Genomic DNA, 288,358 nt, shown 5'->3' with positions numbered 1-288,358 from the left:
GTAAGTTTGGGGTTGCAGTTTGGGCACTCGGTCTCCAAAAAGGTTTGCCATCACTGCTATAGGCAGTCTAGAGAAGCAGAAGATATGGATGAACTCCTTCTACATCAGATGGCCAAGTTTTCAAAAAAGTACGATATAATGGTCATGGTAGATTTTAACTATCCAGACATTTGTTGGGAATCTCTCGGGCAAAAGTAATGGATCCAACAAATTCTTATCTGCTCTTGCTGGCAACTTTATCTTGGGTGGCTGGGACCTTAGGAGGCAGTGATCATGCTATCCTTGAATTTTGGATAAAAAGGGGAGGAAGATCTGAGAAGACTCAGACCTCAAGGTTGGATTTCAGAAAGGCAGATTTTAATGGACTTAGAAAGAGGGTAGGAAGGATCCCATGGCTGGATGTTCTTAAGGGTGCCTATTTTTTTCCTGTGATGTTTTGTGTTTTTTCTCAAGAGCAATTAGTATAGAATGTGTTCTTGTCCATCTGGGGTTTTTTTTCCGTTTCGTGGGGTTTTTTCACATAGGAACTGTCAGTTGCATATGTCTCCTTATTTTTCACTTAATGCACCCATGATTGTCAATGGAGGGCTGCAAAAAACGCGCTAAAACGCCGCGTTTTTCACGCGCGAAAATCGGCAACGCAAGTGGGTAGGCGCCCTTAGAGCAGAATTGTCCAAGAAGGTTGGGAACATTTGTGAAATGAGATTCTCAAAGCACAATTGTTAACGATCCCTAAAAGAAGAAAAAATGGGAAGCATATAAAGAGACCAGGATGGATGAACACAGAACTTACACACATGCTAAAAAGGAAGAAAAATATGTTTATCAAATGGAAAGTGGGGGACACATCTAAATAAGAATATAAAGCAGTCTGCAAAAACTGTAGGGAAAGTGTCAGAAAAGCTAATAGCTGAATTGAGGCTTACAAAAGAGGCCAAAAGCAATAAAAAGATGCTATAGGATGTTTACAGGATGAAAATTGTGAATTGGTTAAACTGATGAGAAGGGCAAACTTTTATATTCCTGTTTTTGTATCTGTTTTCTCTCAGAAAGTAGATGTAACATCAACTGATCTTCCCTGTGCTATTGGGGGAATAAAAGAATGTTGTTCAACATTTCGTAAATGATCACAGGTGCAGCGCTTACAACTTCAAGGTATTGCGATGGTGTGCTGTCAGTGCAGCCATGAGCGCATCCATGCTAGGAAGCCCGGTGGGGAAGGGGTTAAATTAAAAAAATATATATATGTATATATATATATATATATATTTGGCCAAAAATATGAAAAAAACAGGGGCCATCATTACTTGAGGTCAGGCAAGGGATACAGAGGGACCACTGTTAGGGTTCACAGCATATTTTGGTGCGGATCCGCAGCTGATTTCAGTAGATACAACAAGCACTTCCAAAGTGTTCGTCTGTCAGCGCACTCCTTCACCTGGTACCTGGAAATTTGGAAATTCACATTCTGCAGCATGAAAATTTTATTGTAGTTTCCATTGCAAAACACACAATAAAACATGCATCAAAAAAGGCTGCCCACCGCTGATCAGCTGCAGAATCTCCACTGTGAACATTCTGCAGCAAATCCGCCCGTGTGGACCCAGCCTTAAGGCTATTTCAGACGACCGTATATTGGCTCGGTTTTCACACCGAGCCGATATACGGTGTCCTTGTCTGCAGGGGAAGGGGAGGATGGAAGAGCCAGGATCAGGAACTGAGCTCCCGCCCCTTGCCACTATTTGTAATGGGAGGGAAGGGACGGGGCGGAGCGGAGCTAAGCGCCGGGACTTAGCTCCGCCCCGTCTCACCCCCTTCTATTGCTTTTAAGCCACGTGGTAAAAAGAAATTACATGATAGGGGGCCATAGGGAATTGGAAAAGGGCCTCCCCTCCAGCTGAATGCTTACATGCTATGGTCAGGATTGATAGTGCATGTAAGCTGCAAACAACCAAGATCGGAGCTAGCTCTGTTTGCGGTTGTTTGTTGCAGGTGTCAACTCTTTTATCTCTGTGATGGAAGGAGTTAATGTATATGGTCAGCTGAAGTTTTGGATTATCAGGATTCCCACATTACAGGGTGCCTAATTAAAATAATTTACTTCTCATTTGAAGAGATTGCCGAAATTTGCTTCTCCTCTAGTAAGTAACAATTATATCAATCAGTGTATTGGAAGAATACTGTATGTGTATTGTTAGAATGCTATGCAGCGAGTACGGCCGGGTTCATGCTATACTGTAGCTGTGACTGCATTCAGCAGGGTCTGCAGAGAGGCATGCTGAGGTGGGAGTTATATACTGCAGTAATAAAATCTGTGGAAAACATAACACGTCTTCATTCCAAGTGCAGCAGCTTCCAACAACCGCTACAATATCACCAAATCCTCAGCAGAAACCTCATCTGCATTATGTCTTTATAACGGTCTCTTTATGGTACTATTTGACTTTACAATGCTACCCACTCAGTCTTAAATTTTCACTTACATCATGAAAACCTTGCTAATGTTTAGATACAACTAGCGATACTAGTCTACACGCCCTCTAGTCCCACAGCTAAGCGCAATACATAGTGTTACTATTAATTAATGATGTATGTGATGTTTTGTAGCCCATGTTTCCCTGTGGAGCCTTCCTTTCTGTTGCATCACATCGCACAAAAATGCAGTTTTCATGTGGTGCGATGCAACTTTTACAGTAGAAAGTCCTACTGTTTGTCCCTAAAATAAGTCTTGGCTACATTTAAAAAAAACAAAAATACATTACCTAACAGGCGCTGTCCTCTCCACCGCACTTCTCTTCAGCCAGCGCTTTCTGGTGAAGGGGTTCAAAAATCCTGCCTCCAGGAAGCGCTGGCTCTGATTGGTTCTCAATCGCCAATCACTGCAGCGCTCGATGAACCAATCAAAGCCATCACATTGGCTGAGCTGCAGTGCTCAAGTACCAAACAGAGCCAGCACTTCCTGGAGGCTGGATTTTTGAACACCTTCACCAGGAAGCGCTGTCCGAAGACTACGAACAAGTGCCGCCAAACTGCCAGATGAGAAGTGTGGCGGAGCGGACAGCACCTGTTAGGTAATGTATCGTGTTTTTTGTTTTTTTTTTAAATGTAACCAGGGCTTATTTACGGGGTAGGATTTATATTTCAAGCCCCCCTGAAAATCCTGGCAAAAGAGCGCTACAAAATCGTAATATTGCCACGAGAAAATGCAGTGATATTGCACAGAACACATCTGTGATATCACTGCGATTTTCTTATGGCAATATCCCTGTCACCCGTGTGAAAAAGGCCTTAATGTGAAATGTGAAGTACAAAAGAAAGGGCCATAGCTGGCCATGTATGAAAGCCCATCCAATTTCCGCTGCACTTAACTCCTTCTTGTTAGCTATAGGCTATATATGTCCTAGCTGCGCATACCCCATGCAATTAGGGCTTAGATGTCCATAGCATGTGCCATGTATGGCATGCAATTGTGATGCATTATTTTAATGCGCCCATAGAAAATAATTCTTGGGCGATGAGTCTGCCCCATACACCTACTTGTAGCAGCCACAATCGAGGGCAATTCCGAGCATGACTGTTAACCCTTTAAATGCCGCTGTTCAGCCTGATTTAAATATCCTGAACACATCATCCTCACCCCCTTTTTCTGTGATAAGATCGCAGTGGTGCCATCCGGGTGTCATGGCAGCCTAGAGTCTTCTTTGACATCACCCGTTGACAATGAGTCATGAAGACTGCCCATTTGACACATTTCAATCACTGGGAGCTGAAACGTAGGAGAGCTGGTACAAGAAACAAGGATGAGCATGAATAAGAGAAAATCTACAATAGAATCAGAGGAGCACTCAGCACAAGTCATCAATGGTAGATTGGCAGTCCATTGCCTGGGCCTCCTGCTTATTAGTTATTCACCAGGCCGATGCATTCATGTGCTGAACAGAATTCTACAGGAAGCTCCATTTTTACTCTAGTGACCAGGCTTAGTATTGCAGCTAAAGTTTCATTGAAATGACTGGAAACTTTGCCTGCAATACCTCGCCTGGCCACTACAATAAGAACGGAGCTGTTTGCTTCCTGCAGAAATCAGCTCTGTGTACAAGCTGGCCTGGCAAACAGCTGATCAGCAGGGTGCCCCAGGCAACAGAACCCTGCAAATCTACTGGCCACTTCAGTAAGAATGGAGCTGTCTGCTTCCTCCAGAGATTATTTCATTGGATGATTACATTAGCCCTGCAAACAGCTGATCAGTGGAGATCCTGGATGACAGACCTCCATTGATCTACTATCAATGAGTTGCCCTGATGATAAGCCACAAACTGGACAACCCCTTTAAGTACTCCCATCAAGTTCTGATTTGGGATCATCCTATAGAAAGAAAAAAACTTAGTGGCAAGTACTGACAATTATTAAAGAGGGCAAGTCATGGGCTAGAATCACTGGAGCAGGCTACATGGCTGTGCAGCCGCAGCCCCATAAACTCTATCCTGGCGCATAGCTATAAGGGGTGCAGAGGTAGCAGTCGCTACTGGGCCCTGGAGCTTTTGGGGGTCAAAAGCCCCTCCATCCCGTAAGAAAACACCAGCATTATTAATAGTATATGGTACGTAGGGGGCGATGTTACAGTTTTGCATCCGGGCCTGAGAGCTTCTAGTTATGCCTTTGGCACATTCTTTTTGCCTATACTGTATTTATCCCCCTTAGCCTGGATGGGCTCTTCTTAGATCTGCTTCTCAGTGCTGTCAATGTGTCAAGTGGGATCTACCCTCCATTCACTCTCAATGGGTGACATTAGACTAGATTGTTGACCCATTGAGCATGGAAGGTGGGGGCCGCCCACTTCACACATTGACAACTCCAGGAGACTGACTTAAGAATAGCCCATCCAGGCAAAAGGAGGATCCATTCTGTCCCGATACAGTAGTTCTTCTGTGCCGTCTGTCCAATCTGTGGGTTCTGAGTAGTTTTCGGCCATCCAAGATGGCTGATGAAATCCTTAGACTATCTAATCCCCACAGTGCATTTATAGTGTTAGACCACCAATATGCCATACCTGCTTTCTGATTGGTCTCAGCTGCTCATGTGATTAGCACTGGCCAATCAGCGAGCAATGTACAGTGTGCATTAACTAGCAAAAAAATTGCTGCAGCCTGCTTGTATGGCCAATAACAGGGCTAACAGCCGGTAGATTGGAGAAACTGCAGAGAAGAATAACTGTAGATAATATATCCCTCTCCCGTTCCTGTCCCTGGACAGAATTTTGTCACAAAACTAGAGGGTTGCTTTAAGTCACTTGTGCGACCTTACAGGAGATGTCTCAAGAAGACAACTTCTTTTTGAATAGAAGCCAACATAGCGATAAGGTGATGGCCATAGGTCCAGCTTCTCAGCTGTTCTAGCCAGGAGAAGTCACATTTGGCCAGACTTCCTGATTTATTGGTGAGCTGGGTCGGCTAGAGCACAAGCCGCTATCACAGAATGGCTCTCTCTATAGGCTTATAGAGAGATTGTACAGGTCCTCAAAGAGCGTATAGCTGACAGATGTCTTCATGACAAGCCCTGTATAGGAAGAACTCAAAAACATGACCTGGAGTTCAGGACTGGAGTTGAGAAACACTTATCTGTTACACCAGGGGTCCCCAACTCCAGTCCTCAGGGACCACCAACAGGTCATGTTTTCAGGATATCCTAGGGTAAGAAAATCTGTGGCAATGTCTGAGGCACCGACAATAATTACATCACCTGTGCAATACTGAGGAAATCCTGAAAACATGACCTGTTGGAGGTCCCTGAGGACTGGAGTTGGGGAACACTGTGTTACACCATCAGTTCAGCCCACAGTGCAACATTTTTTCAACAACTAACCTTTTTTGAGTCAGTCATCTGGATGGGACAATATATTGCTGATCTGCTCCTTTTATGGGAGTATCCGCATAACTCCATTAAGGCGTTTCATAAATATGTTAATTTTACCAATTAAAAATTTAGGTTCATTGGAGTAAGTGATGTACACAGTGTGAAATTTGTGGATTTCACACTGCAGAGTGACACTCCTGATAAAAAAAAAATTAGCATTTTTCATATCTCAGCCTCTTGTGTAGTAAATCTTTATTTAAAGTTTGGTTATCACTAAAAAAAGTTTTTATCATTGTGGAAACTGATGCAATATTGATAAATTGCCTGTGGAAAAAAACATCATTGAATTACCTTATGGAAAAGCACATAAAGTGACTTCAGTTGCACATGGCTGTGACTGTGTGATGACTCGGCTGCTCCAACACAGAAGCTGGTACGGATTGGCATCCCAACATCAGCACTGCCCATGTGACTGTGGCATTGATGCCTGTACTCTGTTATTCGACGAGTAAACATCCATCTGCTGGTGTTGGGGTCTGATTGGTCGGCAGAGAAGTGGTTTCAACAGCCGATCAATCAGCCTTAGGGCGCCCACCCACTGGCGATTTTTTTTCCTTTGCGTTTTGCGTTTTTTCCCAAGAGCAATTAGTATTGAATGTGTTCCTGTCCACTGGCGTTTTTTTTTTCGGTCCGTTGCAATTTTTAACATAGGAACTGTCAGTTGCATATGTGTCCTTATTTTTCTCTTAATGCACCCATGAATGTCAATGGAAATGAACGGAAAAGGCGCGAAAAACGCGGCGTAAATCCGTTCGTGGGAAGGAGGCCATATTGTTGTGTGTGTGTGTGTGTGTGTGTGTGTGTATGTGTATATATATATATATTCCGGCCCTCCTCTCAGAGGGCGACTGCTATTAATAAGCCCCTGGCTTATTATACTGATTACCTGTTTTTTTACATATGCTTCTTATGGACAGTCTAAGTAGCCCCAGATTCTGGACGTGGGGTCGCCCTCGTCAGAGCATTCCCTCCTCTAGATGGCAGGGTTTTCCCTAATTAGTATGAAAGAACTGTATGTCTAATTGTCTATCCATCCTTTTGGACAACTATTATGTCTTATTTGGACAAAATATTTTCGATGCCTGGCTTGGATGTAACAATTATAAAAAAATGCAATTCAGACCATGCTGTTTATGTAACAGTGTGTAGCATGGGCCAGAGCAAGGGGTAGGTGTAGGTAGGTACCTGCCATGGGTGCCATCTTTTCACAGCTCATTGCTACAAGAGGCCTGTGAGTGATGACAGTGGGTATGGCCTACAGTATTGCTCACCACTGCTCCGGATGCCGGTGCTGTGTTAAGTCCTGATACCTAATCTGCATTGTGTCCCGATGCAATCTCCGATATGAGGGGTTTACCACACAAAAATGAAAGATGTGTATTGCAGAGTACACTGAAGACATGCGTAGTAAAGACTACTGATTCTGGTGCGGCAAAGCACTTTATTGATGTTTATGATAAAGACATCAGTTTCTTGAAATTCCATGACATTTATAAACTAATAAATTATCAGAGGGGGGGGGGGGCTGGAAGCAGCTTCTTTGGAATAGAGAAGCTGAATGGCTATTTAAACTTAAAGGAGATGTCTCGAGGCAGCAGTGAAATATTTTTTTTGCCCAGTCCCCCTTCTTCAGCATACATTACTAAGTACCAATGTAAATGGCTTTTAAAGCCGGTTCCTACTTACAGTTCTGGCGTTTCATGAACTTATAAAAAGTTTCCCAAAGATGGCCGCCGCTTCTTCTCCCTGCGCTTGCTTCAGCCCGACGTGCTCGCTCCCGAGACGCCGCTCACGCTTCGTATTAGCAGGGAGCTGTCCAGTGCTGATCCTTTCCCCCTGCACAAGTAACCCAGGCTTCGTAATAGCAGGGAGCTGTCCAGTGCTGAATTCTCAGCAGAAGGTACTGTAATGCCTCCCTGCAATTCACTTTCCACTGTTTTAGATGAAATAGTTTTTTCACCTAAATATATATGTGTGTGTATATATGCGTGTACACATTTTATATATATATATATCTATATATATAGATATATATATATAGTATATATGTGTATGAGTATACGCATACGCGTATTCGTGAGTGTATATACACACACACATATATATATATATATATATATATACACACACATACCCACACGTGTTTTTTTATATGCGTGTGTATATATGTGTATGTGTATATATATATATATATATATATATATATAATGTGTGTGTGTATATATGCGTGTACACATCTTTTATATATATATCTCTATATATCTATATATAGATATAGATATATAGAGAGATATATATATAGTATACGTGTGTACGAGTATACGCATACGCGTATTCGTGAGTGTATATATACACACACATTATATATATATATACACACATATATATATATATATATACCCACACGTGTTTGTATATGTGTGTGTATATATATATATATATATATATATATATATATATATATATATATATATGTGTGTGTCTGTCTGTGTATATATATATATATATGTGTGTGTGTGTCTGTCTGTGTATATATATATATATGTGTGTGTGTGTCTGTCTGTGTGTGTATATATATATATATATATATATATGTCTGTGTGTGTGTCTGTCTGTGTATATATATATATATATATATATATATCTGTCTGTGTATATATATATATATATATCTCTATCTGTCTGTATATATATATATATATCTATATCTGTCTGTCTGTGTATATATATATATATATATATATATATATATGTCTGTCTGTGTGTATATATATATATATATATATATATATATATATCTCTGTCTGTCTGTCTGTCTATATATATATATGTCTGTCTGTGTGTGTGTGTCTGTCTGTGTGTGTGTCCCGGCGGCGGGAGGCTCGGGCAGCATCGGGGGCACGGCGGCGGGAGGCTCGGGCAGCATCGGGGGCACGGCGGCGGGAGGCTCGGGCAGCATCGGGAGGCTCGGGCAGCACAGCGGCGGGCTCGGGGGCAGGCGGTGGGATCCGGGGGCAGGCGGTGAGCTCCGGGGGCAGGCGGTGAGCTCCGGGGGCAGGCAGGCGGTGGGATCCGGGGGCAGGCAGGCGGTGGGCTCCGGGGGCAGGCGGTGAGCTCCGGGGGCAGGCGGTGAGCTCCGGGGGCAGGCGGTGGGCTCCGGCAGCACGGCGGCGGGCTCGGGGGCAGGCGGTGGGATCCGGGGGCAGGCGGTGAGCTCCGGGGGCAGGCGGTGAGCTCCGGGGGCAGGCGGTGGGCTCCGGCAGCACGGCGGCGGGCTCGGGGGCAGGCGGTGGGATCCGGGGGCAGGCGGTGAGCTCCGGGGGCAGGCGGTGAGCTCCGGGGGCAGGCGGTGAGCTCCGGGGGCAGGCGGTGGGCTCCGGGGACAGGCGACTTACATGGGCGGCTTCTCGGCTGGGCTTCTCGTCTCCGCTCGGCTGGGCTGCTGAACTTTCTGCACCTTTCTGCTCCAGCGCGCTCCCGAGAGGTTACAGCTCGTCTGCGCATGCGCAGAAGAGCTGTAGCATCTAACACACTGAAGCGGCTCGCGCTGAGCAGAAGACCGGACTGCGCAAGCGCGTCTAAAAAAGCAAGGTGCCAGCGAATTTAGACGGAACCATGGAGACGAGGACGCTAGCAACGGAGCAGGTAAGTGGAATAACTTCTGTATGGCTCATATTTAATGCACGATGTACATTACAAAGTGCATTAATATGGCCATACGGAAGTGTATAACCCCACTTGGTTTCGCGAGACCACCCCTTTAACTGTAAATATCCCACAGGGATAAATTTCTTCTTTATATTGTGTATATCATGGAGTGTGTTCCACTTTATATGTATCTTATAGTCTAGTAACACCAGGGGTGCTCCAAGCCCTTATACTGCCTGGAAGAAGTGTGAAATGGCCCTCCCTCCAAAAAAAAAAACCCCAAATCATATTTATAGGCATTGTAAATGCCAATACACAAGATACCCAAAGCACATTTGAACCATTGAGACTTTTCTTAAGTGACAGAGCAATAGTGCCCCCAGTAATGGCCCCGATAGTAAGTGTTCCTCTTAATGGCCCCAATAGTAAGTGTCCCACTTAATAGGCCCAATAATAATAGCGATCCTCTTAATAGTCCCAGTAGTTAGAATGACCCCATGTTATGTTCGTGTGTGCTACTCTGCTGGGGGTTTGAGTTCTCTGTGCACTTGTGTTCTAGAATACTGTTGGCATAGGTTTTGTCTGGGTGGCTGGTTAGGTGCACCTGGGGGTTAATTGGGAGGGTTCTTAATCCGTCCTCACAGTGAGATCCTTGTTAGTCAATAGTTTTGTCCAGTCTCCTTCTGGAAGCAAGGGAGATCATAGCTGTGTGCAGCAGTTCCTCCAGAGTTTGGAATCACAGTTTCTGCCTGCCACTTGTAGATAAGTTATGGCTTTTTGTTATCGGTGGAATGTGTTCATTTGGATTGTTTTCTCTTTATTTCCAGGTATCAGAGAGAGTACCCAGGTTCCAGCGTGAGTGCGTCCTTATCGGGACGATCCATTCACTATTTAGACAGGGAAGTTCACATGTTAGAGTCCCGTAGGGAGAGTTCCCTTTTATTTTCTCTTTTCCATTAACTATTTTATTTCTGAGATCTGTGGTGTTAACAGTTCCCGTGTGTTCATTTCAGTAAAACAGTTACGACCTGTTAGCAGCAGGCATGACACCCCATTAATAGTCCCAGTAGTAATAGTAACTCCATTAGTGTCCCCATTAGTAATAGTAATACCTTTAGTGATCCAAATAGTAATATTGATCCCATTAGTGGTCTCAGTAGTAATAGCAACCCCCTTAATGGCCGCAGTAGTAATAGTTACCCAATTAATGGTCCCAATAGTAATAGGGGCCCTAGTAGTAATGGTGATCTCCATAGTGGCCCCAGTATTAAAGGGGTTGTCCCGCGCCGAAATGTTTTTTGTTTTTTTTTCAACAGCCCCCCCGTTCGGCGCGAGACAAACCCGATGCAGGGACTTAAAAAAAAAACGCACAGCGCTTACCTGAATCCCCGCGCTCCGGTGACTTCTTACTTACCGGTTGAAGATAGCCGCCGGGATCTTCTCCCTCAGTGGACCGCAGCTCTTCTGTGCGGTCCATTGCCGATTCCAGCCTCCTGATTGGCTGGAATCGGCACGTGACGGGGCGGAGCTACACGGAGCCGCTCTCCGGCACGAGCGGCCCCATTCATAAAAGAAGAAGACCGGGTCGATTAGACGCTGAAAATTAGACGGCACCATGGAGACGAGGACGCCAGCAACGGAACAGGTAAGTGAAAAATTTCTGATAACTTCTGTATGGCTCATAATTAATGCACAATGTATATTACAAAGTGCATTAATATGGCCATACAGAAGTGTATAGACCCACTTGCTTTCACGGGACAACCCCTTTAATACTCTGATCCCCATTGTGGGCCTCTAGCTGAGCAGCAACTCGACAACATTAAGCATTTAACTTACTCTTCTGTAGCTCCAGTCCTGCAACTGCTGCTGTAAACAGTTTGTGACCCCTGACCTCTGCCTAGGCATCAGCGCTGCATACAGTCTAGCGTCTTGTGTGCAGGAACGCAGATGACAAAGGAAGAGGTTAGCTAACACAGGCTAATGTGCACGACCACAGCATGTAAGGGGCTGACAGAGGGAGGAGGCCCTCTTTATGACTTATCAGGCCCCTAGAATGTGATCTTGAGGTCCTGATGAGTTGCTGTGGTACTTGGATGCTTGAAGTTAGTCTGCCAGGTATGGTGGCCTATGAGGCTCAGCCTCCGGCTGAGCTTTATAAGGTTTTGCATCTGGGACCTGTGGTTCTAGGGGTTTCCTTGTGCACACCTTCACTGGTAGGGGTTAATTGAGCTGGATGGGTGTGGTATTCTCCACCAGCTAATCCCCACTCATCTGTGGCAGATAAATAACAGCAACTCTTGTGAGAAATTGCTGGTCATTTTATGTATCACCATTTATGTATCTCCGTGTTTATTCAACTCAGAGCTGGTGTTTGCATGCTTGTCTGTAATGTCCCTCTATCCTTCCCTGAAGATGGTCTGGACACCTGCTGTCCCTCCCCTTCTTGCGGTTTCCGGGGTGCAACCGCCTGCAGGTTTCTCCTTATCCATTGGTAGGCGCGGCCTCCAGACGTCTGATGTCATATGTGTTTGTCATGTGGGTGATGCCTGACACTGATCCCTGTATCTCAGCATGGTGACGGACTCTCTATTTCCTTGGAATGAGGACACTTGGACTAGCTATGGTTTTCCATCTTTATGCATCTGAGCTCTGGTGGGAATCCTATTATATGTTGTATGCACAACCTGGTATGTTGGTGTGAACAGTGACATGTGTTATGTCTGTGCTGGTGGCCAGACGTGGTTTATATGCTGTCCTGTTCTGTGTTCAGTGTGTGTGAACAGTGTTGTATCCTATGTGTGTCTTGTGTATCTCTCCATGTTCCTAATCGGGGATAGCCAGGTTCCAGATGAAGACAGTGGGGCTGTCATTATCGAAACAATCACCACGCTCATAGGCAGGGGTTCCCCATTTTCCCTGATAAGGGACACTGGTCCTTCTATCATTGCCTGGAGAGGTGCAAGTTGTGAGTGCAAATGCTGTGTGAGTGTTTATCGTTTTATAGACACAATCCTGCGTCAGTTCTGAGGCGTGGTACTTTGGTGGGCCGAGTGGACGTAACAGGTTCTTAGGCTTTATAATACACTGCGGTACTGAAGTATAGTAGTCTATTATAGAAAAAAAAACGCCTCGCATCCGCAGGTAAATCACATTTTGGCAAGCGCGACATCAGGTCGAGTTTCAGGGCCAAGATCGCGCATGCCCATGTGTAGGAAGCCTTAGTATGTAAAACAAATGTAGTATTGCCATGTTCGTAATGTCCCAACTAAAAAGGCTAGTACATGACTTAACTGTCACGTTGCAAGCAATGAAACAAAATACAAAAACATTGCAAAATAGCTAATTTCACCTTACAAAAAACGTAATGGAAAGCGACCAGAAAGTCATAGGGACCCAAAAAAGAATCCCTCACACAGCAATATTGATGAAAAAAACAAAAATGTGGTCTTTGAATGCGGCGATAGAAAAAATACATTTAAAAAGTTATAAAAAGACTACATTATAATTCACAATGATCGCTGTAAACTGAAAAACAATGTCAGAATTGCAGATTTTATCTTCCCTTTAGAAAAATGTGGAATAAAAATTGATCAAAATGTTATGTCATCCCGCATCCAACAAGCCCTAATAGAGCTTTATCGATGGAAAAATAAGAATTTTATGGGATGCGGTACAAAAAAAATACACATCTTTAAAAAATAAAGTGTTTTTAGGATAAGTTCATACAGAGTGGAAATATTGAGCTATTCCTGCACAGAAAATTCCACAGCGAAATCCACAGTATTTCCAGTGGATTTTGACTCAAAATCAGCTGTGGATCTGCAGGACAGTGCACACCAGGAACTGTAATTGAATACAAAGGTCATCAGTAGAGATGAGCGAACACCAAAATGTTCGGGTGCTCGTTATTCGGAACGAACTTCCCGCGATGCTCGAGGGTTCGTTTCGAACAACGAACCCCATTGAAGTCAATGGGCGACCAGAGCATTTTTGTATATCGCCGATGCTCGCTAAGGTTTTCATGTGTGAAAATCTGGGCAATTCAACAAAGTGATGGGAACGACACAGCAACGGATAGGGCAGGCGAGGGGCTACATGTTGGGCTGCATCTCAAGTTCACAGGTCCCACTATTAAGCCACAATACCGGCAAGAGTGGGCCCCCCCCCCCCCCCTCCCAACAACTTTTACTTCTGAAAAGCCCTCATTAGCATGGCATACCTTTGCTAAGCACCACACTACCTCCAACAAAGCACAATCACTGCCTGCATGACACTCCACTGACACTTCTCCTGGGTTACATGCTGACCAACCGCCCCCCCTCCCCCCCACAGCGCACACCAAAGTGTCCCTGGGCAGACTTCAGCTGCCCTCATGCCACACCACGCTCATGTCTATTTAGAATTGCGTCTGCCATGACGAGGGACCGCAGGCACACACTGCAGAGGTTGGCACGGCTAGGCAGCGACCCTCTTTAAAAGTGGCGGAGCGATAGCCCACAATGCTGTACAGAAGCAATGAGAAATAGAATCCTGTGCCACCGCCATCAGGAGCTGCACACGTGGGCATAGCAATGGGGAACCTATGTGCCACACACTATTCATTCTGTCAAGGTGTCTGCATGCCCCAGTCAGACCGGGCTTTTTAATTCATAGACACAGGCAGGTACAACTCCCTATTGTGAAGTCCCTGTCGACCCACAGCATGGGTGGCTCCCTGGAACCCACCGGCGGTACACAGAAATATCCCATTGCATTGCCCAACACAGCTGAGGTAGTAATGTCGTGCTTAATGCAGGTGGGCTTCGGCCCACACTGCATGCCCCAGTCTGACTGGGGTTCTTTAGAAGTGTACAGATGTAGTAAAAACTTCGTGTGCACCTACAGCATGGGTGGGTGCCAGGAAGCCACCGGCGGTACATAGAAATATCCCATTGCATTGCCCAACACAGCTGAGGTAGTAATGTCGTGCGTAATACAGGTGGGCTTCGGCCCACACTGCATGCCCCAGTCAGACTGGGGTTCTTTAGAAGTGTACAGATGTATTAAAAACTCTGTGTGCACCTACAGCATGGGTGGCTCCCTGGAACCCACCGGCGGTACATAAAAATATCCCATTGCATTGCCCAACACAGCTGAGGTAGTAATGTCGTGCTTAATGCAGGTGGGCTTCGGCCCACACTGCATGCCCCAGTCAGACTGGGGTTCTTTACAAGTGGACACATGTAGGTTAAACTCCCTGTGGACCCACTGCCTGGGTGGGTGCCAGGAAGCCACCGGCGGTACATAGAAATATCCCATTGCATTGCCCAACACAGCTGAGGTAGTAATGTCGTGCGTAATACAGGTGGGCTTCGGCCCACACTGCATGCCCCAGTCAGACTGGGGTTCTTTAGAAATGTACAGATGTATTAAAAACTCCGTGTGCACCTACAGCATGGGTGGCTCCCTGGAACCCACCGGCGGTACATAAAAATATCCCATTGCATTGCCCAACACAGCTGAGCTAACGTCAGCTGTAATGCAGGTGGGCTAAAAATTAATTTGATTACACTGTAGGCGAGGGCCCACAAAAATTGCTGTATCAACAGTACTAATGTACATCCCAAAAATTGGCCATGGCCAGCCAAGAGGGCAGGTGAAACCCATTAATCGCTTTGGTTAATGTGGCTTAAGTGGTAACTAGGCCTGGAGGCAGCCCAGTGTAACGAAAAATTGGTTCAAGTTAAAGTTCCAATGCTTTTAAGCGCATTGAAACTTATAAAAATTGTTCAGAAAAATTATTTGAGTGAGCCTTGTGGCCCTAAGAAAAATTGCCCGTTCAGCGTGATTACGTGAGGTTTCAGGAGGAGGAGCAGGAGGAGGAGGAGGAGGAATATTAGACACAGATTGATGAAGCAGAAATGTCCCCGTTTTGGATGGTGAGAGAGAACGTAGCTTCCATCCGCAGGTGCAGCCTACGTATTGCTTACGTATCGCTGCTGTCCGCTGGTGGAGAACAGAAGTCTGGGGAAATCCAGCCTTTGTTCATCTTGATGAGTGTTAGCCTGTCGGCACTGTCGGTTGACAAGCGGCTACGCTTATCTGTGATGATTCCCCCAGCCGCACTAAACACCCTCTCCGACAAGACGCTAGCCGCAGGACAAGCAAGCACCTCCAGGGCATACAGCGCTAGTTCAGGCCACGTGTCCAGCTTCGACACCCAGTAGTTGTAGGGGGCAGAGGCGTCACCAAGGATGGTCGTGCGATCCGCTACGTACTCCCTCACCATCCTTTTACAGTGCTCCCGCCGACTCAGCCGTGACTGGGGAGCGGTGACACAGTCTTGGTGGGGAGCCATAAAGCTGGCCAGGCCCTTAAAGACTGTTGCACTGCCTGGGATGTACATGCTGCTCGATCTACGCACATCCCCTGCTACCTTGCCCTCGGTACTGCGCCTTCTGCCACTAGCGCTGTCGGCTGGGAATTTTACCATCAGCTTGTCCGCAAGGGTCCTGTGGTATAGCAACACTCTCGAACCCCTTTCCTCTTCGGGAATCAGAGTGGGCAGATTCTCCTTATACCGTGGATCGAGCAGTGTGTACACCCAGTAATCCGTCGTGGCCAGAATGCGTGCAACGCGAGGGTCACGAGAAAGGCATCCTAACATGAAGTCAGCCATGTGTGCCAGGGTACCTGTACGCAACACATGGCTGTCTTCACTAGGAAGATCACTTTCAGGATCCTCCTCCTCCTCCTCCTCAGGCCATACACGCTGAAAGGATGACAGGCAATCAGCCGGTGTACCGTCAGCAGCGGCCCAAGCTGTCTCTTCCCCCTCCTCCTCATCCTCCTCATGCTCCTCCTCCTCCTCCTGTACGCGCTGAGAAATAGACAGGAGGGTGCCCTGACTATCCAGCGGCATACTGTCTTCCCCCGCCCCCGTTTCCGAGCGCAAAGCAGCTGCCTTTATGGTTTGCAGGGAATTTCTCAAGATGCATAGCAGAGGAATGGTGACGCTAATGATTGTAGCATCACCGCTCACCACCTGGGTAGACTCCTCAAAATTACCAAGGACATGGCAGATGTCTGCCAACCAGGCCCACTCTTCTGAAAGGAATTGAGGAGGCTGACTCCCACTGCGCCGCCCATGTTGGAGTTGGTATTCGACTATAGCTCTACGCTGTTCATAGAGCCTGGCCAACATGTGGAGCGTAGAGTTCCACCGTGTGGGCACGTCGCACAGCAGTCGGTGCACTGGCAGCTTAAAGTGATGTTGCAGGGTGCGCAGGGTGGCAGCGTCCGTGTGGGACTTGCGAAAATGTGCACAGAGCCGGCGCGCCTTTACGAGCAGGTCTGACAAGCATGGGTAGCTTTTCAGAAAGCGCTGAACCACCAAATTAAAGACGTGGGCCAGGCATGGCACGTGCGTGAGGCTGCCGAGCTGCAGAGCCGCCACCAGGTTACGGCCGTTGTCACACACGACCATGCCCGGTTGGAGGCTCAGCGGCGCAAGCCAGCGGTCGGTCTGCTGTGTCAGACCCTGCAGCAGTTCGTGGGCCGTGTGCCTCTTATCGCCTAAGCTGAGTAGTTTCAGCACGGCCTGCTGACGCTTGCCCACCGCTGTGCTGCCACACCGCGCGACACCGACTGCTGGCGACATGCTGCTGCTAACACATCTTGATTGCGAGACAGAGGAGGAGGAGGAGGAGGGTGCTTTAGTGGAGGAAGCATACACCTCCGCAGATACCACCACCGAGCTGGGGCCCGCAATTCTGGGGGTGGGTAGGACGTGAGCGGTCCCAGGCTCTGACTCTGTCCCAGCCTCCACTAAATTCACCCAATGTGCCGTCAGGGAGATGTAGTGGCCCTGCCCGCCTGTGCTTGTCCACGTGTCCGTAGTTAAGTGGACCGTGGCAGTAACCGCGTTGGTGAGGGCGCGTACAATGTTGCGGGAGACGTGGTCATGCAGGGCTGGGACGGCACATCGGGAAAAGTAGTGGCGACTGGGAACTGAGTAGCGCGGGGCCGCCGCCTCCATGATACTTTTGAAGGACTCCGTTTCCACAACCCTATACGGCAGCATCTCAAGGCTGATGAATTTTGCTATGCGGACGGTTAACGTTTGAGCGTGCGGGTGCGTGGCAGCGTACTTGCGCTTGCGCTCCAACAGTTGCGCAAGCGACGGCTGGACGGTGCGCTGAACTACACTGCTGGATGGGGCCGAGGACAGCGGAGGTGAGGGTGTGGGTGCAGGCCAGGAGACGGTAGTGCCTGTGTCCTGAGAGGGGGGTTGCATCTCAGTGGCAGGTTGGGGCACAGGGGGAGAGGCAGGGGTGCAAACCGGAGGCGCTGAACGGCCTTCGTCCCACCTTGCGGGGTGCTTGGCCATCATATGTCTGCGCATGGTGGTGGTGGTGAGGCTGTTGGTGTTGGCTCCCCGCCTGAGCTTTGCGCGACAAAGGTTGCACACCACTGTTCGTCGGTCGTCAGGCGTCTCTGTGAAAAACTGCCAGACCTTAGAGCACCTCGGCCTCTGCAGGGTGGCATGGCGCGAGGGGGCGCTTTGGGAAACACTTGGTGGATTATTCAGTCTGGCCCTGCCTCTACCCCTGGCCACCGCACTGCCTCTTGCAACCTGCCCTGCTGATGCCCTTGACTCCCCCTCTGAAGACCTGTCCTCCTGAGTAAGCGTTGCACACCAGGTGGGGTCAGTCACCTCATCGTCCTGCTGCTCTTCCTCCGAATCCTCTGTGCGCTGCTCCCTCGGACTTACTGCCCTTACTACTACCTCACTGCAAGACAACTGTGTCTGATCGTCATCGTCCTCCTCACCCACAGAAAGTTGTTGAGACAGTTGGCGGAAGTCCCCAGCCTCTTCTCCCGGACCCCGGGAACTTTCGAATGGTTGGGCATCAGTGACGATAAACTCCTCTGGTGGGAGAGGAACCGCTGCTGCCCAATCTAAGCAGGGGCCCGAGAACAGTTCCTGGGAGTGTTCCCGCTCCTGAGCAGGTGTTATTGTAGTGGAGTGAGGAGGCTGGGAGGAAGGAGGAGCAGCAGATAGAGGATTCGGATTGGCAGCAGTGGACGGCGCAGAACTGCGGGTAGACGATAGGTTGCTCGAAGCACTTTCTGCCATCCAGGACAGGACCTGCTCACACTGCTCATTTTCTAATAACCGTCTCCCGCGTGGACCCATTAATTGGGCGATGAATGTGGGGACGCCAGAAACGTGCCTCTCTCCTAATCGCGCAGCAGTCGGCTGCGACACACCTGGATCAGGAGCTTGGCCTGTGCCCACACCCTGACTTGGCCCTCCGCGTCCTCGGCCGCGTCCACGTCCTCTAGGCCTACCCCTACCCCTCAGCATGCTGTATTACCAGTGATTTGATTTCACAGGCAGGAAATAAATTGGCGCAAGACTGCAGGCCAAATATAATTTTTTCCCTTTTTTGAAAACGAAAGGCCCCACTGCCTCTAGTGAATGAATAATCTAAGTTTAATAAATGTGCTGTTTTCCTGCTAATGTGTCACAGAACGTGAGGGTAGCAGAGTTATTAACTGTGGCAGAGCAGGTATTTTTTTTCCCAATTAAGGAAAGCAAATGGCGAAGCCAGGAGTAAAACGTAGCTGGGTGCGTCTGATTTTTACAGGTTGCAGACGCAGCCGACACGTGTCCACCGGCGTTAGGACGGACAGAGGCAGGACAAATAGAATTATTTTCCGTTTTTTTGCACCAAAAGGCAGCACTGCGTATATTCTATGAACATGAGAAGTTTAATAACTGTGCTGTTTTCCTGCTAATGTGTCACAGAACGTGAGGGTAGCAGAGTTATTAACTGTGGCAGAGCAGGTATTTTTTTTCCCAATTAAGGAAAGCAAATGGCGAAGCCAGGAGTAAAACGTAGCTGGGTGCGTCTGATTTTTACAGGTTGCAGACGCAGCCGACACGTGTCCACCGGCGTTAGGACGGACAGAGGCAGGACAAATAGAATTATTTTCCGTTTTTTTGCACCAAAAGGCAGCACTGCGTATATTCTATGAACATGAGAAGTTTAATAACTGTGCTGTTTTCCTGCTAATGTGTCACAGAACGTGAGGGTAGCAGAGTTATTAACTGTGGCAGAGCAGGTATTTTTTTTCCCAATTAAGGAAAGCAAATGGCGAAGCCAGGAGTAAAACGTAGCTGGGTGCGTATGATTTTTACAGGTTGCACACGCAGCCGACATGTGTCCACCGGCGTTAGGACGGACAGAGGCAGGACAAATAGAATTATTTTCACTTGTTTTACAAGCAAAAGGCAGCACTGCGTATATTCTATGAATAATAACTGTGTTGTGGCCCTGCCTATACAATTCTTTCCCTGCAGTATCAATGGAGGGTGGAATGCTCTGCAGAGGCGTTTTTGAGAAGCAAAAAAAAATGCAGCACAGCTAACAGCAGCCTGGACAGTACTGCACACGGATAAATATGGCCCTAGAAAGGACCGTTGAGGTTCTTGAAGGCTACACTCACTCCTAACACTCTCCCTGCCTATGCAGCACTTCTGTCCCTAATGCCAGGTGCAACGCTCTGCAGAGCCGATTTTGAGAAGAAAAAAAATGGCACTGCTAACAGCAGCCAACACACAGCTATCAGTGGCCCTAATAAGGACCTTTGGGGGGTCTTGAAGCCTACACTAACTACCAATTCTTTCCCTACAGCAGCTCCGGTACAAACAGCACTGTCCCTCAGCTAACTCACCAGGCATCTGAGCCGAACCGCGGGAGGGGCCGACTTTTATGTTCGGGTGACACCTGATCTTCCCAGCCACTCACTGCAGTGGGGTGGTATAGGGCTTGAACGTCACAGGGGGAAGTTGTAATGCCTTCCCTGTCTTTCAATTGGCCAAAAAAAGCGCGCTAACGTCTCAGGGAAGGAAGTGAAAGTAACCAGAACACAGCATGGTGTTCGTTACGAATAACGAACATCCCGAACACCCTAATATTCGCACGAATATCAAGCTCGGAAGAACACGTTCGCTCATCTCTAGTCATCAGTTAAAAAATGGAAAAATGGGCAGACAATCCCTTTAGGCGTCTTTCACACGGGCGACAGCGATATTGCTGGGAGAACATCAGTGTTCTGTGCAATATTGCTACATCTTCTTGCGGCGATATCGTGATTTTATAGCGCTCTTTTGCCGAGAATTTCTTTTTTGGGGGGGGACTTGAAATATAAGCCCTACCTCGAAAATAAGCTCTAGCTGCATAAAAAAAACAAGTCAATGCATCACCTGAGAGGCGTTGTCTGGCTCCACTGCATCTTCGGCACCTCTAGCAGAGCTTCCTGGTCAGGAGTTTGAAAAACCCTGCCTCTATGAAGTGCTGTCTCTGAATGGCTGAGCCGCGGCGCTCTATGAGCCAATCACAGCCTTTCAATAAATGGCTGTCATTGGTTAATCGAGCGCTGGTTCTAATTGGGTAAGCCGCAGCGCTCAAGAACGAATCACAGCCGGTGCTTCCTGGAGGTGGGAATTTTGAACCTCCAATCCAGGAAACGATGAGAAATGCATGGAAGGCATTACAACTTCCTCCTGTGACGTTCCAGCCCTATACCACCCCCCTGCAGTGAGTGGCTGGGGAGATCAGATGACACCCGAGTATTAAAATCTGCCCCGCCCACGGCTCGCCACAGATGCATTCTGACATAGATCAGGGAAAGTGCTGCTGATGCTGCTGCTATAGGGACAGTGTTAGGTGTTATTTTAGTCTTCAAGAACCCCAACGGTCCTTCTTAGGGCCACATCTGACCGTGTGCAGTACTGTTGAGGCTGCTTTTAGCAGTGTTGCACAATTTTTTTTTTTTTGTATATCGGGCGTGCAGACCATTGCGTCCTCAGTCTGCAGTCATTTTATAGCGGCAGAACTGGTGAGGCAGAGACAGTGAGAAAGGTGAAAGAGATATACTGTCTATATAGGCAGTGGGCTTTTTCAAAAAAATTGGGGGAAAATACTATATTTGGGCTGCCTGTGACCGTCTTCAGTGTACTGCGTGTCTGCTGGGGGTAGTAGTCCTAATTAATACGCAGCTAAGCGTTACAGCAGGCTTGACTGCTTCTGCGCTGTGAATTCCACTAGCTGAGTCATACGCACCTACGTCACAGTACAGGCGTGCGCAAAATTGTTTGCTGGCTCTGCTGTCTCCGTTACATCACCGCCGTCATAGCGCCAGAGGGAAACAGTATACATAATATACGCTGCATACAGTATCTGTCTGGTGTTTCAGCTCACCATTTAAAAAAATTGAAGCAAAATACTTAAGGCCTACCACTGCCCTTTGGCCACTTGACTGCTTCTGCGCTGTGAATTCCACTAACTCAGTCATACGCACCTACGTCTCACTACAGGCGTGCGCAAAATTTTTTCCTGGCTCTGCTGTTCCCGTTACATCACCGCCGTCATAGCGCCAGAGGGAAACAGTATACATAATATGCGCTGCATACAGTATCTGTCTGGTGTTTCAGCTCACCATTAAAAAAAAATTGAAGCAAAATACTTAAGGCCAACCACTGCCCTTTGGCCACTTGACTGCTTCTGCGCTGTGAATTCCAGTAGCTCAGTCATACGCACCTACGTCTCACGAGAGGCGTGCGCAAAATTGTTTCCTGGCTCTGCTGTGCGTTCCGTAAGCGTAGTCAGCCTCCAACGACAGGCCAATAAGCGGCACATTTAATTACAGCGTTCTGTTTCTGCTATACTCGTAATACACCATGCTGAGGGGTAGGGGTAGGCCTAGAGGACGCGGGCGAGGACGCGGAGGAAGAGCAGCTGGACGATGAGGTGACTGACCCCACCTGGTTTGCTAAGCCTACTGAGGACAGGTCTTCAGAGGGGGAGGCAAGTGCAGCAGCAGGGCAGGTTGGAGGAGGCAGTGCGGTGGCCAGGGATAGAGGCAGGGCCAGACCGAATAATCCACCAACTGTTTCCCAAAGCGCCCCCTCGCGCCATGCCACCCTGCAGAGGCCGAGGTGCTCAAAGGTGTGGCAGTTTTTCACTGAGAGTGCAGACGACCGACGAACTGTGGTGTGCAAGGTTTGTCGTGCCAAAGTCAGCCGGGGAGCCACCACCACCAGCCTCACCACCACCAGCATGCGCAGGCATATGATGGCCAAGCACCCCACAAGGTGGGACGAAGGCCGTTCATCTTCTCCGGTTTGCACCACTGCCTCTCCCCCTGTGCCCCAACCTGCCACTGAGATCCAACCCCCGTCTCAGGACACAGGCACGACCGTCTCCCGGCCTGCACACACACGCTCACCTCTACTGTCCTCGGCCCCATCCAGCAATGTCTCTTAGCGCAGCGTCCAGCCATCGATAGCGCAACTATTTGAGCGCAAGCACAAGTACGCCGCCACGCACCCGCACGCTCAAGCGTTAAACGTGCACATAGCCAAATTGATCAGCCTGGAGATGCTGCCGTATAGGGTTGTGGAAACGGAGGCTTTCAAAAACATGATGGCGGCGGCCCCGCGCAACTCGGTTCCCAGTCGCCACTACTTTTCACGATGCGCCGTCGCAGCCCTGCTCGACCACGTCTCCCGCAACATTGTACGCGCCCTCACCAACGCGGTTACTGCCAAGGTCCACTTAACAACGGACACGTGGACAAGCACAGGCGGGCAGGGCCACTATATCTCCCTGACGGCACATTGGGTGAATTTAGTGGAGGCTGGGACCGAGTTAGAGCCTGGGACCGCTCACGTCCTACCCACCCCCAGAATTGCGGGCCCCAGCTCGGTGCTTGTATCTGCGGCGGTGTATGCTTCCTCCACTAAACCACCCTCCTCCTCCTCCTACGCAACCTCTGTCTCGCAATCAAGATGTGTCAGCAGCAGCACGTCGCCAGCAGTCGGTGTTGCGCGGGGTGGCAGCACAGCGGTAGGCAAGCGCCAGCAGGCCATGCTGAAACTACTCAGCTTAGGAGAGAAGAGGCACACGGCCCACGAACTGCTGCAGGGTCTGACAGAGCAGACCGACCGCTGGCTTTCGCCGCTAAGCCTCCAACCAGGCATGGTCGTGTGTGACAACGGCCGTAACCTGGTGGTGGCTCTGCAGCTCGGCAGCCTCACGCACGTGCCATGCCTGGCCCACGTCTTTAATTTGGTGGTTCAGCGCTTTCTGAAAAGCTACCCACGCTTGTCAGACCTGCTCGGAAAGGTGCGCCGGCTCATGCCTCTTGAGAAGTTCCCTGCAAAGCATAAAGGCAGATGCTTTGCGCTCGGAAACGGAGGCTGGAGAAGACAGTATGTCGCTTGATAGTCAGAACACCCTTATGTCTATATCTCAGCGTGTTGAGGAGGAGGAGTAGGGGGAGGAGCATGAGGAGGAGGGGGAAGAGACAGCTTGGCCCATTGCTGAGGGTACCCATGCTGCTTGCCTGTCATCCTTTCAGCATGTATGGCCGGAGGAGGAGGAGGAGGAGGATCCTGAAAGTGATCTTCCTAGTAATGACAGCCATGTGTTGCGTACAGGTACCCTGGCACACATGGCTGACTTCATGTTAGGATGCCTTTCTCGTGACCCTTGCGTTACACGCACTCTGGCCACTACGGATTACTGGGTGTACACACTGCTCGACCCACGGTATAAAGAGAACCTTTCCACTCTCATACCCGAAGAGGAAAGGGGTTCGAGAGTGATGCTATACCACAGGACCCTGGCGGACAAACTGATGGTAAAATTCCCATTCGACACCGCTAGTGGCAGAAGGCGCAGTTCCGAGGGCCAGGTAGCAGGGGAGTCGCGGAGATCAGGCAGCATGTACAGCACAGGCAGGGGAACACTCTCTAAGGCCTTTGACAGCTTTATGGCCCCCCGGCAAGACTGTGTCACCGCTCCCCAGTCAAGGCTGAGTCGGCGGGAGCACTGTAAAAGGATGGTGAGGGAGTACGTAGCCGATCGCACGACCGTCCTCCGTGACGCTTCTGCCCCCTACAACTACTGGGTGTCGAAGCTGGACACTTGGCCTGAACTCGCGCTGTATGCCCTGGAGGTGCTTGCTTGTCCTGCGGCTAGCGTCTTGTCAGAGAGGGTGTTTAGTGCGGCTGGGGAAATCATCACAGATAAGCGTACCCGCCTGTCAACCAACAGTGCCGACAGGCTTACACTCATAAAGATGAACAAAACCTGGATTTCCCCAGACTTCTCTTCTCCACCAGCGGACAGCAGCGGTCCCTAAACAATACGTAGGCTGCACCCGCGGATTGAAGCATCGTTCTCTATCACCATCAAAAACGAGGACCTTTTAGCTTCATCAATCTGTGTATTATATTCATCCTCCTCCTCCTGCTCCTCCTCCTGAAACCTGACGTAATCACGCCGAACGGGCAATTTTTCTTAGGCCCACAAGGCTCAGTCATATTACTTTAGTAAACAATGTTTATACGTTTCAATTCTCATTAAAGCGTTGAAACTTGCACCTGAACCAATTTTTATTTTAACTGGGCTGCCTCCAGTCCTAGTTACAAATTAAGCCACATTAAGCAAAGCGATTAATGGGTTTCACCTGCCCTCTTGGTTGGTCATGGGCAATTTTTCTGAGGTACATTAGTACTGTTGGTACATCAATTTTTTGGGCCCTCGCCTACAATGTAATCCTAGTAATTTTTATGGGCTTCGCCTGCACTCATGGTACAGCAAGGTGTGTGGGGTTGGCCTACACTTTTGCTACATAAATGTAACTGGGGCCTTGTCTATACTGCAACTACTGAAATGTGAGACTGTTATCTCCCTAAACTGCTGCAACGGGAATGTTACTGTGGCTTGTCTTGACTGCTACTACTACTGAAATGGAACTAATACTGTGCTCCCCCTATAATGCTGCTAGTGATATGTGACTGGGGCCTGTCCCTAATGCTACCACTGAAATGTTACTAATTCTGGGCTCTACCTATACCGCTGCTAATGCTATGTCACTGGGGTGTGGAAACGGAGGCTTCCCAAAGACATGATGGTGGCGAGGCCATTTCCCACCAATGCGGTTACTGTTAAGGTGCATATAACCACGGACACATGGAGAGGACACATAGTGCCTCAAAAACATCCCCCTCCTCCTCCAACAATGAAAACATTCTTGGCAAATACCTTTGCATTGGTACGTCTGGTGGCAGTCCAAGAATTTCACCTTGACCGACACAACAAGAGAGCCCCCCCACCATCCCCCCACCACGGCCCACTTAATCCTGGCCACATTCCGAAAACCAATTAAATAAAACCGCGCTACTAGGTCCGCAGTCGCCACCACATTCCCACTAACGCGGTTACTGTTAAGGTACATATTACTAGTCTGACTGGGGCATGCACTGTGGGCCGAAGCACACCTGCATTGTATGTGACGTTAGCTCTGCTGAGCAGGGCAGTGCAATGGGATACATTTATGTACCGCCGATGGGTACCAGGGAGCCACCCATGCTGTGGGTCCACAGGGACTTCACATTAGGGATTTGTACCTGCCAGTGTCTATGTATTAAAAACCCCGGTCAGACTGGGGTATGCAGTGTGGGCCGAAGACCACCTGCATTTAATCGGACGTTACCTCAGCTGTGATGGGCAATGCAATGGAATATATTTATGTACCGCCGGTGGCTTCCTGGGACCCACCCATGCTGTCGGTCCACACGGAGTTGTAACTGCATGTGTCTACTTATAAAGAACCCCAGTCTGACTGGGGCATGCAGTGTGGGCCGAAGCCCACCTGCATTAAACCTGACGTTACCTCAGCTGTGCTGGACACTGCAATGGGATTTATTTACGTACCGCCGGTGGGTTCCACGGAGCCACCCATGCTGTGGGTCCACACGGACTTCACAATAGGGAGTTATACCTGCCTGTGTCTATGAATTAAAAACCCCGGTCAGGTTGGGGCATGCAGTGTGGGCCAAAGCCCACCTGCATGTTATCTGACGTTAACTTTGCTGTCCGGGGCACTGCAATGGGATATATTTATGTACCGCCGGTGGCTTCCTGGGACCCACCCATGCTGTCGGTCCACACGGAGTTGTAACTGCATGTGTCCACTTCTAAAGAACCCCAGTCTGACTGGGGCATGCAGTGTGGGCCGAAGCCCACCTGCATTAAACCTGACGTTACCTCAGCTGTGCTGGGCACTGCAATGGGATTTATTTATGTACCGCCGGTGGGTTCCAGGGAGCCACCCATGCTGTGGGTCCACAGGGACTTCACAATAGGGAGTTGTACCTGCATGTGTCTACTTATAAAAAACCCCAGTCTGACTGGGGCATGCAGTGTGGGCCGAAGCCCACCTGCATTTAATCTGACGTTAGCTCTGCTGTCCAGGGCACTGCAATGGGATACATTTATGTACAGGCGGTGGGTTCTAGGGAGCCACCCATGCTGTGGGTGCACACGGAATTCCCATTGCGGAGTTGTACCTGCCTGTGACTATTTATAAAAAACCCCGGTCTGACTGGGGCATGCAGACACCTTGACAGAATTAATAGTGTGTGGCACATGGCTTCCCCATTGCTATGCCCACGTGTGCAGGTCCTGATGGAGGTGGCACAGGATTGGATTTCTCATTGCTTCTGTACAGCATTGTGGGCTATCGCCCCGCCCCTTTTAAAGAGGGTCGCTGCCTGGCCCTGCCAACCCTCTGCAGTGTGTGCCTGCGGTTCCTCCTCATGGCAGACCAGCATGTGGCATGAGGGCAGCTGAAGGCTGTGCAGGGACATTTTGGTGTGCGCTGTGGACACTGGGTCGTGTGTGTGTGTGTGTGGGGGGGGGGGGGGGGGTTGGGCAGCATGTAACCCAGGAGAAGTGGCAGCGGAGTGTCATGCAGGCAGTGATTGTGCTTTGTTGGAGGTAGTGTGGTGCTTAGCTAAGGTATGCATTGCTAATGAGGGTTTTTCAGAAGTAAAAATTGTTGGGAGGGGTGGGCACTCTTGCTGCTATTGTGGCTTAATAGTGGGACCTGGGAACTTGAGATGCAGCCCAACATGTAGCCCCTCGCCTGCCCTATCCGTTTCTGTGTCGTTCCCATCAGTTTCTTGAATTTCCCAGATTTTCACAAATGAAAACCTTAGCGAGCATCGGCGATATACAAAAATGCTCGGATCGCCCATTGACTTCAATGGGGTTCGTTACTCGAAACGAACCCTCGAGCATCGCGAAAAGTTCGTCTCGACTAACGAGCACCCGAGCATTTTGGTGCTCGCTCATCTCTAATCGCTAATGTAAAGGAACCCATAGAAATGCATGGGCTTCACATACCTGTGCTTTGTAGTGATGTCACATCGTGAGAAAACCGCGCAGTTTTGTCGCCCGTGTGAAACCGACCTTAAGGTGCAAACAGGCTTTCGTACCAATCGGTTAAAAGTGTCTTTTGATGTAAAGTTTTGGATTACCAAAGATGTAAAACTGCATCTTGTAATGGCTCACAAATTTCCGTTCGCTGAAGCTGCGCATCTGGCTGCAGCACAAGTGCTGCGTGAGGACCTGTTTCATAGTGCTAAACAAGTGTAATTAATATCAGTGACGGGGACTTGGCTGCGTAAGACTTTGTACCTATTAAAATTTAAAATAAGACAATCCAATAAAATCCAGCTCGTACTTCATGACCTTCAGCGGAATACTTCTGTGTTCATTAAACCTGGCTTCACTTCCAACCGTGATCCATCCAGGAAATGATGCCTTTAAGTGGTGAATTGGGGAGGTGCAGGCGGGGAGTGCCGATCCATTACCATATCAGCATTGTGACCATCTTCTCCTGTCTTCAGCCTAGTATGCTGCATGTGTACATAGGGATCACCTGCCAGAAGAGGAAGCCATGCAAATTCCATCACCTTCTTTTGCATACACTGTATCCATTATTGTGACTGCACTGAACTAACAAGTAAGGATGCCAGTGATTGTGTTTAACCCCTTCAGGCACCTTGAAGAAGTGTACATCAAACAAAGACCTGAACGTCTTTCACCTCTGCGACCAAACCGGATCACAGCACTGTAGAAGGGAGTGACTATTAAGTCTGGCAGGACAATCGCCAGTGCGGACGTCACCTTTGTATTTGCTGTGTATTTTAAATCCCCATAGCCTGTATTCATGCGTATTACATGTGTGATACGCACCAAAATAGGATATGCTGCATTTTTTTGACATTCATAATATGCTGGTGATAGAAATCAGTAGGTTTTTAGTAGAGCATATTACACATGTGAATAATACATGTGTAATATGCAGGCGGCATATGCCCATGTGAGTAAGCCCTAGATTATACAGTGTTTCCCCAAAAATAAGACCTAACCTGATAGTGAGCCCTACCCTGATTTTCAGGGGATGCTCGAAATATAAGCCCACCCAAAAATAAGCCCTAGCTATACTAGATAAAAAAACAAAACAACAATACTCACCTAGCCGGCGGCATGCCGGTCCTTTGCACTGGTTTTCGGGGCTGTGGCAGGTTGCTGTGTCCTCCGTGTTGACAGCATTCTCTTCCTGGTAATGGGGCTTTGAATACTCCACCTCCAGCAAGCCAGTGCTGTAATTGGATCACGAGCACCGCTGGCTCAGCCAATCAGAGCCAGCACTCAATCATTTACAGACATTCAGTGAATGACATCACTGAATGGCTGTGATTGGTTCATCGAGCGCCGGCTCTGATTGGCTGAGCCAATGTGCAGCGCTCACTAAATTTTGGTGGAAGTGAAGCAATGATCTGATTTTGGAGAAGGAGTCAGGGGATAAACATGTTCTGCAGAAATAACGGCCCCTGCATAATTAGACGTAGGTACTGACATGCTCTGAACAGCTGATAGGGAGGGTTCATCGGTTCATGTGCTTGTGCCAAATGCTGCCCCTCCCATCAGTATGGTGCAAGAGAAATCTGGATTCACCTGACTAGGAGATGTCTTTACACTGTTCAGTGAGCCAATTTTTATGAACCTTTGCCCATTGGAGTTTTGCTTTTCTGTTTCTCTCAGGGCTCCTTCAGACAAGCGTTAGCGCAGAAATGTTAATGATAGTGTGACTTTTTGCTATGTGGTCACGTTATCGTGTGCGGATTGTGCTATTTACTGTACTTTCTGCGCTGCCAGGGACCATTGACACTTGTGCCGTGATTTAAAAGGCGGGGGAAGCCCAATTAGTCCTCGGTGTTATCGATTTCCCTGCAAAATTGCGTATTTCTGCAATTTGATTTCAATGGTTTCATTCACATAAAAAACATATTTTGCATGCGCACTTCATTAACACAAAACATGCGCGGTATGCTTTATAAGGGCTATTTCAGACGACCAGTATATCGGCCGGGTATGTATATATAAGTTAGGAGAATACAGTCTGCAATAAACAGATGTATTAAATTATTAAATAGTAGAGGATTGCTGTTATTAGATTATGTCCAAGGAGAAAATACAATAATATAATATCATGCTGGAGTCTTTACCCATGTAATTGCTTGAAGAAATTGAGTGAAGAAAAACAAGTTTGTGCTCCAACATATATTACAAATTTTTCTATGGGGAATATCCATGTAATGTTTTCAGCTGTCTGCCAAACAACCTGAAGAGAACCGTAAACACTGGGGCCGAGATAAAAGCGGTTTGTGGGACTTTGTATCTTTCTTACAATACACACACATCAAAGAGATGATGACTTCAGAGGACACATAGATGGCATTAGTGAAATATTGACCCTCCACTATATTTGCCCAGGTGCTGGTAGTACAAGTGCAGGTTTATTTGGCTGCTGGTCAGATCCGCGAACAGTATAGAAAGACACTCATTTACATTTATTTTGGGTAAATAATCATTTTCCAGTTTTGAATACACCATTGAATACATACAGAATAGAAGAGAGACGGCTGCATTGTGTTTTAAAGCAATACAGATGTAGCAGATTTTAACTTGTTTGTGATAACTTGTCACAGAAAGTTATCTTATCTTAGACCCTTAAGGACTCGGACTATTTTAGGCTTAAGGACGCAACGATTTTTGGCGGATTTTCATGTCTATTTTTCAAAAGCCATAACTTTTTTATCTTTCTGTCAACACGGCCGTTTAAGGGCTTGTTTTTTGCGTGGCGAACTGTAGTGCTTATTGGTGCCATTTTTGGGTAAATAGACTATATTGTAAAACTTTTCTATTTTTTTTTTTATGATCGCAGGGAGAGAAAACACATCAATTCTGCCATAGATTTTTTGTTGTTTTTTTACAGCCTTAGGGTGCATTTAGACGACTGTATAACGGCCGGGTATTCACGCTGGCCGATATACGGCATCTCTCTCTGCAGGGGGAGGAGGCTGGAAGAGCCGGGAGCAGTGCTCTGAGCTCCCGCCCCCTCTCTGCCTCCTCTCCACGCCTCTCCACCCCCCTGCACTATTTTCAATAAGAAGAGGTGAGACGGTGGCGGAGCTAATTCCCAAAACTTAGCCCTGCCCCCGTCTCGCCTCTCCTCATTGAAAATAGTGCAGGGGGGTGGAGAGGAGGCAGAGAGGGGGCGGGAGCTCAGAACACTGCTCCCGGCTCTTCCAGCCTCCTCCCCCTGCATAGAAAGATGCCGTATATCGGCCGGCGTGAATACCCAGCCAATATACGGTCGTCTGAATGCACCCTTAGGATGGGTTCACACGAGCGTGTTTTTGTGCGCATCTAGGTACGAGCAAAAACACCCGTGAACACAGTTGCGTGCTTGTTGTCAATGGAGCCGCTTATATGTAAAGCCCTTCCCTGAAAAAGAATGCAGGGGTGCCTGCAGACCATTGTTTTCAATGGAGCCGCTTGCAGCAGCAGCAGCTCCATTGAAAACAATGCATGCTTTCCCTATGGTGCACGTATGTCCTATCTTTGCAGGCACGCACCTGCAAAGTATGGACATTTACACACACCATAGGGAATGCATTGTTGCAAGTAGAAGTGTGTTTTTGTGTGTGCGTATGTACGCACAAAAGCACGCCTGTGTGAACCCACCCTTAATCATGAAGCATAAATGACACACTATATTTTTTGCAGGTTGGTACGATTACAATGATACCAAAATTATATTTTTAAAAAATATTTTCTGCAATAAAAACCCTTTTTATTTTTCCATGGACGGAGCTCTGTGAGGGCTTATTTTTGCAAGACGAGCTGTAGTTTTTATTGGTTCCATTGTGAGGTACATACAGCTTTTTTGATCACCTTCATTGCGTTTTTTGGGAGGTAAAATGTTGAAAATTAGTGTTTTGCCTCAGTTTTTTAGCGTTTTTATTTTACGCTTTTTGCTGTGCAGAATAAATAGCATGTTCAACTTATTGTACGCATTGTTATGGACACGACGATATCAAATATGTGGGAATTTTTTTTATGCTAATATGAGAAAAAGCACAAAAAGGGTTTTTTTTTAAACATTTTTCTTTTTTGTACATTATTTTTCTTTTTTTTTTTTTTTTACACTATTTGTGTCCCTCGGGGGGATTTACATCATAGCACCGATGATCGCTATGATAAGGCATTGCAGGACTTCTCTCCTGCAATTCCTCATAGCTTGTTATAGCAATCATAGGCAGTGGTAATATGGCAACGAGCCGGGCTCTCTGCGATTACTTTGCGAGAGCCTGATGACATCACAGAGGGAGTGCGCTCCCTCTGTGAACCCTTCCCATGCTGCGATCTACATAGATCATGGCAGGGAAGGGGTTAACAGCGGGGGTCGCATCTCTGATGCACCCCCGCTGTTGCAGTAGGAGACCGGCTATCGGTGACAGCCGGCTACCGCTGCCGGATAGCGCAACATATTCATCCGCTATCCACAGGACGCAAGGGTACGTCCAGATGCGGGAAGTGCCCCGCTGCAGGATAGCGCAAGATCTTCTTGCGCTATCCACAGGACGCAAGGGTACGTCCAGTTGCGGGAAGTACCCCTCTGCCATGATGTACCCTTACAAACAACTGATCGGTGGGGATGCTGAGCGACAGACCCCCACCAATCAACTATTGATGATCTATACAGAAGATACGACATCAATAGTAAAAGTCCTGGACAACCCCTGGAATGCGGTAGGTTGTGGGTGCTGTTGCAGATTTCGCGTTACGGCCCAGGAGCGTCAAGTTACACTTCCTGGGGAAGGAGGTGTAGTTAACCTATGGACTCTATAGCTGCTGCCACTAGTATGCCTCATGGTGGATAGTACCTTATGTTAGATATACTTTCTTCTACAGCACTTAGACTGCAATTTAATTCTGTGACCCAGTTATGCAGCCACATAGTGCAATGTGCGCCTTCTTTTCCACCATGTCTCTCTGTTACACAGCGCAGCAGATAGCTCTATAAATAAAATATGGCCCTGTAAAGCAATAACACAGATAAAGATGAGATTAGACCTGCTTATTACACATGTTATATAATTTTCTTTCTGAAACTCTAGAATGATGATGTCTTTGCTCCTTTGTTCCAGGGATGGTGCCATGGAGGATTTGACATAATGTATCAATAGTGATGACATGGAGCCTGTATGCACTTCAGGGAGAGACGGTCCCTGCTCTCAAGCTCTTAGCACAACAGATTAGACTGAAAAAGCAAAGTCAGGTCTTTTTTTATGCAACATGATCTCTGCAAGACAGGCCCTGCTTCATTATTTATTGCTGGTATTCAAAACACATTCGATTTGAGTCTTGCGTGACGTTACATTGACTGCTTTAACTTATTCACTGCCTTATTAGCTGACCAGCCGGAAGAGGAAGGCCATGGTAGTTTCATGTATAATAATTCAAATCAATAATGTTTTAACGCTGAACTGACCAGAGGCAAATAGATGAAGCAGCAAATCACGAGGTTATTTTCATGTGAGACCTTAACTATCCAGATATAAACTGGGAAATTGAAACTTGCAGATCTCAAAAAGGTAACACATTTCTGTCAGTAACTTAAGATAATTACCTTACTCAACTTGTACTAGACTCAACTAGAGCGATGGCCATTTTGAATTCAAGATTAACCAACAGATCTGACAGAATAATAAGGGTGCAAGTTGGGGGACAAATGGGAAATAGTAACCATAATATAATACATTTATGCTTGTCTTTCAAAAGGGAGTTTTATCGGGGAGCTACGAAAATACTAAACTTTAGGAAGCTAAAGTTTGATTAGCTCAGAGATGCCCCTAACTTTATTAACTAGGAAAATATCCTCAGAAATAGGAGTACAGATATTAAATGGGAAATGTTTAAAAACATCTTAAATACTTACTGTAAGTGGTTTATACCTTGCAGGAAAAAAGGGTTAGGAATAGGAGAAAACCAATATGGCTCAATAAGGATGTAAATGGGGCAATAAACTGCCAAAAGAGAGTGTTTAAACTACTAAAGCAAGAAGGCAGCGAAGAAGCACTAAAAACTTATAAGGAAAGATAAAAGCAGCAAAGGTAGATACAGAGAGACGTCTTGCCAAAGAGAGTAAAACTAACCCTAAATTGTTCTTTAACTTTATAAACAGTAAAAAGATTAATACTGAAAGTATTGGCTCTTTAATAAATAATGAAGGAAAAACTGTAAAGGGTGATGAGGAGAAAGCAAATCTATTAAATAGTTTTTCCTCCAGTGTATTCACAGAGGAAAATAAAATGTCAGATGAGATGCAGAGTGTTAATATACACTCTCCACTAAATGTCACCAGTTTAACTCAGGAAGAAGTGCAGAGCTGCCTTAAAAAGATTAAAATAGACAAATCACTGTATCCCGATTACATACACCCTTGGGTTTTAAGGGCATTAAATATTGTGATAAGTAGACTGTTTCTTATATTTAAGAACTCTGTAGTGACAGGGTCTGTTCCACTGGATTGGCGCATCACCAATGTGATGCCAATATTCAAAAATGGGTCAAAAAGTGAATCTGGAGACTAGAGGCTGGTAAGTCTTACTTCTATTGTGAGTAAAAGGTTTAAAGGGTTTCTAAGAGATGCTATCCTGGAGTACCTCAAGGAAAAGAGCTGTATAAATTCATATAAGCATGAGTTTGTGTGAGATCGCTCCTGCCAAACCAATCTGATCAGTTTCTACTAGGAGTTAAGTTCTAGACTCAACCAGGGAGAGTCATTGGATCCTATATCTGGACTTTTCCAACACATTTGATACTGTGCAGTATTAAAGGTTGGTATATAAAATGAGAATGCTCGGTCTAGGTGAGAATGTGTATGAGTCATAAGTAACTGGCTCAATGATAGAAAGCAGAGGGTGGTTATGAATGGTTTACACTTTGATTGGATCACTTTTACTAGTGGGGTTCCACAGGGGTCAGTATTGGGCTATATTCTTTTAAAGATCTTTATTAGCTGGTAGAAGTGTCGTACAGTAAAATGGCAATATTTGCAGATGATCCAAAACCATGTTATGTAATTAACACAAGAGAGGACAGACTGTGGCTGCAAATGGATCTGGATAAGTTGGGAGCAGAAAAGTTGCAAATGATAAATGTAAGGTTATACACATGGGCAGAGAAAATACATGTCACCATTACACACTAATTGAGAAACCACTGGGCAACACTGACATGGAAAAGGGCATGGGGGTTTTAGTTAACTGTTAGCTTTACCTGAAGCAACCAGTGTCAGGCGGCTGCTGCCAAGGCAAATGGGATCATGGGGTGATTCAAAAAAGGCCTAGGGGCACATGACAAGAACATTGTTTTTCCTCTTTACAAGTCACTGGTCAGAGTACACATGGAATATTATGTAGTCTTGGGGACTGTTACACAAGAAGGACATAGCAGAGCTTTGATGGGTTCAAAGGTGGGCAACTAAAGTAATAACGGAATGATGGAGTACAATACCCAGAGAAGTTATCAAAACTGGGGTTATTTAGTTTAGAAAATAGATGGCTGAGGGACTACCTAATAACTATGTATAAATATATCAGGGGACATTACAGAGATCTCTCTCATCATCTATTTATACCCAGGACTGTGTCTGTAACAAAGGGACGCCCTCTATGTCTAGAGGAAAGAAGGTTTCTACACCAACATGAAAGGGAGTTTTTTACTGTAAGAGCAGTGAGATTATGCAACTCTCTGCCTGAGGACGTGGTGATGGCGAATTTGATAAAGGAGTTTGAGGGGCCTGGGCACCTTTTTTGAGCATTATAATGTTACATGTTATAGTCACTGATTACTCTAGAAGGATCGGTGACCCAGGGATTATTCCGATTGCCAGATTGGAGTCAGGAAGTCATTTTTTTCTCCCATAAATTAGGAATATTGGCTTTTAGCTCATTGGGGTTTTTTTTGCCGTCATGTGGATCAACATTGGGGTGGGGCTGGAGGGGGATAATAGGTTGAATTAAATGGATATGTCTTTTTTCAGCCTAACATACTATGTTACTAAAAGCCTTTTACACAGTGTCAGGTCTGCTTCCTAAGTCTGCTTCACTTTATTCCAGCATCCGCAGGGTTAATTTGTCTAGCTTCTCCATCCAGCTGGAGGTGATTTGCAATCATCCTCCTATTTAAACTCCCCAGACCTCTTCCAGAGTACTTGGTGGTGTCGTGTATTTCCTTTCATGACTGCATGTTAGCTGCTGCAGCTATTCTGTATGCATCCAGCTCCTTGTGTGTGTTTATGGTGGATGGTATTCTGCTCCTGTGTGAATCCAGCCTTCTTTGTGTTCTGCTGCTGGTTCTTGTAGCTTGTTTGCTATTTCTCCCCTGTTGAATTGTTAGATCTCTTGTCCTGCTGATAAACTCATTGTTGGTAGCATAGAGAGAAGGGGTAGACAGTTTTCAGTGCCTCACCATGAACAATAATCATATAGTGTAGATTTATCTTGAATATACACTCACCTGGTGCTTGGCAGATGTCCCTGTGTAGGGGATCCACCGGCACCTAGCATCCAGAAATGCTTATCACCCTCCTCTTCCTATTTTTCCCTTCACATCCAGACGTCTGGAGAGGCGACCCGGGAGGTAAAGCAGGCTCACTGAAAGCATGTGGCAGCAGGGTGACAGCACTTTCATCAATATTCTAAATGCACTGCGATTTGGAGAAATGAGACCTCAGCATTTCGGCACGCTGATGGAATAAAATATGATTAAAGGGGTTCTGACATTAAAAAAAAATTTATGCTTTAACAGCCTTTGTTCCCTGGTCTGCCTAATGGACACAGGGAACCCATGATTTTTGGCTGTTAAAACATAAAAACATAATACTTACCTAATACTTACCTTGTGTTCTGTTGTTGTTGTCATCAGGGAGGTCATCTCCCAGCAGGCTCTCTTCTTCCTGCACCAAGGTACTGCAAAAATGCTGCCATGCTAGCACTGTAACATGGTAGCATTACAATGGGATAGTGTAATGCAACAAAGTAATGTAAGGCTTACAGTGAGGTCCCCCGCTCACAGATGCCGCCCGAACTCTCAGCTCCCTGTTGGCCGCTGCCTCGCACTTCTGCTCTATTGCTGTTGCTCTCCCGCTGCCAGCTCCGCGCTTGTGCTCCTCCGCCGGCACTGTCAGCTTCCTGGCGGCTGGTCCTCCAGTGAGAGCTTGAGTGCGCTTCTCCTCCGCCGCCGGGAAATTCCGCAGAGGTGGAGGGGGGAAGGCCACCGCCGTGTTCTTCTGCACTCTGCGGCCGGCCCATAACAGTGTCTGTCACCCCGGGCCCTCTGTCAATAATACCGGGATTGCGCGCATGCGCAGTGGAGAGGTGCCCTCTGACAGGAGTCAGGACGGGCCGCGCCTCCACTGCGCACGCGCAGAATCTCTGAGTTCAGCCAGGACGGACAGGGTGCCCACAGCAAGCACTGCTTGTGACGTGCTTGCTGTGGGCGGCCCGTCCGTTCACCTCGGAAGTGGCTGACGGACGGAGCAGAGCAGGAAGCGGTCATTTTGACCGCTCCTGTTCTGCTTCTACAAGCTGCAGATGAAGAAGCCAGATGGAGGGGACATGCCTGGCGATCAGTCCTGGCCAGGCAAGGTGAGTACAATTTTTTTTTTTACATGTCAGAACCCCTTTAAGGGTGAACGCACACGGCGGATTTGAATTGCAGAATCCACAGCGGGCGACCGCCTCCAGATTCCGCAGCAAATACCGCTCATTGCATGCTATGCAAAATGGATTCTTCATGCACATACGCAGAAACCAATTGTGGTTTCCGCTCGCGGATGTAAACTCTCAGCATTCTCCATTTTCCTGTGGTGTCCGCATGGATGGTTTCCATTGAAATCAATGTAAGCCATCCAACCCACGTTCCATCCAGACAGAAAAAGCAAGAGTTTTAAAAAAAAATCTATACTGCGCATGTCTGACAGCGAGCTATGCGCACCAACCACAGTACAGAAAGAAGAAAAAGGCAGCTACGCGCATACGCTGATGCTGCCAGGGCCTGATTCCGCATGCAGAATCTGACTCACCTGTGTGCAGCTGGCCTAAAACACATTTTTTAAGTTTAACGATTTTGTTTAACTTAATTCACTTAAAAGAAAAAATAGTTTTTTCTCATACCACAATTTTAATGATTATATTAAAATGGTCACTTAAATCATGGGGTGCCCATAAATTCATTCAATCAATCATGCACCCCACCACTTTATTTAGAAGTCATATATAACCATAGAGATTGTAGTACAAGAAAAAGTTAATTTTTACCTTTCAATGCATTATTGAGCAAGTTATATAAAAACATTTTTTACTCAAATTAGTTTTTATTATTTTTTTTTATTTGACCTTTGCTACTTGTATAACAAAATTGAACTCTGACTTTAGCAGAATACTTATTTGGTCCTTGTAGGTGCATATTTTTTTTCTTTTCATCTTAGAATGCAAAACTCCCAAACTTCCACAAAAGGACTTTACTTAGCAAATTTAATGCACATTTTTTGTATGATCACATTAACCTAGTGCTTCACTTAAAGGAGTATTCCCATCACAGGCATTTAAAACATATCCACAGGATATGCCATAAGTGTCCATTAATGCTGGTCTCACCTCTGGGACACAAACTTAAGTGATTTTTTTTTTTTTTGTGGTATTTTTAATTTATCACTAGAGATGAGCGAGCGTACTCGTCCGAGCTTGATACTCGTTCGAGTATTAGGGTGTTCGAGATGCTCGTTACTCGAGACGAGCACCACGCGATGTTCGAGTTACTTTCACTTTCATCTCTTAGAAATTTGCGTGCTTTTCTGGCCAATAGAAAGACAGGGAAGGCATTACAACTTCCTCCTGTGATGTTCCAGCCCTATACCACCCCCCTGCAGTGAGTGGCTGGGGAGATCAGGTGACACCCGAGTATTTAAATCGGCCCCACCCGCGGCTCCCCACAGATGCATTCTGACAGAGATCAGGGAAAGTGCTGCTGATGCTGCTGCTGCTATAGGGAGAGCGTTAGGACTTATATTAGGCTTCAAGAACCCCAACGGTCCTTCTTAGGGCCACATCTGACCGTGTGCAGTACTGTTGAGGCTGCTGTGAGCAGTGTTGCACTTTTTTTTTTTTTGTATATCGGGCGTGCAGAGCATTGCGTCCTCAGTCTGCAGTCATTGTACAGAGTATAGGGCCAGTACTGGTGAGGCAGGGACAGTGGTACAGAGAAAGAGATATACAGGCTATATAGGCAGTGGGCTTTTTAAAAAAAATTAGGGAAAAATAGTATATTTGGGCTGCCTGTGACTGTCTTCAGTGTACTGCGTGTCTGCTGGGGGTAGTAGTCCTAATTAATACGCAGCTAAGCGTTACAGCAGGCTTGACTGCTTCTGCGCTGTGAATTCCACTAGCTGAGTCATACGCACATACGTCACAGTGCAGGCGTGCGCAAAATTGTTTGCTGGCTCTGCTGTCTCCGTTACATCACCGCCCTCATCCCGCCAGAGGGAAACAGTATACATAATATACGCTGCCTACAGTATCTGTCTGCTGTACCAGCTCAGCATTTTAAAAAATAGAAGCAAAATACTTAGGGCCTACTAGTGGCCTTTGGCCACTTGACTGCTTCTGCGCTGTGAATTCCACTAGCTGAGTCATACGCACCTAGGTCACAGTGCAAGCGTGCGCAAAATTGTTTGCTGGCTCTGCTGTCTCCGTTACATCACCGCCCTCATCCCGCCAGAGGGAAACAGTATACATAATATACGCTGCCTACAGTATCTGTCTGCTGTACCAGCTCAGCATTTTAAAAAATAGAAGCAAAATACTTAGGGCCTACTAGTGGCCTTTGGCCACTTGACTGCTTCTGCGCTGTGAATTCCACTAGCTGAGTCATACGCACCTACGTCACAGTGCAGGCGTGCGCAAAATTGTTTGCTGGCTCTGCTGTGCGTTCTGTAAGTGAAGTCAGCCTCCAACCACAGGCCAATAAGCGGCACATTTAATTACAGCGTTCTGTTTCTGCTCTACTCGTAATACACCATGCTGAGGAGTAGGGGTAGGCATAGAGGACGTGGACGTGGGCGAGGACGCGGAGGCCCAAGTCAGGGTGTGGGCACAGGCCGAGCTCCTGATCCAGGTGTATCGCAGCCGACTGCTGCGGGATTAGGAGAGAGGCACGTTTCTGGCGTTCCCAGATTAATCTCACAATTAATGGGTCCACGTGGTAGACCTTTATTAGAAAATGAGCAGTGTGAGCAGGTCCTGTCGTGGATGGCAGAAAGTGCATCCAGCAATCTATCGACCACCCAGAGTTCTACGCCGTCCACTGCTGCAACTCTGAATCCTCTGACTGCTGCTCCTCCTTCCTCCCAGCCTCGTCACTCCATTACAATGACACATTCTGAGGAGCAGGCAGACTCCCAGGAACTGTTCTCGGGCCCCTGCCCAGAATGGGCAGCAATGGTTCCTCTCCCACCGGAGGAGTTTGTCGTGACCGATGCCCAACCTTTGGAAAGTTCCCGGGGTCCGGGGGATGAGGCTGGGGACTTCCGGCAACTGTCTCAAGAGCTTTCAGTGGGTGAGGAGGACGAAGACGATGAGACACAGTTGTCTATTACTCAGGTAGTAGTAATTGGAGTAAGTCCGAGGGAGGAGCGCACAGAGGATTCGGAGGAAGAGCAGCTGGACGATGAGGTGACTGATCCCACCTGGTTTGCTACGCCTACTGAGGACAGGTCTTCAGAGGGGGAGGCAAGTGCAGCAGCAGGGCAGGTTGGAAGAGGCAGTGCGGTGGCCAGCAGGAGAGGCAGGGCCAGACCGAATAATCCACCAACTGTTTCCCAAAGCGCCCCCTAGCGCCATGCCACCCTGCAGAGGCCGAGGTGCTCAAAGGTCTGGCAGTTTTTCACTGAGAGTGCAGACGACCGACGAACAGTGGTGTGCAACCTTTGTCGCGCCAAGATCAGCCGGGGAGCCTCACAACCACCAGCATGTGCCGACATATGATGGCCAAGCACCCCACAAGGTGGGACGAAGGCCGTTCACCACCTCTGGTCTGCACCATTGCCTCTCCCCCTGTGCCCCAACCTGCCACTGAGATCCAATCCCCCTCTCAGGACACAGGCACTACCGTCTCCTGGCCTGCACCCACACCCTCACCTCCGCTGTGCTCGGCCCCATCCACCAATGTCTCTCAGCGCACCATCCAGCCGTCGCTAGCGCAAGTGTTGGAGCGCAAGCGCAAGTACGCCGCCACGCACCCGCACGCTCAAGCGTTAAACGTGCACATAGCCAAATTTATCAGCCTGGAGATGCTGCCGTATAGGGTTGTGGAAACGGAGGCTTTCAAAGGTATGATGGCGGCCGCGGCCCCGCGCTACTCAGTTCCCAGTCGCCACTACTTTTCCCGATGTGCCGTCCCAGCCCTGCACGACCACGTCTCCCGCAACATTGTACGCGCCCTCACCAACGCGGTTACTGGCAAGGTCCACTTAACAACGGACACGTAGACAAGCACAGGCGGGCAGGGCCACTATATCTCCCTGACGGCACATTGGGTGAATTTAGTGGAGGCTGGGACAAAGTCAGAGCCTGGGACCGCTCACGTCCTACCCACCCCCAGAATTGCAGGCCCCAGCTCGGTGGTGGTATCTGCGGCGGTGTATGCTTGCTCCACTAAACCACCCTCCTCCTCCTCCTACGCAACCTCTGTCTCGCAATCAAGATGTGTCAGCAGCAGCACGTTGCCAGCAGTCGGTGTCGCGCGTCGTGGCAGCACAGCGGTGGGCAAGCGTCAGCAGGCCATGCTGAAACTACTCAGCTTAGGAGAGAAGAGGCATACGGCCCACGAACTGCTGCAGGGTCTGACAGAGCAGACCGACCGCTGGCTTACGCCGCTGAGCCTCCAACCGGGCATGGTCGTGTGTGACAACGGCCGTAACCTGGTGGCGGCTCTGCAGCTCGGCAGCCTCACGCACGTGCCATGCCTGGCCCACGTCTTTAATTTGGTGGTTTAGCGCTTTCTGAAAAACTACCCACGCTTGTCAGACCTGCTCGGAAAGGTGCGCCAGCTCTGCGCACATTTCCGCAAGTCCCACACGGACGCTGCCACCCTGCGCACCCTGCAACATCGGTTTCATCTGCCAGTGCACCGACTGCTGTGCGACGTGCCCACACGGTGGAACTCTACGCTCCACATGTTGGCCAGGCTCTATGAGCAGCGTAGAGCTATAGTGGAATACCAACTCCAACATGGGCGGCGTAGTGGCAGTCAGCCTCCTCAATTCTTTACAGAAGAGTGGGCCTGGTTGGCAGACATCTGCAATCATCAGCGTTACCATTCCTCTGCTATGCCTCTTGAGAAGTTCCCTGCAAAGCATAAAGGCAGGCGCTTTGCGCTCGGAAACAGAGGCGGAAGACGACAGTATGTCGCTGGATAGTCAGAGCACCCTCCTGTCTATATCTCAGCGCGTTGAGGAGGAGGAGGAGGAGCATGAGGAGGAGGGGGAAGAGACAGCTTGGCCCACTGCTGAGGGTACTCATGCTGCTTGCCTGTCATCCTTTCAGCGTGTATGGCCTGAGGATGGAGGAGGAGGATCCTGAAAGTGATCTTCCTAGTGAGGACAGCCATGTGTTGCGTACAGGTACCCTGGCACACATGGCTGACTTCATGTTAGGATGCCTTTCTCGTGACCCTCGCGTTACACGCATTCTGGCCACTACGGATTACTGGGTGTACACACTGCTCGACCCACGGTATAAGGAGAACCTTTCCACTCTCATACCCGAAGAGGAAAGGGGTTCGAGAGTGATGCTATACCACAGGACCCTGGCGGACAAACTGATGGTAAAATTCCCATCCGACAGCGCTAGTGGCCGAAGGCGCAGTTCCGAGGGCCAGGTAGCAGGGGAGGCGCAGAGATCAGGCAGCATGTACAGCACAGGCAGGGGAACACTCTCTAAGGCCTTTGACAGCTTTCTGGCTCCCCAGCAAGACTGTGTCACCGCTCCCCAGTCAAGGCTGAGTCGGCGGGAGCACTGTAAAAGGATGGTGAGGGAGTACGTAGCCAATCGCACGACCGTCCTCCGTGACGCCTCTGCCCCCTACAACTACTGGGTGTCGAAGCTGGACACGTGGCCTGAACTCGCGCTGTATGCCCTGGAGGTGTTGGTCGTCCTGCGGCTAGCGTCTTGTCAGAGAGGGTGTTTAGTGCGGCTGGGGGAATCATCACAGATAAGCGTACCCGCCTGTCAACCGACAGTGCCGACAGGCTTACACTCATCAAGATGAACAAAGCCTGGATTTCCCCAGACTTCTCTTCTCCACCAGCGGACAGCAGCGATAACTAAACAATACGTAGGCTGCACCCGCGGATGGAAGCATTGTTCTCTATCACCATCAAAAATGTGGACCTTTTAGCTTCATCAATCTGTGTATAATATTCATCCTCCTCCTCCTGCTCCTCCTCCTGAAACCTGACGTAATCACGCTGAACGGGCAATTTTTCTTAGGCCCACAAGGCTCAGTCATATAATTTTTGTAAACAATTTTTATAAGTTTCAATGCTCATTAAAGCGTTGAAACTTGCACCTGAACCAATTTTTATTTTAACTGGGCTGCCTCCAGGCCTAGTTACAAATTAAGTCACATTAACCAAAGCGATTAATGGGTTTCACCTGCCCGCTTGGTTGGGCATGGGCACTTTCTCTGACGCACATTAGTACTGTTGGTACACCAATTTTTTGGGGCCCTCGCCTACAGTGTAATCCAATTAATTTTTTGCCCACATGCATTAAAGCTGACGTTACATCAGCTGTGATGGGCACTGCAATGGGATACATTTATGTACTGCCGGTGGCTTCCAGGGAGCCACCCATGCTGTCGGTCCACACGGAGTTGTAACTGCATGTGTCCACTTCTAAAGAACCCCAGTCTGACTGGGGCATGCAGTGTGGGCCGAAGCCCACCTGCATTAAACCTGACGTTACCTCAGCTGTGATGGGCAATGCAATGGGATATATTTATGTACCGCCGGTGGGTTCCAGGGAGCCACCCATGCCGTGGGTCCACAGGGACTTCACATTAGGGAGTTGTACCTGCAAGTGTCTATGTATTAAAAACCCCGGTCAGACTGGGGCATGCATTGTGGGCCGAAGACCACCTGCATTTAATCGGACGTTACCTCAGCAGTGATGGGCACTGCAATGGGATATATTTATGTACCGCCGGTGGGTTCCAGGGGGCCACCCATGCTGTGGGTGCACATGGAATTCCCATTGCGGAGTTGTACCTGCCTGTGACTATTTATAAAAAAACCCGGTCTGACTGGGGCATGCAGACACCTTGACAGAATGAATAGTGTGTGGCACATGGGTTCCCCATTGCTATGCCCACGTTTGCAGCTCCTGATGGAGGTGGCACAGGATTGGATTTCTCATTGCTTCTGTACAGCAATGTGGGCTATCGCCCCGCCCCTTTTAAAGAGGGTCGCTGCCTGGCCGTGCCAACCCTCTGCAGTGTGTGCCTGCAGTTCCTCCTCATGGCAGACGCACTTATAAATAGACATGAGGGTGGTGTGGCTATGAGGCCAGCGTGTGGCATGAGTGCAGCTGAAGGCTGCGCAGGGACACTTTGGTGTGCGCTGTGGACACTGGGTCGTGCGGGGGGGGGGGGGTTGGGCAGCATGTTACCCAGGAGAAGTGGCAGCGGAGTGTCCTGCAGGCAGTGATTGTGCTTTGTTGGAGGTAGTGTGGTGCTTAGCTAAGGTATGCCTTGCTAATGAGGGTTTTTCAGAAGTAAACATTGTTGGGAGGGGGGGGCACTCTTGCCGCTATTGTGGCTTAATAGTGGGAGCTGGGAACTTGAGATGCAGCCCAACATGTAGCCCCTCGCCTGCCCTATACAAAAATGCTCGGGTCGCCCATTGACTTCAATGGGGTTCGTTACTCAAAACGAACCCTCGAGCATCGTGAAAAGCTCATCTCGAGTAACGAGCACTTGAGCATTTTGGTGCTCGCTCATCTCTATCACTGAAAAAGGCCTAATGTATTTAGTCATAAACACTTTATGATGATGGATACCTATATATAATATCTATACATAACAGATAATAGCAGGGATTATATATGGGATCAAATAATGCATTCTTAAAAAAAATATGACATTTCCAAGGTTTAAAGGGGTTTTCCACAAATAACATTTATCATGGTCAACCTCTACTCCATTCACAGTTCTCCTCACTGTAGTTGTGCAGTGAGGAGGAATGGAGGACTTGAGTCCCTCCTTTCAGTGATCACCGGGGGTCCCAATGATCATACGTTTTTCATATTTTTGTCATGTGGGAAAACTCCTTTAAGATCTTTCTAAAAAAACTACTGACCCCAGTAGCTGAAAGTATTGTCACACATTTTTCACGTTGACACTATGATTGCTGCGAACACTTCTTTAGGGTCCTGTTTTGCCCACTTGATAATCGCTGATACAAGAGCGGTACAATGGATGAAAGATACTCTCTGTGGTTGCACATTTTTCAATGTATCATCCATTGTGGCAATTAATGGAATGAAGACCCCATTTATGCCATTATCATGTATCAAGATCGCCTTACATCTTACTACACACACAGCCTTGTGATTGTCGGTCAACATTTGCGTCACCCGCCTGAAGGAAACTTTTTGCGTTTGCAGGTCTTATAGCAGGAGTGCACAGATCCTATGGAGATGCCAACTTTGCAGGTAATCTCTTCCACATGCAATCAGCGGTCCTCCATAATCACTTGCTTCATCATGCTGTCAGACCCAGCTGTTACGTGGCTGAGGCTTCTTTGGTTCATTCTCTCACCACATTCTGCTTTCTTTGAACTGTTGCACCCGCAAACAGTCATTTTTCACACCCATGACACCTTCACCGCATGTCTAACTCAACTGATGACGTATGTTGATGGATGTCCTTCCATACAAGAGCAGATAATGGATGATTACACGCTATTCTGGAAACGTGAATGTCGCCATTTTAAGTATTGAAAACTCTTCTAACTCCAGCTGCTTTCACATGAGCCATGGATGATGCTGCCATCTGTCTCCCTCATCCCCGAAGAATGCCCACATCTTCTAAAATGTGTCACATGTTTCTATCTGCTCTTATTCCCGGGGGAAAAAATGATGAGCCCTTAGATCTTGAATGCACCTTGTATATTACTAGCTTTTGTTTAATTTGGTAGCAAGCTCATGAGCTTTTGAAGGGAATGAAGCGCCATCTATTATAAAATAAAACATATTTGAATGAAAATCAGCCGAGTAGTGAAGTGAGGCCGAGTTCGCATCTGGCAGATTTGTTGCAGAAATTTATGCATATTCGCATATTTGAATAAGAATGTTTCTGCAGCATGTGCATTACTGTAATCCCCAATAGCCCCTTCAAACAGCTAACTGGCAGGTGTGTGCCAGGAGTTGGACCCTGACTGATGGGATACATAATCAATATTCAAAGTAGTGATGAGCGATTAATTGAATAATTGATTTGTGGCACTATTGGGTCAATTTCACGAAAATCATTGTGAATCGGGCGGTCGATTTCCGACTCCCGTTAAAGTCAATGGCAGCAGAATCCCAGAATGGTAGACTTAGAAGGGACCTCCAGGGTCATCAGGTCCAACCCCCTGCTCAGTGCAGGATCACTAAAGCATCCCAGACAGATATTTGTCCAGCCTCGGTTTGAACACTTCCATTGAAGGAGAACTCACCACCTCCTATGGTAACCTGTTCCACTCATTGATCACCCTCACTGTCAGAAGTTTTTTTTTTTTAATATCTAATTTGTGTCTCCTCTCTTTCAGTTTCATGCCATTGCTTCTAGTCTTTCCTTGTACAAATGAGAATAGGGCTGATCCCTCTGCACTGTGACAGCCTCTCAGATATTTGTAGACCGCTATTAAGTCTCCTATCAGCCTTTTATTTTGCAAGATAAACATTTAACCGTTCCTCATAGGACATGATTTGCAGACTTTTCACCATCTTTGGTAACTCTTCTCTGAACTTGCTCCAGTTTGTCTATGTCCTTTTTAAAGTGGGGTGCCCAGAACTGGACACAGTATTCCAGATGAGGTCTGACTAAGGAAGAGAAGAGGGGGATAATTACCTCATGTGATCTAGACTCTTTGCTTCTCTTAATACATCCCAGAATTGTGTTTGCCTTTTTGGCTGCTGCATCACATTGTTGACTCATGTTCAGTCTGTGATCTATTAGTATACCCAAGTGTTTTTGGTTGGCTGCTGGGACATGCTTAAATATGGGATAGATGTCAATGTCAGTGAAGGTGGTGATGATAGTAGAAGCAAAACTTCTGCACTGTATTTCCCACTCCTGACTCTGAAGCCTACAGCCTAATTGTCAATTGCAGAGGTAAGCTCTGAAGTAGGCATGCTACTTCCCCTACACAAAACTACCTCTCTGTGCTCAGAGGTTACTACATTAACAGAGAAGCAGATGGAGGAAGAGACAGATGCAGAAGAAGGAGCAGACTGAGGCTGACTCTTTGCCCTCTGGCCCAAGTGGGCTCTCCAAGGCAGCGGATGGTGGAAGTTCATGCGACTGTTCATACATGTTGTGTTGACATTGTTTTTGTTCTTGCCATATTTTAAACACTTACCGCAGATCTTGTATTATGGTTCTACGGATATCTAATACAGTGTCCATAGATATTTGAGAGTCCATGCTACACCTCCGTATGCCTTTAATTCCATAAGGGGCCGCATAAAAAATTTTTAGGTGTTCCATCAAATCTCATGTAACAGAGGTGTGGAGATGTTATATAGCAGCATATAAATTGAATACTGCTCCATAAAACGTTATGGGACTGTTGTGTATTTCCATACAAGATCCTGGCATACGCCTTTGCCATAAATTTGTGATGTTGACAGGTGCTGGTTGGGTCACTGATTTATTAATGGTGGCTTTATTAATATCCTTCTTTTGTATATAAAAATAGCTTCTCCACTGGACATAATTAGCCCTTAGTGTTCATCAATATGTTACTCTCAGTCCTCTTAAATTTTAAAGTGTACCTGACTTTTCAGGTGACTTTTTAGATGGACATGAGGAGCAGCACTATTTCTTGCCATTACATGATTTGTATTCTGCATTTATCACCGGTTTTCCTCTTTGCAGGCGCCATCTCTAAGTGTCATTCTTCTCTCAGCTGGTGAGTGTAGACTAGCTGCTATCATGTCTCCTATACACTGCAGATTAAGGCTGGGTTCTCACGGGGCGGATTCTCGGCGGAAATCTCGCGGTTTGGCCGCAGCGAAAAACCGCGAGATTTCCGCTCGGAGAATCGCTGCTTCAAAACCCGCGGCAGTTTTGAAGCGGCTCGGCCGCTCGCTCTTCCGCTGCGGCCAGCGCTCCCATAGAGGAGAGCGCGACCACAGCGGGAAAAAAAAATGGACATGCTGCGGTCGGCAAATCCGCGCCGCAGCGGCAGCTTCTGCCGACTTAGCCGCAGCGGATTTGCCGTCCCGTGTGGACGAGATTTCTTAGAAATATCGTCCTCATGGCTGGCTAATCCCGGGATTAGCGGACGCATGCGGATTTGCCACGGCGAAATTCCACGCGGAATTTCCGCTGCAAATCCGCCCCGTGTGAACCCAGCCTTAGGGTTCGTTCACACAGGGAAATTCGTGCAGCTAACTTACATGCACAAAAAAATTGCGACTATTAGAGCTAATGGTTTCCTATTGAAACGTTCATATGAAGGAATTTTAGCCGTGCAAAAAACGCGCACCTAAAAAAATGAGCGACTGAAATTTTAGCAACTGAATTTCCCTACTACGTGCAAAAACAGGACCTGACCTATCTTTGGCGTGCGATGCGCAGGAGTTTTTCATAGACTCCTATGGGAGCTGCATAACAAGTGAGGGGGAAGGGAGATTAGCTAAACATTCTGATTGTTAAGTTTTAACTCAGAACCCAGAAGCACATTTTAAATGTCCCCCTATAAGCTCCTCTAGCCTCGCCTGCTTTCTCCTTGCGATGGGGGAATCCCTGGGAGAACCCCTCTAGCCCTGCCGTCTCTCTTTCCCCACCCTCTCTCCTAGCTATTGGGGAATCCCTTGGGGATCCCCTCTAGCCCTGCTCTCTCTCTCCTCATTATGGGAAAATATCAAAGTCTCGAAGGACTTCATCTCTCTCTACTCCCGGAAGCGCTCTTTTTTTAGGAACTCGCTGCTCCCGAATGCGCAATTTTCAAGCTAACTAAGCTCGGCACTTCTGCGTGGAAAAATCACCCATTCATTTTGTTTTGCGCAGTTAACCATGATTTTTTTGCTGTACAAACTTCTGCGCAATTTGCATGTCAGTGTGAACGAGCCCTTAGGGGAGCAAAATCTGTTCTTCTCAGTAGAACACTATCATAAGTCGGAGCAACAGGAAGGATATGGTACAACAGCACTGAGCAGTGTACATGTGATTTCAGTAGCTGTGAGACAGCAAGGTGTTTTTAAACACAACGATAATCGTTCAAACTAAATGTGAACCAATGACAAATGAGAATCGTTTGCTTTTCAGTTGTCGTTCATTTTATGCAGGCATAAAAATCACCGTTGCCTCATTCACTTCTCATTTGGTTTAGGGCTCTTTCCCACGAGTGAATATTGCCTGGCTGGATTCCAATGCATGGCTGGATTCCTGAGACGTAAAAGCGCCTGGCCAGGCCAATATAGCGCCTTGCGTTTTTTACGTCAGGCCCAAAAGATAGTCCTGGAACTATCTTTTGGGCCGGAATACGTCAGCCGCTGCATAGGCTCATATGGGAGCCCATGGCAGTGGTCAGAGGTGGGAGGGAGTTTAGCAGCGTGGCTGCTAAACACCCGCCCTCTGCTCTCCTCTCCCCGTGCAGGCTGACCTCTGCTCTCCTCCCCGCTGGCTCTTTGCAATGGAAGGGGGTGAGACAGGGGCAGAGCTAAGCGCCGGCCTGACCCGCCTCCTCCCATTGCTGCCTGTGGACAAGGGGTGGGACATGGGCGGAGCTAAGCTTGTCTATAGCCATCAATAGGAGGCGGCGGGATAGGACAGTGCTTAGCTCCGCCCCCACAACGCCCTCTTTCGTTGCACAGAACGAGTGGTGAGGAGAGCAGAGGTGAGCCTGCGATGGGGAGGGAGTGAAAAAGGGGCGAGGGCATGGTAGTCTCGGCGTATATGCGCCGGGACCCATTCCGTCTGAACGGGCGCACAAACTTTTTGGATTTGTGTGCCTGTTTTCCAGTTTTATATCTTCCAACATAGCGTATATCGGCCGGCCATGAAAACGGACAGCTGATATACGCTCGTGGGAAAGAGCCCTTTAACCGTGCTTGTTCAGTCTTTCACATTCACTAATACAGATGTGAAGGACTGAACGATACTAAACGATTGTCGTTTGAACGAGCCAACGATGTATCTGCCTGTCTAAACAGGCTGCACGAGAGCGAATGGCTAGCGATGACGTCACTCACTCATCCAAATGATAATTGGCTTATCGATAAGGACCCTTACTATTAGCTGCAGCCACATCTCTTTGTGAGTCTCTCTGCTTCTGTCACTCAACAGCAGCTTCCACCTTCCCCTTACCTCTGCACAGACTTCTATGGGCAGCATGAGACAGCAGGAAATGAGACCCCTGGCACTATATAGGGATTTTTCAGTGGAAAATATAATTTTAGATCAAGTGATTTGCTAGTTAAGACACTGGCTATCATATAAGCACAAGTTCAGGTTTGTTGAAAAGTCAGTGACCATTTAAACTCATTGCTTTTCCTGACAGTAAATGTATTATAGAAAGTGTTGTCGCTAATGCAATTAGGGTATTTTTCAGACGTGCCCTTGTTCTCCTAAGCGGTGGGGTTATCAACATAATATGTAATGGCTGTAGTGTTTCTTATGTCATTTCTGATTGTTACATAAGTCTTCACATTTAGGTCCAGCTTGACGTTTACTCCAGTGCTTTCTCTATAAACTGTTTGCAGATCCAGATCCCCGATATCCGGGAGAGTAGATGTCATACTGTGGCTCAATTACACCTCACAGCATGGAAGCGCGCGAGCAGGAGGACGTCTGGAAGCTGTTCTAGACAAAGACAGGTGAAAGTATGTGCAGAACTGATAATAGGAGAAATACTTTTTCGCCGTCTTAGTAAAGCGGAAGCTACAAAGCATTTGGAAATGGTCTGATGTGAGAACAATCCCAGGCGGATGTAATGTAATATTATGTCTTTGTGTGTAGGGTCAAATCACCACTAAAGGCTCATAACCTCTGATTCCCAAACTCTCCAAGACTTTCTAATGTATGGGACCATTTGTATCGATTCTTACTATTTGTAAAATCTGTTTGCTGTCAGTGAATGGGGACATTGCTTATATACGGTAGTTAATAACTTGCACTGATCAAGTCTTGGGTTTGATACAATTACAGTTTTATCCACTATATATATTGTTTGTGGACGCAAGGCTTAGGGCTCTTTCACATGAGCGTAGCTATTTTCAGTCGGCTGTGTCACGGCCATAACGCAACTGAAAATCACGTGAGCGGGCGCATAAATCTGCTGTTTGTGCGCCCGTTCAGACGGCCCAGGTCCAGCACGTATGTGCCGAGCCCAGATTGCTGTCAGGCAGCGGGAGACAGTTTAGTGCTGTTAAACTGTCTCACGCTTTCTGCCCCTCGTCGGCTGCCAGCAATGGGAGGGATGGGGCTTTGCAACTAGTCCCACCCCCTCCTATTGCAAACAGCTGGCAAGGGGTGGAGAGAAGGAGGGAAGGGGGTGGGAGTTTAGCAGACACACTGCTAAACTTCCTTCCACCTCCCTTCTCCAGCAGCTCTCATAGGCTCCCATAGGAGTCTAAGGGAGCCGCCGCCGTATTCTGTCCAGGAAGATAGTTCCTGAACTATCTTTCCTGGCCAACTTAAAAGCCCCCAGCCAAAAAGCGCTCCTATGCGCTGTCTTGGCCAGCCTACTGCTTTTATGTCATGGGTATATGGCCATCTGAACTGATGCATTGTAAACCAATGCATCAGATGGCAGCGTATATCGTCCGGACGTGAAAGCACAGCCGACATACACTTCTGTGAATGAAGACTTGCACTTGCCCGTGTAAATACAGTCTAAGACTCGGACCGATATCACACTCTTAAAGCGCTCTCACATGGGCGTAAGCGCATATATCACCGCTATCGCAAGGTGTATATACTCTATAAAGGGCACACGATCGCAGGCTATTGCTCCCGGGTTGGCACATTTTTCTGTATTTTATTGCGCTTCTGGGACCGCTCACATCAGCATGGCCCAGGCAACGCCATGTTTGAGTAGGTGGGCCAGCCTATGTAGTAGGTGGGTCATCTGACTCTTTAGGCAGGTCAGCAGAACTAATAGACCTATGTGTTTTTGTATAAGACAGCAAAATTGCACAGTTCACTGTGAGAGTTCGGGCAGACGGGTTCTTCCATGTGCAACTGCACAGAAAAATATTGCATCTTGCATGTGAAGGAACCAATTGAAGTAAATGGGTTCTATTTGCTGCACATTGCGGGTGCAGATTTTGAGGCCACAAGTGTGCTTGTGTGAGGCCGCCCTTAAACCTGCTACTTTGCCTGTGACTACGATGTGTCTTGCAACCAGTATGTGTCGCAGTACATGCGGTTTTCACAGTTGTGAAAATTACATGTTGTTTCAATAGGATAATTAAACTTGCATAAAAAAACTCATGTACATGTGAGGGCGATGCTGGCATGATGTGATTCTGTTTCTTGCCCATAGGTAATAACGGGTTCTATTTTGTGTGATTTTTGTTAGTCTCACAATGACTTGTATGATTGATACATACAATAGACTTGTACGGGAGAGCGCGGCCACAGCAACCTGAAAAGAATCAGATTTCTGTGCTGCATGTGGACTTCAACAGCAGACACTGCCGGAACGAAAAAGCGGGTGAATATAAAAAATACATCCCCGACTCCCTGTTACGTCCCCTAACAGCACCATAACTTAGTTTATAGTGCTGTGGGGAGGTGACGGGTTCCCTTTAAGGCTCCGTTCACATTTATTTTCCTGTTCTGCAGTTGTTTCCAGTGTTTTTGATGGCAAGAATATTGTTGTCTGTGTTATTATTGTCACATCAATAGACAGTGCTGTCACAGACCATACCCCATCAACATTCGTGGGGATCTATTGTGAAACAGATCTATTCTACGGCCACTCTGGGGAGGGTTATTGTCATTCATTATATAGCTACTACCCCTGTATATATACTGTAAGTCGTCTTGTGTTCCCTTGGTTGGTTATGCCGTTCTATCCAAAACTCGCAGTCTGTTTCCCCTCAGATGATCATGTGATATCAGTTCTGACCAGCTCACAGCTATTTAAGTTTGTGTGTTCAATTACTAGTCAGTTTCTCAGTGAGCATAACATCTGTGTGGTCCTATTACATGGACCCTACATCCAAAACTGCTTAAAAGAGGGTGCCGACACTCCCAAGTCATAATGATCTGCACTGTCCCCCTATAGTAATAAATAGCCATAGCGTTCTCCTGTAGTACTACATAGCCATACTGTCCCCCTGGAGTAATAAATTGCCATACCATTCCCCTGTAGTACTATATAGCTATACTGTTCCACTGTAATAATAAATAGCTGTACTGTCCACGTATAGTAATATATAGCCACACTGTCCCAGTAGAAATAGCCATATTGTCTCCTAGTAGTAATAAATGTCCATACTGTCCCCCTGCAGTAATATATGTCCATACTGTGCCCTTGTATTAATAACCATACTGCCTCCCTATAGGAGTGTATAGCCATACTGCCCCCTGTAGGACTATATAGCTGTACTGTGCCCCTGTAGTAGTAAATAGCCATACTGTCCCCCTGTAGTAAAATATAGTCATACTGTCCTGTAGAATCATATAGCTATAATATTCCCTATTAGCCAAACATTTCACCTGTAGTAATATATAGCCATAATGTCCCCTTGTAGCCATACAGTATCCCTGTAGCCACACAGTCCACCTGTAATAATATAACACCAAAGGAATCGTTCGCTTTTCGCTCATTGTTCATTTTATGAAGGCATAAAAATCCTCATTGGCTCATTCATTTATCGTTTGATGTAAACCGCACTCGTTCAGTCGTTCTCATTCACTAATACAGCGAATGTGAAAGACTGAACAATTCTGAACGATTTCTCGTTTGAACAAACCAATGATGTATCTGCCTGTATAAACAGAGTGAACGAGCTAATGATGACGCCTTTCGTTCATTCGCTCATTCAGACGATAATCGGCTCATCTAAAAGGGTTCTTGATCTGCAGTGACCACTAATGGAATTGCACAAAAAAATAATCTTGAATAACCTAATTACTGATCAGAGATTGGTTTCATTGCTGCGAGCTGCAAAGACATTGCTTGCAGGGCACTTCTCCTTATTACCCCCCTCCATTGATCCTCCTTTTTCACCCTCATCACTGATGAGTTTAAATATTTTGCATGATAAAAGATGAGAATACATTATGTAGAGACTGATTGTGCAATGAAGGAATCAACAATAAGCAGTAGTAAATCAAAAGTAAGCGCAACTACACTGTCACATCTGGTATGACTAGTTTGCACAAGTGGGTGTGACAAGATCAGGACTAAAAGGCAGAACTAAACCAACTGCAGGTTTTATGGAACCTTTTCGGACTGACTAATACTGAAAGAACCAAATACAAAAAACTCCAGAGGTGATCTAACTAGAGCCTCCTTATCCAGACCGCTCTCTCAAGCAGAACACCTGCCAAGAAAAGTGCGACCCCACTATGGAAGAGAGACCGCAAACTAATCTGAGACAAAACCGTTTTTAACTCCTCTAAAGCCTAGGTAACTGACACTAAATATACAAGTGTACAGAACTGACTGACTAACTCAATTGAACTCAATGGGAGCTGCACTTGCAATGCCAATTCAGGGCAATGCGCTATAGTTAGCATGATCTGCTTCCTGTGCTTTCTATAGTGACATTGGTGCCAGAAATATGCTGATTGGTGGGGATCCCCGCCAATCATCTATTGATGACCTGTCATGAGCATAAGTCATTAATAGGAAAAATCAAGAGTCCTTTAACCCCTTAGTGACCACCGATACACCTTTGGACGGTCTCCCGTGCTGGGCCTTATTCCACATGGCCGTCAAAAGATGGCCTCACTGTGGAATAGAGCCATGGGCCTGGAGGGTGTCACAGCTGCAGGCTCTCACCTACCAAAGGTAGGTGGGAGTCTGGAGCACACACTGAGGGCTGCAGATTACAGTTCCCAGTCACGTATATACCCGCAGCCCATACGCAATTACATTGTGTACGGGCTGCGGGTACCCATTTTTACCCGTCAATTTTTTTTTCTGCACAGGTAAGCTGGAATTTATTCAGTTGTGCCGTGAAATCCAATGGGTGTTCCCTCCAATATAGGCCTAGCCATGTGTCCTGTAAGTAGACTAGGGACAAAATGGGTATGTTTCTCAACATGGGACAAACGGGGACATCCGTTTCGGGGTGAATGTCTTCATTTTTATGTGTGCTGTACCAAAAACACAGTTTTTAAAATGACACAATTGCCAAAAAATTGGGGCCTAAATAAACTTCAAGCAAAATGTCCGTTCTGAAAGCCACCGGCTGCTGCTTTTGGTTTGGGCCCCGTTGTGCATACGGACAGAGGATTTTCTTCTGCACATAGTACAGACAGCTTAATCCCCATTGATCTGCATTCAGTATTCAGACATGCGTTTTTCACGGGTGTTTTATGCGGGCACAGCATGTTTCATTTTGGTCTGCATTACAGACTGAAACTGCCTATTGAAGTCAATGGCATTGTGTAAATACGCATTGAATATGCATAATACATGCGCATTCACTGTGTATTTATGCATGAAGGCAGGAGAAATCTATGAGACCTTCTCGTATTTTATTTTTTTGCGCTTGTGAAAAACAGTAAATGTGTGCAGAAAAAACCACAAGAAGGTCTAAATGCGCAGTGAATACACCCAGTTTTGGTCTTTGAAAATGTTGCATATTTCCTGGACCGAAACTGCATACATTTGTGTGAATGAGCCCTAAGGCAGTTTTCACACGGCCAAGAAAATCGTGTGAGATTTGTGCGTTGCGAGATGCACAAATATGAACCCCATTCTTATGAATTTTTTTAATTGCATTGATTTTTTTTCCCCCCACATCCCATCGTGATGAGATGCGAGGAACAAATCGCGGCACGTCCTATCTTTGAGTGTGCCCTCACATCGCATGCCCTTGCATGGGGTCAGTGGCAGCATTGCACTACGTGCTAGGTGAGGCGGCTGGTAGCCATGACGCAGGATCACTACTTCCTCGAAGTGATGCGAGGCGGTTTTGAAATAAAAATGCCTCACACCTATGGGGATATCACATGTAGGAAAGTGCGATATCGGGCCATGATTCACAGCAAATATCGCACTTGCCCCTGTGAAGTTAGCCTAAATGTAACTACTATGGTACTTAACACGGCTATGGAGTGCTATGGACTATGATGGTGTTTCTGCCCTTCAACCTCTTTGGCACTCCTACCTTAGAGGGTGGCTAGGGTGCCTGGGTAGAGCAGTCAGAGCTGTGCCATCCCCTGTGAGTTGCTGGGTACTTTCAACCAGTGTGGAAGGTGCGCACTGAGAATCCAAGATGGCACCTGCTCCTTGTGCTGGTGCCACTCCCTCTGCCAAGTGCTGGCTGCATCCTCCGGGGAAAGTGGAGAGCCAGTCCTTCTCTTTCTGGAAGTTGTCGAGGCCCACAGAAAATCATGTTGGGGGCCAGATTTTGCCTGCAAGCCATGAGTTTGACACATGTGTGCTAGACAATGTATGGTGCTCTGCCCAGTATGCAATGAAGTGGCCTCAGCCATTTTGAAAAAGGTGCTTATATGCACAGAAACACGTAGCCTGTATATCCTATAAAGGAGTGCATTGCCTTGCACCATTGGCCCTTTGGATTATCACTGGAAGTGTCTGCAATAGGAGGGGGCTTCTCTGGTACCATACCCCCCTCCTTCAAAGTAAGCGACCATTATGCAGTGGAGTTTCTTCTGAATATTTTTTTGGTACTATTGAGGAATCCTATGAGCGCAGTTTTTTTTTTTTTTTTTATAACCAAGTTCTTTTCCCAATCCGAAGGATAAGTCATTAATATCTTAGTCTTGGAAAACCCCTTTAACCAAGGCAAACCTTTTTAAATCCTTTAAGAAAACAAGCCGATATGTGTTGACTGCCCTGCTTGACCTTACATCCATGGACACAGTTGAGTGCTACCAATCAGCAAAGCCGGAGGCTGAAGTACCATTCAGGGTGTGCTCTCTAAGGGGGTTCTAATGGGATTTTGGTTAGGAGGAGGAGGAGGAGGAGGGGGGAACTTAACAGGTGCAAAGTTGTGCCAGACAACACAAGGAAGACATTGCTGGGTACTTTCAACCTTGAAGCTAAATAAACTTGGTGACCTTTTTGAAGTAACTTGTCCTTCAATTTTTTTTTTTACTATGATTAGAAGTTAATTAACAGAGAAGCGTCTCTCAATTTCGGAGATTTCACCGCATGGACTGCAGCAGAATGTAGAGCGTGCTCTGAGGTGGAGTGCTTCATAAATCATAAATGATCTTCCTTTTACAGCTTCCATCAAAGTGCATTGAGGAGACCATGTGGTTTCTCTGCGAGATCCTCTCTCCTTGGAGGAGGCAGTAACATGCTGGAGCCGGGCGGATGCAGAACAATCCATTTTCTCCTATGGAATGATATACGCAGAGCTGTGATGCTTGGCCGTCCTTACTGTGATGCAGTTGCATTAAGGGATGGGGGGGGGGAGTTAAGAAGCTGGAGGTGTCTTCATCCTTTCATATGTAGAATGCCCCATCCCCCACTGCAACCGATGAAGTGCAGATGCTTGACACAGCCGTCATTATGTATTCCTGTTCTGCAGAATTACTGCGTCAGGAGATTTCTTTCACTTGTACACAGCGCAGCCGCCCAAAGCCGAAAATTACTTTCTCACCCAACAATAATCATCTCAATCAATATGGCAATGTACATTAAGACTTGGCTTATATAATACCTGCTTATTATCAAAGTCACCCAGGGCTGATTAACCCTTTCATGACCAATGGCCATTGATGCGTCCGGGTTACATTCTGCAGGTCTGGTATTCCCACTTTCAAAAAACATCATAACTTTTTTTATTTTTCAGGTAACTTATCTACATGTGCGCTTGTTGTTTCTTGTGAGACGCGTTATATTTTTCAATGGTATTATTTAATGCACCATATAATGTATTGGAAGATTTAAAAAATTTTTAAGTAGGGTAAAGTGGGGAAAAAAATGACAATTAAAATTGGAAAAAAAGCGCGACATACCATTTGCAATGTTTTTTGGCCCATGTTTCCCTATGGCGCTTTCCTTTATGTTGTATTGTATCCCACGGAAACGTGGGGTTTTGTGCGGTGCGATGCAACTTTTACAGTAGGAAGTCCTACTGTTTGAGCCCTAAAATAAGCCCTAGTTGTATTAAAAAAAAATAAATATATATATATTACCTAACAGGCGCTGTCCGCTCCCCGCACTCCTCTGCAGCTTTACCGCACTTGTCTGTAGTCTTCAGCCAGCTCTTCCTTGTCAGGGGTTTCAAAAACCCACCTCCAGGAAGCGCTGGTTATGATTGGCTGAGCCGCGGTGCTCGAGAACCAATCACTGCAGCGCTCGATGAAACATTCACAGCCATCGCATTGAAGTGTCGCAGAGATTCAGAAGGAGATGTGCGGTTGAGTGGACAGCACCTCTTAGGTAATGTATTGTTTTGTTTGTTTTTTAATGCCGCTAGAGTTTATTTTCAGGGTAGGGCTTATATTTCAAGCCCGCCTGAAAACCCAAAAGAGTAACACAAAATCATGATATTGCCATGAGAAAACGCAGTGATATCGCATAGAACACAGATGTCGCCCGTGTCAGAGAGGCCTTCATCTCATTGTATCTCATTGATGAACCCTCTTGTTTATTGCAGAGGGGCAAAAATTCAGAATATTAAAGGGGTTGTCCCGCGCCGAAACGGGTTTTTTTTTTTTTCAAACCCCCCCCCCCCCCCCCCCCCCCCGTTCGGCGCGAGACAACCCCGATGCAGGGACTGAAAAAAAGAACAGCACAGCGCTTACCTGAATCCCCGCGCTCCGGTGACTTCTATACTTACCGGTGAAGATGGCCGCCGGGATCCTCTACCTCCGTGGACCGCAGCTCTTCTGTGCGGTCCATTGCCGATTCCAGCCTCCTGATTGGCTGGAATCGGCACGTGACGGGGCGGAGCTACACGGAGCCCCATAGAGAACAGGAGAAGACCTGGACTGCGCAACCATGGAGACGAGGACGCTAGCAGCGGAGCAGGTAAGTGAAAAACTTTTTATAACTTCTGTATGGCTCATAATTAATGCACAATGTACATTACAAAGTGCATTAATATGGCCATACAGAAGTGTATAGACCCACTTGCTGCCGCGGGACAACCCCTTTAAACTTCCGTTGCTGGGCATAACAGGTATTTAATAGTGGAGAGCCGTCATGTGGTTGGATAGGTAGGAACAGCACTAGGGTCATTGTAAGAATTTGCTTCATGGTTTTTATCTTTTTAGATGAAATCTTTCTCCTGTGAGGCGGCTACTTTATTTAATCTCCATATAGAGGATTTTTGTAATTTTCCCTGATAAGGTCTTATTGCTAAGATTCTGTGTACAAATGGTCTAAACAACTGCTGTCATCATATATCTTGGTCTACATCCAACTGGAAAGTTCTCGTGAAGTCTACCTGCTGCGGCTCACTTGTTCCATCCTATTTTCCTGTAAAGAATTACCATTTCACGGTATTGCTCATTTGTATAGATGACGCTGCTGTTCTACTCTGTGTATCACCCAGCAGCTCGCAACATGTTGTCTCTTATTGTAAAGATACTGGCATTGTGTGTCGTTATAGGATTCATCTAGATTTCTTCGAGGTTTGCATCTTGGCCTGATGTTAGAAACATTTACCTGACTAACAATGTGATTGTCACAGGACCCTTTGGTTGACTGATTTATTTTATTTCACTGATTACATTAATTCATTTGTGGCCTTCTTTCATTTCCACCAATGAATACATGCATTGTTATGTTAATTCCTCTTAAATTGGTTAGTTCAGTGCTGAAACAAGCAGGTCCACGCACATACCTTTGTACAAGGCTCTAAAGATCTCCTTTGCCCCTGGATAGATATCTCTGTGGAGACCCCGCATATTTGCTTTCAAAGCTTTACCACTAGTCGTTGCTAGTTGTACTCAGAGTCATTGAAAACTTGCCAAAATTACACATTGGGGTGGCAAACTGAAAAACTGCATTGGTTTATTTTAGTGGGAATTTAAATGGCTCAACTCAGTGCTTAATTGTCCAGAAAAAGTGGCTAATTGTGCAAATAAACTTTGGTGAATCCGGGTCTATCTTCGTATTTTATCTTGCTTAAATCTACAAATACCATAGTTTTTTCAGGGAGCATAGCCCTATAAAGATCCTACTAACTAGTTCTTTGCATGAAGTTACAGCTGTCTTGTTTCGAGACACTGCATTTTTTTTGGCTGGATGGTGTTCCTGGAAGAGACGTAGGCTCAGATGGGGGTGTATGGGAGCCAATAGGAGAGCCAGTCGGATCTATCCTCCACACCATGAGTTGCCAGGAGAGGAGGATCTTCAGGCTTCAGCTTCAGCCACAGGCTCATGTGGAGGGCTATGGATGGTGAAAAATTCTGACCGCTGCTAGGGCAACAGTTTGGCCGTGGGTCATTCCTGCTCTCCCCAAACTGGAGCGAGGAGCTGGGTAAGTGACTTGCCCACAGGCTCACTTTCCTGTAGCTTTATGCTGTTGGGAACAAGCGGAGCACACTCTGATGTTGCCATTCACCAGTGTCAGTAGCTATCAAGCGCATATAATGAACTATAACATAAGAAACTATTGGAGATCTTGACTGAAGATGCCATGGAGTCCTACAAGGGAAGAACAGCAGAGTTCCCTATGCAAGAGCAGCATATGTACTTCAACAGCCTAAGGGCTCTTTTACATGCTTGTTTAGTTTGCTTCTCATTTGTCCAGTTTCTACAAGCAGGAAACTGAATGACATATCAGCCCATGTAAACAGGCAGTTGTTCACTTATGAAGGTAGGCCAGAACGATCCCCGGTCCCCTCTGCCTCCATTCACTGACTGATGATTGTTCCTATGTAAATGCACAGGAACAATTACCTCTGGGATGACCTGTCGGGCATCTGAGCCCAACAGGTTGTCCCATGTAAAAGGGCCCTTACATGTTCACTACAGTTATTATTACTCTGCAAGTCTTGTACTGTTCAAGCTGGTCACAGATATGAGTAGATTAATCCACTGACAATCCAATGTGGTAGAATCTTATTCTAGGATCAAGGAATCTGAGGAATCTCAACAGTAATGATTTCCTTCTAATAGCCCTCTAGTGTATGACAGCTTTAATTGCCTGTTAATTACTTGGGGTTTTCTAAATAGAAATTCCTGTGATGTCTCCTATTATTGTGTATGTTTTACTACAGCTTGTCTGGAGTCAATTGACAGACTGTGAACTTCATACATCTGACAACCAAGACACAGGTTATTAATACACTATCCTACCAAAAGTAATTAGACGCCGGAGCAAGAATCAACAGTAGTATTTATTTACATATTTTAATACTAAGTGGGGTTTTTTTAGGGACTGGATATTCCTCGTACTTTCTAGTAATGTCTGCTACTGGTATTTTCCTCCATTCATTCTGAAAATGTCAGGCAAAGAAGATGCATCAGCAGCACATCTACAATGGTGCATGGAGTCTCGTCGTTGGACAGTTGAGTAATGGAGGAACATTCTATGGAGTAAAGAATCGTGCTACTTCATCTTCAAATCAGATGGACGTACCTGGATGTGGAGGACGCCTGGGGAATGTCTTTTGCTTGAGCGTGTTGCGCCAACAATTAAGTATCAGGGAGGTTCCGTTTTGACCTGGGGATGTTTTACATAGCATGGTCTAGGTCTGTTGCTTGAAGTGGTAAGAACCATGAACATGGAGGTGTACCTGACATTCTAGACAATAATGTGCTGCCTACAATGTGCCAAGACTCTGGGAATAGTCAGCCATACTTCCAACAAAAAAACGCACCTTGTCACAAATCCAGTGCTGTTTTACATTGGTTTGAGGATATGGATGTTCCATGTTTGAACTGGCTGCACAGAGTCCCAACCTGAACCCAATGAATATCTCTCGGACGAACAGAAAAATTGCGTCATTAAACATGAACAGTGTCTATTTTCTATGAGAGAACTCGCCAGATGTTTGCAGCATAAATGGAGGGAAATACCAGCTGAAGTGTATCAGATGTTAGTGGAAAGTTCCCACAGAATGATTCGTTCAAAAAACTTGACTTTTGATTCTTGCTCACATGTCCAATTCCTGTCTTGAAAGTCTTGAGTATAGGATATAATGAAGATTGTTTTCTTGGTTTTATCACCTACACCTACAAAGTATTATACTTCTCATTGGGTTTCCACTACCAATATTGTCATGGGTTTCCTCTTTCTCCAAGGGCTACTTTTAATAGCAATATCTGTAACTTGAAGTTCCTGAGCCCTAATGCAAAATATGTAACAGGTCCCCGACCTACTATGTACCATTTCTAATACTGAAGGCTCCTTATGTGTCAGTAGTGACTAGTAATTATTAGGAAGTTATAGTACCAGTGTTTCTGGTGGCGCAATGCGTGTTACATGGAACATCCAGTATGATCCCCACACATCACCCACACAGCTGTGCTACATGGTACATCCATTATGATCTGCACACATCACACACACAGCACACGACACACACAGCTCTGCTACATCCTGATTCACACACATCACACACAGCTCTACTACATCCATCCTCATTCACACACATAACACACACAACACATGACACAGCTCTGCTACATCCACATCCATCCTGATTTCCACACATCACCAGACTCCTGGATACAGTGATCAGACCCTGGACATGTGATTCCTGACTCCACCCACACAGATGATCACATGATGGTGATGTCATCACAGGTCTTGGTAGTAGCTGCTGTTGGTTTATCCAGTATCCAGTACTTTACACCAAACTGTACAATGGCTCCTCCCACAGCAGTGATGTCACCGCAGGTCCTTCAGCCCATCGGATCTCTGTGGTGGTGGTAGGTCAGTGTCTTCTGTCAGGACCGCTGAGTTGTGTCAGAGATAATAACTGCTTAGTTGTATTCTCATTTTGTTATTTTTGTCCTCTCCTTCCAAGAGCCCCAACCATGTTGTCCTTCTATTGATCAGGCTCTGTGTTTTATATATATTGTAAAACCTACAAGGACGTCACCAGGGGTGGAGCATCAGAAGCACTCACATATATACTAACTGACAAGTGGTCGTTAGTAGTTTGATTGTTGGAACCTTCAAGCACCAGAGCTCAGGTACGAACTGCTACCTCTGTACCCCCTATAGCTGCACCCTTGGCAGTACAGTTATGCGTAAGCAGTGGATAGAATCTCCACAGAGCAACTATCTGAAAGATCTCAGCTCAATTACTGCATAAGAACATTGGACAAAATAGATTAAAACTGCCATTTCAGACACATATATTAGGCAGATTTCACGAATGTACACCAAGTCCAATTTATTATACATTTCTGGAATAATTTACGTTGTTTCTGGCATTAACTATATATGTGTTGGTCCAGGGTGGCCATGCCCTCTCCCGACAAGCAACAACCCCCTTTTTGAAAAAGTGGTAGACAATGGCTCAGCAGTCAGAAAGCCACAAAAGTTTTGTGCAAGAAGGGCCTTGTGCCAAATTTAGCAACTTTTTATGTCAAAACCTAGCAGAAACTGATTCAGAAATTCCCCGTCCATAGTGGAAATTGCAAAGTTTGAAGTGGTTGTCCACCTCATATCTATAGATGACCTATTCTCAGGGTAGGTCATCAACAGTAGATCGATTGGGAGTCTGCTGCTCAGGACCCCCACTGATCAGTTGTTTGTTGGGCCACCGACAGTGTAGATGGAGCTGGAAGCAGAAAGCTCTGTATGCATTGCAGCGTTGGTAATGCCGACATTGTACCTATTTAACAGGCTCACAGTATGGATTCTCCTTTTAGGAAAGTAAGGTATAAGTATCCGATGGAAGAATTCTGTCCTGGGTTTAGGACTAGAGATGAGCGAGTATACTCGCTAAAGCTAACTACTCGAGCGAGTAGTGCCTAAGCCGAGTATCCTCCCGCTCGTCTGTAAAGATTCGGCTGCCGGCGCGGGTGACAGGTGAGTTGCGGCGGTGAGCAGGGGGGAGAGAAGGAGAGAGAGAGATCTCCCCTCCGTTCCTACCCACCAATCCTTGCCCCCCGCCGGCCCCCGAATCTTTAGAGACAAGCGGGAGGATACTCAGCTAAGGCACTACTCGCTCGAGTAGTTAGCCTTAGCGAGTATACTCGCTCATCTCTATTTAGGACCCCTTCCATGAGTTATTGGTGACTGCTATCATAGACACACATGTATAGTGTTCTCTCAGTGCAGATGTATTTTTGGGGGGGTTTGCTATTCCCGCTTGACCATAACTAAGTTGGTGATTGTGTCTAGTGACTATATATGATATTAATAAAAGTTATGCCTTAATGGGACAATATTATCAGTGGATTGTATACATATTAGAGCCATAAAAACAGACAATGTGCATGAGCCCTTAGCTATTTCGATATTTAATTAGACTATCTAAAAGTTCATATGTTAATAAGTATCCGGTAATGAACCTAGATGCCCAGGAGATTCATATGAGTAAAAAAAAAAGCCATAATGAGATCCGTTACCAGCAAGTTCCCTGCTTCTTTATAGTTTCCATTAAGAGAGAAGGAACAAACTGAAAAGTAAGTAAAAACAGCACAAGAGGTAATGAAAACAAATTACAGATATTGTACATTATACATTTCCTCATTAGACGGCCACTGTTAATTAAAGGTGGAGCTTTTCTTTATATAATGCATCCTGCAGTAAACAAAAAATGTATATTATTACATTAAGACTTGGAAATATAAAATAACACAGTATGAATTTTAGGCTTCATATTGCTGTCAGACACTCCATGTTTCTCTAGTAATAAATCATTTACTGCCTTTCAATAGTTTCAGAGTAGCTAAATGGATTACATTAATGACTAGACGCTTGCCTTAACTCTGCTCCCCAGGGTACAGCATTCAGGTCAAAGAAAGTACAATAAAGCACTCAAGTAAATACTCCTGAATTAGCAATATTCTTCCTTTGTCTTAAAGAAGGTGGAGTAGTAAAAATGCGGCAACGATTTTCACTAAGTAACGGGGTCTAGTAAGCAGGACATGTAAGTATTGGATGCATGTCTTCTCGCATTGTCAGGGATATCATGCCTTTCCTTTCACCGGACCCAACCGTCAGTGTGTGACATGTACATGATGGCCTCAAGAAGGGCTTAACGGTAGTGGTAAAAAAATAGCAATCCAACATCGTTAACCTGATAAATCACTGTTTTCGATAAAGCGATATTTCTACTTGGCAAGTAATTTACTTGTAAGGCCTCATGCACATGGCCAATTTTCTGCATCTAAGTTACATGCATCAAAAAATGGCGACTGAAAGAACCAATGGTTTCCTATGAAAAAGTTCACACTAATGATTTGTAGCCCTGCCCAAAAAAATTGCACAAAAAAAGATAAGACATCAGAGACTTAAATTCCCTGCTGTGTGAAAAAATAGGTCTTGAGTTGACCTTTTTTTCAGCAGAAAATTGTAGAAGCCTCCATAGACTCTTAGGGAAGACTATGCGAGCGGGCCAGCAAAGGGAGATGAAGGGATTTCCCAGCACTGGGGATGGAGGGGTTTCCCTGCAGGGGAACCCCACCACCCATGATGTGGGGGAAACCCTTCATCTCTCTCTCCTCCCACAGCAGCAGTGCTTTTTTTCAGCAACGCGCAGCTTTCAATCAAGTGAATTTGGTGATTTCAACGCTAATTAAGCTTGGGACTTGATCGTGGAAAATTATCGATTCACAGACTTTTCTGCAGCACTAGCTACAATTTTTTTTTGTGCGGCTACCTTCTGCGTAATTTTGACTCCCATGTGAATGAGCCCTAAATGTAGTAAAAACAAACCCAACAATTTGGATGTGTGTGCTGCTCATTCTGAGTAATTGAATGATTAATTGAAAGGGGAGTTTTCAAAATAAAAGCAATGAGGTAAATTGGTAAAGCAGTTAATTCTGTGGAACAGCAGGTGGTATATTTGGCCTTTACTTAAAGTGAGGGCTTATTCAGACGACTGTATATCGGCCGCGTATTCACGCCAGCCGATATATGGCGTCCCTCTCTGCAGGAGTAGGAGGCTGGAAGAGTCGGGAGCAGTGCACTGAGCTCCCGCCCCTTGGCACTATTTGCAATAGGAGGGGGTGGAGCTAACTCCCGAAACCTAGCTCCGCCCCCACCCCCTCTCATTGCAGATAGTGCCGAGGGGCAGAGAGGGGGCGGGAGTTCAGTGCACTGCTCCCGGCTCTTCCAGCCTCCTCCCCCTGCAGAGAGGGACGCCGTATATCGGTCGGCGTGAATACGCAGCCGATATACGTTCGTCTGAATAAGCCCTAAGAGAGAGGCAAATGTTGCACGTGTTGGCTATAGTGTATTTTTTTAAATACTGGTGAATATGAGTCGTTCCAGACACGTTTTGATGAAGGGCAGACTTTGCTAAAAAAGGTCCAAAAGAGGCAGCAGCATCAACGGTGTAGAAATTGTAGAAAAGGATTTTATTGCTCCATAAAAAATGGCGACATTTCGACTTAATCTAAGTCTTGAAAAAGACTTAGATTAAGTCGAAACGTCGCCATTTTTTATGGAAAAATAAAATCCTTTTCTACAATTTCTACACTGCTGATGCTGCCGCCTCTTTTGGACATTATTGCATATACTTGAGGTTAGGTTCATGACCCCATAGGTGGCTTGGCATACTATTATTGGAAACCTCTGCACTAATGTGCATATACTAGGTGTGCTGCGGGACCTCTCTATTATCTCCTTTGATAAAAAAGGTGACTGAAGAGGGAAAATATAGAAGTGCAGCAAATTATAATCTGCTCAGTTAAAATGATTTCAAATGCCTTAAAGTGGCAACCCAAACCTGAAAGACGCAGAAGGAAGCGAAGAACTACTCTTCAAATGGATCAAAGAATAGCCAGAGTGGCAAAGTCTTAGCCAATGATTGTCTCCAGAAAGATCAAAGCAGATTTGAACTTTCTCGCAAGCACTGCTGCCATCAGAAGACCATTAAAGGGGTTTTCCGAGTTATTACTTTTATATAGTTTTCAGCTTTGTTGTGCCAGCTGATGTGTCATTTAACCCTTTCCAATCCATTGTCTGACGTCTAAAGACATTCTGATTGAAGGCTTTACAGTTTCTGATGTCGGAAGACGTCCGGCAGGGTATTCTTACTGTATATTACTGGCTGCTCTATTGTCGGGGAACGTCTCCAGCATGTCCAATACCGCTGTACTGGCTCTAGCTAGCAGGAGGCACCATTGTATAATGGCAGAAAGAGAAAACCCCCTAGGAAACCCTGAATCCAAAATTGGATTGCAAAGGGTTAACATTGTCTTAGAGGTCCCATTTTCAAACACCCTACAGGAGTATTCTGTATTAATAGAGGAGAGTCCCTAATACAGGACATCCAACAAATAGTCCAAGTGGAGAGCAGCTACAAAAACTCACACCCTCTCTTTGGAGCATCTGACATGTCCAAGCATTATATGTGCTGCCAATCGATTTTCTGTGGGCAGCATGTGGGTGTACTTCTCCTTCTGTGGTAACACTGCAAGGAAATTGCACACTTGCTTCCATGTTGGACTGCAGACACATATTAGACTAAAGTTGATCATTCATTGGGTAAATTCCAACATTGGATGATCGTTTTAGCCAACCAATGACAGACTATCATTGTCTAGAAGGAAGTCAGCTGTGCTTGGCTGACAATCGGACAAAACATTTTTCGTATATCATCCTGTGTCATTGAACATGTATGACCAGTTTGAACAACTGTGACAGCCAGTATGGAATAAAATATGTATAGTTGCCTCTGTTCACCAGGTGATTGTTCAATAGTTGTTCAACCATCAACCTACTTCTATCTAATGTGCATTGCCACCTTAAAGCTGATCACTAGGGGTCTCAGTGACTGGAAACCCTGTGATAAGTAAAGTTTTGGAGGACCTTTCTTATAAAAAGAGATTGTCCAAAATGAACATATTCTTTGGGCAGTTGGAAGTATTTGTATGGGAATCCTTTCTAGTTTGCTCTTGCTAACTCTTGGCAGGCGGTGATAGGCTATGAGCCATTTGCTAAGGCATAGCAATAACAGCTGCAGAAGGTGGATTGTAACATGACGCCTATGTCTTGTAGAACACTGATGTTATGAGAATATTAGTGGTATATAAGACAGTGCAGAAACACAGTAAAAATGCACTAAATGATCTATGGGGTCACTGGTCTGGCAATTGACCTACCAGAAAATGTAACTAAGCATACAAATCTTAAAGCCTTCTCTTAACTGTAGCTTCATATGAGAATTTTACATAGATAGGTGATAAAAGGACAACATCTGCATGGAGTTTGTATGTTTTCCCTATGTTTGTGTGGGTTTCCTCCCACACTCCAAAACATGTAGATAAGTGAATATAGATTTTGAGCCCTAATGAGGACAGAACCCAGTATTACCATTGTCACATTAAATGTTTAATTAACCTTTGCTACATTCTCTAAAGACCCCTGCCCAGAGATCAGCTGACCTATGTAGGTCTTTGGCTCATGAAACACCCATCAGCTGTTATCATCATGGGGAGCTTTATTTGGCCCTATATTTCCCTTTCTGGGGCCACTGCAAGGTAAATGCAGTAATACATACTGGCTAGTCAAATAATAGGGCATATGGCCCGGGGCGGTCTTAATAAATCATCCCCTTTAACATTTTTTGTAATAGTAATTTTTGATTCTGAAACGTTTTCCACTGTTCTTTGGTAACTGTAGTAGAGTATTACTAAAATTCTGGTTTTGCTAATCTGAGGCAAATAACGTACTGCACTTACAGCGTTAAATTATTTTTTTGCATAGAACATGCACAGAAGAACAAAGTAGCACATAATGGTGTATTTTATTTTATGTATAATTAGAATGACATGCAAAGTCACAAAGTATTCCAGCTTTAATTACTGGGCCATAGTGTGATAATAATCACCAGTATGCATTATGCTTTGTTCTAATTAGCTTTATTGCTTCACCAATTACAAAGATTATGTCTTTCACTTACTAAAATACAATTTTGTAATTCCAATATGTTAAAGGGATATTAGCTGCAAAAAAGCCATAAAAACAAATGATCACTTTTATAGATCGGAAATGCAGGACGACCTATTGACATACTGGTTCCAGCTACTTATCAGAGGTGTTACGGTACCTTCATTGTAATCCTTCCTACTGATTATAATGGAATGACTGCTGATCTGGCCCAGAGGGGACATAGTGCAAGCTGGAAAGGAAGTAAAGGGCCTTTACCTTGGGCTGATGATTGTGAATGAGCGTTTGTTTGAATGTTCTTTCACCCGAGGACCCGAAAAAATGAGCAAACACTGTTTTTTGGGGCGACCACATCTTTTATACGGCACCAGAAATAAATGTGTAAATAATGTGTAAATAGGGATGTGCTGCTGACAACAATGAAACTGCATGTCCGAATGATCACAAATGGGCACATGTAGTACAGCTAATTGCACCATGAATATAGAGCTAAATGTGATTGTTCCCAGCAAAAGAAACCAAGTGATCTTGTAAATATGATACCTTTTAATAGCTAACAAAAATACATGATGTTATAGCGAGCTTAATGAAATAGATCCGAAGAGGCATGCATATATATACACACACATACTTATGAAAAGGCACAGACATGGATTTGATTAATCTGCACTTAACAGGAATACAAACACAAACATCTTTAACTAGTCACTGATAAAAATATAAAGGTTTTATAGTCCCTAATTAGTGTTGGTGGTTCACCAGGTCAGCAGGTCACCTGCGTAGGTTTGAAAGCTCGCATTACCATCATGTATTTTTGTTAGCCATTAAAAGGTATCATATCTACAACATTACTTGATAAAACCTTCACATCCTTATCAGGGACTATTTAAAAATGTTTCTGTTGTAGTATTCTTTTATGTGCGAGTTAATAATATCCAAGTCTGTGCCTTCTCATAAGTATGTGTGTATAAATATGCAAGCCTCTTTGGATCTATTTCATTTAAGCCTGAAGCGGAACCTTGCATAGGTTCGAAAGCTCCTGTTCTGGTATTGTTTTAAGTGCAAATTAATCACACCACATCTGTGCCTTTTCATATATATATATATATATATATATATATATATATATAATTATACAATTCTTCGGATCTATTCCATTAAGCCTGAGGAAGAACCCTAAGGAGGTTTGAAAGCTCGCTATAACATCATGTCTTTTTGTTAGCCACTAAAAGGTATCATATCTACAAGATTAATTGATTCCTCTTGCTGGGAAAAAAAATCACGGTACCAAACCTTTTTCATTATGGAGCTGAACAAGCACCTATCGATTTTCAATAACATCGATCAACATTCTTAGCAGAAAATCTGTGTAAGAAAAACCTTAAAAGTGTTGGTTGATTGGTTGTTGTTGGTTCTGCAGTGGCATTAAGCCTGATTTCACACAAGTGTATTACGGACACATGGAATACAGACAAGTGTCCCAGCCTGACTGTGGGTTTCCTGTCGTGAACCTGGAGCCCCATGAATTCCTTTGATGCCCTGAATTCAGATCAGGAATTCACGGTCAGGCTAGGATACTTGTCTACATTAGGGACATTAAATGCACCCATCATATGCTTATGTAAAACTGGCCTAAAAGCAAAATGAAAAAACGGTAAACGGTAAATAGATAATTTACCAACGCCACAAAGAGAGTATTTTTGATGTGCCTGGTGGAAAATAGGTTGGTATGATTTTAATATTTTTTTAAGTATCTTTAAAAAACAACTTATTGGAAACTTCTAATAGTTTTTCCCCTATTGACTCTTAGTGGTGCAAAAAAAACATATACTGTATTCCTCATTTATCTCCCTTTATGTGTACACTAACAGATGTCTTTGTACTTGCTGCAATATTTCTTAAAAAAGCATTTGGACTTTTGTTCTGATTAATATTGAGGTGGGAGGGGTCCCTATTTTGCAACCTGGATTAATTACCTGAAAGTGAAACTGAAAGTGTCTCTCTTTAGAGGACCCAAAATGCCCACGCATTACAATGATATCCCATTGATTCTGATAAGGACTGTGTAATGTTATGTTTCCCCTGTGGTGGCGCTGCAGCAAAATTGAAGACTTGCTAAGAGAACCTGTGATTAGCTTATTTGTGGGAGACCCGCCTAATAAAAAGTCTTAAGATTTGTGTCTCTTTCCTAGCTTTACAGCTGAGCTCATCTGTATTCAATTAAACCATCCATATTTTTATAGTTTTTATACTATTTTGCAAAATTACATTGTTACTGAATTTTAATTAAATGGTATTTGTTGCAAGAGCAAATTCCATTACATTTGAAAATCTGTAAACTACACATACAACAGAGGGGGCAACTGTATCCCCTAAATGGACCATGAAATTCTGAACTTAGCAGGGAAATAAAGTTTACCATAAATGCTAATGATCACTAACTTTCCCTTGGGGATCTTTCGACTTTTTACCAATGCCAGGAATATTTATATGACAGGACCTCTTTAATAAAGGGAAGGCCACCATATACATGTGATAGGAGGTATTTCACCTGGCAGCCCCATACACATGCATGCTCAGATTGGCCGGCGGCTCATGTCCCCAAGAACAAAAGGATTGGGCAGTTGAGATTCAATTGACTGATTCTTATTTCCGCAACATTTGTCGTTGAAGGTTTGTGAGAAGCCCCTCATATATACTGGATGATTAATGGAACCACTAAGATTGGTCCGTTCAACCAATCTGCAATTAATGTATATGGCTACTCTTATTGTAAATGTATTATTGAAAGTTTTTCCGTTAAAGACCATTATTTTTCGATTGAACTCTAATGTGTATGGCTAACCTAATGCTATTATTGGCAAGCACTATCTCTCTTAACCCCACAATAAACTGACTCTCCATGTTTTCTATGGAGAGCAAGATAACCTGTTACTAGACAGTTTCGGCAGTGTTTTTCTCCAACATATCAGATCCTTCTTTCCTTCAATGGTCGATATAAGGCTGGGTTTGCATTTATGCTGGAACCTCCGGTTGGAGGTTCCATAGCAGATGCTGCACAAAAAACTGAAAGAAATAGTGTTGCATGCAGCACTTCTAGTCAATAGGGTCCATTCGGTGTTGTTTGGTTCTATCATAAGACGGACCCATTCTGCCAGGGAATTGCCCTTTTCTGCTCACCGAACAGAGCAGGAAAACAGAACCCCCATTGCAGATGTGAAAACGGCCTAAAATGGTCTATCATCAAACACATAATCTGATCCTGACAAAATCAGTGTTTGACCAACATTAGAGTAATATTCCCATCTTTAGCCTATATGGAGCCCTATGATATGTTCCATGAGGCCTTACTGTGCTGCTGCCTAGATAAGAAGGATCACTGAAGGAAGGCAGGCTGCATATATGCTAATGAACGTTATCACTGTACTAAGAGAGAAAGCAGCATAATAAAATGGAGGTACACTAAAGGAATGAAAATATGTCTATACAAAAAACTTTATTTCTGACACAAAAAAACAAACATTAAAACATTCTAAAATCCATAAATGTTACTCAGAATAAAGTATTACTGAGTAAATGCATAGCAGGAATTAAATGGAATTAACGCCAGTGATACAGATCAAAGCTGTCCTCAGGAAATAGTGTGAAAACACCACACAGCCTGAAGTTCAAAGTACGGGCTACTTCACACGAGCGTATGACCAAAAACGCTTGCGGCAGTCAACGTATTTGCACATGAACGAGGATGGTGAGGTTGATTTGCATGTGTGCTTTTTTTGCGCACGCAGGGCCGGTTGGCACACAGGCGTGACACCCCCCTTATATTGATTAAAAAGATATTTGGCTTAATGAGGTCCAGATGTGTTGTTCTCTCTGCGGTTTTGTGCTGTGTTTCACACATTCTCTTATATATTTGTGCACCTCACACAGAATTCTATGGGCGGGTTTGCAGCGCAGAAAGATAGAGCCCATCCTATTTTTTTCATGCGCACACAAAACCCACTCATGGGAACTAATCCATTGACATAGAGGGCAGTGGCACACGGGTGTAAATGCATATGCGCTCGTGATAGCATGAAGTATCGGGGGGGGGGGGGGGGGGGTTTACTGCACTTTTTTGTGCTGTAGGGACAGCTCACATCAGCGCAGTCCTGGCAGTGACATGTTTGAGTAGGCAGGCCTGCCTACTTAGTCCTAGGTGATTTTCCCTGTGAGTTTGTGCGTTTCAGTGCGTGATTTTGTGTAGGCGGTGGCCTTTGGTGCACAATTGCGCACCAAAATAGAGCATGTCACATTTTTTTTCTGCTCACTCGAAATGCGCCCGGAAAAAAACATGATGTGAAAGAACCCATTTAAATAGATGGATTCTATATGCTGCATATTCCGTGCACAGATTTTGCAGGCAAATGCACCCGTGGACAGGAGCCCAAATGGGTTCTATTCTCTGTGCATTGGCTGCATATATTTTAAACATGCGCAAATACGGTCGTGTGAAGAAGCACTGATTTTCCTACCATAAAAGTGACATGCAATTCAAATACACAAAGTAAAAACAGGCAAGAAGCTATAACTATACATATTTTTCCATTCCTCGAGTTTGCCTTCATTCTACTGCGCCTTTTCTCTTTGAACACTGATTGGTTTAGCCCGAGGAGAATACCTCTTTCCTTACTTATTCAGTGGTGTCCACTTTCCTGCTGTAATGAGCTTCATCATGACCCACTTGAGGACTGCGTTGTACACACACGTTTACTTCTATGAAGACATCTTGCAGATGCCTTAATTCAAACACATCTCTCCATGTAACAGATTCCATTCAGCCACTGTTCTTCACATGCTTGTTTAATTAGAACAGGGCATGCAATAAATAATGAATATGTGCCTTGAAGCAATAAAAAGCATGAATATTAAATGCTTCATTTACTTGAGCCTGTATGGCAGAGCATGGAGGCTGTATGGCTTAGTGCAGAGCTACACAGTCTTCATGCACTCCAGCACAGACCCAGTTAGGTGGTGTATGTATGAGGATATTCTCTCCTTAAAGGGGTTTTGCCATCAAATAAAATAAATTCCATACTTACCTATTCCTCCATAAGCAGTCTCCTTATGGCATCTTCTCCTCGCTGAGCTTCTCCAGTGCCCTGGGTCACTTTACCTCCAGCCGGCCGGCTTGCTACGAGGCCGCCATTCCTCGCATTCTTCTTCCTGCAGGTCAGTGAAGATCACGTCCCTGTGATGTAGCGTTCACTGCCTAGGAAGGGATGCTGATTGCATGAGCAGTCTCTGCAGTAGCTCGGGACTCCAAGCTAGGCTGTGAACTGTGACGTAACGTACAATGCCGGGCAGTAAGAAGACTGCCTGTGAATGTACACAACCTCACAGGAAGCAGAGAAATCAGCCAGGTGGAGATGAAGTGACACCCGGGGACTGCAGGAGACAGGAGAAGATAGGTGAGGTGAAGATTTGGTAAATAGACTGACGGGGGAGGAATAGGTAAGTATAGATTTTTTTTAAATTATAGAACCCCTTTAACACAATGCTTCCTTAAAGGTCTAGTGTATGGAGCATGCCATGATTTACTTTCTGTTGTATTCTTGTGGGATTCAACAGAGATAAACCTCCATATGCCACAACATTAAATCAGCGGCATACCATATGAAGGTATAGTCAACACTCATGCACCTGTATGGCAGCCCTATTATAGCTTTGTCCGTAATACTGTACAATCACATGCATAAGCCTTAAAGGGGTTTTCTGGGCATTTACTGTTGAGGACCTATCTTTAGGATAGGTCATCAATAGTTAATCGGTTGTGGTGCGCTACTTCGGATCCCCGCCGATCACCTCATCCTCCAGTCACTGTCAGTGCAGTAGGGCCGGACTTCCACAAAGTAGTCGGGGCTAGAAGTCTAGTAGACGGCTTCACTCCCATTAAAATAAATGGGAGCGATGCCTTCTATTACTCTTCCGGCTTTGATAACAATTAGGAACCGGAAGTGTCAAGGAAGGTGTTGCTCCCACTGATTTCAATGGGATTGAAGCTGTCTATTACACTTCTGACCCTGACCACCGATGCAGACAGGATCAGCTGATCGTTGAGGATCCTGAGCGGTGGACTTCCACCAATAAACTAATAATAACCTATCCTGAGGAGAGAGCATCAATAGTAAATGCTCAGAAAACCCCTTTAACAGTCAAAAACACTTATTTTCACGACTGGCTAAGACCCAAATTCCGACATTAATGTGTCATGTGTCTCATACTTTGTATTGCAAGGTTATTACAATTAGGATTCAGTCTAATAGTTGGAATACAGAGATACTGTAGTAATATGCAACTCTGTATATCTACTGAATAGGCATATACTGATGACTGTCACTTTATTATACCATTCCATTGCCTAATGCAAAATTGCTTTTTAGGTAATGAAATGTGTTTCTGAAATACGGGACTCATTCAGATCCCAAAATATCCAACAATCCAAGTAATCAGCAGGGAAGTAGCTATAGAGTTAGCATTCACAACTGGGCCCTAGTGCCATAGGGGGCCCAAAGTCTGCTCTACCACATAAGAAGACACCAGTATTAATGGCACGTGGTAGGTGGAGGACATTTTGCTAGTTTTGCATTGAGGCCTAGAAGCTTCAAGTTACACCCCATTTGTCTATATTAAGTGGTTATTCTTATCTTATAAAGTAATGGGTATTCAACCACTCGCACCCCCAGCAATCGTGAGAAGAAAGGGGCTATTCAGCCCTCAAAGGAACTGCAGCCGGCCCCATTCCCTTGAACAGAGCAGTGCTATAGTTCCCCTGTACAGCGGGCGGCCATGGAGCATAGAGAAGGACCCGCAGTGCTACATTGTCAGGCTTAGTAGGGGTTCCAGACATCAGACCTCCCATTGATCATAAGTGATGCTATCACTTTATAAGATGAGAATACCCCTTTAATGCACTAAAATGCTACATTTCTACGGAGTAATAAAATATATTGAATTATTGATGAAGCTGAACTGCTAATTACTCGGATTCCTGCCCAGTCTATATCATTCTTGAGGTATAACAGTGCAATGAAATGCAAGATCAAATGAAATCATAAAAGAGAGCCAGAAGACAAATATACAATACAAAATGTAATCTTTATTCTTTTGGCTTGTTTGTAATGTAGTTAGCTGTAATTTTAGGTAATAGCATTTTCCTGCATGCAGTTCACAGTACACTACAAGTCATTATTCCTGGAAAGCAACAGATTCTACATTAAACGTCTGCATGTGTCCAAAACAGAACTTAAGTTGAACATGGTGCCATAAGCAAATTCATGTCTCTTTGGAAAAAATGAAGCATGTGGATCCCACATATTGGCTAAAACATTCCAGTGCAGCATGAACAACAATAGAATGAGTAATTTAGACTCTAAAAAGGAAATGTAAACCAGGCCTATACAACTTGTGGCTTACCAGCGACTGATCCACTACAGTCCTGAGAATGCCTTACCAGCCTATTAACTGATGAAGCATGCTGGAAGGTGCAAACGTTAAAGCGCATATCCCAGACATGGGCCATTTTGTGGGCTTAAAGGAAATCTCCATAAGTTTCCTTCAGGAGTAACTAAAATATCAGTAGTTGCTTCCTAGAGGGGTTGTCTAGCTGTAAAGTAGAGATGGCCTTATCCGTAGGATAGGTCATCAATGGTAGATCAACAGGAGTCTACAATTCAGCATTCTCTCCAATTGGGCCAGTGCGCTTGTGCACTGAGCTATTTCCTACAGGAAGCAGACAGCCCCGTTCCCACTACAGTGACCAGGTTTGGTATTGAAGGCCAAATCCCCATTGAAGTAAATGGGAATTTTGCCTGAAATACCATATTTCACCACTGCAATGGGTATAGAGCTGTCTGCTTCTTACAGAAATCAGCTCAGTGCATCGGCTTGCCGATTGGCAAAGGTCCCCAGCGGTGGAACCCTGTTGATGTAGTACTGATGGCTTGTCCTGAGTATAGGCCATAAATATTTTACAGCTGGACAAGCCTTTTAACAACTGTCTGCAATACCAATGCCTTAGCTCTCACTCTATTACTCATTTAAGAAAATGCGCTATTGGTGTCTGTATAACAGTGAGTAAGACGGGGAATGCTTCGGCCTCAGCATTGCTGACCATTGAGAAGGACGAGTCTGAAAGGGTGTGTCCACCATTCCAACCACATTTTTATTGCCTCAAAGTATCTAAAATAAAGAATTAAACTAATTTGTAGATAGTTTTATTTTAGCTATCCTACTGTTTTGTGTCTACAGCCCTTATGCAAAGTTTTACACGTTTCCATAGTTACAGACTACAAACAAACCTTGAGTAGTCAGATCCAGCAGAATTAGCAAGAAGTAGGATACAGGTGGAAGGGAATATGACCATAGGATCAAACTAGAGAAGTTTTCTTTGCAGTCTGTTACCTTGGAGATACATGCGTCTGCATATTGCTGTACACTCAAAATACTTGAGATTCTTAATAAGCAAAGTTGATGCATTTTTCACTTTAGATGCAGTAGAGCAATAAAAATCTTTACAAAATGTGTTTACACCCTTTAGATCCTTGCTAATAACATCACCACATAGGTGTGTAGTTGTAGATTACAAATCCCTTAGGCACTTTAGATGTTACTGAGGACAAGAGTTTTTACGGGCTCAATCATGAAGATACTTCTTACCAAGCACAAGCCACCGCTACAAGATCAGCCAAGTGTAAGACTGGTGGAAAAGGGGTCATCAGTGACATCACCAGTACTGAGTAAAACGGTAGCCTACTTTTTCTTGCTCCACCCACAAAATGGCTGCTTCCAACGCCCAACGTTTGCACTGTAACGCAGCTGCCAGAGAGCTACAATATGTCTAAGCCTTATGTAACTGAACAGAAAATAGAAACATTTAACCCTTTCACCTAGCCCTTCCAGAAAGGCAGGTCAAGCATTTCTGGGGAATCTGGAATTGAAAAAGTTAAAACCCTGATGCAGGCATTTCTCACAGTTCCTGTATATTTTTGCCTGGAGTTGTTTTTTTTTATATGTCTGTCATCAATATACATGTGTTTTCATTGTGCGAGCTGTGGTCCCAGATTTTAAACATTTACTTCCACAATCAGCGTGTGCACCGAAAGAAATGGAATTATAATAAAATAGCAAATTTACAACTCTCTTTGTCATTTTTATTTGCAAAGATCTCCAATTTAATAGCGCTAAGCATGGGCAAGTAACAAAAGTGACCACGACATTAACCCCTGAAGTTTAGTTTTTTTTTCATCTCTTCTCTTATGTACAAAATGCTGAAAAATAAAGCTAAATGAATATTTACAGTATTTATAGATTCTTTGTTTTTTCTTTAAAAACTCTGTATCCTTTAACGCAGTTTGCAACATATCCAATCAAATCTGGATTAATACGAAATATGAGTAACAAAACAATACCACAAAAACAAAAAAAAATAAGAGGAAGAGCGAATGGAAATAGCTGCAAACTATTGCTTAACCATTTCAAGACTGCAGAGCAGCAACAAGGAGGTTAATAAAGAAAGGAGGTCTTTTTTCGAACAACTTGTCTAACTCAACCATTGACATATGGCTTTCCATAATATACTGCTGGACAGTGGGGAAATAAAATATCAGAAGCAGCCCTAGCAATACAAACATGCACCTGTGATAGCGTTCAAACTATTTATATTGGTACAGAATATTTCTATATTTTTTTTGTTTTTTTTCCGAAAGCTTGCAAACTACACATATTTGTGGTACATATTTGATGCAATAAATACTGTGCCCAAACCATTATTTTCTTGCTCAAACATCCACCACGTAGTAAAGGAACTATTTACATACCGTAACATAGGCATTTCCATTGGCTTGTACAATGTCAACCTCGCTGACAAGCTGAAGATGGCCAAAATAATAACAATGCAGAAGAAAGCCTAAAAAACTGTAATTTTTTGGGTATCCTGTGCTACTTGTTAAAAGTTATTCCATATATACCAGTAAATCAATGCCTCCCGGCACTGAAACCTTGCTGATTTGTGACTAGTGGTTGCATAAAAAGTGAATCTATCTGTCCTCTGATGTGGGACTTCAAAAGGGACAAAAACAGGCACATATTAATTTTTCCCTATGTGACACATCATGAACAATTAAGCACCCCAACAATACGTGTCACATGATAATGATTTTTTTTTTGTATCGCTATTTTTTAAAATATTTTTCCCATGCATGACCTATGAACCTGGCATGCTTTCATGCAATCAGTTTTCTTCATATATGTTATAGAGAAAGATATTGAAGAACACCTGGTCCTCATACCTTGGAATTGGTAATTATCAGCTCCGTCCCAACATAAAACCCATTTACAAAAATAGTCGCATATAATTGTAGAGAACCTATGAATTCAAAAAAATGATGAATCCATAAACATAGAACTTGTAAACATATGGCAAATATGGCAGTTGAAATGCAAACAGTGGATACAAGTAGTTTACTAAAGTGTTCAACACACAAAAAAAACAATAGGTTTTTGTATCCCACAAAATGGTCCCCATTCCGCACAGTCTGAGTAGCCATTTTGACTATCCTCTTCAGCAGTGTCAGCTGGGAAATTAACCCCTTTACTTCCGCAGGGACCAGCCAAGCATCCATGTGATGCCTTGCAAGCCTCTATAGCAGTGAAGTGGTTAAAACAGTAATCTCCAGTCAAGGCTGTTGAGCATCTTCGTAGTCCGTTCCTGACAGGGGGTCACCGTCGTATTGTAGGCACTGACCAAAAGTACATAATTTTAAGAACTGTCAGTTTGGCATAAATCTCTGAAAGGAGTCCTGCTGACATAAAGAATGTTCACAGGCTGTAAACAGTTTGCCACATAAAAATTACTTTTTACGCTCCCTGACATCTTTCCCCCTGTCTTCTTTCTCTGTTTTGTCTTTTTCGTGTTTTTCTTTGTCTGGTTTTGTAACACTGTCATAGGATGGGGGAGAAGTTGTTGAGGGAGTGATGTCTACTTTATCTGTGGTGGAGTTTCCATTGAGTCGGTCACTCAACATGTCTTTCCGTGTTATTACACTATCTACATCTTTGCCCTTGTCTTGGTTGTACAGAAAGGAAGCACGTTTTATAGATTTCCTCAGAAGGTAACTTCGGAAAGCTCGTTGGATAGTAACGGCGGACTGTTCCTCTTGTTTTCTACGTAATGTAGATGTAATTGGTTCGTAAGAGGCTTTGGAAGGGTTGGAGGCCATAAATCTCTCTTCCATTGGTTGTCTGAGATTATCCATTTCATCTCCTTCACCCAATACACGTTTTGTGAAGGCGAAAAGGATATCAAGGCAGTGAATTCTGTCACCACTTACCATGGGAAGATCCATTGCAATAAGCTGTACATAGTTTGGTTTTGCTATACGAAGAGGTGGATCCAATGCATCAGCAAAGTTAGTTAATTTACTATATTGAATAAATTGTGTTGCATCAGAATCAAACTTTTCCCAAACTTCATAGAACATCTCAAAGTCATCCTCCCCTAGAGGTTCTGCACTTTCTTCGGTAGCAACACCAAAATTCTCCAAAATGACAGCAATGTACATGTTTACCACCACCAAAAATGATATTATTATGTAACTTACAAAGAAGAAAATCCCAACAGAGGGGTTACCACAATTGCCTTTGACAGAACTCCCTGGATGTTCTGCAGTTGGGTTACAGTCTGGAGCTTTACTGTTAAGAATCGGTGCCAAAAGACCATCCCACCCAGCTGAAGTTGTGATCATAAATAAACAGATCATGCTGTTGCCAAAAGTTTCAAAATTGAACATATCATCAATGCCACTTTCTTTCTTCACATAAGCAAAGTTGGACATTCCAAATATGGCATAAATGAACATAACGAGGAAAAGCAATAAACCTATGTTGAACAATGCAGGAAGTGACATCATTAATGCAAAAAGCAAAGTACGAATCCCTTTTGCTCCCTTAATAAGACGTAAGATACGACCTATTCTGGCGAGTCTTATGACCCTGAACAGGGTTGGTGACACAAAATATTTCTCTATTAGGTCAGCCAAAAACATTCCTGTAGGTGAAAAAAAAAAAAAATTACGTAAGTGCATATATAGTTCTAAAATCATTTATGAACATTTTAGGTCAAATAATATTTAAGATGTTATAGTGAGCCCTGAAAGATGATCAACCAGGTTCAATATCCCCAATATCTCTTTAAATGATCTACTGCCAATGATCAGCCAAAAATAATGATTATTGAAGTCCTTTGTTTTTGAAAAATACTTGATTTAGTAAGATTTGAACCTAAAGTAATTGCCCCACTTTTTTAGCTGCTTTTCTGTAGGAAGCAGACAGCTCCATACAGTGGTGGGGGTGGGTACTTTGAGTTGAATTCCATTCACTTCAACAGGACGTAGTCAGCAGCGCCAACCTGAACGACTGTGCAATGTATGGAGCTGCCTGCTTCTTGCAGTAAAACAGCTAAAAGTTTGGCGACCCCTTAATTGGAAACTTGATATCATCTTGAGTTAAATAATCTTACACACTATGTATACACATAATGAACTCATATATTATATATCAAAAAGGGAAACCTCCTGATATAATTCATTAAGCGAATGGTTTGTCATGTTTAGGTATTTATTCCACTTCCAATCAAACAAATTAAAACTGACTTCAGACCATCTGGATTTCTAGGCCATCATGAAGCCAATCTTTCATTTCATATTAGGTATGGATTTCAATACATTTCTATGTAAACTTGATTATTACGCCTGAAGCCCCTCCTGATCAAGTGCATTCAAATCATCAATCTTAAGAATATCTTTGTACTTCATGCATTTCACAAAATTTTTCATAAAAGAGATGCCATACACTATTATACCTAAAGATCAGTGGTTTGCAACTTGTTGGAAGGCCATATGTTGAGAACCACTGCACTAGACCCTGCTTAAAAGGGTTATCTCACTTTTCCAAAAACATAAAAGCAGCAGCAAATGTTATAAAATAACAACAACAAAAAAACTGTTTAATCCACCACTTATTCAGAGCAGAAGCTCTGGGGATCACCCTGCTCTATGTTTACAAGTTGCTGGCATGTAACTGGCTCTCATTGCTGAGCAATGATTGGCTGAAACTATCATGTTCCGGTTGCTTTTAGCAGAGAATTCAAGAGCTTCTGGATTGGCTTGGTGGGAATAGAGATAGGATTTTTTTCCCCAATGGTTGGATAATCCCTTTAAGTACTTCTTGGGGCCTAGAAAGCACAAGCTAAACTAAATTCTGTAAGAGCTGGACTATGGAATTCTCTGACACAGAATGTTATGATAGTTACGTTGTTGAAAGGAGCAGTATCAATGATTTTTTTTAAAGATATAATACTACAAAGTAGATTTCTGGAGATTGGCTGTTGACCCAGAGATTTACTGTATTCTGAATCAGGAAATAATTTTTTTTCCCGAAATTGAGGCAATTCGCATCTGCCTCATAGGGTTCTTTACTTTGTCTGGATTATAGAAGGAACTATATTACTGTATATCAGTGTTCCCCACCCAGTGTCTTGGGAGTCAGATATGGTTCTAAGACACCCTGCATGTGGTTTCCAGCTGATGTCAACTTTACATAGCATTCAGCACTAGTGGGACCAGGGATGTCATTATACTACTGGAGATTGGTACAAGGGTCAAAACCATGTCTAAGGCATCTAAAACTAGGGTAAAAGCTTCACCAATTGGCCATATCTTTAATATGATTGTTCCTTTTCAATACTCAACGTGGCTCAATGCCGTCTATTGTATTTGAAAGTGGCTTGCGACCTTTAGAAGGCTGTAGGACTGTTGCTATACAGCAATGAGTATGCATGGCATCTCACCTAATCTCAGTGGGCTCACCAATGAGCCCACCTCAGTGAGACTGTAAAGCGTATCCACCCTATGAACTAGTCCAGAGGTACAAATTGGCACACTTAATCAGCTTGTAAACAATTTCTTATGAGTTCACATTAAAGTGGTAGTATGATTTACTGCTTTAAAATATTTATAATTCTTCAAGAAACTAAAGTAAACTTCTCAAGACGCAAGTACAAGTTATATCTACAAGATATACCTACCTACAATCGACAAAATGACAACTACAAAATCAAATATATTCCAGCCCATCGTGAAGTAATAATGCCGCAGGGAAATAAGCTTAAGCACACATTCTCCGGTAAAAAGCACAATGAAGACGGCATTAATCCAGTACAAGTTGTTCTCCATGTCATCACTTTGGTCATCAGTTTCAATCATCATCGTTACCATGTTTAAGCAGATAAGAACCATGATGGTGATATCAAATGGTTGCATGGACACAAAATCAAAGACTGCACCTTGAAATTTGTTCTGAAATGTGCAAAACATTGTACGGTTATTATCATTGTAGGCAGAAATCCAAAGAATATAGTGTAATATTATGGCGTTTTCTATATTTATAATGGTAAAAAGTCTCACCTGAGGCCTTGGAACAGGTTTTTGCGGTTTCTTTGATCCTAGCTTCTTCATAGCATTATAATATTTCTTTTGTTCCTCTGTCATAAAGATATCCTGACCTCCGAATTATAGGAAAGAAAATCAAAAGTGGTTATGACAAAAGAAGTCTATTGTATTTTATTAAGATGTCTATACATTCCACAATGTTGTCTTGTCAAACTATCAGATGTGATTGTGTAATCAATTAGGTTGTTAAAGAAATTATGATTTAGGTAGATCATGAATCGGTTAGCAATTTAACTCCAATGAAACAGATTGAGTTTGCTGATTTCACTAAGACTCTTGTCCGACCCATCGTCTTAACCCTCTCCAAACCACTGTCTGACATCTAAAGACATTATGATTTAAGGCTGTACAGCTCCGATGTTGGTAGACATCCGTCAGGGTTCTCCTACTGTATATTGCCAGCCTCTCTGCTGTCAGAGCCTATCCAATGTGTCATCTCATGCAATACTGGCTTTAGCCAGCATACAGCACCGTTGTATAACAGCAGAAAAAGAGAATGCCCCCTAGGAAAACCAGAATACAAATTGGATTGGAAAGGGTTAAAGTGTATTTATAAAGAGACACTATTATACATACAGTAAACATCAGATTTCAAGTAAATAGAATAATAAATCAAGTTTTTGACAAGACTTTGGCATGTATATAGTAAAAAATATAATATTCACATATGTATTGGACCCTGCTGTTCACCAGAACGAGGGGGCTGCATTGCTCAATTAGAGTGCTACTTCCCTTCGGGCCATCTTTGTTATTTGCTGGCTCCTTCTGGCAGATGGGGAGCACTGCAGCCCCCTCATTCTAGCAACATGTCTTTATGTGTGTGGCAATGTTGTTTTTTTTGTCAGCATCTTATGTGGTTTACAGAGCAGTTGGTGTTAGAGTCATTTTCCATACAGAATACGGTATATGAAACAGGTTTTACCATAATATGATATCTGGCCTGTAAGCATCTTTAATTACAGCAGTGTTATAGGTGGTAGCTGTGTAGAAATATTCAGGAAGGGTAAAAGCTGTACATAATGTAAAATGGAAAAACACAACATTGTACCACTTTACAATAAAAGCTTAATATTAAATACTTATCTTCTTTTTCTGTTGATTAAAATTATCAATGATGACACCAATAAAGAGGTTGAGTGTGAAGAAGGATCCGAAAATAATAAAAATAACAAAGTAAAGGTACATGTACAGATTGTCTTCATACTTTGGTTGCTGCTCCACCTGAAAATGAAAATAAAGGAAGATGAAAAGCAAAAACTAAAGACAAGTATAAAAAGCAACAGGTAAAGGAACACTATGGCTCATTTCTATTGAAGCGCTTCCTGCCTTTGTCTAATATGAGTACATGAGGTGCACATTTGTGAGAGGACACATTTCACTACTAAAAATGTAAATAATTATCTGACTGAAGCAATGGAGAAATACGCAGCTGACCTCCTCATTTTAACATCGAGCAATAAAAGAAAACATCTGATAAAACTCATGGAACCCCTTGAGGACGCAGCCATTTTTGTTTTCACCTCCTCACTTTAAATTAATAACTTTTTTATTTTTCCATTGATGTAGTTACCCGAGGGCTTGGTTTTTTTTTTAGACTAGTTGTGTATTTGAGTGCTACTTTTTAGTGTGTTATATATAAAGTATAGGGATGAGCGAGCGTACTCGGAAAAGCCCTACTCGCTCGAGTAATTTGTTTTATCCGAGTATCGCTGTGCTCGTCCCTGAAGATTCGGGTGCCGGCACGGAGCGGGGAGCTGCAGGGGAGAGCGGGGAGGAACGGAGGGGAGATCTTTCTCTCCCTCTCTCCCGCCCGCTCTCCCCTGCTCCCCGCTGCGACTCACTTGTCAGCCGCAGCGGCACCCGAATCTTCAGGGACGAGCACAGCGATACTCGGATAAAGCAAATTACTCGAGCGAGTAGTGCTTTTCCGAGTACGCTCGCTCATCTCTAATAAAGTACTGAAAAAACTTTCAAGCCCTGCTAAGTAGAGTGAAATGGGAAAAAAACAATTGTGCTATTTTGGGGAGGGGTGTGACGTTGCTTTTACGGCTTAGTCACTGCTGCAGGAATAACATGATGACTTTATTCTGCAAGTAAGTAGGATTACAACAATAGTTTTCTTTTGCTCTATGATGTAAAAAAACAAAGTAGCTTTTAAAAATGATGTCACCATCTTCTGATCCCCATAACGGTTTTATTTTTCCATTGATAGAGCTTCATGAAAGTTTGTTTTTTGCATAACAAACTTTGAGTTTCTATTGGTACCATTTTGGGGTACATATGACTACTTGACTCCCAAGCCTACTTTATACAATCTTTTGGCACATTTGCTGTTCATATATGGCGACAGTCCCCAAAGAGTTAAAGGTGTTTTCCCAGAAAAGATTTTCACAGTATTTTTATTTATGTTGTATTAATATAGCCTACAGAGATTAGGATCAGTCACATCAGTCCCTGATGTGGTTCACAATCTAATTTTCCTGTCTCAAACAAACAAGTATACACTAAGGTTGGCTTCTTGTACAATTTGGTAGCCTTTTTTGTGATGCATTACGGCTGAAATACATTAGTATGCAATGAGTTCTAGAGAACCAACGCTAGAATATTATAGAATTGTATTGTGATCCAAATTCAGGTAAGTAGAACCTTGGGAGGGCCATGGACAGTAACCATAATACAGAAGCTGATAGTAGCGTGCACTACAAACATTGAAACTGGCCAAAACCCAATTTCATACAATTTCAGTTAACTCATCAATATATTTTTGGAGTGTGCTCAAGTGAGCACTGCAAAATTATAGGGGTAATAGTCTAAATACAGAGATTTCCATTGTTCGGCTCCAAACCTAAAACCCCATACTGCAAGGCAACTGTGCAAACCATTGAGCCTACATGCTGCCACAAACAACTAGATACTCATGTAGCCACCATTAACATGACTAGCGCATTGTTATTGACAGTATAGTAGTACATAGAATTTATCTTAACACGTTAAATGTTGTTCAAGTTTTCTACATTACATTGATTTTAGTAGCAACCAACCAAACAAGCAAGCATGGCTTATTTTCATGACATATATAACTAAAATAGAGAAAATCTTATTACCTGGTCATAATCCCAGTACATAAAATATGTGATATTACTGAGATTGTCATTTGCGTCTGCAATCAAAGAAAACTAGACTTGGTTGTATAACTTAAGAGACCTAAAATCTCACACAGATTGAAAAAGATCAGCAAACTTGCAGGATGCTGCACATAAGCCAAAGTAATATGTAACGGAATGCTATACCAAGGTTTTCTCTTTTGGAACAGCTGGTAACGTGCTAGTATTTTAAAACCTATTATAAGGACCCAACATATGTGTTTAAACCAACCTTTCGTGAATCAACTGCCGCATACATAATGTCCATCCAACCTTTAAATGTTGCCTGTAAAATTGATAGAATCAATTAAGATTCATATATATAGGAATGTTACATCATGGAACAAGCAGTGTTTATTAAGCTTTTTTTCTTATAAAACATTTTTATTAAGTATAACTAAACGTAATGTAAAGGAGTCTTCCTTCAGTAGACTTTTAGGACATATATAGGACTTAACAGTCTGATCAGGGAAGTCCTGCAATAATAAGAGTAATAAAGGTCTAATTTTGGGGAAAACTTTTTTATCCAAAAATCTAGATAAAGTGCCAATAAGATATACTTGATTAGATGTTTAATTTTAGAAAGGGATTGTCTTGATGAGACAACTGATTAAATTTATATAAAAACATCAATTACAGGAATTTAAAACAAAATAAATAAGGGAAATAAAAAAAAAATGTAAAAAGATTTAAAACATGTTTAAATTTCAAATTTTGCAAATGAATACCATCTTAAATGTGATTTTAAAAAATCCATGTCTTACCACTTGAAGCAATGCAAGGTAGCCAAATCCGACATTGTCAAAGTTCACTTTGACATTTTTCCATCTTGCACTTAGATTTTGGCTAATAAGCGCTTCGCAGTCTGATTTATTATCAACTACATCAGTTAAAAAGTATTCCTCTGTAGTGACATTAATGCAGTAACCATATTTTCCAGAAAACATGTTCACTCCCATAATGCTGAAAATTAGCCAAAAGATTAGACAAACCAGCAGGACGTTCATGATGGAGGGAATGGCGCCTATAAGGGCATTAACAACCACCTAGTATAGAACGGAGAGGGGAAAATATATTAGTGTCAATTTTCATCACTCGCTTTGAATGATAGTGGGACAGAAACAGAACATAAAAAGAATAAAAAGAATATTAAATATATTAAATCTAAAATTACAAGAAAAGATGAAATGATGCACAAGCAAACATGTATGCCATTAATTACACCTAAAAAGATAGTAACTCATAAAAAGATGAAAAAATAAAAAAAAAATTGTAAAACAATTGGTAAAATAATTATGTATTTTAATTGTTCCTAAAGTTGTTTTTTTAGAAAAATAATTTAACAAGAATTTTTTTTAAATTGCGTTATTAAATAGAGTCTTGAAAACATAAAATAAAATTAAATAATGGATAAAAAAAGTAAAATATGCAAAAATGTTCAAAAATTTGACAAAACAACCAAAGTAATGAGGTAATTAACATATACTGAGCTTTTAAATATGGTATTATAAAACGTATGGTCTGATGAATTGAAGATTCTATAGATGGAATAAGAGCTTAAGAAATTAGATAAACATGCAAGTGGTAACATTTTCACTGATCAAACTTCATAGTGCAAGCAAAGTTTTAACATGATCCATGAGCAAACCATCAAACTAGCAGCCACTAATGATGTATTTGGAGCTAGGCAGGCAGCAACTATGTATTCACTAAGACTATTATTCCATTCTGTGCATGGAAACATTCTTAGCAAATAGAACAATTTCCGTTTGGTTGATATTTCACTGTGCTCAATTTCAAACTTCAGTCTTCAGTCATATTGACTATAAATAATTTAAAAAAGGTAAAGGATTTACTTATTTTTTATTTACTTAGGTTTTTATTTATTTAAAATCAAATTTGCAATGACTGTAAGAAACAATGATTTTCGTTTACGTAAATCCAAGTCATGCATAAAAATGTCTATGGGTTTTCTAAGCATCTCCATAACATTAATTGGAAGGTTTGCAGTATCTGCGTTGAGGTTGTGATGCCAATATAGAGTGTCCATGTACAGCACTTCAGTATTCAACTTTCATCTTATTTACTATTGAAAAGTATATGTAGAGGAATGATGTGAAATACTTACTGTGACATTGTAAGATCTTGCGATATGTATTTTATAGAGAGGGACTCACAGAATTCCATGCTTGTATACTGCATATAAAACCATCAGTCTTAAGCTAAATAGAATGTAACAAAGCCCAAAATTTATTTTAAACAAAACAATTCACCCAATGCCTATTTAAAAAAAATGGTTCCTATATTTTTGAGGACAAAATTAGATTTTCGGTTTCTACAACCAAACAATGGAATTCACTAAAAAGTAGTATAATAAAAATACAGTACTGAAATGTGAATAATATGCTTGTTTAGATACTAAAAAAAATAGAAACTGTATGAAAAATATGTTTAATGTTATTTTAAAAAAAATGTCACCAAAAATATTAAGTTAAATATTTAAATTCCCATTAATCCACCTTTGTACATAATTTTATACTTCACAATCAGAATAACATATTCTCAGAAATAAAAGAACTTTGTAAATAGATCATATAAGTTGTCTTGCAGTGATCCTGATTTATAGCCTAAAGGTGCATTTATAATTTAACACAACTGCTGACGGGCAACTTTTTTAATATCTTGGAAAACCCCTTTAAAGGGGTTTGTCTGAGAATTCAATAAATGAAACTAGGAAATGTTATAACATAACAAACTTGACTCACTTGTTAAATCCCCTGGCACTCCAACACCAATGTACAGATGGCCCCAATGCAAATTGTTTACTTTCTGGGAGAGAGGATGTGCCAATCACCGACCACAGTGATACTAGGATATACAGCTTGTGACTGCTTAGGCAAGTGATATGCTGCAGCAGTCATTGTAGCTATGGCATGTCATTACTCCAGAAACAGAGAGACCAGGAGAGACCACCTGGGCATCAGCATTTGAGCGGAAGAAAATGGGTAATATTTGTTTTTTTATTTTATAACATTTCCTGCCACTAGTTTAGTTTCCTGAACTCTCGGATAATGTGTTTGATGACAAACCTGTTGACTGTTTCCTATGACAACCAGCAGAATTGTGAATTAGGCCATAAGCTAGAAGACACCCCATTGCCCCGAATCCGGGTAAGATAACGAATGTAATGTTTGTTCACATTAGATTACATGTGTGCTGTTAGATAGTGTTCACAGGTGGCATACCTAGTGGGTTTACAGCTATTTCAGTAAATGCATTTTATTATTGGATTATAAAATTGATAAAATTTGCTTCTGGAGCTTTTTTTGTATTTACTGGAACATAATGACAATATATGATTTATTATATTTAAAGAAATTAAATCTTTGGATGTAGTAGTAGATTAGAAACAGTGAATATTTCTTCATAAAAAAGTAATAGTTTACTTAGTGTTAGGTCCAAACCTTTTCAAAAAGTCCTGCAATGACCATAGGAGACAAATATGGAATGATTTTGCTTCTTACCCTGTCAACTGTTTGTTTAATGTAAGTTCAGAAAGTCTAATTTTTGGAACTTGATGTGCCAAATCTAGGTTACTAATTTTGCCACCACCATTCCCTAATTCCACGTACCCACGTTAGTAGAGCTCTATGGCAATTTACCTTACAATTTGTACAGCCTTTGTTTGTTTATACATAGAAACCATGCAGTAAGATAAAATTAGGAACAGTCTGCTGTACCTTTCCAGTTACCACACTAGGTGCAGCCTCAGGTGGCCCTCTCATATGTCTATTAAAAAATATATATTCCCTTTAGGTTGCCTGTCCACAGGCGTAGCGATATCCCGCGGTGGATCTCCATTGTGGGAACCGCCGCCCGGGAGCAGGGGACAGCTGACGGTTCTCCGCACTGAGCCTATCTGACAGATAGGCTCACCGTGGAGAATCATGGCAAATCGAAGCATGCTGTGATTTGCCGCTCGTGAGCGAAGAATCGCTATGATTCTCTGCTTGTGGTCAGGGGGGCTGTGATTTCCATAGCAACGCTATAGAAAGCGTTCCCCATGGCCGGATTATCGCCACGGGGAACGCAATGAAAATTCGCCCGTGAACAGGCAGCCTTAAGAGACTTTGGGTTTCAATCACCATGTAGCACTGCCATTAGATAACTGGAGCATTACACAGTTCTTGTTAAAATCAATCAGAACTGCGTACATGTTCTTCTAGAGAGATGCTCTTTGTAGCCACTCCCTGATCAGATAAAAAAAACCTGGATCTAAGACTCCCTCTATTGACTCAGAATTCCCTAATAAGGTACTTGAAAATGTTTTTCTCAAACCATACAATATCTTTAAGGGCACTTTTACACTGGATGATTGTCAGTCGCATAAGTGCCCGACCGATAATAGCTTCTATGCTTTCATACAGGAGAGGTAGTCTCTTAGTAAATGGAGGTGGAGCGGCCGTAGATTGCTCTGTTCACCTGCCTCCATTCATAGAAAACAGACAATCATTCATAGATGATCGACTGCTTGTTTACGCGTGCTAATTGTTTATTTTTTATGACTGCATGATCTGAACGATGAACGATAAGCAAACAAAGTATCATTTGTTGGTCAGTCGCTGTAAGCATTTATACTGAAAGACTATTATTCAGATTCTCGCCATCCAACAAGAATCTGAACAATACATTCAGTGTAAAAGGGCCCTTAGTCATTGGAGAATAATTGTCTTCTGGCTGGACTGGAATGCTATTCTTATGGTAATTAGGAGACCAACAAGCTACTGTTTTTCTTTCCCAAACAACTGTTTCTCAAAAGAACAAATTCTATATTTGACCCCGAGAGAGCCTCCCACATACTTTGCAGGGGCTATCACCTCCCGTTAAAATATACCTCTCTGTTAGATATATCAGTTTGGCGCAAGAAAACATCCATGTAATTCAATACAAAAGGTGACTTGTTGCATCTTGAAAAAATGACTCGTTTATACACAAAATGTTGTAGTTGTATTGGCCGCATGAAAATTGTTGAAATAGTTCTTGTAATTGAGTTTTCAAATGGACTGGAAGTTTGAAATACAATTTCATTTCGTAAAGCAGTCAGGTGAGCATGCATGTTGGACAGTTCAACTTTAATGGTGTTATTTTAAAGTTGAGTTGTCTATTTTCTTTCATTTCAAGCAGTGTGTAGCATGCTTACGTGTTGTACTATTAACTGCATGCATTGCAATATTGCTGATTAAATCAATGGAGACTTTTGCTGCACTTGGAGCACACATTTAGATCGAACCACGCAAAACAGAAAAAAAAGAAACAAACAACTATATATGACATCGTTTGTTCTACTCTGCAAATTTTAGAACTAAAATGCCGTAATAACTGTACCCTACTGTATAGGCAAATCTATTTTTTTTTATTCTCCCTGTTCATCCAATTACTTCACACCATAGTCAAATAGCTCTCTAAAATGATTTTATATATAATTTTATCAGTTAGTGACCTACAAGAAAGTCTTGTACTCAGTTATCTCTTGCAGGCCCACTGAAATGAATTGAGCAGTACTGCGCTTGCATGACCACTGCTCCATTAATTCTAGGACTTCCAGGAACCCAACTGTCGTGATCGGTAGGATCTCAGTGGATAGAGTATAACTTATTTTTATGGGACAACATATTGAAATACATTTTGCCGTACAAAATTGTTTTTGCATTAATTAAGGGAATATGTGGATTCCAGTAGTGAGACAAGTTAACAACTTAAGCCTCAGTCACACGGGCGCATCGGCATCCATACACCGGCGCCGATGCGCCCGTGTGACTGACAGTTAGAAGACGGCCGTACCTGAAGATGGCCGTCTCTCTCAAGCGCTGCTGAAAGAACACATGACCGGCAATGAAGCCGGTCACATGTTCTTTCCTCCGGCGCTGCAGAGAGACGTCCATCTTCAGGTACGTCCGTCTCCTTCCTGCATTCACACGGGCGCCGATGCGCCCCTGTGACTGAGGCCTTAGGGTATTCAGTTTGGAAAAAAATGGCATAGGAGTGACCTAGTTCCAATTTATAAAATATGTGAATGAGCAGTGCAGAGATCTCTCTAATGATTTTTTAATATGTAGACCTGTAAACATCCCCTATGTCTAGAGGAAAGAAGGCTTCACCATTATCATAGATGAGGCTTCTTTATTGTAAGGGCAGTAAGACTATGGAAGTCTATATAATACATGTTGTGATGGTTGATTCAATGAACATGTATAAGCAGGAAATGGATGTCATTGATAGTAGTTTTCTGGAGAAAAGGTTTATTCTGGTTGCCATATTTGGAGTAAAGATGGAAATTCTTCTAATCTGGGGTAATTGGCATCTGCTTCATTCTTTTTTTGCTTTGCTATGGATCAACATCGTAGAATTATAGGTTGGACTCCATCTCTATTTTCAACCTTATGAACATATGTTATATTAATTCTGCTTTCTAAAATATACCAGTAGGTATATAAATGTAATTATTTATCCAGAATTACTTACAAAAATGCCATGCTAACTAGTTAACCCCTTCCCAACATGTGCTGTACATATGTATGCCAGTGGCACGGCTTAATGGACTGACGGTCAGAATACAGTAGAATACTATAGTATTGCATTGTACTGTATGACCAAACAAACTATTGCAAGTTCAGGTCCCCTGTGGGGACTAAACAAACAAGTGAAATACAGATTTTTTTATGATTATAAAAAACAAAAATGTTAAGAGTTAAAAAAAAACGTTTCCCCAGTTTTCACATAAAAAAAAAAGGTTCGAATCATTAAAATAGCACATTATTAGACCTGCAAGGTGAATGCTGTCAGAGAAAAGGTAATGCCAGAATTGCACTTTTTTGGTCACCCTTCAAGAAAAAAACTGAATAAAAAGTGATCAAAAGTCGTACGTACCCCAAAATGGTATCAAATAAACTTATTGGTCACCATGCAAAAAAGGAGCCATCACACATTGTATTGATGAAAAAAATAAAAAAAAAGGTTATGGGGTCAAAAGATGCAAATTATAAATTGCTGTATAGTAAGGGAGGCACTAAATCTTTCAAAAGCACTGTCAAAAAATACCCCTCGTTACTCATAGAAATACATAAAAAACTGATTTAGTCTGCTGGCACCCCGTAATTGTTTTTTTAGGAAAGGGCTTTAACCCTTTCCAATCCAATGTTGGGCCTGCCCGGACATCATAATTTCCCTCCACAGCTCCGATGTCGGGGCAGGCCCGACACTGCAGCGCAGGAGTGCATCTGCACCCAATCATCAGACACATCGGGTGCAGATACACTCCTGCACTGGTCCTCTTCGAGGACCCCTGAGGAGAAGGCCGAGTCGGGAGCCTGCACCGTGGGGGGGCCTGTTTACCTGTCCGGCGTCTTCCGCATTCTCCCTTCTGTCTCCCGGCTCGGCGATCATGTGACCGCTGGGTGCCACCTGACCCCAGCGGTCACATGATTGCCGAGCCGGGAGGCAGAGGATGAATGCGGAAGACGCTGGACAGGTAAGCAGGCCCCCCCACGATGAAGTGAGCATCTGCACCCTCCTGAACTCTGTCAGTTCAGGAGGGTGCAGGGAAATGTATTTTTTCTCATACATTCTCACCAGCTCCGATTTATTTGGCGCTGGGGAGAATGAACGAGAAAAAATAATTGGATTGGAAAGGGTTAAATAAAAGCCCTTCCCTGAAAAACAAGGCAAGCTAGTGTAAAAAAAAAAAAATAACATACTCACCTTTCTTCAGCTGCCGGGGTTCAGCCGCATCCTCTCTGCGCTGTCCCCAGCTCTGCAATACAGTTCTTTGAGCAGTCGAGAATTAAAATCCCCGCCTGCTGAAACAGCTGTTTCTGATTGGCTGAGGCAGCTCTTGCTGAATGAATGACAAGCGAGAGCTGCCTGTGATAGGCTGAGTGCCTCAGCCAATCAGAAGCAGCTCTTTCAGCAGACAGGGATTTTAATTCCCCGGCTGCTCAAAGAACTGCATTGCAGAGCCGGGGACAGCGCAGAGAGGATGCGGCTGAGCCCCGGCAGTTGAAGAAAGGTGAGTATGTGTTTTTCAAATTTTTTTTATGCTATTTTGGCTTGTTTTTCAGGGAACGGCTTATATTTAAAGCCTTTCCCTGAAAAACAAAGGGGTGCCGGCAGCTGGATCCTCTACCACAGCTGTAATCTGTGACAGGTGCAGCAGGGAATTCTTTATTCCCTGCGGGGATGAAGAAAACATCTGCCGCATGTGGCAGATGTGTTCTTCATCCCCGCGGGGGACACGGCAGCGGCGGACAGGTAAATATATATAATTTTTTTTTTTTTACACTAAAATGGTTGTTTTTCAGGGAAGGGCTTATATTTAAAGCTCTTCGCTGAAATACAAAAAGGGGTGCCAGCAGACCATTGCCTTCAATGGAGCCGCTGGCAGCAGCCACGACTCCGTTGAAGGCAATGCGCGCATTCCCTATGGTGCATGCATGTCCTATCTTTACAGGCACACGCCTGTAAAACACGAAGATGTGAACACACCATAGCAAATGTATTGGTTGTAAGAGGCGCGTGTTTTTGTGCGCGCGTATGCACGCACAAAAACACACTCGGGTGAAGCCACCCTTACTATTACGTATTCATTAAAAGGTCAATACTCAGCAAGGACAAATAAACATACCATAGTACAGACAAATCAATGTCATGAATGGAAGGAGTAGAGGATAATCATACTCCTTACGATTTGCAAAACGCATGCCTAAAAATCGTGTGACAAAGCGCAGGCACGTTTTTAAATTCCCACTTGTTGTGTGGTCACACAATGGTAAACTTTGCACATAAAAGTGCGGTCCCATCACTATCCCCTTCCGCGGCTGTGGCAGCTACAGCAGTGGATTCCTTGGATGTGAAACCCCTGGATGTGACAGCATGTCACTTTTCACCTTGTCGTCAATGGGGCCGCTGACAACTGTAGCAGGGGATTCCTTCCTCCCCGTGGGGAGTCCCCTTATCACTTAACACTGTGATAGCATTGAAAGCAATGGGATGAAGGCAACCCCTGCAGCGATGATTTTCGAGGGAAGGCTTGAAATATAAGCCCTACCCCGGAAATAAGCTCTGGCTGCAGAGAAAAAAAATATATATATATAAATCCCCTTAGAAGTGCCGTTATCTCTGTCTGAGCGTTGCCTCTAATTGGTCACAGCACTCAGCCAAATAGAGGCAGCACTTTCAGGAGGCCGGGATTTTTAAAAAAGAACAGTGCAGGGACCTGGAAGAAGACGCTAGAGATGACAGCTCTTCTAAGGTGATGTATACATTTTTTTTCAGCTCTACTAAACTCCTTCCCCTTGTCCACCCCTTGCTGGCGGCTGGCAAAGGGAGGGGGCACGAGCTTAGCAGAGCTAGTGCGCTAAACGTCATCCCCCTCTCTGCCCCAGTCTATGGGAGCTGCTGGCAAGAGGAGGGGAGGTATTTTAGCAACAGGAGCCGCTGTTAAACTCCCTCCCCTTTACCTCGTTTGACTGCTGTTATAGGCTCCTATAGGAGTCTATGGGAATGGCTGGCATATTTTGTCAAAAAGATAGTACAACACCTATCTTTTCCATCCTGCATAAAAGCAGCCAGCCGGAATGAGCACCATATGCACTATCTTTTCCGTCCGGACGATTTTCCGCATCGGAAAATTGTCCATCTGAACAAATGTATTGCAAGCCAATGCTTCAGATGGTCGTGGATTTTCAGCTGGTGTTTTATCGTGGCAAAATCGCCATGATAAAATGCTCATGTGAAACTAGCCTCAGTACGACCCTCTTACAAAAAAAAACGCAAAAGGGTAGGGTCCACATATGTGGTACTCACAAACTGCTGAAGAACACAAAAGGACAGTGTTTTCTCTAAGGCCTTAGTCAGACGGGCGTTTTTAGCCGCGATTTGCGCATGCGCATGCGTCCGGCGATTTTATAAAACCATTGCTTTGCAATGGTATCGGACACATGAGCGCTTTTTATGCGCTCGTCCGATAAATTATAGAACAAAAAATCGCAGATCGCACCTATCTGCGATCTGCGATTCCTGTTCTCTTCTCTATATGCGCTCAATGGGGCCGGCGGCAGCAGCGCCGACCCCATTGAGAACATATAGAAGACAAATCATTCTTCTCTGCCACAGCTGTAACAGCTGTGGCAGAGAAGAACGATGTTTGCCCATTGAATTCAATGGAGCGGCAATACAGCCGCTCCATTGAAAGCAATCGGCTGCCGGCGTGCGCGGGGTGAATTGTCGGGAAGGGGTTAAATATATAAACCCTTCCCTGCAATTCATCCTAAAATGTGTTAAAATAAAAAAAAATTGTATACTCACCTTTCCGCTGCAGCCGGAGTCCAGCCGCGGCCGCTGTCAGTTCTCCTGAACTGCTTCTTGGCACTATTCAGCCGGCGGGGCTTTAAAATCCCCGCCTGCTGAATGGTCTGCCTCTGATTGGTCACAGCCCTGACCAATCAGAGGCAGGTATCACTCACACACCCATTCATGAATTCATGAATGGGTGAGTGACTGCTGCCTCTCAGCGCTGTGCCAATCAGGGGCAGGTCTGACTCACATCCATTCATGAATTCATGAATGGGTGTGAGTGAGGCATGCCCCTGGTTGGCTCAGCGGTGAGCCAATCAGGTGGCAGGTCTGACTCACACCCCCTTCACACCCACTGCAGGACGGCCGCACGGAGCTCCGGCTGCCGGCAGAAGGTGAGTATACAATTTTTTTTTTATTTTACCACATTTTAGGATGCATTGCAGGGAAGGGCTTATATATTTAAGCCCTTACCGACAATTCATCCCGGGCTCGCCCGCAGCGGAATTGCTTTAGATGGAGTCGGCTCTATTGCCGTCTCCATTGAATGCAATTCGCTGGACAGCTCCGGGCCGTTTCTAATGAAACGCGGCTAGGAGCAGATTTTCGGGCGATTTGCGGGCAACTTGCGCGCACCGGTCACGCAATTTGCGGATGCGCATCCGTCATGCGATCCGCAAATCGCGCGAAAAATCGCCCGTCTGACTAAGGCCTCAAGCAGTATATCCTTCTTCAAGCCAGATAACCAATAAATGATAATCTAAGCAGAGAAACAGCAGGGAATAAAAAAGGAGGGCAGACAAACTATCCCTATAATGTCCCTATGCTCAGGGTGGTCAGCCTGATAAGGGTGTCACCCGGGTCCTGAAGACTCACCACTGTATTAGAACTAAATAACCCTATCCATAAAAGGCCCCAAAAGATCCTGCAGGTACATTCAAAATATCTCCCATATGTGTTTTCCCCTTCACTGATATTAAGAAGGGTTCATCAGGGGATGCTAATAATAATTAAAAAATACGTCAGCCCAGGATTTAGTTAATCCTGGCTGTATATAACAATACTGACATCCAAGATGACGGGACATGAATGTAATATTTGTCTATGCTGCCTATTGACCTTCCAATGAATATCTAATAAAATATCGTTTATGTATTTGGGTTAAAAATGGCAACAACAGCAAAGCACATTTTTGACAAGGTATTTTATTTTTTTTAAACAGTACTATATTAAAAAAAGTATATAAATTTGGTATCGCCGTAATCGTACTGACCCACAGAATTAAGATAATATGTCATTTTTACAGCACAGTGAATGCTGTAAAAACAGCCCTTCCCCCCAAAAATGGTGCAATTGTGTTTTTGGTTTTTTTTTGCATTTCAACCCACTAAGAAATTTTCTTACATTTTCCAAGACATTATATAGTAAGTTAAATGTTACCCCTGGAAAATGTAACTCGTTTTGTGAAAAACAAGCACTCACGTAGCTATGCTGCAGGAGAAATGAAAAAAAACTGTTGTGATTTTTTTTTTGAAAGTGGGAAGAAAAAAATGTAGCAGGAAGTCTTTAATGGCAATGGCCAACTGCAAACACACAGTGCAGTAGATAGCCCATATAGCCCATGTATTAAGACATGACTGTGCACAACTTGGCAATGACTGTCATGTTTGTCAATATCGCATTTGTATTCTTAGACTTCTTTGTAAATATATACACAGAATAAAAAACTTGCAGACTTGCTGTTTTAGGAGCCAGTAGTAAAATGGATTAGTACAATGGTTATTCGATCAGTTTTAAGTTATACCAACAGTGATCCACCACATATGACATGGCGACAGACAGTGGTCTAGGAATATTTTCATAAAGAATATTTAGGAGCAATTCAAGTGAACATCAACAATGTATCCATGCTTCGGATGAAATACATTTATTTTCTGATAGCCGGAAGGATTAGATATTGAATTAAAGGGTCTATTAAACAGAAATGTTTCAAGATATGGATCCCACAATCTATTTTTAAGCCAGACTGTATTTTCTGCGATTTACCAGGGTATGGCTCAAGGAAGTTTTCTACTGTAACCACTTATTCTATTACGAGCATAATACAATATCCTCATATGAACCTAATCAGCTACTGGCACAACTGACTTTACTGTATGCCTTCCCAATACTTTACTGGGAAGTTCTAGACCATCAACTCAAAATTTGTTATGCCATGGTTTTCATCATAACTATATACCTATTGTTAATACTGCAGCTTAAAAAAGAAGAAATTACGGGTTAAGTTTTATTTTTTCTCATGTTGCTGCTATGTATGATGCTACTGGCTTTAGTATAATATTTAACCATAATCAGGTAATATATACCTGACATCTTTTTTTTTTCAGGGCTTCAAACCCAAGACAAAAAATAAATTCTTTTAGTAATAATAAAGTAACCAATTCTTCACTTTTTCGATTCGATGATAAAATCCATTTTTTCACTTGTATCTTTTGACTGAAGGCTACCATATTCACTGGGAAACTCACTGATTCTGAGAGTGGCAGCACCTGATGACCTACATGCACAGTCATTATCTGCTGAAGTGCATAGATGATAAAAATACAACTGAGTATATGACCACATCTCCAAGGACAGGGAGCAGGCAATCCCATTCTCAGGATCTAAGACGTGATTTTCATAGATCTGGAATTTACCAAATAAGACATTTAAAATGTTAAGAAAATGTTTTGACCATAGCCATAATATATAAGGGAATGTATACCAATCAGTCATAACATTAAAAGAAGTGGGATATGTTAGGCAGCAAGTGAACATTTTCTTCTTGAAATTGATATGTTGGAAGCAGGAAAAATGGGCAAATGTGTAGTGTAAGTGTCTTGTAGTGTGATCGAAAAGACAAGAGCCAAATTCTGATGGCTAAATTGCTGGGTAAGAGCATCTTCAAAACAGCAGGACTTGTGAGGTGTTCCTAGCACACAGTAGTTAGTACCTACCAAATGTGGTCCAAGGAAGGACAACCAAGGAACTGACGACAGGGTCATGAGCACCCAAGGCTCATCATGCGTGTTGGGAGCAAAGGCTAGCCAGTCTGGTCCGATTCCACAGAAGAGCTACTGTAGCACAAACTGCTGGCTATAATAGAAAGGTGTCAAAACATATAGTATAGTGCTTTACAGCTTGTTACATTTGGAACTATGTAGCTGCAGACTGGTCAGAGTGCCCATGCTAACCTCTGTCCACCACTAAAAGTGAATGGGCATGTGAGCATCACAAAAATGCACACATGAGCATCAGAACTGGACCATGGAGCAATGGAAAAGGGTGGCCTGGTCTGATGAATCATGTTTTATTTTATGTCATGTGGATAGCTAGGTATTTGTGTGTTATTTACTTAAGAAAGAGATGGCACCAGGATGCACTATGAGAAGAAGACAAGCCAGCGGAGGTACTGTGATGCTCTGGGGAATGTTCTGCTGGGAAATCCTTGGTTCTGGCACTGATATGGATGTTACTTTGACATGTACCACCTACCTAAACATTGTTGCAGACCAACTACACCCCTTCATAGCAATGGTATTCTCTGTCACACTGAAAAATTTGTTCAGGAACGATTAGAGGAATATGACAGAGTTCAAGGTGCTGAGTTGACCCAAAACTCAAAAAGCTAAATTCGATAGAGCATCAGTGGGATGTGCTGGGAAAATATGCCTGATGCATGGAAGTCTCACTTCACAACTTACGAGATCTGCCACTAACATCGTGTTGGAATCCATGCCTCAATAGGTCAGAGGTGTTCAGGTGGTATGAGGGGGGCCTATACAGTATTAGGGAGGTGGTTTTAATGTTATGACTGATCGTTATATAAATATATATCACAAAAACAACTGGGCCGTGACAACTTTTCTTAAAAAGGTGCTTGTCACTTTGGATGAAATGTTGGCTTCTGTAGTATACAGTGTGCCCAAGTGAACCAAAATAAGAATATTAAAAAGAAGTTAGTACTATTTCTGTTGAATAGACTCAATCATGAGCAAAGCTGATACATGTGGTAGCGTATGGTATTTGCAATGTGTTAAAAGCATCCTATCCAATATCTGTTAATGATAAACAGTACTTATGAGATTATTGCAGCATCTCTGCATGGATTTATCATTCCTTGTGCTTGTTCTAACATGCATGATTTATTTCTATGCATGCATTAATTTCAAGGTCTTTAAGGTTATCTTACCCTCATCCCTTCAAACCGTGACAGGGCCCTCAGAGGTCTCAATGCCCTTAGTGTCCTAAGGGACTTAATAGCCCCTAATTCTGAGTAGCCCAAGGCATTAGCTATTAAGCTAACCAAAGATACCTATACAAAAACACAAAAGTAATAATCTCATTGGTTTTCCCAAATCTTAAATCATTTAGCGCATCATAAACCAATGGCTTATGCAGATCATGATGTTGGAAGTCCTCTGCGCCTCACACCTAAAAATCTTTAAAAAATGAAATATTGTGAAAATTTATAGCCACCTGTTAATAAAATCAAGATTAGTATCCTTACCATCTTTTCTTGGTTAAAGTCCATCCTGAATACACTAAAACATGAACCTATAGAAAGAAAAATAAGAACATCCCTATCTCCATCCTTGGGTCTTACCCTTATGCCTTCAAATCTTGATAATGCACGTAGAGGTCTCAATGCTCTCAAGGTCCTTAGAGACTTAATAGCAGCTAGTTCATCATAACCGAGGGCAACCGCCACAAGAGACATGATAGAAATCTGTTCAGAATTAATGGCATTATTAATCATGGCCTTATTGTTTTTTTGTTGGCCTGAGTAGTTTGTTTAATGAATTTTAGGTGGTATAATATGATGACTATATTTATATTTTGTTTCATTTAGAATAAAACATTTATTTAAAAAACTGAACAAAAACAGCCAAAAAAGAATCTAAAATGCAGAATATATAAATTTAAGTACAACATTCACTTTGCTATATGTGTTGTTTTTTAACATTATGGGGGAAATTTACCAAGCCCAGCATTTCCTGTGCCAGGCTTAGTAAGAGTTTCCCCAATGCACAATACACTGAATACATAAAGTTCTCCCTGCACCTTCACAGAAATGTGCACCTGGTCCCTATTAGGCATACATTTCTGGTATAATTAAAATCTGTTTGGGGTGTAAATTATACATAAATCTGTTGGTCCAGGGTGACCATGCCTCTCCCAAAGCCTCGCCCACTTTTAGGAAAAGTGGTGGGCTAGTGCAGGAGAAAGAAAGATCGCAAAATGCTTATGCAAGCTGGGCTTGCACTCAAATTTGAGATATTTCTACTCAAGTATTCTGGCATAGACTTGTTAGTAAATGTCCCACTTTGTGCATTACGAAGCTCTGATATTGCAATTTTTGAGTTTATAAAATTACACTAAAATATCTTTCATTAACAGTGCTTTTTAAATATATTTTAAATTGTTTATGTGAGTTACATTTTCTGGGGAAACTTGTTTTTTTCAAAAACATCTTTAAGAATATTTTCCAGACATTTTTCATACTAAGCATTAATAACATTATAGTTATTTTGGTGACTGATAAAGTAAAAAAATGCAATAATATTGTATATTAATGTTCTACTAATCCAATATTTTCTGTATAAAACTCTAATTAAAAAAAGAAGAAGTAACCAATCAAGAGGAAAAAAAAGCAGTCCTTCGGGGCTAGAAAAACACAATATTTAAGAGAAATAAAGTGTTAAAAAAATGTATGGTTTAATTTTGGATCCGAAGACAAGTTAGTGCCTATCCAAAAGCTTAGACTACGAAATATTTATTGGGCCTAGATAAGTACTTTTTTTCCCTATCACAAAAGCAATGAAAGCAAGCAGTGTGAATTATAAGATAAAATGATATAAAGATAATGTTATTTGAGAAATCAAAAAATATTTGTGTGATTTCACATGAAAAAAATATTTCAATTCTAATGAAAGATTTGGTTTCACAAATGGAACATAAATCATAAAGCAAAAATCATAATCAAAAGTAAAACTAAATGAGGTGCACCACAATAAAACCACATTTTAAACAAATCACACCACTCTCATAGTTCCTTTCATTAGAATCATACTGCAAGCAGTGATCGAATTTGCAGCTAATATTTTATGTCGAAAATGTGTGTCCAAAATATAAACACTCTCTTCTTAAGATAATTCATGTGAACTTATTTTTTTACTTGGTTATAAGCAATATTTTTTTTTACATAGCTGTTATAAAGTGAAATCTGAATATATATTCGACCACTGCTTGCCACATACAATGTTATATGGGCAATAATGCAGCTGATTAACATACCCGCTACTGAAAAATTTTAGCACCATTGATTCCTTTGCAACTGGCACTCAACCTTAATGTTTCTGATTACCCTTCAGTCTTCTTCATATATCCTTGATGAAAAAGTATGTGTTATTAGTAACAGTACTTACCATGTACTGTCGATGCAAAGGGGGGAATGCCTGATGTATTTTAAAATGAAATTTTCTGGTTTTGGAACAAAAAACATTTTTGTCTTTTCTTGCTGAAGCTTAAATCCCACAAAAATCACTATGAATGAATAATTCAAACGACACAAATGGGCCATATCTACTAGATCATTTGTGGCTCTTTCTTGGCTATCGACTTCAGTTATGAATTGCAATTGGCACAAAATGTTTTTGGTTTGCTTTCTTTTCGGTTTTTCTTTTGTACGTTTAAGGTTTACTTGCTCTCTAAACAGCCACGCAATGAAATCTAAAAAAAAGGGCCCAGGGCAAACATTAGAACTACAGTACTGATCAGAATACTATTCTTTCATTACCTCAGAGGTCAAATAGACTATTCAGAATTTATTTTTCAAAATACCTGTGGGTCCATCTGATTAAAAATATTTCTGGATCCAGTGTAACCTAATAAGAGCTTGCAGAAATGAAAGGGTTTTTTTAACCCCAATTTCAAAAAGTTGTAAAACTGTAAAGTGAATACAAATGTAAAGACAAAAAGAATACAATGATTTGGAAATCTAATATAACCATATTTTTTTCACTGTAGAACATAAAACACGTTAGGAGGTGAAATAGACATTTTTCTATTTCATTAAAAAAATTAATTCAAAAAGTTGAGAGAGGCCAGAAAAGGCCCGAAAAGTAAGTGGTACTAATGAAGTACAGCTGGAGGATCAATTTTATACTAAGACGCATGACTATTTATTCTTTGCTTAGAGATACAGAGTCTCTTAGGCCTCCCTCACACAGGGCGTTTGCAGAAATGCAGCGTTTTGCAACGCTGCGTTTGCTGCAGATTCCGCCCCATTTCAGCAGCGCTGGCATACCTTATGCCAGCGTTTTGGCTGCGTTTTCAGCTCGGCTGAAGACGCAGCCAAGAATGCTGCAAAGAAAAAAAAAAGCAATACTCACCTAGCCGCTGCAGTCCGGGTCGCGGCCGCTGCTCTCTGCCGCTGATCCGGGCTTTCTCGGCACTCCTAAGTCTATTGCCGGAGGCCAGGTTTGAGAACCGCGGCTCCGGCAATAGAGTGCTGTGATTGGTTGTCCGCGCTTGCTCGATGCCCAATCACAGCCCTTCATTGACTGTCTCAGCCAATCAGCGCCGGCAAGCTCTGATTGGCTGAGACAGTCAATAAAGGGATGTGATTGGGTATCGAGCAAGCGCCGACAACCAATCACAGCACTCTTGCCAGAGCTGGGGTTCTCAAACCTGGCCTCTGGCAAAAGACTTGAGAGTGCCGAGGAAGCCCGGATCAGCGGCAGAGAGCAGCGGCTGCGACCCGGACTGCAGTGGCTAGGTGAGTATTTACTTTCTTTTTTTCTCTCTACCTAGCTGGGACTGATTTTCGGGGTGAGGGCTTCTATTGCAAGCCCTCACCCCGAAAATCGGCGAGCGGTTAACGCTGCCAAAAACCGCTGCCCATTCATTTCAATGGGCGACGCAGGGCTGAAAACGGCCAAAAATAGGACATGCATCGCTGACAAAGCACAACGTTGGAAGGTGCTGCATTTTCAGCCCTGTGTGAGCAGCCCCATTGAAATGAATGGGAGTGTTGTACAGCGTTTAGCGCTGGGCTGAAAAGGCAGCGCTAAACGCTGTATAAACCGCCCTGTGTGAGGGAGGCCTTAGAAGCAAAGATAGTCAAAGTTTTGCCAATCTGTGAAAAACTGTATCTAAAAATGATAGAACAATTTCAGAAAAATGTTCCCCAATGTAAAATTGCAAAGACTTTGAATAACCCACCATCTATGGTACATAATATCATCAAAAGATTCAGAGAATCTGGAGAAATTCAAGTGCACAAAGAACAAGGCCGACAGTCAATATTGGATGCTTGAGATCTGCGAGTTTTCAGGCATATCAATGCTTTAAAAACAGGCATGACTCTGTAGTGCAAAACACTTCCAGAAATCATTGTCTGTGAACGCAGTTTGCTGTGCAATCCACAAATGCAAGCTAAAACTGTATCTTGCAAAGAAGACGCCATATATCAACACAATCCAGAAATGCTGGCATCTTCTCTGGACCAAAGCTCATTTAAAAAGCAGCTGAGGCAAAATGGAAAACTGTTCTGTGGTCAGACGAATCAAAATTTGAAATTCTTTTTGGAAACCAGTGGACTTAAGAGGAAAGGGACCATCCAGCTTGTTATCAGAACACATTTCAAAAGTCACCATCTCTGATGGGGTTGCATTAGTGCCTATGGCATGGGCAGCTTACACATTTTGAAAGGTAGAATAAATACTTAGCAGTATATAGAGGCTTTAGAACAACATATGCTCCCATCAAGACAATATCTCTTCCACAGAAGGCCTTACATATTTCAGCAAGACAATACTAAACCACATACTGCCTCCATCGCATGACTTTGCAGAAGAAGAGTCCGGGTGCTGAACTGGCCTCCCTGCAGTCCAGACCTTTCACCAGTAGACAATATTTGGCACACTATGAAATGAAAAATCCGACAAAGACGACTGAGGGCTGTTGAGCAGCTGGAATCCTACATCACACAAGAATGAAAAAACATTCATGTCCCAAAAGTCCAGAAATTGGTCTGCTCACTTCCCAGATCTTTATAGACTGTTGTAAAAAGTAGAGGGGATTCTACACAATGGTAGACATGGCCGTGTCCCAACTTTTTCAAGATGTGTTGCTGCCATCAATTTCTAAATGAGTTAATCTTTTTAAATGAAATGGCTAAATGTCCCACTTTCACCTTCTGGTGTGTTCTATTATGAATAAAATACAGTTATATGAGATTTCCAAATCATTAATATCATACTTTTTTTCTCTACATTTATTTACATTTTACACAGTTCCCAAAATTTGTTGGAATTTGGGTTGTACACTGATGTCCCCTATCACCCACCAACAAGCAGAACAATGGTACAGCTATAGCCTTCTGAACAGTACTCAACACATCAATATCCAAATGTGTTGATGTGTCTAGTCTTGCAACTCAATTAAGTGAACTTTGCAGAGGTAAAGAACCAAACACAGCCACGGCATTAGTGTATCTGGATGCTAACCGCAGAATGGGTAGAGTCAAGATACACGCCCCCCCAACCAACGCCCCTAACAGGATTGGCTGCCCAGGAGAATGGGTGGCCATCATCTGCCATGGCGATAATGTTGGCTGTAGGCTCCACACAAATCCCCCTCCGCCGCTGGCCATTCTTTCCTTAGCAGCCTCCTGCGCTGTTCTGCTGGTCATATAATTGGAGGCCACGGAGGAGATACTGCCACAGCATGGAGGGGTGAAACCATAGCCGCAGACCCACTGACAGCTGAGCCCATGAAAGTGGCGCAGCAGGAGCAGCGGGACACAGCGCTGGTGAGCATCACCAGCAGAATGGGCGAGGGACGTGAAAAGCGGCACCGCTGTAAGCCCCAGCAGAGCAGTGAGTGAGCTGAGCTCCGTCGGGCAGTCACACAGCAGCGAGAGAAATCGGCGCGGTGCATCTGCTGCGGCCCCACTGCAAGCCCCAGCGGAGGAGTCAGTGTCCAGAGCTCCGCCAAGCAGTGACACGCCGGCGTAAGGTTGACACCGGCGCCATCTTCTGCTTTGCTGCAAAACAGGGCAGCACAGTGGTGGGGACACCAAGCATCCAGGAGCTTAGGGGTAAGCAGGTGGGAAGGAGCGAGGGACACAGTACACTGGCAGCAGCTGTATTATTGAGCCTCTCGGGAGCTGGGGGTGTGATAGGGGCGTTCCTACTGTCAAACCCATAGGTTCCTGGTGGCATCAAGATACACTAATGCCCACAGCCATACCTACATTAATGTAGCATGCTAGAGAGTGCCACTGCTTCTTTGTTCTGCTGATTGGTGTGGATCTCAACCGGGCATATGTTTATGACCTATCCTAAAAAAAAAATCAATGCTAAATTTGAAAAAAAAAACCCTTTTAGACTATTTTGGGTAGTGAGAGATAATAATTGATACAGATACTGATATTCTTAAGTGTAACAACTAAGAAAAATAGTAAATGGCACTTAAATCTGAATAAAATGCTTTGCATTTCATAATTGAAGGCATAGAGTATCATAGGTCATAAACAAAATTACATTTTTGAAAAATTGTTAATGGTCAACTGTTTATTACTACGCAAGAGTGAGTAGAGTGCTGGCTTACCGAATGTTAAAGGGCCACTTCGGTGAATTCTTTTCATTCATTATGTAGCTATCACCCCATTGTATATAGGTCAGCTAGTATTACATTGGTTAGTTATTACTTTCTATCTGGCCTCTTTTTCCTCAGATGGTATGTAATGTTATTCTGACCAGCTCAGATCTGCTTGGGGTATGCTGTCTGAAATTAGTCAATTTCTCAGTTTGTGTTATGCTATTATATAGACCCTACTACAGAAACTGTATAGAGCGGGGCACAAGAATTCCTATCACAGTTACTGATGATGATCACAAAACTCCTGTCACACACTTATAATAGAGGAGATCCCAGCCCAGCCTCCTGACTATGTACTTATGGCCTGTAGCTTATTTAGATGAATATAGAAGGTAATGATAATTCAACTTTCCCCACAGCAGGCAGAAATGGTAAACCCGCAAGCTAATGCTGCACTGATGCATTATGGGATAGATTTGAAAGTGAAAGTAACAACTCTCACTCTCAGGACAGGGGGCTGCACTGCATGAATGTGGCAACAATACACAGAGGAGATCTCCAGAGTGCGACGGGCAATCAGGTGGTGGGGGGGCAGGCATGGAAAAAAGGGCTTTTGACCGGAGTGGCCCTTTAAGTTTTGATGTAAAAAAATACAAATGATATCAACGAAAATAGCAGAGAAACTAAACTAAATGGTTATTTAGAACTTAAGATTTTAGTGATGAATATAATTACCACATGAGCAAAAAAATGTCACATTTAAAATTTAGTAGTATAAATGATCAAATTATTGCAATAGGTAATACATGTAATGAACAGAAAGCAATAAGGCTAATGTAATATTCTAATATAAATGTCTTCAATCGGCATATACCTTTCGAACACACTGTAATTCAATGAATATCTTAGCAGGTCAAATAAAAAAATCAGCAAAAAAAAAAGAAGGGTTTAAAACAATTATGAGATAAAATAATTTCCCATTTTTTGTCAGATTAGAAATTAAAAAAATATTTTACAATTTTTACAGACGCAGGTGTATTCTTATATGACATTAATCTTGCGCTAAGCATTATTCTATACACTTAATGCTAGATTTCTTTTGAATGTTTTTACTCGGTTATCATACAGATATAATAAGGTATTTGGTGTAATTATGTATTATTGATACCTACATCAACAATCAGGAAGTCCAGCCAGCACCAGGCATTGGTGAAATATTTGGCGAATCCATAGGCCACCCATTTAAGAAGCATCTCAAGAATAAAGATGTAAGTGAAGACTTTATCAGCATATTCAAGCATGGTCTTTATCGTTTTCCTCTGCTCAATGTAAATGTCTTCAAAAGCCTAAAATTCATAAATTAATATAATATTCACTTAGGCGGCAGAAATTATATCACAAAGGTTATTTAGTATAGGAAATAGACAGCTGAGGGGTGACCTGATAAATATGTATACATATATCAAGAGTTAATACAGGGATCTCTCCCATGATCTATTTATACTTATCCACTACTCGTACATCCTGCAATATATTTTTGGGTGGGTGGGTGGGGAATTAACGGCATAAATGACATGATACATTTTTTTCTGTGGGTTGTGACAGATACTAAAATTATATTTTTGAGCTATCCACTTTTTTCTGTAATTATTTTTTTAGCATCACTGCATTCAAAGTCCCATAGCTTTTCTATTTTTCCATCGCCAGAGCTCTGTGCGGGCTTATTTTTTGCACAACGAGCTGTACTTTTTATAGTTTTTAGTTTTGGTACCATATTGGGTTATATACAGCTTTTTTGATCACTTTTATTGCATTTTTTAGGAGGCAAAATGAACAAAATAGGCATTTTTGCTTCATTTTTTAGTTTAGTTTTGTTTTTATTATAGCTTTTGTCATGCAGGATAAATAGTGTGTTCAATTTATTGTACATGTCATAACGGATATGAGGATATATAAAATGTGTTTTTGTTTTGTCTTTATTTATTCTTTTACGTTTTTTATGTCCATGTAGGGGACTTGAACCAGAAAAGTTATGATAAGGCATTGTAATTTTTCTGTACTGCAATGAATTATCTCTTACAATAGTGATCACAGGCTATGGTAAATCCGGATGCCATTGTCTGCCATCAGGTTACCAAGGCAACCCATCTGCCCTCTGAGATTACATAGTGGAGGGTTGATGACATCACAGAGGGAACCTGAACCCTTTACATACCATGATCTACAGTGATTGCAACAAGTAAGTGGTTAACAGGGGGCTTTGGTGCACCCACCAATCCCTGCTGGTGCAGTGGGAGGCCGGCTGTCAATCACAACCAGCTCTCCTTCTGCAGGATGGCATAGGCTCACTTCTGAGCTCATGCCATCTACAGGATGTTACGTTAAAAACAATGCGCCAGAAATGGCCCTGTTGTCAATTTTCTCAGGCTCCATATCAGGGGCGAAAAAGGGTCTACTTAGATTCTTAATTTTAGCAATGAGGCTGGAGAACATGGACAATTTAGGACAATTGGAGGAGATCATCGCCAGAGATGACAATGTGCTTCAGAAGCTCTATGCGACTTGGGCGATATGGTTGACATTACGATCATCCGATCGACTCAAGGAATGGCTCCTCAGAGGGGATATTCCCAATTAAGTTGCTACAGCTCCAACAAATGTACAAAGGTACAAATTGACGATTGGGGACGGTGCTCCCAACGGGCGTAGTGGAGATCTTTTTTATCTATTTCTTTCTCATTTCTTCCTTCTCTTTTACTTTCATGCTCTAATTTCTGAAGCTTTCTTTATAACTATTTGGTTAGAAAAAAATTTTGCAGAGTAAGCTATATGAACCATGTTTTTTGTGGCAAGATATGGTGGATAATTCCATGATGTAATTGTCCGCATTAGTTGAATGTATGACTAAATAAAATCTGTTTGAACCATAAAAACAATGCGCCCAGGACGTAAACTTATATCCTGTGCTATTAAGAGGTTAAGAAGAGTTCAAAAGTGGTCAAAAAAGGTCTGGACGCCTTTCTTGAGCATAAGAATATTACATGTAGAGATGAGCGAACGTATTCGTTTCGAGTAATTACTCAATCGAGCACCGCGATTTTCGAGTACTTCAGTACTCGGGTGAAAAGATTCGGGGGGCGGGGGAGGCGTGGTGGCGCGGGGGGTAGCAGCGGGGAACAGGGGGGAGCCCTCTCTCTCTCCCTCTCCCCCCCACTCCCCGCTGCAACCCCCCACTCACCCACGGCGCCCCCCGAATCTTTTCGCCTGAGTACGGAAGTACTCGAAAATCGCGGTACTCGGGCGAAAAAGTGGCGTGGCCGAGTACGCTCGCTCATCTCTAATTACATGTTATAGTAACTGATTACTTCAAAAGCGTTGTTGATCCAGAAGGTTATACTGTTTGCCAGATTTACAGTCAGGAAGACATTTTCGCCCTAATATGAGGTAAATTGGCTTCTACTTCATGTTTTTTTTCCCCATCCTCTATAGCAGTATTGCAGGATAACAGGCTAAACTGGATGGATGGATGGATTTTTTCAGCCTTATATATATACATGCACCAGACTAAAACTAAAACTCAGCTTTTGGAGGTCTTTTCTAATTTATTACCTTACCTAAATGCCAGCATTCTGTAGATCCCCCATTGTTCTTCATTGAATCACATCTGAGGTCGGTGTTGACCATGACTACTGAGCATCACTGACACTTAACCTGACATGCTATATAGAAAATACTAGCAGTACAGTTTACTGTTATAGTATTTACTATACTCTCTGCTCAGTGTTCATGGTCCACTTAGGTTTCAGCTGTAGCCTAGTAGTGAATAAAATGTCATCTCTCCAATGGTGGTATTTATGTAATTAAAGCATACGTAACTTTTCAGATGACTTTTCAGAATATTATTTGTGTGTACGTGATAAATAATACTATATCCATGCATTACATGACTTGTATCCTGTATTTTCCCACATTTCCCCCCCCCTACAGGGTGTACATCTATTTCTCAGTTCTCTCAGAGCTGGTGTGAGGAGCCTGGCTGCCATGCTGTGTTCTATATGCTTAAATATAGAGAACTACAGATCCTGCTCTTTAACTGTCAGTAACATACACACACATAAATAACGTCATAGTTTAGGAGTGTACAGCATTGGGTCGGGCTCACATGACCTGATGGGATTCCGCATACAAAAGGCAGCATATCTGTAGCAGATTCCAGCTGTGAGCCTGGCCAGTGACCATGCATACGGCACTAACCTGTATTGTGTATGGCCACCTAGGCTCGCAAGCAGTCATGCGTAGTACTGGAGCTTTTTTTCGTTTGTGTTTCCTGCGCCATCGCTTACCGGTGACGTGGATACCCGCAGCACATGCACAATGTTAATTGCGTATGGGCCGCGGGTCAGATGCCTCCATTGACTTCAATGAAGGCAATCCGCATGGAGTCTGCAGCAAAATAGAGCATGCTACGATTTTTCTTTTGCTCGTGTAATACGCAATTCATAACTGCAATTGTAAAGGAAAAATCAAAACTATATGCCTTTCAATGGCTGCGTTTTGCTGTGGAAAGTCTATGCAGACTGCGATCACAGATTCCGCAATTAAAATCCGTCCGTGTAATACCCTTCCTTACTGAGCATTGCAGATGTGAACAAACAGCAGCAGAGAATTCACCATCACCTCCAGCACCTCATCTGTGTGTGATTGTCTTCCCCTCCATTTCTCCTCCCTCTCCCCTGTGCTCTCATAGACTTGAATGAGCACCATGACTTATCCCCCTCCCTCTGTCTATTGTTTATGCATTTCCTGTTAATTATTTGACAGCAGGCAGTGGACAGCAAGCTGGGAGGAAGACCCCTAGTGGCTAACATTATAGAGGGGCTTTTCAGCACAGAAGTAACATTTCAAGTAAAATAAGTAAATAGCAGTTTTGCTACAGAAGTTTTCACATTTGTTATCATATAAGCGCAAATTGCTTGAAAAGTTAGTAACAATTTAACTTTAAGTAATATGACTGCCCAAAAGTTGAGTTTTCACATAAAAACAGGGGATAGTGTTATTTCCAAATTAATGCAGAAAGATCAATAGTTCAGAATAAAAGAGCACGAATAAATCCCACGCAGCAGGTGATTAACAGAGCGGAGTCAAATTCTCCACAACACATTACAATACCTCTCACTGCTCTGATGGGGTATATAAGGGGTGGGCAGCCTTCACACGAGCTTTTATCGCGGCAATTTTTCCATGATAAGATGCTTGCCGAAAATCGCGACCATCTGATGCATTGAATTCCAATGCTTCTGTTCAGAAGGGCGATTTTCCATTGCGTAGATTCATCTAGAAAGGATAGCGCATACGGAGCGCATTCCGTCTGGCCGCTTTTACACCATCTGGAAAAGATAGGTCTGGATCTATCTTCCATCCGGAATCCGTCGGCCAGTCCCATAGACTCCTATGGGAGCCTATGAGAGCTGCCGAAAAGGAAGGTTGGAGAGAGTTTAGCAGCATCTCTGCTAAACTCCCTCCTCCTTCTCTCACCCTCTCCAGCCCTTGTCGACTGCAGGCAAAGGGAGGGGGTGGGAGATTAGCACACTAGCATCCCTAAACTCCTGCCCCCTTCCATTGCTGGCAGCCGGCAAGGGGCAGGAGTTTAGCACGCTAGCTCTCGCCCAGTCCCAACACCTCCATTTACTGACAGCTGGCAAGGGGCAGAGATGGGGAGGCAAGGGGAAGGGAATTTAGCAGAGCCTGATGGTATTCCAGGCTGCCATGTATATGCGCTGCAGCCGCGGCCACCTGAACGGGCGTCACAATGGGATATGCAGCCATGACTTGGTCAGGGCTGCCTCTCGCTGATGTGATTTTCAGCCGCACTGTAGCGTGATGCAAGCGGCTGCAGATCGCAGCACCTGTGTGAAGGAACCTAAAGGCAGATAATCCAAGCATGCCTCCTAATTAACACTTTGCAGAAAACGCTGTAGAATCGCGTCCAAGTGGTTGCTAGCATATAATCCAGTTTATGGTTCCAATCTCCACAGGATGCAGATTTCCAACCAGCCTGAAAGGATAACACATAGTCTAGTATATTACAAATTTGCTTCCATATAAATTTATTAATCCTACTCACATTAAAGGGACTACAGAAAAACAGGCTTCACCCCACCAGCACCACCCTACGATCCATGGTTTCGCCTACAAGTTTCTTTCTTTCATTTAGCATTTTATGCCAGTTGGAAATCTGCATCCTGTGGAAATCGGAACCATCAACTGGATTATATGCTAGCAACCAAATGGACACGATTCTGCAGTGTTTTCTGCACAGTGTGAACTAGGAGGATAGTCTGCTTTCTCTTTATATCCCTCGTCAGAGCGGTGAGAGATATTATAATGCAGAAAGATAACTTCTTCGGAATTAACAAAAAAGTATATAATTAAAGTATAACAATTAGCCTTACACAATAGACAGAGCATGAGAAAAGGTTCTAGAGACTTACCAGAGCCCCACTGCTAAGTAAAATCATGAAGATAATGAATGTCTCAAACCAATTGTGCTCTACAATCAGAAAACAGGTTTTCCTGAGGTTCCACCATTGCTTTCCTCTTCCTTCTAATGTACTGACATCACAACATGGGAACTTCCTTATACACCCTGCAATCACAATGAGATAATTTAAATATTCATCTGTGCTTAATTCTGTCAATGACATTGATTCCTAGGCTATTCATTTGAGTGGCTAGCTGGCAATGCTACTTTTACCAATAAAAGCTGATTGCTGGTGGTTCCAAGAGGAGAATTTGGTGTTATTAGAGAAGGGGTAATTTTCAGAGGACAACTCCTTTTACTGATCAGATCTCGTCTAGACCAGTCATCATCAGAAGACAAATAGACTTATACTTAGACTCGATGTGACTTAAACAATGTTTTCTGGGCATTTACTAGTGATGACCTATCCTTAGGATAGTAGATAGAGTTTCGCAAGCAGCACAGGCAAAATCCCATAAGGACAGGACACAATCTCAATGCAGCAGCCACTGGGATTAATGCCAGGTCCCACAGTTCAGACAAAAAAAAGATAAAGTGGCAGCATCGATTGGTGCAAAAATCTTCAATAAATTTTATTCTCCCATAACAGGTAAAATAACAGGCGACGTTTCGACCCCCAATCTTGACAAAGACCCGAATGGGGTCGAAACATCGCCTGTTATTTTACCTGTTACTGGAAAAGAAAATTTATTGAAGATTTTTACACCAATTGATGCAGCGACTTTATCTTTTTCTACCCTTTCAATAGGTCATCAATAGTTGATTGGTGGGCGTCTGCCGAATCCCCACCGATCAGATGATCCTCCCACTGTCGGTGCAGTCGAGCCGGATGTGTGCATCATGGTCAGAGCTGGAAGTGTAATAATAAATGTTAACGACGCCTTCTATTACACTTCCAGATCTGAACACAATGAGGAGCTGAAAATGTAATGGATGGCATTGCTCCCTTTGATTTTACTGGGAGCAAAGCCTTTCTATTACACTTTCAGCTCTGATCCCAATGTGGATTTCCCACTTTCCAACTTTTTTCAATACTCTTACAACATTAATAAACTTTTCAAAGCATGTCTACTGTATCTGTCTTGCCTTCCATTGGATGCCCCTGCCACTTTTTCTCGCCCCCATGCACTCTGTCCGTGCAAATGCTGAAATGGTTGGTGCATTAGATCTGGTCAAGTGACTTCCGTTCTAATAAAAGAAACAGTGCAGGGGAGGCTAATGCTTATGCCCACCCTGTACCATCAAGACGGACTTACTGCACAGGTGCAAGTTTGAGCATCTGCATTCTTAAGATCAATGATGGCCCAGAACACATCTGCGCACATTCATCCTGTACAAGGTGAACTATAGCAGGACATCCTATAGCAACTGTTTCCAACAGTAGTAAAATTTGAGGTACTTGGAGGATAATTCATCCATCTCCCCCTGTGGTCCCAGGACAAGATTTTGTCCCATAACTGGAGGGTTGCTTTAACCCCTATAGAAGTCAATATGAGTTACTCAAATGGCGTAAGACAGCAAGCTAGGCTGTTTCTGTAACCTACAGAGACTCTGTCACCATCTTTTCGCACCCCTATCTGAGGGCAGCATAATGTAGTGACAATCACACTGATTACAGTGATATGTCTGATGTGCAGTATTTTTGGAGAAACTTACATTTTATTATCAGCTGCATATGCATAGAGGACTATTTGCAGTAGTCTTGGATATTCTAGCCACACTCACTGCACCCTCCAGCCACTGACTGACTGCTGTCTGCATAGAGAGGCCTTTGTCAATCATTGGCTGGAGGGAGGGTGGGTGAGTGAGTGGGACTAGCCTGCAGCTCATGAGTATGCTGGACTGTTTCCCTGTGTGGCTGCTACTAATAAAATGGAAGTTTCTCCTAAGCTACTGCACAGATCCACACAGTAGACATATCAATGGAATCAGTGACATGCACTACCGTATGGTGCTCTAAGTGAGGACTGCCAAAAAAAAAGGTGACAGATTCCTTTTAAGGGCTATGGAAACATGTGTAGTGTAGCTTGCTGTACTGTTTGAATAACTCCCTTTAGCCTTAATGGGACTCCCAAAAACAGTGTAACAATGCCAGCTCAGCTGTTTCTGTCCTCCCGATCATCATATACAACTTAGCCAAGGGTGATGGGGGTCCGAATTTGAAATGGGTGTGAGTACCAGAGATTTAACCAGCATCTACGGTATGCAGGTTTAATATCTTATCCCATGGGTATGCCATAATAAACCCAGATGGGGATATCGCTAAGTATTACAAACATTAATACTGTGAATGTTGTATTTCTTTTAATCAAAACATTAAATTTTTATAATTTCTTTTGCAGTATTCGGTAATTTTCCCTATGTCGTAATTGTTTTTAAAGTATCTCACGGAGAAATGTATTAAACACATGGAGGGCGATTATTATAGTTCCATAATATACCTATTGAAATTGCAAATGTAATTGAAAGATTAGTGTTTTGTACAGTGAGTGAATGCGTAGAAAATTACAAAAGTAAAAGCGTGGAGGACAATATTGGCACAGTTGGGTGAAAAATACCTTCTGTAAAGCAAGCCTCTGGTTCCGCGATTTCTTCTTGTTCTACTAGCGGTGCGGGTTCCCCTTCCCCTGGTGGTCTTATATCAACAGTGCTGCCTTCTGACGAGCTTGATAGGGTCAATTTCTGCAAAATAAGTGATTAACAGTTACAGTTATCAAAGAAAGCGAAGACACATTTAAAGTGTAGCTCTTCTTAAAATGACATTGCTTGTACACCATGTTTGTAACGAGGGAGTCGGTCATATTTCGTGCTGCCCATGGTAGAGGTGGCATGAATCTCTTGACAGGTTCCCTTTAACCCCTTTCTATTACTGTAGTTGCTTTTGCTTTTTTCATTTTCATTTTTCTATCGGCACTTTAAAAAATATTCTAACCTTTTTTTGTGGCGACAGGAACACATGAGGGTTTGTTTTTTTCGGAATGATTTGTATTTTTAAGGGTATCATTTAAAGTACCATATAATATATTTGAAGACTTTTATGTGAGACAAAATGGAAAAAGAACTCAATTATGCAATTGTTGGGTAAGTTTTTTTTAGGCATTTATGGTGCAGTAAAATGCCGCGTTATCTTTATTCTGTGGGTCAGCACGATTACGGCAATACCAAATTTAGACCTCGTTCAGGCGAGAGTTTTTTGTGCGCATCTAATAGGAACCAACAGGGTCTTATAGAAGCGTTCACATGAGAGAATGTTAGGCGCGTGAAACGGCGCGCATCTAACAAAGATAGGACATGCGAGTGCAGGTCGCATGTAGCTCTGTGGTGCGCACAAAAGATAGGGCCTGTCCTGTCTTTGGTACAAGCTGTGTAGTAGTTTCTATTGACTCCTATGGAGTTTATGGAAACTCCTGTGCAGGAGAAGAAGATTTCTGGCGACCGAGGGAATACCCCGCTGCTTACAAAACAACATTTGAAACCTGCTGCCCAGAAGCACATTTTAAATGTACCGCTGTAAACTCCTGGTAATCCCTGCGGGGACTAACAGGAATTTACAACAGGACATTTAAAATGTGCTTCTGGGCAGCATGTTTTAAATGCCCTGCTGTAATTCCCTAGTAGCCGGGGGGTAATAGGGGTCTCCCTCCACCTCTCTTCCTAAGGAATTTTCCTATGGAAGGGAGGGGTTACAGGGCAACCCCGAGAGTGTGGGAGGAGGGGGTGGGGCTAAAGGGACTGGCCCTCTAGCAATACCCCTCTAGCCCTGCCCCTTCTATAATTTGCAATAGGGAATCTCTGTGAGAAGCCCTATTACCCTGCCCCCTCTCTATCCCCACCCACTCTTTATGCGCTATGGGGATATCTCTAGGAGGTCCCCAGAGCAGGGAGAGAGAGAACGCGACTATGGATAAATTCCCTATAGCAGGGATAGAGAGCGGGGCTACAGGGGATTAACCCATAGTTCCGCTCCATCTATCCCTGCTATGGGTTAATATCTCTCTCTCCCTGCTATGGGGAAATCCATCTTTCTCCCCTCCTGGAGCAGCTGCACTTTTTAAAGTGAGCTCGCGATTTTCATGCACATGAAGCTCGGGGCTTCTGCAAATAAAGCTCCGCTCTTTTGCATATGAAACATTGCCTGTTCTCGTGAATTTTCCACACATGAGTGGCGATCTTTTTGCATGCCTATTTGTGCGCAAAAGACATGCTCATCTGAACAAGACCTTATGAAGTTTTTAAGCGTTTTTATTTTTCCTCCGATGGGGCTGTGTGAGGGCTTATTTTTTGCATGGTGACATGTAGTAATTGGTACCATTTTGGGGTACATAAAACGTTTTGTTTACTTTTCATTCAAATTTTTTCTTGGAAACATGGTGACGAAAAAAGTGTAATTCTGGGATTGTATATATATATATATATATATATATATATATTTATTTATTTTTTTTTTTAATGACAGTGTGCACTTTACAGAATTACCTAGATGAAATTTTACTTTTATGGATGCAGCTATACAAATTTTCAATTTTTTAAAAATTGTTATTTTGTTGATGTGAGTAGGAAATGTTTTTTTAAACTTTTAATATTTCTTCTTATGTATAATAATTAAAAAAACGTAATTTACTTATTTTAACTTTTTTTTAAGTCCCCATAGGGAACTTGAACTTGCGTATGATTTTTTTACATGGTATAATGCAATACTATGGTGCTACAGTATATTTTATCCTAAAACGGCAATCTATTGAGACATGTCACAGGCAGATCTTAATAGGTAATCATTTATTGCAGCCCTGGGGCTTTCAGAAGGCCTCAAGCTGCCATGACACCTGGACAGCTCTTTGCGATCTCCTTGCAGGGGGCATTTGGAAGATCAGAATCCCAATTGGGAGATTTAAATCTTGCTGTCCAAACTGACAATGACATTTAAAAGATTAACAGTTATAGCAGACTGTGGGTGTTTTGGGCAGGTGTCGGTTGTCAAAGATAGCTGACTCCTGCCGCATATGAAGCAAGCTTGGCTCCCATAACCACTTCATTATGATGACACCAATGTGCACCGAACATGTACAGTGCACTTCAGGGAGGAGTTAAATGTGCTGCCACGTTAAAGGGCACCCTTAAAATGCAGGAGTTTGTCTCTGACTGATATTGATGAACTAAAGACAGGCCATCAATATTTGATCAGTGGATATCCGAGTTCTTATACCCCAGGAGATCAGCTCAATCAAAGAGTTGCGGTGCTCATATTTTATCCCCTCACAAAGTCATACACACTGCACTCCTGACTGGTGAGTATAGGGTCTCTGGCCGACACCAGGTCTGATTCCGCTGCGAGATTTCATCTGTCAGAATCCGACCCGGCCGTGGACATGAGGCTTTAGGATTAGCAGATGATTTGAAGGTTAAATTAGAGTCAATGGGATGACAATCTGGTGTGAAAAGGAGACCAGTTTTAATTAAAGAACAGGAATTTATTAAAGCCTGATCTTAACAACAGAAGTGCATCATGGCCTAAAAAAAGGAGATTTCTGAAGACCTCTGAAGAAATGTTGTTGATGCTCATCAGGGTGGAAAGGATTACAAAATCATCTCTAGAGTGTTTGAACTCCACCAATCCACAGTCACACAGATTGTGTACAAACTGAGGAAATTCAAGACTACTATTACCCTCCCAGGAGTGATCGACCAACAAAGACCACACAAAGAACAAGGCATATAATAGTCCACGAGGTCACAGAGGAACCCAAAGTAACCTCTAAGCAACTAAAGACTTTCTCACATGAGCTAATGTAAATGTTCATAAATCTACCCTCAGGCCACGGAAAAACAATGGTGGGCATAACAGGATTGCAAGGAGGAAGCCACTGCTCTCCAAAAAGAACATTGCTGCCTGCCTGAAGTTTGCTAAAGATCACCTAGACAAGCCAGAAGGCTACTGGAACAATGTTTTATGGAAAGATGAGACAATAATAGAGCTTTTATGAATGTTATGTTTGGAGAAAGAAAAACACTGTATTAAAGCATAAAAACCTCATACTATTTCTGAAATACGCTAGTGGTAGTAACATAGTCTGAGACTGTTTTGTTGCATCTGAGCCAAGGCAGCCGGCCTGCCATTATTGACGGAACAATGAATTCTACCAGTAAACTCTAAAGGAAAATGTCAGAACATCCGTCCATGAGCTGAATCTCAAGAGAATGTAGGCCCTGCAGCAAGACAACGACCCAAAGTGCACAAGTCATTCTACAAAAGAATGGTGAAAGAAGAATAAAGTTAAAGTTTTGGAATGGCCAAGTTAAAGTCCTGACCTTAATCCTATGGAAATGTTATGGAAGGACCTGAAGCGATTGGTTCATGTGAGGAAACCTGCCAAGGTTTTCCGAGTTGAAGCTGTTTTGCATGGAGAAAACGGCTAAAATTTTTCCAAGCCGATGTGCAGGACTAGTCAGCAATTACTGGAAACATTTAGATGCACTTATTGCTGCACGAAGGGGTCACACCAGATACTGCAAGCACAGGTTCACATACTTTTGCAACACACAGACGTGATGTTGGATCATTTTCAAGAATAAATAGTTTTGATTAATTTGTTTGATTGGGTTCTTTTTATGTACTTTACAACTTGTGTGAAAATTGGATGTAGTTTTAGGTCAAATATAAACAGAGTTATGAAAAATCCTGAAGGGCTTACAAACGTTCAAGCACCACTGTAAATGGGAAAATACTTGGTAAAACTAAGAAGGAGAGGAAAAGAAGCTGTACTGTGACAACCAAAGTCAGGCAGCTGCTACTAACTGGATGCCTAAAAAGAGGGTTAAATGTGCAAGATAAAAACATAATCCTACCATTTTACAAGCATTAGTCGGAGCATACACAGAGTACTGGGCAGCAATGTACAAGATTTCACGGGAACAGTAGTCCCCTAGCCAAGACGTTCTCTTGAGGGTGAGACTTTGCAGGGATGACAGATGCGGCATGATACTTGGTAATGGAGTCTTTAATCAAAACAGGAATAAAACTTAAAATGGGAACAGAACTTAAACCAGATGGGAACACAGAAGCACGGACAGGACTCAGAACAGGCCTAGCTGGCTTGGGTCAAGAACTGAACGAAGTAAGGAACAGGACATGGAACATAGGACATTGACCAAGAAGCACAAGGTCAGGAACAGACTGGATTATATAGCAGGAATTAAACAGAAAATAGCAAACAGGCGATGAAATGAAAGAGTCGAGAACAGAGGCGTTTAAGGCTGTTTTTATACAGGTAAATGCGATATAGGTCTGAGAAAATTGGTCCTACATTGCACTTGCTTTCGCTTCGATTTTTCAACTATTGCAATGCGTTTTGGCTTTTGGAACGCACAATTCGCTTGGCTGTAACATGCATTTTTTAATCCACGTTTTTAATGCACGTGGAAAAAAATGCGTTGCACTCGTGTGCAAGTCACATGGTAAGCAGGGGCCACGCAATTTTTCACACTCAACATGGGAAATAATGGACGATTCATAGGATATGGTGAAAATTAGGAAATACTGTGATTTGGCAATTGCCAGTGTGTATTAACCCTTTGAAAATAATGGGTTGTTTTCACGTGTGATTTCTGTGCATCTTGCAATAGAAATTGTGCGTGAAAATCGCCTGTGTAAATTCATTGTGGAGGGTGATGTCCCTAAGAAACCTCAAACATGAGATCACCAGAGGACGGCAGCTGCATACTTAGTTTATAAGCACCGGTAGTTCAGCATAGAAGTTTATGTACATTGAAGGGCATTTTATGTATCACATTTAATATATTTTCAGATGACTCTGCTCTATTGAGAATCCTTGCACATTCTAATTTTGGCATACAGCTGCAGCATCTTCTGTTCTCAGACTGTTCATAGATTAGTGATTTTCTTATATTAGGTTCTCATTTCCTTCTACATTACTTCCTTAATTCCTTGCCTGTGAATGAAGACAAATTTCTTAGAAACAATGAGCAGTCATTTAAGATTCACAGATTGCTGGCCATATATATTAGATATACAGTATATGGGCCAAACCTGCCAATATTGGTGGGACCCACATACCATCTAAGGTCTATGGGGGCTTCCAGACTCTCCCCCGATGGCAGATGACGGGTGGCAGAGAACGATTTGGGCCGTTGGACTTTAACATGTCCAATCCTTTTGTTCTCCGGGAGATAAGCCACCACTAGAGAAGTTTAGCAGTGGCTTCCTCCTCTATCATTGATAACACATGCACACTTGGCTGAGCTAGCCATTCATTTGTATGAGTATTTGAGCTAGTTGCTGGCCTAATGAACATATGGCCAGCTTTTGTCTGCTCTTTAATTCACATTAATACAATATTTAGAATCCTACTTCTCTCCAACTCAGTAGCTCAGGCCAGGTAGGGCTTTCCTTGGGATATACAATGACATAATAAACACACAGAATTCTCAAAACTATAGAGATGGTTCAATTTGTTCTGAAATTACTACACAATGGTGATTATGATTTCAAGACCTGGTATCAATCCGATCACAACTGATAGAAGCCTGGAGTTCATGACACTTGGAAGGTTGGGGACATATGCCATAATTGTATGTGTTGGTAGAACTCCTAAGATATACAGTAGAAGTCAAATGTTTGGACACACCTTTTCATCCCATAGTTTTTTGTGTTTTTTTTATTTTCTACATTGTAGATTCATATTGAAGACACAAAAACTATAAAGAAACACATATAGGATTAAGTAGTAAACCAAAAAATGGTAAACAAACCCGAATTTATTTTATAGTCTTTATAGTAGCCCCAATTGCTTTGATGACAATGTTGCACACTCTTTGCATTTTCTCAAGACGCTTTATTGTAGTACATATTTATTTATTCAACTTCTATTTGTATTTATGTTTATTGCTTGTATTACATTGGGCGCAATAGCCTGTATATACATCCCTATTTTATCCCCTATTAAAATCCATCTGGAAAAACCTACTTCACTTGTGGGAGCACCATTAATCTGTACTGCTGGTCTGGATTGGGGTTTTTTTGGTCCATAAAACCCCCACCTGTGAAGTAAGTTATTTTATATTATCATCCATGATCTTCTCCTTGGAGGGCTGGGGCCTTTTTCTTTTTACCTATTTTGCTGCTATAAGAATCTTCATGAGGAATTCACCTAGAATGACTTTCTAACAGTCTTGAAGGAGTTCCTAGAGGTGCTGAGCACTTGTTGGCTACTTTTCCTTCATTTACGAAAGGATCTCAATTGGGCTTAAGGCCCTTGTATACAGGCCGACAATCATTTGAATTTCCACGATCCAGTGAGAATCCAATTGATTATCATTCAGTGTCAATGCATGCCCTGAATGAACGACAAATGAGAATTCATTCACTTCTCATTTGTCGCTCATTTTAAGAACGCAGAAAACTGAATGATCGATCAGCTAGTGTGAACAGGCAGCCGTTCACTTATGAATGACTGCCTGCTTATTGTGAATGGTCGCGGCTGGTCCGTAACGATTCCCAGCCTGCTCTACCTCCATTCACTGAGGGATGATGATTCCTATCTAAAAGCAGAGGAACAATTATTGCTGGGACGATCTGTGGGGCATCTGTGTCTGACAGATCATCCCATGTAAAAGTACTCTTAGGCCGCCTGCAGACGGGCGGAAAATCTGCGACGGGATTTCCCACGGAATTTCCCACAGAATTTCCGCCCTTGGAAGCTGCCATAGGATTGAGTTAGCAAACGCAATCCTAGGCAGACGGCTACGGTTTGGCCGTGCGAAATCTCGCGCGGCAAACAAACTGCAGCATGTCCTATTTCAAAAACGTCACCCACCGTCCACCGGCTCCGGTCTGCGCATGTGCCGGCTGCCCGTCAGCCGGCACATGAAAGATCCAGAGCTGCGGGACGCGGGTGAGTACACGCTGCTCTCTGCAGGCGCTCGGGTCGGGTCCCGCAGCGAGAATTCGGCCTTGGGTTGTACAATTGTGCCATGTCGTAGCACTCAATCACTCTTCTTCTTGGTCAAATAGCCCTTGCTTAGTTTGGGGTCTCTATCCTGTTAAAAAACAAATAATGGTCTCACTAAGCGCAAACCAGATTGCACGGCTTGGTAGTCATACTAGTTAAGTGTGCCTTGAATGTTGAATAATCACCCAACAGAGTCCCCAGCAAAGTACCCCCACACCATTACACCTCCTCCTCCATCTGCTCAGCAACAAGAGGAAAATCTTTCAGCACTCTTTAAGTCGGATACTATATATTTTTTTTACTTTATTTAATCTTAAAAAAACAACATAGGAGCAAAAAAATAAATAAAAACAGAATGCTTTATTTCGCTCTGTGTAGAAACTTTTTCTGCGTCTCACAAAGACAGGACAGTTGGTACCAAAAATCTCAAATTTTGACTCATCAGAACAAAGCACAGATTTCCACTAGTCTAGCATCCATTCCTTGTGTTTCTTGGTCCAAGATATTCCTCTCTTCTTGTTGATGTTCCCCCATAATGGCTTCTGCAGCAATTCAACCATACCGGCCTGATTCTCATAGTCTCCTTTGAATAGTTGATGTTGAGATGTGTACTTGATCTTTGCGAAGCATGTATGTGGGCTCAAATCTGAGGTGCTACTATTTGCAGTTTTTGAGTCTGGTGACTCCAATGAACTTCTCTACAGGAGAGGTAACTCTGGTCTTCCTTTCTTGGGGTGATCCTCATAAGAGCCTGTTTCATCATAGGGTTTGATGGTTTGCATGACCACACTTCTCAGAAAACCTTCAAAGCTCTTGAAATTTTCTAGATTGACTGATCTTTACATCTTAAAATAATGATGGGCTTCCATTTCTCCCTTAGTTGCATGCCATAATGTGGATTAGAACAGTAGTTAAATAAAATTAAAAACACTTTATGGAATCGTGCACATACCCGACCTTTGCACAACACAACGGATGGTCTCAAACACATTAAGAAGGCAAGAAATTCTACAAATTACCTCCTGACAAGGCAACCATTCCAGCTGAGTACCTCAAGAAGCTGAGTGAAAGAATGCCAAGAACGTGCAAAGTTATCATCGAAGCAAAAGGGGCCTACTTTGAAGAATGTAAAATATTAAACATATTCCAGTTTAATGCTTAAAGGTGCAGCGCTGTTCAGCTCTATCATAAGACAGGTCAGTTCCTTCAGGAGTTGCTATTTTCCTGCTCTCTGAATATAGCAGAAAAAAGGCAACTATTTTTCTCTCTACATGTCTAAATTGGCATTTCTTTAATGAAATTCATTGTTATAAAATGAGATATTTATTAGTTTTGAATATATAAATCCTGAGATATAAATAAATGCTTAGCCTATATTCACTCAAGGCAGTGGAGGTGCAGTAAAAACCACACCAAAAACGGCATTGGCAAAACCATACACATTCTTGACACTATTTTGGATGCGGTGACAGTTTTTACTGCAATCATTGTGGCAAAAAGGGATGGAGTTTTATGTATATAAATATGTGTGTGTGTATGTATGTGTGTGTATATATATATATATATATATATATATATATCGTATATACTCGAGTATAAGCTGAGTTTTTCAGCACCAAAAAAATGTGCTGAAAAAGCCCCCCTGGGCTTATACTCGAGTGTGGTAAAAAGAAACAAAAACAACTCAATACTCACCTATCAGCCGGCATCTGTGTCGCCGGTGCGATGCTCCCCCCGGCAGTGCGGCTAGCTGCTGCATTCTTCTCCCCGCTGCCTTCTCCCTGGCTTGCTTTTGGCCTGTTAGTATCTCAGCAGCTGGCGCATGCGCATTGTGCACGCTCTCTGTAAACAAGGGTTCAACAGTGTAGAGAGGACCACACGTCTGCTTACTTGCCAGTAGATTACACGCCCCAAAAAGGGATATCTGCAGTGACATCCCATAAAGATAGGCAGGGACATGTTTAGAGGATGTCACTGGGCCTGGTTGATTCAGTGACATTATGAGTCATGTGACACGCCAAAAACCTGGTAAGTGTCCCCTATTTTGGTGGCCCCAGTAGTAATAGTGACCCCCATAGTAGCCCTAGTAGTAATAGCAAACCTCCCCTATTGGCCTGTGGCCAGAAAGCATCCCTACAGGCATTCCCCTCACCCAGCCTACAGTGCCGCCCCAACAGCGGCAGCAGCAGCTGCTGAGTCTGTGACCACTGACCTGAGTGTCTGTACTGTATACAGAGTGTCCCACGCTGACACCGGGGAGGAAAGGGGTGGAAGAGGTCAGCAGAGAATCTGCACTGCCGCCGCCGGACTACAGTTGCAGGTTGGATGAGTGAAATGCTTGTTAGGTTGCTGCACAGCCGCATAAAATGAGGTGGCAGGCTGGGCCTTGTGTTTGACAGGTGTGGTAAAGGTGGTCTTGCTCAGTGGTTGTGAACCACAACCAATTGTAAAGAGGTTATCCAACTTTTTAAAATTGATGGCCAATCTTAAGCATTGGCCATCAACATCTGACCAGTGGGTGTCCACTGCAGCCTCTTCCATGTTTACATCTAAAAACAAACCTGTTTGTACTCAGAATAATGTATTATTTATTGTGGCCATTCAGAGTACTATAGGTAAGTTCCATTCACTTCAGTGACACAAGCCTATAGTACTGGGAATGGCCATTAAAAATAATACATCGCTCTAAGTAGGAAGGAGCTGTGGCACTTACATTTACTTGGTCGGTGGGAAACCCAAGTGGTGGACCCCCACTGATCAGATATTGATGGCCTATCCTGAGGATTGGCCATCAATTTTCAAAAGTTGGATAACCCCTTTAAACACCAGACAGCCATCCCAATAATTATCACTGCTGTGCTTTCACACACTTTCACACAACAGCGATAATTGCTCACTGAATGGAGGCGGAGCGCACCAGAGATCTCTAGGCCACCCACCTATATTCAGAGTAAACAGGCAGTCATACATAGATGAACGAATGCCTGTTTAAATGGCAGTTGCTTGATTTTTAGGTGAGCTAAAACTCAAGTAACTGACAAGTGAGCGATTCTCACTCACTTTCCCTGTCGGGTCCCATGTTTGCATGGGACGACAGTCGCCCCTAATCGTTACTTTGAATGATTACTTGGGCAACTGTAAAAGTACCCCCATACCACTAAGGTTGGCCCTGGTGACGTCAAGAGTAGTTTAGATTGGTAGACAATGGCAATGCTAGGTATTAGACTGACAGGGTTCCAGAACCATCTTAAAAAACCAAAGACAACAAGGTAACTGTAAATAAAGACTCTACAAAGGAATTCTTTTTGTTGGGTGGAAACTGGTTTCAGCATTAATTAGACCTTGAATAAGCATACAATTAACCATTACTTTTCAATGGGTAAACCTCCACTTTTTGTTTTGAAGCAGAATGCCGACCAGAGGCAAATTCCTTAGGCAAGTCTACCTTCCAAGTTCAACTTTCCCATTTTCACTGTAATACCGCCAACTGTGACTTGAAGAGACATATAACCAACTCAGCTGAAAAGAAAACATTACCATAACCAGCAAAGTTTTGTCACCTCACCAACTCAACAAGTTAAATGCTTTCACTTTTGTCTGTTTTTTGTAAAAACCAAACAGCATTTTTTCTAGAACTTCCTTTTGTTAATTTTTCATTTTTCTTTTTTTTTATTATAAAACAAATAGTGATGTAGAAAAATTTAGCACAGGAGCAACAGTAGAGGGTGGCAAAGGATCCTACCAGAAGATGCCGCAAGAGAGAAGAGAGGTAAGCCCAACTCCTTCCTCTTAAACACTCTGGGGGATAATAGGAAGGGAAGGAAACACATAGAGAAGCCTAGGGAACCTCTTATCAATACTTACCTGCCAGGAATGGCGGCGGGAAGGCAATTAACCCCTTATGTGCATGTGTTGGTGAACTGAGAGGGAACAGAAAAAGGAGGCACAGCCACCACTCATCAGTCCGGAGGACACGCTCCCTAAGCAGTCTTATGCCTAGCATGACATAAAATATTGATCAAGATACAGAGATGCGTCTGGGCAAATGAGCCTTCTGATCCCTGTCAGGATGCAGACAGCACAAACTTTGTCTTGGTCACCTTTATCAGGGTTTTTGGGCCCTTTCATCGGGGCACCCACTAACAAAGGTGATCTTATAGCCGCGAGGTCTCTCGGGTCTGCTTAAGGTACCATTACACAGAGTGATCATAGCTAGAAAAAGAAAAAGCAAATTTGGGTGACAGTCGTCCCACGTACAAGCAGCTGCCAACAGGGTACTGGGTGATTTCACTTTCTCATATGTCTTGTTTTTAGATCACCCAAAAACTAGGCATTTATTGGGCTGTCCAGACAAGAGTTGCTCAATCTTACTGCCTTTTTACCGTGAATGTAGGGTGGAGTGATCTCCGGACCGCTCTACCTCCATTCACGGAACGACTACTGCTTCTTTGTAAAAGCATAGGAGCGATAGTTGCTGGAATGGCTGCGGGACCCTAATGCATCAGACAGTCGTCCCATGTAAAGATACCTTTAGCCAAGACTGGTTTGTTGAAAAAAAATACAAAAAACCACAAATACTGCAAAATTGGATTATAACTAAACACCACTTGCTATCCCACAGCCAATGCTGCAAGACCGACAGTAATTACCTTTTAATACAACAGCATTAAAACTGCTCAGAAAATGTGCTCAGGGGATTTTATATTCACTTGGCGGAGAGGATAGAGTAGTAATCCACTTAGATCCATCTTACTGAGTCCCCCTGTCTGTGTCTCTAACATACTCTACACATATTCAGCTCAAACGGGTCTTCGTAAGGAAAAGTACCTGCTGACTTACATATATTGCATTTGTAGTTGGTGCTGAAATCTCCAATAAGTACTTATATTTATGTGCTGTTCGTTGCTGATTAGTATACTGAGCTGTTATAATATTACTGTAAGCTCATTGTCAGCCTTTTTCTTTAAAAAAAATTGGTATTGGTGAAGATCGTGATACCAAACCAACATAATCCATTTCACCTATTTGTGCCTGGATATTTTTATTAGATTAAAGGGATTTTCCAAGTTAAGGGAAACCCCTGTTACCAGATCCCCCATGCCTTAAAATAAAAAATCAACAGTGACTCATCTCTTCCTGCTCCCCCGTTCATCCTCCGCCACTGATTCCGGTTTCTGCTGTCTGTTTATAGGCATCTTTGACGCCGTGTAACCTGCTGTAGCAGCCGATGACAGCACTCAGCCATGAATGCTCAGTGCTGTCATTGGCTGCTGCAGGTTGTTTGTAGATGGGCTCAGCATCTAAAGTGATTTCACAGGGAGACCTAAGTTGGTGGCGGAGGAGAAATGGGGGCTGTGGAGAGGTGAGTAACTGCAGATTTTTTTATTTTAAGGTAACAAGAGTTTCCTTTAGGCCTCATGTCCATGGGCGGGTTGGACCCTGCTTGCGGGATTCCCGCAGAAGAGTTCGACCCGATGCCAGGCCTGCTTACCTGTCCTGCGTATTCTCTTGTGCTGCCAATGTGCTGGCGATGCCACGCTGTCACTATGGCGATGACACGGCCTCTTCTGCTGTGAATGTGCCGGCCAGTGCATGCAGAGTTGAGAGGACGCCGTGTTGTCGCCATAGCAATGACGCGGCTCTTGCGGCCATTCCGCAATGATGATTGCGGAATAGCCATGGTACAGATGGCTGCCATTGAATTCAATGGAAGCCGGCCATGCATAACCCATGCCGAATTGCAGAATGCTGCGCTTTCCTTTCCGTGAGCGAGAGGATAATTTGCTGATTGCTGATCATAGAATCAAAGAATTATAGAGTTGGAAGTGACTCAACCCCCTGCTCAGTGCAGGATTCACTAAATCATCCCAGACAGATATTTGTCCAGTCTCTGTTTGAACACTTCCATTGAAGGAAAACTCACCACCTCCTGTGGTAACCTGTTCCACTCATTGATCACCCTCACTGTCAGAAAGTTTTTTCTAATATCTAATCTGTGTCTCCTCCCTTTCAGTTTCATCCCATTGCTTCTAGTTTTTCCGTGTACAAATGAGAATAGGGCTGTTCCCTCTGCACTGTGACAGCCCTTCAGATATTTGTAGACAGCTATTAAGTCTCCTCTCACCCTTCTTTTTTGCAAGCTAAACATTCCTAGATCTTTAAACTGTTCTTCATAGGACATGATTTGCAGACTGCTCACCATCTTGGTAACTCTACTCTGAACTTGCTTCAGTTTGTTGAAGTCTTTTTTAAATTGGGGTACCCAGAACTGAATACAGTATTCCAGATGAGATCTAACTAAGTAGGAGTAGAGGAAGATAATTATCTCACATGATCTAGACCACAAATGTCAAACACAAGGCCCAGGGGCTGAATCCAGCCCGCCGCCCCATTTTATGGGGCCTGCAAACCTATGGCAAACATGTCAGGGGAGGCACACAGAGCCTTCTCTGCCAACGGCCACTCACCCCTGTAGTGATTATCAGCCGGGGTGCCACATCTCACCGCTGGTAATCATGCAGCGACGCTGATCTTGGTGCACACTCTGACATCAGTGTGCAGCTGGGATCCTCCCCCCCAAGTCTTCTCCTCCTTAGTTCCGCAGGAGAGGACAAGAGAGGAAGCATTGTGCACCCATAAGGAGCTGTCCTGACTACAAGGAGGAGGTAAGTATATGGGCTGGGGGGTGGGGCAATTATCATTGTGGCTACTCGATGAGGAGGAGAATAATGAAGCTCTGGTAGCGCAAGCACACCAGCACTCCGTTCACATTCAATGGGACTATGAAATTCTCGAACAGCCCCATTTCCATCAGCCTCATTAAAATGAATGAAGTGCAGACCAAGCATGTGCAACCAGTGCTCCACTCAGAGTGACGTCACTGTGGGGGGAGAAGTAACAGCATTGCAGGACATGGGAGTCCCGTTCTTGAGATCAGCGGATGTATCAGTAGTAAGAGTCCCACTCAGAAATTCTGATACAATGCCTTTAAACAGTGGCTTTCGCTGACACTGCTTATTTGTCATTTCAATAGCTTTACAATTAGTTTTTTTGTGTGTTAAGATAACAATACCTTTTCCGTGGCTTAATGGAAACCTGTCAACAACTACAAACTAAGTTATGGTGCTCACAGGACAGGTCCTGAGGAGTCTAGGGATGTGGAGTTCCCATGTTGTCACCCATGGAAGTTGGTATGTAGACAGTGCGGACTCATCTTTGCAGGCTGTGTGCATGCACATACATTGTTCTCTATGGCTGTACACATGCACAGCATGCAGAGATGAGTCCGCTGCACTGTCTACATACTGATTTCCATGGGTGACAGCGTGGGAAAGGGGAGCCTGTTAAGTATGCAAAGAACATCCCTGGACTCCTCTGGACCTGTCTAACTTAATTTATGTTCCTCATAGGTGATGACACGTTGCCTTTAAGAAAAGATAATTTGTTGCAGAAAGTTAAACTTTGCTATTTCTGTAACCCGGGCAGATTTTGCTATGCAGCAGACATAGACTTGCAGCAAGATCCGTGGAGGAGTATCTAGACTTACCCTAATGCTTCCCATCATTGTATCCTATCATGTAATTTTAACCGATATTATAGGACTATGCACCTGACAAACCTAAGCATGCAGATTTTACATAGGTCAGCTCAAATACCTGTCCTCTATGAAGCAGCTGTTGGCTGTATATTACAGCTGACATGTGCTATTGATAGCAGGAGAACAGCTATAGTTAAATAGGGTAAACGGTACATCTGCACCAGGTCCCCCGGCAGCACTGGGCCCCCTAGCAGTGGCACCACTTTCAACTGTATCCACTGCCTAAGGATGCATGTACAGTTGAAGAGCATTGCTGGGCTCCAAAAGTAATTCAATAACTAATGCTCACCTCTAGTCCCACACTCTCCATTCACTTATCGGTGCACTGGTCACATGCTCGTTTAACCATATGACCACTACAGCCAACACTTGTCTCAATAAAATTGAGACCAGTGATTGGCTGTTTTACTCATGTGCTTAGACAGGCATGTAACCACTGGACCAACAATTGAATGGAGATAGTGGAGTAGCTGGACCAGGAAGTGCAGCCTGCAGGGTTTCAGTACCTGGCCAATCCTGATAGGCTTTAGGTTATTTAAAGCAACCTCTTCCACTGGAGAGTGGTTAAGAAATTAGTCTCTTAGCATGTGAAGATGTTAAAGAGGTTTTGTCTGATCTCTTAGTTTTGACCCCTGCCTGTTTGACTCAGCTTTCCTAACCTTTCTGCTCCTGACCTTGCTTTTATTGGAATATGCTTTCCGTGTTATAGAAAATCCTCTGCAAGAATTCTGCTTGCCCTGACTTTTTTTGCTTTTTTCTTTGACCACATATTTGTCTACACTCTCCGTTACCACAGTGTGGAAGTTCTGACTCAATTGTATCAGCTGCTTCCTAACCAAACTCCTTCAAGAACAGATAACGACTGGTGAGGTTCAAGGCTGAAAACCAGGGTACTGCCCTTAGATTTAGCCCCAAGACAAATTTGTTCTGAGGAACAGTGGCTCCATATCCGCTCTCGTGACAGTTAGAAGTAGACTACCAGGGAAAGCAAGTCATAATCTGGCCTGAGCCCTCTATGCCCATGATTTGGCATATACATTTGCAAAAAGTGTACTTTCAGAGAGGTACATCATCATATGTGTCAGCTTCATTCTGGTGATTCATGAGGGCCTCAGTGATTGAACCCTCCACGATTAGACATTGATGCTGTATTCTAGTGATACGCCATCACTGTTTTTACTAAGAAAACCTTTTTAAGAACGCATGTTCTTTCTGATTTCTCTCAAGAGCAGTTTTGGTAACCTGGTATAGATCTAAATCACCAAATATAACCATACCTCCTACCTACCTGATTTGAAACTTATCTGTATATATGGGGAAATTGATGTCAAACTAAAAGACATCAGACTAGATGTTGTCTTGAAATGTAATGCACCTTTAAGACTTTGAACCTCTAACTTTAAGGAATAATATATTTTTCATAAGATATTTAAAATGTTTTTTTATATGTATTGTAAAGACCTTTTTAAAAAAAAAAAAAAAAAAAATTACTCATCCTTTTTATTTATTTCTCACCATAATTTTAGCTTCTCCCCTGTGTCTTCCACTAGAAAAATTTCCCTCAAACACTACCACTTTTAACATTTTCTTCTAGAAAGTCTCCTTTTTGTGTCTATATACATTAACAGTAAGTTAACCATTAGATCCCAACAAGGACTGATATACAAGGATCATGTAAAAATTATTGGCAAATATGTTAGCATTTGCACAGAATATATTTGGATGACAGGAAACATATCACATACCCTCAAAATATTCTTCCACTTCCAGATCTTTGTAAGGCGTATGACACCGTCAGCATCCCTGCTGTTGTCAATGGTCCTCGGAGAGCACCCTATATCTGCCTCAATTTCTTCCCTCATTTTGAAACTGCATCTGTGCAGAGGCTCCTTCACTTTCCAGAACAGGTCAAAGGCATACAAACTCATGTCTGGAGAGTAAGAGAGATGATCCAACACCTCCCAACTCCATCTTCGAAACAGTTGGCTCACAGTTGTGGCCACATGACTGCGAGAATTGTTGTGCTGGATGATCAGCGAATTCAGCGAGTTGGTCTCTTGTGATGCAATGCCAAAAGAAGACAGTGTTTCAAGAAAGAAAGGTAATACTGGATGTTCACAGTAACATGAAGAGGAACAGCGTGTGACAGCATCACACCCTCGTAGTCATAAGCAACAATAAGCATTACCTTAACATTGCTCAATGCCTGCTTGAATTTCTTTGGCTAGAAGGAATGTTGGTGCCCCCACTCAGAAGAATATTGTTTCAACTCAAGCTTGTAGCACCATGCCCATGTTTTGTCAATTGTGATAAAGCGTCTGAGAAAAGATTCTCCTTCTCTTTCATACTGAGGCAGATGGGATGTAGACGCTTTTATTCAGTGCCAAGCTTGAACCTCAGAAAGGTTGTGTGAAACCCATCTGCTAGCGACGTTTTGCATATGTCAGGTGTACTGTCAGAATCGTATGTAAAGATGAGATGCTTATCTCGGCAGCCAAATCTTTGCACGTCCATCATCGGTCTTCTTCCAGCAGCAGGCAGACTTAAGCAATGTAAGATTCGTCCATGGCTGTCACAGGCCTGCCAACTCTAGTCTCATGTTTGATACTATCACGTCCCTCCTTTAACGCTGCTACCCACATCTTGCCGAGCTCGCCACATGCTTCTCGAAGGCCTTGGTGACACTCTTGCGCATTTCTACCATGAACAACCTGAATTTTCACGTTGAGAGAACATTATGTTATACGGCAGTATTTGGTGAGCTGGTGTCATTTGATGGGTGCTGACACTTTTTGGTTGGCTGAAGAAGTATGAACGATACTATCGATAACACTAGTGACCTCTATTTTCATATTAAATACCACATTTTTTCTGATATTGTTAAACTGCAAATATAGCAAGGTGTTGGCAATAATTTTTACATGACCCAGATGTGGAAGCTATAATACCCGAAATGGGTACAATAAGTCACGAGCCAATGCTCTGCATATGTATGACGAATGTAGACAATGCATCCTAACTACTGTATATCAACAGACTTGGCAGATGTTATTGACAGCTTCTCGTTTCTTTGGTATGCACAACATAGAAGAATTTGTACCGATCCTTCTGACAAGTGCAAATACTGAAAATGACAAGCCATTTCACATAAGGACAGATGTTCCCCTGAAGTACTTCTATTACCAGACACCAAACATGTAGGTGCTGTGCTGCCCATGTCAAAAAGATATAGGGGGAGATTTATGAAACTGTCTAAAAGAAAAACTGTCTTAGTTGCCCATATCAACCAATCACAGCACAGCTTTAATTTTGTATTTTGCTACGGGCCATGTTTTAAGGATTTCTCATAGAAAGAAAGGTTAGAAAAGCCTCAAAACATGACTTTTGTTCCTTAAGGATCAGAATTTAGGAACGCCATAGTCCAGCATATAGTAAATAATTATGATTATTGTTTCAGAGATGTCTCATTTCGGGATGTGCGGTAAGATTTTTTTTTTTGGGGGGGGGGGCGGGGGGGGAGTCAAGTAAACAACAATTCTCATAAGATATCAGTGACCTCCAGTTATGTCATAGCGGAAAAGATGTGGGAAAGGTATTCAGGTGTGGGTGGACAATAAAAAAACTTACATAATTATGGTGGGTGATAAAGTCTTAGATAAGTATTATATAAAGCTATGACTTTTTCTATATTGATTTCACTAAAAGCAATTCCTAAGAGAAATGTAATTCCCTACTTGTCTCCGGTTAGAAGATCTTAACGTTTTACTCCATATACTAGGGCTTTAAGAAACCTATTTTATATTATTTCAGCATTAATAGGACATAGTAGGTTTAATTCAATAGAACAGACCCCGTCAGTATATCGGTAAATATAAGAAACAATTGTCTGTCCATCACATTATTTATTTCCCTTAGAACCCGGGGGTGTATGCCATCGGGACCCGGTGATTTGTCTATTTTAATCTTTTTAAGGCGGCTCTGCGCTTCTTCCTGGGTTAAATTGGTGACATATAATAGAGTGTTTGTGTTATCACTCTGCATCTCATCTGACATTTCCTTTTTCTCTATGAATACACTGGAGGAAAAACTATTTTAGAGATTTGCTTTCTCCTCATCACAATTTTTCTTACATTATTTATTAAAGGGCCAACACTTTCAGCATTAATCGTTTTACTATTTATATAGTTGAAGACCAGTTTAGAGTTAGTTTTACTCTCTTTGGCAATGATTCTCTCCATTGCCATCTTTGCTGCTTTTATCTGCTTTTTACATAAATGTGCTTTTTCCTGATAGGTTTTTAGTGCTTCTTCGCTGCCTTCTTGCTTAAGTAATTTCTTTTGGTTGTTTATTGCCCGTTTCATCTTTTTATTAAAGGGGTTGTCTCGCGGCAGCCAGTGGGGTTATACACTTCTGTATGGCCATATTAATGCACTTTGTAATGTACATCGTGCATTAAATATGAGCCATACAGAAGTTATTCACTTACCTGCTCCGTTGCTAGCGTCCCCGTCGCCATGGATCCGTCTAATTCTGATGTCTTCTTGCTTTTGTAGACGGTCTTCTTCCTGGTGAATGGGGCCGCTCGTGCCGGAGAGCTGGTCCTCGTAGCTCCGCCCCGTCACGTGTGCCGATTCCAGCCAATCAGGAGGCTGGAATCGGCAATGGACCGCACAGAGCCCACAGTGCACCATGGGAGAAGACCCGCGGTGCATCGTGGGTGAAAATCCCGGCGGCCATCTTGGTGAAGGAAGAAGAAGGAAGACGTCGCAGAGCGGGGATTCGGGTAAGTAATAAAATTTTTTTTTTAACACATCCTTTGGGGTTGTCCTGCGCCGAACGGGGGGCCTATGGAAAAAAAAAAAACCCGTTTCGGCGCGAGACAACCCCTTTAAGCCACATTGGTTTCCACCTATTCCTAACCCTTTCATTCCTGTAATATATGAACTACTCGTAATGAGTATTTCTTGATGCTTTTAAACATTTCCCATTTACTGTCTGTACTCTTATTTTTGAGGACATTGTTCCAGTCAATAAGGTTAAGAGCATCTTTGGGCCAATCAAACTTTGCCTTCCTAAAGTTTAGTATTTTTATAGTTTCCTTTAAACGTCTTATTGAAAAAACAAGTGGAAATTTATTTTATTATTGTCACTATTTCCCAGATGCCCCCCAACTTGCACCTCTGTTATTCTTTCAGATCTGTTGGTCTGAATTACCTCATTCGATCGAAATGGCCGGCCCTCTAGTTGGGTACTATAGAAGTTGGGTAAGGTAATTGTCTTTAGTAATTGACAGAAACCTGTTACCTTTATGAGATCCACAGGTTTCGGCTTCCCAGCTTATATCTGGATAGTTAAAGTCCCCCATAATAATTACCTCATTGTGATTTGCTGTTTCATCTACTTGCTTCAATACTAGATTTTCAGCAGCTTTTGTTATGTTTCGTGGTCTATAGAAAACCCCTACGAGGATTTTATTATTATTTTTCCATCCACGTATCTTTACCCATTGAGACTCCCCATGTTCATCTCTCTTACATATTTCTACAATACGCTGCATTATTTTTTTCTTTGATTTATGGGAGAAGCCCTGGATGGAGCAACCTGGCAAAAAGCTGAGCACAGCCTTATGAGTATATCAAGTTCATCCCCCAAATTACGAACTTCACATCTCAGGTATGATTTCAAAATTGAATATAGTAAATGCATCAAATTAAGGGTTCATTCCAATCAGCGCTAAGGGGTTTTGTTTTCTTGCTCCATTTGGGGAGCAGGAAACTGATAAGCTGTGATCAAACGGACATGTCTTATGACGGAACTGAACGGTGCCAAACAGACCCCACTGACTATAATGGGGTCTGTTCGGTTACTAGCTGGCATTTTACAGAACAAACTGGTGCAGCATGCTGCGCTACTTCATCCTTTTCTTAGTGGAAATCAGCGGCGGAGGTACAAAATGGGACTTCCAATGCTGATGTGAAAAAGATCTAATCCAACAAAAAGGATTTCAATGCAACCTACCAAATTAATCCGACATTTTTACGCCTGGATGCTGTAATGTGTAAAGGCTGCGTTCACGCTTGACATTTTTGGTGCATTTTTGAACTGCAATTTAAAAAAATGCATTAAAAATGCATGTGGTTTTTAAAAATACACATAGTTTAAGGAAAAAAAAAGAGATCCGTATTTAAAAAAAAAAAATGCATGCATTTTTACATGAATTTTTTAAAAAACGCACAAAAAAACCCAAATGTGAACACAGCCAAAGGGTATGTTCATAGGGTGGATTCCACTGCATAACTTTCCACATGGAACCTGCATGTAAAACCGTGGCAGAAGTCCATGGCTATTCTGTCGCAGTTTTTGCCACGGAACCCGCAGCTGGTTTTACTCTGTCCATGGGCAAAATCATCATGAAGAATTATGGATGCATTTTCCTACAGATCCACATGTTACATGTTACTTCTTCATGTGGATCCACACAGAAATGTGGCGAAAATCATCATGTGGATTTTGTGTGTGGATCTGTGGCATAATAGCCATGTATTTCTGCTGCGGTATTACAGGCGGATTCCGTGTGGAAAATTCTGCAATGGAATCCGCTGTGTGAACATTCCCTAAGGCCTTGAACTGATAGCAGCCTGGGTCAGATGAGATGGGGAGAGGAGCAGAAGGCCCAAGGTCCATCCATAAGCTGGGCACAGGAGTTTGATTGTAGAACTCACCTAACGCACAGGCAGATAAATGTTTAGGTAACAGGCCCGCTGGTGTCATATCATGTTGCCCTGTGGTGCTGCCTGCTGTCCCCATGTGTGCGCCCCCCCCCCTCTGTAATAATAGTCCTCCTGCAGTCACATTTTTTTATAATGCTGCACTGCCTATCAGGCTATGCAACAGTGTACAGTACAGCCCGACTCCTATCATCTCCCCTAACTACGTGCTCTAAGCACGGGAGATGGGAGGAGGAGTCAAGCTGTTTTGTACACAGCTACATAGCCTGACAGGTAGAGCGGCGTTATAAGAAACGTGACTACATAACCATCGGTACAGAGGCTTGGGGGGACGGCAGGCAGCCGATAGCAGTCACTGTGATGAGGGGGCCTCTGGGCCCCCTTGACGTAATGGCCCAGTCACAGTTATGACCCCTGCGACCCCTATAGCTACCCCACTGCTCTCAATTACTGAATTGCCCTTTAGAAGTATATAAAAGTAGTTTGAAGAAAGAAAACAAAAAACTAAAATTCTATTACTAAATATTTCACTGAGAGGACTATGAGCGTTCCAGGTATGGGAGTTATGGGCATATTTGAAGCATAATTTTTAGGAATGTATGGGTACATACACGTCAAGGCGAACAATAATAGATGGGTACCTAGCTCTATAGACACTTCTCTTTAGGCTAAAAAGCCTTCACATGAGTGGGAAAGCTGGATACCTGTCATCACCTTGACGTGGCAGATGGGCATACACTGCATTTTTATGCAGTTAGTACAACAACCTATTAAGCATTTGTTTGCAGATATTAAGTGTGTGAGGGTGCTGAAGCACATGTTTGATCGTATTTGAAAGACCTCTGAGCGAATTTGTATGGCGATCCCCCTGCAACAATATTTCAGCAAAGAACTAAGCGTTCAGCGACTGTCATCCATACGTTTCAGTGACTTCTCTGAGTAACAATCTGAAAGGTAAATGCTCAGCGCAAAGGCACCCTAAGGGCTCATTCACACGGGCATATTTTTGCACAGTATTCAACGTGCATAATAAGGAGTGCTCAAGCCTGCATATTACAGACCAATAAGGCCCATTGAAGTCAATGGGAATGTGTAAATATGCAGTGAATACGCATGATCCATGTGTATTTATAACCTATTTATGCAGGAAATCAATGGGACATGCTCGCGGAGATGGCAAAGGAGATTACACTTAGTAAATGTGATATAAAAGAACACATATGAACATTACAGGATTTTGACTCACTCACAGTAACCATGTGATTGATCAATGGGGACCCAGAATATAGGGTTAATTGCTTGGTCAAGAATACGCATTTTAGCTGCAACTGTGACTAGTACAAAGAACTACTCTGGAACAATGATATAATGGAAAACAAATTTTAAATAACATTACCTTTGTTATGAACATCAATCACCACGCACAGATCCAACCATAGTTGTTGTTACGTCCAACCAGAATATACTATTTATGTCTTTGAGGGACAGATATACACCCATATACATGCTGGTAGCACAAAAAACAATAAGGAAACACAAAATAGCAGGGAAAGGCCCTGAAGGCCTCTATCTATAAGCAGGGTAACCGCCCTGATGAGGGCAACTCAACGTCAGGAACCAGGGACAACCCTGCCTGCCTCTAGGGGTGAAAATGGAATGTGACAATTGTAAGATGGAACACACAATAAAGGAACCAATACAGCAGGGCACAGGATGTAACAATACTTCAGAATGAGTAGAAATAAACTGCTGCCTCATCAGGTAGATAGCAGGAACAGAGACATAAACAGATCTCTAGCATCTTCTGATTGATTGGCCAGCTGGGGAAACCACTTTGCCACCAACCAATCAACCCCCACACCAGCAGAGAGCAGTGCACATATCGCAGTCCAGTGCCAAATGACAGGGCGCATGCGCAAGGATCACACAGACTGGGGCTGATGTCGAGACGTCACCCTGGACCCAATCCCGAGCTGCGGCCGCTGTGCCATAACAGTTGTGTGAGAACTTTCCTCATATTATCAGTATGTGCCGTGTTGTCTCCCTGTATCATGCAGTTGTGCTCCAACCTCCTGCTCTTCTTTTATTTGAGTCTAAGAAACAGTTTAAAGGGGCATTCCATATTCAGCAATTACATCTTTCTCTTTTTGTGTAAATGAAAAGTTGTACAATTTTTCGATACACCTTTTGTCAACTCCCCGCAGCTTTCAGTATCTCTGCTAGTTGTCATTCCGTAGAACCTTCACTGCTTACTGCCAGCAGATCCCAATCAGTCCTGATCATATAATAATGGCATAGGTGCACAGTTGTTAAAAGACACAGCTGTGATAACTGTTCTTTAATGATCTGCACCCTTGTGTCCATTACACAATCAAGATTTGTATCTACTTGTACCGAAAAATTATTGCTCCTACTTAGTGACAGGAAGCAGAGATCTTAAAAACTGTATGGAATTTGAACTGTGAATATATTGAAAAATGTATTGCCAAGATGTAATTCCCCTTTAATTCCTGCAGCTTTTGAAGCAACCATGGTGCTATAATGTTGGCTAGTTTCAAACGTGTTACAGATGGCATTACAACCGTCATCAGTATTTCATCTGGAGTTGTCTTTGTATTGGTTTTATTTTCTACAGGGCAAATGCAGATCAGTAATTTGGCTAATAGAAAATATTAGCAATACAGAGGCCAAAGCAGACAAAAATAGGTCATGCTGTGTTCTTTAAAATACTACCACGTGAATAGATGCATAGATTTACATTAGATCCATATTATGATCCACAGGCCAAATACAGAGGTAAAATACACTCGTCTGAAAGTGGCCTAAATCAGAGTCACCCCAGTCTTATGAAAATGCATAACCTCTGCGTGAACTGCTCTTTTACTTTCCCATTCCCTTTTCTCTGTGGTTTTCTCCGTAAGTTTTGGAATAAATTTGAGTCTGATCTAGAGAAACCTGGAAATTAAAAGCTGGAAGAATCCAATATCTCGAAGAACGTTTGCACTTTACTTTTAACAGCAAACCCCAGGGGAGCCCCTACCATGAGGCAACTTGATACTGCTGCCTCAGGCGGCAGTCTGCAGGACTTCAGAGGGGCAGCACAAGGGTTACCACCCAGATGGTAATTATCTTTAATCATTAATGGCAGGTAAATAATTGCCAGCTGCGAATCAGTTGGGCAGCAACCCCACAAGCATTCCCTCACCCATCCAGCAGCTTTGGTCTGACAGCGTCTGTGCTTGAGTATGTAACTCCTAACCTTGCGCATAGATACTGACCTGTACGCAGTGCAAGCAACAAGGATAAGTTGGGTTCTCAGCAGCAGTCGCTGGCGGAACGGAGTTGCAGGCTGAGTGAGTGACTTGCTTGTTGGGTTACTGTCAGAGGCCAATAATGGGGCACTATTACTGCTGGGACTAATATAATGGTCACTATTACTACTGCGGCCACTATCGGTGTCGCTATTATTACTGGGGCAACTATGGCAGTCACTATTACTACAGAGGCCACTAACAAGGTCACTGTTAATACTGGAAACACTAAGAGGGACACTATTACTACTGGGCCACTATGGGGGTCACTTTTACTACTGGGTCCATTAACAGGTTCACTATTATTAGTAGGACAACTATGGGAGTCAGTAGTACTACTGGAGTCCCTATTGGAGTCAATAAAATCAGTGGGTCCACTAAAAGGGTCACTATAACTACTAGTGTTATTAAGAGGGTCACTATCACTTTTAGGGCCACTAATAGGAGGGCTACTACTGCAGCCACTATGGGGGTCACTATTAATGCTGGAGCTACTAAAACCATCACTATAACTACTGAGGCCATTCAGGGGGTTGCTATTACTATTGGGGTTACTAAGGGGGCACTTACAATTGGGACCACTACTGGAGGCACTATTACTCTGTCACTTTAGATAAGAGTCTCAATGGTTCAAATGTGTGTTTGGAATCTTGTGTGTTGGCACTTTCAATGCTTGTTAAATGAGTGCTTTTTTGCGTGGTAGGGGTGGCACCATTTCACATTTCATCTTAGGCAGCAGAAAAGCTTGGGGCACACCTGGCAATACCCAAGAATCGGCTTTTAGAGATTAACACACACCAAAATCAACATAAAACAAACCATTAAAGGATTCAAATGTAGTAAACTGACCATCAAAAAGAAAATGAAACAGCAAATCTTACCTCTTTGCTCTCATCAAGATCTGATTCACTGCTAAATTCTTCTGTATTCAGGTTTTCAAAATCAGATTCTCCGACAGCGATAGGTACAGTGACAGTGAGGCTTGGGTTATGTATAAAGGACATGTAATCACTTTCATCAATGATGTATTTCTCAACGCTGCTACCGATTCCACTTGTGGCAGTAGTCCCATTCCCGTCCTTCAGATAGTCAAAATCCTTGCTGATTTCCACGGTGGTGTGATTGGATATGCAGCTGTCTTTTTGGTTTTGCATGTCTTCTAGAGGTTTATTTTCCTCTAATTCCTTCTTCTTCTTGACAAACGCATTCTCCATAAACTCCCGCGTGCTCTTCTTCACGTAGGCTATACCGTTGTGCATTCTGGCCACAGCAATTTGTATATTATTCATTTCCTCATCATCGTCTGTAGCAGCAAGATTGTCAGAACTAAATGAGCTTAGCAGCAAGGCTAAGAACAGGTTTAACACCTACGGAAGCAATTAAAAGATAAGACAACATATCAGGAGTTTGCAATATTGTTATGAATATAAACTAAATAACGTATTATTTAAATGGCCTGTCCGACTGTCGGAATATTTTTTTTTTTACTACAGCAGCAAATGTGTTTAATAAAACAGACATACTTACCCATTCTTTTCCCTAGCAATCCAGCGCTGCAACCCACGGTCCTTCCAGTCTTAGGAATGGCTACCACTTGACCGCTGCAGCCAATTAGAAACTGCGGCAGTCAGGGTCTGTTTCCCTGACATCATGGCTCCTAGCATCTGAGAGGTGATGTCAGCAGAAGGTCACGTGACCTCTCTTGTCTCTGATTGGATGCAGCAGTCAGGCTGTAGCTATTTCTAAACAAAGAACAGGAGGATCGCAGAGATGCACTGCAGGATCGCCGAAGAGGAGGATAGCTAATCACCATTAATTTTGTTATTTAAACACATTTGAAGTTAAAAAGTAGCCCGACAACCAGGCAACCCCTTAAAGTGTTAGTAGAGGAACAATAGTCCTTTTAGATTTAAGGTCAGATTGGCCCACTAGACGATTTGGGGAACCTCCAGTGGATCCCAGGCACACCTGATAACTTGGACCCCTCCCAGAACATGGACATCAAAGTATACAGCCTACTTAAAACCACACACTTCATACCATGGCAGCAAAGGATTAGCGTTCCTCCATTCATATATAATGCTATGCAAAAGTTTTAGTCAGGTGTGAAAAAAATGCTGCAAAGGAAGATTTTTTTCAAAAATAAAAAGGTGTCTGATTGGCTCCAAATTTATTCTGCAGCAGGACAACAACCCCAAACATAAAACCAATGTCATTAAGAGCTATCTTCAGTGTAAAATAAAAGGAGTCCTGGAAGTGATGATATGGCTCCACAGAGCCCGGATCTCTTGAGCAAGCTACTACTACAGAAGATCTGTGCTCAGTTCTCCAAGATGTTTGGAATAACCTCCTTATTCCACACCTGCCTAAAACGTTTGCACAGTACTGTACTTTGGACATCAAGGCATAGTCTCCCCTTCCAAACCCATGTACCGTAGAGAAGGGCATAGAATTAACCATTATTTGCATACACTGGAAACACCCCCAACCCCACCTTCTTTGGCTTCTTATGGATTTTGGGAGCAATTCCGCTGATGCCAGAACCGAAACTCCCTAACAATGTGGATCAGCTATTTCCCAACCATGCATGTTCCATTTAAGAATATTTATAAAATACAGTCAATGATACTACGTTGACTTCAAATAGCCAGACTTTATGGTGTCCATTGGTGTAGATTAGCTCTAGCACACTGCATACGCCCCTTCAAACTCAATGTCTGAAGCACAACATGCCATGTTGAGGAAACTTTACAACTGCAGCAATATTTTTCTAAATAAATTACTTACCACTAAATTTCCGATGACCATCACCATCATGAACACTGTTAGGCACATAGACTGTCCCGCCACTTCCATACAGTCCCACATGGTTTCAATCCATTCTCCACATAGGACTCGGAAGACAATCAGGAAGGAGTGGAAGAAGTCATTCATATGCCAGCGAGGAAGAGTACAAGTATCAGGAGAAATCTTACAAACACATTCCTTGTAGCTTTTACCAAACAGCTGCATGCCGACCACGGCAAAGATGAACACTATGATGGCCAACACCAAAGTCAGGTTTCCTAAAGCTCCCACAGAGTTACCGATGATCTTAATCAGCATGTTGAGGGTCGGCCACGATTTTGCCAATTTGAAGACACGAAGCTGAAGAGGAAAAAGACATAAGTATTAATCTTGGTATTATTTGCTCTATTTCAACTACATTGTATACAATGCCATAAAAATATTCACCCCATAAACTTTACTTGTCTTAGGATGTAGTTACAATGAATCACGGGTTAAATCGGCTTTACAAATATTAGCAGCGCAATCTTTCCCTCTCCTTATCTGCATAACTTCTGTTTTTATATGCTACAGCTGACACTATGAAAGGACCTTGTTCTGGTCGTGCTAGAGTTAGAAGGTCACCGGACAAGTCTGCCAAAACAGGCTACCATGATTGCGACAGCAATATTATGAGAGGTGATGTGTTTAAGGACAGTATTGACAGTGGAAATATATTTTCCGCACAATATTCTCCATGCTTAAAATAAAGCTGTGGCTGATCCCCACCTTTTTACCTACAATATCCTTGCAACTTCCTTATTTAGTGGTTCATCAGCCCCAAAGGTCTTGTTTGTCCTGGCAGTCTAACATTTTTTCACTTTCGATGCTATATGTCTTTGTTTATGTACTCTCCTATAATGACTGGTGAAGAGTTGTCATGGGTCTCTTGGTGGTCACCCTCACTAGTTCCTTCTATTGGTAGTCACTCGATTTTTAAAGGGATTCTGTCAATAGTTTCATGAAGTTGTACTTGGTGTATAGCTCTAAGTCATGGAGGAGGGCTGTGTCAGCTTCTCCCACCCATATCATGCAGACTGACACTCTCCCCTTTTGTGTATAGGGAGAGCGATGTCACTCAACATGCTGCGGGCTAGGAGAGGCCGGCACATCCCACCTCTGTGACTAGGAGCGCAGCTCTGTGTCAAACTTCAGAAACCTTGTGACAGAATCCCTTTAAGGATTAGTCTAGGTAAATTTATTAGTGTGTCACAGTTTTTTTCAGTGTGTCACAGTTTTCCCATTTTTTTAATAATACTTAAAGAGGACCTGACTTGGGATGAAGTAAGCAGGGCTGGCTGCATGGCTCTGCCATGGCCCTGCTGACTCTATTCCTGATTTTTGTCCATACTCGCCTCCCCTTTGCTTAGACAGCCTCTTCTTAGGTTCATCTCCCACTGCTGTCAATGTGCCACGTGGGTGGTCCCCACTGCTCGCTCTCAAAGGGTGATGCTGGATTGCACTGTCACTCATTGCACAGGTGGATTTCCCCTAAGTCTGCTCCCTCTTGCCACACTAATTGCCACGTCTGTCTCCTGACACATGTGGTTCTACAGCTTCTCTGGAGCTTTCTTGCTCAGGTGTGGGGGTTGTGCTGGCTGGGTGTGTGTCTCCAGGCAGCCAATCACTCTCGGTCAGTACACATAAAAACTGTCTTCCCAGGTGTGGGTGTGGTCAGCTTCTCTGTTCTCATTCTCTCTCTCTGTGTGGTGTGAGCAGGTTCTATGTAAGGTGGCTAAAAGAAAGGTTTGTGTCTTGTGATTTTGTTTGGTTATGTCGCTGGACTCCTGGTTGGTGTAGGGACTAGCGGTATTGCGGGGAGCCATGATGAGGCCCACTAGCTTCCATATTTTCCCAAAATGTCAACAAATACCTGAGATTTATAGTACTAACATTTGCTACTAGAGTTTGTGTACTGGCTGCCCTATGGTGTGATTTTGGCTCTGTGTGTTTTCGTATCCTGTCCAGTTCTCTCTGTCTGTGGTGGCATGTGTCTGTGTCCTAGCCTGGGTTTGTGGGTTCCTAGGGGCAGCAAAAGCCCAGATCCAAAGACCGCTGGGCAGCCCCCTATTGGCGCGATGTTCCCGCTCAGGTAGGTCCTTGGTCATCTTCCTTTGTAGAAGATAGGGAGAGGTGTTAATCATTGGTTGTTTCATCTGGTGTTCCCTATCCTTGGTAACGTCCGTGTGGGGCCAGTGCTCACTAGCCCACACGAATGTAACACTAACACAGTGTTCTGCAGTTTTACTTTCAACATGCTCCTCACTTTCCCCCCTTCTCTGTTTCTGGCACACTCTTGTGTACAAAGATGGCTCATTCTCCTACCATCTCTATCTCCTCCCTCTGATGTAGCAAGAGCTGAAAGGGAGGAGACAGAGTCAGTAGGAGGATGAGTCATTTCTGTACACAAGAGGCTGCTGGACACACTATCGGGGAAGCAGGGGAGAGATAAAGCAAAGTAAAACTACATAAAGTCTTTACTAGTATGGTGAAGGGGAAAGGAGGCACTTTTACCTTATATGGTGATAGAAAAAGACACAAAAGGGGCAGTATTATATTATGGGGCCACAAAGGGAGCACTATCATATTATGGGGGCATAAAGAAGGAGCTATTATCTCATGGGCAATGCTCCTGTTAAGCTGCATTTACTTGGACAAGTGTGAAGTAGGTCAGTGAAAATTTGACATACATCCTACTTGTTTTCTACATTTTTCTGGCATCTGCTATGCATTTTGGTGTTAAAAATGCATGCTTCGCATCAATGTACATGAGAAAAAAGATTGCATGTGGTACCAATAGTTAAAATGGTATACATACATTGCACTTGGCCGCAAATCACACAGCATACTAGTGCAATTACTTTTTTTAACTGCCACAGCAAATAATGGGCGGTTATTTAACAATAATCACCCCAAAGTAGGTCATACTGCAATCTTTCAATCTCAGACTATTGGTCCGAGAGAAAAAGACATTGCTTTTGTGAAGCAGTGTGGCCATGCAGCTACAAAGGTTTTCACTACTCAGTTAGGATGATAGCCCCACTCAGTTGTAGACTGCAGTACAGGAGGAACGTTCCTGCTCAGCTATGTCCTGCAGAAACACATAATAAAACAAAGGCAACTTACATGCTCCAGCAACACAGAGCTGAGGATAGTCAGCTACTACTACACTGCTCACCACCACCAATGAGAACCTCAAGCAGGGAGTTAATGAGGAGAGTGAGGCAGAGGTCCCCTCAACCTCTTCCAAAGCTGCTAATGTCACTGTCATGCTCAAGCTTTCCCCTTGCTGTAGTTACATCGTGCAGCTCAGCAGTAGGTAGTGGAGAGTGCCTGCAGGCTGCACAGAGCCTTGTGGTGAGCAGGAGAGGACCTTCTGGGCATCAGCTGTCCCGCATGAAAAGTGTTTGCGCACCTGTGTGTTTATAATAAATAAGCATGTGAATTTGTGCATATATCTATATGTGTGTGTTGACTGTATGTATGTAAGGCCAGCTGCACACAAAAAGATTTGTGGAATCTGCAGTTGACCTTCGCACCGCGGTCAGGTTCCGCAGCAAATACCATTCATAGCATGCTATGGAAACTCACTTCTTCCTGCACACTCGCGGAAATTGCAATTAATTTCTGTGAGGGGGCAGGAAGAAGTGAACGAAGGGAAAATCGCAGCATGTTCTTTTGTGTGGTGTCCACACGGATGGCTTCCGCAGTACATATGAAGAAGGCCCCCTGTCCATGGGCATTGTGGAATCCTGCGGCGGATCTCAGCCACGGGAGCCACCGCCCAGGAGCAGGAGCCGCCGCCCTGCGAATTGCCGGCCGTGAGCGGAGAAAAAAGACGAATGATAGGGCAGGACCTATCTTTTCTCGCATATATAAAACATATAAGTCCTATCTTTTCTCCCATGTAGGAATATCGTGCAAGAATCACGCCCTTGAGAATGAAGCCATTGAATTGGCTTTGCTTCGTCACATTTTTGCGATTTTCAAGGCACATGGTTGTGTGTTTAAGCCCTCGAGGTGCTATTTACACAGCTGTTAGGGTATGCTCCGAAAGGACGGAATTTACAGCACAATTTTCCACATTAATTCCATCTCTAAAAAACGTGTTTTTTGGTTTGGATCATGCTGCGAATTTAGCCCTGTCAATATCCAAATTCGGCAAGCGGAATTCCGAAGCGGCAAGAAGTAAAACTCGCGGAAACACACCATGACTTGTCTCAGCTTTTAGAGAGAATTCTGTAGTGGAATCTGCTGTATGAACATACACTTAAGCTTTTCAGTTTCCTGTTCCATCATGGCAACAGGAAGATGGAATGCCAAATCCATCCTTTGGCACAAACATACAGTGCAAACGGACCCCACTATAGTCTGTGACTATCCTTCTAGCTTCCATGCTGCCCTCTGCATTTTCCCAGACAACATAGCACAGCTCCTCTTTAGGACTCAGTCACATGGGCACCTGCAGTGAGGCCGTCTTATCATCCAGAAACATAGCCGATCGGCGCCCGTGTGACTGAGCCCTTAAATGGTTATTCTACTGCCCTATAAACATTTATATCAATCATATCAACAGTAGCCATTATTTAATAGGATTGCCAATGATTCTAAAACATGTTTTATATTCATTTGGCATACGTACCAATCTGAATGACCTAAGAACCGACAATCCTTCCACATTCGAAAGGCCGAGTTCCATCAAACTGAGGCTAACAATAATACTATCGAATATGTTCCATCCAACTTGGAAATAATAATATGGATCCATTGCAATCAGCTTAAACACCATTTCTGCTGTAAAAATACCCGTGAAGACCTAAGAAGAAGAAGATGGCATATATGATTAGTACTTTCTCGAATTAGTAGGTATATAATATCATCTAAAAAATGTATTAGTAACATAGTAACTTTGTTTATAAGGCTGAAAAAACAACAGACATATGTCCATCCACTTCAGCCCATTATCCTGCAATGTTGATCCAGAGGAAGACAAAAAAAACCTCATAAGGTAGAAACTATTTTTCTTCATTTCAGAGGAAAAAATTCCTTCCTGACCCCAAATCTGGCAATCACAATATATCCCTGAATCACCGACCCTTCTGAAACAGTCTGGCAGTATGCAAAAATCATACATGACGATAAGGAAAATAATAAATACTATTTGCCAGTATGGTTTTTCTATTTGTTATATGCCAATATATTGTGAAACCGACATATTCTTGTATATATTGGTCTGAGATTTGCTTTGGACATTTTCTACATGACCTTATGGCAGTTTCATATCTGGGTAGGTAGGAACATCCAACTGGAGGTTCCATCACAAATCCGGCCAAAAATACTAGATAAAAAGAGCACTGAATGCATCGCTTTTTCTCCTGTCCAAAAGCAGTGCAGATGTGGGGAAAATGGACGGACCCCATTATAGTCAATGAGGTCCATCCGGTGCTGTTAAGTTCCGTCCAGATATGGAACCGTTCGGCCATGGGGATTCCCCTTTCCTGCTCCCTGAACGGAGCAAGAAAGTGGAATTCCTGCTGCAGATGAAAAAACCTCCCTGATTCTTTTGACTAAATGTTTTCATGTAATATTATGTTAACAAAGTGTGTTGAGACAGTATAGTCTTGAGAATGTTTCTCTTTAGAGCCGTTCTTCACAACTCCAGTTTTCAGGGCACCCAAACGGGTCATGTTTTCAGGATATGATATAGTAAGATCACCTGTGGCAATGTTTGAGGCCTTGAGGATTGGAGTTGAGACAACTCTGGCCAAAACAGTCCAATGTGGCTATGTAGCTGTTCTAAATACTTTGGCTGAAAATCGGACCATCTGAAGCATTGGTTTCCAATGTATTCGTTCAGATGATCGTTTTTTAGCCGTGTAAAAACGTAGTGCCAGAAAAAATAGGACATATGGGACAGAAATCGTTGACCAAATTTATATGCTGGTCTTCTTTCGGACAAATATATGCTGGCAGCTCCCATAGACTCCTATAAGAGCTGCAAAAAAGGCAGGAGGAGGCAGTTTAGCAGCATCCAGTGCTGCGAAAAGCCTCTCGTATTAAGGCATTAGAAGTCATTCCAAGGATGTATGCCAACCGAGGGATTACCAGGCTGCGGCATATTTTTCACTAATAAGTCACACACAGCTGTGTGAATGGATGAGAAAACGCTAATTTTGGCTGCGACTTGATTGTGGCTTTTTCCCTTTCAGGCATACTTTGGCCGAGATGTGGCCAGTGTGAGAATGCAACGCTCATGTGAAAGAGCCCTAAAAATGTGTTAATTATATTAACCCCTCAATGATGGTTCAGTAATGATCAATCAATATGTAAGATGGTTCTTGTTGGCAGTTAACCGGAATCCCTCCTTTTAACCACCAACCATGGCTGAATTCTGTTGCTAGGCAGGAAACATATTTCTTTCATTTGTTATTTTCTCTCGTTAAAATACTTTACTTTTCTCTAAATAATAATCTTTCACCGTGGGACTGGATTAGTGGGTGCCGAAGTACTGGTTTTTCTTAACAATGGATTGACACACATATAATGAGCAAAAGCTGGATTTGAACACATCTGTAACATCATGACTGCATCTTGCATAGCAAAGTTGAATGAAGAAGCAATAAAAACCAGAAAAGCAATAATGGCATTTTCTGTGCCTCGTTGTACTAGAACATAATGTTACCTCTGTGGTCTCTTCTTAGTTCTAAAAACGGAAAATACAACATGAAATTGCATAAAGTAAGTAACACTTCGACAAAGATCGATAGAGAATAGTTAGGGCGAATGCAAAAGTGTGCAATTTATCCATTGTGCATACAGCCAGTGAGAGCCTTCGTGTAGCATTACTCATTTCTGAAACGTGAACTCTTTTATATCTCAATACGGATTCTTGATACCGCACTTAAAGGTGATGCTCACATTTGTACTCATTTTCTTTTATAATAATATATCTTATAGGAGTTGCCCAGGACTTTGGGGGTTTTTTTCTATTGATAACCTACCCTCAGGATAGGTCATTAATAGATGATCATCAGGGGTCAGCCACTCAGGATCCTTGTCGATTAGCTGTTGCCGGGCCAGCTGTCATTGTGGTCAGCGCAGAAAGCAGGCATAGTAGCAGCCCCAGTTTGGTACTGCAGGCACAGCCCCCATTGAATTAAATGGGATCTGTGCCTACAATATCAACTGAGATTAGTGCACCGTTGATAGTGTGATCTGCTTCCAGTGCCAAGAATAAGCCTGGCAGGCATTCTAAGTGGCAGACCCCCACTGATCATCTACTCATGACCTATCCTAAGGACAGATCCTCAATAGAAAAAAATTCCAAAAGTCCCAGAAAACCCCTTTAAGTTTCAAGTAAGAACATTTTTCTATAGAATTAATGTATTTTTACACTACTTAGAGCTCACCTCTGCGATATGCACTGTTCCACTGTTATGCCACCAATCACATGACCACAGCCCTGTCACAAGATGATTGATCGTTATTGGCAATAACCACCAGTGCCCTATGCCACATTGCTAAATATGCCCCCAGTGGTCAGCGTGACAAAGCATCATGTGATCGAGACAACACAGTCTCTCTCCTTTGGCTTGTCATCCTCTGCTCTGTTCCCCATGTAGCGCATGTGTTCTGAAGTCTAGATACACCGAGACTGGACCGTGAAGTGCTATGTTGACGCTTCGCCTCAGCTGTGAATTTAAAGAGGTTATCTGGTTATAAACTAAATTTTTTAAATTAGAGCCAAATTACATTCAAAAAACAATAAAACACACACTGCTTACCTGTCCTCAGCCCCGGTGATCCAGCAGTGCCCCCACAATTGTCCCGGTCTTTGCTGACAGCGGAAGTCAGGTGACCACTGCCTGCCAATCAGAAGCCACAGCATCACCACCTTTTCTCCTGGCATCAGCGCTTACATCCTGGGTGCTACGATGCCAACAGTTCAAATGCTAGAGCCTCTGATTGGCAAGTAGTGGTCACCTGACCCACTATAAACAGAAAGCGGGTTTATAGCGGGTTAGCAGCACTGGATGGCCAAGGATGGGGACAGGTAAGTACGACTTATATGATTGTTTTAAGTCACTTGGCTCTAATGTTAAAAAGTGAATTTGTAACTGGACAAGCCCTTTAATGTGCGCCACTACAGGGAGATTTGGAGTAGAGGAAGATGTTCCATCTGCAGCCTTTGCAAAAGAGGTGTTTGGCCTGTGTTGAGGGGGAAGGAGAAGAAAAGAAAAAACTTTGCTGTATTATAGCCGTCCCTTTCATTGGACATAAATAGAATAATGGAGCTCAGCAGTCATGTGACAGGCAATGAAAACAGCAAAATGGAGCCCTGGATAGAACAAGAAGCCCTGGCAATGTAAGAAGACCAGCAAAATACATTTAAATTACTTAGAGATGTATTTAACCAGAAAAATTCTTAAAAAATGCAACCTTTGCAAATGGTATTGATTAAAATAATTTCATATGGGTTTGTGTACACAGCACCTATGCAGACCCATGTGTATCCATGGACTACAAACTCAGTGTGTAATCTGAGCCTGGAGTCATGCGTTACTGTATTACCTCAGCCCCACTCTTATTGCTAACTTACAGTTAGCCCCTGGCCTAGTGGCGATCAGCTGATCACCATACGTTTATACTTTAAAAATGGGTTGTCTTTATCTGACAACCTTTTTAAGGGACCTGTAGCGGTTTCAGGCACTAGGGTGGAGCCTCAGGTGTAATAGCCGCAGGTCTTGAGTGTAGTCAGGGAAGAGCCAGGAGTCAGCAATGGGAGGTCTCAGTTTATAGTACGCACGGAGGTGGCAGGTATTGTAGTCAGAAGGGAAGCCAGGGGTCAGCAACGGGAGGTCTCAGTTGAATAACAGTGGAGCAGGCAAAAGTACAGCTTGATCAAGGCTTGGGGCACAATAATCACGTAACGCATAAAGGAACAGGGCCAGGTTTATACAGAGGGCTTAATCGGGAGCAGTGCGGAGCTAGGAGGTCCCCGGTTTGAGTCCTGACAGGACCTTTCAAATGGAATGGAATTGCCTGAAGGATGCAGCACAGATGCGTATTTTGTCAATTAATGCAGATTTTGTTATGTTTCTAAGGGTGCCTTTCCACTAGTATTTTTTTAACGCTGCAATATCGCTGCGTTTTTTTAAATGCGATTGTCAATGGGACTTTCTAATGGTAAAAACGCAACGCACGAAAATTGCAAAGCACCAACTTGCAATTTTTGTGCAATGTGTTTTTAACATTACAAAATCTCATTGACAATCGCGTTAAAAAAAACGCAGCGATATTGCAGCGTTAAAAAAAACGCTAGTGGAAAGGCACCCTAACTGTGTCCTGCAGAACCTCTTGTGTTTTTTTACACAGACTTTAATTGTGGAATTACATCTCCTGTGTCTGGGAGATGTCCTTAATTCCGCAGCAGAAAGCTTTTCCACTGCGGAATTTAATCTTGCTGTTTTGAAGTAGAGACGCTCAGACTTTAACAGGTGAGGGATTCAAGCCCCATAGGGATAACATTGTGACGCAGAAATGTCAATGCGGACAAATTCCGTCCCGTGTGAAAGGTCCCAAAAGGGATTGTCTCACTATGTCAACTGCTTTCTATATTGAAGTCGTCTCAGTGCAGGAGGACAAGTGTATTAACCCCTTACAGATCAAGCCCGTTTGTGATTTAATGACCAAGCCAAATTTTGGAAATCTGGTATGTGTCACTTTAACAAAGAATAACTGTGTCAGGGTTTTACCCATCGAAGTAATCCTGACCCAGTCTTTTCATCACATATTGTACTTTATTCAGATTCTTAAAGTAGACGATACAATTTGCATGTATTTTAAAAAACACTAAAACTGAAGAAAATTTTAAAAATTGTCATTTTTTCCCATTTTCAGCTGCCATATGACAAATATGTACGTTCATATACATATTTACATAGTGTACATTTAATCAAACAGAGATTTCTTTACTTTATTTTGGAAGCATATGCTTCTGTGCAATTACTTACTAAATAGAGATGAGCGAGCATACTCGTCCGAGCTTGATACTCGTTCGAGTATTAGGGTGTTCGAGATGCTCGTTACTCGAGACAAGCACCACGCGATGTTCGAGTCACTTTCATTTTCTTCCCTGAGAAATTTGCGTGCTTTTCTGGCCAATAGAAAGACAGGGAAGGCATTACAACTTCCCCCTGCGACGTTCAAGCCCTATACCACCCCCCTGCAGTGAGTGGCTGGCGAGATGTCATTGAATGGCTGTGATTGGCTGAAGGCACGTGTGTTTTCTGGAGGCGGGGATTTCAAGCCCTGCGTCCAGAAAGCAATGCTCTGCCAGGGACCAGGAGGGAGCGACAGCCTGCAGCAGCGCCGCAGAACGCCGCAGAACGTCGGGGGAAGTGAGTAATGATTTTTATTCTTTGCTCCGCTGTATTCCCGGCGTATAAGGTGACAGTTGGGGGGTCGTCTTATACGCCCCGTCGCCTTATACGCCGGTATATACGGTATATATTTTTATTTTTACACATTTCTGAATGAATTGCAGGGAAGGGCTTATATATTTAAGCCCTTCCCGACAATTCATCCCGCGCACGCCGGCAGCCCATTGCTTTCAGTGGAACCTGCTGTATTGCCGGCTCCATTGAATTCAATGGGCTAACATCATTCTTCTCTGCTACAGCTGTTACAGCTATGGCAGAGGAGAACGATCTTTATGCTGACAGTGCGGGGGGGGGGGGGCACTCTTGCCGCTATTGTGGCTTAATAGTGGGACCTGGGAACTTGAGATGCAGCCCAACATGTAGCCCCTCGCCTGCCCTATCCGTTGCTGTGTCGTTCCCATCACTTTCTTGAATTGCCCCGATTTTCACAAATGAAAACCTTAGCGAGCATCGGCGATATGCAAAAATGCTCGGGTCGCCCATTGACTTCAATGGGGTTCGTTACTCGAAACGAACCCTCGAACATCGCGAAAATTTCGTCCCGAGTAACGAGCACCCGAGCATTTTGGTGCTCGCTCATCTCTATTACTAAAGTAATACCGGTATTCATTTTTAATATTTTAAAATATATTTTTATTTTTATATTTAAGTTAGAATTTTTGATTTATATAAAAGGTATTGATTAATTGACCTAATGACTAACTGATAAAATAAATTAATGTAATGGTATGTTCATATACAGCGGAAAATCCACACCAAATCCCACATTACACCATAAGTGTTGATTTTGATGCAGATTTTAAAGTGGATTTGCAACAGACAACTCTTTTTTGGGTCGTTTTCACACAGCCGAGAAATGGTGTGTGCATTGCGAAACGCACAAGTTTCGCTCAAATATGAACCTCATTCTTTTAAATGCCATGCGGGAAAAAATTACGGCATGCCCAATCTTTGGCAGTTCCCTTGCATCCCCCATTGCTTTCAATGGAGCCTGCAAAGCATTGCACAGCGTGCGAGGTGCATGCAAATTACATGCAAGGTTTCCCATTGAAAACACTGGGAAACACTCCACGATCCCCCTTGAAGTGATGTGAGGCATTTTTAACACAAAAATGCTTCGCATCCACGGAGACATCACACGTTGGCGAGTGCGATATCGAGTTTTATGGCCCGATGTCGCACTCATCCACGTGAAATTAGCTTTTTTTGAAAGGGTGAAAACAACTGCAGATCCACGTTAAATTCTGAACCAAATAATGAGGATCTTGAAGCGGATTTCAGTGTGAATCTGCACCAAAATCCACAGCGCAAAATATTCTATGGATTTAAGTGCGGATTTGCACCAAAATCCGCTGTTTGAACATACCCTTACAAATGTAATTTATTTCTAAATACATTATTAAAAATGAACCCCACTTTATACAATCACCTATACTAAATAATATAGATAAATGTAATAGAAAGGGTTAATTTGCAGATAATGTTTCACTGCACTTTCAGCTTCTCTCTCCTCTAAATTCATACTGAGATGCGAGCGGGAGGGGGAGAGGCTTTTACAGTTCTGAAACTTTTCCAGCCAGCGCTAGGAGAGGCTGTCACTCTGATGACATCATCCGGACCTGAATCTATCAGGTCCTGATGATGATACCCGAACCGCAGTCTGTTAATAACGGGTGTTTCACCCACTCAAGGGGGTGTGATCACTCACTGAGAAAAATAAATTTCCGTCGTTGCTGCACAGAGCCCAGGCAGCAGTGACGTAAATGTATAGTCATGAAGCTGTTAAAATATTAAGACAAGCATTTTAAAATGTGACTCGAACACATGGATCAGTCCATAGACTTGGAAAATTTCAGAAATAGTAGCACAGTTTACTTAAGATATTTCATGATCATACAACAAAGTGCAATACAAATATTTTGGGTATTTTGTGAAAGATTTTTCCTGCAATGCTAATCATTGTAAATCATCAGAAAAAAAGGAAACTCCTGCTGTAGGTAGCTGCTAAATTCCCAGTAAGTGCGTGGACCTGTCATTTGGATATTTCCAGAGGTACCGCACTAAATGACAATCTGCTCAATAATTCATTTCTTCAAAGTACGCGAAAGGGAGAATAAACAATGAAACTGACAACCTCAGCCAAAGTGTGGTTGCTAATTACGCGGCACACAAAGTGCATTGCGGTCTATTAATTTTTCATGCCTTTGGTATAAAGGGATAAAACACAGCACAAAATCTTTGCTGGCAGATGAGGAAATGAAAACTTTTGTAGAGGATTCTGAAAAATCCGGAAACACTATAACACTTACTTTATCTGGGTCGAATTCCAAATCATTGAAAGAAATACTTACTACATTACAATACTAACCACCATACAGAGGAGCACAGTGGTAACGAGTGCATAAACTACTTTAACTTTGTTGCTGAACTTTATGGTGTAAAGGTTCCAGTAAGGTTACAGTCAGCATTTTAGTTCCACCAAACAAACTATGGAAGGCTTGACATATCTAGGACTGTTCAACTGAGTAAGGCTCCATTCACATCTGTGCTGGAGCTCCAGGTGATTACCGTTGTTCGAGTCCATCCTCGGAGCTGTACCATGAAAATGCCAGATCTGGCATACGCCAGAGCCGAAAGGGGTCTCTCCACCTTCTGGCACTCTACTGAACAAAATAGCACTGCATACTATGCTATGTTGTCCAGGATCTCCGTACGGATTTGTGCCGGAGGCTCCAAATGGAACCGCCAATGCAGATGTGAATGTGCCCAAAGTTGTTCATACACCATCAGCTACACTAATTATTTAAGACTCAGTTCACATCAGCATTCTGTTTTCCGTTCTTCAGACCAGAAAAACAGAAATAAACTGATCTGTTAGAAGTCTCTTTGGACTTAGTGGGAGAGGAAATGTCTTCTGTTTGTTTCAGTTTGTGCCCGCTCTGTCATGGTTCCACAGTCTGTAGCACTATTTCTTCCATTCAAAATAACAGAACCATGATAGAACGGTTGACTACTTTTTTATTTTTACATTGCAGTCAATGGGAAAAGAATGCAAACAACATGGCTTCTGTTTCTATCCATGATTTATTCCATTTAACAGATGGGCAGATAGAATATAATCGAAGGATCTATCACAAACTGATGAGAAACGAAGCATAACAAAAATAAACAGATCAAAGTGTCCTTTTTTTAACGGATCTTTCAAACTTTTCCATTAAAAACGGACACTTAAGTCTTAGATTATGCAACCACTTCTTATCAATTCCCTTTAATTTTATAACAGACTCATTGCAAACTGGTATATAACACTGATTTGAACAGAAATTGAAACCTATGAGGACCCAATATGGCTTGACTATACTTGACTATTTGAGTATAGGAAAAAACCTGTCAATCAAGCTAAGCCTCCCAGTTGACTGTTCTTCTTGATCCTGTCTTGTTTTTAAACTATGATGTCTCTGAAATGAAGCAGCATTCAGAGTAAAACATAGCTGTTTATAACAAGGGGGCATGGTGGGTGGCAGATATGGTATCTCCTCAACGACGTGCATAGTGAGCCAGCTGGCCTAGTAGTACAGCAGCAGGAAAGATGGACAAATTTCCACAAAGACCATGTGGAGCACCTTGTGCCAACTGGGGTTCGATAGTCAAAGATCAACAAGGGTTCCCCTGATGATCCCACATCATCACCAACAACGCCTCACATGGGCTCAGGAAAGATGTTCATGGACTTTTGATACATCACAGAAGGTAGTCTGACAAGTCCCATTTCCCAGTGAACCATATGGATGGCCAGTCCACATCTGGCATCAACCGCATGAAGCTGTATCTCATGAGTGTACCGTTGGGATTCAACAGGTTGGTGGTTGCAGTGTCATGGTGTAGGGAGCGTTTTTCCTGGCATGGTGATCATAGCACAATCCTTGAATGGTGAACGCTAAAGCGATCTGTTAGCTGACCATCTGCACCTATATATTTAGGAAGTCATCCCTGACCAAAGTGCCATATTTTCAGCAGGACAATGCCTTGTGTCGTTGAGCTCAGATCACTGGGGAGTGGCTGGAGGAACTCAAGAATGAATTCGCCTTGGTCCTCAAACCCACTGGACTGTAAGCCAATGAACATATTTGCGATTTACTGGAAAGGGCTGTGAGTTCTGCTCCCACTTATCTACAAAATATGCCCCAATGATGGAGCTGCTGCAGCAGGCATGGGTCAAGTTGAGCATGGGGGATGTTTACCACCTTGTTGACTCTGTTCCCTGACATCTGAAAGTTGTGTTTGCCCAAAGAAGATGGACCAACCTGTTATTGAGTAGGCGTTCCTAATGCAGTAATCATTTATTGTATACAGAATATAGGGGCTTGGGATAATGAGTTTCATGGCTTGCAATTACTGATAGATTGACATAAGGACTACTGTTGGAGAGACATTAGGGGGTACTCAGTTCTAAGTTATTCGCACAAAGAGCCCATATGCTGTTCTTGCACAGGGGACCCTATGCTGTCTATGCTCACCATGGACATTTGAGATTATTCCTCTTTGGACAACCATTCCAGAGCTGGAAGAAAGCTACATTGGGAAGAAATTTTTCTCCCAAATGGGCTAATTGGCTTCTGCCTCATTGTTTTTTTTTTGCCTTTCTCTGGATCAACAAGGGAGGGTGGATACAGGCTGAACAAGATGGACATTGTCTTCATTTAGCCTAACATACTATGTTACTATGTTACAGCATCTTCCATACAAGTGCTCTTGTGCCTTTTTACAGGCCATGACTAGAGGTGACCTCTCCTAGTGCAATACAAGGCATGGAAATTAAGTAGGTTCCATTTAGAAAGCAATCAAAGTTCAGACTGCTAAAATGTAATACATAATTAATCAGTATAGTTACAGAAGAAATATGAATATTAAAAACTGCTGCTTGAAGGCTACGGATACATTATTCTTCATTTTCCAATAGAAGTTAACAGGCACACCAATGCCCTATACTGGATAAAGTGGTGTAATGTGCAACACCAATGGGTTCCATTTTGATAAAACTGTTTTTTCTTTATATGTTCAAATGGACAGTTAATGGGGTTGCTATGAAGCTTCTGGAGATAGTGATCCCAACCCAAGTTGGCTCCTTTCTAATAAGGGTGAGAATTGGCCCAAGATGAACAAAATGGGGAAGATATGAACCAGCATCAGTAGTGGTAACCCAATCTAACCTTTGCAGTAGGGTCCCACCCCCTGGTTCTACCTCTCCACCTGGCATATGCCTTGTCAATGGGGCTTTCTTTCATGGTAAAGATGGCTCAATTACTGGCAGCTCCTAAAGAGGTAAACTGGAAACAGGCAGTGTTTTTCTTTTTATACTTATAGGTTTCCCTGTTCTCTTGCTGTAAGACCTGGAACCCGGCACTTGGTCCGTGCATCTGAGTCATCTCTGCAGTCAGTGCGTGCCCATACACTGTTCTATATGGGTGTACACATGCACTGACTGCAGAGATCTGTCAGATACATGGACCAAGTGCTGGTCACTAGAGCTAACAGCTATAACCCCCACCCGCCACCCTCAGCAACCCCTGTCCTATGAGCCCATACAACATGGCAGGTTCCCTTTAACAGCACATGCAGATAAAAATATATCAACTATTTTAGAACAGCATTGTTTACTGGCAGTACAACAATTTGTTCTTTGCTCACATTCCTCTGGCACGCAGCATCCGCTTTACAGAAGAGCTGCACCCATATAAGGGCTCATTCACATCACGTCAGAGGAGTTGTAAAACAGAAAAAAATCTGTTCCATTTTAAGTCTCGTTGATGTCAATGGGATTTTCTGATCTTCAGTTATGCTCAGTTCAATTCCGTTCCATTTTGTTTGCAGAAACAATAACCCAGCAATCTGTGCTATTATTTCCGTAAAAAAAAAAATGAAATCAAAACATCCATTTTTGTTGTTTTTTTTTTTTACAACATTATAGTCAACGGCTGACAGAACTGCACAGAAAAGCTTCTATTTGGTTCTGTTTTTGATGTCCGTTTAACAAATCCATTTTCAAATGAGCAAGCACAGTGGGATAGAAAGACAAAGGAATAAAAAAACAGATACATTAAAAATGGGTGTAAATGGAAACAACTGCATCCGTTTAAAAAATGGGGACTACGGTTTCCGTTAAAATTACGTTTTCCATCTCAAAATTTTTTTTTTAAAGGATCCATTCAAAACAGAAAGTAAAATGCTGGAGTGAATGAGCCCTAAGCACTTCATTCCTTTTTACTTATCATGAGTAAAGGTGACCTCTGTCATTCCAATCCAGCTGCAGAAATAAACAGGGCGGTATTTTATGTAACAGCTTATCCAGTGCTACACATGTAATGTAGTATCATTAGTGTCTAGTCAGTAGAACCTGTCCAATTTACACTATTGGATGATGGGATATGATTACTGTCCCTTGGATTGTGACACCCTTCATCTTCAGCAGATACATAATTTCCAATGCTTCTCAACATGACAGACACCTATTGAGACATTGTATTTTGAAATAAAAATTCAAAAACACCTTAAAAGAGTTTTCCGGTCAAAAATACTATTGATGACCTATTATCAGGCTAGGTCATCAATAGTTAATCGGCCGGGGTCTGCCACCTGGGACCCCGACCAATCAGCTGTGCGTGCAGAAGGTGTCAGCGCCGCAATAACAGAGGTCGGAACGAATGCCTCTGTGCCGACCTCCCATGTAGTGGCCAATGCTGGAAACTGCAGGCACGGCTCTCATTGAAATCAATGAGAGCCATGCCTGCAGTTACCAGTGCCGGCCACTAAATGGGAGGTTGGTGCAGAGACTTGCGCTCCAAATACACAAAGTTCGGCGCAGAAGCCCCCGCGCTGACCAATGTAGTGGCCCCGCTTGTAACTGCAGGCACGGCTCTCATTGATTTTAATGAGAGCCGTGCCTGCAGTTACCAGCACTAGCCACTACATGGGAGGACGGCGCAGAGGCTTCGGCTCCAACCTCTGTTATTGCGGCGCTGACAGCTTGCGCCCACACACCTGATCGTTGAGGTCCCGAGCGACGAACCCTAGCCGATCAACTATTGATGACCTATCCTGATGATAGGTCATTAATAGAGATGAGCGAGCGTACTCGGAAAAGCACTACTCGCTCGAGTAATTTGCTTTATCCGAGTATCGCTGTGCTCGTCCCTGAAGATTCGGGTGCCGGCATGGAGCGGGGAGCTGCAGGGGAGAGTGGGGAGGAACGGAGGGGAGATCTTTCTCTACCTCTCTCCCGCCCGCTCTCCCCTGCTCCCCGCTGCGACTCACCTGTCAGCCGCAGCGGCACCCGAATCTTCAGGGACGAGCACAGCGATACTCGGATAAAGCAAATTACTCGAGCAAGTAGTGCTTTTCCGAGTACGCTCGCTCATCTCTAGTCATTAATAATATTTTTGACCAGAAAACCCCTTTAAGGGTACATTCATGTAGTATCATTACTGATTATATCTGAGCATGTAAAAATGGGCAAATATTTCATAAAGACAACGAAAATAGATGCTTAGAGAGTGTGTACACTTTTTAGCTGTTTCAATATTGCTAAATACATTCTGATGTATCAAAAAAAAAAAAGTTAATTTATAGGAGGGTGGGGGTGGATGACCGCAGGGACTCCCTTTTAGTGTAAGCCCCACATGATCGTATGGCCAGGTAGTGAAGGGGTTAAAATATATGGAGGAAGATGATTGGTGGATGACATAGAAGGGGTTAAAAGGGGGGGCGTTTGAGTTGGAGCGCCATCTTGTAAGAGACAGTTAACGTTGGAGGAGAAAAAAGTTTTTGTTTGTGATTTTGTCATGGCAGCTTTGGCGGGTAGGGGGTCCTTGGAGCCGGTTTTAAATTGTTTGGGGGGGGGGAAGTTGGTGGGTATGGCCTCACCAATTAATATTCCCTCCTCTGGTTATTGGTTTAATGTCTGGTGCTATGGGATTTGGCTAATGAAGGGGGGGGGGGGCGGTTATGCCTCCCGGCCTTATGTTATATTTTAGCCACCTTAGGGCAGCTAGTGGTGTCCACGAATTGGTTGGTACGGTTGTGGGCAAGGTCCATTCTTTCCATCATTAAGTTATTTGAGCACCAGATTTTGTGCCGCCAAGGATTTCCCCCCCTTTCAGTGGGTTACATTTTCTTGATAAAAGGATGTTATTTATGTTGTTACTATGCAAATTAATAAATGGCTGCCGTGACCAAATTATCCGTAAATTGGTGTGGAGTCAAGTTTTAAAGAGTGTTGGCTACAGAACGGCTACTCTGGCCTACCCTGATCAAGTTTTGTTTAATTCTACAACGCTAACATTTTGTGTACGCAGCGCTATGTCTCTAGGTAATCTGGTCCCGCAGTCATGTGTTTCTCTACTTCCTCTGCTCCCTTCTGCCTGTAGGTTAGCAAACAGAACAGAGCCAAATGGAAGGCAAGAAACACATGACTGCAATGTCAGACTGCACTAGGATTGCCACCCGGCTGCTAAGTCACCGACCTGGCAGCTAATTAAGTCAAAAGGCCGATGCTGTTATTTATTTTTTACTGGCCATATTAATTAAAAATTGTGAGGCATGAGCACCTCCGGCTGGGCAGCAACCCCACACCATCATACATCTAACTCGCTCTGTAGCTCCGGTCTGGCCGCCACTACTGTGACTTCTGACCTATGCCTCCCACTGTCTGTGTTCCTGCAGCGCAGATGCCGGCGAAGAAGTCAGAGATCACAGTCTCTGATTACAGCAACAGCTTATCGGCTGGAGCTAAGCAGGGAGTTAAATGCATGATGGTTTGTGGTTGCTCTCTGGCAGGAGGTTCATGGTGGGGAGGACACAAAGAAGGAGTCCTGTTATTACTGAGGCCATAATTACTACTGTGGACACTAAGGAGGGGGGGGGGGGGGAGGGAGTCACTATAAATTTTGGGGCACTAATGGGGACACTATTAATTCTGGAGCCATTAAAGGGCTTACTATTATTATTGAGGTCATTAATGGGGACATTATTAATACTTTGGCCACTAAGTGGGTTAATATTACTACTGGGATCACTAAAGGGTTCACTGTTATTATTGAGGTCATTAAGGGAGGACACTATTAATAATTGGGCCACTAAGTGGGTTAATATTATTTCTGGATCCACTAAAGGGGCACTATTGCTACTGGGATCACAAAAGGGGTCACTATTATTATTGAGACCACTACTGGAAGCACAATTAGTTTTGGGGCCACAGAGGGTGGCACAATTACTAGTTGGGGTCATTAGAATAACTGAGTTAAAAACAAACGCTGTGGTAAACCCTGCCTCCTAACCACATCCTTTTTTACCTTGGCCAGTATTTTTTCGTGACAAATGTGGCAACCCTAGACCACACAAAGGCCTTTTGACAGTGTGTAAACGCGGAGACACATAGCCCTGCATTGAAACAGTATATACAAAACATTGTACACTGCTGCAATATTTTCAATCACGATTACTTCTAACGTTGCTTTATTTCTTTTTATTTTAGATGCGCTGGAACAATACAAATGGTCACAAAGAGGTGCTCATGCCCTTAACATCAAGTTACATCTCTGAGTGCACTATTGCCTTCCTATATTGCAGGAGGCACTAGGACCCAGATGCAACTGCACCCTCCACCCCTACAACTGTGGCGCTCCTGCACATATGCACATTAGGGTATTGGATGCAAACACATAATTCTTGGTCAATAAATGGGGTGCAATGTGCATTTAATATTTTGGCAAATTTTACATACACCCTAAATTAAAGGGGACAAAGAGCAATCCCAAGGATTAAAAGAAGCATTTACGTCAGTGACTGAACAAAAATGTAGTTTCCTTAAAACAGCCCTTGAGCACATAGCTCCTTCTCAAATAACAAATGCATGAGCCTGAAGCCCATTGATGAAGACCAGCATATTTCAGTGTTGGCATGTCAACACAATGAGCAGATGTGATGTACAGGCTTCCCATTTCAATGCAAATTAGACCTTTATTAGATGTGCTGCAAGTGGCTCCTTTCAATAATAGACGCCTGCACTTCTTCAATTGTGCCAGCTCAGCAGCGTGCAATCTGCAGAGTCAGAGCTTCACCCAGCAAACAGCGCACTGAAACCACGGCTACTGCAGCATTGGCAGCCTGTTAAACCAGCAGATCAATGTATGTTGTCTCATGATCATTGGAGAATTGAAACACAGTTTGCAGTTATTTGCCCTTGCTCTGCAAAAAATGAATCTGCATCCACTTTGTTAAATTGTCACAACCTTTATGCTGAGCCAAAATCTAGACAACAGCATGCAATCGCTTTATAAATATACTGTGCACGAATGCAAAAAGTATCTACATCTAAGAAAAACATTAAGGAACAAAAAGCAATGCCCCCTATATTTTTGTTTTCATGGTCTCTGTTTGGGATCATAATTAGAGATGAGCGAGCATACTCGATAAGGCAAACTACTCGAGCGAGTAGTGCCTTATTCAAGTACCTGCCGGCTCGTCTCTAAAGATTCGGGGGCCGGTGGGGGGCGGAGAGCAACGGGGGAGAGCGGGGAGGAACGGAGGGGAGATCTATCTCTCCCACTCTCCCCCCCGCTCCCCCCTGCTCACCGCCGCAACTCACCGCTCACCTGCATCGGCAGCCGAATCTTTAGAGACGAGCGGGCAGGTACTCGAATAAGGCACTACTCGCTCGAGTAGTTTGCCTTATCGCGTATGCTCGCTCATCTCTATTCATAATGCAATTCGGCTGAAGACCAATCAGAAATCATTGCTTCCTTTCAGTTCTCAGTTCTCAAATAAAACCCATCTCGGCAACACAAATGTCTAGTCAGTAGAACCTGTCCAATTTACACTATTGGATGATGGGATATGATTACTGTCCCTTGGATTGTGACACCCTTCATCTTCAGCAGATACATCATTTCCAATGCTTCTCAACATGACAGACACCTATTGAGACATTGTATTTTGAAATAAAAATTCAAAAACACCTTAAAAGAGTTTTCCGGTCAAAAATACTATTAATGACCTATCATCAGGATAGGTCATCAATAGTTAATCGGCCGGGGTCTGCCACCTGGGACCCCGACCAATCAGCTGTGCGTGCAGAAGGTGTCAGCGCCGCAATAACAGAGGTCGGAACAGAAGCCTCAGTGCCGACCTCCCATGTAGTGGCCAATGCTGGAAACTGAAATCAATGAGAGCCATGCCTGCAGTTACCAGCGCCGGCCACTAAATGGGAGGTTGGTGCAGAGACTTGCGCTCCAAATACACAAAGTTCGGCGCAGAAGCCCCCGCGCTGACCAATGTAGTGGCCCCGCTTGTAACTGCAGGCACGGCTCTCATTGATTTTAATGAGAGCCGTGCCTGCAGTTACCAGCACTAGCCACTACATGGGAGGACGGCGCAGAGGCTTCCGCTCCAACCTCTGTTATTGCGGCGCCGACAGCTTGTGCCCACACACCTGATCGTTTGAGGTCCCGAGCGACGAACCCTAGCCGATCAACTATTGATGACCTATCCTGATGATAGGTCATTAATAATATTTTTGACCAGAAAACCCCTTTAAGGGTACATTCACACATAGAAGAAATGTTGCCAATTTGCAGCAGGGGAAAATTCAGCAGTCGAAATTGGGTCAAAATCGGGTCACAATCTGCAGCATTTCCGCTAAGTGTGAACATACCTTAAATGTATGTTTACATGAGGGAATTCAATGTGGAATTTTCTGCATTAATTCGCCTCTTAAAAACTGTCTCAAAATCCACGTGTTTCTGACATGTTTTTTGTATCCCTCTCAATTTGCTAAAATCCACATGCAGAATTGTAATGCAGAAATTGGAGTTTACATGTCAAGAAGGACCACAACAAAGCGTGTGGACATCGGAAAATACAGCTATAACAGCATGAATAGCGAAACAAAGTGGAAAGGGTACTTGGGAGGAACTTTATACCTGTTGTGAAGACAACCAGGAAGGAAAAAAACGGTTTTGGTGTGGCAGAACTCCTTTAACCCTTTCCAATCCACTGTCTGACGTCTGAAGACATTCTGATTGAAGGCTGTACAGCTCCGATGTTGGAAGACGTCCGGCAGGGTGTTCTTACTGTATATTACTGGCTGCTCTGTTGTCGGGGCCTCTCCAGCATGTCCCATACCGTAGTACTGGCTCTAGCCAGCAGAAGGCGCCATTGTATAATGGCAGAAAGAGAAAACCCCCTAGGAAACCCTGAATCCAAAATTGGATTGCAAAGGGTTAAGGCCCTCATAGAAATTAGAATTGATTTATCTGAAGCCACCGATAACGGCAGGACTCCCTCACATGAATGGGGGTGGTTGAACTTTAAACGGACAGATAATATTGGGGAAAGAAGGATCAGGGACATTGAATGTCAACACCCGATCCTTCTGTTACCCGGGAGATAATCTGCTGTCGCTGTCTGGGTATAGCTATACTCCCTGAATCAACCGCTCCTTTGCCAGTGGAAGCTGGTGACAACAGCTGTCGGATGAACGATCATTCATCTGATAGTAATCGCAGGTGCATGGGCACCTTTACCATTCTGCCTTATCTAAACCTCTAGCAGTATCTTAAATTTTCATCTGCCATTAATGATAATGAAGTGACTTTGCTGACTCTGTGCCACTAAACACAGCAAAACACATTTTTTTCATCCCTGTTCTCCCTCGTCACACTCTGGACATTTCCTATGTATGTTGTAGTAACTTCCATGCAAGTGGAGCCTTCCGTCTGATACCTATCAAACACTATATTGATGTTGAGATTTCTCCCTGCTTTCTCTTTCACATTTCTGTGCCGTCCATCCCATGAAGCATCAGCACAGTATCACATTTCCAGCTAGAGCGTGCACCATCTCTGCCTGCTGGGAGGGCACTACCATTACCTTCTATATTCTATATTCACCTCAATAAAATAGAGACCATAGGTATGCACTTAGCTGTGATCTCCTTCATTATATAATTATGACAACAGCCTCTAATCATCAGCAGCAACAGTGATCAGAGTTTCTGCCCCCCCCCCCTTCCCCCATGAAGAGCTTGTCTGCTAGAGTCTATGTAATATCATAAAATTGACTTTTTGAGAGAACATAAAGCCAAGTAATTCTCAGGTAGTTAGAATGAGATCATATGACCCACCTGAGGAGAAGGGCTCCGGAAAATTTCATATAGACAGGAATAACTAAACAAAGTTAATACTATATATACTGGGGGACTAGTTACATAATGAATGAAAAAAAATGGCTGGAGTGGCCCTTTAAGATTTTTAGTAGTCACAAAACTAATACAAAAACACCACCTAATATGTAAAAAAAGACATTTGTAATAAAAACCTGATTAAAATAATGTATTTTTCTAAAGACAAATCAATCAAAGAGTTTGTCTTTCTTACATTTCTTACCATATTTTGGTTTCATTAAAGCATGCAGTACTGAAACACTTGTCTTTTTATTACTTTTCCTATTCTTTGAAATGAGAATTCCCCAGCGAATTTCTTGTCTTGTTTCTATGCCAACCTTTCTAGTAACAAGATAAAGTTTCACACTTCCAACTTGGAGATGACATCTATCTTTTCTCTGGCTGAATCCTGACCCATAACGAGATTGGTTTGATCTCGGTTCAATCTTAGCCTGAGAATTGGACTTACATAAGAAAACGCACCTATAGTACATCTGAGTGGTTACATTACACTTATCTAGAGAATGGAAAATCACACAGAAAACGTTACCAGGTAATGTTAGTTAAAAGGAGAACTTACCAGATTTCCAACATAAAGAACATCATTAAATTCCTCAGTTATGGGATAATGTTCCATTGCCATAAATAGTGTGTTTAAAACAATGCAGATTGTAATTGCGAGGTCAACAAACGGGTCCATGACTATTAAATTGACTACATGCTTTATTTTCAGCCAATTGTCAGAACAGTCCCATATCAAGTATGTGTTGGCAAATTTGTTCCAACAGGGTGGGCACTTTTGTCTGGATTCTTCCAACTCTGCAGAATGCATAAAAATAGTGAAAAACAAAAAAGTTACATAATACACTTATAAAACAGCCCGATGTAGAAAAAGGAAGTGGTTCAAACGTGTCTAGAAATGGCAAAGAAAGATTCATTGCCCACTACATTAAGGCACAGATACAAAGATAAACTCCACTTAGCTATAGGGAATGCAGATTTAGCAGACACACCTGGACATTTTTGCCTGAGGGTGCCTAAAGGCCACTGAACGACATAAGAAGACATCGGTATTATAAACGTTATGCCTCTGCCATGATAAGTAGCTCATTCCAACATTTAATTGTTGGGCTTTACTCAATAAACGGGTTGTCACAACTGGAAAACGCTGCTCAAAATTAAGTCACCAAACCTATTAAAGGTGTTCTCTGGTTAATATAAACTTTTAAAATACTGAGTCAAATGAGTTAAAACAACAAAATAAATAATGCCTACCTGTCCTCAGCACTGGCGACCCAGCTCTGCAGCCCCACAATTCACAGGAACTCTCTCTGTTGACAGTGGTAGTCAGGTGACCATTGCCAGCCAATCAGGGGCCGCAGCACCATTGCCCGTTCTCATGGCATTACCACTTACATCCTGTTGCTAGGAGTTGTGAATGGTGATGCTGCAAACTATGATTGGCAGGTGGTATCACATGACTTCCGCTGTCAACAGAGACCTAACCTGACAACCCTTTAATATTACATAATGTCTAGTAAAATAAATGAACCACCTTATAATACATGGTTACATTGAATAGAACAGGGGTTGGCACTGCTCTTTGGAGTGGCTTTCTCCACTTGTTAATAGAGAGGGGTCTCTAGTGGGAGACCATTTTACGACTTTCATATGGCTTAAGAGGACGTAATGACTGGGGTTGAGGAGCTGGGACAACCCATTTAAATAGGATATATAATGATGAACTTCTATGAAAACTTATTCATATCACAGTAAACATCAGGAAAACTGAACATTTTTGAGCTTCAAAGGAAGTTCTTTGCAGATAAAAAAGTTGAGATACTGACCAGAAAACGAGAACAGTTTTAAACATGTTACATAAACGTACTTGTTGATAGAAGCAGTTTTCAATGTTTGGAAGCTATTGAGATAATTAAAATGATCCTGTCATCAAGTTAATGCTGCCCAAACCACGGGAAGCATGAACCCGGGAGAGATATACTCATTTGGTCAATGTACACTTTATTCTGCAACACCATTGCATTTCCGGGAATACATACTTAGGCGTTTGACTTAGAGTTCAGCTGGAATGGAGCTCCGAGACAAAGAGGTGGACAGTGCCTACCTCTTCCTGCCCACAGCACCATAGCATGAAGACTAACAGGTCTCCTCCTACACACAAGCAGGGAAAGAAGGTATCACTCTTAATGCCGTTGATAGGGACAGCCCAGTGTGGCCAACCTCTTTGACTCGAGAGCTCTGAGAGCTGAGCTTCGAGTCAAACTCCTAAGTATAGTTTTTCTGAAACGCAGCAGAGTTTCAGAATACAACACACATGGATCAAATGGGCATATCTGCCCTGGGTTCATTCTGCCCTTGGTTTAGGAAGCATGAACCTGGTGGCAGGTTTACTTAAAAGGGAACTTCTCAGTTCCTTCAGGGCCACTAAAGTACCAGAATGCCATTATATCTTGTATAGCTGGGGTTTAACTTTCTAGAGATGCTCCTGTGAAGACTGCCTGTTTAGCTAGAAAAAGAAGTAATAACTTACTGGAAAGAGGTATTAGGGGCACATTTGCTATTGGAAATTTGCTAGATTTCTGGTACAAATTGCACCAGAAAACTATTATATGTCTTGCAGCACATTTAAGATGTCTTTTGGACACTTTTTTTTCTGCTGCATTCAAAAAAGGGGTTTGAAGGAAGGGGTTGTCCTAAATGTGACCTTGTGAACCAAAAAAGTGATAACATTTTGAAGCAAAACATGACACAGCTAAACCAACTAATAGAAAGTATGAACTTAGACTAGACAGTCTAAGCCCACTCTCACCGTGATTTTTACCGCTGCTTTCGAACGCAGGTTATTGCATTTGACAGTACTTTTTAACACACCCCATCATTGTGACAGGTGATGAGGTGCATTAAAAACATGAAAACGCTGCAACATAGAGCAGAAAGCACTCGAAAATCACATCGTTAGAAAATTCCGCATTCAAGAGCAAGTCTGTGAGGCCCCATTGACATCAATAAAAGCATTGAACCATGATTACTGTGGCATTCCAAACACATGCATGGTGCAGCGAGGTGTACTGTACTTGGCTGCACCCAATGGCGCTGGGGATGAGTCCAGGACCCCTCTCCTGTAAGTTATAACTTACTTTTCCTAGATAATGCAGAAACTGACAATTTTCACAGGAGCATCTTTAGAAAGCCAAACCCCAGCTGCATAACTGCATGTTGGTGGTTTAGTGGTCCCAAACATACTGACGGGTTCCCTATAAGCTTCCATGGCCAGCTTAGCCAATGTCTGCCAGCCATAAAACTACAGAATGAAACTAAAGAACACTCTAGTTCTTAGAAAGTCCTAAAACTACATGCAGTAGAAAATGCAGCCATTTCAGTAGGGACGTGTTTGACAGATTCCACGACTGCGTGTTTGGAAAATCCATCGATGTTTAATGGACAGAATGTTGAAAAAAATACGTTTCTCTGAATACTACTAACATCAAAGACATCGCTCATTCTAAAATTACAGCCGTATACAGAAAGTGACAGAGTTTTGTAGGGCCAGCACTATAATTTGCCTAGAGCGTTCAAAACCTAGCTTCTCCATGTCTACATTGTGTAAGTCAATGTGAATGACAATAAGCTTCCGTCAGCGGATATTCCAGACAGACAAAGCAGAAATTAAAAACCAGTAAAAAAAAGAAGAGAGGCGATTTCTCCTACAAAAGGAAATAAAAAGGTAACATATAGATGGCAGAGTAACACATTTCATGAATAGAACAGGAGTTGTGTAAAAAATACTCCAAGGAATTAACTCCTATGAGTCCTATGAGAGTCCTCTACCATATAGAAAATTGTATTTAAAGCTCCTCGTCCCATGCTGTATTATTAGCGGAGATGGTTAGATTTTTTTTAGGACTCATTAAAGAGAATTTATACAGTTTTTAAGCACTATAGTTCAGAAAACTTGAAAAGTAAAAGTGCAACCTACTACTTCTATGATTGAAAAGAATGCCTATAATTCATGAGAAGGTCAAGTGTTTGGTACCGTACAGTGGAAAAAGACATTTACAGATGTAGTAAATGTTAACTTCACATTGAATGGATTATGACAATGATGTAAATCAAGTTATCATGATGCACCAGTCATGTTTGTTAACAACTGTGGATAGGTGATAAATGTCTGATCGCTAGTGTGCTGCTGGGACAACAACCAATCCCGAGAGTGACGCACTCTGAATCCCAATTTGTGACCACTGGTCCACTCACTTCTCTGGAACAGATCCATTGAGCCACAGACTGCTTTGGCTTATGGACAAATCCGGGGACGACAACTGAGGTACCCCAATTTTCACCCTTAAACCCTACCAATCGAGATGGGAGCTTCGCTGTGAGGTCCCCAGGCTATTACTTAGGAAATGGTCCCAGTAATGTATTGACTGGCACTACTTTACGCTGAGGGTGTGAACATGAGCATAGTCAGACAGTCCGGACGGCAAACTTCATGTTACGGTATACTACCCTTGATACGCCAGCCCGGGTGCCCTAGATCTCACCCACAACCCCTGTCTCTGCCTACTTGCCTCCACTCCTGGCTAACCCCAGGCAGGCAACTGGGCGGCGGTCCCTACTCTCACTAGGGACCGAAAAAGGGACGCTGGTGTACCTGGATGGAAAGGATAGAATACCGACAGAAAAGGCAGATGTAAATAACCAACACAAACAATACTAAGCAGAACTGAGGCAGATGGAAAAACCTGGTGGATAATAGCAAAGTATAGCAGACAAAATGACAGAAGCAGGAGACCAACTGAGGCAGACTAGCTAGCACACTGAGGGAAACCAATAACTGGCAGTGATTGCCAGTCTCTGCCCGACCTTTAAACAAAAGCCTCCACACAGGGGCGGAGAAAGGGTGACGGCCAACTCCCAACAGGACATAATAAAAGGGAGCTCGTGCACGGCAGCTGCACTCACAGGTGCCGCGCACCGCCAGCACCACGCCACGCACACCGGCCAGGCACCCGCGCCCCCGGCAGCCGGACCACAGGCTGGGGGGACGCGCCCTGACCGCCGGACCCCACACCCCACCGCCCCGGGAGCATCAGCAATCGCAGCATGGTAACACCTCAGCACAAAGAACAAGCCAGAGGTTGGGTCACTAAAAACGGGTTCAACATGGTAAAGCAGGCCAGAGGTCAGGATAGGCCGCAGACAGAAGTGTGGTCAGTGTAACTAGCCAGGGTCATGAGTGGAGATGGGAAAGTAGTCCAGGATAGCCAATGTCATAACAAATTAAGTAGCACCATGAGTGTGACCAAAATGACCACAATACTCAGGCACCCACTATAGGGAAGGAGGGGGAGGGGGGGGGACTGATATAGCCAAGGCTCACAGACTATTGGTAGTGGAACACTTAACAGTGAAGCGCACTGGCCCTTTAACAGCAGGGCTGGGAGTTCGCGTGCACCCTCTGGCTTGCTTTCAGCAAGTTAGTGCACGCTGGGAGCAGAGTTCTGCTGCTGGGGGGACCTGGGTGTGAGCCGCAGTCATCAAAAGGGGTAAGTTGGCTGCAGAGGCCACATACTGTAGCAGAAAACTAAGAGAATCGATCTCTCTATACTCCCTTCCTCACGCATGAGCACCATTGCTCAATTCACATTGGACATTTGCAGTGAAATTCAAGATTGAGGGGGTCCTAACTGTTAGATCCCCAGTGATCATACATTTATCACCCATCATATGGATAACTAATACATGTCTTAATTGCCAACCTTTCTCCAGGAAACGTGCCAATGTTGTTCATCGGCTGTGCCTGGTATTGCAGCTCAGCCCCTATTCAAGTGAATGCTGCAATACTAGACATAACCAATGGACATGAGAGGCGTCGTTTTCCAGACAACTCCCTCAATGAGTTATGAAGCGTTTGTAAATATCAAAAGCAGAGCAGAATTGCCACCAGTTTTCTTAATGACTCAAAGAGTCGCAAAGTCCAAGAAGTCCCTCATCCTAGTATGTGCCTTATATTGGTCATTACAAGCAGATCACTTCATGCAACCTTACTAATAAACAATGCATGACAACTGTGACCAGGTTCCCCTTGACTATTTAGCAGATCCATTAGCATATGTGGCACAGAACTTTTCTGGCTTTCTACATTGCAGAATGTTCATTTCATAAGAGGCCAACTGTTGACAGTCCTGTGACTTTCAGGGCTCAGTCACACGGGCGCATCGGCGCCCGTGTTACTGCATGAAGAAGACAGCTGCACTGCAGGTGCGGACGATTCTCCGCACCGCCGGAAGAAAGAACACATGACCGGCTCCGGAGAGTCGTCCGCACCTGCAGTGCAGCTGTCTTCTTCATGCAGTAACGGCGCTCGGATGCGCCCATGTGAATGAGTCCTCAGGAAGAACTTCCTTTCCTTATTTCCTAAGCTATTGATTTTACTTCTATACTACAATGTTGCCTTTACTTCTTCATACAGTGAAGGCTATGAGAGTTACTTTTGTTGTGTGTTGCGTGTATTGAATGCACTGCAACATTGGCGCCTGCTCCAAATTAGTACAGAACTATGTAAACTCATGGTATCAACCAGAATAGCTTGAAGAGCAGCTGGATGCATTTGGTCATTCTATAATAATCCCACCGTGCTCGCTATATTTCTAGGGGGGCTTTCACACATCAGTTATTATGTTCAGTTTTTTGTGAGCCAAAACCAGGAGTGGAGAGAAAATATAATGGAAAGATCTGCACGTCTTCCATATTTTGGACCCACTCCTGGTTTTGGCTGACAAAAAACTGAACATAAAAACTGGCGTGTGAAAGCACCCTAAAGTAGTGATCAAGAAGCTCCACTTGTTGATGTACTGATGTGTCCTCCTTAACTATTCTGGCCCTTAACTCCTCATATCTCGAGATATGTGACACAAGATGAAGAAAAATTGCATATAAAGTGTAAAAGCTGTGTAAAAGTTTTAGGCAGGTGTGGAAAAATGCCGTAAAGTAAGAATGCTTTTCAAAAATAGAAGTCTAATTGATCCAGATTTATTCTGCAGCAGAACAACAACTTAAAAAATCCAGCCAATGTCATTACTATCTTCAGAGTAAAGAAGAACAAGGAGTCCTGGAAGTGATGATACGGCCCCACAGAGCCCTGATCTCATCATCATCCAGTCAGTCTGGGATTACATGAAGAGACAGAAGGATTTGAGCAAGTCTACATCCACAGAAGATCTGTGGTTGGTTCTCCAAGATGTTTGGAACAACCTTCTTGCTGCGTCCCTTCAAAAATGGTGTGCAAGTGTACCTAGAAGAATTTATGTTGTTTTAAAGACATAGGGTGCTCACACCAAGTATTTAGTTGACTTACATTTCTCTTTTGTTCATTCACTTTGCATTTTCTTAACTGACCAAAAAACTATTAACACTTCTATTTGCAAAAGCATTTTTACTTTGTAGCATTTAATCCACCCCTGCCTAAAACTTTTGCACAGCATTGTACATCCCAAGAACGTCTCCGTTTGCAATGCATCACCATAGTCTCCCATATTAAAGAAAAAAAATTGCAAAGTTGGAACCTGGAAGTTAATGAATTTAAAGAGTAACTGCACTTTTTAAAAACTTTTGACATGTAAGACAAAGGTTTAGATCTGTGCCAGTCTGGGTGCTGGGCCCCCTGTTGCTCACTTAAAGACAGGGGAGATGATATGGTGTAGAAAAAGGAGTAGAGCTACCTCAGAGGAGGTCAGGTGCCATGGTGGTGAGTGGGTCCTTGTCCTAATTAGGTATCTTGATGGTGAAGTAGCAAGAGAGAGACGTATGTATTGGGGGGCCGATGCAGCCAACCCAGGAAACTATTAACCCGTGGGGTAGACGTATGTGGAACCTAATGGTATGGGCCAAAAGGCAGGGAATAAGGTGCAATTCTTTAATAGACATGAAAATTTGTCAGCTTTTATTTGCTTTTCGAAGCAACGCAATGCATCTTCTTCAGTATTGCTGGAGACACACGCTAGTCAATAGCAGGATGGGCACGTGTATGACTAAGATGAAGGGGATGCAGTGCTCAACCGAGAACTGTTGTCTGTCAGCTCCTCTCAGAAGCTGAAGATGGACACATCGATGTCCATAGAAGTCTATACATTCGTCTTCAGCTGCAGAGAGGATCCGGCAAGCAACAAAAAAAGCTGAAGGGGCATAGCACTTGAGTGAGAGTTGCAGCACCTTAATTTCGGCGATCAGCGGGGGGCCTCAGCACCCAGAGGCAACCTGATCAAAACCTTTGACATGTGCAGTTACTCTTTAAATGGGACTTTTTTGCTTTTACGTTTTTTTACTGGATGGCACAAGAATGTATCATTTTGCACTGTGAGGAGTTGGGGTCCTTAACGAAATTCAAGCCGAGGTAAAAGGTGGACATGTCTGTTTGTCCAAGCTCCGAAGAAACAGATAACAAGTCTTGTGTCTGCTGGCATTAATTTTGCTTCCATACAGAAATGATGTACGGAGGCTGGATAGATAAATCATTCAAGTGAACAGGCCATAGCTGCAATACCCCACACAGCCCATAAAGAAGAGTGGCACTATTTCTGGAAAGAAAGCTATAATTTTATCTCAGATGTACACAATGCGAATATAGTCACCATACACGTAAATATAAAGAACAAGTAGTATATTCATGTAAAGAGTACCTTCCATTGTGTTGGTGAGGTTGCTGGCTATGCTCATAGCTCGTTGTCTCAATATGGGATCTTCCAACAAGTCCATGGAAACATGATATGAACTTAATCTTCTTTTCCTCATATCATTTTCTAGGTTTGCACCCTAGAAAATAAAAACAAAAAGTTACTACAGAAACTTTTTAGGGTCACTTGAATGCTGCATTTTTTTGTTGCATCATGCATCAAGCAACTGAACGTAGCTAATCTGCAATCTCAAATAAAAAGTTATTAAATTCGAACTGGCTTCTATTTAAGCAGCTGCATTGCCTACCACATGCACTGGCAATTTTTTTGTTTGCTTTTTCCCTATGGTGCCGCTACTCATGAAATAAAATATAGCATGCCACACCTTTTTTTTTGCCAAACAATTGCAAAAATGACTGTAACATTACAAACACGAGTCTATTAGTATTTTATTGGGAACCTACAACCTCCGTACAGCATAGAGTCACTTTCCTGTAAAAACTGCATCCTATTAATATACCCGCAATTAGTAACAGGACTGAGTCACGAGGCGCTGTGTGACCTTGAATCAATGACATCCTTAGTTTCTAACAAACGGACTGTCATCGGTGTCCAGTGCCATTAACTGCATAGATGACTGGAAAATATTATTTTATTTTAATTACCTTGGAATTATCTTGCCAATGATTAAAGGGGTTACAATGACAGGCAGAGAAATCGCTGGCGGCCACAGCACATTATCTGACTGTTCATCTCCGAAGAGGAAAATAAGAACAGGACAAATGCTCTGCAGGTTCCTACAATATCGTGTGTTGTTACAAATACGATTCCTAAGGGCTGCGATAGACGAATATAAAATACCGCATAACGCAGAGAATAGGACCCATTGATTTTAATGGGTTCATTCTCACATTTTTTTTAAGAGCCCATTGTTTTAGCAGGAGCAAAAAAATAGGACCTAACTAGAGATGAGGAAGCATACTCGCTAGGGGCAATTACTCGAGCGAGCATTGTCCTTAGCGAGTACCTGCCTGCTCGGAAGAAAAGATTCGGGTGCCGGCGCTGGTGAGCAGTGAGTTGTGGGAGTGAGCAGGGGGGTGGGGGGGAGAGAGGGAGAGAGAGATCTCCCCTCCATTCCCCCCCGCTCTCCCCCGCCACTCCCCACCCCCCGCCGGCACCCGAATCTTTTCTTCTGAGCGGGCAGGTACTAGCTAAAGACAATGCTCACTCGAGTAATTACCCTTAGCGAATATGCTCGCTCATCTCTAGACCTAACCTGTCTTTCTGTGTTTTGTGGACCAAAGTCCTCCGTAGAGGTTTATGGGAGGTGAGCAAACACGCCCATCAGAATCACAGGGACATTGTTAGGCAAATTAGCCTTGTAAATCATGGCGGGGTGATTCCTCCGCCCATGTGAACAAGCTGTGCCTGCACAAATATGCTCAGGCACAAGCAGTAAATAAATGCCTCATAAGTAGAAATGAGCGAGCACGCTCAGATAAGGCAGTTACTAGAGCGAGCATCACTCTTCTGGAGTAACTGCATTCTCGTCCGAACAGGCTCGAGAGGATCGGCGGGCGGAGAGTGAGAGAGATCTCTCCCCCCCCGCCCCCCCCCCCCACTTGAGAATGCTCGGACGAGAATGCAGTTACTCCAGAAGAGCGATGCTCGCTCGAATAACTGCCTTATCCGAGCATGCTCTCTCATCTCTACTCATCCTGTTAGTCTGCTGAAACCCTAACTGCTATAATCCTTTAGGGTGGCTTTACATCGGACAACTATCTGTATAGTCTCTCGAACTAGTCGCTAAAGGCTATGAATGACTACTGTTTGCGTGCTTTTACACAAAGAGGCGTAAAGTTCCTTGGGGCGTGTATTTGAAATTTCAACCCTCGCCAACAAATGCTCATTGGCTTGTCGAATCCAATGAACATACATAAAAATGTACATGAATAGTTGCTGCTGCGAGAGGCCGCCATGCTGAATGTTCCATCGAAGGACAAACCAGCAAGAAACTCACAGCAGTGGATATATTTTCAAAGACCAAAACCAGCCACAGACTGTAACAGCGAAAGTTTTTTCAAAGGCCAAAGGGACTGTTCAATCGAGGATCACTCACATATATTTATGCTAAATGGGGGGTAAGTTCGAAAAAGGCAGGAGATAATCAGCAGTCGTTGGGAGGCACATATCGAGCAAGTGCACACCTCCCTGAAAAGTTGTTGGGTAGTCACTAAAATGCAATGATTACACCATTGGTAAATAATTAACCAGGAACTATTTTTGGTGGAGCTGAAAAGAAATGACTAGTAACTAGCCATGGGATATTGGGATATTGCTTAGGACCTCTCTACAACTGAAAGGTTGGCCCATCACTATGTTGCAGGCTCAGGCTGCAAAAAAATAAACCCCTTTACCCCACTCTACCCCACTCCCCGCCAAAAAGGTATATGTTAGTTTGCAAACACATTCAGCACATATGCAATTAAAGGGACACACACTGGCATTACCTTTGACCCCCTATAAACTATGTTATGGGGCTCCCAGGTGAAAGAACAGGTATGTTTCATACTCAGGGCCCCTGCCTACATGCGCTTTCTTAATGCTGCGATATCGCTGCGTTTTTTAACGCAAATGTCAATGGGACATTCTAATGTTAAAAATGCATCGCACAAAAATCGCAAGGCAAACATTAGAGAGTCCCATTGACATTTGCGTAAAAAAAAAACGCAGCGATATCACAGCGTTAAAAAATCATAAGTGGGCAGGAGCCCTTAGGGTGTTTTTACATAGGAGAACCTGTCGAGCGCAGATGCCCAACAGGTCATCTCAGCGATGATGGCTCCTGTGCTGTTACATAGGAACGATCGAGAGGGCCGTGAATCATGGGAACAGGCACATGAAATGCCAGCTGAGAAGGTAATCCAGTCTATGACGGAAACAAAATGGCATCTGACGATCCCCTATCAATATAATGGGGTCCGTAAGCTTTGCATCATGACGTGGTTTCAATGTAGCATTGATGCAAATTTTGGTGCATATTTTCTGCAGTGGAAAATCCGCAACAATTCCTCCTACGTGTAAATGCACCCTCAGGATACTTTTACACGGAATGCCTGTCGGCAGAGAAGTCCTCCTAATGACTATCGCTCCTGTGCTTTCACACATTCAGTGAATGGAGAAGGAGAGCTCCAGAGACCTCTTCCGCCCTCCATTCTCTGTAAACAGGCAGTTGTTCAAAGATGAATGACTGCCTGTTTGCTCTTATGCCGGAACAAAGTGACTAGTGAGTGATTTCTGTTGGGTCCCACATTTACACAGGACAAGTATTGCTTAAAGTCGCTCATTTGAGCGATTTTTTTGTCCTATGGTTGGCCTGTATAAAAGAACCCTCGCAGATTTGGACGTAAATTTGACACATGATTGCTGCGTATTTCACCATTAGAGAATTTGCTTCAATTCTGATGCAATTGTGGATCAAAATCTGCATGTAAAACATGTAGATTTTGGTGCAAATTTGTCCAAAGCAGATTTTTCAGCAACATGAGAATGTGAGAAAGCACCCTTACTCCTGGCCATATGCATTACATTACAATATGCTTTGATTGCTCTGGATCGGATTCAGATGAGCGTGGTTTTGTCTCCTTATATACCCGTGATAATCATGGCCGTATTACGGGACAAAATAAAACCACTGATCTCAATAGGAGTTCAGTGGTTTCGTTTTCACTGAGGGAATTTCTTGGCTATGATTTGTACAGCTGAGGAAATATAGTACATGCCCTATTTTCCCCGTATGTAGAAAATACATCATGCAGGGAAGATCGGGCAGCTGCTATCTTTCCACCTCTTTTTTCAAACTCCTGCGCTCTGGTGCAGAGTTTGAACTGCCGTCAAGGGAGAGAAAATCTCCCTCGTTCAGGCACAGCTACACTCCGTACTGCTGAGTGTAGTTGCGCCTATGGCAGTGTAGTTTCACCCTTAGATGAGCGTGGTTTACACGCTGTTACAACAGCTGGTAAACCACGCTTCTATAGCAACCAATAGGAATCTATGGAAGCGCTCTCACATAGTGCTTTTTTACCAGCGCAGAATCTGCACTGGTAAAAAGGATACGACAGCGAATGGCGTCTCGCCTGTCTGCTCAGTGCTGCGCCGCTGTCCACGGTAGCACTCTGCCCGTGCAGTCATGTGAGTGCTAGAAAGGTGTTTCCAGGAGTTTGGACAACTTCTGACATTATTCCCTGCTTGCATTTGTTATTGCATGTGTAATATATGCAGTACATACACAAGCATACGCGTGCAAAAATGCACACATACTGGTAGAACACTGCAAATTTTACGCTGCGTATTACGAAACAGTCATGTGAGCCCGGCTTTAGACTCATTTGCACCTAATTAAAAACAATGCAATGGGAGATACCAAGAGAACATATAATATAACTGACAAAATATCTTCACACTTATCTATAGACTTGTTCTTCCTGATATCATGTGGATATGGATATTACTGCCAGAGTTGACATGAACCCCAACACTTATATCCTGTAGCTGGCCGCGGAGTCGTGCTGATGTCCGTTGTGATAGTAGCTACAAATATCCTGCTGTGAGGTCAACCACCCTGCAGAATGTGCCTCGCTTTCTAGCCTTGAAGTATGAGATCTATAATGTATGAATGTCTTACACCACCTATATTATACACTGCAATCCCATCAGGCTCTGCTCATATCTGCACTGCAGGCTGGACCCTCCATCATACATTGTGTTGCATAGCGATGGTGCAAGCACCTTGGTGAACCCAAAGCCCACCATTATAAGTCAGTATCTAGCACCGTGTTGCAGCTTCCATTATAACGGGACTCCACAACGCAGATGTGAGCATAACCTTACGCTATAAGGGCTTCTGCAGATGGCCGTGATTTCGTCCGATTTTGCTGCCGCAAAACGTTATGAAACGTAACCATTGATTTCAATGGTTTGGTTTTGACTAGCGGGATTGTCGCGCGTTAATACTACGTGCGAGAAGAGATAGGGCAGGACCTAGCTTTCTGCTTTTTTAAAAAAAAACGCCTGGAGTTTGAATAGTCAAAAAACAGATCACTGGTTCATGCACAAATCAGCTTCGTAGCGGCGAGTGTATTAGCGTGTGTACCCATGTGTTTAAGCCATAAGGGTGAGTTCACAATTTGTCGTAATTGCCTCAAAATTTCCGTGAAGACTTTCTGCACAGAAATTCCGCCTGCGACTTTAATGCCGGGATTAGCCAGCAAAGTGGACAAGATTTGCAGAAATCTCGTCCACACACTGAGGCTGATCCGTTGCGGCCAAGCCGTGCTAAAATTGACATGCTGCGCAGAATTCAAAGACGTGGAATGTCAATTCTTTCCCCATTTCCGCAGCAGCCTCTCTATGGGGAGAGATGGCCGCAGCAGAATGCAAGCGGCTGTGCTGCTCCAAAACCCGCGGCAAAAGGCTGCGGGTTTTGCAGCTGCATTTCTGCCGCGGAAATCTTGCGGTATTTCCGTGCAGTCATTACGCAAGATTTCCACGGAATTTAAGTCCCGTGTGAACCCAGCCTAATATGTAATTTCCTGCACATTACACATAATTGTTGTAAATTTCCGAACACAATAAATATTGGAATTGTGAAATAAAGCGCTTTTTAAAAAGGTTATCCTGTTAATATCATTCAAAGGGGCTGCCCAGCATTTGAAAAAAGGGTCTGCTTTTTTCCCCACAAACAGTGCCCCTCTCGCCCAAGAGCCATTTCTGGTACTGCAGCTCATCCACATTACCCTGATGGAGCCTTTGGACAAGAGTTGTAAACAGAAGAACAAATACCGCTCCATAGTGCAGAGGGGCTGAACTGCAGGGTAGCAAGAAGAACAAAGAATAAAGTTACCTTGGGTGGTTGTACATCGGCACAACATGATGAAGAGCCGGACAGCTGCCTCCCCGGATGGAACAGCAAGGACCTCCGTATCACCAGCATTAAGTAGCAGAAGAAGGGGGATCGTGGAGCGCTGACACAGCACTAATGGCAATGTGTTATGGTGCCAACATGGCACCTTCTTCAGGCCTTATGCTAGGCAATGGACATGCTGTTTGTCCAATGCCTATTGTGAACTGTCTGAGGAAGGTGCTATTGTCACACCGAAGTGCTTTACAGTGAAAGTATTTTCCTTTCTACTGTCTGGTCTCTATTCTCCTATCTCAGTGCTAACCATAGGGAATACGGTTGCACCCAGGCCCAGGAGCCTTAGGGGGCCCAAATAGGGAGCCCAGTACTATGAATAAAGCATTATAGTAGGGGCCGTTACAGGTTTTGAATGGGGGCCCAGAGGCTTCAAGTCACGCCTCTGCTCAGTACCCTACCAGCCCCCTTCTTCTGCCCCTTAATATGGTGCTATTACAGACCATCCTGAACAACTTCTTTAAGGCCAGCTTCACATAAGCTTAAGCGCAATTGCACATGCGTGAGCGCTACTTTTTTGCACTATATACAAGCCTTTTTTTGCACGCACATCGGTGTATGTTACCGTACTTTGTCTGCCCGCAGGGCATGTTTATTTGCACAAACACACTAATTAAAATAACTAATTAGTTCCAGATGTGTTTCTCGCATCTCCTTGCGTATTGCATGCACATTTACGTACCCCACACTGATTTCTATGGGGACCTTTGGTGCGCAAATGTGCAAAAAGATAGAGTATGTTCTATCTTTATGGCATGGCCGAAAATGTGCACACTTAATCCATGCATTTAAACAAACATCAATTAAATCAATAGTTTCTATTCACTGCGTATTGTGGGCACAAATTTGGCGCGTGCCAATACGTCCATGTGAGGCCTCGTTCACATGAGCGCTGTTTCAGCGCAGTATAGGCGCATGAAAAGATTGCAGCTATACTGCACTAAAGGTCGTGTGAACGGATGATTTCCAGCTATTTTAATTAGTCCGTTCACACGATCGTGGGGTGCGTGGTGCGTGTTATCCAGCTCCCATAAGAATCAGTGGAAACTCCCACGCATCAAGCACTAAAGATAGGTTAGGTCCTATCTTTTCTCGCACCACAGACCTTAGATGTGGGCATTGTCCCATGTCCTATCTTTGATTGGTGCGAGGATTTAGCGTGTCTAAAATTCCTTCATGTGAGCGGTTCTATGGGAAACCATTGGTACTTGTAGAAGCGTTCTTTTCACGCGCCTCTTATGTGCTAAAACAGCGCTCGTATGAACGAGGCCTGAAGGAGCCCTAACTACCTGAAAACAGGCTGAGTTGCCATAGTCAGTCAATTCCACTATAGTATATCCAGATATACTATAGTGGAATTGACTGACTATGGCAAATGGATAAGAAACAGCAAGTTGATGTACAGGGCAGCGATTGGTCAGCCAACGCTGCTTGACATATGGGCATTAAACAAAGTGTCTCACGTGATGTTCTCTGTCTAATGTTTTATGGATCAGAATAATGGAGCATAGACAATAATCTGTAGGTCTCTATCATCATAATTGGCATTAATGGACTTTAAGTAGCTGTAGTCCAAATGCTCATTCTGCCGGTAGCTACTTCTCCCAATCCTGCCATTCACTTGTATGCTCAGTTTGGTTGAGGGGAATAAGCCACTGCAAGATACCCCTTAAGCCATCACTTCTTCCATGACAACAAAGGATCGGGCATGTTGAAATTCAACAGCCCGATCCTTCTTTTACCTGATATCATCTGTCGGGAGAGAGTTGGCTCACAAACATACACATAAGATAGTTGGCAGTTCCTGCCAAAATTGGCAAGTTCAGCCCACTTTGCTCATATGTATATGGAGGAACACATTTTTCATAGAAGAACTGGAATAATTAGGGTGCTGAAAAGTTAGCTCTGTCCTTTAGGGTCTGTTCACCCTCGAGAAATCTAACATTTGTGCACCCATCCAGAGGGAGGGAGTTTAGCAGTCACGCGGCTAAACTCCCTTCTCTGGCCGCTGTCATTGGCTCCCATAGGAGCCCATGCAGCGTCCAGCTTATTCTAGCCCAAAAGATAGTTCCAGGACTATCTTTTGGGCCCGACGTAAAAACGCCTGGCACTGTATTGGCCAGCCGGGCGCTTTTACATTACGGGAATACGGCCATGTGATCTGATGCATTGGCATCCAATGCATGAGATCACAGCATATATCGGCCAACTGTGAAAACGGCAGGCCTATATACACTCGTGTGAAAGAGGTCTAACATTTATTGTAAGTTCTTAAATGCTGATGTTCATTTACAATGCAAGAAGAATTTAGAAATCTCCTGCACATGGAGTGGAAAATTTCCACAACGAATCCACAGCGTTTTTAAAAGACGCTGTGGATTTACAATCTGAGGCATGCCTATACATGTTGCGGATTTCAACCCTTAAAATCCAAAGTTTAAAATCTGCAGCTGTTTGACAACAAAAACAGCGTCAAAATCCACATCATTTAGGTGCACATTTTGCCACTGCGGATTTCTTATGTATTTGCTGCAGGTTTTCTGCTGTGGAATATCTACAGCAAATATGTCGTGTGTGAAGGCGGCTTACGATAGATCATCAATAGTTGGTGGGGACCCAACTTCCACCACCCTTGCTAAGCGGTGGAATAAAAGTACCATACCCCCTTCATTGTTTACCCAGGCACAGTGCCATACATGTGGCCTTGATGATATCTGGTATTGCAGCTCACAACATATCAGTCATTCAGCAGATTGGTGAGAGTTTGGGGCGTCAAGATGCTACCGATAAGGATAGGTCATTAATATTACAGTGCTGGAAAACTAATTTAAATAGAATACTGATGTAATACATGAATTTTATATAGCCGCTCGAAGCCCAACACCACTTGCGTAACTATAGGGGATGCAGAGGATGCGGAGCACCCGGGCCCAGGAGCCTTAGGGGGCCAATAAGGCCTCTCCTCTCCATATAGGGAGTCCAGTACTATGAATAAAGCATTATAGTTTGGGGCCCTGTTACAGATTTCGCATTGGGGCCCAGAAGCTTCATGTTACGCCTCTGCCCAACACACACACAAACACATATATATATATATATATATATATATATATATATATATATATATATATGAACTGGCAACCTACTGTAGGCCTAGTAGGCCTATATGTAACCAGAAAGGTCAAAAGGGTCTACTACACTTCACTGTACTTTAGATGCACACACAAGAGTGCTATGTATCAAACCATACCTCATGAGCTGAAAATAAGATTAGTGTACAGTAATGACTAAATATTGGTAAAATATGCAGTTAGTATATTATAGGCCTTGCAAAAAGCAGTCACATTCAAAGCTTGACCAACCAAATTATTTGTTCCTGATGGAAGCACTCTACAAAGGCTACCATGCCTTAACTATTTGAAACTTCCTTACATTGTCATCAGAAGCTGGTTTATCTATTATCACCTCTGGCAGTAGTAGTCCAGCAGGCGATGTTGGAGCAGATGGGCCACCGAACAACGAGACAACTCCATTGCAGTCCACGGTGCTGTGCATCTTGCCATTCACTGGAAGCACTGGGAGGGTTCTTGATGCCTTGCTGGCTTGACTTAAGTTACTTCCCCGTCTTTGTCTGTGAGGTACAAACAGGGATCCTCGTCTACTCTCATTGTCCTCGAATGTGCTGTGTTCATCATCTGCAAAGTCATTTTCAGATGCCACATCCTTTCCACGGCCTAGGAACATGCTGAACATACTGGTCCTGCTGTTGCGCCTTGGTGTGAGATCATTGCGGACATCCAGCAGAGACTTTTAAGCAATAAATGGAAATGATATTAGAAATGTCATCTGTACAACATAGGTAGACCCAGACCCAAGACCAGCAGCATATGCACACCACATCAAATGCTTTGTGACATTATGGCCCAGCTAAAGAGTATTCATGGCCACCTATTACATCATGCCAACTGCAACTGTGTTTTTTATAGGCTTGCAGTGTATTGTGCAAAATGTTGGACTATATGGTGTCGTTGCGGTTGCCATATAATGCAGTTGATTGCTACCTCTGTGGGAAAATGGCAACTCGACAAAAGGTAATGTCATTTCCCATAGTTATGATTGTCATATCGTAGTCATAGTCTACGCCATAGTCATATTGTACATTTTGAAGGACACATACAGTTACATATTATGTGACTATTCTTGTCTAGACCTTGGGTATTGTGGATCTAATTTCATAGAATAGGTTCGATTCAACCTGAATAGTCATTCCCTGTATTTTATACACTAAAGAAAAGGTTTAGATGAAAAACAACCCAAGTCAAAAAGTACCTCATGGGGAGATGAGGTCTTCGTCAATCTGATTCCATCATAGAGGAACTTTTTCAGGTTGCTTTCTGATGTAGATTTGTGAAACTTTTCATCGTCACCCTTTTCGTCCCCATCCCCTTTTTCTTTTTGATGCCGTTTTTTTCTTCTGTTTCTCCTTTCCTTGGCACTTTTTGAGCTTAACTTGGCACTTTTTGAACTTAACTTTGAAGCTTCAGATGAACTCTCAGAAAGTCCACCATAACCAGTTCCACCACTGAACTCTCTGGAGCCAAGGGCTGCCTCTTGAGCTGCTATTGCTGCTGCCTAACGATGGCCAACAAAGGAAATAGAGATATTGTTATTAGGATAGATAGGTAGATAGATAGATAGATAGATAGATAGATAGATAGATATGAGACAGATAGATAGATAGATAGATAGATAGATAGATAGATAGATAGATATGAGACAGATAGATAGATAGATATAAAGATATGAGATAGATAGATATTAGACAGATAGATAGATATGAGATAGATGTGAGATAGATAGATTGATAGATATGAGATAGATATAAGATAGATACATAGATTGATAGATAGATAGGAGATAGATAGATAGATAGATAGGAGATAGATAGATATGAGATAGATACATAGATTGATAGATAGATAGGAGATAGATAGATAGATAGATAGATAGATAGATAGGAGATAGATAGATATAAGATAGATACATAGATTGATAGACAGATAGGAGATAGATAGATAGATAGATAGATAGATAGGAGATAGATAGATAGATAAGAGATAGATGATAGATAGGAGATAGATATAAGATAGATAGATATGAGACAGATAGATAGATAGATAGGAGATGAGATAGATGATAGATAGGAGATAGATAGATATAAGATAGATAGATATGAGACAGATAGATAGACAGTCAGACATGGGTAATTTATCAAAACTAGTGCAAAGTTGCTATGCCTTATACCATGTATGCACGCATCGTATGGAAATACCTTTCCATGTTTCAATACTGTGTATATTTTTGTCCTTAAAACAATAAAAACTTTTAGACTAAAAAAAGAAAACAGTGCAAAGGAAAAAAGTGATGAAATTGCCCTTAACATTCAAACAGGTTCCTTTAATTTCCATAAGGACTTCTAAGAAAACGAGTGCCAGAATCTGACTGGCTGCTATAGACGACTCTTCCACTTTTCTCTTGCACTAGTTTTGATAAATCTCCACAGTATACACATGACAACAACATAGCAGGCTTTCCCCGAATACAGAAATCAATAAAGCATTACAGGAACATTACCGTAACCAATACTTGCAATGAAATCAATGCTTTTTCTCCTCTTAGTCAGTAAAGCAAGGCTTTCTGAATGAAGGCCAAGTTGAGCTCTTATAAGTGCAAGGTTAGTAAACAAGTACTATAGTACTGCAGCAGTAATTCTGAGACAGGACAGAACATGGAGATACAAGACTTCAAGTGCAGTTATGGCCAATCACAAGCCATGAGGTTAGAATATGATGGATAAGATAAAAGCTCCTTTACACAGGCATAGTTACATCGCATATTACACGTGTATTTTTACATGTGTCATACGCAGTGCATAGAGCCCATTGATTTCAATGGGTACATTCAAATCTGCGCATTCTTCATGGGATTTTCGGTTATATCAAAATATATGCAGCTATTTTGGCCCATATTATGCACTGAAATAGACCAGAGAGGTAAATGGGCTAGCGCAGATATGCAGTGAAACCAGCTTATTCACTGTGTATTGGCGCATCAAAATAACGGGCATATATTTTTGTGAGTGTAAATACGCTGCATATTTACGGGCACAAAAAACCCTAGAAGGGCCAAAATATACAGGGAGTAAGTTAATTTTCAGTTCATGAAAACACAGTGTATTCACAGGCTGAAAAACGTTTACTCCCTTGTGAATAAGCCCTAAGACAGGTGGTTCATGGGCTGCACAAACAGTGAACACTTTGATGAATTTCTGGACAACCCCTTTAAGTAATTAAGCTGTACCTTGAGTGGCTGCTATAGGCAACAGAGTCAGAGGTTTTTTTGTTTTGATAATTGATGCCCAATGGGTTTTCTCCTCACTAAGGATATTTTTGCACTACAATTTTGGCTCCCCTTGCCATCCTGGGTTTCCATATTCTATGCAGAAAACTGCATGGGAATATAAAGCAGGATGGAATAGGGTTGGAACCTTAAGGTATAATATGTGAAGCAGAAACCCCTTTGGTCTGTCCAGGCTTTCCGACAGATTTTATTTGTTTCTGGCATTTTAAACCAGAGAGATTAACGTGTGGAACCCGAATATTTTTTCTGGCTCAAAATGCTGGAAATAAACAGAAAATTGATGAAATGGAGACCTACAGGTCAATGAAGATTTCATCAACGGTAGTTAATGGTTCTGTTTAGAGGTTCCATTTCCAGGGATTAGATAGAGAGTCTGGCCAGAATAAAAAACGAGATGTAACCAGATCCTAACTATTAGTAAAACATGGTGTAAATAAAATGTGATTTCTAAAAGTGGATGGCCCATTTAAACCTAAATACAAACAGCATAGGTTTGCTGTAAAATATATCACCTGTAGGTCTTCTTGATGTTTTCTCAGCTGCTCTATCATTAGCTGAAATTCAGCTTCCTTCTGCTCGGCTTCTTCTAGAGTTGCCTGGTTCTGCTCATCATAAGCCATGGCAACAACGGCCAGGATCAGGTTCACCAAATAAAAGGAGCCCAAGAAGATCACCAATACGAAGAAGATCATGTAGGTTTTCCCAGCCGCTCGTAGGGTCTAAAGGAAAGTAAATTACAGACTGTTAATATATTCTTCTGCATTATATTTCTTAGTTTATGAATGCTCTAAGATTAAAAGTGATCATGACTGGTGCATCTTTTGGAATGACCTTTTGAGCACCGGATTTTGGCATTTGCCATTCATTTGTCTTTATGACGAAGATCTCCAGAAGTTTCTTGGGTCATCTTCACTGCACTCTCCCTTGTGAATGTCTTACTGACGAGGTGTCACATTCATTTAGATTTACATGTCCATGTGGACCACAGGTGTGACAGCCTACCAGGAGGTTAGGTCGCCCACACCAAGTAAGTCCTCTCGTTTATTTTCGCTTTAATCTTCAAAAATTCTGACAATCCTGACCTCGGCCCTGTTCTTTGATTACAACTCTGATCAAGTCCTAAGTCAAATCAGTTCTGAGGCACAGCGGATTTACTTTTGCTGTATGATAATTTCATTCTTTAAATACTGTAGGCCAAAAATGCTGGACTGACAATCCTGACTTCGGCTCTGTTCTGCAACTACAACTCTGACCACACTCTCCAGTACTGTGTTAGAGTATTCCTGACCAATTTGCATCAGCTGCTTCTAAACCAAGACTATTTCTAGGGTAGTGGTGGGGTTCCCCGCAGCAAAGAGTAGATCCCAAATGGCAGAGTTAAGGCTGCCCTCACATGCAACGCTTTTTACAGCATTTACCGGGGCATACAACGCCTCCATTTATTTCAATGGTGCCTCCCAGACTAGTGTTGTAACGTGGCGTTTCTAACGCTGAAATTCTTGAGCGCTGCCTGCTCTATTTTCGGGCATTCAAGCGCTTTTTAAGGCACCTCATTACTTTGTACAACGCTGTACAATGCGTAAGAAAATGCTGCTCAAAATCGCTGTCGGACACAGCATTTGAAACGCAGCGTTTTACAACGGTGTATGTAAGAATGGCCTTAGGGATAAAAATCCTCAGATCTAGCCTTAAGTCAAATCAGTTTAAAGGAACAGCAAATTTACTTCCATTGTGTGACGATTTCAGTCTTGAAATACTGTAGGCCAAAAATTTTGGGCTAATTACTTTCATAATATAATATATCTTTACAGAGGTCTCTGTTCACCACTCATGAGTTCACTACATAAGGTAAACTAATAATGAATCATATACTATAAACTCATAACCTCCCTCCAGTCATGGCTACAGACAGCCAGAAATGTATTTACCAGTTGGTAAAGATTCTCCCAGAAGTCCTGTGTCATCAGTCGAAACAGAGATAAAAAGGCCCAGCTGAAGGTATCAAAGCTTGTGTAGCCATAGTTTGGGTTCCTTCCAGTTTTCAAACATACAAACCCCTTTGGACATTGGCTAAAACACAGAACATGAATATGTAAGTAGCAGATAGTTCATAATAATCCCAAAAACTAACACTCACAGATACTGAATACGAAGGAAATGCCCTTTATACCCTCACCTTTATACCCTCAAAGGGGTATATAGACTTTGTTTAGAAAAAAGCAGTGAAGAAACACATAAAAAGACTTGACATGAATGTTCCTCATAAACAATATATGAAGGGCTAAGAATTCCGATACATTTTCTAATTACTTACCCTGCATCACTACTGTTGCCACAAAGGAGGGCATCCCTCTGCCCAGACAAAAAGTAAAAATTTCCTGTTTGTAAAAAGAAATATCTAAGATGTAAATTATTTTCTGAATGAGAGAGCACATTTATGTTTTTCATTCTCATTAACTGATTCAGTTCTGCTTTAGAGCATGCAAACTAAAATATAAACTTAAGATTTATCAAAAAATGACAACTTTGGATTCAATAATCAGGATGTTGGGAGGTATTCTTAAATGCCTAATGTTACTGAAGAGCGTTGTACATTCTTTAGTCATAGGGCATTTAAATATTAATGCCACTCAAAACCAGAACCATCAGGTTTGGCTCCAGTGAATCCCAGTAATTTACTCTGTCCAAGTCATACTGGTGGGGGCTAGAAAACTGACAGAGAGCGCTGTTTTTGGTATCTTCACATTATAGCTCCACTAAAGCTCTTTGTGTGTGTGTGTGACGGCCTATAACCTAAAGGGAACAGAAGCTAGCACTGGGCAATTCATTTTCCTGGCCAACAAATTGATTACTCTAACATGAGAATGGAGGCTTATGCCCTAAAAATGTGTTGCTTTTATTGAGAATTTATGGAGATTTGTTGAATAAATCTGTTGGATTTTATGGAGCCTTGCGCCCTGGTGTGAAGTGGTCCTCTACATTCCATATCTGTTGGACATCAAAATAGAGACTCTACGTAGTCAAGAAGTCACAAAAAAGATTTGTTAAACTCCACAGAGCCACTTTTGGCTAATTAGGGCACATATTTACTGGTGACAGAATATTTCTAACATAAAGATGGAATGAAAAGGAAAAACTAAAGCAGCTCTACAAAATAAGGGGCCATCTAAAAACTCTGTCTCCTGGACCTTAGTATCACTATAAGGAGTGGGATATGAGAAACATTTAAATGTTAAGGTTTGGACTAAAGTTAGGCTTTAGAGTGGTCTCACACACCATCTTTTTGGAAAAAGGTTGCAGTTTTTGTGGCAGTTTTTTTTCTTTAACCTAAAAGGGGATCCAGCAGGAAGAAGAAGTGTAAGCCTTCCTTTATGTTATATTTCCTGCCACAGAAACTGGCTTTTTCCCCCAGAGAAAAGTGTGTGTGTGAAACCACCCTTAAAGAGGCTTTCCGCTCTTAGGTAGCAAGTAGGCATGTCATAAATTTGTGATTGGTGACAAACAGCTGGGGCCTCCACTGATCCTTTAAATGAGGAGTCATTGTGCCTTGTTCTCTGCAGAGAGGTCGTCACGCAGGTATTATCACTCTACATTTAAAGAGGACCTGTCACCACTTTAGACATTTCTGTAGCTATGCAGTCTGCTGTTCCTTTTTCTAAAACTGTATGAAAAACTGATAACTGGGCATTACCATTCTTCCTGTCAAATGGGTGTGTCTTAGTCTAGCACTGTCAGCCCTGTTTGGACTGTGTAGAGCCCCACCCACAATTAATAACACCCAGTTGCCAATTTATTAATAAATTTGTAGGAGGAATAACAAAGGAAAAGTACAACAAAGGGTACACTAAAAGTATAACAGAGGAAAAGTACAGCGTAGAGATCTAAGAAAAGATACCCCAGAATAGTTATTTGAGAAAAGTATTAACTATAATAGACATGTCAGTGGAGCTGATAGAATCTTAGTAAAGAAATTGGTGATACAGAAACCGTTAGAGGACTAGAGGTTCTTGTATGCAGACAAATAATCTACCCATTGTAACAACCCCTGACTGACAATTATCATGTCAATCAGTGATCGTTTCCTGTGTGCATATGGGCAGATTATGTGCTCTATGGGAAGGCTCAATCATTAATACAATCGATTGTCCCCATACAGCTGTCATTGATTGGTTTCACATCTTTCAATTTACACTGGAAGATGTGCAGTCAACCAATGAACATTTTTAAGCTCACCTAAACAACACAATCAGCCAACCAGTGGGACTTTTTATACTTATCGAAAAAACACATTCAGCTAATGAACAAGCATTTGTTGACTGATCGTTTGTCCTTTAACACGGCCCAATTGTCAGGCGAGCGAGCATCAGTCCGTATAAAAAGGCATTAGGACACCCAAATTTATGGGATAAATGAAGGATCATACTTTTACAGAATTAAGAATAGTGGCCATGTAGTTATAATGCAACATTTTTTAACATATTGTATCTCTGCACAATCTATTGGCCAGTCTACTCTCTTCTGATAGAACATGCCTGTGGAGACTTCATTACATATCTTGCCTATCCACACCAGAATGACCAGTTGATTAGTTAATTATGCAGCCAGTTTGTGTAAACAAAGAATCCAAGCTTTATGAACTGATCCCCATGTAATATCACCCTTCAACCTCCTTCCGTCATTTCTGAAATTTTTATCAGCAAGCGATCGAGTAGTTATTCTAAGTTATAACACGCATACTTACTTTCATTCTGGATGTATTCTTCTTTGTCAAACGGATTTAAAGTTATGTTTATATAGGAACCATTTAACCCAACTGTGGCATTAAAGTAAGAGGTAACATTTGCTTCATACTCTGGGGGCCACCTAACACACTTATTTCTTAGGTGTCCCATAAAAAGTTGTAGTCCTATTAGTGCAAACACACTCAGACAAAACACTGTAAGGATCATCACATCTGAAAGCTTCTTCACAGACTGAATCAGGGCCCCCACAATGGTCTTTAGACCTAGAAAAACAGGCAGTTGGTTATTGCATGCTAAAAAGAAACAATACGATGAAACATGAGGCCTATAGTAAGATCTAAATCCCATGCAACAGCCTAAATAAACTTTAATGTATGTGAAACTGTGGAATATGAAGGAAACTCAGCAGGTGAAGAGGATAGCCATAGTCGTATTCGTCTACGTGAAAAGTGAATGAAGGATGGATAATGAACTTTTTGTAAGAATAAAAAGAAAACAAAAACACTTGTTTTATAAGAAAACAAGTCATTTTGCACTTCATGCTATAGGTGAAGTCTACCATAGGCATATAGTTTGATTAAGTGCTGCAATCTATACAATACATATGCTTACAATTTTATAACATACTCTACAGTTTTTGATAAGGGTAAAGTTTCTGCAAAAAGATCATCAATAATTTTCATGATCGTATATTATAAAACTGTGTCCAATTCATAAATGTCAATTTTTTTTCTTATAATTCAGCATTTCCCATGCAATGCCCATGCGTCCAGTAACTACCATATTTACATTTCAAATTTGTACTTATTTTTTAAAAATTTTCTTTTCTTAAGAAAATATTGTAAAATTGAATTATATCAGTAACATATTTTTTTTCTTGATTCAACATGTAATCATAACACATAGCATTGTTTGGGATGAAGAAAACGTTTTATGACATAAACAACCATAAAGACATTCACATATAGGGTTAGTTGGATGTGAAACATAAAAAAAAGAAACAAAACAAACATCACGCAGGCTGGGTATATTGCAATGCCCCATGCAAAAAATTTGTTAAACTCTAAGGCTGATTTAAAAAAAGAAATAAATAAAAAAGCTTAAAATGACACAAAAAAGCACAAGATCGTTTGGAAACCAAGCATTTGCCAAGAGATTTGTGCTTTTTGTACTTATTCTTTTTTTCTTATATTGCAATGCAAGCAACAAGGCTTTATGCTTAAAATGTAACTATAAGTTAGATGGAGTAAAAAAATGTAATCAGCCTAGGTGTTTAACCTCTTTCTCACCTGGAATGACTGAAATTGTTTTCAATGCTCGGAGAACTCTGAATGTTCTCAATGCTGAGACATTGCCCAGGTCCACAAACTCTGTCACATATCTGCAATAGGGGAGTTCACACACAAACACAATGACAGACACAAAGAAACAGTTGGATGTACAAGGGGCCTAACACCTTACACCAATTACTTCTTACCTGGGATTACAGAAATAGTTTTCAAAGCTCTTAATACTCTGAAAGTTCGAAGAGCTGAAACATTGCCTAGGTTTACAAATTCTGTTACATACCTGTAGGATTAAATCAGAGTTATTCAGGATATTTACTTAGGTCTTTCTTTAAGACCTTTTTCTTTTTGGTGTTCAATTCAAAACGTCTATTGACTATGTTTGTTGAAAGTGAGAGGACTGTGAGCATCGGCATTTCCGCCATTTTCCGCTCACGGAATTTGAAGGCCAATCAAAAATTTATCGGGTAAGAATTGGTGGGAGTTGTGATGGTGTACTGGCTTTTTAAAAGATACTGCTAGTCAATATTCATCTACATTGTAGAGAGTGAACCCAGTTAAAAAGCAGTTGTTTAGCTATTGTCTCGAATGATACTTTTCCACTCTTACGAACTTTTTAATAATCTATCATACATGGATGGAATTTTTAAGAAAAATTACATAGCTCTCAGATGGGTTAGTAATACTTTGAGGCTTAAAAATCTAATATATAAAGTACAAGTCAAGCATCGTACTACAAAGATTGGGAAATATATCATGCAGTCTACTAACATTAATTCGTTATTCCTTGTTTTTAACGTTTAGATTTCAAAAAGTCACTTAAAGTGAAGGTTACAATTTGAAAGCCATCTTACAGTGCATTTTACAACTGTTCCAGTCTATGCATGCTGTTGGGTAATTCTGCTAACAATTTGCTTTTCTTGTATTGATTTGAGATACATCATATCCTAATAACCCAAACTAATTCAGAATTGCATTTAGAATTCTGCTGGTCATTACTAGGCGTTTATCGGAAATGTAGGACAACCCTCATCAGTCCATTTTAACTCAGCTCTGTTGACACTATATACTGCATCTAGTGAACTTTCCTCTTTTTACACTATTGCAGTGGTCCCCAACAAGTGGCTTGGGTGCCACATGTGGTCCACGACCCTCCCAACTCCGTGGCACACCATTGGAGCCCACAATGTAAGCCATAAGCCCTAGTTACATTAAGACAACCACACTGATAATACTGTAGACATATCTTAGTCATTTATCAATGTCATTTGCATGGTATAATATGGTAGGATACTATTGTGTCACATTTTACACTAAAATATCAGCAAATGTTTGTAGTTTCTTCTTCATGGCTCCATATTTAATATTGGAATATAATGGGCTATTTTAGTGCTGATAATAGAGAATGGCAGATTGTCCTTAGGTAGATCGGAATATAATGACAATATGATTCAGATCACAAAATGTCTTTCTTCTATCAATAATAGAACTTAAATGTAGCTGATAGTCGAATTATCTATTTTATATTTTTGAATAATGCTAGAAGAGGTGTATATCTATAGAGGATGTAGAAGTTGCAGTCCCTGAAGCTTGAATCAGACCCAACGGGTCTTTATGAGCAGGCCAGTATCATAAATGACCAGAGATAGTTCAGCGGCCTTGTTTTGTATTTTGCAAATGGATCCAGGAGCTTTAAGTCATATGTCTAAGTAATACCTAACTGTTTCATTACACTAATGGTAAGTCTAGGGACTAAACACTTGGTAAGTCAAATAATTATCATTAACTACCCAGAAAGTTAAGCATCACTGAGTTATGACGCTAATATCCAGCTGCCTAATTGCTGCCAGCAAATTAAATTAGCAAATCAATTTTTATTTGTTTTTACACATTCTGCATTTCTAGACAGAATTGCAAGTTTGCAAATATCCCCACTTCCCTTCCCTTCAACAAAAAGGTACCTACTCTGCCTATGGGCTTGACAAATGCTAGATTATGGCTGAAACATCACCTCCACTATATATTTTTTTTAATGGAATCAAGCTGATTTGGTATTGACACCTCTCGTCTGAAGTCTGGTGCAGTGGCTTCGATACTTGGTTGAATCTTTGAACAGTGGTGGAAGTCTCGCCCACTTCTACACAGCTATTTCCAATGATGTCGAAGGACCTTTTCTACAGTTCGTTACCTACTCTAGATATTGCACTCTTGTCTACTGTTAAATCCCGTTAGTAGAACCGATTTCATGATTTCTTGTTTTTCTTGCTGTTATATTACAAGGCAATGAATGAGTTCTCAAATCCAGTGAATCACAATCTTTCACAAAATGCTCTAGAAACAATGTTTTGGTCAGTTGACATAAAATGTAGAGTAGCATTAGAGGATGACATAACTGTAAATAAAAAAAGACGAGAAGTAGGAAACAGTTTCATCCAATGAAAAAATTTCTGAATCAGATAGACAGTAAAGAAAAATCATTGAAAACCACATTTCCTCTATGATCTGGCTACAGTTTTTTTTCTAAGATATGTTAGGGTGCTGAAAAAGGAAATGGCCAAAACAACGTATGGTTGACTCTGGGTTTTAAGATAATGACATTTCTTTCTTGTAAAGAACACAGTGTTGTCAATATAATAGTTTATATATTTCTATTGGAAGTTCTCCTGTGACTGATCATTCATAATTTAACAGCATTACAAGATTACAAGATGGCGTACCAATGATTTTATACATTGTTGATATATCACGAAAAAACTGCTTTATAGCAGGTATTACATGGTCTCGGAAGAGAGTAGATACAAGTGCAAATGTTTATGGCATTTCATACTGAGAAAAGCCAAAGTTCACACAAATTTGGATTGTGCGTCTGGGAACTGTGGTTCTATAGGTTTCCTTGTGCCCACCTTCACAGGTAGGGTTAGTTGAACTGGCTGGGTGTGGTATTCTCCACCAGCAGAGCCCCCTCGTCTGCGGCAGATAAGTACCAGCAAACTCTTGTGCAAGATTGGGTATTTTAATGCGTTACTGTTTTTCTCTGTGTTTAGCCTACTCAGAGCTGGTGTGGTGCATGCTTTTCTGAAGTGTCTCTCTCCTTCCCTGAAGATGGTTTGGACACCTGTAGTCCTTGTCTGCATCATATGCAGGTAGCCAGACATGTGCTCTATGTGCAGTTTCGTTCTTTGTGGTTTGCATTACTCTGTATGTTAGTGTGAACAGTGACATGTGTGTTATGTCTGTGCAAGTGGCCAGACATGCGCTTTATGTGCAGTCCTGTTCTGTGTTCAGGGTGTACGAACAGTGTTGCGTCCTATGTGTGTCTAGTGCATCTCTCCAGGTTCCTAATCAGGGATAGCCAGATTACAGATGACGACAGTGGGCCCGACCTTATCAGGACGAGCACCCCACTTTTAGGCTGGGTGCCCCACTTTCCCTGATAAGGGACACTGGTCCTTCCATCATTGCCTAGAGAGGTGAACGTGGTGAGTGCAAATGCTGTGTGAGTGTTTGCAGTTTTAAAAGGACACAATCCTGGTTCCGCACAGAGGCTTAGTGCTTTAATGAGCCGAGCAGATGTAACCTTGTTAAGTTTGAAGACCAAGACAGATGCTTTCTTTATTTTTGTACAGGTTGATAAAATAGAGAGTATTGCTACTCTATATCCTGAAAATATGAGTCAACCGAAAATACCCGTTGTCATAAAATAATTGCTGACTAGTACTCTCACAATAAAGTGCTAGTCAATCAGTACCATGACTAGTACTTTTTATAATAAAAAGTGTCCAAACAGTCAGTGCTATCATACTGTCCTTTCAAATTTGGTTGCTTCATTATATCTATCATAAACATAATTGCGGGTGCTCCAAAAAAGAAGAAAAAGAGCAAATAAGTAAAAAAACTAATATTTTAAATGTTATCTCATTCTGTCAAAGCTACTTTTTGTTCCTGGTAGTTGGAAAAATGCTGAACATTTGCAAACAATTGTAGTCAATTAGTTCTCAAGATCATAAACATTATATTTTTAGCTTTGGTTATCAATTTGAATCCTTCACTTCTTACATGAGTAAATGCGATGGTTGTCATGGAAACATAGATCTACCCTGACAATTCAATTCATCATTCACTCTCATGGTATCTAAAATCTATAAGATGCACATTTTAATAAATTCTTTATTAAAAGAGTTGTCTAGTTAAGAAAACTTGTTTTTATATATCCCATTAGGGAATTCAGAGATAATAGTGAAATGGGGGTGGGGGAAGGGCTCCTTGGTTCGAGATTCTCATCTATTGGCCAAAGTGGTGAAAGCATCTCTTCCTTTGGAGGACTTGTTCTGTGATGCATTTACACAGACAACCAACTGATTTGAATGGGCACTGTAAAATGCTTAGTTTCCCCTGTGATGGCCCTGTAGGCATATTGAAGACTAAGAGGTTTCCCCACAGATTACAGCTGATCGCTGGGGATCATAGCAGGAGGACATTTTGTTATCAGCCTATTACCGATGGACTCTTCTAACAGGTAATATTGGCCAAAGTAGAAAGCCCTTCTAAAGAGGTATTAGCTTAGGAATCTACCAAGACTGTTTATAACACTATTCTACTTGTTACTAGGCTAACTTGAAAAATTATGGTAAATCTAAATTGGGATATATACAATTACAGTTACTACAATCTTAAAATAAATTAGATACTTACGCCATGCTAATGACGCTGAAGTCGAGCCAGTTCCATGGATCCCGCAGAAATGTGAAGCCTTCTAAACAAAAACCTCTCGCCAGTATTTTTACTAGAGATTCAAAGGTATAAATCCCAGTGAAGGTATATCTGTAGTTCAGAATAAGAGGATCTTACATTGGGTTATGAGACTACTGTATATCCGTGATGAAAATAAAGTTTGTCACTTACTCTACATTCTTGGTCCACTCCGGGGGATTACTCATGGTCATGAACACACAGTTGGTCAAAATAGTGCACATTATGAGCATGCTGAATAATGTAAGTAGGAGTTAAGGAAAAAGATAGACAAGTGTATAATCATCATGCCAATAACATATTGCATTCCTAGAGAGGTTGTCCAACAAGAAATCAGATGAATTACATAGTAACATAGTTTGTAAGGCCGAATGAAGACAGTGTCCATCTAGTTCAGACTGTTTATCCTTCTGTGTTGTTGATCCAGAGGAAGGCAAAAAAAAACCCAAGAGCAAAATCCAATTAGCCCTTTTGGAGGAAGAATTCCTTCCCGACTCCCTAATGGCAATCAGACTAATCCCTGGATCAACCCCTAATAGTTCCTACCTGCTGTATACACAGATTAACAGTTAACCTAAGATTTATATCCTGTAATATCCTTCCGCTCCAGAAAGACATCTAGTCCCAATTCACCTGATGCATTTAAAATTACATTAAAAGATAAATGACATCAAAAATGATTTTGTGTATCAAGAAAGTTTGGGTCATATACGTGTCCGGTAACCAAAAATAAAATAAATTTAACAGAAAGAAAAATTGCCATGAAAAAACACTTTTGACAATGATGGCCACAATCTAACACAGGATACCAGAAAACGATACTACAAAAGTAATAAAGGTCCTACTAGTATATTGGTTCTGTACTTTAGTGTTTTCCAAACTTTGGTATTTGGATAACTACAATACCCGGCATGCTGTGACAGAAAAAAATCCTAGATACTAGGCAGTATGAGAGTATTAAGATGATTGTTACACTTGTCATTCATGGGTTAATACAACTTTAAGTCTGAAACTTTTAAAGCAACACAGATCTAACTGAGCTATTCTTGGCAGTGGGGGATTTGCACGTTCCCTAGAGACCATATTTGGTCATCGTGTCCGCATTCCTTTACTAGAATGTTGTGGGCAATGAGCCACATAATTATTCATTAAAATTTGTCGTGATTTGTTAAGTTCAGTAAGATGGTCACCATGATAGGCCACTATATTTCTTTGTCTACCTCCACTATAAATAAATTAAAAACTGGGCTGGACTCTTCAAAAAAAGCACAGAAGTGACTTCACGCAGTTGATGTATCTTGTTCTTTCTCAGATGATTATCATTAATTAATTAGGAAACACGACAGAACTCAGATCCCAATAACTGTATTACCAAATCGAAATTTAAAGGGTTACCCTGACAGCAGGATACCAGCTGATAGAGAGATAGTGGTAGATATTAGTTAAGTCAAGAGAAGATTGCCTTAAGGCTCTTTTTACATGGCCAAATGTAAACAGGTGTTGATCGACAAGTATGTCAATCAGCATTCATTTATTTTTGCTTTACATGAGTTGCTAATCACTGTTATCAGGTAGAATGCTAATTAGCATGAGTGTTCATCTCCATAAGCTGACTGTACACCTCTTTTGCTCTCTTGTTGGCTGATCATTGGCCCTTTTACATGGCCTGGTTGTTGTAAAAACGTTCGAAGTAAAGTTTGTAACCGATAATTGGGCTCCACAAAAGGGCCATGATTTTCAGCAAGTATAAAAATGCTTGCTTATCAACTGTACAACTCCCTGTTTAAAAAGGGAAATGTACAGCCAGCTTTTGGGGACAAAAGATTCTATTAACAATAGTTCATCCTTAAAAAAGCAATTCTTGGGCCGTGTAAATCAAAAGCAAATGATGTTTGTCAATCACTGTTCTTTTACCTTGGATCAAGAAGCAGCCCATGCAAAAAAAACCCTTAGTCCATAAATCAGAATACTTCAGTTCACACCTTTTATGTATATGGTCACCACATGGTATTATAGCATAAAGTGTTGGGCTAATTCAACAGTAATGGTAATTACCCATATAACCACTATAGCGCAAGTAAACAAGGCACCGGAGAAGCAGCAGTGGTGGCAGGGGAGCAGTAAGGCAGTGGAGGGGTGAGTATTTATTTATTTTTATTATATTTGTGCCAGTCTCTCTCCACTGCCACCAATGCATCAAGAGATTAGAAAACCCTTTTAAGAACTGATCCAATCAACAGAAACATTGCCACATAGCAACGTAAGGGCTTTTTGTATCAACTAATTCCAGGTTATCTGGTCATGTCCAGGATCCTTAAAGAGGATTTTAACTCAAAACATTTACTTACAGAGACACATGTTAACAAAATTCTCTTCTTCTGTGGCAGCAGCCATTTTGAATTAATTTCTAAAAAACTCAAATCAATAATGAAGCGACAGTTTTCTCATCAGTTCCTAAGTAGCCAATTGTAAAAGTGACAATCAACGTGTCTGTATTGCCACTCGCCACTCCTTGCAAAAATGGTCACCAACTCTGAATAGAAAAGGCCAATAACTTTCAATACAACATAATTGTCAAACTTTAGCTGCTGCTCCAACTGGTTTACTAATGTAGGACCATTTTTATTGGTTGGATCAAAGTTCTCTAAAAGGTGCTACCACTTATGTAGTAAAAAATGGAAATATTATATTCACAATCATTTTATGCTTCAAGCGATTTACATTCTAATGCCTTTTTCTCAGTTGCCCTTTGTAAATGAATGCCATGAACCTTGACCAAAGACAGGAAAGAGATACAGTATATTTGCATATCAATATTTGTTGACCTTGGAAGAAAACCTCTTTTATGCAAATATTCACATATATTATAACCTACATTATGCAGATTCACACACACAGAATTGGCCGAAGTAGCTGACAGGAAAATATTTCCTGCTTACAATAAAATATTAATGAGTCAGTTTCCTGATTCTTAGTACTGGTTATTTGTGATGCAGAATATTTATCAGGATGTTGGTGTGCAGTCTAGGTGCCTAGACATCTGTAAACTAAGAGTGTTATGTAAAGTAACAGACAGTAGGACAGTTGGCTGACTACCTAAAGTGTTCTTTGTTCGAGACACCAAGTCACCTCCTGGACATTGTAAGAAATAGAACTAAGATATAATAATGGCAGAATAGATATGACATAGGAAGAGAAGACATAATAAAAAGGTAACAAAATAAGGAAGAGTAGACATCATGAAGAAACAGTAGACATAAGAGTAGAGTAGGCAAATAAAGGAAAAGCAGATGCAATCTATGAAGAGTCGCCATAATAAAGAAAAACTAGACATAAGGCCTTAATCAGACGGGCGTTTTTAGCTGCGATTTGCGCATGCGCATGCGTCCGGCGATTTTATAGAACCATTGCTTTGCAATGGTATTGGACACATGAGCGCTTTTTATGCGCTTGTCCGATAAATTATAGAACAAAAAATCGCAGATCGCACCTATCTGCGATCTGCGATTCCTGTTCTCTTCTGTATATGCGCTCAATGGGGCCGGCGGCAGCAGCGCCGACCCCATTGAGAACATATAGAAGACAAATCATTCTTCTCTGCCACAGCTGTAACAGCTGTGGCAGAGAAGAACGATGTTTGCCCATTGAATTTAATGGAGCGGCAATACAGCCGCTCCATTGAAAGCAATGGGCTGCCGGCGTGCGCGGGGTGAATTGTCGGGAAGGGGTTAAATATATAAGCCCTTCCCTGCAATTCATCCTAAAATGTGTTAAAATAAAAAAAAAATTGTATATTCACCTTTCCGCTGCAGCCGGAGTCCAGCCGCGGCCGCTGTCAGTTCTCCTGAACTGCTTCTTGGCACTATTCAGCCGGCAGAGCTTTAAAATCCCCACCTGCTGAATGATCTGCCTCTGATTGGTCACAGCCCTGACCAATCAGAGGCTGAAAACACTCACACACCCATTCATGAATTCATGAATGGTGAGTGACTGCTGCCTCTCAGCGCTGAGCCAATCAGGGGCAGGTCTGACTCACATCCATTCATGAATTCATGAATGGGTGTGAGTGAGGCATGCCTCTGATTGGCTCAGCGCTGAGCCAATCAGGGGGCAGGTCTGACTCACACCCCCTTCACACCCACTGCAGGACGGCCACGCGGAGCTCGGGCTGCCGGCAGAAGGTGAGTATACAATTTTTTTTTATTTTAACACATTTTAGGATGGATTGCAGGGAAGGGCTTATATATTTAAGCCCTTACCGACAATTCATCCCGGGCTCGCCCGCAGCGCATTGCTTTCAATGGAGACGGCTGTATTGCCGTCTCCATTGAATGCAATGCGCTGGACAGCTCCGGCCCGTTTCTAATGAAACGCGGCTAGGAGCAGATTTTCGGGCGATTTGCGGGCGACTTGCGCGCAGCGGTCACGCGATTTGCGGATGCGCATCCGTCATGCGATCCGCAAATCGCGCGAAAAATCGCCCGTCTGACTAAGGTCTAATATTGTAAGATGAAGGCCCAATGTCCAGGGGTGGATTGGATTTGCGGAATCCACGAGTAAGATCCGCAAATCAAGCCGCCCATAGGGAAGCATTGGGTACCTGCATTTCATTTTACACCTGCGGATTTGTTTTTATTTGATCTGCGGATGCCACGTGCGGATAATAAATTATAGCATTCTCCTTTTTACCGCAGATCATGTGCGGATGTTCTCCATTCATCTCTATGGGAGCTTATGATCCACAGTGTGGATTCACTGCGGATTTGAAGGTAAAAAAAAATTAGGGAGGTGGGGAAAAGGCTGGGAGGTGGGGTTGCAGATTTTTTTCCACGCAGATGAACCGCATGCAATAAAAAAAATCAATTTAATGATGACACGCAGTGCATCCGCTGCAGAAATCCGCATGAAAAATCTGCGTGTGCCGTGGACATGAGGCCTAAGAAAATAAGAATAGATGTAATATACTGTACATAGAATAGACATAATAAAAGGAAGAGTAAACACAATAAAGGAAAAGTAGACATAATAAAGGAAGAATTACAGAATTTTAAAAATACCAACAGAACAATATGTGATGAACTGTTATATAACAATCTGTGGAAGAACCATCTTGAAAATCCAGTTATGTGCGAAGATAAAATTATAACAATTGACAAAAAAAGTCAGGTTTAGATTTCAGACTACTTTCTTAGATTTTTATCAAGCAATGCATTTCATATTTGTCATTTGGCTAATATAGAATTACATTTTATAAAAACTTTTCAGCTCTCTTGTCATATTTGTTTCAGTAAACACTTGCATTGTTCCGAAAACAACAATTTTGGAGCATCTTTCCTTAGAACTCTCTGCTGCACCATTCCTCTAATATTCCTCCTGGAAAGGCATGAAAAAGTTGACCTGGGCATTCTCCTTGTCAAAAGAGTGTGCCCTAGAAAGTCTGATGACAAGCAGAACTGATTAGACAGTATCAGACTGTATAGTGACATAGCCCTTTAACAAGATGGCAAATTTATTCATACGCTACATTTTCAGAAGAAATAATGCAGGGAAAACTCAATGCTACAAAAAGATGCTCCAGAAGTGTGTGCTGAATATTCATTTAACTTTTTTATTTTTATAGTGCCATTATATTTTATCATCCATCACAGCAGGGAAACTCATGTAAACACTTACAGAGATAGCAGACATACTACACAAATAGTATAGGCACACCACATTCTCTACAGCACTTGTCTAGGGCAGCCGTTACCATTCACATTGAATGGCCCATGTGCTATACTTTTGCCATAGCACACCAGCACCATACATGTTAGCACTGCTACATCTATAGATACTGCCCTTGGCCAGATTTGAACCCACAACCCAAGTGCCACAATGCAATAATCTTAACCAATGAGCTTCTGTGCTGCACTCAATGCAAGTATTTACTGAACAAACACTGTGCAATATTGTTCTTGGACAAGACAAATTCTAAGGGTGCTTTTAGACCAGCCGATTTATCGCTTGAATGAACAAACGAGCGAATGACGTCATATTTAGTTCATTCACTCGTCCAGTCTGTTTACACAGGTAGATACATCGTTAGCACGTTCAAACGAGAAATCAATGAGGATTGTTCAGTCTTTCACATTCACTGTATAAGTGAAAGAGAGGGACTGAATGAGCGCAGTTGAAACCAAACAAGAACTGAACGAGCCAGCGATGATTTTTATGCCTGCATAAAGTGAAGAACGAGCAAAAATCGACCGATCGTTCAGTTGTTGGTTAACATTTAAACCAAAAGATTATCGCTTATTTTAATGATTTTTTTGAACGATAATCATTCTGTCTAAAAGCACCAAACAGTACAAATAAAATGTGATTGTTCTCAGCAAGAGAAACCAATTAATCCTGTAGATATGATACATTTTGATGGCTAACAAAAATACATGATATTATAGCAAGCTTTCAGGCCTTAGTCACACGGGCGTTTTTTCCCGCGATTTGCGGATCGCATGACGGATGCGATTCCGCAAATCGCGTGACCGGGGCTGAAAAATCGCCCGAAAAAACTGCTCCTAGCCGCGTTTCATTAGAAACGGGCCGGAGCTGTACAGCTGTACAGCCGGCTCCATTAAAAGCAATAGGCTGCGGGCGATCTCACGATGAATTTTCGGGAAGGGCTTAAAAATATAAGCCCTTCCCGGAAATTCATCCAGAAATGTGTAAAAACAAAAAAAACAAAAAAATACTCACCTGGTCTCGGCAGACGGAGTTCAGCCGCGGCCGGCCGGCAGTTCTCCTGAACTGCTCTGAGTAGTATTCAGCAGCCGAGGATTTAAAATCCCCACCTGCTGAATGAACCGCCTCTGATTGGTCACAGCCTCACCAATCAGAGGCAGCTCTCACTTACCCATTCATGAATTCATGAATGGGTGAATGAGTGCTGCCTCTGATTGGCTCAGCGCAGGGACCAATCAGAGGCAGCTCTCAGCTGAATGACAGTTGAGAGCTGCCCCTGATTGGTCCCTGCGCTGAGCCAATCAGAGGCAGCACTCACTCACCCATTCATGAATTCATGAATGGGTGTGAGTCAGAGCTGCCTCTGATTGGTGAGGCTGTGACCAATCAGAGGCAGCTCATTCAGCAGGCGGGGATTTAAAATCCCCGGCTGCTGAATACTACTCAGAGCAGTTCAGGAGAACTGCCGGCTGGCCGCAGCTGAACTCCGTCTGCCGGGACCAGGTGAGTATATATATTTTTTTTGTTTTTACACACTTCTGGATGAATTTCTGGCAAGGGCTTATATTTTTAAGCCCTTCCCGAAAATTCATTGTGCGATCGCCGGCAGCCCATTGCTTTCAATGGAGCCGGCTGTATTGCCGGCTCCATTGAATTCAATTGGCAAACATCATTCTTCTCTGCCACAGCTGTTACAGCTGTGGCAGAGGAGAATGATTTGTCTGCTATATGTTCTCAATGGGGTCGGCGCTGCTGCCGCCGGCCCCATTGAGCGCATATAGAGAAGAGAACAGGAATCGCAGATCGCAGATAGGTGCGATCTGCGATTTCTGTTCTATAAGTTATCGGACGAGCGCATAAAAGGCGCTCATGTGTCCGATACCATTGCAAAGCAATGGTTTTATAAAATCGCCGGACGCATGCGCATGCGCAAATCGTGCGAAAAAACACCCGTCTCACTGAGGCCTCAAACCTACTCAGGGTTCTTCCTCAGGCATAATCAAATAGATCCGAAGAGGCATGGATATATATACACATACATATGACAAGGCAGAGACATGATGTGATTAATTTGCACTTACATTTTTTTTTACCAAAGCAGGATGAGTAGAGAAATAAATAAATACTTCAATAGTCCACTGATAAAGATGTGAAAGTTTTATGGTCACTAAATTAGTGTTAGGGGGTGAACAGCCCAGAGTGTTATCTGTGCTGTGTGCTGTGCTATGTCATACCTCCCAGTCACACATGACTCCTCTTAAAGAATTTAGGCCTATGCTGAAAGTGTCAAAGTTTATTATTAGTTTGTACTCCCAAATTATTTTATGGTTTTGTGACTTGAAATTGCCTTTCAATATGGCGACTTTCATATGTTTTATGTCATATCCGTGACTAGAAAAATGCTCCACCACAGGTAATTCTGTCTTTTATTCTTTAATTGTATAGTGATGAGACCTCATCCTCATTTTCAATTTTTGTTCTGTTTCTCCAACATAAAAAGTCCCAACAGAACATTTACTGCACAGGATCAGGTACACAACATTGGCCGTGGAACATGTGCATGTCCCAGGGATCTTATAGTCCTGCTGTGTATTGGGAGATTTGTATCCTGTTTTTGGTCAGTACATGTGAGCAGGTCTTACTGCTCTTTATCTTGCATGGATAAGTTCCTTTCATGCATCAAAGGGCAATACACTCCTGATTATAAAGTTCCTCAAATTTGGAGGCTGCCTGTTACACAGAATGGGAGGGTCCGGGAATATGTTTTTCAGACGGTTATCCTTGGGTAAGGTATGATGGAGTTTCTTTGCGGTTTTCCTTAGGACCTCTAGCTGTGAATTGTAGGTCACTATTGGAGGTACATGATCATTTCCTCCCTTCTCTGTGTATTATAGTAGTTGATTTCTGGGTATCCTGGTGGTTCTGGTAATTTGGTCATCAACTGAGGTTGGATAGTATCCCTGATTTAAAAATGTCTTTTTAAAATGTTATAAATGTTCCTCTCTGTCTGTTGGGTTGGAAAAAATCTGGTTGTATCTGATGACCTGGCTGTAGACAATGGACTTTTTGATGTGTTTAGAATGGAAATTGTCCCATTTGAGGTATGTGGGCTGATCAATCATTTTTTTGGTATTGGGATGTCTGTATTGAGTTTTTTGAAATTTTTATGGTGGTGTTCAAAAAGTTGATTTCAGTTTATGAGTAGCTTAATGTAAGGTTTGTGGTGGGGTGAAATGCATTGAATGTCTCATGGAATTTTATTAGTTTTTGTTCGGTGTTGGTCCAGATGATTATAATGTCATCAACGTAGCGGAAGCAGGCCAATGGTTTGCTGAAGCAGGAGGCCAGAAAGTCACTCTCCAATTTTGCCATGAAAAGGTTGGCATATTGCGGTACCATGTGACTGCCCATGGCGGTTCCGGTGAGTTGCAGAAATATCTGTTTGCCAAAGGAGAAATAATTTGGTGGGATTCAGAGGCAACCCCATTGGCCTCAAGGTGTACCTGGCAGGAGGTCAGTCCATCTTTGTGTAGGATGTTGGAATATAACAATTCCACATCTATGGTGGCCAGGATGGTGCCATTGGGGAGGGGACCTAGGGTTGATAGTTTGTTCAGTAGATCTGTGATGTCCTGCAAATAGCTGGTTGTGTTTCTCACCAGTGGTTTGAGGACACCTATCCATCCTGAGGTTCCTTCAGTGAGTGTTCCCACACCTGAGATAATTGGCCTCCCTTGGTTGCCAGCTTTGTGTAGTTTTGGAAGCATGTAGTATGGTCCAACTTTTAACAGTGGCCTAAATTCTTCAAGAGGATTCATGCGAGACTGGGAAGTATGAGAAATATATAGCACAGATAACACTCTGGCCTGGTGACCCTCTAACTCTAATTCAGCGACCATAAAACTTTCACATCTTTATCAGTGGACTATCTAATATTTATTTATTTCTCTACTCATCCTGTTCAAGTAAAAAAAAAAAGTGCAAATTAATAACATCACGTCTCTGCCTTGTTATATGTATGTATATATGCATGCCTCTTTGGATCTATTTGATTATGCCTGAGGAAGAACCCTGAGTAGGTCCGAAAGCTCGCTATAACATCATGTATTTTTGTTAGCCATTAAAAGGTATCACATCTACAAGATTACTTAGTTTCTCTTGCTGAGAACAATCACATTTTTCTCTACTGGCTAACATGGTGCCAAACTTTTTTCAGTACAAATAAAACATAGTTAGACAATATCCAAGCAGAGAACCTACAAACTGGTCAATAGCCATGGTCTGAGAAGTCCTACGAGGCTTGGTTCAGGCAGTTTGTTGATGTAGTTTGTAGTAAAGTTTGGTAATCAAACATAAGTGGACACAAAGGAAAGAGAAGAATATAAGTCATCTATGCTTTTCTTTCCTTTTGGATGCATTCACGGCTTTTGATAATCAGACTACATCGACAACTGCATGTGTATGGAGCCTTATACCAAGAACCTTATAACTACATATTTACTTTTTCAGGTTGCAATCATGTATGAATTTTAATTATTAGAAAAGGATATGAATGTACCAAAATCTTTATTGAATATCTTCTAACGGGGTTCAAGGGAGTTAAAATGTACAAGGCAGACGTGGCACTGAAGCGGAAGATTGCTTTCCCTCTATTCAATACTATAAAGGTCTAAAGAGAAAGAAAACAGAAATGTGTTAGTTAAAGGGGTTGTCTGAGAATTAAAGTATACCTGAATTTTCAAAAAACTTTTCTGAATAAGTTGTCATGTGTGTACATGAAGAACAACACCCTTTCTAGCCAACTTGCATCCAGCAATTTTCCCATTTCCCCCTCTCCAAGGTGTATATATGATTCTTAATCCTCTCAACACGGGTGGGAGGATGCTAGCTGCTGAACTTTGTGCGCTGTGCTCTATAGACTGTACACAGAGAACTGAAAAACTCCTGGTCTCTATTTGTCTGTTATACACCTACATACATAACCTCATCATGTAGGAGTATACAGAAATATTTAGTAAAGTGCATGTGTATAAAGCAGTAGATATCTCAGCATTGGATCCAACATTCACATCTGTGTGTATCTCCCTCCCCCTCCTTTCTGCTCTCTACAAACAGTTCAATGAGCAGGATGACTCATCCCACTGCTCTGCAGTCCCACCTAGTGTACACAGTCAATCATGTAAGAGCAGACAGTGAATAACAGGATAGGGGAAAATAGACAGTACTTTCGGGTGCTTTTTCAGCACAAAAACATTATTTTAGATAAATAAATAGCAGTTTTACTAATTATCACACCTGCTATCATATAAGCATTACGTTATTTGAAAAGTTAGTGTCCATTAAAAAAATTAAAAGCATATATACCGTATTTTTTGCTCTTTAAGACCCACTTTTTCCCCTCCAAAGTGGGGGTTAAAGGGTCAGTGCATCCTAAAGAGCGAATATGCCGAAATCAGACCCAGCCAGCAGCTGAAAAGGATTGCAAATCCTTCTCACAGAGCTGCTGGCTATCACATACAAAGTAGGCACAGAAGGACAGCCAAGCGGTCTTACAACAGCTGATTGCTGGAGTCGGGGGAGCAGCAGTGGGCTCAGTGATCAGCTGCTGTACAGGCGGGCGCGACTGCTATGGAGCCAACAGTGTGATAAAGATCGAAGGTCAGCTTCATAGCAGTGCCCATACAAACAGCTGATTAGTGAGAGGGAACTGCAGCCTTCCCTCATCAATCAGCTGTAGGCATATAGATGGCTCTTACAACTGCCAGCTGCATAGAAGAGAGAGGGGGAGAGAAAGAGCTGTCTGTATGGTTTGTACATTTGAGCCCATAATGAGACGTGCCATGCAGGGCTCCTAGAAAGTCCTGACAACTACTGGAATCATCATTACATTGTCACTCATTGTCTTATTTCATTGACCTCGGAAAGAAGGTGAAGGAACTAGGAGCACAGGTCGTCTCCTCATCCATCTTCCCAGTGGATGGCCATGGGATAAGAAGATGGAACAGGATTCTAGAGGTGAACAACTGGCTACATCGATGGTGCCGTCAGCAAAGGTTTGGATTTCTAGACCATGGAGTGAATTACCTATATGATGGACTGTTGCTAGAGACGGGTTTGCACCTTACAAAAACAGGTAAACATATATTTAGTGGGTGCCTTGCTTCACTCATTAGGAGAGCTTTAAACTAGAACAATATGGGAAGGGAAGTGAAAGGCCAGTTAAAAATATACAGCTAATTAATACACTTGAGAACCTTGCTATTAGAAGTGGAAAGAAAGAACAAAGACAAAAAATTCAGGAGGAAAGTAGAGGAGCAAGAGTCACCGATCACAAACTAAAATGTTTCTGCACAAATGTACAGAGCATGGGAAACAAGAAAGGAGAATTGGAGCTCCTAACACAGGAAGAGAAATATGATGTCATAGGCATCACGGAAATTTGGTGGAATGATACACATGATTGGAGTAGAAGGTTTGAAGGATACAACTTATTTATAAGAAACAGACGTAAAAAAAAGGGGAAGAGGTATTGCGTTGTATGTTAGGAAAACATTCATCTCCACCGAGATTCAAGCTTCAGAGCATGGTAGTTCTGTAGAAACTGTTTGGGTAAGAATACAAGGAGAACAACAGAAAGGACACTATTGTACGCATTTACTATAGGCCGCCTGGACAAGCAGAAGATATTGATGAACTCTTTCTACATCAGATGGCCAAAAAGCATGACATAGTGATTATGGAAGATTTTAACTATCCAGACATTTGTTGGGAATCTCTCTCAGGTAAAAGTAATGGATCCAATAAATTCTTATCCGCTCTTGCTGACAACTTTATCTTCCAAAAGGTAAAAGAGAGTACAAGGGGATCTGCTATCGTGGACCTAATTCTTACCAACAGGGAGGAAATGGTTGAGGAAGTAAGGGTGGCTGGGACCTTAGGAGGCAGTGATCATTCTATACTTGAATTTTGGATAGAAAGGGAAGGAAGACCTAAGAAAGCTCGGACCCCACTGCTGGATTTCAGAAAGGCAGAGTTTAATGAACTCAAAAAGAGGGTAGGAAGACTCCAATGGCTGGATGTTCTTAAAGGGGTTCTGACACGAATAAGGTTTTTATGCCTTAACCCCTTGAGTGGCGGGTTTCCTACCACCCTGCCATGCCCACCAGGGCAGGTTTTTTAAAATGGTCTAATCATTGAATTTCAACTAATTTTGCAGTTGCGTCTCAAGAGCCATAACTTTTTCATTTTTCCATTGACATGGCCATATAAGGACTTGTTTTTTGCGGGACAAGTTGTGATTTTTTTAAACGGGGGAGGAAAAAAAGAAATGGGGAAAAAAGAAAAAAAGGGGCCATGTCATTAAGGGGTTAAATAATGTATTAACTTCCTTCTCTGGGTCATTACGATGCATGGATACCACATGTGTGATTGTATTTTTGATTTTTTACAAAGTAAAGGGAGACAAGTGTTTTTATTATTTTTTTTAATAATTTTTTAACTTTTTTTTTTTTTTTTTAATTTTAATTTTTTGTCCCTTTAGGGGACTTTCACAGGGACCCATCAGGACCCCCTGATCACATTCCGGGGGTCCTATGGTGACAGCCCTTTACATGCTGCAGTGACAGCCCTTTACATGCTGCAGTCACATAGACTGCAGCATGTAAAGGGTTAACACAGCAGAGATCGGAGGTTTTCTCTGATCTCTGCTGGAAGAGCAGGTACCTAGCTGTCCTCTCACAGCCAAGCACCAAGCTCTCCCTGCCACAGAGACCATCAGCTTGCTTCTGACAAGCCGATGGTCTCTATGGCAACCTGTAAACAAAGCAGGAGATTGCCGGCAGATCGGCAATATCTTCTGCTGGTTTTTCAAAGTCCTGCACTGCTCTATGTGGGTCTGTGCAGGCAGAGCACACTGTCACAGCTTGTGGCATTGTGCTCTGCAGCTCCCATAGTGATACATAGCCCGATGGAGGGGACATGCCTGACGATCGATCGGTCCTGGCCAGGCAAGGTCAGTAAATTTTTTTTTCTCATGTTAGAACCCCTTTAAGGACAGAAATGTTCAAGAAGGTTGGTAAATATTGTGAAATGAGATTCTCAAAGCACAATCTTACCAATCCCTAAAAGAAGAAAGAATGGGAAGAATTTAAAGAGACCAGGAAGGATAAAAACAGAACTTGCACACGTTAAAAACAAAGAAAAATATGTTCATCAAATGGAAAGAGAGAAGAATATCTAAAGAAGAATATAATGCGGTCTGCAGACACTGTAGGTCAAGTGTCAGAAAAGCTAAAGCTAATAATGAATTGAGGCTTGCAACAGAGGCCAAAAGCAATAAAAAAGGATTTGGGGGGTATTTCAAAAGCAAAAGTAAATTCAAAGATGCTATTGGATGCTTACAAGATAAAAATGGTGAATTGGTTAAGAATGATGTTAAGAAGGCCGAATTTTTAAAATCCTATTTTGTATCTGTTTTCTCTCAGAAAGCAGATGGAACATCAACTGATGTTCCCTGTGCTATTGGGGGAATAAAAGAATGCAGGCTATCAGTAAGCAGAGAGATGGTGAGGAAACATTTAGCTAACTTAAATGAATTCAAGTATCAAGGTCAATATGAACTACATCCTCGTATACTAAAGGAAGCAGCAGAGGTAACTGCTGAGCCACTTGACATATTCTTTGAAAATTCCTGAAGAACAGGAGAAGTCCCAGAAGATTGGCAAAGGGCAAAAGTTTTCCACATCTTCAAAAAAGGGAAGAAGGTGGATCCAGGAAACTACAAGCCTGTGAGCTTGACTTCTATACCAGGTAAGATCTTTGAACAAATTATTAAACAGCGTGTATGCAAGCACTTGGATAAAAATTGAGTAGTTAACCAGAGTCAGCATGGGTTTGTAACAAACAAGTCATGCCAGACGAATCTAATTTCCTTCTATGACAGAATCACCAACTGGATTGATCAGGGAAATGCAGTGGTTATAGTATATCTTGACTTTAGTAAAGCATTTGACAAAGGATCTTATACCTTATTGAAAAAATGACCAAATATGGGATTGACAAGGCAACTGTTAGGTGGATTCACAACTGGCTGAGTGATTGTATTCAAAGAGTGGTCATAAATGGCTGCACATCTAAGTGGAAGAATGTATCAAGTGGGGTACCACAGGGCTCTGTTCTAGGCCCAGTGTTCAACATTTTTATAAATGATCTGGAGGAGGGAATTGATGGGAAACTGATCAAATTTGCTAACAACATAAAGCTAGGAGGGATAGCTAACACTAGGGAAGAGAGAGAGAGTATTCAAAAGATCTAGAAACATTTGAACAGTGAGTGGCGACTAACAGAATGTTATTTAAGAAGGAGAAATGCAACGTCTTATATCTGGGCAAGAACAATGAAAAAAGCACATACATAATGGGAAGAATTTGCCTAAGCAGCACATGTGAAAATGACTTGGGTATACTAATTGATCATAGACTGAACATGAGTCAACAATGTGATGCAGCAGCCAAAAAGGTAAACACAATTCTGTGATGTATTAAGAGAAGCATAGAGTCTAGAATATGTGAGGTAATTATCCCCCTCTTCTCTTCCTTAGTCAGACGTCATCTGGAATACTGTGTCCAGTTCTGGGCACCCCAATTTAAAAAAGACATAGACAAACTGGAGCAAGTTCAGAAAGGATTTACCAAGATAGTGAGTGGTCTGCAAATCATGTCCTATGAGGAACGGTTAAAGGATCTGGGAATTTTTAGCTTGCAAAAAAGAAGGTTGAGAGGAGACTTAATAACTGTCTACAAATATCTGAAGGGCTGTCATAGGGATTAGCCCTATTCTCATTTGCACAAGGAAAGACTAGAAGCAATGGGATGAAACTGAAAGGGAGGAGATACAAATTAGATATTAAAAAACAACCTTCTGACAGTGAGGGTGATCAATGAGTGGAACAGGTTACCACGGGAGGTGGTGAGTTCTCTTTCAATGGAAGTGTTCAAACAAAGGCTGGACAAATATCTGTCTGGGATGATTTAGTGAATCCTGCACTGAGCAGAGGGTTGGACCAGATGACCCTGGAGGTCCCTTGCAACTCTACCATTCTATGATTCTATGAGCTCTTCAGGATCCTGAATGCCATCTGCAGAGTTAATCAAACATGGCATTCAGGGCTCCTGGAAACCTGAGTGAATAGTAATAAGATCACCATTAGGGCTTCTGCACACTTGCGTTTTTCTTGCGCTTTTTTTTCACACGATATCGTTGTGTTTTTTTCATGCGATAGCCAATGGGACTTTCTAATGTTAAAAATGCATTGCAAGTTTGTATCCTTGCAATTTTTGTGTGATGCGTTTTTAACATTAGAAAATCCCATTGACAATCACATGAAAAAAACGCTGCGATATTGCGTGAAAAAAACACGCAAGAAAAACGCCAGTGTGCAGGAGCCCTTACATTTACACTCAGCTTTCCTCCTGTAATACCTCCCTGCCTGGTCTGAGGGAGTTCAAAATATTTTTTTCCATTTGTTCCTCCTCTAAAACCTAGGTGCGTCTAACCCGGTGCGCCTTATAGAGCGAAAAATACAGTGTAAATATATATAAATTTAAAAAAGACTAGTGGGAAACCATCAGAGCATCTGTGCTGGATTGGAGAGGGATTGAAGAGATGACTACTGTTTTTTTTTCTAATTTAAGGACATTTGTTGCCTTTTTGTTTTTTAGAATTCTCGAACAAACCTCTTTCAACACAAGTAAATTATTTGCAACAATTCACTGTAGATATTTACATAAAGGAAAATATGTCAGAAACTTGAGAAAGCTGAACCACGCTGGACAAAGGCTGAAAACATGACATTTTATACAAGATAATATAAAGTATATTTAGTAGCAAAGGAGAAGACAACAATGTCAGGCATCTACATTTTGCTAACCTATACATAAAGTTGCTTCAATTTTCATTCAAGCATTCAAGCAATAACAAAAACGGTTCTTTACTATAAGGGAAAAACATTGAACACAATAGATGCTTATTTACAGAAAGTTTACAGCTTTGATTTCCCAGTATATGACAATCCATATTCAGCTTTGTCTTAGGAAGCTTCAAGTATCTTCCCTGCATGCTTATGACCTACATCAATTACGACTTCCTCTATCCCCTTAACGACCGGGCCATAGTGTTTTTACGTCCTCCCAAAGTGGGCTTTATTCTCTGAGGACGTAAAAACGTGTCCTGCAGAGAATAAGGCCCCTCGGGCTGTGGACGTGACAGCTCCATGCTGTCGGTGCCCGCAGGTAGTCGACAGCATGGAGCTGTCATCCCGGGCTGCGGGGACACCCCCCCCCCCCCCCCGGCATTGCGATCGGCGCTATCCAATGGATCGGATCCATGAGGGGAGGTGAAAATACTCACCTCGGGTCCTCTGCTATGTCCCGATGTCCCGGGACCCGAAGTGCCCGTCTGCGCATGCGCGCCCGATGATTGACATCGGGCGCGTGCACAGAGGGGCTCGAGCCCCGGGAAATTCAAAATCCCTTTGCTCCTGGCTGCCATGTGTAGCCAAGAGCAGAGGGATGTCACTGGGGAAATGATCACTGTCATCCAATGGATGACAGTGATCATGTAAAGTTAAAAAAAAAGTGTAAAAAAGTTTTAAAAAGTTTTTAAAAAGTTTAAAAAGCATACGTTTCATCTTCCCTCACAGATCATATCCGTAAGGGAGGATGAAAGTACGTACATAAGGCCCCCAGATTTATCCGCGGACCTTACCCCAGCTTCTGCGCACATGCCCATCACCAAAATGGCGGACGCATGCGCAAAAGCTGTGGATTGCCAGGATAATTGAAATTCTCCCTGCTCCTGGCTACAAAACTGGGCCAAGAGCCTGGAGATTTCACGGAGGGCCGCGGTGAGCGGTTCCTGATCACGTGTTCGCTGTTATACAATGGATAATGGCGATCACGTAAAAAAGTTTAAAAAAAAAAATTGAAGTTTCATCTCCTCTCACCGATGCGATCGGTGAGAGGAGATGAAACTTTTTACTGGAGGCCTCCGTATTTGCACCCCAACGCGATCCTCATCCGTGAACTTACCCAGATTCTGCATATGTGACCGCCGGCAAAATACCGGACACATGCGCAGGAGTCGGGGAGCCCAGAAAACTTAAAATCTCCTTGCTCCCAGGCAACCAACGGTCGCCGAGAGCCTGGAGCAGTGGCGGGTGGCCTCGTTGAGTGGTCCCTGGTCACGTGATAAAAAGGTAGCGATCTACCTTAGGTCGGTCTCACATGACTGGATAGGAATTACGGATTCCTCATGCGTCTGATCCGCGGTAATATGCAGATCAATCGCATTGGATTACACAATTCCGCTCACATTAGCGGGTTGGAATTGTGTATTCCACTCGCAGAAAAGAGAACGCAGCAGGTTCTATTTTACCGCGGCTATCCGCAACATAGAGCCCATTGTGCTCCGTGGTCATGGATATACCCCTGCCCATACGCAACTACGTTGTATACGGGCTGCGGGTACCCGCGTCATCGCTAACCGATGGTGCGGGAAATACAAACAAAAAAAGGTGTACTGAGCATGACCGCCCGTGTAAGTACGCAGTTATGCGCAGTACATTACGCGGCCGTACGCAGGGTCACAGCCGGGCTCACAGATGGGATCCGCTGCGGGCCTCCGCAAGCAGATTCTCCCTACGGCTGCGTGAGCCCGGTGTTATTCAGACCGCTACCTGTAATACGTATTTTACAAGAAGCCCCGGGAACGCTCGCTTTCATGCAGTTCCAGGAGCAGCTTGTTGAGCGCCTTCTGTGCGAGACTGCCACACCTCATCAAGCTTACGGAGACTCACAGAACGCCACTTTTCACACCCCGTCCCTGCCACTAAGGTCACGAAATACCCCCAAAAAGCATGAGTGGAGGGGGGATACACGGTTTTATTGGCCCATGGGCCCATTCCAACCAGCCTTTGTAATTACCCCTGTCTTCGGAAATACCACACAGTTCACATTATTACTTTTATCTAAGATTTGCGAACACCAAAAAGGGCACGGAGTGTGTGTGGGGAGGGGGGGGGGCGGAATTTTTAGGGAGTCAATTTTTATTCCGTACAAATAAGCAATGGGGCCTGGAATTTATTCAGTTGTGCCCTGAAATCCAACGGGTGTTCCCTCCTTTATAGGCCTTGCCATGGGTCCTGTAAGTAAATTAGGGCCACAATGGGTATGTTTCTGAACTCGGGACAAACGGGGGTATCCATTTTGGGGTGAACGTCTTCATTCCTATGTACACTGTACAAAAAAACACTGTTTTTAAATTTTAAAAATTGCCAAAAAAATTGAAAAGCGTAACTTTTTCCTTCTGCTTTGCTTAGATTCATTTAAATACTGTGGGGTCAAAATACGCAGTACACCCCTAGATGAAATTGTTAAGGGGTCTAGTTTTCAAAATGGGGTCATTTGAGGGGGTTCTTTATAGTTTTGGCCGCTCAATGGCTCTATAAGTGGGCAATTGGGCCTGGAATTTATTCAGTTGTACCCTGAAATCCAACGGGTATTCCTTTCATTGTAGGCCTAGCCATGTGTCCTGTAAGTCTATTAGGGCCACAATGGGTATGTTTCTGAACACGGGACAAACAGGGGTATCCATTTTAGGGTGTAAGTCTTCATTTATACGTGTGCTGTACAAAAAAAACTGCTTTTAAATTGATGCAATAGCCCAAAAAATGAAAATCGTAATTTTTTCTTACTGCTTCGCTTAGATCTATTCAAAAATTGTAGGGTTAAAATACACAGTACACCCCTAGATAAATTCGTTAAGGGCTCTAGTTTTCAAAATGGGATAATTTGTGGGGGTTCTCTATGGTTTTGGGCGCTCAAGAACTCTACAAGTGGGCAATGGGGCCTAAAAGGACTTCAAGCAAAATCTATGTTCTGAAAGCCACCAACTACTCCTTTCATTTTGGGCCCCGTTGTGCATGCGGATATAAGATTAGGGCCACAATGGGTATATTTCTGAAAACAGCACAAATAGGGGTATCCATTTTGGGGTGCAAGTCTTCCTTCATATGTGTGCTGTATAAAAAAAGCTGTTTTTAAAATGACAGAATTGCCAAAAAAAACAAAAATCCTAATTTATTCCTTTTGCTTTGCTTGAATTTATTCAAAAACTGTGGGGTCAAAATACACAGTACACCCCTAGATAAATTTGTTAAGGAGTCTAGTTTTCAAAATGGGGTCATTTGTGGGGGTTCTATATGGTTTTGGGCGCTCAAGAACTCTACAAGTGGGCAATAGGGCCTAAAAGGACTTCAAGCAAAATCTAAGTTCTGAAAGCCACTGACTACTCCTTTCATTTTGGCCCTGTTGTGCATCCAGATATAAGATTAGGGCCACAATGGGTATGTCTCTGAACACGGGACAAACAGGAGTATCCATTTTTGGGTGCAAGTCTTCATTCATATGTGTGTTGTACAAAAAAGCTGTTTTTAAAATGACAGAATTGCCAAAAAAACGAAAATCACAATTTTTTCCTTCTGATTGGCTTGAATTCATTCAAAAACAGTGGGGTCAAAATATGCAGTACACCCCTAGATAAATTCCTTAAGGGGTCTAGTTTTCAAAATGGGGTCATTTGTGGGTGTTTTCTATGGTTTTGGGCGCTCAAGAACTCTACATGTGTGCTATGGGGTCTTAAAGGACTTCAAGCAAAATTTCTGTTTTGAAAGACACTGACTACTCCTTTCATTTTGGGCCCCATTGTGGACTCAGATATAACATTATGGCCACAATGGGTATATTTCTGAACACGTGGGAAACAGGGGTATCCATTTTGGGGTGTAAATCCTCATTTTCATGTAAACTATAGGAAAAAAATATGTCTTTAAAATGATAGATTTGCAAAAATATGAAATTTTACTTTTTCTCCTCTAAATTGAATTAATTCCTGAAAAAAACTGTGGGGTCAAAATACTCACGACACCCCTCAGTGAATACACTAAGGGGTGTAGTTTTTAAAATGGGGTCATTTATGGGGGTATCTATTATTCTGACACTCATGGGCCTTTCCAATCTTGGCTTGGTGTAGGAAAACAAAGTGTTCCTCAAAATGCTAAAAAGTAATGTTACATTTGTACGTCTCCTAAATGGTTAAAAAAAAAACGAAAGTTTTTCCAAACAGGCTTGGTCACTAAGGGGTTATGATCTACACTATAAAAATTGTTTAAGATAACTAACAAAAATAAGGCAAAGTTCCACTTCTCTGCTGTCCCTAACGTTGCTGCTCTTGACATAATCTTAAATCGGTTTTCATTATTGAACAGAGCCCTATAGGAGTGCATCACTGTAACACTGTAATAAGGTTAGCATTATGTAAGCCAAATCAAAAATAGCCGCATACTATATGATACTATTTTCAGCTCCTACTTGTGCAATAGCTAAAAGTTGGCTGCATATTTACATTGTTCAAGAATGTCCTCTACATCATAGATCTAGGTTAGAGGAGTTTTGCATTAAGTGCATGTGATAAGCAAATGAGTGTCAGCAAATAGATCATGCACCCCACCTCAATTGCTTATTAGGGTATGCAGCGTCCTGTAGGGTGACTCCGAGGAGCGGGGAGGGTAAGATGCTGGCTTGTAACAGCGGCACTTACCACGCTCCCTCCCAAAGGGATGCACGTAGCCTCGACCAGGGCAGTGCTGGGCCTCTTTCGGACACCCCTAGGAGAGGGATGCCCAATAAACATGAGAACAGGAATAGTAGTTGTCACAGGTGACGCCACTGTTCCGCTACACACCGGAATGACCTTTGGCGAAGAATAAAGGAGCTGCAGACAGATATAACGTACCTCAGGTCCCTTGGGAACAGTCAGGGCCTGGCAAAACTTTACTTGAATAAAACTTCAACAGTACAAGGCAGAATAAATAATGTTCCAAGTGTAGGCATTAAGACAGACTTGAGTAAGAATACCTCCACACAGTGATCTCTGACTTCAGGACGCCTGTGTGTGAACAATTGAAGACGCGTACCTCCACCTGGCGGTCCCAGACTTCAGGACGCTGGATGTGTGAATTAGAGACAAGTACCCCTGCACTGGGCCTTGGGAAGAACTCACTCACGATTTGCTCATACTCTCTCTCCACTTTAAAACCACTTCACTTGGTAGTGTTGGGGGTCTGCCTGCTGCCACCCTGGACCACTGAATAATGGAGGATCAGTGACAACTATTTATATATCGATAAGCACACTTGGACTACAGGTGCAGAGGGGATAGCTTCCTTACCAGGGGTCCCCGCTTGGTGCCAGGTAGGTCACCTATTAATTTTTCAGTAAAACCTGCTATATAAATAATCCACTTGGCGTTTTCCCATTCATTTTATCTTAGATCACGGCTTGCTCACGCTCTCTCTCCACTTGGAGGCTCACTCTTCTCTCATGCTAGAACAGTCAATCCAGGAAACCTCTCTTCTTTTTCCATTCTTCACTACATGAGTGTTGAAGGTACTTCCATGTAGCTGACACTGGGTCACTACAGTTGCTTTTACATAGGTGAAATTATTCAGCATAAATATTGTGGAATTTGAAGTTGCGGAATTCCATACCAAAATTCGCGGACTTTGATGTTCAATCGCTGCCATTTTCATTCCACATCAGAATATGCACATCCGCAGTCTGGATTTTGTCCACAAGAACACAAATTTCGCAAGGTTCTTGTGTAATAATTCTGCCATTGTCAAAATACCCTTATAGGACACCTACTTATTAAAAGGGCACTCCTTATTTTTAAGGTGAGCCAGCCTGACTATCACTAATCACGGTGCTTAAGGCTGTTGAAACTTTTAGCAATAAGCTGAAATCTGCTGTCTGGCACACATTTCCCCATCAAACATCTTTTCAAACTCTCCCTGACTACTTGTCCATTCTCAAAAAGCTATAACTTGATCAATCATCTCTGCTCAGCTACCATCCCATGTCACTGCTCTGATTTGTATCAAAACTCCTAGAACTGCAGGTCCACCTTAAACTGTCGTCCTCTTCTCTCTCTCTTACTATTCAAGCAACAACAATTGGGCTTGGGATCCCACCACTCCATCAAAACTGCTATAACCAAAATAGCAAATGATCTGCTAATTGCAAAAGCCTCAAAACATTACTGTGTGCTCCTCCTCTTAGACCTGTCTTCTGCCTTTGACACAGTTGACCACTCCCTCCTGTTACAAACTCTCTCCTCTTTTGGCATCATAAACTCAGGCTGAGCCAATTAGGGGGCAGGTCTGACTCACACCCCCTTCACACCCACTGCCGGCCGCGCTGAACTCCGTCTGCCTGGACAAGGTAAGTATATATATATTTTTTATTTTTACACATTTCTGGATGAATTGCAGGGAAGGGCTTCTATATTTAAGCCCTTCCCGACAATTCATCCCGCGCACGCTGGCAGCCCATTGCTTTCAGTGGAACCGGCTATAAGCATGTAACCCAGGAGAAGTGGCAGCGGAGTGTCATGCAGGCAGTGATTGTGCTTTGTTGGAGGTAGTGTGGTGCTTAGCTAAGGTATGCATTGCTAATGAGGGTTTTTCAGAAGTAAAAATTGTTGGGAGGGGGGGGGGCACTCTTGCCGCTATTGTGGCTTAATAGTGGGACTTGGGAACTTGAGATGCAACCCAACATGTAGCCCCTCGCCTGGCCTATCCGTTGCTGTGTCGTTCCCATCACTTTCTTGAATTGCCCAGATTTTCACAAATGAAAACCTTAGCGAGCATCGGCGATATACAAAAATGCTCGGTCGCCCATTGACTTCAATGGGGTTCGTTACGCGAAACGAACCCTCGAGCATCGCGATAATTTCGTCCCGAGTAACGAGCACCCGAGCATTTTGGTGCTCGCTCATCTCTACACAACATCCTTCTCTGTCGTCTCCAATCCAATGTCTTGCATCCCTCCAAGCCATACTCAACTCTACTGCCCAGCTAATACACCTCCTTCCCCGTTACTCACCTGCCTCTCACCTCTGTTAAACCCTTCACTGGCTACCCATCGTCTAGACAATCTAATTCAAGATATTATCAATAAAATACAAAGCTGTCCACAACATTTCCCCTTCATACCTCTTTTAACCTAATATCCCGATACCTCCACGCATGTTATCTTTGGTCCTCCCAAGACCTGCGCCTCTGCTCTTCCCTAATGTGCCCTTCACATAATCGTCGCCAAGACTTCTCCCCTGCGTCAACTACACTTTGGAAATCACTGGCCCAACAAATTAGAACCTTCTCCTTGAAAAGCTTCAAATGAACTAAAACCCTACAGTATCTCTTCAGAAAAGTCTACAGTATACAGGAACCCTGCTGCTACCACAACATGAGTATCTTCTACTCTCTCACTTACTGTCTTCCTTCCCTCTACCTTGCCGAGTGCAAGCCCTTGTGGACAGGGTCCTCTCTCCCTCTGTTTCGATTTGTCAGTCATGTAGTAGATGTTTATTGGTCCTGCCCTTTTATGTATGTAATATATTTAAACTCCTGTTTGCATTTGTACAGCACCCTGGAAATAACAGTGACTTAAAATAAATATCAATAATAATAATAATACAGCGGCGAAGGAACAACACTTTTAAACAGCTCTCTAGGTAAACAATAGACATTTTTATGGGTATTGCAACAACTTTGTCAATGTGTGTTTATTTACTTGTATAATATGGCTGCCTGCTTCTATGTGATGTAGAACACGGCTGCGGAATGTTAGTTGCATTTCTGCGTGTGTTTTGACGTATTTTACTGTAGATTTTGTGCGTACAAGTTGTGCACAATTGCGCGCGAAAAAAAAGGTCTTAGGCTGGATTCACAAGATCATATTTGCACATGAAAATTTTGTGTGTGCATAACACAGAAAATAGAACCCATTAATTACAATGGGTTAGTGCATATCACACATATAACACTAGGCTGGCTGGGAGGAGAGCTACAGGCAGCCGCATGGAGAAGTACTGTGAGCCTGGCGGCGGGGAGATCAATGAGCAGATATCTCACTCTGCAACTGAAGGTCCACCACCAGGCAGCAAAACAAGTCCCCACTCCCCTCCAAAAGAAAATTAGGTATATGTTTGCAAAGAAAGTATATGCAAATGCAATTGAATATCAATATACACTACCGTTCAAAAGTTTGGGGTCACATTGAAATGTCCTTATTTTTGAAGGAAAAGCACTGTACTTTTCAATGAAGATAACTTTAAACTAGTCCTAACTTTAAACAAATGCACTCTATACATTGCTAATGTGGTAAATGACTATTCTAGCTGCAAATGCCTGTTTTTTTGTGCAAAATCTACAAAGGTGTATAGAGGCCCATTTCCAGCAACTATCACTCCAGTGTTCTAATGGTACAATGTGTTTGCTCATTGGCATAGAAGGCTAATTGATGATTAGAAAACCCTTGTGCAATCATGTTCACACATCTGAAAACAGTCTAGCTCGTTACAGAAGCTACAAAACTGACCTTCCTGTGAGCAGATTGAGTTTCTGGAGCATCACATTTGTGGGGCCAATTAAACGCTCAAAATGGCCAGAAAAAGAGAACTTTCATCTGAAACTCGACAGTCTATTCTTGTTCTTAGAAATGAAGGCTATTCCATGCGAGAAATTGCTAAGAAATTGAAGATTTCCTACAACGGTGTGTACTACTCCCTTCAGAGGACAGCACAAACAGGCTCTAACCAGAGTAGAAAAAGAAGTGGGAGGCCGCGTTGCACAACTAAGCAAGAAGATAAGCACATTAGAGTCTCTAGTTTGAGAAACAGATGCCTCACAGGTACCCAACTGGCATCTTCATTAAATAGTACCCGCAAAACACCAGTGTCAACATCTACAGTGAAGAGGCGGCTGCGGGATTTTGGGCTTCAGGGCAGAGTGGCAAAGAAAAAGCCATATCTGAGACTGGCCAATAAAAGAAAAAGATTAAGATGGGCAAAAGAACACAGACATTGGACAGAGGAAGACTGGAAAAAAGTGTTGTGGACGGATGAATCCAAGTTTGAGGTGTTTGGATCACAAAGAAGAACGTTTGTGAGACGCAGAACAAATGAAAAGATGCTGGAAGAATGCCTGACGCCATCTGTTAAGCATGGTGGAGGTAATGTGATGGTCTGGGGTTGCTTTGGTGCTGGTAAGGTGGGAGATTTGTACAGGGTAAAAGGGATTCTGAATAAGGAAGGCTATCACTCCATTTTGCAACACCATGCCATACCCAGTGGACAGCGCTTGATTGGAACCAATTTCATCCTACAACAGGACAATGACCCTAAACACACCTCCAAATTGTGCAAGAACTATTTACAGCAGAAGCAGGCAGCTGGTATTCTATCGGTAATGGAGTGGCCAGCGCAGTCACCAGATCTGAACCCCATTGAGCTGTTGTGGGAGCAGCTTGACCGTATGGTACGCCAGAAGTGCCCATCCAACCAATCCAACTTGTGGGAGATGCTTCTAGAAGCGTGGGGTGCAATTTCACAAGCTTACCTCAACAAATTAACAGCTAGAATGTCAAAGGTGTGCAATGCTGTAATTGCTGCAAAAGGAGGATTCTTTGACGAAAGCAAAGTTTGATGTAAAAACAATGTTATTTCAAATACAAATCATTATTTCTAACCTTGTCAATGTCTTGACTCTATTTTCTATTCATTTCACAACGCATGGTGGTGAATAAGTGTGACTTTTCATGGAAAACACAAAATTGTTTGGGTGACCCCAAACTTTTGAACGGTAGTGTATATTTTAGGCACTGTTCACATCTGCAATCAGAGATTTTGTTTTTCTGTTCAATCATGACAACTGGGACCGTATCCGTCCTATGACAGAACCAAGCGGCACCTGAAACCCCTCTTTGAATATAATGGGGTCTATCAGGTTAATGTTTTCTTTTAGTGTCAGATAGGTCCCCCAAATCAATTCCTCTGGTGAGCCTCAGACACCCCAGTTTGACCCTGTAATTGCTTGTCTCTATACTTGTCAAGAGTCCAGATTTTGTCTGACAGTCCCATGAAATAGACCATAAAAGGGTCAAGCTTTTGCAAACCCCACTCAGTACTGGCCATTTTAGGGTGGTACATAATTGTCCTATTCCTCGTGATTTGAATGTTGGTAAATATGTGTCTCTAGGTGATGTATAACAGGGCATGTTGATTAGGTGGAGATCCAACCACTAGAACTCCATCAATCATGAAAACAGGGGTTGTGTTCCCCTCTATATGAATAGAGTGCTGATCAAGCATGCTTCCACTCCATTTATCTCTATGAGACTGTTGAAGAGAAGCTGATTATAGTGCTCGCAAATCTCCAGCAGTCCAATAGAGATGAATGTAGTATAGCATGCTCAACCACCACTGCATTCATACGGGGGAACATGGGACCCCCCTTTTTAATGATCAGTGGGGGTCCCTGTGGTCGGACACTGGATAGGGCATAAGTTTAGAACTTGGGTGGGGCAACTCTTTTAATACTCTGTTCACATTTACATAAAGACTTTTATGATAACAGAACCAAAACAGATAAAGGCCCATAGCAACCAATCACAGCACAACTTTCATTTTACTTCAGTAGTATAAGAAATGAAAGCTGTGCTGTGATTGGTTGCTTTGAGCAATAAAGAAAGATTTTTCTTTACACAGCTTTTATAAATTTGCACCACTGTGATATTCCTGCAACAGCAAATAGTTATTGTGGAAGGCTATGATCAATTTAAAAAAGAGGCCTTTGCCGACAAGTACCCTGATGGAAAGCCATTAGTTAAATGCTGTATTCAAAACCTGGTTCACGAATGGCACCAAACTGGGTCTGTCATACAGATTTAAAAAGTTGAAGTCATCCATGACATTCTGCAGTGATAGCAAATAGCCCACACAAATTAACTCGGAGACTGCCCCAACAAGTGGGTGTATCATGAATGACATGTTGGCAAGTGGTTAAATCTCTGAACTTGAAACCATACCAAATAATGTATGCAGGAACTGAAAACTCTCAACAAAGCTAAACTCATAAATTACTGTAGATCATTGGTGTCTAATTGACTGATTGATAAAGGACTTTTGGATTCACTACTGTACGTTATGACAGACGAAGCATGGTTTCATTTACCAGGGTACGTGATTTTACAGAATATGAGGTACTGGTTTAAAGGGGTTGTCTCTTGAAAGCAAGTGGGGTTAAGCACTTCTGTATGGCCATATTAATGCACTTTGTAATATACATCGTGCATTAAATATGAGCCATACAGAAGTTATTCACTTAGCTTCCCTGCGCTGGCGTCCCCGTCTCCATGGCTCCGTCTAACTCCAGCGTCTAATCGCCCGATTAGACGCGCTTGCGCAGAAGGGTCTTCTGCCTTCGGCTCGGTCTGGCACGAGCTGCGTTCTGGCCCCGCCCCCTTCTACGCGTCATCGCGTAGCTCCGCCCTGTCACGTGTGCCGATTCCAGCCAATCAGGAGGCTGCGAAATGACGCGTAGAAGGGGACGGAGCCAGAACGCCGCTGCTGCCGGACAGACCCGAAGGCAGAAGACCCTTCTGCGCAAGCGCGTCTAATCGGGCGATTAGACGCTGAAGTTAGACGGAGCCATGGAGACGGGGACGCCAGTGCAGGGAAGGTAAGTGAATAACTTCTGTATGGCTCATATTTAATGCACGATGTATATTACAAAGTGCATTAATATGGCCATACAGAAGTGCTGAACCCCACTTGCTTTCGCGAGACAACCCCTTTAATGAAAATCCCAACCTAACTCCGGAAACACAACTGCAGGATGAGAAAATTGGCATTTGGTAGACACTGTCAAGCACATGAATAGTGAGCTCAATTTTCTTTGAATCAGCTGTGAATACCGCCGTGTATCTGGATATGTTTGAACAGTTTTTTATATCAGCTAACACTAGAAGAAAAAATGTACTGCTCTTTCCAACAAGATTTGGCAACAATTCACACCTTCTGTGACTCACTGGCACCAGTTGATGAACTGTTTACGGAAGAGCGAACTGTGATCTAGGGGTTATGGCCACCATGTTCCTTGCACTTGTCCATATGTGATTTTTTTTACATCTATGGGGAAATTTAAAGCAGAAATTGAACACCAATAATCCACGTACCCCGTGTCACGTCTTAGGACCTAGGCCTTCAGACAGCTCATGTCCTGTATGTTGTCAGATTGGTGATATCTGACATTGCTCCTTTTATGTCAGGCTGATGTGTGACACTCTTTCCCTTTCTCGGTGTGTGGACACTTAAACTAGCTCCTGTTTCATCGATGCATGCAGGAGGTTTTCCCTGTTTGTGGAGTGAGCAGACTTTTGGTGTGAACAGGGTCCTGTTCAGTGTTTGCCTGAAGGTGCAGACTACATTAGGTGTCAACAAGGTCCTGTTTAGTGTATGTATGAAGATGTGGGCTACATTAGGTGTGAACAGGGTCCTGTTCCGTGTATGTGTGAAGGTGCAGACTATATGAGGTGTGAACAAGGTCCTGTTCAGTGTATGTCTGAAAGTGTGGATAACATTGGGTATGTACAATGTCTTGTTCTGTGTGCTGTACCTTTTTATGTTTTAGTCATTTGGTGTGAACAATGACTTGTTCAGTGTATGTCTGAAGGTGTGGATTACACTTGGTGTGAACAGGGTTGTGTTCCCTGTATGTCTAAAGATGTGGACTACACAAGGTGTGAACATTGACTTGCTCTTTGTGGTGTTCACTAGAGATGAGCGAACGTACTCGTCCGAGCTTGATACTCGTTCGAGTATTAGCGTGTTCGAGATGCTCGTTACTCGTAACGAGTACCACGCGATGTTCGGGTTACTTTCACTTTCATCTCTGAGACGTTAGCGCGCTTTTCTGGCCAATTGAAAGACAGGGAAGGCATTACAACTTCCCCCTGTGACGTTCAAGCCCTATACCACCCCCCTGCAGTGAGTGGCTGGCGAGATCAGGTGTCACCCGAGTATAAAAATCGGCCCCTCCCGCGGCTCGCCACAGATGCGTTCTCACTTAGCTGAGGGAAAGTGCTGTTGCTGGTGCTGCTGCTATAGGGAGAGTGTTAGGAGTTATTATAGTCTTCAAGAACCCCAACGGTCCTTCTTAGGGCCACATCTAACCGTGTGCAGTACTGTGGAGGCTGCTTTTTGCAGTTTTGCACTTTTTTTTTTTTTTAGGTATATCGGCCGTGCAGAGCATTGCGCCCTGCAGTAATACTACAGGGACAGAAGTGCTTAGGCAGGGAGAGCGTTAGGAGTATTTTAGGCTTCAAGAACCCCAACGGTCCTTCTTAGGGCCACATCTAACCGTGTGCAGTACTGTGGAGGCTGCTTTTTGCAGTGTTGCACATTTTTTTTTTTTGGTATATCGGCTGTGCAGAGCATTGCGCCCTGCAGTAATACTCCAGGGACAGAAGTGGTGGTTAGGCAGGGACAGAAGACATATTTATTATTGATTGAATATAGGCAGTGGGCCTTTTCTAAAAAATATTGGGCAAAAAATCTATTTGGCCTGCCTGTCACTGTGCTCAGTGTTCTGGGTCTCTGCTGGGTGTAGTAGTTCTACAACAAAATCATACGCAGCCAGCTAAGTGTTACAGCAGGCTTGCGCCAAATTATTTCCTGCCTCTGTCTGGGCTCTGAAATCACCACTGTGTAGCAGTTAACAGTGCAACACTCTGCAGTTCTGTCACATACCCTAGGGACAGAAGTGTGGAGGCAGGGACAGAAGACATATTAATTACTGATTGAATATAGGCAGTGGGCCTTTTCTAAAAAATATTGGGCAAAAAATCTATTTGGCCTGTCTGTCACTGTGCTCAGTGTTCTGGGTCTGTGTGTGCTGGGTGTAGTAGTTCTACAACAAAATCATACGCAGCCAGCTAAGTGTTACAGCAGGCTTGTGCCAAATAATTTCCTGGCTCTGTCTGGGCTCTGAAATCACCGCTGTGTTGCAGTTAACAGTGCAACACTCTGCAGTTCTGTGACATACCCTAGGGAAAGAAGTGGTGGTTAGGCAGGGACAGAAGACATATTAATTATTGATTGAATATAGGCAGTGGGCCTTTTCTAAAAAATATTGGGCAAAAAATCTATTTGGCCTGCCTGTCACTGTGCTCAGTGTTCTGGGTCTGTGTGTGCTGGGTGTAGTAGTTCTACAACAAAATCATACGCAGCCAGCTAAGTGTTACAGCAGGCTTGCGCCAAATTATTTCCTGGCTCTGTCTGGGCTCTGAAATCACCGCTGTGTAGCAGTTAACAGTGCAACACTCTGCAGTTCTGTCACATACCCTAGGGACAGAAGTGGTGGTTAGGCAGGGACAGAAGACATATTAATTATTGATTGAATATAGGCAGTGGGCCTTTTCTAAAAAATATTGGGCAAAAAATCTATTTGGCCTGCCTGTCACTGTGCTCAGTGTTCTGGGTCTCTGCTGGGTGTAGTAGTTCTACAAAAAAATCATACGCAGCCAGCTAAGTGTTACAGCAGGCTTGCGCCAAATTATTTCCTGGCGTTCCGTAAGCGAAGTCAGCCTCCAACCACAGGCCAATAAGCGGCACATTTAATTACAGCGTTCTGTTTCTGCATTACTGGTAATACAGCATGCTGAGAGGTAGGGGTAGGCCTAGAGGACGTGGGCGCGGCCGAGGACGCGGAGGCCCTAGTCCGGGTGTGGGCACAGGCCGAGCTCCTGATCCAGGTGTATCGCAGCCGACTGCTGCGGGATTAGGAGAGAGGCACGTTTCTGGCGTCCCCACATTCATCGCACATTTAATGGGTTCACGCGGTAGACCTTTATTAGAAAATGAGCAGTGTGAGCAGGTCCTGTCGTGGATGGCAGAAAGTGCTTCCAGCAACCTATCGTCCACCCACAGTTCTGCGCTGTCCACTGCTGCAACTCAGAATCCTCTGGCTGCTGCTCCTCCTTCCTCCCAGCCTCCTAACTCCATGAAAATGAGACATTCTGAGGAGCGGGCAGACTCCCAGGAACTGTTCTCGGGCCCCTGCTCAGATTGGGCAGCAGTGGTTCCTCTCCCACCAGAGGAGTTTATCGTGACTGATGCCCAACCATTGGAAAGTTCCCAGGGTCCGGGGGATGAGGCTGGGGACTTCCGGCAACTGTCTCAAGACCTTTCAGTGGGTGAGGAGGCCGATGACGATGAGACACAGTTGTCTATCAGTGAGGTAGTAGTAAGGGCAGTAAGTCCGAGGGAGGAGCGCACAGAGGATTCAGAGGAAGAGCAGCAGGACAATGAGGTGACTGACCCCACCTGGTTTGCTACGCCTACTGAGGACAGGTCTTCAGAGGGGGAGGCAAGGGCAGCAGCAGGGCAGGTTGCAAGAGGCAGTGCGGTGTCCAGGGGTAGAGGCAGGGCCAGACCGAATAATCCACCAACTGTTTCCCAAAGCGCCCCCTCGCGCCATGCCACCCTGCAGAGGCCAAGGTGCTCAAAGGTCTGGCAGTTTTTCACTGAGAGTGCAGACGACCGACGAACAGTGGTGTGCAACCTTTGTCGCGCCAAGATCAGCCGGGGAGCCACCACCACCAGCCTCACCACCACCAGCATGCGCAGACATATGATGGCCAAGCACCCCACAAGGTGGGACGAAGGCCGTTCACCGCCTCCGGTTTGCACCGCTGCCTCTCCCCCTGTGCCCACACCTGCCACTGAGATCCAACCCCGCTCTGAGGACACAGGCACTACCGTCTCCTGGCCTGCACCCACACCCTCACCTCCGCTGTCCTCGGCCCCATCCAGCAATGTCTGTCAGCGCAGCGTCCAGCCGTCGCTAGCGCAAGTGTTTGAGCGCAAGCGCAAGTACGCCGCCACGCACCCGCACGCTCAAGCGTTAAACGTGCACGTAGCCAAATTTATCAGCCTGGAGATGCTGCCGTATAGGGTTGTGGAAACGGAGTCCTTCAAAAGTATGATGGCGGCGGCGGCCCCGCGCTACTCAGTTCCCAGTCGCCACTATTTTTCCCGATGTGCCGTCCCAGCCCTGCACGACCACGTCTCCCGCAACATTGTACGCGCCCTCACCAACGCGGTTACTGCCAAGGTCCACTTAACAACGGACACGTGGACAAGCACAGGCGGGCAGGGCCACTATATCTCCCTGACGGCACATTGGGTGAATTTAGTGGAGGCTGGGACAGAGTCAGAGCCTGGGACCGCTCACGTCCTACCCACCCCCAGAATTGCGGGCCACAGCTCGGTGGTGGTATCTGCGGCGGTGTATGCTTCCTCCACTAAAGCACCCTCCTCCTCCTCCTCCTCCAACGCAACCTCTGTCTCACAATCAAGATGTGTCAGCAGCAGCACGTCGCCAGCAGTCGGTGTCACGTGGCGTGGCAGCACAGCGGTGGGCAAACGTCAGCAGGCCGTGCTGAAACTACTCAGCTTAGGAGATAAGAGGCACATGGCCCACGAACTGCTGCAGGGTCTGACAGAGCAGACCGACCGCTGGCTTGCGCCACTGAGCCTCCAACCGGGCATGGTCGTGTGTGACAACGGCCGTAACCTGGTGGTGGCTCTGCAGCTCGGCAGCCTCACGCACGTGCCATGCCTGGCCCATGTCTTTAATTTGGTGGTTCAGCGCTTTCTGAAAAGCTACCCACGCTTGTCAGACCTGCTCGGAAAGGTGCGCCGGCTCTGCGCACATTTCCGCAAGTCCCACACGGACGCTGCCACCCTGCGCACCCTGCAACATCGGTTTAATCTGCCAGTGCACCGACTGCTGTGTGACGTGCCCACACGGTGGAACTCTACGCTCCACATGTTGGCCAGGCTCTATGAGCAGCGTAGAGCTATAGTGGAATACCAACTCCAACATGGGCGGCGCAGTGGGAGTCAGCCTCCTCAATTCTTTACAGAAGAGTGGGCCTGGTTGGCAGACATCTGCCAGGTCCTTGGAAAGTTTGAGGAGTCTACCCAGGTGGTGAGCGGCGATGCTGCAATCATTAGCGTCACCATTCCTCTGCTATGCCTCTTGAGAAGTTCCCTGCAAAGCATAAAGGCAGACGCTTTGCGCTCGGAAACAGAGCGGGGGGAAGACAGTATGTCGCTGGATAGTCAGAGCACCCTCCTGTCTATATCTCAGCGCGGTGAGGAGGAGGAGGAAGATGAGGAGGAGGGGGAAGAGACAGCTTGGCCCACTGGTGAGGGTACACATGCTGCTGGCCTGTCATCCTTTCAGCGTGTTTGGCCTGAGGAGGAGGAGGAGGATCGTGAAAGTGATCTTCCTAGTGAGGACAGCCATGTGTTGCGTACAGGTACCCTGGCACACATGGCTGACTTCATGTTAGGATGCCTTTCTCGTGATCCTCGAGTTACACGCATTCTGGCCACTACGGATTACTGGGTGTACACATTGCTTGACCCACGGTATAAGGAGAACCTTTCCACTCTCATACCCGAAGAGGAAAGGGGTTCGAGAGTGTTGCTATACCACAGGACCCTGGCGGACAAACTGATGGTAAAATTCCCATACGACAGCGCTAGTGGCCGAAGGCGCAGTTCCGAGGGCCAGGTAGCAGGGGAGGCGCGGAGATCAGGCAGCATGTACAGCACAGGCAGGGCAACACTCTTTAAGGCCCTTGACAGCTTTATGGCTCCCCAGCAAGACTGTGTCACCGCTCCCCAGTCACGGCTGAGTCGGCGGGAGCACTGTAAAAGGATGGTGAGGGAGTACCTAGCCGATCGCACGACCGTCCTCCGTGACGCCTCTGCCCCCTACAACTACTGGGTGTCGAAGCTGGACACGTGGCCTGAACTCGCGCTGTATGCCCTGGAGGTGCTTGCTTGTCCTGCGGCTAGCGTCTTGTCAGAGAGGGTGTTTAGTGCGGCTGGGGGAATCATCACAGATAAGCGTACCCGCCTGTCAACTGACAGTGCCGACAGGCTAACACTCATCAAGATGAACAAAGCCTGGATTTCCCCAGACTTCTCTTCTCCACCAGCGGACAGCAGCGATACCTAAGCAATACGTAGGCTGCACCCGCGGATGGAAGCATCGTTCTCTATCCCCATCAAAAACGGGGACCTTTTCGCTTCATCAATCTGTGTATAATATTCCTCCTCCTCCTCCTCCTCCTGCTCCTCCTCCTGAAACCTCACATAATCACGCCGAACGGGCAATTTTTCTTAGGCCCACAAGGCTCAGTCATATAATTTTTCTAAACAATTTTTATACGTTTCAATGCTCATTAAAGCGTTGAAACTTTCACCTCAACCAATTTTTATTTTAACTGGGCTGCCTCCTGGCCTAGTTACTAATAAAGCCACATTAACCAAAGCGATTATTGGGTTTCACCTGCCCTCTTGGTTGGGCATGGGCAATTTTTCAGAGGTACATTAGTACTGTTGGTACACCAATTTTTGGGGGCCCTCGCCTACAGTGTAATCAAATTAATTTTTAGCCCACCTGCATTACAGCTGACGTTACATCAGCTGTGTTGGGCACTGCAATGGGATATATTTATGTACCGCCGGTGGGTTCCAGGGAGCCACCCATGCTGTGGGTCCACACGGAGTTGTAACTACATGTGTCCACTTCTAAAGAACCCCAGTCTGACTGGGGCATGCAGTGTGGGCCGAAGCCCACCTGCATTAAACATGACATTATTACCTCAGCTGTGATGGGCAATGCAATGGGATATTTTTATGTACCGCCGGTGGGTTCCAGGGAGCCACCCATGCTGTGGGTCCACAGGGAGTTGTAAATGCATCTGTGTCCACTTCTAAAGAACCCCAGTCTGACTGGGGCATGCAGTGTGGGCCGAAGCCCACCTGCATTAAACATGACATTATTACCTCAGCTGTGATGGGCAATGCAATGGGATATATTTATGTACCACCGGTGGCTTCCTGGCACCCACCCATGCTGTGGGTCCACAGGGAGTTGTAAATGCATCTGCGTCCACTTCTAAAGAACCCCAGTCTGACTGGGGCATGCAGTGTGGGCCGAAGCCCACCTGCATTAAACATGACATTATTACCTCAGCTGTGATGGGCAATGCAATGGGATATTTTTATGTACCGCCGGTGGGTTCCAGGGAGCCACCCATGCAGTGGGTCCACAGGGAGTTGTAAATGCATCTGTGTCCACTTCTAAAGAACCCCAGTCTGACTGGGGCATGCAGTGTGGGCCGAAGCCCACCTGCATTTCATCTGACGTTAGCTCTGCTGTCCAGGGCACTGCAATGGGATACATTTATGTACAGCCGGTGGGTTCCAGGGAGCCACCCATGCTGTGTGTGCACACGGAATTCCCATTGCGGAGTTGGGGATTCCCAGTTGTACCTGCCTGTGACTATTTATAAAAAAACGCGGTCTGACTGGGGTATGCAGACACCTTGACAGAATGAATAGTGTGTGGCACATAGGTTCCCCATTGCTATGCCCACGTGTCCAGCTCCAGATGGAGGTGGCACAGGATTGGATTTCTCATTGCTTCTGTACAGCATTGTGGACTATTGCCCCGCCCCTTTTAAAGAGGGTCGCTGCCTAGCCATGCCAACCCTCTGCAGTGTGTGCCTGCTTTTCCTCTGGCAGACGCACTTATAAATAGACATGAGGGTGGCGTGGCATGAGGGCTGAAGGCTGCGCAGGGACAGTTTGGTGTGCGCTGTGGACACTGGGTCGTGCGGGGGGGGGGGTGTTGGGCAGCATGTAACCCAGGAGAAGAGGCAGCGGAGTGTCATCCAGGCAGTGATTGTGCTTTGTTGGAGGTAGTGTGGTGCTTAGCTAAGGTATCCATTGCTAATGAGGGCTTTTCAGAAGTAAAAGTTGTTGGGGGGGGGCCCACTCTTGCCGCTATTGTGGCTTAATAGTGGGACCTGGGAACTTGAGATGCAGCCCAACATATAGCCCCTCGCCTGCCCTATCCGTTGCTGTGTCGTTCCCATCACTTTCTTGAATTGCCCAGATTTTCACAAACGAAAACCTTAGCGAGCATCGGCGATATACAAAAAAGCTCGGGTCGCCCATTGACTTCAATGGGGTTCGTTACTCGAAACGAACCCTCGAGCATCGCGAAAAGTTCGTCTCGAGTAACGAGCACCCGAGCATTTTGGTGCTCGCTCATCTCTAGTGTTCACTTTATGTTGTAGTCACCTGGTATGAATAGAGTTGTGTTCTGTTTATGTCTATAGATGTTGACTATACTAGGTGTGAACTGTACTGTTCAATGTGTGTGTGTGTTGTATTTTCCTTGTCTGGTGTTCCTGCGTGTTACCATCTAGGCTGAGTCCGTCTTCTAGGTTCCAGTGTGGGGATGTCCCTACTGAGATAATCGGCCTGCTTGTTGGCAGAATTCCCCTTTTGTAATTTTAGTTGTCTTGTTAGAGTAGGGACTTAAAAGACAACAAGGACCCTTGACATGGGTTTGTGTATTCTGGTCAAAATGCAAACCAGTACCTTGTACATACTTGTTAGCAATTTTATCTGCCTTTGTGTATTAGTTTATTGGCAAGTATTTAGCCACCTGGCGTCTGTCTTTGTGTGAATGTTTGTATGCAAGTTAAGTTTATATTTCAAGTGCATATTCTTTCTGTTTCCTTTCCAGCGCTTATTTGGGTTGCATCCGAGTATGGATGTAACACCCTGAATGAATTCAAGGAAAATGTCCTAAAGACTATCCGCAATATTACCGTTGAAGAGCTGCAGGCAGCATCAGCCAACTTGTTACGCAATGTCCAGAGGTGCATGGAAGTGAAGGAACACCACTTCCAGCACTTGTTGTAACATGTGAGTAAATCAGTAAAGCTTTTGAAAAAACAATCTATTTGCTCGTACTTCCTGTCGGGCTACTTTTCAGTGGCCCACTTGTATGAAAAAACACAACTAGGGGTTGTCCCGCGAAAGCAAGTGGGTCTATACACTTCTGTATGGCCATATTAATGCACTTTGTAATGTACATTGTGCATTAATTATGAGCCATACAGAAGTTATAAGAAGTTATTCACTTACCTGCTCCGTTGCTAGCGTCCTCGTTTCCATGGAGCCGCCTAATTTTCAGCGTCTAATGGCCAAATTAGACGCGCTTGCGCAGTCCGGGTCTTCTTCTTTTCTCAATGGGGCCGCTCGTGCTGGATGCCGGCTCCGTGTAGCTCCGCCCCGTCACGTGCCGATTCCAGCCAATCAGGAGGCTGGAATCGGCAATGGACCGCACAGAAGAGCTGCGGTCCACCGAGGGAGAAGATCCCGGCGGCCATCTTCAACCGGTAAGTAAGAAGTCACCGGAGCGCGGGGATTCAGGTAAGCGCTGTGCGGATTTTTTTTTAGGTCCCTGCATCGGGTTTGTCTCGCGCCGAACGGGGGGGCTGTTAAAAAAAAAACCCCGTTTCGGCGCGGGACAACCCCTTTAACAGTTTCTTATTATAATTTGAAATGGTTCTATTTCACCTTGTGATTTGTGTCCAAGCTAATTAAGCTGCTGTACATAAATGATTTTCTTTTCCTCTGGATCTGTTGAGTGCATTAATTGTATAATTCATCAAAATCAGTAAGTAATAGGTTTTATTATCCATTAAACTCAAATAACGACAACTAATTATCTTTACAAAGCATCACTCTCCAACAATGTTACACACTGCTCATTACACAAACAAGAATTAAAGTAATAGCATTTTGGCTGATACTCAGTAATATTCAAGCAATTGTGATGGTAAAATAGAGAGCAAGGAAACGCAGTATAATTGTTTTGGTGTACTGCAGAGTCTATTAAATATGAATGTAACATGGGGTGATTACGGCGATTGTAATAATTTGTCTTTTTCATGGTCATGATGCTTAGTGGAAATGAACCACATCCAGAATTTTCTATCCAATAGCAAAGATAATAAAAAGTGTCAAAAAATTAATATTGAATAATGGACACTTTTTTTAACTCTTAAACTTAGGGGTGAGGCAAGAATGCCCATAGCAGAAATTTCAGAATGTCCCTGCCACTCCCAGTCCCTGATGTACAGCTGATGGACAGACAATCATTCATTTGATAACAACTCTGCACCTCCTTTCCCACTAATCTGTAATGTTCTTATTTACAATACATTCCAGGGCAGTAGAGTCGAAGTCGTAGAGTCCAAGTCAGTTTCGCTTGGAGTTGGACTCAGTAGAAATGTAGTTACTCCAACTCTGGCTTTAAGATAAAAGTATTAAATATAATAAATATATTAACCCCTTAACAAACAATAACATACTTGACCAATAACATATATGATTTGTCATCAAGGTAGTGCATGGAGAGGACTCGAGAGCTGACACCTGCCTGCAATGAATGTGATCAGTGCTAACTCAGATTGCAGCCATATAACCACTTAGATGCTATAGTCAATGCTCACCGTGGCATCTAGAAAGTTAGCTGCGGGACCCTCTCTATTGTCTCAATGGCCCACCAGCTACGTGATTACAGGCTACTTATGGTTTCCGATGGCATCCCACGGCCTAGTAAATGCTCCAAGGCATGCCATGTATTCTTACTAGGCGACAGTGATAGGTACAAGTATTCTAGTGGGATTTTCAAAAATGTAAAATTAGAGAGCAGGGTGGCTCAGTAGTTAGCACTGTAACCCTGCAGTCCTAGGTTTAAATCTGACCAAGGGCAACATTTGCATTGGGGTACTCCAGTTACTTCCTCCATGGAAAAATGGCCTAAGTTAAGGAATGACAATCTGTGTACAGTGCTATATAAATGAGTAAAATAAATTTTAAAAATATGTTTGATAAAGATATGAAAAACAAGAGTTATAAAAAAATCTACCTTTCCACATAAAAAAGTAAAAACAATTGGTATCGCTACATCCATAAAAGTCACAACTATTACAATATGATATTAACTCACAAAATAACCACCATAAATAAAACACATTGCCAGAATCACTCTACTTTTGTCTGTTTTCCCCCCAAAATGTAACAAAATGTGATCAAAAAGTTGTATGTCCCAAAATGGTATCAATGAAAGCAAGAGGCTACCCCACAAAAAAACAAGCCCTCACAGAGCCCTATCGATGAGAAAGTAAAAAGAGTTATGGGTCCCGGAATATGGCAACATAAAGCAATAAAAAAAAATAACTAATTTTTTTGCACAGTTGTAAAACATGAGAAATATATGAATTTGGCATCGCCATAGTTGTACAGAATAAAGTAAACATGTCAAACTGTGCCATGACCACTGTAAAAAAAAATCCCCCAAACAAGTGTTTTTTTTAGTTTCCATTTAACCTTATGTTTTTTAAAGTTTTTGAATATACTAGAGTAATGTGCAGAAGTTTTAGGCAGGTGTGGAGAGAAATGCTGCAAAGTAAGAATGCTTTCATAAATATAAGTGTTAATAGTTTTTTTGTCAAACAACAAAATTCAAAATGAATGAACAAAAGAGAAATCTAAATCCAATCGATATTTGGAGTGACCTCCCTTTGACTTCAAAACAGCATCAATTCTTCTAGGTATGCTTGCACACGTTTTTTGAAGGAACTCGACAGGGAGGTTGTTCCAAACATCTTGTAGAACTAAGCACAGATCTTCTGTGGATGTACATTTGCCCAAATCCTTTTGTCTCTTCATGTAATCCCAGACAGACTGGATGATGTGAGATCAGGGCTCTGTGGGGTCATATCATCACTTCCAGGACTCCTTCTATTTTTGAAAAACCTCTGACGTTGCAGCATTTTTTCTACACCTGCCTTAAACTTTTATGCAGTACTGTATATGGCACATTTTATGGTACTCTTAAAAATTACAAGTCATCTCACAAGAAACAAGCAGCTATGTCAACAGAAAAATAAAAAAAAGTTATGGCTCTTGGAAGGTGGGGATGAAAAAACAAACACAAAAATGGAAAATGGCTGGTCCTTAAGGGGGTGATATATAATATATTATGCTTGATGTTACCATTCTACTAAAGTAAATTTGTTAGTCCTAGTTATTATACATAAACCATTTATGAAGGAACGGGAGTCAGAATGTGGAAAAATAAAGTCATACGTTTGGCTTACCAACTCCACAGCTCTGATATACTAATATACTCACAGTCACTCTTTTTCTTTCTTTATATTTTTACAATTTTTAAAGGGGTTTTGTCATTAGGGAAAAAAATATCAATACTTACCTATTCCTTCCCAGGAAGTCTTCTAACCGCATCTTCTACTAATCGATCTTCACCTGGTTCCTCTAGTCTCCTGAGTCAAGTTGGATCCTCTTCTTCTTGTTTTGGAACGTCTATGAGCTTCAGTTCACTTCCTGCAGGGTAGTGAACGCTACAAGTGACGTAGCGTTCACTGCCTAGCAGGGAATGCCGAAACATCAGCAGCCTGCTTCAGCGCACACGTGCGATATCTCGCCGCTGGTGTTTTATATAGTATATGGAACACTAGTGGTGAGACATTGCGCATGCTCAATCGCGCTAAAACAGGCTGCCGAGGATTCGGAATTCCCTGCTAGGCAGTGAACGTTACATCACTAGTGACTGGGTACATTGACCTGCAGGAAGCAGAATGCCGGCAATGTATGTTTCGTCAGAGGAAGAAGACTATCCGGCCAGCTGGAGGTGACATGAAGCGGGGGACTATAGGAGCCAGGAGAAGATCAGTAAGGTGAAGATCTGGTAAGAAGGCTGCCTGGGGAGGAATAGGTAAGTATAGAATTTTTTTTAATGACAGAACCCCTTTAAATTATGCCCTGGGCAACCACCCATTCTGCATGTTTCTTGCCAAATATCTCATGCGTAGAAAACTGCTTATTCTTTGTTAAGTCTGTGCTGTGTCACTAAAGTCTGTCCCTGCTACAACGTGCTGTCTTACTTTTAGTAACTGCCTCTGAGACGTCATCTAAGTGTCAGCTATGCTAGCCTAGCATGCATGTGTGCTTGGAATGGTCACTATGCAGAAAGAATTGGAAGAAGAATATGTGCAGCTACAAAGAGAAAGGTCCAGGAATTACACCTTCTACTAAACCCCAGTAAATAAGATCTACAGTGGCTGGCTTGGTTCCACTTGTCCCTGAACTAAAATATCCCACACCTGAGAACTTTTCTGGTGCCAGAAGATGCATCCGAACCTCTATCTATATCTGCTACTTGCTTTTTCCTGATGCCTAGTACCTATCAAACTGATCAGGTTAAGGTGGCCACTATTACTACTTTACTCACTTGGACACAAAAACTTTTAGAACAGAGCAGTTCTGTTAGGACTTTAGACTGGGACCTTTTGTGCTATGAACCGTGTCTCTCCCTAGTGAGCTATCCAGCTTGCTGGACAAGGAGCATGGAATAAAGTTATGTTCCGCAGGTGTCAATCCAGTTCCTGTCTCAGAGCTCTTGCCCCACCCTACTTCTAATTAGGCTCATTATAAAAGTCCGACTCTGCCACTCCACCAGCGCCTGATTATTGTGCTCTACAGTTGTGATCTAGCTTCTTTCCTTCTCAACTACAAAGGATCTGAGACTTTCCGATAACGACTCCTGACTATTCTGACTACTCTCTGGTGACCAGCACAATTACTACACCTGTGGCTCCTATCCAGTGCTGGAAAATGCTACAAGTTCACTTGTCCTGTACTTCAATGTTTTCTTGGATGCTATGGCTATGATCTATGATTGATAACTCTTTCAGAACAGCATCTGCCAAGTCTACCACTGGCTCCCTACATCAAGATTCATGGCTTGTGGAGGACTATACTATGGAATTTCGGAGCTTTGCTTTTATACAAAGTAGAATATACTTAACACTCAAATTTCAATTTTGTCTGAGGATAAGCAGCCAGATTAATGATGAACTAGCTCACACAGGTGCTCCAGAGTCCCTAGAAAGTCTGCCCCAGTTGTCCATCCAGATTGGTTGTCAACTTCATAAGCAAGATCAGGAACATTTGAGACAATCCTTAAAGGTACAGTATGCAGCTTGGCCTAACTTGACCTGCCCTATCTAGTCAGGAATGTCTCAAGAAGCAGCTAGTCAATCTATATTGTGGACAACCAAAACATCTATTCTACTTGGCCTACTTGTGCGGGTAATCCCGTTCTGTCCAGAGTACTACTCCATGTTCTTATGGAACTATGTATTTATGTCCTCGTATTGCTTTCTTTCCAGTGGTCACAGAACAGTAATCCTTGATTCAGGTGCCAGAGATGATCTTTCTTGGGTTTAAGTTAGTGGATGGCTAATTTTCCTTTCCTGGTCCCATCATACAGTCGCTCACTGCTCTTCATGAACTACATAAGTAGTGGTTAAGTTTTTTTGCAGTAAAATGTATATTATTTCCATTTATCCTGGGCACCCCATGTTTGATCACACATGATGCTCTCGTTAGTTTATTGCCATTTGTATTGCCTGCCCCTTGTGACTATTTGTATCCTTCCAAGATGTCTGCTTCAAAGAGATCTCCTTTCATTTAGATCCAGACATCATACTTTTTGTTAATGACATGTTCTCAAGATTTTCTGGACATTCCCGGCCATTTGTTATTTTTTTATGTTAATGACATTGTCTGCATCATTGTAAGAACACCATCTACACGTCAAGAAGGTATTCAGGCACCTATAGATTTGCAATCTGTTTGCTTAAGCTTGAGAAATGTAAATATCTTAAAGACAAAGTGGGACCCCTTGATATCACTCTTTTCACCCAGGGGATTCAGATGCAGAAAAGCCTTCCATCAGCTGTTCAAACATCTGAGCTCTTCATCAGAGTAAGGTTGCAGCCATGCAGCAAGTAAATTCTATAGGATGTTTATTCACAATTTCCCTGCTGCTATTCAGATCCTCAATGCTTTGACTTGCTCCATTGTCTTGTTTTCTTGGTCCCAACCTGCTCAAGAAGGTTTTGATGATCTCAAAGGTAGAATTACTGCTATCGTTCAATGTTGAGGTTAACGCCTCAGAGTCATCTGTGAGAGCTATCTTTTCCCAGAAAGTGGAACCAAAAGGCCTTATCCATCCCATTCCCTTGTTTTCCAAAAGAAATCCTTCCAGCTGAAAGTAGTTATTATTTTTACTGATTCAGGACTATTAGCCATTTTAACTGGCATTAGCAGAATGGTGGTATTGGTTGGAAGGAATATCTCGTTTATCTATACAGCCGACAAGAATTTAGAATACTTCAGAATTGCTAAGCGGTTAAAACCAAGCCCAGTAAGCTCTTTTCTTTCCATTCTCATTCCATACCAAATACCATCCTGGATCAAAAAAATAGATAAGCTAATGCCTTATCTCATTTACAGTCTGCTAACCCAGTCTCCCATTATGCTGATTTTCCAAGTCTAAGATAAGAATTGTCTTGCTATCTTTCCCAAGCTGTTAACCCTTCTTAATTGTGCTTCCTCAGAGTCCATCATTGAAATAGACAATTAAGTTTACTATCAGTCCAAGGATAGTCTTCTTTTTGTACCAAAATTTTGAATCTTTGTTCATTCAAATATGAGACGAGAGGCATGAGTCTTCACTTACTGTCTATGGAGAAATTAAAAAGACCATTGAATTAATCCGCAAAAACGTTTGATGACCTCTTCCCATATCAAATTAGTAGGACTTCTCCAATCTTTCCCAATTTCTTTAAAAGCCTGGAGCTCAATTTCTATGTATTTAATTACGGATCTGCCAATTTTTAAAGAATACTCCATGCCAAACTTCTCCTGTGGTTGAGAGCTGCTCCTTCTTCGACAAACCCGTGCGGCATCTCTGAATTCTGTTCCTACTACATTGCACAACTTTTAGTCACTCCCTCTGAGAAGTTATCTAAGTTCTAACTACCCCAATGGCGGACGGGAATCCAGGTATACTTGTGACCTTATGGTCTCTTCTGAGTATTGTATAGAAGACACTAACAAAGTGTGAAGAATACACATAACAAAGGAACCTTCCAATAACAACTACTCTGCGTTTTGATCTTATTACTACAGTACAATAACATTATAAAATAAGTATTATTGTGACATAATCCTTGGTAATATATTCACAATAATAGTTCTGCAACTAAATTACTAGGTAAAGCTATGTTTCTTACTGTGCAGTTAGAATGTTTTTCAGAAAGCGGCATACAGTACATAGCGAGTCTAACAGAACCCCAATCTATAGCTTTTTATGAATTCCACTTACATAATTATGTCATATTTGCCTACTGTGCCGGATTATCTAGTAGTCCTGAAATGGTGGAGATATCCTGTAATCCCAATGGAGCAGGCGAGTCTCCAGAAAAGATTTCTGGCAGCGGCCTCTACGGAGGAGCATGCTGCATATGCTTTATACTGTTCCTATTGACTTCAATGGGGGCTGTATAAATATTTATGCTCTCCTTTAAGGCATCTGCAGACGACAAGAATCAGATCATTTGATTCTATGGCTGCATGACGGGAAGCACTAGGCTGGCACTCTTGATGAGCGGTTCTCTACTGGCTATTTGGGTCTTTATGATGACACATTCTGATTTTGTGCCCCTTGTGGAGATCACTGTGTATCACATATTCACTGCCAGTGAAAGGCCTACTAGAGAAGTGAACAAGAAACTGCAACTGCATCCCCCTTCTCTACACAGTGTCTATTACTTACTCTCGCTGTTAAACAAAATTATTGGTGACTAATGAGGTTTCAGGACATTTAGAGAGCCCAAAGTAAAAAAAAGGAAAATGGCCCTTTTTTCCTAATAAGATCCCCAATTCTGTATGCAACAAAGTTTTATATAATCACATGTACCAATGATTTATATAACAGCATTAAAAGGACAGGTATGCTTTAAACTGCTAATTTAAATTGACAGAGTACCATAAGTTTTGCTGGGCTGGTGCATCCCTCGTCTAAATACTTGAATGTCCTGTCCACCCCCTTGTCCAGCTACGCGTCGCTTCTTCAGGGTTAAAAACTACAAACTGTGTAGTAGTTCAAACAGCCCCCTATTTATGCTAAGAATATGTCTGGAAGGAGTAAGCTATGGATAGAATGAGAGTTTGACTGAGGAATCAGACTTTGGCCGCCTGCACACGAACGGGTCGGAATCCCGCAGCGGAATCCAACCCTGTGCACCGGCGGTAACCCCCGCGTACCTGTCCGAAGTCTCATGTGCAGGCGGCCTTCTGTGCTGCGGATGTGCTCGACGCACATGCGCAGTACACAGTTACCCGTGGCGTCGCTAGGCGATTACACAGATCCCGTGCCCCTTCTACAGTGCTCACTGCGGAAGGGTCGAAGGACGGACAGCTTCCATTGACTTCAATGGGAGCTGCCCGTGTGAGCCTGCAGTAAAATAGAGCGTGCTGCGATTTTCCCCTCGCGACGGGAAAATCGCAATTGATTTTCGCTCAAAAAATAATTCCAACGAGCGAAAATGAAGGGCAATCACTCAGGGCTCAGTCACACAGGCGCATCGGCACCCGTACACTGGCGCCGATGCGCCCGTGTGACTGAGCCGTTACTGCAGAAAGAAGACGACGAATGAGCTGGTGATGACGTCATCAGCTCATACACTCGTGCAAACATTTCTTGTTCAGAATCATTCAGAGTAAAAGAAGAAGAAGAAAAACAGGATACAAATTGACACAAAAGACATACCTTTTTGTTACTGTAATATGGGTCAAGGTCCTCCATTGGTTCCGAGACCATTCCTGAAGGTATGTCTCCATATATAAAAGGCAAGGATTTGCCTGCTTCCAAGTCCGAATTCGGCTTGGGGCCATTTTCATCGTCATCATCTCTACGATCCTTTGCTGGTTTCTTAGCTTTTTCTTCAGCAAAACGCTTCTCGACAGCTGCGAGAGATTCTCTAGTGAACAAGCGAAGGCTGTCAGGTCCTGGTGGGGGTAAAAGTGGCTGTTCCATCTTCTCATCCTGCACTAATTACCAATCAGCCTCTCACACATGAAGGTGCTAAAAAAATAAAAAGAAAGTCAATATGTATATGGTATAAAAAAATCTCTTGTCAAAGAATTACTGCAGCAGTGCAGCAAAAAACATGTATCAAATACTATCTACAACATACTGTACTACATAAGATAAGACGTTTACACAAGCCTGAGTGTACATAGAGCAGACAGGGCCCCATCAAAATTAAAATACTTCCCATTGGTACACTAAGCTGCCCTTTAGACCCTTTTTCTGGTGGGACACTTATTGTTTTAACAACCAATTAGACCTTGCAAGAAAGGAGGTCAATGGAACCCTAAATCTGGTTCCCACCTAACTTTTGTGACAGTGCACCTTCGGAGAAATGCAATGAGAACAAGAAACATTGTAGATGCCTATGCCCAGCACAGCACTAAGGTCCACTCCCATTGTGCTTGTGACCAGAGGTATGCAAGCCTTACAAGACCCAAGTTTTGCAAAGATGATCAGAACATCACTGGGACATCTTGGTGCAATTTGATATTTATTATGCAATATTGCTAACATTTAAAGCGAAATGTTTTGGCAAAAAACGGTAATATTTTTCTGTTGCAATGTTTCATTTTAAAGGCCATGGAAATGTTAGTGTATGAAAAATCAATACAAACATCTTACTTAGTCACTGCAGAAAAAAATTGAGGCACTTATCTGTTTTTCATTGCATTGCGTTTTTCTTCCCATGCATTTAAAAAGTGTCATACTTGGTTTGCAGGCACTCCTACATTTAAGTTTCTAAATTTCTGACTAGGGGTGTTCCGGTACTGATCAGCTGGTCTCTCTCATGCGGATGCACAAGCTCAGCTTTCCCTCTACTATCCTCTTTCAGAGGCTTTATAGCATAACCAGGCCCACTCAATACTAAACAGCTGTCTCTCCATCCTCTCTCTGAGTTGCTGCTGTTTCTCCATCACAGCTGACAAAATTCCGCCATAGGCCAGGAGAGGGTTATATTACCTGAGCTGTTCTTGTCTGCTGCCCATCCAATCCACCGAATACAGACCCCATTTTCATCTGTCCAACATGGCTGCAGCAATTTTTTAACTACCTAATGCACACTGTGCCCTGCTGATTACTCTGGCCAATCAAAGAGCACTTATGGTGCATTGGAGATCTATTGCTACTAGTGCACCATAAGGAATTAGGTGGTCTGAAGAATGCGTCGGACATTTTGGATGGCTGAATATAAGACCCAGAACTGAGAGATTAGAGGGATAGCAGAGAAAAACAACTATACGCATTAAACCTCATTTTATATATATATATATATATATATATATATATATATATATATACAATAATAATATCCATGGAGTTAAAGCGACCATGGTCTGGCAACCATGGTTCCCTCTGAGCTGATGATTGATTGCAATTGTCACAAAGTCCTTGTGTTGGTGACATCGTAACCAGCTCCCCATACCTTAAAGTGAAAACCAGCAGAGACCAGGTGAAACAAAAGCTGCAAGGGATTGGGTAAGATTATTGTTGTTGTTAGCCGTTTAGTCGTTCACCACCCTAAAGGAGAGCTCCCTCCATCCCTCCATGTTTTTAGTTATAAGATTAATATATATATATTATTATGTTACTAGATGGGTCTGATTCAGTTTTGAAAAAAAGTATGTCCCTGGATAACCCCATCAACATTCTACTCTGTAAGCTCATTTTTTAGATACTTTTAAAGTCCTATTTAGAGCAAAACCTATAGGATACTGCACCTACTGCATAGCTTCAGGGGTGGAGAATGACAAAAAAATTCTTTTTGAATACTTGTGTCATACTCAGCCCCCTTAAACCTTGCAGTAGGCATAACATGCTGTATTAGTTTTCACATACTTTTTCTTTTAACAGATTCTACTGCACAAACCCAAAATAATCACGATCATCTTTAGAATACATACTGTGAAAATTCAAATGCCCTCTCTGTAACGGCTTGCTAGCCATGTCAGATGGGCACTGGGTTGACGTCACAGTGTTAGCCCTGGCCCACATGATCCACACGCCTGTGCAGGCTCAGTATCATTTCGGCGCCAGACACCGACATGAGCACTTCTTTGCAGCTGTGTGCATAGATTGGTCGACTGGGAGGCATGTGTCCCAGCCAGCCAATCAGCACTCACCTGTACACATTTATTTTGGCTCCTCCTCATGGAGGACACAGGTTATACTTCTAGTCTGTAGGAGTTTCTGGTCAAATTGGCTCTCTTGACTATTTTGATATTGTATGTCATCTAGTTCTTTGTATGCTTGTTTCCATCTATACCATATTCTTTTCTATAGCAAACATTAGGGAGAGTCAGGGTTGCTCCTAACCTGGGGTTACCCTCATCAAGGCAAGTGCTCCACTTTTAGGTAAGGTCTCATCACATTAGTAGTTAGGGTCAGATTTCCTATTCCCCTAATTTTGGTTTCACTATTCATATTTTGTGTTCTCCACGTTAGTATGTTGTGTGTATATCCATCCTCTAACGATTAACTGATCTAAATGAAGTTTTTCACATCCCGCTTGGATGTAACTCTCTCTCAGACTTTGCTTTGGTTCTGTCCCTCATTTCTTTTTTTTTAAATGCTGAAAACGGCAATGAGACAGAAACCTGGGTGGAAACATAATTTTATTTTTATATAGCGCCAACTTATTCTGCAGTGCATAGACTTTAATGTGTGAAATGGAGACCACTTTAGTCTCCTTTTCAATGGTTTCCGTTAATTTCTGGCTTTTTAGGAGGATAGAAAAATGACATAGTCACACATTAAACTCTGTAGTCCTGTCCAGGATTCCAACCTCAATACTGTTTTTGCCACTTGAGACAGAACCTTGAGACAGAAGCTGAGGGTGTAACTAAAAAGAAGTCTCAACTAAGCCTTAAAGGGGCTTTCTGGATCTTAAAAATAAAGTTAAAAGGGCCTAAAAGTATCAAAAATAGAATAGTCACCTATCCCGGCTGGTCCTTACCAAAATAACAATCTTTGTGCCAGCTACATGGAACCCAGAAGAAACTGTGGCCAGTTACATGTCGTTTATTGTGCGCGTGACTGCTTAGCCATTCACAGGCTCCAGCGGTGATTCTTCTATCGCCGCTACAGCCTTTGAGCAGCTGAACGGTCACGTGCGGAATTTTTCTCTGTTCCAAGTGACGGGATGCAGCGCTAGATGGGCAGAGGGAGTGATAAGAGAGATTATTGTTTTTATTAATTTTTAGCCCTTTCAACTTTATTTTTAAGTCCAGGAAACCCTTCTAATGGCAGCTGTAATCTTCCAACTAGCAGCACAAAAGAGCACATGAAATATAACATATCACTGAACAAGTTCAAAGACGAATCTGCAGATTTAGAGACAGGACGCATAACACCCTCTATTCACTTCTTTGACTGTAGAACAGCAGGAGTTGTCGTTTTTCCCTTTCATATCTCTTGTCATAAAATATAGGCCATGAGTACAGTATGCAAGAGATTTTTTTCTACCCAATTAATGAATGCAACTTAGCCACTCTGCATTGGCAAGAAGCACAAGCTTGATCGTCTGATGCTGCTCACAAGAATGAATACAAAAAAGACCCTAGCCATTTACATGCTTCTAAGCCTGTCAGCCAGATCGTTACTGTAAAAGATAATTTATTATCTGGTTTAGAAAAACAATTTACTTAAATCCCCTAGCAAAGCATTTTGCGTTAATCGAGGGGAGTCCCTCATTCAGAACCTCTATTTATTAGACAGAGCAGAAAGCAAATACAAAGAAAGTCTCTCTGGAGGACCCAGCCTGTCCATGCATTACACACACACCATGTAATACTTTATCTGTCCTGTGGTGTCGCTGCAGGGGAATTTAACACTTGATACCATGCTTCCATGCAGACTACAGCTGATTGTTGAGATTCTATGCAGCACAAAAGTCTTACTTTTGGGGAGATTTCTAAGGCTATTACTACACAAGAGCTAGTGACACCAATAATTGTCAGACTGAACCTGAAAGCGCAGGTACAGCCCAGCAATTAGCACTATTATCCAAGCATTGATGGCACTTGAGTAATAGCACCACAACAAAAAAGTAAAGTATTTTCACAAGTGAACAAGCTCTTTGATTTTCAAATATAGTGTCTGTGCATAAATTGTATTTCTAACTGGAAAAAAAATCTGTTTTAACACATTAAGGACCAATCACATTTAAACTCATGATAAATAGTAGCCAGTACATGGCTGTCATTATTTAAAGTGATTTCTAATTTAACCCATATAAGGTTCTGCTCCTCTAGTAGGGTTTTCCTGACATTTTCTTAGTTGGATTTTTCAGCAAAAGCTGTAAAGAGCTAAATCACATCAAAGGGATCTGATTGTTGGAAGGTATCAGTCAAGAGAAAGCGACCAAAAAAATTTCCAAGGCATTGAATATAACATGGAACATGAAGAAGACCGTCATCAAGAAGTGGAATAAATTAGGCACAATAGTGACATTACCAAGAACTGGACGTCCCTTAAAGATTGATGAAAAAAACTGAAGAAAATTGGTCCAGGAGGCTGCCAAGAGGCCTACAGCAACACTGAAAGAGCTGCAGGAAATTCTGGCAAGTACTAGTTGTGTAGTGCATGTGACAACCATCTCCCATATTCTTCATATGTCTGGGTTGTGGGGTGGGGTGGAAAGATGGCAGCCTTTTTTAACAAAGAAAAACATCCAAGCCCAGCTATATTTTGCTAAAAGCTACATCAAGTTTGCCAAATGTATGCGGGAGAAAGTGTTATGGTCTGATAAGACCAAGGGTGGATTTTTTTGGCCATAAGCCCAAAAGTTATGTTTGGCTCAAAGCCAACACTGCGCATCAACAAAAGAATGGCTTCCCCAGAAGATCAAAGTTTTAGATAGACCAAGCCAGAGCCCAGACCTGGCTCCTATTGAAGATCTGTCGGTTGACCTGAAGAGGGCGCTACACATGACATGCCCTCGCACTCTGACAGATTTGGAGCACTTGTGTAAGGTAGAGTGGGCAAAGATTGCCAAGTCAAAATGTGCCATGCAGATAGACATCGACCAAAAAAGACTAAATGCTGTCATAAAATCAAAGGGCACAAAGTATTAGTTTTAGGCCTCATGTTCACTGGGAAATACGGGGTCGTGCAGATTTTCCATGCAGAATCCCGCAACGGATCCCTCCTTTCCCGCAGACATGAGGCCTGAAAATAGATTTTACTCACCTCTCCGGATGCTGCGGGTTCCTGTCCGTCGCGGCCGTATCTTCTTTTTTTCTGCCCGCAGATGTGCTCGGCACGCCGGCAGTGTGCCGCGCGCATGCGCCGTCCACTATCTTTTTTTTTTTTTTTTAACTCCTGCTCTTGTGCGCTCCCACGGCAGAGCAGAAATTTCAGGCGAAATACCAACTGAAATGAATGAGGACTTGGCCTGCAATTCCAAGCTGGACTACTACAGTGAGAACAGAACTGTCTTCTTCCTGCTGAAATCAGCATTGTGCATGAGTTCACAGAACAGCTGATTGGCAGAGGTCTCTTACTGAGGATAGGCTATCAACAGTTTACAAATAGAAAACCCCTTTAATTATAACTAATAGAAAGAATTAATGCTAATGAGATATAATAAATTAATGGGTTGCATTTTAATGGATATCATGTTTATGCCAAAGTTATAGCCAAATGTATAGCAAAGAGTGACCTTTTAGTATATGCTTGAACACAACAGATAAAACTGTTTGAGCATATGACAGCATACGTCTTGAGCATACTTCGGTGGCACATTTCAAGCTATGCGCTGAACAGAAGAGTTCTAGATTTAAGAAAATGCTCAATGTTGGCACTGACACTGCGTGTAATTAACGGTTGTGTGAAGCTATCAGGTACTGTAAATGACATGCAACTTTGACCCAAAATAGTTAGCTATAACTGTTTCGTGTCTGGACGAGACACTACATCAGGATAACCTGATAAAATGTCTGTCCAAGCATGAAATATGTAGTTCTAGCTGGTTATTTCTTGTCTCCAATTTGGGAAGTGGTGTGAGCAACTGATGGTCTTTCATGGTTTGCCTTATCCGCTTCAAAAAGTAATATTCCCTCAATATACCTATAACATTTATCACAGAAAGTATAGGACAGCCATGACACTTATCCACGGAGTCCACTCTGTTATTTCATTTTGGAGAAAGAAGGGCGGGAGAACTACCGAAAGCTACCTGCTCCTGTAAATCAGTGCCGCCGCGTTTCCGCTCCTTTCTCCTCCTCTGCTCGCTTCCTGATCTCTGCCTGTAGGGCTTGCGTGTACTCCCGCCCAGTGACTTACAGGGCCAGTGCACCTTCCCATAACTTGTCCCACTCTAATTCTGCCCCTGCACTCCTTATATTAAGCATCCACACCCTAGGGTGGATGCCTAAGCAATTGGTTTCCTACTGCAGTTTGTGACAAAGCCCCTGGTTGTGTTTGTTCTGGTTCTGACTCTTGCCTGACCTTGACTATTCTGACTTCTGTGCTCCCTGACCTTGACTCTAAACTCTGAATTTCATTATTGCCTGCTGCCTGCCCTGACCTTCGACATGGACCTCGTTATTAAAACTGTGTCACCAGCACTGAATAGAGCCTATTTCTCTACTATGCCCCTGTTCAGACCTTGCCTTGGCCCAGTGCAACGTCAGCAGCCATATTACCCCCCAGCTTGGGGCCCCGTAGCAAAGACCTTATCCCGCTTGGAGGGGTCAAGAGTGAAAACCGGGGTACCTCAGGTGCTGCTTCCACAAACTGACCAAAAGTCAAAGTGGTGCTTGGCAAGGTGGATCCACAACCTCCTGCATGGCAGAAAGTAAATAATAAGGATGAAAACGCAAGAAAAAATGTTTAGTTTTGGCCTAGATTCTCACATTAATAAAATTGGTTCAAGATATATCTGCATTGTATTGCAGATCAGAAATCATCATAACCATGCCAACAAGGAACAAGCACAAACCCATTATGTCTAGCTGCCGCATGATTTATATCTGTAACTGCTGCATTGCTAAAGGATGCGTAATCTAGCCTCTATTCTCGTAGCAGCAGTTGGCAGACCTTGAGTGATAGAAATCTATGTGACCTCAGACACAGTCTTATACTGGGTATGGCTGGATTTTAAAAAGCGCATAAATAAAAAGAATTTTTGGGTGGGAATTCTCTGTTTCCACTGTAGAAAAATCCTTTCAATTATTGCAAACTGTGTATAACTGTCAGAAACAGAACATCTAGGTAACAAGATGACCTCAGTCCACAATTATATTGTACAGTTCATGTGAACTGTCATAATAAGAAAAGATTTAAAATTTCATCGACTGGATGTTTTAGGTAAGAGAATCATTAATTCCTTTCTGCCATACACATATAAGGTGAATGGGCATTTACGTTCACAGTGTTTTTTCACAGCATTGGCTGATAACTATGCAGAATGTGGTATTTGTGTATCCCGATTCTTTCTTGGGCATCACTTAATCGTTAGAGTCCCATGCAAACACCAAGTGTAAACTCAGTGATCTGTGCCAATGAGCCATAAAGGTTAACCTACTAACAGAGTACTTTGACCATGGGGCTGTTAGCCCTTCCCCCTTTTCCATGGACATGTCAGCTGCAAAGAGAGTCTGTGGGCAATGTCTGAGTGATCAGTCCACCTCTGGAAAAACCCATATTGACTCTATACAAAAATATAATTTTCTTTAGTGACTGGATTAGCTTTTTTAGCACCTTTGACAAATCAAGTAAAATGTTGCCCCTTCTTATACTATTCGTGCTGGTGCCCGTATTGCTCCACCAATAAATTTAGCAAAACAAACTACTATCTCTATATTAAATAGTAGTTTAATAATATAATCCTAGATTTACACACAGCGTATTTGCCATGGATTTGCACAGGTAAAAATTCACAGCAGATAATAGTATAAGGTAAGTGGATGAGATTTTACAAGTCTCATCCACATACTGTGGACATTTTTCTAGTAGAAATATGAGCATGCTGTGGATTTCAAATCTGTGCCATGCTCATTCTGTTCCAGAAATGCTGTAGACATGCTGAGGTCCTTTCATTCTCAGTCCCTGCTGGTATTTGCGAAGGGAGTCCAGTAAATATCTTTGCATAATCAGGCAATATATACACAGTCAGGTTACTGTCTATTTCCTTTTGATATTCTTTTCCAAGCCCAGCCAAGTCTAGGAAGGTGAGCAGCCTATGGACCAGATGAGCAGCCGGACATGCACACCCTGCCTGTGCAGCTCCAATTCAGGCAATCAGAGGAGGAGGAGGATAGTGACTAAGTTAGAGGGAGTTGATGTTATTGTCTACTTGAGGGTTTCTACAGTTAACTGGCAAATCATATTCCATGTGAAGTTTGAAAAACGCAACCACCTTTTCACTCATGTTAGGGTGTACTTATGCATACTAGTTTTGTGTGGCAGTTTGCACAAAATTGCCGCAAAAAGGGCACAAAACAGCAAATGTAAATACACCCAAAATTGACTGGTATTTTTGGATGGAAAAGGTGTTGTCAGGATCAGCAAATCCTGAGGCGAGAACTGATGTACCCTGGTCTTCACCTTTTAATCCCAGCAATTGAGATGTGTGGTTCAATGCAGGGTCCCTTAGGCTCTTATTCAGGGAGTGGTCCCAGTAGTGTGGCGGCTGATGCTAGTAAAGGCTGAAGCACAGTACCTGAGGGTGTGAACAGGAGCATTATCAAACAGGTCAGGTCGGGGCACATTTCAGCACGAGGAACAAAGACAGAGCTTGGGTCATGGAGAACGGGTTCAGCATGGAATTCAGGGCAGAGCAGGTAGCGGACAGAAGTGCAGTCAGTTTAATAAGCCGGGGTCAATAGCAGAGGCAGGAACAAAGTTAGAGAGTAGCCAAATGTTAGAAAACCATGGAAGTTGCTAACTAACATGTGCACCTGTGACACAAGACTGGGAATAGCATGACTTAAGTCATCATGAAATATTGGTAAAACAGTGTGCTGCCTTTTACTATAAAGGGAACCTGTCACTTGCCTAAAGGGCCATAAACTAACTGCCCACAGTATGTTTTAGATATCTGTTGGCCAAACACTTTTTTTAGCCAACGCCTACTTTACCTGACACTCCCATACTCAGCACACTCCACAGTAGATTATCTCCCAAGAACAAAAGGATTCAGACTTCAACCATCAGATCCTTATTTCCCCCGATATCTGCCATTGGGGCGAGAGTCAAGGGAACCCTGTGCAAATTAGATGAAATCAGAAGGCTCAGCCAATTTAGATGTGTATGGCCACCATATGGGCCCTTTTATACTGCATGATAAATTAGAATGAGCACGCGACTAGCGGTGAAGTAATGATCGTCTATCATTCGCCTGGCATGCATTTACACTGAACAATACTTTAATCATCCATTGAAACATAACTGCGCCTCTAGTCAACTCGTCTGCTGCTGCTTTCTATTCAGAAAATCGATACGAAGCCTATTTACACAAAAGGACTTGGAGAAGAACAACAACTATTTTTAGGTCTGCACGAAAGTTTCAATTAGCTATAATCTAATGATTTATCGCTGATCATTTGATCGCTAAACGTATTTAATGAATATCACGCAAACCATTTGATTTAACGTTTATGTGTGTGATAATCATGCTGTGTAAAAGGGCCCTTGGGCCTGTGTCACACAGGCTAACATCCATTTACACTGTGTATTTGCACATCAGGTGTTGCATTTTTGCGTGCATCTCTGAGTTTTGAACTGTACTTTTTGCGCCACCAATTGAAAGGCAGCATTCCTGCAAGTCAATGTCAGACCTTTTATATAAGTCTTTATAACAATGACTGGGAATTGACCAAAAGCAGAAAACCATACACATACGGCCGTTTCTGGATTTTTGCCCCTCATCAGTGTGCAGTAGATTTGTGCCATCTAATAGGTGGCTCTGCAGTGGTATTGTTCCATCTTCCTTATTTCCATATTTCCCAGAGGAGTAACATGACCTTTTAAGTCTCTTCACTCACCTCCTTGGTGTCTCCTCCCTCACCTTCTAGGTGGTCTCCTTAAGGAGAGATGGTACCCTTCCCAACCCACGTCACAGGCCTCTCACCAGCCAAGCCAGAAACCTACTGCACACTAATGAGGGGCAAAACCCTTGAAAAGATGGCTAAGGGGTGACCTAATACCTATGTATAAATATATCAGGGTACAATACAGAGATCTCTCCCATTATCTATTTGTACCCAGGACTGTAAAAAGGGGACGCCCTCAACTTCTAGAGGAAAGAAGGTTTCTACACCAACATAGAAGGGTGTTCTTAACCGTAAGAGCAGCGAGACTGTGGAACTCTCTGCCTGAGGACGTGGTGATGGCAAATTCAATAAAAGAGTACAAGAGGGGCCTGGATGCCTTTCTTGAGTGATACAATATTATTTGTTATAACCATTAATAACGTTAAAGGGTTGTTGATCCAGGGATTATTCTGATTGCCAGATTGGAATGAGGAAGACATTTTTTTGCTTAAATGGTGAAAATTGGCTTTTACCTCATTGGGTTTTTTGTCTTCCTCTGGATCAACATTGGGGAGTAATAGGCTGAACTGGATGGACATATGTCTTTTTTTCAGCCTTACATACTATGTTACTATGTTATAGCTGTTATGTGTAAGGTTTTCTGGCTTTTGGTCAAATCCGAATCATTGTAGTAGAGACTTGTATAAAGGGTCTGACATTGATTTGCAAGAATGCTTCCATCCAATAGGTGGCGCTGCAGAGGAATTGTTCCATCTTCCTTATTTGCATATTTCCCAGAGGAGCAACATGGCCTTTTAAGGCCGAATACACACGGCCGGGTTGGATTTGCATGTGGGATCCCGCAGCGGAATCCAACCCGCTGCCCGGCCGGTGACCTCCCTGCGTACCTGTCTGCAGTGTCTTCATCTGTAATGCAGATGTGCCGGCCATGTGCAGTACAGATGATGCTGCGCCGTCACAGGCGAGGATGCGGATTCCGCAGCCCATCTGCAGTGACAGCTGTTGACGGGCTGTGTACCGGACGGCTTCCAATGACTTCAATGGAAGCTGTCTGCGCAGAAATCGCTCTAAAATAGGACATAGCTATTGATTTCCGCTCGTGAACATAAAGAAAGCATTTTTGCAAAACATGTTTTTAGGCAGTATTTGCTGCGGAATCTGGGTTCAGGTGCCCACTCCAGATCCCGCAATTCAAATACGCCCGTGTGCATTGGGCTTAAGTCTCCTCACACACCTTCTAGATGCTATCCTTAGGGAGAGATGATACCATTACTGACCCGCGCATTTTTTTGTGTGTGTGCAATATATGCGCCTGTGAATACGGTTCTATGAATTGCGCATTATGCACACACATAGGCCTATGTGACACAGGCCTTAAGGCCCTTTTACACAGGACGATTATCGTTCTAGTTGTTTAGGCTTCTACGCTCCTGCAGTAAAAGCATGCAGAAACTGATTGACTGGACAAGAATCGTCCAGTTTTAAGCCATAGTTCAGTGTAAACAGCAGCCGTTCAGTACTGTGTCAGCGCTGCTTACAGTGAATGGAGAGGGGCGGGGGGGGGGGGGGGGGAGAGAACTCTCCTCCAGCCTCCCCGCCTCCCTGCTGGCCGCGCTGTGAGCGATCCAGCGAAACTTGCTCCTCTGTAACAGCACGGGAGTGATTATACACTGGCATAAGTGTCAGGCATCGTTTGCCCGACACTCGTCCCGTATAAAAGGGCCTTTACACAAAGAATTGCATTGTATGCACATAATCAGGCACATAAAGGTCAAGTAATTATCTCTTATCTCCTGGGTCTTACCCACTTATCAATATAAAGCATTACTATGCACTTAGCAGCTAACCAAGTCAATGACTAAAGACCCATTTACACGGGACGGCTGTCGGGCAAATGATACCCGACACTCGTCCCCGCAAGTACTCGCTCTCGTGCTGCTGCACAGGAGTGAGTATCGCTGGCTCGCAGCGGGGCGGCTGGAGGAGATTTCACTCCTCGCTCCCCTTCGCCCCTCTCCATTTACTTAACACAGCGACCATTCAGTACTGAACAGCTGCTGTTTATACTGAACGATCATCGTTCAGAATTTCATGCAGCTTAAATGATGAACAATGATCGTTCAGTGTAAACAGCAGCCATTCAGTACTGAATGGCCGCTGTGTTAAGTGAATGGAGAGAGGTGGGCAGAGCGAGGAGTGAAATCTTCTCCTGCTGCCGTGGTGTGAGCCAACGATACTCGCTCCTGTGCAATAGCACGGGAGCGAGTGCATGCGGGGACGAGTGTCAGGCATCGTTTGCCCAAAAGTCGTCCTGTGTAAATAGGGCTGTAAGGTGCTTTTAGATGGAATGATTATGATGCAAAAGTAAACAATAATAGTTGTCTTAACACGAGCCAACGACTGAACGATGAATGAGAATCGCTTGCTTCTCACTTGTCATTCATTTTATGCAAGCATAAAAATCATCGTTGGCTCGTTCACTTCTCTTTCCATTTAAACAGTGCTCGTTCAGTCCTTCATATTCGCTTATGGATTTGCAATAAGATTTTGATAGGTTGGGGTCCCACCTCTGGGATCCACACCTATTTTGAGTTAGACCCTCCAACATCCCCAGTCACCCTGAATGCAATTGATGAGGGTGGACAGGAGGATGGAAATAGCTGAGCTCCCTAAAGAAGTCATTTAGAGTTATGTGAACAATGTAGAACATCAAGCTACACTTTTTCCGTAACTCGGGAGCTGCAGAAATGGTGTAGCTCACTGTGCTATTCTATTTGCATAACCCCCATTGACTTCTATGGAAATTATGGAAACAGTGTAGCTCAGCTATTTCCGTCATCCCAGCCAACTTATAATCAACGGTGTTCCTATATTGGCCATGTTTGACTGAAATGGAACCCCCCCCCCCCATTTAAGACCGCAATACAGTGCATTACAGTAAAGAGTTTAGAACTCTTTAGCATATTCCTGAATAGTTTCACATGGTACCGAATGTGGCACCTACAGAAGTCTATGAGTCCATTGTACTCGGTCCATACTACATCTCTATATGCCTATAATTCGATACGAAGACGCACAAAGGTTTTTTCTTATGGATTCTGTGAAAACATGCGTCATTACAAAACTATTCTTCCCTAGAAGAATTGTTTTTGGGAAGAATACAGTGCTACACAGTTAAACCACAAGGCGGCATTCATAGTGGCTCTGGATCATCATACGGACACAGAGGCGTAACTTGAAGCTTCTGGGCCCCAATGCAAAACCTGTAACGGGGCCCCCAACTATAACGCTTTATTAATAGTACTGGGCTCCCTATATGGAGAAGAGAGGCCTTATGGGTCCCCTAAGGCTCCTGGGCCCGGGTGCAACGGCATCCCCTGCATCCTCTATAGTTAGGCCCCTGTACGGACACATACAGAAGTACTCCTCCAAACAGACCTGTGTCCACAGCACAAGGACACAATCTGATTGTACAACTGTAGCCAGATACTCATGCTTCCCCAGTCACAATGAGCAAAAAATCTGTAGAACACATTGCAACAAAGGCTTTTCAGCTAACAGCCCACAATCAGTCAAAGGTTACGGATACATTATAACCCTAAAAGAATTAATTGCATTTACTCATGTAATATTACCAAGTGTAAAAGCTAGTCAGCCTAATAGATAAAATTGCTGTTGATCATAAACAGAGGGACCGGAGTGAAAGAATTCATTATCTGCAATTACAGACATTTCCTGTATTTAAGTACTGAAGTGTGTGGCGTCCATGGGGAAACGGAGCTTTCAATCCGAATAGTGTTTCTGGTAAACTTCATCCATTATTAAATCATTACTGGTTCCACAGGATATTCAAGGGCCATTCTTTATTTATCGAACCCTGCATATTACACTACCAAGAATACTAAAAATTGATGAAAACTTAGAAGAGACCCCACAAGCTGCACTATACTCATAACTCATACACTAACGATGCAACTATATTAGAAGCTAAAAGAATCTGAAAGTGGATTTCCATAACGTTGTTATTAATGGCCTATCTTTAGGATATCAGTTGGCGTCCAACTGAAGGAGCCACAGGACTCCATCAGGTGGCATGTAGAGATTTAGCAATGGTTAATACGATTAATGCATCATGAAAATTTGATTTACATCATTGCAGTACATTGCCATGAAGTAATCATAATGCATTAAGTGTCAAGTTGATGATTGTTACACCTGTACCCTTCATTGTTTACCAGGCACAGCTCTATACACTTCATGGTGGCTGTGTCTGGTACTGCATCCAGGGAATCAGGCTCCCATTGACTTGATATTGATGGCCAATCCTACGGATAGGCCATCAATATCAAAGTCCTGGAAACCCGCGTAATAACACTACAGCCCATCAATTAAAATACTGCATAAAATAAAATACTTATTGAGGCTGCTATGGACCTCTTTCCAAAGGGACTGCAAACAGGGGAGTGTAAAAATGACCAAGGGGTCATTGAAACAAACATCAAGCCCTTCTGTCCTTCTTCCCACCCATCTTGTACGCCATTGGCAATACTTTACAGGGGTTTTCCCATCTTTAAAAATTATGTACAAACATTTTACAAACAGCAAGATTAGTTACTTAAAAATGTACTGTGCGCAGCTGTAAAGCCTCTATGAACCAGTCTCAGATGCAGTCACATGACCCTGTTTCCAATGTATCTTGTTTGATGGACTGTAATCTGGACATGTGGTTATCTCCCCTTCCCTGGAGTACAGGACATTACACATCATATGCCTCTTATCTTCACTGCTCCCGGGCTTCCCCCTTCTCTTCTAGTCTCAGGAGGGATGGTGTTGCACATGCTGGACAGCAGACAGTGCAGGGTCCAGTGAGTAGGGAAACAACAGGGCAAGGTGTCAGTAGCAGATCTGTGTTGTGTGAAAAGGAAATAATAGTAATTCTAGTACTACTTTACACCTAATCATAGAGCGGCTTGTATCGTAGGTAGCTGTAAATAGAGGCAATGACAGCAAGAGGGGAGAGAAATCATATACTTCACAGCAAGCCCTGGCAGCATCAAAACAAAGGTGCTATATAAGGTTGGGTAAGGTAATTACTTCTCAGCTATGATGACATCATCTGATGAACATTTAGACCAAATAGGCACTATTCTGTGTTTTTACAAGCTCTGAAAACTCCTATAAATGCTAAGAATTCGCATAAATCCGCCAGCGGATAAAAAGCCTATACTTCAAGAAGAATACGTATGGAACATCAGGCGTTATAGCCCAATTCCCATTTCCAGAACATTTTTATGCCAAGCCCAAAAACACCAAGAACGCACATAAAACCTCATTGTAACGCCCTTAGGGGGAGATCTGTTTCAGTGGACATTTCTGCAAAAAAAAACCTGTAAAGTTGGTAGGTAAACTATATGTATGCATTTCTAGGGAACATGCAACATTTTCTGTTCTTGAAAGATATTTGATCCCCATTCAGCAGAATCTAGTACCCTGTATCATACGATCTAGATTGGGAAACACATATATGTTCAGAGGCCTAGCATTTTACAATGGATGCCGCAATAGCAACTTGCAAATGGAATGTGTGCGCTTGGACTCAAACCAACGACAGTAAGTACAGAGGCAAACACAGATCAAATATTGATGACATATGGTTGTAATATTATCTGTAAAACGTTCGTATTGTAGATCCGTTTTATTGAGGTGTTACAATATGCTTGTATGAAACTGGCCTAAACTTGTATAATTGAGTCCACAGCAGGTATATAGTAGGGTGTACAGTAGCTGAATAATAGGTCACAGTTTTATTATACAGAAGTAGCTGTATAACAGGTTGTTGGCTTTTTACAGAATGTAGGATGTATTATAGAATATAGTTGTATATGGAGTATAGCTGTATAATAGGGCGTGGCTGTGTAACAGGGTACAACTTTGTATAGGTCGCATCTGTATGTAGGGTAACACTACATAATAGAGGGTAGCTATAAAACACGGTGTTGCAGTATAAAGGGAATAGCTGTGTAACAGGGTGTAGCTGTATAAAAGGTGTAGCTGTGTAGCAGGGTGTAACTGTATAAAAGGTGTAGCTGTGTAGCAGGGTGTAACTGTATAAAAGGTGTAGCTGTGTAACTGTATAAAAGGTGTAGCTGTGTAGTAGGATGTAACTGTATAAAAGGTGTAGCTGTGTAGCAGCATGTAACTGTATTAAAGGTGTAGCTGTGTAGCAGGGTGCAACTGTATAAAAGGTGTAGCTGTGTAGCAGGGTGTAACTGTATAAAAGGTGTAGCTATGTAACAGTGTAGCTGTGTAGCAGGGTGTAGCTGTGTAGTGGGGTGTAGCTGAATAATAGGTGTAGCTGTGTAACAGGGCTTACTGTAGCTGTGTAATAAGATGTAACTGTATAATACAATCCAGATGTATAACAGAGTGTAATAGGGTGCAGTTATATAATAGGGTGTGGCTGTGTAACTGTTAGACCCTGGGACATTCACATGTTCCACAGCCAATGTTGTGTACCTGACCTTGTGCAGTAAATGTCCTGTTGGGTCACTTTATGTTGGAGAAACAGGACAAAAACTGAACATGAGGATGAGATCTCATTGACAGACAATTTAAGAGAGAAAGACAGAATTACCTGTGGTGGAGCATTTTTCTAGTCACGGACACAACATAGAACATATGAAAGTCACTATATTAAAAGGCAATTTCAAATCACAAAGCATAGAAGAATTTGGGAGTACAAGTTTAACAACTTTTGACACTTTCAACAAAGGCCTAAATTCTTCAAGAGGATTCATGTGGGACTGGGCAGTATGATAAATCTGTAGCACAGATACACTGCTGGCCTGGTAACTCGCTAACACTAATTCAGAGACCATAAAACTTTCACATCCTTATCAGTGGACCAATTAAGTATTTACTTCTCTACTCATCCTGTTCTGCTATTACTTTTTAAAGTGCAAATTAATAACACCATGTCTGTGCCTTTTCTTATAGAAGTATACATAAATGCATGTTTCTTCAGATTTATTCCATAAGCCTGAGGTTCAAAAGCTCGCTATAACATCATGTATTTTTGTTAGCCATTAAAAGGTATATCTATAAGATGACTTGGTTCCTGTAGCTTTGTATGGAGTGCAGCTGTGCAATACAATCTGGATGTATAACAGAGTATAATAGGGTGCAGCAATATAATAGGGTGTGGCTGTACATGGTGTGTCTGAATATAATGTATAGCTGTATATAGGGTGCAGCTGTATACAGAGGCACAACTTGAAGCTTCCGGGCCCCAATGCAAAACCTGTAACAGGACACCCAACTATAATGCTTTATTCATAGTACTGGGCTCCCCATATGGAGAGAAGAAGCTTTATGGGCCCCCTAAGGCTGCTGGGCCTGTGTGCAACAGCATCCTCTGCATCCCCTATAGTTACGCCCCTGGCTGTATATAATGTGTAGCTATATACAGGGTGTAGCTATGTAATAGGGTCTATATAATAGAGCATGGATGTATATTATGGTAAAGCTATATAACAGTATATAGATGTACAGTATAATAGTTTAAGTGTATAATATAGTATATTATGAGGTACAATTGTATTATACTGTAGGTTATAGCTATCTTATACAGTAGAGTGCAGCTGTATATAGTGTAGAGCTGTATATTATGTGTAGTGTGTGCTGAACCTCAGATTTAATCTATTAATGTTTCCCATCCACTATAACACACATTTACGTAGTTCCCAGATTTCTGTAACTGTGCCCTGACATCACTATCTTGTCTTGGAAATTGATGCCCTACTGGTTTGTCCTTGTCCTTAGAGCTGCACGCTTGTCACATAATGTCTGGGAAGAATAATTTCACTTTGGCTTTGCTTTTTCCGCTGACACTCACTAGAATCCATTATATCCTGTGACGTAACTGGCTATGACTCAACCCTGCTTTGGTGACAGCGTGTCCCATTATTACCACTGCTCTGAAATTGAAAACCCTTTTATCGATGGAATGATATTCATGTACTTAAAAGGAAGATCTGACAATAAATCTCTGCGTAACTTCACCAAACATAAACTCAGCTTTGTATTACATCCAGTTCTAAAAGAGATATTCATCATTTTATATCACGTTACGCCCCCAGATGGTGAGAGGTTGACGCGCAATGATTATGTTCTAGTCTGTTCATGTTAATTCTATTTTTCTTTACAAACTGAAGACTGACTTATTAGCATGTTGCCCAGTGGCAGGTCTTTGGGTTGTGTAGGTCGCGTTAAGTTTCATTTGAAGATTTCACTGATATATTGACAGGTGTTCCTTGGGCCGACCAGGGAAAATGATTCTGATTAGAGATGAGCGAATATACTCATCGAGCACCGCGATTTTCGAGTACTTCCGTACTCGGATGAAAAGATTCGGGGGGCGCTGGGGGGAGGCTTGGCGGAACGGGGGGTAGCAGCGGAGAACAGGGGGGAGCCCTCTCTCTCTCCCTCTCCCCCCCACTCCCCGCTGCAACCCCCCACTTACCCACGGCGCCCCCCGAATCTTTTCGCCTGAGTACGGAAGTACTCGAAAATCGCGGCGCTCGGGCAAAAAAGGGGCGTGGCCGAGTAGGTTCGCTCATCTCTAATTCTGATCTATCTATACAAAAGCTTGTACTCCACTTTTAATTTCATTGTAGTCATTGCACACACAGGACCTCATCAATAAGGTCTAAAAGGCTATGGGAATTGTCTCAAGTGATAGGTTCGAAAGTCAGCTTTTGACCTTTGAGGTCCTGTAGAATATGGGGCCCGTTATCAGAGTCTATGCCAACCAAAAGGTCGTGGAGTACTCTGGTGGGTCAGTACGACCCAAGCTAAACTGTAAAGTTGGCCACAGACTTTACCCTTAACCAATACCACCACAAATACTGATACCCATGCATAAAACATCTTCCTGGCAGCTATCAGCTGCCAAAATTCAATACGACATATCATAGTGCCTGCTGGAAATTGATAGTTGAATCAATAAGGCTCCGTGGCAAAGTGCACACAGCCTCGTAAGGTGCAGAGTGTAGAGTGTATATAGTGTAGAGCCAAGTGTATATAGAGTGTATATAGTGTAGAGCCTCATGTGGCGCATAGTTTTGAGGCAGCAGAAATGCAGTCCTAAGCAGAAGGCTGCAAGTTCAATCCCCGCATGGTTCAGGTAGCCGGCTCAAGGTTGACTCAGCCTTACATCCTTCCAAGGTCTGTAAAATGAGTACCCAGCTTGGTGGGGGTGGGGGGGGGGGAATAAATAAATTACATAAAACTGCTGTGGAATAAGTTTAAACAGGCCGTACTAGATGGACATTGTCTTCATGTAGCCTAACATACTATGTAAGTTGGCGCTATACAAAGAACAAGATTTTATTTTTTTTACACAGTTTTCAGACTGTATTTTTGATCTGCAATTGACAAAGACACCGTAGAAATGCCGTAGGAACATGCTAGAGTGCAGCATTAAAGGGGTTTTCCCATAATTTAAACTTGCCTCACAACCACTCTGTACTTCCTGGTTTCTGCTGGCTAGATCATGTGACTGCTGCAGCCAATCATTGGCTATAGAACATCACTGCTGTGGCCAGTGATTGGCTGCAACAGTCACATGTCCTGGTCAGCAGCAACTAGGAAGGACAGAGTGGTTGTAAAGCAATTTTAAATCATGGAATTAAATCTCCTGCAATGTAGCACGAACAGGTCGGGTTCTCAAGTGTCACTCACAGCCAAGGACCCGGAGTTGAAGACATAAACGGTTTTTGACTGCTTCTGCCATCTCCTTTACAAGCCATATAGCACTCAGTAGGCATTATGTAAAGAATACAAGAAGCTGCAGTGCCATTTCCTGTATGGGATCCGGCTATTACATGATCACCAACAACCCACGGCATGTCAGAGCTACATGGTTTTAGCAGATGCCTGATCAGTAGGCTGTAGAGTCGGAGACCTTTTTTGTCTGAATGGAAGGCATATTTCAGGTTTTATGTAATCGAGTATGCTGATTTAAAAAATCAAGACGAAAAAATTCTCTAAAAACCGGAATACCCCCCTAAATGACCGGAAGACCCAGAAAAATTCACTGCCATGTTTTGATACAAAAAAATACTTTAACTATCCTTCTCCTAAATAGTATATGAGTAAATTGAGTAGGCTAATGAGTATATAACTGTTGTAAAGATTGTAATGTTTTTTTGTACTGTACGTACAGAAATATAAATAATAGAGATGAGCGAGCATACTCGTCCTAGCTTGATGCTCGTTCGAGTATTAGGGTGCTCGAGATGCTCGTTACTCGAGACGAGCACCACGCGGTACTCGTCTCGATTAAACGAGCACTGACCATTGAATTCAATGGAGCCAGCAATACAGCCGGCTCCATTGAAAGCAATGGGCTGCCGGCGATCGCGGGATGAATTGTTGGGAAGGGCTTAAATATATAAGCCCTTCCCTGCAATTCATCCAGAAATGTGTAAAAATAAAAAATAAATATACTCACCTTGTCCCGGCAGAACGATGTTAGCCCATTGAATTCAATGGAGCCGGCAATAGAGCCGGCTCCATTGAAAGCAATGGGCTGCTGGTGATCGCGGGATGAATTGTCGGGAAGGGCTTAAATATATAAGCCCTTCCCTGCAATTCATCCAGAAATGTGTAAAAATAAAATATATATATATATATATACTCACCTTGTCCCGGCAGATGGAGTTCAGCGCAGCTGGCCTGCAGTGGGTGTGAGTCAGACCTGCCCCCTGATTGGCTCAGCGCTGAGCCAATCAGAGGCAGATCTCACTCACACCCATTCATGAATTCATGAATGGGTGAGTGAGTGTTGCCTTTGATTGGCTCAGCGCAGCTCTCAGCTGAATGACAGCAGTTCAGCACCACAGTGCAGGGGACAGCAGGAGAACACGCAGCTGTGTCCCGGCAGCTGAAGGGAGGTGAGTATCTATTTTTTTTGTTTTTTAAATCACTTTTAATTCATTTCCAGGGAATGGCTTATATGTAAAGTCCTTCCTTGAAAAAGAATTCAGGTGTGCCAGCGGACCATTGTCTTCAATGGAGTCGCAGGCAGCAGCAGCGGCTCCATTGAAGAGAATGCCTGCATTTTTATTCTTTTTTACACTAAAATCTTTCTTTTTCAGGTAAGGGCTTATATTTTTAAGCCCTTCCCGAAAATTCATCCCGCGCTCGCCGGCAGCCCATTGCTTTCAATGGAGCCGGCTGTATTGCCGGCTCCATTGAATTCAATGGGCTAACATCGTTCTTCTCTGCGACAGCTGTTACAGAGGAGAACAATCGTTATGCTGACAGTGTGGGGGGGTCTCACTCTTGCCACTATTGTGGCTTAATAGTGAGACCTCGGAGCCCGAAATGCAGCCCTGCATGTTGCTCCTCGCCTGCCCTATCCATTTCTGTGTTTTTTACATGACTTTGGTGATTTGCTAAGATTTTCACAAATGAAAACCTTAGCGGAACACCAGTCATATACAAAAATGCTCGAGTCGCCCATTGACTTCAATGGAGTTCGTTACTTGAAACGAACTCTCGAGCATCACTGAAAGTTCGACTCGAGTAACGAGCACCCGAGCATTTTGGTGCTCGCTCATCTCTAATAAATAACAAATATGGTTATGATGTTTCATTTTTTTGTTTTAATTAATAATAAATAACAAATAAATATGTTTTCTTTTATTTTGCGCATAAAATAAATAATAAACAACATAAATATATAAAATATGAAAATTATTGATACAAATTAGAGATGAGTGAGCACCCAAATGCTCGGGTCCCCGTTATTCGAGTCGAGCTTTTCGCAAAATTTGAGAGCTCTACTCGAGTAACGAACCCCATTGACTCTCTCTCTTTCCCCAAAAAAATTTTCCATTGACGCGTGCTCTGCGTCGTGGTGGGGAGGCGCCAAAACAGGCACGTCACAGCGGGGAGGAGCCAAAAACTGTGGCAGGATCGAACACGGCGTGATGCTCATGCGAGTAACGAGCACCATCAAGTACGCTAATACTCGAACGAGCATCAAGCTCGACAGAATACGTTCGCTCAACTCTAATACAAATATGATTTTTCGTTTTTTCCAGTGTAAATAGGGAGGTGTTCCGGTTTTCGGAGAATTTTTTTGTCTTGATTTTTGGTATCAGCATACTCGATTACATAAAACCTGAAATGTGCCTTCCATTCAAACAGAAAAGGTCTCTGACTCTACAGGCGACTAACCAGCTTTGACAGTGACTACTGTCAAAATAAAAGAATCTTTTTTTCCCTGTAATGGGGGCTTCTATGGATGTTCCAGTTACAGTGGAAATGTGTGCAATAAAAAAAAAAATGTGAATGACCCCCAGAGGTCTTATATGACGTAACAGTGGACATAAATGTTAAAAAAAAGTTAAATAAAGTAAATAAGTAAAAAAAAAATTGCAGAATAAAAAAAAATCTATATGAAAAATAAAAAAACAATCAACCACTGACGCCAACATAAACCATCACCATATCTGCCCCGTAATCCGAGATTCTACAAATTATATATCAAAACCTATCCCTATATGTAATTTAACGTTAGTATAATAATTTTAAAAATGAAGAACTGTAATTTTTTTAAATATAGACCTGTATGTGACGGGGGTAAAAAAAACCGCAGCGAAAACAATTTTGGCAAGCCAAGAAAAAAAAAATAGGGCCATAAAACCACCACATGGGTAAAATCGCTAAAAAGTATCTTGTCCTTTAAGACCAAAACACCCTGGTCTTCAAGAGGTTAATGACAGATCAATCAAGAAGGCACACAGTTCTGCCCATCTCAAATCTATGGCCTTCATTCCTTAGAACAATTAGAGTTCGGCCCCAAGTGGCAGTTGTTGCGCGGTCGCTGTGCTGCAGTGTTGCAACAACGAGGCTTCTGACATCCATGCGGTGATCTAATGAATTAAATGTTGACTAGTTGAAAGTTGTTATTAGCCACGTGGCTCGCCTAAAACTGGGCGGTCATTAACAATGAACAGCTACAGTCCGTGCAAAACTATGCCTTCACTAACATGTATCCCTCTGCTAGACCTCCTCAACAGCTTCCTCTACGCTCAGGGTCAGATTAGCTTCCCGAATAAGTAAACACACGATGTTCCTAGTCTGGCTTCTAACAGACCGCCCTAATAGACCGCCCTAATAGACTGCCCTAACAGACCCCCCTAATAGACTGCCCTAACAGACCACCCTAATAGACTGCCCTAACAGACCGCCCTAATAGACTGCCCTAACAGGCCACCCTAATAGACTGCCCTAACAGAACACCCTAATAGACTGCCCTAACAGACTGCCCTAATAGACCGCCCTAACAGACCGCCCTAATAGGCTGCCCTAACAGACCGCACTAATAGACTGCCCTAACAGACCGCCCTAATAGACTGCCCTAACAGACCACCCTAATAGACTGCCCTAACAGACCGCCCTAATAGACTGCCCTAACAGAACACCCTAATAGACTGCCCTAACAGACCGCCCTAATAGACTGCCCTAACAGACCGCCCTAATAGACTGCCCTAACAGACTGCCCTAACAGACCGCCCTATTAGACTGCCCTAACAGACCGCCCTAATAGGCTGCCCTAACAGGCTGCCCTAACAGACCACCCTAATAGACCACCCTAATAGACTGCCCTAACAGACCGCCCTAATAGACTGCCCTAACAGACTGCCCTAACAGACCGCCCTAACAGACCGCCCTATTAGACTGCCCTAACAGACCGCCCTAATAGGCTGCCTTAACAGACCACCCTAATAGACTGCCCTAACAGACCGCCCTTTTTCAATAACTCTGAAAATGAGGCAAATAATCTTCCAAGGAGAAATGTCAAGCATGTTCGAAATGTCAATCGCCATTTTCAAAATCATGTGTCTAAGCGCACGCTAAACGGCAACTACAGGGTGGGCTATAGAAAAGTAACAACAAATGGCAACACAGCTTTCATTTTACCTCAGCAGTTTAAGAAATGAAAGCTGCGTTGTGATTGGTTGCTATGGGCAACAAAGACAGATTTTCCTTTCGGACAGTTTTCGTAAGAGTGTTGGGCCGGTTAGTTCTACGTGGCCACCTTGTACATTTGTCATCCGTTTTTTTGTATATCTTGTTTTTGTGTCAATGTACTGGCGATCAGGATTTTGCTATGAGAAAATCGCAACTTCCTTCCAGTAATTTTTGAGCGCCAGCGTTGCTTTTACCTGCAAATCGATCGTTACCACTTGCAATTTTCTTGCGCATTTTTTTTCACACGATTTTTACGCAATTTGTTAACGGACATTTTTAATGTTAAAAATGCATTGCACGAGAATTGCAAGTTTGTACTTTGCGATGCGATAAAAAGGAAGCTCCATAGGGAAACATAGGAGATTTAAAAAAAAAACAAAAAACGCAAAACGCAGAAAGATAGCGCATGCCGTGATTTTTTTTCTCTCAACATTGCATGAGTGAAAACATTGTAAATGTGAAGGAAACCATTGAAAATAATTGGTTTCATAATCTTGTGCTTTTGCTCACTCTCGCATCGCGCAAAAATCGGGTAATTTTCTCGCCAGTGTGAAGGCACCTTTAGGCCGCTCTCATGCCAGCACTTTTCAGTGTTTACTGCGGCTTTTGAAACCTTGTGCTGAAAGCCGTGAAACGCCTCCATTAATTTCAATGGGGTTTCTCAGACGTTTCTAACGCCACGATTTTCGAACGCTGTCTGTTCTATGTTGGTGTGTTTAAGCGATTTCTGAACGCACCTCATGACCCATTGCAATGATGGGGTGCGTTAAAAAATACTGGCGAACGCTGTGAAAACGCCGTTCGAAAACCCTGTAAAAACACAGACGCCTGTGTGAGAGCAGCCTTAGAAGTTCACACTGGCGTAAGCACATTTCGGTCATCAAAATATGCCGCATGTTTGCACGACCGAAATGAGGTTACAACCACGTATTTTGCCTGCTTTGGCGTGTATTTTTGCACACACGAAAAAATGCGCACAACATCACATTGATTTAGTGCGTATATGCGCCGCTAACACATAGGTTTTTGATGCATTTACGCAAGACTGTTGATTTCAGTAGACTCTTGTGGTGCGCAAATGTGCATCAACATAGGCCGTACTTTTTTGCGTTAAAATTTATGTCCATGTAAACGAACTCACCGAAATCACTGCGTATTACACGTGAAAATTTTGTACACATGATACGCTAAGTAAGCGGGCTTGTGTCAATGAGCCCTAAAGGTGCATACAGGCAATAACATCATGTATGTTTAGTGCGTTGCGAGATCTACTAAACGTGTACGAAAATACAATCCTTTATTTACAATGGGTCTATCGATGTGGGCGATTTTTCTGGTTACTGCCCTCGGTCTATGTCCTTGTGGGAGGGGTCACTCAGTATACAGCAGATGGTAGGATCTAATAAATATACATCTTAGCCTTTACATTGGTTTGTGTTGTTGTAACAACTAATCGCAGCGCAGCTTACATTTCTTATACTGCTGAGGTAAAATGAATGCTGCGCCGTGATTGGTATTTGCTTTACTGCTGAGGTAAAATGAAAGCTGTCTCTGTTGCCCATAACAACCAATCACAGCGCAGCTTACATTTCGTATACTGCTATGGTAAAATGAAAGCTGCTCTGTGATTGGTCACTATTTCATATACCGCTGAGATAACATAAAAGCTTTCTAAAACAACACCTGTTTCTGTTGCCACTAGCAACCAATCACAAATCACGGATGTCACCAGTATTCACTTAATGGGGTACCACTAGGGAAAAGTGATATGGAAAAGGATCTGGGGGTATTAGTGGATAATAGACTAAACTGGAGTAACCAATGCCAGTCAGCCGCTGCAAAGGCAAATAAAGTCTTGGGGTGCATCAAAAGAGGTATAGGGGCGAAGGACGAGAACATTATCCTTCCATTATATAAGGCACTTGTCAGACCTCACATGGAATACTGCGTACAATTCTGGACACCGGTGCTCAGGAAAGATGTCACAGTGCTTGAGGGGGTTCAAAGAAGAGCGACTAAACTAATACATGGAATGACGGGACTGGAATACCCAGAGAGGCTGTCCAAATTGGGACTATTTACTCTAGAAAAAAGAAGGTTAAGAGGCGACCAAATAACCATGTATAAGTACATGAGGGGACAACACATGGATCTCTCCCGCGATCTGTTTACACCCAGGACCACGACGGTAACAAGGGGACATCCGCTACGATTAGAGGAAAGTAGGTTTCATCACCAACACAGAAAGGGGTTCTTTACTGTAAGAGCAGTTAGACTGTGGAACTCTCTACCGGAGGAATTGGTGATGGCAAAATCCATAGAGGAGTTTAAAAGGGGACTTGATGTCTTTCTGGAGAAGGATATTACAGGATATAAATTTTAGGTTAAGTGTCAATCCTGGTATATAGGCAGGTAGGAACTATTAGGGGTTGATCCAGGGAACAGTCTGATTGCCATTAGGGAGTCGGGAAGGAATTTTTTCCCCAAAAGGGCTAATTGACTTCTGGCCTTGGGGTTTTTTGCCTTCCTCTGGATCAACACAGTAGGATAGACAAGCTGGACTAGATGGACAATGTCTTCATTCGGCCTTACATACTATGTTACTATGTTACAGCTCAGCTTACATTTCATATACTGCTGAGGTAAAATGAAAGCTACTCTGTGATTGGTTACTATTTCTTATACTGCTGAGGTAAAATGAAAGCTGTCTAAAACAACATCTGTCTCTGTTGCCCCTAGCAACCAATCACAGTGCAGCTTATATTTCATATACTGCTGAGGTAAAATGAAAGCTGCGTTGTAATTGGTTGTTAGGGGCAACACAGATTTCCTTTTAGACACCTTCCATAACAGTGAGGTGCTGGGCCCACCCTGTAAAACAAACATCATGCCTTATAAGGGGCCTCCACATTGGTTTGCCCTTAGTAATTAATGTATTCAAAATAGCTGACACCTCTACATTAAAACTATTATTCTGAATTTCACTCCATTAATTGTCTCAACATGGATATATATATATATATATATATATATATAGATGGCAGTCACCATCCTGGGATGGCCATGCTACTAGTATGTACAGTCCAACGCGTTTTGCAGGCTGAAATTGGCCACCATTAGTCCCCCGGGGGCTAATACATTATTTCTGAGGTGAATATTTATTAAATTTTTATTTTTTACATTAAAGTTGGGCAGAGGGTAGCGGCCCGGAACCGGAGGGACGTCGTCCTGCTGCTGTGTAGCTGCATGACATTGTTATCAGCCATCTCAGGCTGGGGAGAGGCTGACTGCAGTGAAATTACCGTCCGTCTGCCGTCTACAGTGCAGCACCCTCCACCCGAAAACCACTGCCCCCAATGAAACTTTTACCCTCCTATATGCAAATTCCATTAGTTTTATTATACCATATATATATATATATATATATGATTTTTTTGTTTTTTTTTCAATAGGCCAAAATGAATTTCGGATTTGGTATCCCTTTAAGACAACACCTTATAACGTCCGTCCATCGGTCTCATACTGTGTTTTATGGTGGAATTAGAACTTGACTATAAACCTATTGAATAATTGAAGGAGCAGATCACTTTAGGCATAATTTACATCCTCCGTATCTGCTAAGTCCATCGAGACCGAAAGGTCAGTGACAAGCATCCATCGGCGTTCTCTCTCTATAGAAGCCCTTATGCGAGGGCTTGTGTTATGCTAAAGGATGCTGACAGGAACTCGTCTATAATTAATGACCGTTTCAAAGGAAGTGACCATTTCTGATGAGTCAGGTGGATTCAGTAATGTAGACGACTGCAGCGAAAGGGGGGTAAAAAAAAAAAAATGAAGGTTCTCCGAGGAAGCACAGGCTCGTCTTCTAGGGATGTAACAAACGCAAATGATCTTGTTCCGTCTGATATATTATCTTTTTGTTCCGTATGATAATGAACAGATGCCGCATGACTGCACATCCATATCCTTGTGCTCTTTGATGTTTCAAAACAAAGGGGCCCTCTGGGAGACGATCCAGCGCCAGCAGGCCCGCCCGGGACACCGATGAACCCATCAATGAGAAAAGGGATAATAACTTCATCCTAAAATACGCCCTTGTTCGGAGACAAGGCCAAGGACGTGAGCAGACCGGCGTATTAACCTCTAGCTCCGCTGCCTCTACACACACGTTCATTTGTAAATTGCTGAATCGAAGCCACGCAAGCAATTTTTCCACCTCGTTCGGGGGTTTCTATTGCATCTACCATCCATGTCAAAAAAATTCCACCACGCAATGACTACAGCATGTGATGGTTTGATGTCCGTAAAATGCAGACATAGACCAGCACTGTACATTTTTGGAAAATGCGCAAAAGAAATCAATGGTGTCACATTAGTTACAATATGCAGCATTGCCTGAGCTGAAGGAAACCAAATAGTGCCATCTAATGGAGCAAAATCATGATGACAACTTGAGGCACTAGCAGGCACAGTGATGGTCTGCATCCTGATGTTCCGGTGGTCCTTCAATCCTCTATGAAGCTGTATTAACATAGAGTAATGACATTTGAATCCCTTGCCATCCGTTAAAAAAAAAGGCCACATACGGCAAAGGATCAGGAAACCGGCGATGTGCCGACAAAAATAAATTTGCAGTGTATTTGACAGTATTGCACTGTATTATCCTACCTCTTTATCACAAGTAGGCAATTAAAAAAAAATCCTAACTTATTTTCCATGAAAGTCTAAATCACTAATTGACTCATAAATCAAGGCCCTAATTAAGACAATCCATAATTATGACTCCAACAGGGTGGAAAAAGGTTGCTGTCGTGTTAAAAAGCTGCAGGAAGTTATTCCCATGGCCGAAGACATATATCGCTACCTGCTGAGAAATAATGTAGCATTGGGATCTACCCATATTCTCCTGCAGACTGCCCAAATTCTATAGTACCTCGATAATAGCCACCTCAAGTGAACGCTGCAACCTGAGTCATGTAAGGAGGAGACCATCCAATAATGCCAGCTGTGATCTCTGCATTGTGTCTACCACAATGTCCCGGGGTATGAGGGAACACTACCCTGCTGTTTGCGCAGGACCGATATGACCTCCACTGGAGACATTGTATGCAAAACTTCCAATAAAAAGGATGATGTGATTTTCTTTTACCCCCTATGATGTCTATCGTTTATTTACTAAGTGTATCAGTTAAAGGACCACTACAGGCCACTAAATCAAGGTGCCATCAAAACTGTCCTTATACAATGTAGCAAAACTGCTTCATTCACCTCTCCAATCTCATGTACTGCACCCAATGCAGATACCGCTGCTGCCGCTGCAAACATTATTAAATCAACCTGGCCAGAACAGCAATGCTGAGAAAAAGCTGCAGGCTTACCTGATGTAGGAGAAAGTCTGCAAATCATATCAGAAGAGGGACCTGCACCAACAAATAATCAAGATGGTATGCTGCTCCTGATCAGGAAGGCTCAAATCCCTAGCCACAAAAGCTGACAAAGCATTTACCCTTAATCCATTATGACTGAAAAAGACCGTGAAGCTCCTTCACAACCCTCTTCTTTTCTCCCTCTGCTTCCTGCTCTGAGCATCACTCTACAGTGGCTAATATATACCAAGAAAAGGCTTACAGAAGCATACAAGGCTGCAAAGGAACACTGGATACTAGCGCCACCTGCTGCACCAACGTCTAACTGCAACATGCAGCCAAGAACACGTTTACAATAATTTTCTGCAAAGGGTTTGCCGCATGACTGACAACACAGGGGAGTGAATATTTTTAGGAGGAAAGCCTAGTGCATAGACTAAAGTGACAAATGCATGAAATAGGTGCACACCCCTGAAAGATGATGCATGAATATTATATTCTCTATGGCTTCAGGAATCCGTTTTTTTTTATTACCAGGTGCATTTGTTATGCAGTGAAGCATGGCATAAACTTCGATTTGCATTCAGAATGATGTATCATGATGGTGATTAGTAGCAGGGAAGCTATTGAGCGTCCGCTGACACCATCCTGAGTACTTACCTAAAAGCGCTATGTTATAGCAGATAGTACTCTGATACTGGATCTGCTGAAGGCTTTTTCTCAATAGAATGATGTCACATAAGGTGTGGACTCTTGGGGAGTATAGGAGGATCAGATGTATCCTGTAATAAGTTGGTCTTTAATAAAATGTGTAGTAGTAGTATTCCTTCTCTAGTAGGTTTTCAATCGGCAAAAACATTATTTTAAAACGTTGTCATTTATTATAGTTGACATGTTCAGCAGGACAGGGCTTTCCCTGTTTTTCGGGTCGGTGACAACCTGATTGGCAGTGTCAGAATGGGATAAGCTGGGTCCACCAGTAAAATTAATTTGGGGCGCCCACTGTACAGCTACATACACATATTATGGGTTTTGTGCATCGCAGATTTCTGGGCGATATATTTTTCATACATATCAATGGAAGGGTGGCTGCGTTTGTGAGTGACCATGTCTCCACTGAAGTATATGGAGGATGTAGTAAGCAGGTATAGGTGGGGATCCCAGAAGTGGCATTTATGGCATATCCTGTAAAGGGCAAGCTTACTCATAGGGGTAACTTTACACGGGCGAATGCGTAATCGGGCCGTGAATCACATGCAATTTCCCCATGGATGCGAGGCATTTTTAGCTCAAAACCGCAACACATCACTTTGGGAAAGTTATGATCCTCCACCGTAGCTGTCAGCACGTCCTAGTAGGCAAATTAAAAAATATATATTTTTCATGAAAGTCTAAATCACTAATTGACTCTCATAAATTAAGGCTCCAATTGAAATGATCCAACAGGGTGGAAAAAGGTTCCTGTAATGTTAAAAAGCGGCACAAAGTTTTTCCCATGACAGCAGCGGCACAGGATCTCAGAGTTCCTCCCTTTATTTTCAGTGGGAGACCTCGCATCACACTCCCGTACACCTATAATGTGGTGTGATGCTGCCACCAGTCGCATTGAAAATAGTGGGAGATGTAATGCGAAGGCATGGCCAAAGATAGGACGTGACGCGATCCATTTCCTACACCGCGATGCGGGAAAACATCGGTCAAGTGTATGATCCCTTTTAAAAGAATGAGGTTCACATTCGTGCGAGATTTGTGCATTTCGCAACGCACAAATCTAGTGTGATTTTCTCGCCAATGTGAAGCCTAAGTTTCTATAGGCTAGCAAAGATGTTGCCTTTCTGTATGTAGTACAACAAGTGCACTGTGCCATGAACTACTCATGTAGGGCTGTGGCCCTGGGTTAGGCTCTCGCTCAGGGCCTACTAGGCGATTCACTTGTTTCCCTGTAGACCAGTCCAAGGCTGCTTACAGGCATAGAATGGGCCCAATTCCTGAGCCGGGAGTGCCAGTCTGAGCTCCATGAGCGAGGTCATAGTCCTCTTATCTTCCTGGGTAAGCAATTGAGGTATGAGGGACTCAAGACCCTGTTCCAGTCACATCGATTCAGGTTACGGCCTTGTCATGTGGTAGGCCCTGTTGGTCGCCGAGGCCTGAAGACTCCAGGGACAGCTTATATATCCATTGGGAGTTGTGATGGCTGAATAAACAATGGGTTTATTAACAAATAAATAATAATGCAGTAACATCTGATCCATTAATCCGAAATATGTCAGTCTAATGACAAACTCCAAGGGGCCATGGCAATGGAACCGGGAACTATGATAACTAATAGAAGGTTCGTCGGTACAGGATACCTGAAGCACTTCCACTCCCAAATGATCAGGGATGGCTCGTCTTCAGGTTCACTGGCAAGGGTTCAGCATTGCCAGACGGGAGAGAATAGAGGAATCGTCTAACACCGGCTTCACTATCCAGAAATCCTTTCTCCATGCACTGTGGGAAGACTGTCCATAGGACAATCACTACAGCCCTATAGTGCAAACTAGGAGTGACTCCCTTATACCGCTGCCTGCTGCTTAGCTACTGCTGCTCAATAACAGCCTTCTGGTTTCTTCCTGTTCCTCTGTTCTCGCTCCCTCTTGAAAAAGATAATACAGTACCATGAAAAACAACATCACTCTAGCATTAAACAGCGATAACCTATACCCCCCATGTAGGGAGTCGTTCATAAATATCTGCATACAACGTGACATTGAGCATCAGCTAAGAGTATCCTTAGTGCAAACTTAGAGGAGTTTTCCAGCTCTTAAAGATTGGAGACCTATTTACAAGATGTTCGCCAGGCTGCTATCACTGTGTATGGAGCGGGAAGCAGATAGCTCTATGTTTTGTGCAGTGGCCTGGTATGCTATTGTAGGCACAGTTCACACTGAAGTGAAAGGGAGTTGTGTCTACAATACCACACCGGACCACTGTACAACATATGGAGCTATTTGTTTCCTGCTCGATATATGATGAAAGTGGCTTGGCAAACAGCTGTTCGGTAGGGGTCCTGGGCAGCAGCTGATCAGCTGTTACTCATCAGAGCTGGAAAACCCTTTTAGGTCTATTGGGCAAGTATGCTCTATAAACTTTGTTGTCATACAATATACTGGTGGTCTCACTGATGGGAGTCTTCCAGATCTGCTGCCTTCTGCTTGTGCCAGCTGAAGTCACTGGATGTCCATGTAGCCCACTGTTTACAATAGATAAAGCTGTGGTCCTGCAGTGTCTTGTTCTTCGTGATTCCAAACTTTGTAGGACTTCATTACTTTTATATATAGAAAATAAACATTCATAATTTTGTCCTAATAAAACAATGTGAGCTGGTAATTAGAATCATCGAATGGTAGAGTTGAAAGGGACCTCCAAGGTCATCGGGCGCAACCCCCATGCTCAGTGCAGGATTCATGAAATCATCCCAGACAGATGTCTGTCCAGCCTTTGTTTGAAAACTTCCATTGGAGGAGAACTCACCACCTCCCGTGGTAACCTGTTCCACTCATTGATCACCCTCACTGTCAGAAAGTGTCTTCTAGTATCTAATCTCTGTCTCCTCAATTTCAGTTTCATCCCATTGCTTCCAGTCTTTCCTTGTGCAAATGAGAATAGGGCTGATCCCTCTGCACTGTGACTGCCCTTTAGATATTTGTAGACAGCCATTAAGTCTCCTCTCAGCCTTCTTTTTTTGCAAAATAAACATTCATATATCCTTTAACCGTTCCTCATAGCACATGATTTGCAGACCGCTCACCATCCTGGTAGTTCTTCTCTGAACTTGCTCCAGGGTATCTATATATTCTTTAAATCAGGGTGCCCAGAACTGGACACAATATTCCACATGACGTCTGAGTAAAGAAGACTAGAGGGGGATAATTACCTCACATGATCTAGACTGTATGCTTCTCCTAATACATCCCAGAATTGTTTGCCTTTTTGGCTGCTTAATCACATTGTTGACTCATGTTCAGTCTATGATCTATTAGTAAACCCAAGTCTTTTTCACATGTGCTGCTGCCTAGCCCTTTCCTCCCATTCTATATGTGCTTCTTTCATTTTTCTTGTCCAGATGTAGGACTTTGCATTTCTCCTTGTTAAATACCCTTCTGTTAGTTGACACCCACTGTTCAAGCTTTTCTAGATGTTTTTGAATCCTCTTTCTCTTCTCTAGTGTTAGCTATCCCTCTTAGCTTTGTGTCGTCGGCAAATGTGATCAGTTTTCCTCATTTCCCTCCTCCAGATCATTTATAAAAATATTGAAAAATACTGGGCCCAGGACAGAACCTTGTGGTACCCCCCTTGATACATTCTTCCACTTGGATGTGCAGCCATTTAGGACCACTCTTTGAGTACGATCACTTATCCAGTTGTGAATCCTTTTAACAGTTGCCTTGTCAACCCCACATTTGGTCATTTTTTCAATAAGTATAGTATGAGATATTTAGTCAAATGCTTTTCTAAAGTCAAGGTATACTATATCTACCGCATTTTCCTGATCAACCCAGTCAGTGATTTTGTCATAGAAGGAAATTAGATTTGTCTGGCATGACTTGTTTGTTACAAACCCATGCTGGCTCTGGTTAATTACTCCATTCTCATCCAAGTACTTGCATACATGCTGTTTAATAATTTGTTCAAAGATCTTTCCTGATATAGAAGTCAGGCTCACAGGTCTATAGTTTCCTGGATCCACCTTCTTCCCTTAATAATGTGTGTTGGGAGTATTCTGTTAGAAAGTAGAAAAAGGCAGGGCAAATTCTATAAAGTGCTACAATGTGAAGCAAAGTTTGATGCCAGACTTTGTTTTATGCACATTGCAAATTGCAAATATTCTACAGAAATGGTTTTGGATAAATCTTTTACTAGTATATCGTCAACAGTTGTCAATCTCTCAAGGCTTTTCAGGTAAGTGGTAATTGTGAAGATCTAAGATTGCTATGGATTTGCTGCCTGACCAGACATGCTTGACAATCTTTTGAAATGAGTGTGGTTGTTAAGCAATGTATCCATGGCAATCACTTTGTCACAAATGATATGAGCAACAACAAAATGTTGGGGATCTAAATAAACCATTCCAGATTATAATCTCTGCCAAGGTACATATATAAAAACAGAATGGGTGATAGGTTATAAAATTAAAACCTAGCTTTTATTAAGATAAATAAAATAAGGATACCAGTGTAATTCTGTAAGTCATGTGCACACATAAATACTTGGCCAGAAACACCAGCCAAAGACCGCCAAGTGATATCAAACCAACATTTGCAAAGGGCTAAATAGTATAATTATCATAAAGCAACATAAACACAACTGAGCCAAACCAGAGAATAACGCGAAACAGTAAATGAACAATATCACTAAGTCAATACTCTTTCCAGATATTCTTCATTCATCTAATGCTCCAATCTTATGATGGCTCTACTGCTATAAGAAAAAACAAGGGAAGAGGCAACACAAACTCACCCCATCATCCCCTACTGTTTAGCATGCCTTATGTGATAAAAAAGTGGGGTTACCACCCTGACAAGGACAACCCCGAGTTAAAGTCCCTAGATACGAGACCCTAGGATGTCACTTTGTGGGTAAGAGACATTTATGAATTGGCTTGTGTTTCAGGCAACGTACTTATTTCTGCACAAGACTGTTACGCAGGGCTTTTCTTACATGGCCTGCGCAGGCATAAATATAATATCCAAACTGGACAAATATACACACAATATATTAACGCAGATAACATTTGTAAATAAGGAAACCAAACAGGGAAAATCAGGTAACAGTCAGAAAGAGGTCAGATAGGTGTAAACCAGGACTCAGACAGGTGTCAGATTAGTTATAAGATAGGAGACAGACAGGAGATAACCAAGTCTGTCAAAAAAGTATTAAACAGGAATTAGACACATATCAGTCAGGAGTTATATCAGAGTCAGACAGGTTTACAATGGAGAATTCAGACAGCAAGTCAGACAGGAGTCAGACCAATTTACGCAGGAGTATAACTTTAGGTCAGGCTGCATACAGAGGGGTTTGTTTAGAGAATGCGGTATGCCTCCCTGAAGAGGTGTGTTTTTAGAGCACGCCTGAAGTTTTTTGAGTCCTGGATTGCCCAGGTAGCCTTTGATAGTGCGTTCCAGAGGACCGGTGCTGCTCTGGAGAAGTCTTGGATGGGGGAATGAGAAGTTCAAATTAGAGGGGTGTGCAGTCTAGTTTCGTTAGCAGAGCGGAGAGCCTGGTCTGGGTGATGGATTGAGATGAGGGAGGCAATATAGGGCAGCACTGCACTGTGGAGGACTTTGTGGATGAAGGTAGTGAGTTTATAGTGAATTCTGTATTTAATGGGCAGCCAGTGCAGTGACTTGCACAGGGTAGAGGTGCCCGAGTAGCGGCTTAATGTCTTGTGATTTTCAGGGTTAACATACATCCTGAAAATTACAACTTCTCTGGAATGTTAAAACAGAGGTGTGGTTCAGATATTATTGTTATCCATGTATAAGGAAATTATAAGAACTATAAAATAAGTGCAGAAAATAAGAAACCCGCATTAAGTCCCAAAGGACTCTTGCAATTCAATCTGAAGATCCATCTGGCCTCTTCCCGCAACAGCTAAGAGTCCAGATCATTACCCCATAGTCCCAACTGCAGGAGACAAAGACCCCAAAACTTAACCATGATGGTTAATAATGTGTCTGGTGACCAAAGTATCCAGACCAGACCTGACTAAGCTAAAGTGCTTAGATATCCATTTCCTCAGCTCCTGTATTGTTTTTCCCACCTCTATCTTAGGGCATGGGCACATCACAGCATAGAAAACTCTCATACTTCTAATTACCTGACGTATATGATAGGATTTTTGATCAAGAGGATTAACAAATGTGGAAGATGTAAGAACAAAAGGGCAAAAGGTGCATTGGCCACATGGTGTACAGCCATCAGGGGGGATATTCGTTCCTGTGGGTCTACCGAGTATTGGGATGGTATTTTTATGAAGTTTAGGAAGGGCATAAAAAATTTCCTCTGTATAGTGGGGATTGTACATAAATTCAAACTCTTCCATGGATACCAATTGTGCTTCCATAGCTTCAGATTGAATCACTTAGAGCTCTAATGAGAATTGTACAGTTGGATAATTAGATCATTTTTCATAGACCTTTGGGTCCAACAGTAAGCGCTCAGCCTTTTTTTTTAAATCTAAACTGTCCTGGAGGCTCCAAACAGAACCTCTGACATAGGTGTGGCATCTATGTGGCATCTGTACAAGGTGGTAAAAGAAGTTGGGTGGACATTTTTTTGGTTTAAGAGCAGATATGAAAAAGGTGGCAAGTGCATAAAGGGAGAACAAGGATTATTTTTTGTGAGTGTGGGAAGCCTCTATTCTATATGATGTGGGCACATTGTAGGATGAAACAGTGAATTTCTGATAAAGCATCTGTTATCTAGAATGTACAGTATGACAAACATGTCCCTGCTCTGGGAGGTGTGGAGCTTTGGTCATTTTTGCTTTGTGTGAACTTATCATTAATGTACAAAATAGGTCTTAGGCTCTTTCCAGATTATGTCTCTCTTCTCCAGGGCTGGATCCATTCTGGTTTCCCTTTTCCATGCTGAAAACTGCATGGGGATGAAAACTAGTATGGAACCACAGGGGTGAATATGTGAGACAGAGACTTCTTTGGTTTCCATTTCACATACAGATGTATTCAGCACCAAATGAATGTTTGGTGTGCCAGAACTATTAGTTTAAATTGCTAAATGTTCATTCAGAACCTTACACTATTTGTATTATCCAATGTAGTCTATTGACTGTTGGGATATGCAAATAGCACAGGTGAGCTATGATAATGACATAGCAGACCGCAGTAATGACCAAACTCAGAAGCAGCACATGCATCCCTTAACCTCTTAAAGGGGTTGTCCAGCGCCGAAACGGGGTTTTTTTTTTTTTTCAACCCCCCCCCCCCCCCCCCCCCGTTCGGCGCGAGACAACCCCGATGCAGGGGTTAAAAAAGATCACCGGACAGCGCTTACCTGAATCCCCGCGCTCCGGTGACTTCTTACTTACCCAGTGAAGATGGCCGCCGGCATCTTCTCCCTCCGTGGACCGCAGGGCTTCTGTGCGGTCCATTGCCGATTCCAGCCTCCTGATTGGCTGGAATCGGCACGTGACGGGGCGGAGCTACACGGAGCTACACGGAGCCCCATTGAGAAGATAAGAAGACCCGGACTGCGCAAGCGCGTCTAATTTGGCCATTAGACGGCGAAAATTAGACGGCAACCATGGAGACGAGGACGCCAGCAACGGAGCAGGTAAGTGAAAAACTTTTTATAACTTCTGTATGGCTCATAATTAATGCACAATGTACATTACAAAGTGCATTAATATGGCCATACAGAAGTGTATAGACCCAGTTGCTGCCGCGGGACAACCCCTTTAAGGACACATCCCTTCTTTTTCATTTTTGTTTTTCCCTTTCTACTTTCAAAAACTCATGACTGTTTTATTTATCCATCAACACAGCTGTCTGAGGGCTTGCTTTTTGCATGACGAGTTGTATATTTCAATGGTACTATTTAATGTACCATATAACGTACACTTTTTTACACTTTTACCCTCCTCTTTATCTTTGTTACTCACATGTCATGCTGCAGCAGTTCTAATCTTGTGATGACATTCCCCTCTACAATCACAATCTGCCAACTTTGCTAACTTTTTGGGGTGTGCCAGTTCAAGACTCGTCTCCCTGGCATTTTCCCTCTACCCATCCTGCCTGATCTTCCTGTACTCATATGCTGTCATCCACTCCCTCATCTACCACAACGAGTGTCTGACAGCAACCGACGAGAGCCCTGAAGTGCCGACATCGGAGCTGCAGGGGATTTTCCAGGTGGGTACTAAACTACTTATTCTGTTATTTTGTCTTATTCCCTGCTTCTTGTCAGATTTGTAAATATCCCAGACAATCCCTTCAACCCCTTCCAGCCCCAGGACATAAATGTACGTCCTGGTTGGGAAGAGGTTCCCACGAATGGACATAACCTTACATTCTATTGAACCATCCTCAGTGGGAGCAGGCTGTGATTGACAGCTGTCCTCCCAATGCAGCAGTGGGGATCTGTTAGAACACAGATCCCTGCTGTTAACCTCTTACATGCCAAGAATCAATGTTGATCGCAGCATGTAAAATGTTCACAGAGGGAGGGCACGCCCTCTGTGATGCCACTGGCCTCCGCCGTGTAATTACAATGGCAACCAGACAGCATGCAATGGCGTCCGGATCTGCCATGGCCTGTGATCGCTATGAGAAGTAATGTAGTGTATTATCAGTGCAATGATAGCATCACAGATTCTAGTCCCCTACAAGGACATAAAAAATGTAAAGAAAAAGGGAAAAAAACTTTGTCACTTTCCCTATTGTCTAAAAAACAAATTTAGAAATTAAAAAAACATGTTTAGTATTGTCACATACGTAACGGCCTTTACTATAAATTAAACTCACCTTTTATTGTGCACAGCAAACACTATTTTAAAAAAAGCAAAACTGAGCCAAAATACTTTTCTGTTTATTTTGCCTCCCAAAATACGCAATATAAATGATCAAGTTAGAAATCACAGAGCTCCGTCGATGAAAAAATAAAAGTCATGAGACTTTGAATGTAGCCATAAAAAAAAATTATGGCTGCCTGTCCACAGGCGTTTTTGAATTGCGTTCCCCGCGGCGATGGTTTGGTCTGTGGTGAACACAATGCGCGCTTTCCATAGCGCTGCTATGGAAAGCACTTCCCCCCTGTCCACGAGTGGAGAATCATAACGATTCGCTGCTCGCGGCCAGCAATTCGCAGCATGCTGCAAATTGCCGCGATTCTCCGCGGTCAGCCCATCTGTCAGATAGGCTGACCGCGGAGATCCGCCTGCCGACTCCTGCTCCCGGGCAGCGGCTCATAGGCAGAGATTCACCACAGAATTTTGCAACGCCCGTGGACAGGAGGCCTAAATTGTACAAAGGTGGAAAAACCTAAAAAAATATATAATTTTGTTATCGCTGTAATCGTACCAACCCGCAAAAAAAAGTTAACCATATAGTATATGTGACATGCTAATGCTGGAAAAAAAAAGTAAATAAAATAATGGCAGAATTGATGTGTTTTTTTCTCCCTGCCCTGCAAAAAAAGGAAAAAAAAATCTTTATTTATATAGTGCCAACATATTCTGCAGCGCTTACAGAACAGTGGGAATGGAAACAAAACCACAGTTACATGAAGCAATCAATGTTACGGTATCCTACCTGATGATACGCCAGCCTTGGTCACCCTAGAACTTACCCTCAACCCCTGTCCCTGCCTACTTGCTTCCACTCCTGGCTAACCCCAGGCGGCCAACTGGGCGGTAGTTCCTACACTTACTAGAGACTGACAGAGAGGACTGGCATACCAAGACCAATAAAGACTTATGAAAGACCCTGTGAACCCTCCATGTAGCTGGCAAGTCCAGTTTATAAGCGAGAGGATTCACTACGCGTGTGACAACAAAGGGCCCCACGTAACGCGGTGCCAGCTTCAAAGACAGGACCTTTAATTTTAGATTTTTAGAAGACAGGTATACCTTCTGCCCTCCGCTGTAAGGTTCAGACACTAACAGACTCCTCCCACTACGCAACTGCATACAAGCCCCCATTGCTTCCAAGTTTTTCTGTACTTCTTTCCATACTCCTTGCAGCGTATCTGTGGTGACGTCAGCTGCAGGGCAGACAGACGGAGTAGGGATCGCTGTAGGAAAGCAAGGATGCTGCCCGTTTACACAAAAGAATGGAGACATCCCAGTGGAAGAACAAGTGTCGTTGTTCAGTGCAAACTCTGCCAACGGCAGGAACTCTGCCCACTGATGAGCCCTTTCACTAGCAAACAACTGTAGATATTGCACTAAATCTTGGTTCTTCCTAGTCTGACCATTGATTTGCGAGTGGAATGCTGACGAGAAGGAAAGCAACGTTCCTAGGTTTCTGCAGAAGGCTCTCCAAAACAGTGGTGAACTTCTGAGATTCCGGTATGCCGGTGATAAAATCTATCGATATCTGCGACCACGGTCGCGAAGGTACCGGTAACAGTCTCACAGGCCCCTCCGGAGGATGGTGCCGACTTTTATTGCGTGCACAGACAGCGCATCCCTTAGCAAAGTCGTGGATCTCCTGAGCCATGCCTTGCCACCAGAAGTGTCTGGAACAAAGATCCAGAGTCCCCTGTACCCCCCGGATGGCCTGCGAAAACCAAAGAGCGAGACTCGTCCATGACTCTGAGATGTAAGGTCTCTGGCACAAACCATCTGCCCTCTGGCACCCCTGAGGGAGCATCCTGCTGACCGTTCTGTAGTTGAGGGACGAGTTTAGTTTCTACAGCTGCCACCACCACCCCAGGTGCTAGGATATTCTCAGGACTAACTGTCCCACTTTCCGGCGACCCGGAACTCTGTGACAGTGCGTCTGCCTTCACATTCTTTTCTCCTGGAATATGTCACGACGAAATTAAGGCTGGTGAAAAACAACGCCCACCTGGCTTGATGAGCGGTGAGTCTTTTAGCGAGACTCGTCTATGACTCTGAGACGTAAGGTCTCTGGCACAAACTATCTGCCCTCTGGCACCCCTGAGGGAGCATCCTGCTGACCGTTCTGTAGTTGAGGGACGAGTTTAGTTTCTACAGCTGCCACCACCACCCCAGGTGCTAGGATATTCTCAGGACTAACTGTCCCACTTTCCGGCGACCCGGAACTCTGTGACAGTGCGTCTGCCTTCACATTCTTTTCTCCTGGAATATGTCACGACGAAATTAAGGCTGGTGAAAAACAACGCCCACCTGGCTTGATGAGC

The 288,358-nt window shown here is 43.1% G+C and overlaps 1 protein-coding gene across 1 annotated transcript; it reads right to left on the bottom strand.

The window, feature by feature from the left end:
- Positions 1-76,413: 76,413 nt before the first annotated feature.
- Positions 76,414-276,669, bottom strand: LOC136576556 (sodium channel protein type 2 subunit alpha-like). Its single transcript, XM_066575925.1, has 27 exons — positions 276,482-276,669; positions 246,739-247,053; positions 210,743-210,861; positions 200,625-200,714; positions 200,415-200,543; positions 195,914-196,005; positions 194,436-194,699; positions 192,009-192,072; positions 191,623-191,764; positions 190,207-190,413; positions 187,604-187,906; positions 186,707-187,081; positions 177,307-177,439; positions 169,188-169,426; positions 149,592-149,765; positions 144,911-145,270; positions 143,005-143,490; positions 117,081-117,204; positions 114,473-114,627; positions 109,154-109,327; positions 101,566-101,688; positions 87,749-88,030; positions 87,217-87,270; positions 84,924-85,062; positions 83,797-83,900; positions 83,418-83,688; positions 76,414-81,380 (listed from the first exon to the last, which is right to left on the bottom strand). Exons 2-27 carry the CDS (start codon positions 247,003-247,005, stop codon positions 80,185-80,187), a joined length of 6,066 nt encoding a protein of 2,021 aa, XP_066432022.1. The 5' UTR covers positions 247,006-247,053; positions 276,482-276,669; the 3' UTR covers positions 76,414-80,184.
- Between the last annotated feature and the right edge of the window lie 11,689 nt (positions 276,670-288,358).

Source organism: Eleutherodactylus coqui, chromosome 8 (genome assembly GCF_035609145.1).
Source record: "Eleutherodactylus coqui strain aEleCoq1 chromosome 8, aEleCoq1.hap1, whole genome shotgun sequence".
NCBI classification, from domain to species: domain Eukaryota; kingdom Metazoa; phylum Chordata; class Amphibia; order Anura; family Eleutherodactylidae; genus Eleutherodactylus; species Eleutherodactylus coqui.
This window is presented reverse-complemented; position numbering and strand designations above follow the sequence as displayed.

Bases quoted from the DNA above. Each gene is read 5' to 3' on its own strand.
- LOC136576556 (XM_066575925.1), bottom strand. From the start codon at position 247,005: ATGGAACAGCCACTTTTACCCCCACCAGGACCTGACAGCCTTCGCTTG. The intron at 196,006-200,414 runs GTAAGTATCTAA...TTAATCCTACAG, and splicing joins TTCAGCGTCATTAGCATGGC to GTATGTAACAGAATTTGTAA. The intron at 81,381-83,417 runs GTAGGTATATCT...TTTCACCTACAG, and splicing joins TGTCATTTTGTCGATTGTAG to GAATGTTTTTGGCTGACCTA.